The sequence below is a fragment of the Chiloscyllium punctatum genome, chromosome 1 (genome assembly GCF_047496795.1).
Source record: "Chiloscyllium punctatum isolate Juve2018m chromosome 1, sChiPun1.3, whole genome shotgun sequence".
Classification (NCBI taxonomy): domain Eukaryota; kingdom Metazoa; phylum Chordata; class Chondrichthyes; order Orectolobiformes; family Hemiscylliidae; genus Chiloscyllium; species Chiloscyllium punctatum.
In genome coordinates, this window is record NC_092739.1 from 144,905,419 (window position 1) to 145,193,776 (window position 288,358).

General features: G+C 42.5%; 2 protein-coding genes across 4 annotated transcripts; both read left to right on the top strand.

The window, feature by feature from the left end:
- Positions 1 to 5,332: 5,332 nt before the first annotated feature.
- Positions 5,333 to 125,996, top strand: LOC140480974 (DDRGK domain-containing protein 1-like). Of its 2 annotated transcripts, none has more exons than XM_072576591.1 (9): positions 5,333 to 5,470; positions 84,691 to 84,840; positions 100,943 to 101,055; positions 104,342 to 104,443; positions 113,301 to 113,423; positions 114,897 to 114,935; positions 123,562 to 123,618; positions 125,343 to 125,391; positions 125,785 to 125,996. In XM_072576591.1, the coding sequence occupies exons 1-9, from the start codon at positions 5,383 to 5,385 to the stop codon at positions 125,955 to 125,957; spliced, it is 894 nt and encodes a 297-aa protein (XP_072432692.1). In that variant the 5' UTR covers positions 5,333 to 5,382; the 3' UTR covers positions 125,958 to 125,996. The 2 variants fall into 2 exon arrangements, with proteins under 2 accessions (XP_072432692.1, XP_072432684.1); XM_072576583.1 differs by having other exon boundaries at positions 5,336 to 5,470; positions 84,688 to 84,840.
- A 1,048-nt stretch (positions 125,997 to 127,044) lies between these two features.
- LOC140480988 (uncharacterized) lies at positions 127,045 to 182,439 on the top strand. 2 transcript variants are annotated; one of them, XM_072576608.1, is made up of 4 exons: positions 132,684 to 132,785; positions 135,615 to 135,916; positions 170,097 to 170,261; positions 180,651 to 182,439. In XM_072576608.1, the coding sequence occupies exons 2-4, from the start codon at positions 135,814 to 135,816 to the stop codon at positions 180,917 to 180,919; spliced, it is 537 nt and encodes a 178-aa protein (XP_072432709.1). In that variant the 5' UTR covers positions 132,684 to 132,785; positions 135,615 to 135,813; the 3' UTR covers positions 180,920 to 182,439. The 2 variants fall into 2 exon arrangements, with proteins under 2 accessions (XP_072432703.1, XP_072432709.1); XM_072576602.1 differs by lacking the exon at positions 135,615 to 135,916 and having other exon boundaries at positions 127,045 to 132,785.
- Positions 182,440 to 288,358: the final 105,919 nt, after the last annotated feature.

A 288,358-nucleotide genomic window follows, 5' to 3' on the forward strand; every position in this document is an offset into this window, starting at 1 on the left:
TAACTAAATTAATTTAATTTGTTTCTTAGATTAAGATTTTGTGTTTGGAAACACTGGCCATTTGTCCAATAGTTATGTGCCAGCACTTATGTACTGTATGACCTTCCTCCCATCTCACTCATTACAGATCTTACCTTATCCATAGATCTTCCTGGACTCTTTCTCCCTCATCCACTTTTACAGTTTCACGTCAACTCAGCCAAGTTATTCACTTTGACTATCTTACTGAACCATATAATCCTGAGATTACTTCACAGGGTGGATGTTGAAATTATGTTTTCCCCTATGGGGTAGACCAGAGCCAGGGGACACAATTTAAAAATAATGGGTTTTCCACTGAAAAAAAAAGTATTTTCTCAAAACATTGAAATTCTCTTACTCAGAGAACATTGGAGGAAGGAAGGGTTATTGAATATTTTTATGGAAGAGGTAGATAGGTCTAATAGCTATATCTAAGAGGCTTTTAAAGACACACAAATAGGCAGGAAATAAAGGGATACAGACCATGTGCAGGCAGATGGGATTAGATCAGAATAGAGTCATGGTTGGTGCAATGGGGCAAAGGACCTGTTCCTGTGCTGTTCTCTTCTCTTCTCTGTTCTTGACTAACAAGGGAGCCAAAGTGTATGGTAGTGCACAGGAAAGTGGAATTGAGGCCATAATAGATCAGCCATGATCTTATCAATTGGTGGAGCAAACCTGACAAGCCAAAAAGTTGATTTTTACATTTTAATGTTTTTGACCACTTCATGTAGTAGTGAGGTCCTCATTCCAACCACTGAGTAAAATAATTTATTCTGAAATTCTGTCTTGTATTTCTTACATGGCAACAATGCCTATGCTTTTGCAAGTTCCCCACCAAGCCACTCAGCATCTTAACTTGGAAGTATATCGCCATTCCTTCAGAGCCACTGGGTTAAAATCCTGGAACCCCCTCCCTTGTATTACTGTGGGTGTACCTACACCACAGGGACCACTATGGTTCAAGAAGGCAGCACACTTTCTAAAGACAGCTTGCGATATACACCAAAGCACTGGCTCAGCCGGCGATACCTACATCCCATGGATGAATAAAACTACAGATTTCAAACCTCTTTTGAATGTCTCACTGTCATAAAGTCCCAAGTTTTGAACACTCTCACAAGTGCACATATCTTCTCCGTGTCTATCCAATTGAACCCCTTCACAATTTTAAAGATCACAGTCAGTCTTCTTGAAGGAAGAAGAGTCAGTCTGACAGTTGTACCCTGTCAGCACAGTGTTAGTAAAAGCACCAGGCTGGTTGGTCGGACAGCACAATGTCCAGTAATTAAGTGCCAAGAGAAATCAAAGGTAATGTTCCTCAGAAGGGTCACTGGACCCGAAACATTAACTTTGATTTCTCTTCACAGATGTTGCCAGACCTGCAGACTTTTTCAAGTAACTTCTAATTTTGTTTCTGATTTACAGCATCTGCAGTTCTTTAAGTTTTTAATTAAATGCCAAGGCTGAGAGCCATATGCTGCTCAGACTGTCCAATCTTCTCTTAGCACAGTTAATGTAGTAGCTACAACAAAGGCTCTCCGACAATGGTGTGTACAGGAGCCCCACTCTGCTCAGTCTGAGGCTCTCTGAGTACAGTGTGTACAGGAGCCCCACTCAGCCTAGATGAGACCCTCTGAGCACAGTGTGTACAGGACCCTCACTCAGCCCAGATGAGACCCTCTGAGCACAGTGTATACAGAAACCCCACTCAGCCCAGATGAGACTCTTTGAGCACAGTGTGTACAGGAGCCCCACTCAGCCCAGATGAGACTCTCTGAGCACAGTGTGTACAGGACCCTCACTCAGCCCAGATGAGACTCTCTGAGCACAATGTGTACAGGACCCTCACTCAGCCCAGATGAGACTCTCTGAGCACAGTGTGTACAGGACCCTCACTCAGCCCAGATGAGACTCTCTGAGCACAATGTGTACAGGACCCTCACTCAGCCCAGATGAGACTCTCTGAGCACAGTGTGTACAGGACCCTCACTCAGCCCAGATGAGACTCTCTGAGCACAGTGTGTTCAGGACCCTCACTCAGCCCAGATGAGACTCTCTGAGCACAGTGTGTACAGGACCCTCACTCAGTCCAGATGAGACTCTCTGAGCACAGTGTGTTCAGGACCCTCACTCAGTCCCAATGAGACTCTCTGAGCACAGTGTGTTCAGGACCCTCACTCAGCCCAGATGAGACTCTCTGAGCACAGTGTGTTCAGGACCCTCACTCAGCCCAGATGAGACTCTCTGAGCACAGTGTGTTCAGGACCCTCACTCAGCCCAGATGAGACTCTCTGAGCACAGTGTGTTCAGGACCCTCACTCAGTCCAGATGAGACTCTCTGAGCACAGTGTGTTCAGGACCCTCACTCAGCCCAGATGAGACTCTCCGAGCACAGTGTGTACAGGACCCTCACTCAGCCCAGATGAGACTCTCCGAGCACAGTGTGTACAGGACCCTCACTCAGCCCAGATGAGACTCTCCGACCACAGTGTGTACAGGACCCTCACTCAGCCCAGATGAGACTCTCCGACCACAGTGTGTACAGGACCCTCACTCAGTCCAAATGAGACTCTCCGAGCACAGTGTGTACAGGACCCTCACTCAGCCCAGATGAGACTCTCCGAGCACAGTGTGTACAGGACCCTCACTCAGCCCAGATGAGACTCTCCGAGCACAGTGTGTACAGGACCCTCACTCAGCCCAGATGAGACTCTCCGAGCACAGTGTGTACAGGACCCTCACTCAGCCCAGATGAGACTCTCCGAGCACAGTGTGTACAGGACCCTCACTCAGCCCAGATGAGACTCTCTGAGCACAGTGTGTACAGGACCCTCACTCAGCCCAGATGAGACTCTCTGACCACAGTGTGTACAGGACCCTCACTCAGCCCAGATGAGACTCTCTGACCACAGTGTGTACAGGACCCACACTCAGCCCAGATGAGACTCTCTGAGCACAGTGTGTACAGGACCCTCACTCAGCCCAGATGAGACTCTCTGACCACAGTGTGTACAGGACCCACACTCAGCCCAGATGAGACTCTCTGAGCACAGTGTGTACAGGACCCTCACTCAGCCCAGATGAGACTCTCTGAGCACAGTGTGTACAGGACCCTCACTCAGCCCAGATGAGACTCTCTGAGCACAGTGTGTACAGGACCCTCACTCAGCCCAGATGAGACTCTCTGAGCACAGTGTGTACAGGACCCTCACTCAGCCCAGATGAGACTCTCTGAGCACAGTGTGTACAGGACCCTCACTCAGCCCAGATGAGACTCTCTGAGCACAGTGTGTACAGGACCCTCACTCAGCCCAGATGAGACTCTCTGAGCACAGTGTGTACAGGACCCTCACTCAGCCCAGATGAGACTCTCTGAGCACAGTGTGTACAGGACCCTCACTCAGCCCAGATGAGACTCTCTGAGCACAGTGTGTACAGGACCCTCACTCAGCCCAGATGAGACTCTCTGAGCACAGTGTGTTCAGGACCCTCACTCAGCCCAGATGAGACTCTCTGAGCACAGTGTGTTCAGGACCCTCACTCAGCCCAGATGAGACTCTCTGACCACAGTGTGTACAGGACCCTCACTCAGCCCAGATGAGACTCTCTGACCACAGTGTGTACAGGACCCTCACTCAGCCCAGATGAGACTCTCTGACCACAGTGTGTACAGGACCCTCACTCAGCCCAGATGAGACTCTCTGAGCACAGTGTGTACAGGACCCTCACTCAGCCCAGATGAGACTCTCTGAGCACAGTGTGTACAGGACCCTCACTCAGCCCAGATGAGACTCTCTGAGCACAGTGTGTACAGGACCCTCACTCAGCCCAGATGAGACTCTCTGAGCACAGTGTGTACAGGACCCTCACTCAGCCCAGATGAGACTCTCTGAGCACAGTGTGTACAGGACCCTCACTCAGCCCAGATGAGACTCTCTGAGCACAGTGTGTACAGGACCCTCACTCAGCCCAGATGAGACTCTCTGAGCACAGTGTGTACAGGACCCTCACTCAGCCCAGATGAGACTCTCTGAGCACAGTGTGTACAGGACCCTCACTCAGCCCAGATGAGACTCTCTGACCACAGTGTGTACAGGACCCTCACTCAGCCCAGATGAGACTCTCTGAGCACAGTGTGTACAGGACCCTCACTCAGCCCAGATGAGACTCTCTGAGCACAGTGTGTACAGGACCCTCACTCAGCCCAGATGAGACTCTCTGACCACAGTGTGTACAGGACCCTCACTCAGCCCAGATGAGACTCTCTGACCACAGTGTGTACAGGACCCTCACTCAGCCCAGATGAGACTCTCTGACCACAGTGTGTACAGGACCCTCACTCAGCCCAGATGAGACTCTCTGAGCACAGTGTGTACAGGACCCTCACTCAGCCCAGATGAGACTCTCTGAGCACAGTGTGTACAGGACCCTCACTCAGCCCAGATGAGACTCTCTGAGCACAGTGTGTACAGGACCCTCACTCAGCCCAGATGAGACTCTCTGAGCACAGTGTGTACAGGACCCTCACTCAGCCCAGATGAGACTCTCTGAGCACAGTGTGTACAGGACCCTCACTCAGCCCAGATGAGACTCTCTGAGCACAGTGTGTACAGGACCCTCACTCAGCCCAGATGAGACTCTCTGAGCACAGTGTGTACAGGACCCTCACTCAGCCCAGATGAGACTCTCTGAGCACAGTGTGTACAGGACCCTCACTCAGCCCAGATGAGACTCTCTGAGCACAGTGTGTACAGGACCCTCACTCAGCCCAGATGAGACTCTCTGAGCACAGTGTGTACAGGACCCTCACTCAGCCCAGATGAGACTCTCCGAGCACAGTGTGTACAGGACCCTCACTCAGCCCAGATGAGACTCTCTGAGCACAGTGTGTACAGGACCCTCACTCAGCCCAGATGAGACTCTCTGAGCACAGTGTGTACAGGACCCTCACTCAGCCCAGATGAGACTCCCTGAGCACAGTGTGTACAGGACCCTCACTCAGCCCAGATGAGACTCTCTGAGCACAGTGTGTACAGGACCCTCACTCAGCCCAGATGAGACTCTCTAATTTTACTCCCAGCCACGTGATGGCGCTCTGAGCAATATTAGGACACGCCTTTCAAAACCCCGAAAAATCTGATTGGATGGGAGGGGGGGGGGTCTTCATTTCAAAACCAGAACATTTTGAGGGAGGAAAAGCAAAGGAGAACAGAGATGAATAAAGTAACTGAAATTTTTGGAAAGTAGGTTTGAGAATGAGGCCCGTGCAGTGAGATCCCCCCCTTTGCCTGTCGTGTCGTGGACTCGCCCACGTTGCGTCGTGACGTCACGGGGAGGCGTGGTCAGGCTCAGGTAAACATGGATCCTGTGCTGTATGTGTTGGCTGCTACCATTATACTGATTCTTATCGTCTTTGCATCTGGAATAAGACGACAGGTGCAGAAAGGTACGAGGCTCTACATTCTCTGAGGGGATTTGTGTCCGGTTGGGAGTGAGAGCGCAGGGGAAGGTGAGAACCAGCGGCTCCTTTCAGGCCGGTGAATGGTCAGCAACTGGGCCACTCGCCGGAAGTTCCACCTCCCCGCACCTGATTGGTCATTGAGGCTCCTGTCGGAGACGTGGCACCCACAGAGTGGTCAACCTCATTGTCAATCATCTATTTGCTCCATGGGCTTGAGTTCTGTTTGTTGTCTGTTTGAGGGGGAATTTTCTCTTGATGTTAGTTCTCGCACCTCCCCGAGGCCTCTTTCTGTAGTGTCGAGCTGTTTGACCAAAGTGGGTGCTTTAGGGAGGAGAAAAATGAAGAATTGAGACGGATTCTGTTCTCACCTAACGATTAAGGACTTTCTCATGACTTTCTCTACCATTTGCTGTTCTCTTTTAATACCAAAGCGATATGTGAATGGAAGACTCGTTCTTAACTGATGACATAAGAACGTAAAGGAACAGACTCGATGGACTGAGTGACCTAATTTTGCTCCTATAGCTTTCGGGTCTTATAAAAACATGGAGCAGAAATTGGTAGTTCAGCCCTGTGAGCTGGTGGGCCATTTAACACGATCGTGGCTGATCTCCGTTCCACTTTCCTGCCCACTTCCTAAAATCCTTTAACCCAATAGCAATTAATAATCTTTGTCTCCTCATTAAACTTATTCAGTGTCTGCCATTCTGAATTCCATAGGCCCTTTGAGAGAAGTAATTCCTTTTCATCATTGATCTCTCATTCTAAGTCCCACACGAGGAAAATCCTTTCTGTGTCCACTTTGTCAATCTTCTTTAACACCTTTTCTATCCCAATTAGATCTCTGCTCATCCTTCTAAACTCCAGTAAATGTAGGCCTAGTTTTGAGGAGTGCTCAATCACTCCTGATAAGACAAGTGATATCAATTAAATTATTTTCATAAAGAAACATGATTAACATGTTTCTTCTGAATTATAGCTTCAAGCAATTATATTTACAGTGGTCAGTTGGGAGGTAAGGAGAAAAGTAACGACTGTTATTTGAATCTTGGGTTCTTTGGTAACAATAGCTGGCTCACCATTTTGCCATGGAGTATTTATAAAAGAATGTATTATTTTAGTGGTGCTTGCATGATCCTGAAATTTCTCATCTCTGGTTGTGGTGAACCTGTCCACAGTAAGGTGACCCATTATTTGGGTTTATGCAGAAAGTACAGAAAAAAATCTCAAAAAGAATTTATCAAAAATGTTTTAACAGTTGGAGTATTGAAATACTGTTCAGTGCAGATATTTTTGATCTCCTTAAGGACATATGTACGATTAGAAGCATTTCACAGAAGTTTAATTATTTGATTCAAGGGACCAAGAAGCTGTTTATGTCGAAAGGTTGAGTGCGTTGGGCGCATTTGAATTTTAGAAAAATGAGAGGTGATCTAGTTGAAACACTTAAGATTCAGAAGGGCTTTAACATGTTTGGTAAGAGAATGTCTACCCGAGTGGTGATATCTAGAACTAGATGGCTGAATTTCGAAAATATTGGGTCTCCGAGTGAAGAAGAAGAGGAATTGTTTCCCTGTCTTCTGTTTGGAATTCTCTTCTCTAGTGATTTTGGAGGCTGGGTCATTGCTTATGTTCAAAGCGGAGTTGGACAGATTTTTGATTGCGGATGTTTAGAGGGGTAGATAGGGTGGTAGAGTTGAGACCACAATCAAATGATCTTATTTAATGGTGGAGCATGCTTGAGGCCTACTCATTGGCATACTCATGCTGCTCTTTTTTGTGTTCTTAGTTAATCAGAATCTGTGAATCTATCTGCCCCACTCCTCAACTTTTCATGGGAACATACTAAAGAGTAGCTAAACACAAAACATTATTTTACGCCTCGGTTATGATTTATAGAATGTACTATTACATTAGTTTTGTAGTGGACTGTGTGTATTTGTTTCTTGTGTTATTGTGTTCCCTAGTCATCAATAGGGCCTTTAACTTTACTTTGATTTGCTGCAAACCTTGGTGTTCCTACAAAGCTCTAAAGTCAAATTTTAAGTCATGCAGTTAGTTTAATTTGAAACACAAATTTCTTTGTTACTAGGTTTAGGGATAAGCAATATTATAATTGTGATGGGATCAGGGAAATAATTTGTTTGTTTCTAGTACATTTAATGAGATTCCAAAATACAACAAAATATCTTGACTTAGTTAATAAATAGTATGAAGTCCTAAAAAGATATTGTTCATGCATCAATGTTGTGTTGGTAAATCACTGAATTTTTTTTTTGTCACATGGAAATTGCTTAATAAATATATAATTGCAGTGTTGCATTCTGTTTGTGGTGAATGTGTCATTTGAGCATATTATACGAGTGCCCTTGAATTAAAGATAAGTTATGCTCAGTTATTCGTGCCTGAATACACCAATGGCTGACCACAAGCAGGACTGAAATAGTGGCAGCAGTTGAAATTTGGATTTTGAAATGATTATTAAGGAACATTATTTTTAAAAAAGGTTTTCATGCTAATTTTTGAGTTATTCCCCTATTCTTAATTTAACAACATGGTGTGTTTTGTTTTGTACTGTACACTTTTAAAAATGGAACAGAAATGTGCTCTTGGGAGAATATCTAATATTCTATCTTTGACGTTTTGACTAAGTTCACAACCTATTAGTACATCTCAGCCCCGCAATTCCTGACCCCCTCACTTTTTGTCTTGACTGAATTAACATTTTGGAAAGGCTTTACACTTTAATTCCACACAAAGGTTTTTTTTTTCTCTGTAACCCTCCAAATGTGTGCGCTATACATTTTAAGTTTATTATTTCATGGGGTGTGGGTATTGCTGGTAAGACCAGCATTTGTTTCTGTCTGTATTTGCTCTTGAAAAGGTGCTGGCACGTTGCTTTCTTGAGTGTGAATGTCAGATTGCGATTTGAAAGTTCCTGTAGAATCTGCATGCACCACCTTTTTCAGGTAGTCTGTTCCAGGTTAGGACAACCCTCTGTGAAAGAACTGTCTTCCCAGTTATGTTAACTATTGCAGATTCTCTGCATGTTTGGTACATGTGCAGTTTTGTTGGGGAGGTAATTCCAGGATTTTGACCCACCAACAGTAATCAAGTCCAGATGGTGTGTGGCTTGAAGGGGATTGCAGAGGTGATGGTGCTCCCATACATCTACTGGTCTGGTCCTTCTGAGTTTGTTGGTTTGGAAGTACTTTTGGAGACATCTTGGTGAATTACTGCAATGGACCTTGTAAATTCACCAAAAACCCTTAGAAAGCACATTCCAAACCCACATTACTGACATCTAGAAGGGTAAGGGCACCACCACCTGCTAGTTCCCTTCCAAGCCACTCACCTTCCTGATTTGGAAATATATCGCTGTTCCTTCACAATTGCTGGGTCAGAATCCTAGAATTCCCTGCCTGGCATTGTGGGTCAACCTGCAGCATGTAGACTTCAGTGGTTCAAGAGAACAGCTCACCATCTCCTTAAGGACAACTAGGGACAGGCAATAAATGCTGGCCAGTCAGCAGTGCCCATGTCTCGGGAGTAAGTTTTTTTTCCCAAAAAGAAACTGTACACACTGATGACATGTATGACATGGTGATAAAGGAAGTGGATGCAGAAAGTGGTGAATGTGACCCACTCCCATTTGATAGTGTGGTAGTGCCACACAACATGTTTGAGAATAGCCTCAATGTGAAAACAGGGCTTTGTTTTCCATAAGGACTTTGTTGTTCACGCTTACCAGTATTGTCATGGCCAGACAGTTTTGTGACAGGTAGGTTGGTGAGGACCAGGTTGAGTATATTTTTCTTTTTTGTTTGTTCCCTTATCACATGTAGACACAGTCCAGCAGCTTTGTTCTTTAGGACTCAGTGTGTCAGTAGTGGTGCTAGTGAGCTTTTCTGTGATGGCTATTGAAGTTGCACACCATGTGTCCATTCTAAATCCTTGCCATTATTAGTGCTTTGTCTGTTTTTTACTTTTGTTTAGGTTTTGTGGTGGGATGATATAAAATACTAGGCCATTTTCAGAGGGTGGTTAAGAATCAATCATGTTATTGTAGCTCTGGAGTCACGTGTAAACCAGAAAGGTTGAGGAAGGCAGATTTCCTTTATAGAATTATGTCCCTAAAAGGACATTAGTGAACAAGATGAAACAAAAACAGAAATTGTTGGCAAAACTCAGCAGGTATCAGCATCTTTTCGGAAGAAGAGTTACTAGACCCAAAACAGTAACCTTGCTTTCTCTGCACAGATGTTGCCAGACATGTACTGGACCAAAATTGTACACTTCAGCTCATGTCCAAGCTATTTATTTTGAATGAGAAAAGCAGTGGTCTGTGCATGTTGATAATGTGAATGGCAAGTGTTTTTTCCCTTGGGTGGGGCATTTCAAGACTAAGGGCATATTAAGGTGAGAGGGGAAAGATTTTAAAGACATGGCGTAACTTTGTTACAGGAGAAAGTGAGGACTGCAGTTGCTGGAGATCAGAGCTGAAAATGTGTTGCCTGAAAAGTGCAACAGGTCAGGCAGCATCCATGGAGCAGGAGAATCGACGTTTCGGGCATGAGCCCTTCTTCAGGAAGGGTGAATTTGTGTGTGGAATGAACTTCCAGCAGGAACAGTTACAATATTTAAAAGACATTTGGATAGATACATGAATGAGAAATGTTTGGAGGGATACGGGTCAAGTGTAGGCAAATGGGACTAGTTTAGCTTGGGATTATGATTGGCATAGATTGTTCTGCCCAAAGGATCTGTTTCTGTGCTGTATGACTAACTCCAGAAGGACAAAGTCAGCAGATAGAGTCATAGAGATGTACAGCATGGAAGCAGACCCTTTGGTTCAACTCGTCCATGCCAACCAGACATCCCAACCCAATCTAGTCCCACCTGCCAGCACCCGGTCTGTATTCTTCCAAACCCTTCCTATTCATATACCCATCCAAATGCCTCTTAAATGTTGCAATTGTACCAGCCTTAAATGTTGCAATTGTACCAGCCTCCACCACTTCCTCTTGTAGCTCATTCTATACACGTACCACCCTCTGTGTGAAAAAGTTACCCCTTATGTCCTTCTTATATCTTACCCCTCTCACCCTAAATATATGCCCTCTAGTTCTGGACTCCCCCACCCCAAAGAAAAGACCTTGTCTATTTATCCTAGTCATGCCTCTCATGATTTTATAAACCTCTATAAGATCATCCCTAGCCTCCGACGTTCCAGGGAAAACAGCCCTAGCCTATTCAGCTTCTTCCGGTAGCTCAAATCCTCCAACCTTGGTAACATCCTTGTAAATCGTTTCTGAATCCTTTCAAGTTTCACAACATCCTTCCGATAGGAAGGAGACCAGAATTGCACGCAATACTCCAACAATGGCCTAACCAATGTCCTGTACTGCCGCAACATGACCTCCCAACTCCTGTACTCAAAACTCTGACCAATAAAGGAAAGCATACCAAACGCCTTCTAGGACCTTAGCAGGACTTAGACACTTAATGGTAAGATTTGCTTTCCCAAAATGCAGCACCTCTAATTTCTCTGAATTAAACTCCATCTGCCACTTCTCAGCCCAACTGGTCAAGATCCTGTTGTAATCTGAGGTAATCATTTATGCTGTCCACTACACCTCCAATGTTGGTGTCATCTACAAACTTACTAACTGTACCTCTTATGCTCATATCCAAATCGTTTATGTAAATGACAAAAAGTAGAGGACCCAGCACTGATCCTTGTGGCACTCCAATGGTCTCAGGCCTCCAGTCTGAAAAACAACCCTGCATCTGAAGGGTTGAAAACAACCTCTGTCAACTTTTGAGCCAGTTCTATATCCAATGGCTAGTTCTGCCAGTATTCCGTGAGATCTAACCTTGCTAACCAGTCTCGCATGGGGAACCTTGTCGAACGCCTTACTGAAGACCATATAGATCACATCTACTGCTCTGCCCTCATCAATCTTCTTTGTTACTTCCTCAAAAAACTCAATCAAGCTTATGAGACATGATTTCCCACACACACAACTATGTTGACGATCCCTAATCAGTCCTTGCCTTTCCAAATACATGTACATCCTGTCCCTCAGGATTCCCTCCAACAACTTGCCCACCATCGAGGTCAGGCTCACCAGTCTATAGTTCCCTGGCTTGTCCTTGCCACCCTTCTTAAACAGTGGCACCACATTAGCCAACCTCCAGTCTTCCGGCACCTCACCTGTGACTATCGATGATACAAATATCTCAGCAAGAGGCCCAGAACTCAGTTCTGTCGCTTCCCACAAAGTTCTAGGGTACACCTGATCAGGTCCTGGGGATTTATCCACTTTTACGCGTTTCAAGACATCCAGCACGTCCTCCCCTGTAATATGGACATTTTGCAAGATGTCACCATCTATTTCCCTACAGTCTATATCTTCCATATCCTTTTCCACAGTAAATACTGATGCAAAATACTCATTTAGTATCTCCCATTTTCAGTAAGGATCGGTGCTGGGTCTTCTACTTTTTGTTATTTACATAAATGATTTGGATGCGAGCATAAGAGGTACAGTTAGTAATTTTGCAGATGACACCAAAATTGGAGGTGTAGTGGACAGCAAAGAGGGTTACCTCAGATTACAACAGGATCTGGACCAGATGGGCCAATGGTCCAAGAAATTGCAGATGGAGTTTAGTTCAGATAAATGCGAGGTGCTGCATTTTGGGAAAGCAAATCTAAGCTGGACTTATACAATTAATGGTAAGGTCCTAGGGAGTGTTGCTGAACAAAGAGACCTTGGAGTGCAGGTTCATAGCTCCTTGAAAGTGGAGTCGCAGGTAGAAAGGATAGTGAAGGAGGCATATGCTGTCTTTTATTGGCCAGAGTATTGAGTTCAGGAGTTGGGAGGTCATATTGTGGCTGTACAGGACATTGATTAGACCACTTTTGGAATATTGTGTGCAATTCTGGTCTCCTTCCTAGCAGAAAGATGTTGTGAAACTTGAAAGGGTTCAGAAAAGATTTACAAGGATGTTGCCAGGGTTGGAGGGTTTGAGCTACAGGGAGAAGCTGAACAGGCTGGGGCTTTTTTCCCTGGAGCGTCGGAGGCTGAGGGGTTTTAGAGGTTTGCAAAATTATGAGGGGCTTGGATAGGACAAATAGACCAAGTCTTTTCCCTGGGGTCAGGGAGTCCAGAACTAGAGGGCATAGGTTTAGGGTGAGAGGGGAAAGATATAAGAGAGACCTAAGGGGCAACCTTTTCACACAGAGGGTGATATGTGTATGGAATGAGCTGCCAGAGGATGTGGTGGAGGCTGGTACAATTGCAACATTTAAGAGGCATTTGGATGGGTATATGAATAGGAAGGGTTTGGAGGGATATGGGCCAGGTGCTGGCAGGTGGGAGTGGATTGCGTTGGGATATCTGGTCGGCATGGATGGGTTGGATCGAAGGGTTTGTTTCCATGTTGTACATTTCTGTGACTCTAATGACCTGGTGAGTAGTGAGTTGTTCCTCCAAAAATAGCGTGTAGTAATATGGGGCTCGAATAAAGTGAGGGGGTTGTCATCGGGACAGGTAGATAGTTAATGAGACGAGGTTGGTAGGATGTGGTGAAAGATTTTGCTAGGTTTTGCAGCAAACAACTCTACAAACCTTCCAAAAAAACTAATATGATGAAACTGACATTTGGTTTAAAAAAGTTTTTTTTTAATATTTTACAGTATCCAAAAGTTTTTTCAGCTAAGTGTAGAGATGCTCAGGTACTGAAAGCTCTGCGTATTAGTAAAGCAGTAACAGACCTGGGGGTTCTCTGTGGGTATTGGCTGACTGTACAATACTTAATTGATCTCTTTTTTTTATTAAATTGTTTTTACAGTTTCATTGTTATCAATCTTAACTGACTGTGGTGATGTTGCACCAGAGGATTGTCTGGTTTCAGAGCAAGTATTTGAATTCTTGGGCACATCATATTTCAGTATTTCACTGTCCTTTATTTAAAGGCAATTTGCCAGTCTGGTGCTTGGAGAAAGTAGAGTCAGAAGAAACTAAGTACAAAAATATTGTGTAAATCAGAAGCCTTCTGCTCCTTTGACACTGTGGCATAGGTGTTTTACATTCTTTTTTATGTAACCTGCCTGCCATATGCAGACAAAGTGAAAAGAACATGCTTCAAAAGCTGAGCTAGGAGATTGACCGACTATTAGTACAGTTAAAATCATTTTGAAACAATGAGGGGGATAGATGATGTAACTCGTTGGTTTGGGGGAGGGTGATTGTATTGTGCCATTTGAGAAAGTGACTCCAGTGCTCCACCATGGAAACTTGTTCTTTCTCCATCACTGTGCCATTATGTAGTGGTGGTAATTCGAGAAATAGGAACTAGTAATGATGCCATGATGTATTTCATTTTAGTGCAGACATTAACTTTGTCTGGCTTTCTTGGAAGTGCAGTTTTGAGTCAGCGTGTAATTTTGAGTAATTTGCGAACCTACCAGGATTCTTGTGCATTGTCAATAATGGCATTTTAATACAATGGATGGTAGAGATAGAAGTTTTATCTACTTCGTTATGTCAGTCAGGCTCATGGTTTGATACATTCTTGCTTCGTTAAAAGTTGAACCTGGGTGAGGTAAATTAGCATCCCTAACAATTGACCTTGATAAAAACCTTAGAGTTGTAGTATTAATACCCTTTGGTACAGTCAATAACACTTAAACTCAAACACTGTCAGTTCTCAAAATACTATTTAGTGAAATTGGGACATTGATCAAGATAGGCATTGAAAAGGCAGAAAATCTCCAATGTTGCTTTATGAATAACTGTTTTTCAATCTTAACACTTTACAACATTTAACTAAAAATTATAGAAAAGATGTAAACACGAGGAGGCAAAGTTATAAAAGCCAAGAATAGTAGAAACAATGGTTCCTGTGATAGATATACATCTATCTATATGAATAGATAGATGAACAAGGTATGTTAATTGCCCCAGTGTATTTGTGTTTTTGAATATTTCTTGCATGAAAACAAATGAATGAAATTTGTAAATAAAGTTCTGTACCATGCGTGAAATAATGTGATTACCGTAAAAGTTAAAATAAAAACTGAAAAGGAATAGAAAGCACAGATTGACTGTACCCTGAATGAAAATGAATTAGATTCTGAAGAGTTAAATATAATTTTATTTTAATGCTAATTAAGCTGGTATATTCTTTCAGATTTTTCTGACTTTATTTGGAATTATATTTGTAGACAATTCTAACATGACTGGTGTTCTCACACTACTCAGAAAAACAGCTCAAAAGCAAAACAAATTTAAACATTCTTGCCTTTTTGATTATCATTTCATCAATTTAAGTTTCTTGTTAAAATTCACCTAAAACTCCAAACCTTTATGTAAGATGAGGATCAAGATTACTAAGCGTTTCTTCATTTAAATGTTTGCAATCATTTTACTGATGTCCATAAACACATTTTCTTGCATGTTCTCATTTTTCATCTAGAACATTCCTGTTTAATTCTCACAGTAATGTGAAATTCAACTATCAACTCTCATTACTAACTTCAGGCCTGGTTATGGCTGCTGATTTAAAATAATCTTTCTTGTAGTTAATCCTTCTGAATTGACTTTGCTTTAAATCTATGGTGGCCTTGACTGAAATCAGTTGGAAGTTCTGATTTAAATATCAAAGCAAAACTGCGGATGCTGGCACCTGAAACAAAAGCATCTGTAGAGAGAAAGCTGAGTTACTGTTTTGAGTCCAATGACCCTTTTTCAGAACTCAAGAAGCCACTGGACTCAAAACATTAACTCTCCTTTCTCTCCATGGATGTTAGGAGAAAGTGAGGACTGCAGATGCTGGAGACCAGAGTTGAAAAATGTGGTGCTGGAAAAACACAGCAGGCCAGGCAGCATCCGAGGAGTTGGGGGTGGGGGGGGGGGGTGCAGTTTTACAGACCTTGTCCTTAATTACCTAATAACAGTTGACTGAAAATTATTTTGTGAATACTTATTTTCTTTGAATTCTCATTGGTATAGTTTGAAGAACAAAGAGGGTTGCAGACTAAAGACAGTTTCCAAAGTTAGACCATAGAAATATTATTTTGTGAAATTATAGCTTTTGTATTCAATGTGTTGTAGAACAGACCGGTGAAGATTGGTGGCATCATAGGAATAAAAGTCACTTCTTTCTTTGTATCGGTTCTGTCATCTTGAGATTATGGCTGGCTTGCAACCTCATCCTATATATGTGTCTTCGCCTTAATCTTTCGTGCAATGGCTGTTTAATGCTTTACAAGTGGAACAGAACAACTTCAAAAAAAAGCAATGTAGGACAGAAGATGAAATGTAAAGGTAAGCTAGCTAGTGTCATGCCTGACAAATCTGTTAGATTTCTTTGAGGAGGTGATGAGTAAGTTACACAAAGGAGAGCTAGTGAATTTCTAGAAAGATTTTAACAAAGTACTGCACAAGAGGCTGCTAAATAAGATAAGAGCCCATGGTGTTATTGCCATGGTACTGGCATATACAGAGGATTGACTGCCTGGCAGAAGGCAGAGAGCAGGGATAAAAGGTTCTAATTCAGGATGGCGGCAGGTGCCAATGTTGGGAGTACAACTATTCATGTAATACATTAACGATCTGGATGAAGGAACTGAGGGCATAAGTGGAGAGACAGGTAGCGTTAAGGCAGTGGGAGGCTGTGGAAGGACTTAGTCTCGGAGAGAGGGCATAAAAGTGGCAGATGGAATACAATGTGGGAAAGTGTGAATTTATACACTTTGGTAGGAAGAATAGAAGTGTAAAGTATCTTCTAAATGGGGAAAGGCTGCTGAAATCTGAAACACAAAGGGACTTAGGAGTCTGAGTTCAGATTCTCTAAGGTTAACATGTAAGTTCAGTTGGCAGTTAGGAAGGTAAATGCAATGTCAGCATTCATTTGAAGAGGACTGGAATGCAAAAGCACAGATTTACTGCAGAGGCTGTATAAGACTCTGGTCATACTGTATTTGGAATATTGTGAGCAATTTTGGATTCAGTGTTTGAGGATGGATATGCTCGTGCTGGATAGGGTTCAGAGGAGGTTTATAGGAATGATCCCAGGATGAAGGTCTTGTCATATGAGAAGTGGTTGTATTCTGAGTATCGAAAGATGAGGAGGTATCTAATTGAAACATAGAGAATATTAAGAGTCCAGGATAGATGGACATGGGGAAGATGTTTCCACTCATAGGAGGGCACAGCCTCAAAGTGAAGGGACAGCCCTTTAGCACTGAGATGAGGAGGAATTTATTCTGTCAGAGGGTGTTTAATCTGTGGAACTCATGGCCTCCACAGCCTTCTGCAGCAAAGTCATTGAATTTAAGACAGAGATAGGTTCTTGATTATAAGGGGATCAAGGGCTATGGGGTGAAAAGGGCTGAGAAGAATATCAGCCATGGTCGAATGGTGGAGAGACTCATGGGCCAAATGGCCTAAATTTTATGGTCTTTGTGTTAGATCACAATTCCTTCATTGTCGCAGGTTCAAAATTTTGAATCGCTCAAACTGTGCTGTACTTGTAACTTCCACACTGACAGCAATGGTTTATCATACCTTGAGGGCAATTAAGGATTGGTAATAAATGCTGGCTTAAACAGGAGCACACATGTACAGTGAAGGAATTTTTAAAAAAAGGTGACTTTGTTCTCCCTTTGTTAGGTCAAAAGTGAATCATTTAATGTGTCACCGTTTTGTCCATTCACTTAAGCTATCAACATAGGCCTTAGGCAACTGTATGGATTTGCACATTCTGCCTGTGTCTACGTTTCCTCCAGGTGCTCCAGTTTCATCCCACAATCCAAAGATATGCAGGTTAGGTGAATTGGCTATGCTAAATTGCCCATACTGTTCCGGGTTAGGTGCGTTAGTCAGGGGAAATGATGAGTAATAGGATAGGGGAATGGGTCTGGGTAGGTTACTGTTCGGAGGGTCGTTGTGGACTTGAGCTGAAGGGCCTGCTTCCACACTACAGGGATTCGATGATAATCTTTTTATAATGTTGTGCTTCCATATAAATGCTTTCACTGCTACCTGTCTTTGTGTCATTGGAAAATTTTGATATGTACCTTTTCTTTTCTATTCCATTCCAGTGAATAGTTGAGGGCTCAACACAGATATCTGTTAGATGCTACTAGTCACATTTTTCAAATTAGAATGCTTAACTATACTGTCTTTTGATTAACAAATTACCTAATTGGGTAACTTATTCATTGATCTTAAAGTTAGTTAACAGTCTGTTATGAGGGACATTATTAAATGTCCATCTTGATAAGCCTATATAAATTAACTTGGTGGACATTCCCTGTCCAGTACTTTAATCACCTGGTCAAAAAGTTCAATCAGGCTTCAGGTAAGGCCTGCCCTTTATGAATCCATGCCACCTCGTAAGTCAGCTGAAAAATTTCAAGGTGTTTGATCACTATATCTGCAATTGTACCAGTGCTACTTTGAGGGATAATTAAAGTATGGTAGGAAGGTGTAGAAAAGATACACAGAATGCAGCGATATTTAATAAAGCTGACAAGTCAAAAGTGAAGGGAATTTTGGAGGTTTTGATGAACTGGCATAAAAGCAGAGTTGTGGGCTGGGGCAAATCAACCATAATCTTATTAAATAATAGGGCAGGCATGAGAGCCCAAATGGCTTACTCCTTCTGTTTATGTTTTTATGTAGTTACTCCTGCCAGGAGATCTGCTGTCATAGTATGCTGCACTTGCATGTATGGCATTCTCACATCTACTGCAGCTTGTCTGCAACCAATCTGTGAGATCTGTCATTTAATAATGCCTTTTTTTCTGTCCTGGGTTCGTCAACCGTAATTATTAGAGTGTAGCAATTACCTAACAATAGATATAAGGCAAAGTGGTCTGTAGTCCCCTGGTTTTCTTCTCTCTTTTTCTTAAACTCTGGAGTGATATGCGCAGTTTTTTGATCGAAGAGAGCTGTTCCCAGATTGAAACACCTTTAGAAATTTTTTACCTGTATTTTTATTAATGAGATTATTTTATGAGATGCGATTCTTCTGGTTCGAAGGATTTGTTACTCGTCAATGTTGTTCTTTTTAGATTAGATTAGATTACTTACAGTGTGGTATTATATTGCTGATTTGAATATTAGTTTCTACTAACATAAAAAAACCAGAAGGAAAGCCTTAGACCACAGACTGAAAATGGCAGTCTGCTCAGATGGTCTGAACAGTGTGAAGTAGTGTGCTTTGGGAGGACCAACAATGCAAGGGAGTACACAGTGAATACTTGGACCCTAGAAAGTACGAAGGATCAGATGATGTCCATCGACCCTTGGAAGTAGATGGACAGCTAGATATGGTGGGCAAAAGTGAGGACTGCAGATGCTTGAAATCAGAGTCTAGATTAGAGTGGTGCTGGAAAAGCGCAGCAGGTCAGGCAGCATCAGAGGGCATTTATCTCTCCACCCTGGAGGCTCCCTGCTTTCAGTCCTGATGAAGGGCCCTTGCCTGAAACATCAATTTTCCTGCTCCTCGGATGCTGCCTGACCTGCTGTGCTTTTCCAGCACCACTCTGACCTAGCTAGATAAGAAGATTAAAATGGTGTATAGAGTACTTGTCGTATTCAATGCCTTGACTAATAAAGACAACAAGGAGATTATGATAAAACTATATATGATAGGTAGGCCTCAGCTGCAGTACTGTATGCAATTCTGATTGCCACATTAAAGGAAGGAAGGTGATTGTGATAGAGAGGGTGCAGAGTATAATTATGAGGATGTTGCTTGGGCTGGAGCTTTTCAGCAATGAAGAAAGGTTAAATATGCTGGTGTTGTTTTTTTTCATCTGATTGAGGTGGATAAAGTTCTGAAAGGTAGACAGGGAGAAACATATACCCTTGGTGGAGTGGTCAATAATCATGGGGCAGAATGTTAAGGTAAGGAGTGGGGATCTGAGGAAAACTTTTTTCACCGAGAGAATTATGGGTATCTGAGACTTGCTGCCTAAAAAGGTGGTAGTGGTGGGAGCCTCTCAAAACATTCAAACATTTAGACAAACACTTAATACAGTCTGTCAAAGCATTCAAGGCTACGGTCCAAATGCTGGAACATTAGAACAGAATAAGACCATAAGACCATAAGACATAGGAGTGGAAGTAAGGCCATTCGGCCCATCGAGTCCACTCCGCCATTCAATCATGGCTGATGCGCATTTCAGCTCCACTTGCCAGCGTTCTCCCCGTAGCCCTTAATTCCTCTAGACAACAAGAACCTATCAATCTCGGCCTTGAAGACATTTAGCGTCCCGGCTTCCACTGCACTCCGTGGCAATGAATTCCACAGGCCCACCACTCTCTGGCTGAAGAAATGTCTCCGCATTTCCGTTCTGAAATGACCCCCTCTAATTCTAAGGCTGTGTCCACGGGTCCTAGTCTCCTCGCCTAACAGAAACAATTTTCTAGCATCCACCTTTTCAAAGCCATGTATTATTTTGTACGTCTCTATTAGATCTCCCCTTAATCTTCTAAACTCCAACGAATACAACCCCAGTATCCTCAGCCGTTCCTCATATGCTAGACCTGTCATTCCAGGGATCATCCGTGTGAATCTCCGCTGGACACGTTCCAGTGCCAGTATGTCCTTCCTGAGGTGTGGGGACCAAAACTGGACACAGTACTCCAAATGGGGCCTAACCAGAGCTTTATAAAGTCTTAGTAGTACATCTCTGCTTTTATATTCCAACCCTCTTGAGATAAGAGACAACATTGCATTCGCTTTCTTAATCACAGTCTCAACCTGCATGTTTACCTTTAGAGAATCCTCGACTAGCACTCCCAGATCCCTTTGTGCTTTGGCTTTATTAAGTTTCTCACCATTTAGAAAGTAGTCCATTCCTATATTCTTTTTGCCAAAGTGCAAGACCTCGCACTTGCTCACGTTAAATTCCATCAGCCATTTCCTGGACCACTCTCCCAACCTGTCTAGATCCTTCTGTAGCCTCCCCACTTCCTCAGTATTACCTGCCTGTCCACCTAACTTCGTATCATCGGCAAACTTCGCTAGAATGCCCCTGGTTCCCTCATCCAAATCATTAATATATAATGTGAACAGCTGTGGCCCCAGCACCGAACCCTGAATAATTGAATATTTGACGACTGGCACAAATGTATTAGGCTGAAGCGTTTCTTCCCATGCTGTAAAAGATATGAACCTTTAAAATGGAGCGGAGCAGGCAAGGTGAGGACCCTGAGATATCGGCTCAGCAACACCGAGAGGAGTGGGTAGTGTGAAAACCCTGAGACAGGCAGTCTGTGTCACTGAGATGATTGGGCAGGGTGACGGCCAGTAGTCTAGATGTAAGACGAGCAATTTGACGTCATAAAATCAGAGGGAGTGCAAGTGAGAGGTTCAGTTTATCAGAGTGGCAACTAACAACAACCAGAACCCTGCCAATAGTTATAGAGGCTGATAAAAGTGAAGTTTGGGTAAAGCGGAGATCTGATTTGTAGATAGTCAGTCATAGAGTCATACAGATGTACAGCATAGAAGCTGATCCTTTGGACCAACTCGACCAGGTATCCTAACCTAATCTGGTCCTATTTGCCAGCACTTGGCCCTTACCCCTCAAAACCCTTCCTATTCATATACCCATCCAGATACCTTTTAAATGCTGTAATTGGACTAGCCTCCACCATTTCCTCTGGCAGCTCATTCCATACACCAACCACCCTCGCTGAGTGAAAAACTTGCCCCTTAGGTCTCTTTTATATCTTTCCCCTCTCACCCTAAACCTCTAGTTCTGGACTCCCCCACCCCAGGGAATAGACTTTGCCTATTTATCCTATCCATGCCCCTCATACTTTTATAAACCTCTTAAGGTCAGCCCTCAGCTTCCGATGCTCCAGAGAAAAGAGCCCAAACCTATTCAACCTCTCCCTATAGCTCAAATTCTCCAACTCTGGCAACATCCTTGTAAATCTTTTCTGAACCCTTTCAAGTTTCCAACGTTCTTCCGATAGGAAGGGGACCGGAATTGCACGCAATATTCCAAAAGTGGCCTAATCAATATCCTGCACAGCTGCAACATGACCTCCCAACTCAATACATTGACCAATAAAGGAAAGCATACCAAACACCTTCACTATTCTATCTACCTGTGACTCTTCTTTGAAGGAAATATGAACCTGCACTCCAAGGGCTCTTTGTTCAGCAACACTCCGTACGATCTTACCATTAAGTGTATAAGTCTTGCTATGATTTGCTTTTCCAAAATGCAGCACCTTGCATTTATCAAAATTAAACTCCATCTACCACTCCTCAGCCCATTGGCCCATCTGATCAAGGTACTCTGAGGTACCCTTCGCTGTCCACTCCACCTCCAATTTTGATGTCATCTGCAAGCTGACTAATTATACCTGCTATGTTCACATCCAAATCATTTACGTAAATGACGAAGAGCTGTGGACCCAGCACCGATCCTTGTGCACAACACTGGTCACAGGCTTCCTTCACCACCCTTTGTCTTCTACCTTTGAGCCAGTTCTGTATCCAAATGGCTAGTTCTTTCTATATTTCATGAGATCTAACCTTGCTAACCAGTCTCCCATGGGGAACCTTGTTGAACACCTTACTGAAGCCCAAATAGATCATGTCCAGTGCTCTGCACTCATCAATCCTCTTTGTTATTTCTTCAAAAAACTCAATCAAGTTTGTGAGACATGATTTCCCACACCCAAGGCCATGTTGACTATCCCGAATCAGGGATGTTGTCTTTCCAAATACATGTACATCCTGTCCCTCAGGATTCCCTCCAACAACTTGCCTACCACTGAAGTCAGGCTCACCGGTCTATAGTTTCCTGGTTTTTCCTTACCACCATTCTTAAATAGTGGTGCCATGTTAGCCAACCTCCAGTCCTCCGGCACCTCACCTGTGGTTATCAATGATACAAATATTTCAGCAAGGGGCTCAGCAATCACTTCCCTAGCTTCCCACAGAGTTCTAGGGTACATCTGATCAGGTCCTGGGGATTTATCCACTTCTGTGTGTTTCAAGAATCCAGCACTTCCTCCTCTGTAATGTGGACATTTTTCAAGATGTTACCGTCTATTTTCCCCACATTCTATATCTTCCATGTTCTTCTCCACAGTAAACACTGATGCAAAATACTTGTTTAGTATCTCCCCCATCTCTTCAGCTCCACGCATAGGCTGCCTTGCTTATCTTTGAGGCTCCCTAGTTACCCTTTCGTCCTTAATGTATTTATAAAATCCCTTTGGATTCTCCTTAATCCTGTTTATCAAAGCTATCTCATGTCCCCCTTTTGCCCTCTTGATTTCCCTACTGCCATTGTTCTCTTCTAAGGATTCATTTGAACTTTGCTATCCATACCTGATATATGCTTCCTTCTTTTTCTTAATTAAAACCTCAATTTCTCTAGTCATCCAGCATTCCCTATACCTATCAGCATTTCCTTTCACCCTAACAGGAATATACTGTCTCTGAACTCTAGTTATCTCATTTCTGAAAGCTTCCTATTTTCCAGCCGTCCCTTTATCTGTGAACATCTGTCCCCAGTCAGCTTTTGAAAGTCATAGAGTCATAGAGATGTACAGCACGGAAACAAACCCTTTGGTCCAACCCGTCCATGCCGACCAGATATTCCAACCCAATCTAGTCCCACCTGCCAGCACCCGGCCCATATCCCTCCAAACCCTTCCTATTCATATACCCATTCAGATGCCTCTTAAATGTTGCAATTGTACCAGCCTCCTCCACTTCCTCTGGCAGCTCGTTCCATACACGTACCACCCTCTATGTGAAAAAGTTTATTTTATATCTTTCCCCTCTCACCCTAAACTTATGCCCTCTAGTCTGGACTCCGCGACCCCCGGGAAAAGACTTTGCCTATTTACCCTATCCATGCCCCTCATATTTTCTTTTCTAATACCATAAAAATTAGCCTTCCTTCAATTTAGAACTTGACCTTTTAGATCTGGTCTATCCTTTTCCATCACTGTTTTAAAACTAAAAGAATTATGGTCACTGGCCCCAAAGTGCTCCTCCATTGACACCTCAGTCACCTGCCCAGCCTTATTTCCCAAGGGTAGGTCACCTTCTCTAGTAGGTACATCCACATACTGTACACACTTAACAAATTCCTCTCCGTCTAAACCCTTAACATTATGGCAGTTCCAGATTATGTTTGGAAAGTTAAAATCCCTTATCTTAACCACCCTATTATTCTTACATATAACTGTCATCTTCTTACAGGTTAGTTTCTCAACTTCGTGCTCACTATTGTAGGGGAGGGGGTCTTCACTCCTTTGTTATTTCCCAGTTCCACCCAAATAACCTCCCTGGATGTATTCCCAGGAATATCCTCCCTCAGTATAACTGTAATGCTATCCTTTTATCAAAAACACCACTCTTCTGTTGTTTTTCTCTACTTTAAAGCTTGATTAAAGAAAGGTAAAAGTTCTAACTTTCCTTTAAAATATTCTTAGTTCTAAATCGTCTTTATTTAAGTTTATGAAGGTTTGGCAGGGTAGCTCCATCATGTGTATTCCATGGTTTGCAGTACGTGGGAATTCTTGAACACTCCTCACAGTCTGGATAACCAAATTTGCAGGAAGTGCCATTGGTTTGATCGGCTTGAGTGCCATGTTTCACACCTAAAGACACTGTTGCATTTTGAAGCTGAGAGTTATGCTGTGTTGGAGAAGGATTTTAAAGAGGAGTCTGATTCCTGTATTTAGCAGCAAATTGATCTTTATTTGGAGCTCATTTCCCACAGGTGTGAGAGATGCCAGAGACCACTCCAAACCTGATTCTCTTGTGGGGCCATGTTGCCCTCTTAGTGGCAGCTCAGATTGGAGGAGAGGTCTTTAGGGACTCTAATTCTCCCAATAAAGTGCATAGTTGCATACAACATTGATGTCATTTTTCCATCCTCATAATCTATAGGTCCAATCCTGTAAACATCCAATCGATAATAGACACACTTGGCTCTCCTGTGATCTCAAGACATTTATGATCTATCTTTATCTCTCCTCATTGGGATCTTGCAATGCTTCTCATCGTCATATAGTTGTATAGCATTGAAACAGACCCTTCAGTCCAACTCATCTATGTCAACCAGATGGCCTAAATTAATCTTGTGCCATTTGCCAGCATTTGGCCCATATCCCTCTAAACCCTTGCTATTTGTATATCCATCTAGATGCCTTTTAAATGTTGTAATTGTACCAGCCTCCACTACTTCCTCAGGCAGCTCATTCCATGCATGTACCACACCCTCTGCATGAAAAAGTTACCCCTTCGGTCCCTTTTAAATCTTTCTCTTCTCACCTTTAAATGTGTGCCCTCTAGTTTTAGACTCACTCACCTTGACTATTTACCCTATCCATGCCCCTCATGATTTATTAACCTCTGTAAGGTCAGCCCCTCAGCCTCCACTTCAAAGAAATAGCCCCAGCCTAATCAGCTTCTGCCTGCAGCTCAAACACTCCAATCCTGGGAACATCCTTGTAATCTCTTCTGAACCATTTCAAGTTTAACAACATCTCAGAATTGCATGCAGTATTTCAAAAGTGGCCTAACCAATGCCTGTACAGCCATGACAAGACCTCCCAACTCCTGTACTCAGTGCACTGATTTATAAAGGCAAGCATACCAAACACCACCTTCACTATCTTTTTTACCTGGGACTGAGTTTTCATGATTTGGATGCGAGCATAAGAAGTACAGTTAATAAGTTTGCAGATGACACCAAAATTGGAGGTGTTACCTCAGATTACAACGGGATCTTGATCAGATGGGCCAATGGGCTGAAAAGTGGCAGATGGAGTTTAATTTAGAAAAATGTGAGGTGCTGCACTTTGGGAAAACAAATCTTAGCAGGACTTATACACTTAATGGTAAGTTCTGAGGGAGTGTTGTTGAACAAAGAGACCTTGGAGTGCATGTTCATATCTCCTTGAAAGTGGAGTCGCAGGTAGAAAGGATAGTGAAGGCAACGTTTGGTATGCTTTCCTTTATTGGTCAGAGTATTGAGTACAGGAGTTGGGAGGTCGTGTTGCGGCTGTACAGTTTATTGGTTAGACCACTGTTGGAATATTGTGTGCGATTCTGGTCTCCTTCATAGCGGAAAGATGTTGTGAAACTTGAAAGGGTTCAGAAAAGATTTACAAGGATGTTACCAATGTTGAAGGATTTGAGCCAAAGGGAGATGTTGAATATGCTGGGGCTGTTTTCCCTGGAGCGTCGGAGACTGAGGGGTGACCTTATAGAAGTTTATAAAATCATGAGGGGCATCAATAGGATAAACAGGCAAGGTCTTTTCCCTGGGGATGGGGAGTCCAGACCTAGAGGGTAAAGGTTCACGATGAGAGGGGAAAGGTATAAAAGGGACCTAAGGGGCAAGGGCTTTTGCCCGAAACCTCGATTTCGCTGCTCGTTGGATGCTGCCTGAACTGCTGTGCTCTTCCAGCACCACTAATCCAGTATATAACCTTTTCACTCAGACAATAGTACGTGTATGGAATGAACTGTCAGAGGAAGTGGTGGAGGCTGATACAATTGCAATATTTAAAAGACATCTGGATGAGAATATGAATAGGAAGGGTTTGGAGGGATATGGGCTGAGTGCTGGCAGGTGGGACTAGATTGGGTTGGGATATCTGGTCGGCATGGATGAGTTGGACCGAAGGGTCTGCTTCTTTGCTGTATATCTTAAATGATGCTATCGTGTCCTCCTTTACCATCTCTGGCAACGCATTCCAGATACCCATCAACTCTGCATAAAGAACTTTCCGAAAGAACTTCCCCTAACCATTTCCCCTCTCACTTTGAACTCATGACCCCTAGTAATTGAGTCCTCCACTCTGGGAAAACATTTCTTGCTGTCCACCCTGTCTACACCTCGCATGGTTTTGTAGGCCTCAATCATGTCCCCTCTCAACTGCCCTACTTTCTAATGAAAATAATCCTAATCTACTCAAACTCTCCTCATAGCTAGCACCCTCCATACCAGGCAACATCCTGATGAACATCCTCTGCGCCCTCTCCAAAGCATCCACACCCTTTTCGTAATGTGGTGACCAGAACTGTATGCAGTATTCCAAATGTTGCTGAACCAAAGTCCGATACAACAGTAACATGACCTGCCAACTCTTGTACTCAATACCCTATCCGATGAAGGAAAGCATGCCGTATGCCGCCTTGACCACTCTACTGATCTGAGTCGCTACCTTCAGGGAACACTGGACCTGAACACCCTTTGTACATCAATTTTCCCCAGGGCTTTTCCATTTACCATATAGTTCGCTCTTAAATTGCATCTTCCAAAATGCATCACTTTGCCTTTGCCCGGACTGAACTCCATCTGCCATTTCTCTGCCCAACTCTCCAATCTGTCTATATTCTGCTGTATTCTCTGACAGTCCACTTCACTATCTGCTACTCCACCAATCTTAGTGTCATCTGCAAACTTACTAATCAGACCAACTATACCTTCCTCTAAATCTTTTATGTATATCACAAGCAACAGTGATCCCAGGAAGGATCCCTGTGGAACATCACTGGTCACAGTTCTCCATTTTGAGAAACTCACTTCCAGTACAATGCTCTATCTCCTGTTGCCCAGCCAGTTCTCTATCCATCTAGCTAGTACCCCTGGACTGCATGTGACTTCACTTTCTCCATCAACCTACCATGGGGAATCTTATCAAACGTGTTACTGAAGTCCATGACATCTACAGCCATTCCCTCATCGATCAAATTTGTCACTTCTTCAAAGAATTCTATTAAGTTGGTAAGACATGACCTTCCCTGCACAAAATCATGTTGCCGATCACTAATATGTTCATTTTCTTCCAAATGTAAATACCAGACCAACCTCGATTATCTGGCATTTGATTATCTGAATTTCGGATTATCTGGCAAGATCGCAAGGTCCCAATGTTTGGTAAACTATGTTATCCGGCATTCAGTTAACTGAACGAAAGACTCCCTGCCTGTGTGCTTCGGATAATCGAGGTTCCTCTGTAGATCCTATCCCTCAATGGCTTCTCCAGCAGCTTCCATTGACGTCAGACTCACAAGTCTATAAGGTTATCCTTGCTACCCTCCTTAAACAAGGAGACAACATTAGTAATTCTCCAGTCCTCTGGCACCTCACCTGTGTTCAAGGATGCTGCAAAGGTATCTGTTAAGTCCCCAGCTATTTCCTCTCTCACTTGCCTTAGTGATTTGGGATAGATCCCATCTGGACCGAGGGACTTGTCCACCTTAATGCCTTTAAGAATAACCAACACTTCCTGTCTCCTTATGCCATCTATCCTAAACCTCAACATTTGTCATGTCCCTCTCAATGAATACCGCTGCAAAGTGCTCATTAAGAATTGCACCCATTTTCTCTGACTCCACGTATAACTTCCCTCCTTTGTGCTTGAGTCGGCCAACCCTTTCTCTAGTTACCTTCTTTCTCCTTATATATAAATAAAAAGGCTTTGGGATTTTCCTTAACCCTGTGTGCTAAAGATAGTTCGTAACCCTTTTTAGCCCTCTTAATTCCTCATTTCAGATTGGTCCTCCTTTCCCGTTATTCTTCCAAAGCTTCTACTGTTTTCAGTCACTTAGATGTTATGTATGCTTCATTTTTCTTCTTAGCTAGTCTCCCAATTTCACATGTCATCCATGGTTCCCAAATCTTGCCATTTCTATCCCTCATTTTCACAGGAACATATCTGTCCTGCACTCTAATCAACTTCTCTTTAAAAGCCTCCCATATATTGAATGTGGATTTACCCTCAAACAGCTGTTCACAATCCACATTTCCCAGCTCCTGTTGAATTTTGCTGTAGTTGGCCTTCTTCTAACTTAGCATTCTTCCTTTCAGACCACTCTCGTCGTTGTCCGTGAGTACTCTAAAACTTACGAAGTTGTGATCACTATACCCAAAGTAATCCCCTACTGAAGCTTCAACCACTTGGCCAGGTTCATTCCCCAACACCAAGTCCAGTTTGACCCCTTCCTGAGTTGGACTATTTACATACTGCTCTATAAAACGCTCCTGGATGCTCCTTACAAATTCTACTCCATCTAAACATTTAATACTACAGTGTCGGTGCTGGGTCCACTACTTTTTGCTATTTATACAGATAATTTGGATGTGAGCTTAAGAGGTATAGTTATCAAGTTTGCAGATGACACCAAAATTGGAGGTGTAGTGGACAGCGAATCTCTGATTACAATGGAATCTTGATCGGATGTGCCAATGGGCTGAGAAGTGGCAGATGGAGTTTAATTTAGATGAATGTGAGGTGTTGCCTTTTGGGAAAGCAAATCTTAGCAGGACTTATACACTTAATGGTAAGGTCCTAGGGAGTGTTGCTGAACAAAGAGATCTTGGAGCACAGGTTCATAGCTCCTTGAAAATGGAATTACAGGTAGATAGGATAGTGAAGAATGCGTTTGGTATGATAACTTTAATTGGTCAGAGTAATGAGTTGGGAGATTATGTTGGGAGGACATTGGCTGGGCCACTTTTGGAATATTGTGTGTAATTCTGGCCTCCTTCCTATCAGAAAGGATATCACGAAACTTGAAATGGTTCAGTAAAGATTTACAAAGAGTTGCCAGGGTTGAAGAATTTGAGCTATAGGGAGAGGGTAAATAAACTCGGGCTGTTTCCCCTGTAGCATCGGAGGCTGAGGGCTGACCTTATAGAGGTTTATAAAATCATGAGGGGCATGGAAAGGGTAAATAGACAAGGTCTTTTCTCTGGGGTGGGGGGGGGGGGGGTGGTGGGAGGAGGGGGAGTGCAGAGCTAGAGGACATAGGTTTCGGGTGAGAGGGGAAAGATACAAAAGAGACCTAAGAGGCAACTTTTTCCACGCAGAGGGTGGTGAGTGTGTGGAATGGGCTGTCAGAGGAAGTGGTGGAGGCTGGTACAATTGCAACATTTAAAAGGCATTTGAATGGGTATATGAATAGGAATGGTTTGGAGGGATATGGGCCGGGTGCTGGCAGTTGGGACTAGATTGGTTTGGGATGTCTGGTCAGCATGGACGAGTTGGACCGAAGGGTCTGTTTCCGTCTTGTACATCTTTGACTCTATGAATCCCAGTCATTGTTGGGAAAATTAAAATCTCCCATCACCACCACCTTGTTGCTCCTACATCTTTCCATAATCTGTCTACATATTTGCACCTCTATCTCACGGTCATTCTTGCTTGCCTGTAGTACAGCCCCAGCATTGTTAACGCACCCTTTCTATATCCGAGTTCTGTCCATATTGCAGCATTGCTCAAGTCTTCCATAGTGCTCTCCTTCAGCACAGCTGTGATAACCTGTCTGACAGTAATGCAACTGCTCCACCCCTTTTACTTCCCTCTCTATCCCACCTAAAATGGAAGATTGTTCACATAGATGTAGGAACCCAAGATTCTGTATCCATGGTGATCATCAGCAGCGGAATTGAACTTCACTACCGTCTGCAATCAACTTGTCTGGCATATTCTCCACTCAGCCATTACCATCTAACCAGGGCATTATCTTGATGAAGACTGCAGGAAGGTCTGCTTGGAATAGCTCAGTGTATGCAACCCCAAGCAAAACTAGACTACTAGGAAGGAACATGGTTGTGGTTGTTGGAGGGGATTCACCTTGATTTTGAACTCTGCAGGAGCTCTTCAGGGTAATGTTCTAGCTGTTTCATCAATGACATTTCCTCTATCATAAAACAGGAAATCTGATATTTGTTGACTATTCATAATGTTCAGTACCATTTGCAACTCCTCAGATACTGAAGTAATCAATATCCAACTGTAAACCTGTGCATTGTCAAGTTTTGGGCTGGCAAATGCCAAATAATCTTAGTACCACCACACAAGTGTTCTGATCACATCCAATAAGAGACAATCCAGTCATTGCCCCTTGACAATCAGTGGCGTATTAGGAGATTAAATGCAAGGGGAAAGTAATAAATGGCTGGATTCTTAATATACCAAGTATTGATTGTGCAGAGGGATCTTGTGGTGCAAGTCCATAGATCCCTGAAAGTGGCCACACAAGGGAGTAAAGTGCTAAAGAAGTCATATGGCTTGCTTACCTTTATTTTTTGGGACTCGTGAGTATAAAATTTCTCAAGTATTGTTGCAGTTGTATAAAGCTTTAGTGTGGCCACATTTGGAGTATTGTTTGCAATTTTGGTTGCCACACTATACTAAGGATGTGGAGCCTTTGGAGAGGGTGCAAAAGAAGTTTACCAGGATGTTTTCTGAATTGGAATGTATTAGCTATGGCGAGAGGATAGACAAACTTGGATTGTTCTTGCTAAAGCGCCAGAGATGAAGGGTGACCTGATAGAAGTATTTAAAATTCTGAGAGGCTTGGATGGAGTGGATAGTCAACAGTCTTTTTCCCACAATGGAAAATATTAAGTACTAGGGTTTGTAGGATTAAGGTGAGAGAGAAAAGTTTTTAAAGGAGGGTAGTAGGTACCTGGAACACTGCCGGGAGAGGTGGTGGAAGTTGATTCAATCGCAATATTTAAGAGGCATTGACGTAGACACATAAACAGCAGAGAACAGAGGGATATGTATAGGGAGATGGGATGAGTTTAAAATGGCATTGTGTTTGGCACAGACATGGAGTGCTGTGCTATTCTGTGATAAAGCAGCCAGTGAACACAGTGGAATTCAGATATTGTATGACTTTCTTTCTGATAGCTGAACAGTTTTATTAGAAAAGAAGTTATTAACAACAAATCAACTATGTATGGCTTAAAACTTTATCCCATTCAATTAGTTGATTAACCACAGGAATGACGATGATGATACTATTTTAGTCATGTACACTCTTTTGAGTGTTTCTCATACATCATAGATCAACACATTTCATACTTGGTTATCTACCAGTTTTCCCCCTAAAACTCTGTAGTCTTTTACTTTTGCCAACTTTTTTTGTGACTTTAATCCAACATTTTGGATAAATTCCTAGAATTATACCATCTGTGAGCTGGAATTTTGATTTTGTCGGTATGATTTAGGTGGCATTTTTCTCAGTGATGAGACTAGGCGATCCATGTCTGCTGTCCATCCAGAACATGGTTGGTGCTGCTTGCCTTGGCCATGTTCCATTGAAACTGCTTATTATCCATTTGTTTTCTTTCTTCTGTTAGCCTGGATCAGATATTCTAATTGGTCAATCTTATTTTTTCCCATATAATGTTGCAGGGTACTTCATGATGTTGAAATCTTGTGTTTTGAACAATGGCACCGAGTCATTTATCAGGAAACAGGATTAGCTAAAGAACTAAATCACATAACAACAGCCAAATAAAACACTCTGGTCAGTGACAAAAAATCTGAAATACTGTGTAAACAGAAAATGCTGAGAAATCTCAGGTCAGGAAGAGTTAATATATTTTAGCTAATGACCATTAAAAATTTGTTCGAATTCATTGACCTGAAACTCTCCACAGATGCTGCTTGAGCTGAATATTTCCAGCATTTTCTGTTTCACTTCTGCTTTTCATCTTGCCAGTTTACCACAAACACAAAGGTTAATAATGTAAGCTGCATGTGAATCAATGTTGAGTTCACATGGCAATGATGTGTATTATTCATTTTTACTTGTACACATTTAACAAATTCTTCTCTATCTAAACACTTAACACTATGGCAGTCCCAGTCTACGTTTGGAAAATTAAAATCCCCAACCATAACTACCCTATTATTCTTACAGATAGCTGAGCTCACCTTACAAGTTTTTCTCTCAATTTCCCCCTGACTATTAGGGGGCCTATAATACAGTTCCAATAAGGTGATCATCTGTTTCTTATTTCTCAGTTCCACCCAAATAACTTCCCTGGATGTATTTCCAGGAATATGCTGCCTTAGCACAGCTGTTATGCTATCCATTATCAAAAATGCCACTCCCACTCCTCTCTTGCCTCTCTTGATGTTGTGAAACTTGAAAGGGTTCAGAAAAGATTTACAAGGATGTTGCCAGGGTTGGAGGATTTGAGCTATGGGGAGAAACTGAACAGACTGGGGCTATTTTCCCTGGAACATCGGGGGTGAGGGGTGACCTTAGAGGTTTACAAAATTATGAGGGGGCATGGATAGGGTAAATAGGCAAAGTCTTTTCCTTGGGGTCGGGGAGTCCAGAACTAGAGGTTTAGGGTGAGCGGGGAAAGATATAAAAGAGATCTAAGGGGCAACCTTTTCACGCAGAGGGTGGTATATGTATGGAATGAGCTGAGGAGGATGTGGTGGAGGCTGGTACAATTGCAATATTTAAGAGGCATTTGGATGGATATATGTATAGGAAGGGTTTGGAGGGATATGGGCCAGGTGCTGGCAGGTGGGACTAGATTGGGTTGGGATTTCTGGTTGGCATGGATGGGTTGGACCGAAGGGTCTGTTTCCATGCTATACATCTCTATGACTCTATGACTTGCTAATCAACTATGTATTTAGCTATGTGTGGCTAGCAGCTGATGTGTTGGATGTCACTGGCTTAATACAATTTTCAAATGACTAAATTTTATTTTCCATTTCTTTGCTTTCTGATTTTGCAGATGCTTGTCGTGAGATTTCCAACCCCATGTGGCTAAGTAACACTGCCACGATCGGCATATGCAAATATCTATTCTCAAAGATGGTTTATACCAGTAATTATTGTGCTGTGCATCAAGTGCTAATGTAATAACATGATGAGGTTATGGCTTTCTTTCCAATGTGACATCATACCTGTTGAAGCAGCAGTAGATTCTGCTAGCCTGTTAATGTTCTATTGTTGCTAATTTCCACTCTGTTCCATTATGCTCTTTGAAAAGAGCTATTTTCCAATTATTTATGGTACTTCTCTGATAATGCACTTCAGTTCTTTGTTTTCTTTTTCTCCTTTACAGGAATGTCACATTAAATAAACCAGAATCAATTGAGGTGTTGTTTCAATGCGTGATGCTCTACATAGTACATTTTTAAATTTGGTTTGACAAAATACTTTAAAAGAGGAAGACCTCTGAACTTTGACGATCCTGGTGATGCTTCAGTTTGACATAGTCACGCAGCAAGGCTCCAATGTTGAATTTTCAATGGTGAAACAGCATGGAGAGGAATCTTATAGGGGTGTGAGCGATATGAGCTATGGTGAGATATGTGTCAGAATTGGACAAGAAATCCGCTGAAGCCCAGCTCGACATCAGGAGCACCTTGTTCCATTGTATGTTTTGACAAGCAGCATAGCACATTTCTTGCTATGCAGCTGCATGTTGCCAATTAAAGGGGATTATTGCTTGTTAAGCATCTTCTTAACAGCCTCACTTGCCTCATTAATATGCAGCTTCCCATGTTTCTAAGTGCACCAAAACCAGCTAAGAAAATTTTAGACATTGGAGTCACAGTGGGTACCTGCCTGTTTCAGCTTCATGCTTGCTCTGAAAGACCTCCATGTTGGACCCTGGGCACCAACATATCAGGGTACACTTATTATGGCATCAGCCATGGACATTGACATCCAATGTGTGCCAGCCATGGTGAACCCTGATGGCACTCCTCTGATTCACTTACAGAACCCTTCTGCACTACAATGTTGCATAGCAACTATCATTGTAATGCTTCAACAAAGACGTTGTTTGCTCAGAGACATACAAACAGCTTAGGGATTGGATCAGACTGTATCTGTTCATTTGCTTTCGTAATGCTTACTCGTCTGAGACTAACTGAATGCTTACAAACATCCTGCCTTGCCTTTTGCACTTCACCTTCTCTGCCAGAGATACCAGGCGCACAAAAATTCTGTCCTGCAATTTACCACAAACACTAAGAAAGGAAACTTGACATGGTTGTCAGCAGGCCTCAGTCAAGTCAACGGGATTAGTTTTCAGTCAGGGGTCTCAGCATAGTAAGTCAAAGACAAACTACAATACCAGTCCACGGCCTCTGAAACAGTCACTTGGGATAATCAGAGTTGGGATGCTCTCCATGTAAGGTGTGAGGAGCCAAATGTCAGGCAGCCCACCACCTACCATGATTTTCTTCTGCCCTATTGGAGGATGCTTGCCTTCTGAAATGAGAGAGAGGCAGATATTAAGAGAGATGAAAGTGAATGGCACAACTATTACTCCGTGTCCCCAGGCAGGGAGGTTGGAATGAATGGTGGGAAAATGTTGCAGGCATTAACTGAAAGTCACTTCAGACCAGATCCATGATCTTTTTGATTGGAAGTTTGAAGGGTCAAATGGCTGACTACTGCTCCCATGTTTCTAGCTGTTTCTGAGTCCTATGTTCCTCAATCTTAGTAGTTTGCTCTCTGGATGTAATTTTGCTCGCTGAGCTGGAAGATTAATTTTCAGACGTTTTGTTACCATACTATGTAATATCAGCAGTGAGTCTCCGGTGAAGCACTGGTGGTATGGCCCGCTTTTTATTTATGTGTTTAGGTTTCCTTGGATTGGTGATGTAATTTCCTGTTCTTTTTCTCAGGGGTGGTAAATGGGGTCCAAATCGATGTGTTTGTTGATAGAGTTCTGGTTGGAGTGCCATGCTTCGAGGAATTCTCGTGCGTGTCTCTGTTTGGCTTGTCCTCGGATGGATGTGTTGTTCCAGTCGAAGTGGTGTCTTTCCTCATCTGTATGTAAGGATACTAGTGAGAATGGGTCATGTCTTTTTGTGGCTAGTTGATGTTCATGTATCCTGGTGACTAATTTTCTGCCTGTTTGTCCAATGTAGTGTTACATTTCTTGCAAGGTATTTTGTAAATGACATTAGTTTTGCTTGTTGTCTCTATAGAGTCTTTCAAGTTCATTAGCTGGTGTTTTAGTGTTTTGGTGAGTTTGCTACCATGATGCCAAGAGGTCTGAGTAGTCTGGCAGTCACTTCCGAAATGTCTTTGATGTAGGGGAGAGTGGCTAGGTTTTCTGGACACATTTTTGTCTGTTTGTTTGGGTTTGTTGCTGAGAAATCTGCGGACTGTGTTCATTTTGCTACCCGTTCTTTTTGAATACACTGTTTAGGTGATTTTCCTCTGCTCTTTTGTAGTTCCTCGGTGTTGCAGTGTGTGATGGCTCATTGAAATAATTTCCAATTCAACTCCGTTTGTGGGTGTTGGGATGATTGCTTCTGTAGTTCAGTATTTGGTCCGTATATATTGTTTTCCTGTACATGCGGATTTGAAGTTCTCCATTGGCTATTTGTTCTACTGTGACATCTAGGAATGGCAGTTTGTTGTTTTTCTCCTCTTGAATGAATTTTATACCAGTAAGGGTATTATTGATGGTCTTGAAGGTTTCCTCTAATTTGTTTATATTTAGTCATTACTAAGGTGTCATCCTCATAGTGGATCCAAAGTTTGGGTTGGATGGTTGGCAGAGCTGTTTGTTCAAGTCTCTGCATTACTACCCCTGCGTTACTGCTTCTGCTAAGAACCCTGATATCTGAGATCCCATGGGTGTTCCGTTGATTTGTCTGTAGGTTTTGTTGTTGAAGGTGCAGTGGGTGGTAAGGCATATGTTCACTAGCTTGACTATGTTGTCCTTGCTGATGAAGTTGGTGGTGTTTTGGTGTATGTATGTTTGGTTCTTCTCATAGTATAGTGAGTGTTTCATTGGCCAGGTTGATGTTGATGGATGTCAATAGGGCTGTTATGTCAGAGGAGATCATTATTTCATCCTCTTCTATCTTGGTGTCTTTGGTCTTCAGGAATTCTTGGATGCAGTTGATGGAATGGCGTGAGCCTTCTCCTAAGTGTTTTAGTCTTTAGTGTAGCTCCTTGGCTAATCTGTAAATTGGTGTTCCGGTTAGCAAGAGTATGGGTCTAAAGGGGGGCTCCGAGTTTGCAAATTTTGGGTAATCTGAAGAATTGTGGTGTGTTGGATCCATCTGGTTTCATTGTTTGGAAGTCGGTCTTATTTATTTCTCCAGCTTTCTGATGTTTTTTGAGTAGGGCTCTGATTTGGTTCTCTAGTTATGGGGTCGGGAAGTGGCAGATGGAGTTTAATTCAGATAAATGCGAGGTGCTGCATTTTGGAAAAGCAAATCTTAGCAGGACTTAGACACTTAATGGTAAGGTCTTATAGGGAGTGTTGCTGAACAAAGAGACCTTGGAGTACAGGTTCATAGCTCCTTGAAAGTGGAGACGCAGGTAGATAGGATAATGAAGAAGGCGTTTGGTATGCTTTCTTTTATTGGTCAAAGTATTGAGTACAGGAGTTGGGAGGTCATGTTGCAGCTGTAAAGGACATTGGTTAAGTCACTGTTGGAATATTGTGTGCAGTTCTGGTCTCCTTCCTATCGGAAAGATGTTGTGAAACTTGAAAGGGTTCTGAAAAGATTTACAAGAATGTTGCCAGGGTTGGAAGATCTGAGTTACAGGGAGAGGCTAAACAGGCTGGGACTGTTTTACCTGGAGCATCAGAGGCCTGGGGTGACCTTTATAGAGGTTTACAAAATTATGGAGGGGCATGGATAGAGTAAATAGGCAAAGTCTTTTTCCTGGGGTTGGGGAGTCCAGACCTAGAGGGCATAGGTTTAGGGTGAGACGGGAAAGATATAAAAGAGACCTATGGAGCAATGTTTTCCACACAGAGGGTGGTATGTGTATGGAATGAGCTGAGGAGGAAGTGGTGGAGGCTGGTACAATTGCAACATTTAAGAGGCATTTGGATGGGTATATGAATAGGAAGGGTTTGGAGGGATATGAGCCAGATGCTGGCAGGTGGGACTAGATTGGGTTGGGGTATCTGGTCGGCATGGATGGATTGTACATCTCTATGACTCTATAATAGACAATAGATGCAGGAGTAGGCCATTCTGCCCTTCGAGCCTGCACCGCCATTCAATATGATCATGGCTGATCATTCCTAATCAGTATCCTGTTCCAGCCTTATCTCCATACCCCTTGACTCCACTATCTTTAAGAGCTCTATCCAATTCTTTCTGAAATGAATCCAGAGACTGGGCCTCCACTGCCCTCTGGGGCAGAGCATTCCACACAGCCACCACTCTCTGGGTGAAGTAGTTTCTCCTCATCTCTGTCCTAAATGGTCTACCCCGTATTTTTAAGTTGTGTCCTCTGGTTCGGCACTCCCCCATCAACGGAAATATGTTCCCTCCTGCCAGAGTGTCCAGTCCTTCCATAATCCTATACGTTTCAATCAGATCCCCTCTCAGTCTTCTAAACTCAAGGGTATACAAGCCCAGTCGCTTTAGTCTTTCCGTGTAAGGCAATCCTGCCATTCCAGGAATTGACCTCGTGAACCTACGCTGCACTCCCTCAATAGCCAGAATGTCTTTCCTCAAATTTGGAGACCAGAACTGTACACAGTACTCCAGGTGTGGTCTCACCAGGGCCCTGTACAGCTGCAGAAGCACCTCTTTGCTTCTATACTCAATTCCTCTTGTTATGAAGGCCAGCATGCTATTAGCCTTCTTCACGACTTGCTGTACCTGCATGCTTGCCTTCATTGACTGGTGGACAAGAACACCCAGATCTCTCTGAACAGCCCCTTTACCTAATTTGATACCATTGAGGTAGTAATCTGCCTTCCTGTTCTTGCCACCAAAGTGGATAACCAGACATTTATCCACATTAAACTGCATCTGTCATGCATCTGGACAGGTGGACTGGGTGGACTGGGTAAATAATGTTGCTAGTGGATCTAAAGAAAGGGAATTCATGGAATGCTTACAGGATGGCTTTTTGGAACAGCTAGTCATGGAGCCCACAAGAGAGCAGGCTATTCTGGACCTAGTGCTTTGCAATGAACCAGACTCTATAAAAGATCTTAAAGTAAGGGAACCCTTAGGAAGTAGCGACCATAATATGGTAGAGTTCAGTCTGGAGTTTGAAAGGGAGAAGGCGAAATCTGATGTAATGGTGTTACAGTTGAATAAAGGTAATTATGAGGGCATGAGAGAGGAACTGACTAAAATAGACTGGAAGCAGAGGCTAACCGGGAAGACACTAGAGCAAAAATGGCAGGAGTTTGTAGGTATAATTGAGGACACTGTACAGAGGTTCATTCCCAAGAAAAGAAAGATTAACCGGGGAGGGATTAGACAACCTTGGCTGACAAAGGAAGTCAGGAAATGTATTAAAGAAAAAGAGAGATCCTATAAAGTGGCTAAGAACAGTGGGAAATCAGAAGATTGGGAAGGATACAAAAGCAAACAGAGGATAACAAAGAGTGTAATAAGAAATGAGAGGATCAAATATGAAGGTAGGCTAGCCAGTAATATTAGAAATAATAGTAAAAGTTTCTTTCAGTACATAAGAAACAAACGACAGGCAAAAGTAGACATTGGGCCACTTCAAACTGATGCAGGGAGCCTAGTGATGGGAGATAAGGAAATAGCAGGAGAACTTAACAAGTACTTTGCGTCAGTTTTCACAGTGGAAGACAGGAGTAATATCCCAAAAATTAAAGGGTGTCACCGGGCTGAGTTGAGTATGGTTGCCATTACGAAAGAGATAGTGCTAGAAAAGTTAAAAAGTCTTAAAATTGATAAATCTCCTGGCCCCGATGGGATACACCCTAGAGTTCTGAGAGAGGTTGCTGAGGAAATAGCAGAGGCATTGGTTGAGATCTTTCAAGAGTCACTGGAGTCAGGAAAGGTCCCGGACGATTGGAAGATGGCTGTAGTAACCCCCTTGTTCAAGAAAGGATCAAGGCAAAAGATGGAAAATTATAGGCCAATCAGCTTAACCTCGGTTGTTGGTAAAATTCTAGAATCCATCATTAAGGATGAGGTTTCTAAATTCTTGGAAGAGCAGAGTCTGATTAGAACAAGTCAACATGGATTTAGTAAAGGGAGGTCATGCCTGACAAACCTGTTGGAATTTTTTGAAGAGGTAACAAGTAGGTTAGACCAGGGGAACCCAGTGGATGTGGTCTATCTGGACTTTCAAAAGGCCTTTGATAAGGTGCCACACGGGAGACTGCTGAGCAAGGTGAGGGCCCATGGTGTTCGAGGTGAGCTGCTGGGATGGATTGAGGATTGGCTATCTAACAGAAGGCAGAGAGTTGGGATAAAAGGTTCTTTTTCAGAATGGCAGCCGGTGACGAGCGGTGTCCCGCAGGGTTCGGTGCTGGGGCCACAGCTGTTCGCATTATATATTAATGATTTGGATGAGGGAACCGGGGGCATTCTAGCGAAGTTTGCCGATGATACAAAGTTAGGTAGACAGGCAGGTAGTACTGAGGAAGTGGGGAGACTACAGAAGGATCTAGACAGGTTGGGAGAGTGGTCCAGGAAATGGCTGATGGAATTTAACGTGAGCAAGTGCGAGGTCTTGCACTTTGGCAAAAAGAATATAGGAATGGACTACTTTCTAAATGGTGAGAAACTTAATAAAGCCAAAGCACAAAGGGATCTGGGAGTGCTAGTCGAGGATTCTCTAAAGGTAAACATGCAGGTTGAGTCTGTGATTAAGAAAGCGAATGCAATGTTGTCTCTTATCTCAAGAGGGTTGGAATATAAAAGCAGAGATGTACTACTAAGACTTTATAAAGCTCTGGTTAGGCCCCATTTGGAGTACTGTGTCCAGTTTTGGTCCCCACACCTCAGGAAGGACATACTGGCACTGGAACGTGTCCAGCGGAGATTCACACGGATGATCCCTGGAATGACAGGTCTAGCATATGAGGAACGGCTGAGGATACTGGGGTTGTATTCGTTGGAGTTTAGAAGATTAAGGGGAGATCTAATAGAGACGTACAAAATAATACATGGCTTTGAAAAGGTGGATGCTAGAAAATTGTTTCTGTTAGGCGAGGAGACTAGGACCCGTGGACACAGCCTTAGAATTAGAGGGGGTCATTTCAGAACGGAAATGCGGAGACATTTCTTCAGCCAGAGAGTGGTGGGCCTGTGGAATTCATTGCCACGGAGTGCAGTGGAAGCCGGGACGCTAAATGTCTTCAAGGCCGAGATTGATAGGTTCTTGTTGTCTAGAGGAATTAAGGGCTACGGGGAGAACGCTGGCAAGTGGAGCTGAAATGCGCATCAGCCATGATTGAATGGCGGAGTGGACTCGATGGGCCGAATGGCCTTACTTCCACTCCTATGTCTTATGGTCTTATGATCTGCCCACTCACCCAACTTGTCCAGGTCACCCTGTAATCTCCTAACATCCTCATCACATTTCACCCTACCACCTAGCTTTGTGTCATCAGCAAATGTGCTAATGTTATTGCTGATACCATCTTCTATATCATTTACATATATTGTAAAAAGCTGCGGTCCCAGCACGGATCCCTGTGGTACCCCACTGGTCACTGCCTGCCATTCCGAAATGGAGCCGTTAATCACTACCCTTTGTTTCCTATTAGCCAACCAATTCTCTATCCAATCTAGTACTTTGCCCCCAATCCCGTGCGCCCTAATTTTACTCACTAACCTCTTGTGTGGGACTTTATCAAAAGCTTTCTGAAAGTCCAGGTACACTACATCCACTGGATCTCCCTCGTCGATCTTCCGAGTTACATCCTCAAAAAATTCCAGAAGATTAGTCAAGCATGATTTCCCCTTCATAAATCCATGCTGACTCTGTCCTATCCTGTTACTACTATCCAGATGTGTCGTAATTTCATCCTCTATAATAGACTCCAGCATCTTTCCCACCACTGAGGTCAGACTAACTGGTCTATAATTTCCTGCTTTCTCCCGCCCACCCTTGTTAAAAAGTGGCACAACATTAGCCGCCCTCCAATCCTCAGGAACCGACCCCGATTCTATTGAACTCTGGAAAATAATCACCAGCGCATCCACGATTTCCCGAGCCACCTCCTTCAGTACCCTGGGATGCAGGCCATCAGGTCCCGGAGACTTATCAACCTTCAGACCTAACAGTCTCTCCAACACCAATTCCTGGCAAATATAAATTCCCTTCAGTTCAGGTCCTTCAGCCACTGTTACCTCAGGGAGATTGCTTGTGTCTTCCCCAGTGAACACAGATCTGAAGTACCCATTTAATTCCTCTGCCATTTCTTCGTTCCCAGTAATATATTCCCCTGCTTCTGTCTTCAAGGGCCCAATTTTTGTCCTAACCATTTTTTTGCCTTGGACATACCTAAAAAAGCTTTTACTATCCTCCTTTATATTCTTGGCCAGTTTACCTTCGTACCTCATTTTTTCTCTGCGTATTTCTTTCTTACTAATCCTCTGTTGTTCTTTAAAAGTGTAGGTGTAGGTATCCGCAAACAGTGCATTCACTTTCTCGATTATAGTCTCTTTGACATAAAATGGCTGTCAAGCATTCTTCGTCTGCAGGTAGGATAACAATTTTTTTTAGTCCTTCTCATGCTTTCCTTTCTTGTGTATTGAGTTTATGATTAAAGGTTGTTGTGGCCCAGGTAAAAACAGCAGCAGTGGAATTTGGTATAGGTGAGTATACTTTGGAATGAAAAGTGGGCAATACACCTATCCATGATAAATATTGATAAAATTGAAGGGTAATTTGGGAGTCCTTAGAAGACTTGGCACTCATTGTCTCTATGCAAAAGCTTGAAAAGCCGTCAACAAGGTCATAGAGTTATAGAGATGTACAGCATGGAAACAGACCCTTCGGTCCAACCCGTCCATGCCGACCAGATATCCCAACCCAATCTAGTCCTATCTGCCAGCATCTGGCCTATATCCCTCCAAACCCTTCCTATTCATATACCCATCCAAATGCCTCTTAAATGTTGCAATTGTACCAGCCTCCACCACTTCCTCTGGCAGCTCATTCCATACACGTACCACCCTCTGTGTGAAGAAGTTGCCCTATTAAGTCTCTTTTTTATATCTTTCCTCTCTCACCCTAAACCTATGTCATCTAGTTCTGGACTGTCCAACCCCAGGGAAAAGACTTTGTTGATTTATCCTATCCATGTCCCTCATAATTTTGTAAACCTCTATAAGGTCACCCCTCAGCCTTCGACGCTCCAGGGAAGACAGCCCCAGCCTGTTCAGCCTCTCTCTGTAGCTCAAATCCTCCAACCCTGGTAACATCCTTGTAAATCTTTTCTGAACCCTTTCAAGTTTCACAACATCTTTCCAATAGGAAGGAGACCAAACTTGCACGCAATATTCCAACAGTGGCGTGACTAATGTTCTGTATAGCTGCAACATGACCTTCTAACTCAATACTCTGACCAATAAAGGAAAGCATACCAAACGCTTTCTTCACTATCCTGTCTACCTGCAATTCCACTTTCAAGGAGCTATGAACCTGCACTCCAAGGTCTCTTTATTCAGCAATCCTCCCTAGGACCTTACCATTAAGGGTATAAGTCCTGCTAAGATTTGCTTTCCCAAAATGCGGTACCTCACATTTATCTGAATTAAACTCCATCTGCCACTTCTCGGCCCATTGGCCCATCTGATCAAGATGCTGTTGTAATCTGAGGTAACCTTTGCTGGGCACTATTATAGGAGAGTATACATGAAAATAAGCCATGAAAATGAGTTCAATGATCAGTTCTGGGTATCGAGAGGCGTGGGAGACATTCAAATAGCTAGGGTTTTGCTGATAAGATTGACACTTAACCTTAATGGTCTGAACTATGTGGGAAGATTTGGAAGACCTGACATGTGCAGCCTTGAAAGAAAGTGTCAGATAATTTGATAGCGGTATATACCATGGGTAAGAGAATGGAAAATATGATGTAATGCACTTATTAAATTGAAGCTATGGCATTTTCTTACTACTTTTGCAATCTCCTGTGAATTAAATTTAGGACCAATCGTAACTTCTTCACACAATGTGATGAACATTTGGAATAGACTGTCTGGTCTGGTTGTGGGGCCAAAGGCCCTTAGATAATTTAAGAACGAGTTAGGTGCTCGAGACTCTTGGATCATCCTGTTTGAGCTCAAATGGGATATAATACTAGTCCATGTTTATAATTATACGTTCATTCAAGCCCAGAAGTGCTCTAGCATGGATGAGGATAGTGTCCTCTGGTCTAAGGAGAAGAGTCCAATTGAGTAAACAATGCAAAATTGCCAGAGGGTTATTAAGAGTCAGCCACGTTGCTGAGAGTTTGGAGTCAGATGTTGACCAGACTAGGTAAGGATGGCAGTTTCCTTCCCTGAAGGATATTCGTGAACCAGATGGGTTTTTCATAACAATTGACAATGATCAATGTACAGCGATGTTGACTATCCCTAATCAGTCCTTGCCTTTCCAAATACATGTACGTCCTGTCCCTTGGGATTCCCCCCAACAACTTACCCACCACCGACGTCAGGCTCACTGGTCTATAGTTCTTTGGCTTGTTCTTACCACCATTCTTAAACAGTGGTACCATGTTTGCCAACTTCCAGTCTTCCGGCACCTCAGCTGTGACTATCAATCATACGAATATCTCAGCAAGAGACCCAGCAATCACTTCTCTAGCTTCTCACAGAGTTCGAGTCTTCAGTTTGTCAGTGGAATTTGGTTCTCATCTGTCTCTAGATCTATGTTGAAGTAAGTTGGAAATTCTTCTTTAAAGGGAGGGAATTTAGGCATTTTTTTAAATTTCGTTGTCTCCTAATTACCTACGCCACTCGTGGCAGATTTGAGTTTGGAGTAGATGTTTGTTCACTGTGCTTTGTTACAACCTGATGCAGTTCTGTTTTCATAGCAGTGAAAAACGTTTATACATTACTGTAGTCACAGCTTTCCATCTCTTTAACAGTATGAAACTGTTTTATATTAACTAGCCTCAGGCGAGCTTTGACAAAGGGTCAGTTAGACTCGAAACGTCAGCTCTTTTCTCTCCTTACAGATGCTGCCAGACTTGCTGAGATTTTCCAGCATTTTCTCTTTTTTGGTTTCAGATTCCAGCATCCGCAGTAATTTGCTTTTAGCCTTGGGCTATTTTGTTTTTGTTTGGCTTCTGACATAACTATATAGCGCCAGACAATTTTCTTTCTACTGTCTTTCCCTTGACACTTCGTTATTTAACCTTTTCTCTTTGAAAGAATTTGAGGGCCCTATGCTTGTCAGGAGAGAGAATTCTTGGTTGTGATATACATAATCCTGAAGGTTTTCTCGTATATGGTGTCCCCATGTTGAAAAGTTGATAGCAGCATATCTTTTAATAGTAAGGGCAATGTGCTTTGGCCCATATAGTTAAGTTTCTATCTGCAAGCAGCATTTTGTTAACTTTTAAGTCAATCATGGGCATGGCTGGCAGGGCAACATTTATTGAGCATCCCTTGTTATCCTTGAGAATGTGGTGGGAAGCTGCTGCCATAAACTGCTGCAGTCTATGCGCTTAGGTAGATCCATAAGGTCCTTAGGAAAGGATTTTGACCCAGTGATAGTGAAGGGGCAACAATATATTACCAAATTAGGATGCTGAGTAGCTTGGTGGGCGGTGATGTTCCTCTGTGTCTACTGTCCATGTTCTTCTCAATGGAACTAGTCGTGTTTTTGGAAGGTGCTGTCCGAGGATCTTTGAATTTTCTGCAGTGCATCTCTTGGATAGCACACACTGTTGCTACTGAATGTTGGTCTTGCAGGGAGTGGATGCTTGTGGATGTGGTACGAATTAAATAGGCTGCTTTGTCCTAGATGGTATCAAACCTTTTGCATGTTGTTGGAACTGTGTCCATCCAATCAAATGCAGAGTGTTCTATCACAGTCCTGATGGTGCTCAGGCTCTAGCAAGTCAGGAGGTGACTAACTCGCTGTAGTATTCCGAGCCTCTAACCTGCTCTTGTAGTCACTGTGTCTATGTCGTGAGTCCAGTTGGGTTTCTGGTCATTGGTAACTCAGGATATTGATAGTTTGGGATTAAGTGATTGTAGCACCATCATATGTCAAGAGTCATGGTCAGATTGTCCCTTATTGGAGATGGCCATTGCCTGACACTTGTTAGCCAAAGCCGAATATTGTCCAGGTTGTATTGCAGTTGAAAGTGGACTGCCTAAGTATCTGGGGAGTTGCGAATGGTGCTGAATATTATATAATCCTTTTGTGAACATCCCTCTTCTGATGTTATGATTGAGGGAATGTTATTAACTAAGCAGCTGATTGGGCCCAGGACACTACACAGAAGAATTCCTGCAGAGAATGTCCTGAAGCTGAGAGGTCAGACTTCCAACAACCACAACCATTTTCTTATGTACCAGGAATGAAGAATTTGTCCCCTGATTCCAAGCTTGCTAGGAACCTCTGATGCCATACGCAGTCAAATGCGGCCTTGATGTCAAGGGCCTCACCTCTGGAATTCAACACTTTATCCATGTTTGAGATCAGGGGCTGAGTGGCCCTTGCAAAACCCAAACTAGGGGCCAGTGAATAGCTTATTGCTGAGCAGACACTGATTGATAGCATGGTTGACGATACTGTCCATGACTTTATTGGTGAACAAGAATAGACTGAGACTATAATTGGTGGAGTTGGATTTGTCCTGCTTTTTATGTACAGGACATAACTGGGTTATTTTCCACATTGTTGGGTGGATGCCAGTTTTTAACTGTACTGGAACAGCTTGTCTAGTGGCAAGTTCTGGAGCATAAGTCTTCAGTTTAGTGTTGGAATGTTGTTGGACTGCACAGCCTTTACATTATCCAGAGCCTTCAGTCCTTTCTTGATATAACATAGTGAATCAAGTTGGCAGAAGACTGGTATCTGTAATGCTGGGGATAACTAGAAGCGGTTGTGATACATTGTTTACTCAGCACTCTGTTGAAGATTGTTGCGAATGTTTCAGTTTTATCTTTCATATTGATACGCAGGGTTCTTCGTTATTGAGGCTGGAGATATTTGTGGAGTCTCTTCCTCTTGCGAGTTATTTAATTGAGTATCAATGTTTATGACTGGATGTGGTAGGACTGCAGAGTTTGTAGTATTAAAAGATTAAATTGTGCTATTTCTCTGACATTAATGTAATGTTGAAGGGTTAAACTGTACTGTCTTTCTCCAGAAGCTGAACATTCTGGAAGTGGGTGGGGAATGTGGATGACTCACATTTCATTTGACCAGCCATTTACCACTATTCTTCTGCTATTATCAAATTTAAACTCTCATTCTGCCCCTTCCATTCAGAAATGCTTTCATAGCCATCCCCCAATACTGAAGCATATCACACCTACGTTGTCTGGGGAAGTAGCAGAGCCAGAACACATTTGCAGGGCTGCCCTAAAGCTAGGACATATCACACCTACAATGTCTTGGGGAATCACTGAGTCAGGATATCGTTTGCATAACAATTCCATGGGATTAGGGCATTTACATTTACATTATCTCTGAGGATGACCTTATTCTACCATTGCACCTGGGGTAACATGTGGTTATGGGAGGGTGGGGGAAAGTGGCCAGAGTACCTGTAGGCATTACCAACTGACCTGTATAAAGAGGATGTATTTTCTTTGTTCGGGGCCTCTTTTGACTCGACTTTGCACGCCTGCGTAGAGGGTCAAAGGGGGTTCGCCTAGCTTGTACAAACTTTAATAAACTTTAACTGTTTGCAGAAGTTGGTGTGTGTGAATTGCATTTCGCATGGGAAACCTCCGGTAAAGAACCTAGCAAGTTGAGACCTGAACTGTTGGTTATGGGATGGCTTAGTTCAGTCTTTCACTTGCTGCATGGTATGCAAGTAATCTGTTTGTTGTCTTTACCAGACTACACCTAATTTTAGACAAGATGTTGAGGTTGTACAGGATATTGGTGAGGTCTTTTTAGGAATACTGTGTGCTGTTTTGGCCCATAACCCTCTAAATCCTTCCTATTGATTTATACCCATCCAGATGCCTTTTCAATTGTACCAGCCTCCACTGTTTCATCTGACACCCACCTCCCCCCCACCCCCCCCTCCCTCCAAAACTTTAGGGAAAAGATCTTGTCTATTTACCCTATCCATGCCCCACATAATTTTCTAACCCTCTATAAGGTCACCCCTTAGCCTTTGACACTCCAGGGAAAATAGTCCCAGCCTATTCAACTTCTCCCTCTAGCTCAAACCCTCCAACCAGGGCAGCATCCTTGCAAATCTTGTCTGAACCCTTTCAAGTTTCACAACACCCTTCCTATAGCAGGGAGACTAGAATTGCACACAGTGCAGTAAGCTGACACTGTTTTTCACTGGAGCGTAAGAGGTTGTGAGGTGACCTTTAGAGAGATTTATAAAATCATGAAGGACATAGATAAGGTTATTATCAAGAGTCTTTTCCCATGGGTGGGGAAATTCAAAACTGGGGGCATATTTTTAAGGTCAGAGTAGAAAGATTTAAAAAGGACATGAAGGGCAACAATTTTTTTTGGTGTAGTTCATGAGTGGAATGAACTACCAGAGGAAGTGGATGCAGGTATGGTTGTAATATTTAAAAGGTGTTTGGAAAATTACAAAAATAGGAAAGGTTTGGAGGGATATGGGTCAAAAGCAGGCAAGTGGGACTAGTTTAGTTTGGGAACATGGTTAGCATGGACTATTTTGATTGAAGAGTCTGTTTCCATGCTGTACGACTCTTTGACTGTACTCCTGGCGTGCCCTCCCACAATCTCCATTGAATCAGGGTTGATTCCCCTGACTTAATTGCAACGATTGGGGATTATGCCAGACCATGAAGTTGCAGATTTTGTTGGAAATATGATTCAGCTGCTGTTGTTGGCCCACAGCGCCTCATGGATGCCCTGTTTAGATTTGCTCAATCTATTTGCAGCCTGTCCCACTTAGCATAATGGTAGTTCCACACAACACGAAGTGCATTCGCAATGTGAAGGCAAGACTTTATCTCTGCAGGGACTGTATGGTGGTCACTGTTATCAGTACTGTCATGGACGGATGCATCTGTCAGTTAGCAGATTGGTGAGAATGAGGTCATATATGCTTTTTTCCTTCTTGATAACGTCACCACCTGCTGCAGACCCAGTCTAGCAGCTAGTCTTTTGGTATGCATTGTTTACTTGTGCCTCAGTGCAACTTTGATGAAATTTAACTTCTCTGTAGGTGTGAAGAACGAACTTATTTTAAGATTATTGGACAAGAGTTCCTTTATAGAAGGCATCCTAACTTTACACGAACATATTTGTATTTGCACAGTAAATTTAATGGAGCATTCTGGTAATAGCCTGAAGTGTACTGCACAAAACCATTATAATGTATGAACACAATGAGAAATATACCATATGACATAATACCTTGTTATTTTCATCTGTGATTTCAAGATTTCTAAATATTCTAGCCCTGAGTGCAGCAGGATTATCATTATGACAATGAAACCGAACCACTGATATGTATCTGTATTACCATTTTAGTCTTGATGGCAGTGATACATTGGGGGTGTTTCTTTTTTTCCAAATCCCTATAAAAAGTAGAACCGTTATGACTCATTTTTATTTGGTAGACTCTGCTTTTCAATAATTTAACTCCTTAAACAAGCCACAGGATGCAGTAACTGCACTAGTAATTTCAAGCCATCAGCTTCTTTCCATGTTTGTTACCATCAATACATGCTTTATGATCCTGAACGAAGTCACTACATCTGTTTTGCAACTTGGCTAGGGGCCAGTAACATTTTTAAAAGAAACTGACAAAGTTTGGGACCACAGGTATAGTATTTAGAGAGTAAAACCACAAGATTCCGAAATTTGAATGGACTTGTATCTTGATTCACTTTTCTATGCTATAAAATATACAATATGTACACATTTATGGTAAATAATGGTGCTTCAGAGATTTGTTAGTGTCCTGGAATCTATTTTTAAGGGCTTATAGCTGAAGGAGAGAAACTTTTAGTTTAATTTCAAAGTTTGGGTAGTGTTAGTCCTGTGAACACTTTGGAACAGGATGGCTGTGTACACATGTGCTCCTGAGAAGGATATCCAGTGAGTTAAGTCCTTGGAGTGAAACATTGGTGTTAGTCTCAGACTAGATAAAACCTGAAAGTGATTACTTAAGATGAGTACATTGAAGCTCAAGTATATGACTGCTGCAGGAAAAAGCTGTCTGCAATTCTAGTTTAAAACAAAATTGAAGCCACAAGCGAATTAAATCTACCAAGGTCTTAGAGAGAGCGATTCTGGTATGAGTATTATGTGAGTGGAGCCCAAAGGACTGCATTTGCACCAGAAGAGGTGTTTGATACATAGAACATAGAACATAGAACATAGAACATAGAAGAATACAGCGCAGTACAGGCCCTTCAGCCCTCGATGTTGCGCCGATCAAAGCCCACCTAACCTACACTAACCCACTATCCTCCATATACCTATCCAATGCCCGCTTAAATACCCATAAAGAGGGAGAGTCCACTACTGCTACTGGCAGGGCATTCCATGAACTTACGACTCGCTGAGTGAAGAACCTACCCCTAACATCAGTCCTATATCTACCCCCCCTTAATTTAAAGCTATGCCCCCTTGTAATAGCTGACTCCATATGTGGAAAAAGGTTCTCACTGTCAACCCTATCTAACCCCCTAATCATCTTGTACACCTCTATCAAATCACCCCTAAACCTTCTTTTCTCCAATGAAAACAACCCCAAGTGCCTCAGCCTTTCCTCATAGGATTTTCCTACCATACCAGGCAACATCCTGGTAAACTTCCTCTGCACCCGTTCCAGTGCCTCCACATCCTTCCTATAGTATGGCGACCAAAACTGCACACAATATTCCAGATGCGGCCGCACCAGAGTCTTATACAACTGCAGCATGACCTCAGGACTCCGGAACTCAATTCCTCTACCAATAAAAGCCAGTACGCCATATGCCTTCTTCACTGCACTATTTACCTGGGTGGCAACTTTCAGAGATCTGTGTACATGGACACCAAGATCCCTCTGCTCGTCCACGCTACCAAGTAGTCTACCATTAGCCCAGTAATCCATCTTTTTATTACTCTTACCAAAGTGAATCACTTCACACTTAGCTACATTGAACTCCATTTGCCACCTTTCTGCCCAGCTCTGCAGCTTCTCTATATCCCGCTGTAACCTGCCACATCCTTCCTCACTGTCTACAACTCCTCCGACTTTCGTATCATCCGCAAACTTGCTCACCCAACCTTCTAACCCTTCCTCCAGGTCATTTATAAAAATGACAAACAGCAATGGTCCCAAAACAGATCCTTGCGGAACACCGCTAGTGACGGCACTCCAAGATGAACCTTTGCCATCAACTACTACCCTCAGTCTTCTTCCAGAGAGCCAATTCCTAATCCAAACCTCCAACTCACCCTCAATGCCATATCTCTGTATTTTCTGCAGTAGCCTACCATGGGGGACCTTATCAAACGCCTTACTAAAATCCATATATACCACATCTACCGCTTTCCCCTCATCTACCTCCTTAGTCACCTTCTCAAAGAATTCAATAAGGTTTGTGAGGCACGACCTGCCCTTCACAAAACCATGCTGACTATCCTTGATCACATCATTCTTATCCAGATGTGCATAAATCCTATCCCTTACAATTCTCTCAAAGACTTTGCCCACAACAGAAGTGAGACTCACTGGCCTATAGTTACCAGGATTATCCCTACTCCCCTTCTTGAACAAGGGAACCACGTTTGCTAGCCTCCAGTCCTCTGGCACTACTCCTGTCGACAAAGAGGACACAAAAATCAAGGCCAATGGCTCTGCAATCTCCTCCCTTGCTTCCCAGAGAATCCTAGGATAAATGCCATCAGGCCCAGGGGACTTATCTATTTTCATCCTTGCCAGAATTTCGAACACCTCTTCTCTACATATCTCAAAGCCATCCATTCTACTTATTCGTGCCTCAGTATTCATATCGACAACAATGTCCTGTTCCTGAGTGAATACTGACGAAAAGTATTCATTCAGCGCTTCCCCAATCTCTTCAGCCTCCACACGCAACTTCCCATTACTATCCTTGATTGGACCTATTCCTTCCCTAGTCATTCTTTTATTCCTAACATACCTATAGAAAGCCTTAGGGTTTTCCCTAATCCTACCAACTAAGGACCTTTCATGTCCCCTCCTTGCTGCTCTTAGCTCTCTCTTCAGGTCCTTCCGGGCTACCTTATAACTCTCAATTGCCCCTATTGAACCTTCACGCCTCATCTTTACAAAGGCCGCCCTCTTCCATTTAACAAGGGATTCCAACTCCTTATTAAACCACGGCTCCCTCACACGACTCTTTCCTCCCTGCCTGATAGGTACGTACTTATCAAGGACACTCAATAGTTGCTCCTTGAACAAGTTCCACATATCAATTACGCTCTTGCCTTGGAATCTACTTTTCCAATCCACACATCCTAAGTCATGCCTCAACGCATCATAATTTCCCTGCCCCCAGCTATAACTCTTGCCCTGTAGTACACACTTATCCCTCTCCATCACTAGAGTAAAAATCACCGAATTGTGGTCACTGTCCCCAAAGTGCTCACCTACCTCTAGTTCTAATACCTGGCCCGGTTCGTTACCCAGAACCAAATCCAGTATGGCCTCACCTCTTGTTGGCTTATCTACATATTGTGTCAGGAAACTCTCCTGCACACATTGCACAAACACTGACCCATCTAACGAACTTGAGCTATAGCTTTCCCAATCAATATCAGGAAAGTTAAAGTCTCCCATAACAATCACCCTATTACTGTCACTCTTCTCCGGAATCATCTTCGCAATCCTTTCTTCAACGATTCTAGGACTATTAGGAGGCCTGTAAAAGACTCCTAACAGGGTGACCTCACCTCTCCTATTCCTAACCTCAACCCAAACTACCTCAGATGGCAAATCTTCGTCCATCTTCCTTTCCACCGCTGTAATACTATCTTTGACAAGCAAAGCCACACCCCCCCCTTTTTTGCCCCCACCTCTGACCCTACTAAAACATTTAAACCCTGGAACCTGCAACAGCCAATCCTGTCCCTGATCTAGCCATGTCTCCGTAATAGCCACAACATCGAAGTCCCAGGTACCAACCCACGCTGCGAGTTCACCTACCTTATTTCGTATACTTCTGGCATTAAAGTATACACACTTCAAGCCACTCTTCTGTTTACAGGCACCCTCCTTTAAGATTGATGCCATATTCCTAACCTCCCTACACTCCAGGTCCTGCACCCTAAAGCTACAGTCTGGGTTCCCATGCCCCTGCAGAGTTAGTTTAAACTCTGCCTTTATTGCGTTTGCCTTTATTGGTTCGTGCATTGAGTATTGGAGTTAGGATGTCATGTTGCAGCTGTACAGGACATTGGTTAGGCCACTTTTGAAATACTGTGTTCAATTCTGGTCTTCCTGCGAAAAAGAAAGATGTTGTTAAACTTGAAAGGATTTACAAGGATGTTTTCAGGGTTGAAGGGTTTGAACTATAGGGAGGAGCTGAACAGACTGGGGCTATTTTCCCTGGAGCGCCAGAGGCTGACGGGTGACCTTTATAGAAGTTTAAAAAATCATACAGGGCATGGATAGGATGAATGGCCAAGGTCTTTTCTGCACTGTAGGGGAGTCCAAAACTAGAGGGCATAGGTTTAAGATGAGAGGGAAAAAATTTAAGAGACCTAAGAGGCAACTTTTGTCACGCAGAGTGTGGTGCTTGTATGGAATGAGCTGCCAGAGGATGTGGTGGAGGCTGGTACAATTGCAACATTTTAAGAGGCATTTGGATGAGTATATTAGATTCCCCATGGGAGACTGATTAGCAAGGTTGGATCTCATGGAATACAGGGAGAACTAGCCATTTGGATACAGAACTGGCTCAAAAGTAGAAGACAGAGGGTGGTGGTGGAGGGTTGTTTTTCAGACCGAAGGCCTGTGACCAGTGGAGTGCCACAAGGATCGGTGCTGGGTCCTCTACTTGTTGTCATTTACATAAATGATTTGGATGTGAGCAGAAGAGATACAGTTAGTAAGTATGCAGATGACACCAACATTGGAGGTGTAGTGGACAATGAAGAGGATTACCTCAGATTACAACAGGATCTGGACCAGATGGGCCAATAGGCTGAGAAGTGGCAGATGGAGTTTAATTCAGGTAAATGCAAGGTGCTGCATTTTGGGAAAGCAAATCTTAGCAGGACTTATACACTTAATGGTAAGGTCCTAGGGAGTGTTGCTGAACAAGGAGACCTTGGAGTGCAGGTTCATAGCTCCTTGAAAGTGGAGTCGCAGGTAGACAGGATAGTGAAGAAGGCATTTGGTATGCTTTCCTTTATTGGCCAGAGTGTTGAGTATAGGAGTTGGGAGGTCATGTTGCGGCTGTACAGGACATTGGTTAGACCACTGTTGGAACATTGCATACAATTCTGGTCTCCTTCCTATCAGAAAGATGTTGTGAAACTTGAAAGGGTTCAGAAAAGATTTACAAGAATGTTGCCAGGGTTGGAGGATCTGAGCTAAAGAAGAGGCTGAACAGGCTGCGGCTGTTTTCCCTGGAGCGTCAGAGGCTGAGGGGTGACCTTATAGATGTTTACAAAATTATGAGGGGCATGGATAGGATAAATAGACCAAGTCTTTTCCCTGCGGTCGGGGAGTCCAGAACTAGAGGGCATAGGTTTAGGGTGAGAAGGGAAGGATATAAAAGAGACCTAAGGGGCAACTTTTTCCACACAGAGGGTGGTACGTGTATGTATGGAATGAGCTGCCAGAGGAAGTGGTGGAGGCTGGTACAATTGCAATATTTAAGAGGCATTTGGATGGGTATATGAATAGGAAGGGTTTGGAGGTATATGGGCCGGGTGCTGGCAGGTGGGACTAGGTTGGGTTGGGATATCTGGTCGGCACGGATGGGTTGGACCGAAGGGTCTGTTTCCATGCTGCACATCTCTATGACTCTATAAAAAGGAAGGTCCTTGAAAACCGCGTTAAGGAACTGGAGCTGGAGCTGGATGAACTTCGGATCATTTGGGAGGCAGAGCGGGTTATTGAGAGGAGTTACAGGAAGGTAGTCACTCAGGTACAAGAAAAAGGCAGATGGGTTACAGTCAGGGGACAGAAAGGGAACCGGCAGGCAGTGCAGGGATCCCCTGTGGCCATTCCCCTCAACAATAAGTATACCGTTTTGGATATTGTTGGGGGGGAATGACTTAGCAGGGGAAAGCAATGGGGCACAGGGCTCTGGCACAGGAGGTAAGGGGAAGAGGAGCAGAGTAGTAGTCATTGGGGACTCCATAGTTAGGGGGACAGATAGGAGGTTCTGTGGCGACGAGAGAGACTCACGGTTGGTGTGTTGCCTCCCACGTGCCAGGGTTTGTGATGTCTCTGATCCTGTTTTTGGGATCCTTAAAGGGGAGGGGGAGCAGCCCAAGTAGTGGTCCAGCAGGGGGATGGGAACCAAAATTGTAGTTCAAGAATAGAAAAGGTTGAGAGTAGGGAGGTCCGAAATCAAGTTTCATGGACGCAAGATGGCACCGGCAAGCAAGAAATTGGTTTGAAGTATGTCTACTTCAATGCCAGGAGGATCCGGAATACGGTGGGTGAACTTGCAGCATGGGACTTCGATGTTGTGGCCATTTCTGAGACATGGATAGAGCAGGGACAGGAATGGTTGTTGCAAGTTACAGGATTTAAATATTTCAGTAAGAACAGAGAAGATAGTAAAAGAGGGAGAGGTGTGGCATTGTTGGTCAAGGACAGTATTACAGCTGCAGAAAGAATGTTTGGTGACTCGTCAACTGAGATAGTATGGGCTGAGGTTAGAAACAGGAAAGGAGAGGTCACCCTGTTGGGAGTTTTCTATAGGCCTCCAAATAGTTCCAGAGATGTAGAGGAAAGGATAGCAAAGATGATTCTCGATAGGAGTGAGAGAGACAGGGTAGTTGTCATGGGGGACTTCAACTTTCCAAATATTGACTGGGACACTATAGTACGAGTACTATAGATGGGTCAGTTTTTGTCCAGTGTGTGCAGGAGGGCTTCCTGACATAGAATGTAGAAAGGCCAACAAGGGGCGAAGCCACATTAGATTTGGTACTGGGTAATGAGCCTGGCCAGGTGTTAGACTTGGAAGTAGGTGAGCACTTTGGTGATAGCGATCACCATTCTGTTATGTTTAGTGATAGAAAGGGATAGGTGTATACCACTGGGCAAGAGTTACAGCTGGGGGAAAGGCGATTATGATGCGATTAGGCAAGATTTAGGAAGCACAGGATGGGGAAGGAAACTGCAGGGGACAGGCACGTTAGAAATGTGGAGCTTATTCAAGGAAAAGCTCCTGTGTGTCCTCGAAGTATGTACCTGTCAGGCAGGGAGGAAGCTGTAGACTGTGGGAGCCGTGGTTTACAAAGGAAGTGGAATCTCTGGTCAAGAGGAAGAAGAAGGCTTATGTTAGGATGAGATGTGAAGGCTCCATTAGGGCGCTTGAGGATTACAAGGTAGCCAGGAAAGACCTAGAGAGAGCTCAGAAGAGCCATGAGGAGACATGAGAAGTTGTTGGCGGATAGGATCAGGGTAAACCCTAAGGCTTTCTATAGGTATTTAAGGAATAAAAGAATGACGAGAGTAAGATTAGGGCCAATCAAGGATAGTAGTGGGAAGTTGTGTGGAGTCAGAGGAGATAGGGGAAGCACTAAATGAATATTTATCGACAGTATTCACTCTAGAAAACGACAATGTTGTCGATGAAAATACTGAGATACAGGCTACTGGACTAGGTGGGATTGAGATTCACAAGGAAGAGGTATTAGAAATACTGTAGAGTGTGAAAATAGATAGGTCCCCTGGGCCGGAGGGGATTTATCCTAGGAGCCTCTGGGAAGCCAGGGAAGAGATTGTCTAGCCTTTGGCATTGATCTTTAAATCGTCATTGTCTACAGGAATAGTGCCAGAGGACTGGAGGATAGCAAATGTGGTTCCCCTGTTCAAGAAGGGGAATAAAGACAACCCTGGTAATTATAGACCAGTGAGCCTTCCTTCAGTTGTTGGTAAAATGTTGGAAAAGGTTATACGAGATAGGATTTATAATCATCTAGAAAAGAATAATTTGATTAGGGATAGTCAGCAGAGTTTTGTAAAGCATAGGTCATGCCTCACAAACCTTATTGAGTTCTTTTGAGAAAGTGACCAAACAGGTAGATGAAAGTAAACAGGTTGATGTGTATATGGATTTCAGCAAAGCATTTGATAAGGTTCCCCACAGTAGGCTATTGTACAAAATGCGGAGGAATGGGATTGTGGGAGATATAGCAGTTTGGATCAGTAATTGGCTTGTTGAAAGAAGATGGAGAGTGGTGGTTGATGGGAAATGTTCATTCTGGAGTCCAGTTAATAGAGGTGTACTGCAAGGGTTGGTGTTGGGTCTACTGCTGTTCATCATTTTTATAAACGACCTGGATGAGAGCGTAGAAGGGTGGGTTAGTAAATTTGCAGACGACACGAAGTTCAGTGGAGTTGTGGGTAGTGACGAAGGATGTTGTAGGTTACAGAGAGACATAGATAAGCTGCAGAGCTGGGCTAAGAGGTGGCAAATGGAGTTTAATGCGGACAAGTATGAGGTGATTCACTTTGGTCGAAATAACCGGAATGCAAAGTACTGGGCTAATGAGAAGATTCTTGGTAGTATAGATGAGCAGAGAGATCTCTGTGTCCAGGTACACAGATCCAGGTTGACAGGGTTGTTAAGAAGGCATACAGTGTTTTAGCTTTTATTAATAGAGGGATTGAGTTCCGGAACCATGAGGTTATGCTAACAGCTGTACAAAACTCTGGTGCAGCCGCACTTGGAGTATTGTGTACAGTTCTGGTCACCGCATTATAAGAAGGCTGTGGAAACTTTGGAAAGGGTGCGGAGGAGATTTACTAGGATGTTGCCTGGTATGGAGGGAAGGTCTTATGAGGAAAGGCTGAGGGCTTTGAGGCTGTTCTCATTAGAGAGAAGACGGTTGAGAGATGACTTAATAGAGACATACAAGATAATCAGAGGGTTAGATAGGGTGGACAGGGAGAGCCTTTTTCCAAGCATGGTGACGCCAAGCACGAGGGGGCATAGATTAAATTGGGGGGTGATTGATATAGAACAGATATCAGAGATAGTTCCTTTACTCAGAGTAGTAAGGGTATGGAATGCTTTGCCCGCAACGGTAGTAGATTTGCCAACTTCAAGTACATTTAAGTCGTCATTGGATAAGCATGTGGACGTACATGGAATAGTGTAGGTGAGATGGGCTTCAGATTGGTATGACAGGTTGGCGCAACTTCGAGGGCTGAAGGGCCTGTACTGCGCTGTAATGTTCTTAGACCATAGAACAAAGGTTTAGAGGGATGTGGGCCAAATGCTGACAAATGGGACAAGATTAACTTTGGATATCTGGTCGACATGAACAAGTTGGTCTGAAGCGTGTGTTTGTGCTGTACGTCTCTATGACTCTAAGTTCATCAACCACCTCCTTGCAGGTATTTAGGGATAGACTTTTAAATTCTGGCCTCGCCAATGATGCCCAGATTGCAAGAATGAACAAAGAAATAGTACTGCATCATGGACTGCTTTAACATCTTGTCATAGTCTGCTATGTCAGCTTATTTTCCAGAGTATATACTTTCCTGGGTTCTGGAAAATACATTGCAGCACTTGCCCACAAGCACACAAAGCTCATCTTGCTGAGTTGGTACTGGCCCCTTTTTTAATGTTTTGAACACTAGCCCTTGTTCAGCAAGATCAAATTCTGCCTGAACCACGACTAAACAATGCAGATTAATTGCTTTCTCAGTAGTCCACCTGAACAGCAGCGCAGTTTAACATGGAGCTTGCTTGTGTGTCAGCATATGCCTGTGTGTATCATTGTCTCACTAGCAGCGTGAAGGTAGCAACGTCCTTCCTTGGCTACCTCAATGTCTACAATCGACTGTTAAGTAACCTTGAACTGTTCTCAGTGTCACCTTTTGAAAATCTCACAATAAACCTACTCCTTATCTAAAAAAATTGCCTCATTTTACATTGCCTCATATGAGAAAATATCCCTTCTACATCGACTTTGTCAACTGCCTTCGGCATTTTATAAACTTAACTTAGTCTCCTTTCTTTCTTCTAAACTCCAGAGAGTAAAAGGCCTAAATTGCTCAACCTCTCTTCATAAGGTGGAGTGGGGTGGACAAAGTTAAAAATCACACAACACCAGGTTATTGTCCGAAAGGTTTATTTGGAAGCACTAGCTTTCAGAGTGCTGCTCCTTCTTCAGGTGGGGCAGTGCTCCGAAAGCTAGTGCTTCCAAGTAAACCTGTTGGACTATAACCTGGTGTTGTGTGATTTTTAACTCTTCATGAGGTGAGCTCCTTATCTCTGGAATCAAACTTTTGAACCTCCTGTAAACTGCTTTCAATACAACTATATCTTCTTCAAGTAAGGGCACCATAATTGTGTGCTCTTACTAATGCCTTGTACTGTTGCAGCAACACTTCCCTAGTTTTATACTTTATTTCATTTATTGCTGAATGAGTAAACAATTGAAAGAATGTTATTTGCTTGTTAATGTAGCTCTTAGACATTTGATAAATGTCAGTTCAGCTCATAACATGGCTTCTTTTACATTTGCCAGAAGTGATAGATGTTAATGGGCTGGAATCTGTTTTCTCTCCTTAGAGAAATAGAAGGTATTTGAGCCTTGCTTCTTTCTTGAATTACAACAGGGCTTAATCAGCCTATAGTTGCTTTCCTGCGACGCCACCATGGTCCACCAGCATTGACTTGTGAACCCTTTTCTCCTGTGCTATAAATGCTGTGATCCTTTTCCATTTGGTATTCTTGCATTCAACTTGAGTGCATGACAGAAAACCTCAATAAATATCTTTTTAGTCATGTTTTCATAAAAGGTGGCTTTTTTCAAACAATGATTCACACAGGCTTTTCCTGCTAATAACTTTTTGTGTGGGAGGCAATTTAAGCATAATTGCAATCATTCCCAGTGGGAAATTGCAACTTGAATTAAGTAAAAGCTGGAGATATTTGAACAAAGCAATGGTTTAATTTCTAGAGCGACCGTGTCACCACCTTTTAAATTCTACGTTAAACTTATTTAGAACCTTGATTATAATAGCTGAAGCACTGAACCATTCTGATTTCTAATAAAAACAGATTTATGAAATAAAGGACTGAAGAAGGGGCAAAAGTATGTAATGGAATGAATTCAAAACTGAGAGAAGAAATTATACTTTTTTACAAAGACTGAATAGCCTTGAACTCTTTTTCTGAAAGAAGGCCAAAGATGTTCAGGTTAGATGTATTGATTAGATTAATCTAATCTAATCTAATGTTCAGGTTAGATGTATTGATTAGATTAATCTAATCTAATCTAATGTTCAGGTTAGATGTATTGATTAGATTAATCTAATCTAATGTTCAGGTTAGATGTATTGATTAGATTAATCTAATCTAATCTAATGTTCAGGTTAGATGTATTGATTAGATTAATCTAATCTAATGTTCAGGTTAGATGTATTGATTAGATTAATCTAATCTAATCTAATGTTCAGGTTAGATGTATTGATTAGATTAATCTAATCTAATCTAATGTTCAGGTTAGATGTATTGGTTATGGTAAATAAAGGATTATGGGGATAGGATAGGGGGCTTGGTTTGAGTGGGAGGCCTTTTAGAGGGGCACTGTGGACTCACTGGGCCGAATGGCCTCTTTCTGCCCTAGGGATTCCATGATTCTGTAAGAACAAGGGGTGAATTGACGGGGATTTGAGATTTTGGGGATTAATTGGATTGACATAAAAAGTTACTATCATTTAAGGAAGAGCAAGGGGGCAGTAAGTATATTAAAATGAAATGTTAACAGTTCACTCAAGAAGGAAGAGTTGCTGTGGCAAAAGGCACTTTGCATATTATAGTATGCAACCAGTGACGCTTCAGTGTTCTGTCCATTACACTATTGACCAGGAATCTTAGCCTGTCTTACCACCCGCCATCATCATGTCTTGATAGTTTTTAGAAGTTGACACTCCACCTACTTGGCTATATTATGAATTTTCTTTCCTTGGCTATCCAGTTCTGAGGTACAACCAAACCTGGATCTTTGAGTTCTGGGGCATCGACTGCTCCAAAATAACCCCTAAAAAACAACTAGATAGGGATTTCGGGAGGAAATGCTTTACCCAGAGAGACTGAAGACAGACCTGTGAGAGTCTCAGGAATGATGGTGGTGAGGTTTAAAGGAGCAGTGAGGTCCCAGGTGTAGACAGACCAGTGGCAGAGCTGAGTGCTGGCAGTCAGTTTAAAAGGAGCAGTGAGGTCCCAGGTGGAGACAGGCCGGCAGCAGAACGGGTTTATCAAATTTGAAGTCTGAGATAATTAACATTTTAGAACTCTTAAACTAAATATCTTTAACGTGATAGAGTTTGATGATTCTGGTTGTTTGACTGAGATAAACAAAATAATGAGGCCACATGGTAGAAATAAAATATATTTAAGGGACAACCGCTATTGTATTTGTATCATTGGCCCTCAAACAGTTGGGGAGAGATAGAGGATCACATATGTAATCAGTTTCAAAAGTTTAAGAATAACAAGGCAGTCATAGGGGACTTTAATTACTCAGATATTTTCTGCGAAAGAGCTAGTGTGCAAGGCATGGAGGGAGAAAAATTCTTAAGTTGCATCCAGGGCATGTTTAGGCAGTGTGTAGAAAGCTGAACAAGAAAGGGGCAGTTCTGGAGGTAATTTTCAGAAATGTACAGGCAGGTGGAAAGCATATGGTTTGGGGAGTGTTTTGGAAATAGTGACTATAACTTCATTAGATTTAGGATAGTCATGGAAAAGGGTGGTATTGGGCCATGAATAATAATTCTAAATTGGGGAGAAGCTCAGTTTGAGATGGCATTTGACCCAACTGGGAGCTGTCACTTGCAAATGAGACTGTATCAGAGCAGCAGAAGAGATTCAAAGAGGAAATACTGAGTGTACAGTGCAGATATGTTCCTGTAAAGTAAAAAGGTCACACCAAGACTGGAGAACCCTGAATGTCAAAAGACGAAAGGTTATGACAGGAAAACAGCTTGTGGTAGATACTGAGTTCATTTGTCAGTCCCTAAAGAAGTCTAAAAGTGCAGGGTGAACCTTGAAAAGCAAATTAAGAAACCCTAAGTGCATGAAAAAACATTGGCAGGTGGAATAAAGGAAAATGTTTTGCAATAACGAGAGAATAAGGAGAGAAAGAAGAGGGCCTATTAGAGATACAATGGACCAAAGTGATTCCCATGTGGATGAGTCTATGGAATTTGGAAGAGTAGCTCAAATGAATAAGTTAAATGCATTCAACAGAAGTTAAGTGAGCAACATGAATAAGAAATGAATAGAAAGGTAAACTGGCTAAAATGAAGAGTCTGTAAAGCACTGGCCTGGGTCTCAGTGGGCTGTTTCAGTTCTGTAAATACTTTATAAAGCAATTCCAAATAATTTGCTTTAAGTAGAGTCTGAGTTTTTAACCTCATGGAAAAAGGTCATTTTGCCCATCATGTCCATACCAGTCATCAAGCATCTATTTATTCTAATCCCATTATCCACTACCTGTCCGTTAGCCTTATAAACTGTGATTTAAAAAAAACTCATCTAAAAGCATGTTTTGAGGGCCTGCCTCTACCAGTGAGTTCCAGATTCCTGTTACCCTCTTGGTGAAAAACATTTTCTTCAAATCTCCTTACCTTAAAACTGAGCCCCTTGGTTATTGACCCCTGTACTAAAGGGAAAGATTTCTCCCTACCTACCTTGTCTATGCCCTCAGAATTTTGTGCATCTCATTCAACACCCAACCCGTCCCGCCAGCCTTCTCTGCTCCGAATAAAACAAAGTAGACAAGCAGGATGCTGGAAGAATCCAGCTAGCCAGGCTTGGAAAATAAAACAACCCCAGCCTATCTAGTCTCTCTTCTAGCTGAATTGTTTCAGCCCAAGCAACATCCTGATCGATCCTCTCACACCGTCTCCAGTGCAATCACATCCGCCTTATAGTGTGATGACCAGAACTGCACAATACTCCAACTTTGGTCTAACAGTTGAGCTACTCCATCCAAATTCCATATTCTAAAAACTTCCATAGACTCATCGACATGGAAATCACTTCAGTCCATTGTATCTCTAATGGGCCCTATTCTTTTCCTCCTCATTCTCTTGTTATTGCAAAACATTTCCTACATCTGCAACTTGCACTATAGAAAATCGCGCTTTGGAAAACTGCCATAGAAAATCGTACTATCGTAGATTGCTGCAGAAAATCGATATACCCATTCAGTAGAAAGTTTGCATTATCCAAACCATGTCCATAATTCATCTCTCGTGTTATGGGTAATTCATACGAATAAAACGTGCATTATACTAGAACGACCTGTACTGTTATATACAGCTTTATCATAAACTCCTTGCTCATCTATTCAGTGACCTAAAGAGAAAATGCTGGAAAATCTCAGCAGGTCAGTTAGACAAAGAGTCAGTTAGACTCAAACGTCAGCTCTTTTCTCTCCTCACAGATGCTGCCAGACTTGCTGAGATTTTCCAGCATTTTCTCTTTTTTGGTTTCAGATTCCAGCATCTGCAGTAACTTACTTTTATCATCAATTCAGTACCTTGATTGACAAAGGCAATTTGGATGGAGTTTGGATGGAGTAGCCATCTTCTATCTGCTATCCTGCTGCCTTTCAAGAATTTATGGACACAGAGACCAATGTCCCTCTTAATATTACAGCTGCAGGTCATTCATTCTAATATAATGTACATTCCGTCAACACGAATTGTCTATAACGTGCTTGATGAATTGTGGATGTTGTTTGGATAATGCAAACTTTCTACTGAATGGGTGTAACAATCTTCTATACAATGGATGTGATTGCACTGGAGATGGTGCGAGAGGATCCACCAGGCTGTTGCTTGGGCTGGAGCAATTCAGCCAGAGGAGAGACTAGATTGGCTGGGGTTGTTTTATTCTCCAAGCCTGGCTTGATGTGTTCTTCCAGCATCCTGCTTGTCTACTTTGTTTTATTCAATTTGTATGCTTGGTGGTCTTTCCTAAAATTGATCTTCTGCAAATTGTTTGAAATGGCAAGAGGAAACTAATTCTAGCTCCTTGTGCTATTCCTATCCAGTAAGTGTTATCAAGACCATAAGAAATAGGAGTGGAAGTAAGGCCATTCGGCCCATTGAGTCCACTCCACCATTCAATCATGGCTGATGGGCATTTCAACACCACTTACCCGCACTCTTCCTGTAGCCCTTAATTCCTTGCAAGATTAAGAATTTACCAATCTCTGCCTTGAAGGCATTTAACGTTCCGGCCTCCACTGCACTCCGAGGCAGTGAATTCCATGACCACCACTCTCTGGCTGAAGAACTGTCTCCTCATGTCTGTTCTAAATTGACTCCCTCTAATTCTAAGGCTGTGCCGATGGGTCCTGGTATCCCCGCCTGTTGGAAACAAATTCCCAGCATCCACCCTCTCTAAGCCATGCATTATCTTGTAAGTTTCTTTTAGATCTCCCCTCAACTTTCTAAATTCTGATGAATACAATGCCCGGATCCTCAGCCATTCATCGTATGTTAGGCCTAGACATCCAGGAAGCAGGCAGTTAGTGTTGTTATTAAAAAAAGCCACAAAATATGTATGCATAGCAAATAATGTTACAATGTGATGACTTTTAAGGCTGCCTTTAGATTTTTTCAGAATGTTGTCTTTTGAATGCATACATTTTAAACACTATTTAACGGTCCAAATATGAAATTGATGATCAGGAAAAGAGCAGTTGGTGCATTTTGTTGAGCTTTTGAGCTTGTCCTGTGTACCATAGCAGCCAGTGCATTGTAGCTAAACACTTCGTATGGCTCCTCCCCTCCCCAACTCGAGTGCAACAAAGCAACAACAGAACCAAGAAAAAGCTATAGAAAGTTCCCCTTAAACTCTGTCAAGTGATTCAAACAAGCCCAGCTGGAATATATCTATAGATCTACTGAATAGACCTATATCATGACCCCGGCTTGTTATGTAATAATATGAATTGTTCTTCAGTGTCTCTGCTGCAGAAACTAATAGTTTCTTGAAGTCAGAAGGTTAAGATGTTAACTGATCAAAATCTTCAGAATATTAATAGGAAAAGGGTAAAGATAAACTGTTGCCCTTGGCTGGGAATTCAAGATCTAGGGAGCATAGTCTGAGAATGAGACTCAGACCATTCAGGAAAAATGTTAGGAAGCACCTCTTTACATAAAGGACAGTAAATGTTTGCAACTCTCTTTCACAAACTGCATTACTGCATTAGTTAATTTTAAATCTTAATCTTTATTAAGCAAAGATATTTGGGCTGAAGGCTGGAATGAGGTCACAGATCAGCCCTGATCTCATTGAATGGTGGAACAGGTTTGAGGGGCTGAATGGCCTACTCTTGTGACCTTGTATTATCAGTAATTTGGCGGTTTGAAGAAGCTAAACATGTAGAAATTTGTGTAATATTTGAAGATTTTTGTCAATTTCTTTGCTTCCTTAGTGACCAATGTTTCTCAGGCAAATATTTTTGTATTTCATGTGACCATAAACCTCGTCAAGTTTATTGTGACATCCATTATGATGCTCTGTTGATTTTCGATCTTGCCACTCATCAGACTTTTCAGACTTTTAAAATGGTCGTTGAGGCCATGGTTCTGACAATACTGAAAACTTCAGTGTTACAAATTGAAGCTTCCACTCTCTATATGAAGTAAAAGAATAACACTTTCTGTAGTAATCTTCAAGTATTCAAAGAATTTCTTACTTGCAATGCTTTTTCTTGCACCCCTCCAAATCAGTTGACCACATCCCCCCCCCACCCACCTGGACAATTTTTCAAGAAGAAAAGATTTTTTTGGACACCGACAAAAATAATACCTTAAATATATTGTGGGTTTTTAAAAAAAATTACTGACATGAGAAATTTGAAAAGAAGTTGGACTGGAGTTTGAGGGGAGAAGACCAGAGAATACTACAATGTGTGATAGCCGTTTGGAAAGCAGGCACAGGTGTAATGACTGAACAGCCTCCTACACTGTAACAATTTTGTGATTCAGTAAATAAGAATAGTTTCATGTAATGTAAAATACAAACAAAATTATGAAAATGTATAGCAGGGAAGACAATATCTGTGGAGATAGGACATAAAATTAAAATTTCAGGCCAGTGATTAGTCACTAAGACAAGTCTAAACATCAAAATATTTTTGCCATCTGGCCTGCAGTTTTAACTCAGTGACTTGTGCTTATTGACAATTGTACATTTCTCCCCTGGTTTCGACAACAGTACTCGGTAGTGGGCTGTAAGACAGTGTCATCTCATTTTAAAATGCTTTTATGTTACCATCGAGGTCTGTGGAGGGATTGATAATGACCATACATTCCCATTCATCTTGTAGTGCACATCCTTGTCATTGTGAAAGAATATAATGGTAACATTTCTCTCTGCAGATAAATAGTTTGACTATACCAGATTGTGATCTGCAGTTTTAGTGCCTTTAGAATAGACCATAGAGAGGATTCAGAAGAATATATACAGCAGTGAATGACTTTCATTATGCAACTAAAGTAATAACATTTTACGTGGGGAAAAGAAACTTAAATGTGTTAAATAATTTTCTTTACATCAAATTGGGAAAAAAAACAATTTCCCTAGGTCAGTTAGGAGGTAACTATAGGGGGTGAGCATGCAATCATCTAAAGAATGACATGGGAGTTTAGGAGACCTTTTTGGATATAGCATGTTGCACATATGAGAATTTGCTGGGTGGAAGGGATTCTTTTAGAAGCAGAAATCGAAACCGTAGCTTGCACTGAATAAATATTAAGAATCATTTGGATTAATTCAGTTCCCGATGATTTCCTCTGCTGCTGCCTGTTGTTATTTAATTAGACTCATAGACTCAGATGTTTATAGCACAACCCAAAAGAATAAGCAGCAAATGAAAGAGCAAAGTGAACCCCAACTAATGTATCAGATCTAAACGCTGCAGTCCTTCCCCATCCAGTCAAAAATGGTGTTAGACAAATTTTCCCATCCTTGATAATGGGGAACCCCAGCACATCAGTGCAAAACATAAGGCTGAGTACAGCTAGTAATTCACCTCTTGACTCCCTAAAGCCTGTCCACCATCTACAAGGCACTAATCAGGTGTGTAATGGAATACTCCTCACTTGCCTGGATGGTGCACCTCCAACACTACTCAAGAAGCTAGACACCATCCAGGACACAGCAGCCCACTTAATTGGCACCACATCCAGAAGCATTCATTTTCTTCACCATTGACGCTCAGCAGCAGTGTGTACTATCTACAAGATGCATTGCATAGAAAGACCTAAAAAGAGAGCTCCGAAGAGTCAGGAGGAGATATGAGAAGTTGTTGGCGGATAGGATCAGGGTTAACCCTAAGGCTTTCCATAGGTATGTCAGGAATAAAAGAATGACAAGAGCTTAATTATGGCCAATCAAGGATAATAGTGGGAAGTTGTGTGTGGAGTCAGAGGAGATAGGGGAAGCACTAAATAAATATTTTTCAACACTGTTCACTATAGAAAATGAAAATGTTGGCGAGGAAGATACAGAGATACTTACATCTAGACTAGAAGAGATTGAGGTTCACAAGGAAGAGGTATTAGAAATACTGCAGAGTGTGAAAATAGACAAGTCCCCTGGGCCGATGGGATCTATCCTAGGATCCTCTGGGAAGCAAGGGAAGAGATTGCCGAGCCTTTGGCTTTGATCTTCAAATCATCATTGTCTACAGGAATAGTGCCTGAGGACTGGAAGATAGCAAATGTGATTCCCTTGTTCAAAAAGGGTAGTAGAGACAACCCTGGTAATTAAAGACCAGTGAGTCTCACTTCAGTTGTTGGTAAAGTATTGGAAAATGTTATAAAAGATAGGATTTATAACCATCTAGAAAAGAATAATCTGATCAGGGACAGTCAGCACGGTTTTGTGAAGGGTAGGTCGTGCCTAACGAATCTTATTGAGTTTTTTGACAAAGTGACCAAACAGGTAGATGAGAGTAAACTGGTTGATGTGGTGTATATGGATTTCTGCAAGGCATTCGATAAGGGTCCCCACAGTAGGCTATTATACAAAATGCGGAGGAATGGGATTGTGGGAGACATAGCAGTTTGGATCAGTAATTGGCTTGCTGAAAGAAAACAGAGGGTTGTAGTTGATGGAACATGTTCATCCTAGTGTCCAGTTACTAGCGGCATACCGCAAGGGTCGGTGTTGGGTCCACTGCTGTTCATCATTTTTATAATTGACCTGGATGAGGGCTTAGAAGGGTGGGTTAGTAAATTTGTGGACGACACTAAGGTCGGTGGAGTTGTGGAGGGTGACGAAGGATCTAATAGGTTACAGAGAGACATAGATAGGATGCAGAGCTGGGCTGAGAGGTGGCAAATGGAGTTTAATGTGGACAAATGTGAGGTGATGCACTTTGGACTGAGTAATCAGAATGCAAAGTACTGGGCTAATGGTAAGATTCTTGGGTGTGCAGATGAGCAGAGAGATCTGAGTCCGTGTACACAGATCCCTGAAAGTTACCACCCAGATTGGCAGGGTTGTTAAGAAGGCATACAGTGTTTTGGCCTTTATTAATAGAGGGATTGATTTCCGGAATCAGGCGGTTATGCTGCAGCTGTACATAGCTCTGGTACGGCCACACTTGGAGTATTGTGTACAGTTCTGGTCATACCGCATTTTAAGAAGGATGTGGAAGCTTTGGAAAGGGTGCAGAGGAGATTTACTAGGACGTTGCCTGATATGAAAGGAATGTCTTATGAGGAAAGGCTGAGGGCCTTGAGGCTGTTCTCGTTAGAAAGAAGAAGATTGAGAGGTGACTCAATAGAGACATACCAGATAATCAGAGGGTTAGATAGGGTGGAGAGGGAGAGCCTTTTTCCAAGTATGGGGATGGCAAACACGAGGGGACATAACTTTAATGTGAGGGGAGATAGGTATAAGACAGATGTCAGAGATAGTTTCTTTACTCAGAGTAGTAAGGGTATGGAATGCTTTGCCTGCAACGGTAGTAGATTCGAGGAGAAAGTGAGGACTGCAGATGCTGGAGATCAGAGCTGAAAATGTGTTGCTGGAAAAGCACAGCAGGTCAGGCAGCATCCAAGGAACAGGAGAATCGACGTTTTGGGCATGAGCCCTTCTTCAGCCCTGAAGAAGGACTTATGCCCGAACCGTCGATTCTCCTGCTCCTTGGATGCTGCCTGACCTGCTGCACTTTTCCAGCAACACATTTTCAGCACTGCAGTAGATTTGCCAAGTTTAAGTGCATGTAAGTCATCATTGGACAGGCCTATGGACGTACATGGAATAGTGCAGGTAGAATGGGCTTCAGAATAGTATGATAGGGCACCGCAACATCGAGGGCCGAAGGGCCTGTACTGCACTGTGACCAGAATTGTACACAATACTCCAAGTGTGGCCATACCAGAGCTTTGTACAGCTGCAGCATCACCTCCTGGTTCCGGAACTCAATCCCTCTATTAATAAAGGCCAAAACACTGTATGCCTTCTTAACAACCCTATCAATCTGGGTGGTAACTTTCAGGGATCTGTGTACACGGACTCTCATCTCTCTGCTCATCTGCACTCCCAAGAATCTTACCATTAGCCCAGTACTTTGCATTCTGATTACTCAGTCCAAAGTGCATCACCTCACATTTGTCCATGTTAAACTCCATTTGCTACCTCTCAGCCCAGCTCTGCATCCTATCTATGGCTCTCTGCAACCTACTACGTCCTTCGTCACCCTCCACAACTCCACCGACCTTAGTGTCGTCCACAAATTTACTAACCCACCCTTCTAAGCCCTCATCCAGGTCAATTATAAAAATGATGAACAGCAGTGGACCCAACACCGACCCTTGCGGTACACCACTAGTAACTGGACACTAGGATGAACATGTTCCATCAACTACAACCCTCTGTTTTCTTTCAGCAAGCCAATTACTGATCCAAACTGCTATGTCTCCCACAATCCCATTTGTCCGCATTTTGTATAATAGCCTACTGTGGGGAACCTTATTAAACGCCTTGCTGAAATCCATATACACCACATCAACTAGTTTACTCTCATCTACCTGTTTGAGTTTTTTGACAAAGTGACCAATAAGATTCGTTAGGCATGACCTATCCTACACAAAACCGTGCTGACTGTGCCTGATTAGATTATTCTTTTCTAGATGGTTATAAATCCTATCTCTTATAACTTTTTCCAACACTTTTTACCAACAACTGAAGTGAGACTCACTGGTCTGTAATTACCACGGTTGTCTCTACTACCCTTTTTGAACAAGGGAACCACATTTGCTATCCTCCAGTTCTCTGGCATTACTCCTGTAGACAATGATGATTTGAAGATCAAAGCCAAAGGTTTGGCAATCTCTTCCCTTGCTTCCCAGAGGATCCTAGGATAGATCTCATCGGCCCAGGGGACTTGTCTATTTTCACACTCTGCAGTATTTCTAATACCTCTTCCTTGTGAACCTCAATCTCTTCTAGTCTAGATGTAAGTATCTCTGTATCTTCCTCGCCAACATTTTCATTTTCTATAGTGAACAGTGTTGAAAAATATTTATTTAGTGCTTCCCCTATCTCCTCTGACTCCACACACAACTTCCCACTATTATCATTGATTGGTCCTAATTTAACTCTTGTCATTCTTTTATACCTGACATACCTATGGGAAGCCGTGGGTTAACCCTGATCCTATCCACCAATAACTTCCCATGTCTCCTCCTGAATCTTCTGAGCTCTCTTTTTAGGTCTTTCCTGACTTCCTTGTAACCCTCAAGTGCCCGAACTGAGTTTTCACATTTTGTCCTAACATAAGCCGCCGCCTTCTTGACCAGGGATTCCACTTCCTTAGTAAATCACAGCTCACGCGCTCTATATCTTCCTCCCTGCCTGACCGGTACATACTTATCTAGGACACACATGAGCTTTTCCTTGAATAAGCTCCACATTTTTAATGTGGTCATCCCCTGCAGTTTCCTTCCCCATTCTACGCTTCCTAAATTTTTCCGAATTGCATCGTAATTTCCCTTCCCCTAGCTGTAACTCTTGCTCAGTGGAGTACACTTATCCCTTTCCATCACTAAAGTAAACCTGACAGAATTGTGATCGCTATCTCCAAAGTGCTCACCTACTTCAAAATCTAACACCTGGCCAGGCTCGTTACACTGTACTAAATCAAAAGTGGCTTCGCCCCTTGTAGGCCTGTCTACAAACTGTGTCAGAAAGCCGTCCTGCACACACTGGACAAAAACTGACCCATCTATAGTACTCATTCTGAAGTGATCCCAGTCAATATTTGGATAGTTGAAGTCCCCCATGACAACTACCCTGCCTCTCTCACTCCTATCGAGAATCATCTTTGCTATCCTTTCCTCTACACCTCTGGGACTATTCGGAGCCCTATAGAAAACTCCCAGCATGGTGACTTCTCCTTTCCTGTTTCTAACCTCAGCCCATACTACCTCAGTTAACGAGTTCCCAAACATCCTTTCTACAACTGTAATATTGTCCCTGATCAACAATGCCACACCTCCCCCTCTTTGCTGAAACATCTGAATCCCGGAACCTGCAACAGCCATTCCTGTTCCTGCTCTATCCATGTCTCTGTAATGGCCACAATATCGAAGTCCCAGGTACCAACCCACGCTGCCAGTTCACCCACTTTATTTCGGATGCTCCTCGTGTTGAAGTACACACACTTCAAACCAGGTTCTCGCTTGCCAGTGACAGATACTTGATTTTGGAACTCCCTAATCTCATCCTCTTCTGTACCTGTCCTACAATTTTGGTTCCCATCCCCCTGCTGTATTAGTTTAATAGCTTTAGATTTAGATTTAGATTTAGATTACATTACAGTGTGGAAACAGGCCCTTTGGGCCAACAAGTCCACACCGACCTGCTGAAGCGCAACCCACCCATACCCCTACATTTACCCCTTACCTAACACTACGGGCAATTTAGCATGGCCAGTTCACCTGCACATCTTTGGACTGTGGGAGGAAACCGGAGCACCCGGAAGAAACCCACACAAAACACAGGGAGAACGTGCAAGCTCCACACAGTCAGTCGCCTGAGGCGGGAATTGAACCTGGGTCTCTGGCGCTGTGAGGCAGCAGTGCTAACCACTGTGCCTCCGTGCCGCCCAAGATTTCCCCCCCCAAGATATTGGTATCCCTCTGGTTTAGATGAAGACCATTCTGCTTGTAGAGGTCCCACCTATCCCAGAAAGAGCTCCAATTATCCAAAACCCCGAAACCCTCCCTCCTGCACCATCCCTGTAGCCATGTGTTCAACTCCTTGGCTCTCCTTTATAGGTCTGTTTCATCATTCCAGGAAACATCCTGGTGAATCTCGTCTGCGTTTCCTCTAGTGCAATCACATCCTTATGTAGTGAGGTGACCAGAACTGCACAAAGTACTCCAGCTGTGGACTGACCAACACACTGTACAACTCCAACATTACCTCCTTGTTTTTCTACTCTGTGCTACAACTGATGAAAGCAAATGTTCCACATGCCTTCTTACCTATCCTATTCACGTGCTCAGCTGATTTGAAGGATCTGTGTATATTTGATCCAATCCCGTGTCTTGCCATTCATTAAATACTCCCTCATCTTGTTTCTTCTTCAAAAGTGCATCATCTTACATTTATCAGGGTTAAATACCATCTGGCACTGGTCTGCCAGTCTGACTAACCCATCTATATCTTCCTTTAACCTACAGCCATCTTCTTAGCTATTAACCACTGACCAATCTTAGTGTTGTCTGCAAATTTAACATTTCCACATTTTCATCGATACCATTTATAACAAGTGACAAGGTCCAGTACTGATTCTTGTGGTACACTACTAGGCACTGGCCTCCAGTCACTCAAACAGCTGCCTACCATGTCCCTTTGTGTCCTGTTACTAAGCCAGTCTCCGAAACATCTCACCATGTTTCCCTGAATTCCATATCATAGAGTAATACAGCATGGAAATGGGCCCTTCAGCCCATGGTGCCCACTCAACTAGTTCCAAAATACCTGCATTAGGGCCATAACCCTCTCAACACTTCCCATCCATGTACCAATCCAACTGTTTTAAATGTTGTTATTGTACCTGCCTAACCACTTTCGCTGAGGTAAAAACAATGACTGCAGATGCTGGAAACCAGATTCTGGATTAGTGGTGCTGGAAGAGCACAGCAGTTCAGGCAGCATCCAAGGAGCAGCGAAATCGACGTTTCGGGCAAAGGTCCTTCATCAGGAATAAAGGCAGTGAGCCTGAAGCGTGGAGAGATAAGCTAGAGGAGGGTGGGGGTGGGGAGAAAGTAGCATAGAGTACAATGGGTGAGTGGGGGAGGGGATGAAGGTGATAGGTCAGGGAGGAGAGGGTTAAGTAGATAGGTGGAAAAGGAGATAGGCAGGTTGGACAAGTCTGGACAAGTCATGGGGACAGTGCTGAGCTGGATGTTTAGAACTAGAGTGAGGTGGGGTAAGGGGAAATGAGGAAACTGTTGAAGTCGTCATTGATGCCCTGGAGTTGAAGTGTTCCGAGGCGGAAGATGAGGCGTTCTTCCTCCAGGCATCTGGTGGTGAGGGAGCTGTGGTGAAGGAGGCCCAGGACCTCCATGTCCTCGGCAGAGTGGGAGGGGCAGTTGAAATGTTGGGCCACGGGGTGGTGTGGTTGATTGGTGCGGGTGTCCCAGAGATGTTCCCTAAAGCGCTCTGCTAGGAGGCACCCAGTCTCCCCAATGTAGAGGAGACCGCATCGGGAGCAACGGATACAATAAATGACAGTAAAACTTTTTGATGGATGTGGAAGGCTCCTTTAGGGCCTTGGATAGAGGTGAGGGAAGAGGTGTGGGCGCAGGTTTTACAGTTCCTGTGGTGGCAGGGGAAGGTGCCAGGATGGGAGGGTGGGTTGTAGGGGGGGCGTGGACCTGACCAGGTAGTCACAGAGGGAACGGTCTTTGTGGAAGGTGGAAAGGGGTGGGGAGCGAAATATATCCCTGGTGGTGGGGTCTGTTTGGAGGTGGCGGAAATGTCGGCGGATGATTTGGTTTATGCGAAGGTTGGTAGGGTGGAAGGTGAGCACCAGGGGCGTTCTGTCCTTGTTACGGTTGGAGGGGTGGGGTCTGAGGGCGGAGGTGCGGGATGTGGACGAGATGCTTTGGAGGGCACCTTTAACCACGTGGGAAGGGAAATTGCGGTCTCTGAAGAAGGAGGCGATCTGGTGTGTTCTGTGGTGGAACTGGTCCTCCTGGGAGCAGATACGGCGGAGGCGGAGGCGGAGAAATTGGGAATACGGGACGGCATTTTTGCAAGAGGTAGGGTGGGAAGAAGTGTAATCCAGGTAGCTGTGGGAGTTGGTGGGTTTGTAAAAAAAAAATGTCAGTGTCAAGTCGGTAGTCATTAATGGAGATGGAGAGGTCCAGGAAGAGGAGGGAGGTGTCAGAGATGGTCCAGGGTGGAATGTGTTGGTGAAGTTGATGAATTGCTCAACCTCGTCGCGGGAGCACGAGGTGGCGCCAATGCAGTCATCAGTGTAGCGGAGGAAGAGGTGGGGAGTGGTGCCGGCGTAATTAAGGAAGATCAACTGCTCTACGTAGCCAACAAAGAGACAGCCCATTCCATATACACACCACTCTCTGCATGAAGAAGTTGCTCCTCAAGTCCTTAAATCTTTTTCCTCTCCCCGTATTCTTATGCCCTCCAGTTTTCAATTTCCCATCCCTGGGAAAAAGATGATATGCATTCATCCTATCTATGCCCCTCATGATTTTATACATCTCCATTAAGGTCACCCTTATTCTCCTAAGTTCCTATCCTTTCTAAAACTTGGGCCTACTAGTCCTGGCAGCATCCTTGTAAATCATCTTTGCACTCTTTCCAGTTTAACTATGTTTTTCCAATAATAGGGTGACCAAAACTGTACACTATACTACTTGTGGCCTCATGAATGACTTATACAACTGTGACATAACACCCCAACTCCTATACTCAATATCTTGACTGATAAAGGCCAGTTTGCTAAATACCTTCTTCACCCTGTCTACCTGTGATGCCACTTCAACATGTACTTGTACTCCAAGGTCCCTCTGTTCCACAACCCTCCTCATCCTAATCTTACCTTGGTTTGACTTTCCAAAGTGCAACACCTCACACTTAGCTGTTTTGAATTGCATTTGCCAATCCTCAGCTCACTTCCCCATCTGATCAAGATCCCTGTGTAATTTTTGATAACTTTCCTTGTTATCGACGTGACCTCCTAATTTTGCATAATTTGCAAATTTACTAATCATGCCTTGTACATTCCTGAAGAAGGGCTTATGCCCGAAACGTCGATTCTCCTGCTCCTTGGATGCTGCCTGACCTGCTCCGCTTTTCCAGCAACACATTTTCAGCTCTGATCTCCAGCATCTGCAGACCTCACTTTCTCCTTGTACATTCACATCCAGATTGTTCATGTAAATAACAAGTAACCGAGATCCCAGCACTGACCCCTGTGGCACACCACTAGTCATAAGAAACTCCAGTTTGAGAAACAATCTTCAAGTATCACCCTCTGCTTCCTACCATTGAGCCAGTTTTGAATCCAATTAGCTCTGCCTGGATCCCATGCCTTCATGACTAGTCTGCCGTGCGGGACCTTGTCAAAAGCCTTACTGAAGTCCATGTAGATGACATCTACTGCCATTTAACCTTCTCACTCAGTTTTTCATGTGGAACTTTGTCAAAAGCTTTGCTAAAATCCATATATACTACATCAACTAAACTTCCCTCATTCATACAATTGATCACATTTTCAAAAAATTCTAACAAATTTGTTAGGCATGACCTCTCTCTGATAAAGCCATGCTTACAACCCTTAACTAACCCACATCTTTTCAAGTGACGATTAATTCACTTCTTCAGAATTTACTCCAATAATTTCCCTACCACTGACGTGAGACTAACTGCTCTGTAATTTCTGGGTTCGTTCTCACCACCTTTCTATAAAAAGTGGGGCCATGTTTGCAGTCCTCCAATCCTCTGGCACTTCCGCTGTGGCCAGAGAGAATTAAAAATTTCTGTCAAGGCCCCTGCAATTTCCTGCCTTGCCTCCCACAGCAGCCTGGGATGTAGTTCATCCGGGTTAGGGGGTTTGTCTTTTTTTAAGCCCGACATAATCTCCCAATACCTCTTCATTTCCTATGTCAAACTCTCCAAGTTCCTCACAGTATCTTTTGCTGAATTCCACACTTATATTCTTCTTTTCCAGAGTGTTGACTGGAGAGAAGTATTCATTCAACACCTTTCCAATATCCAGCAGCTTTGCACAAAGATTGCCCCCTTAGTCCTGAATGGGCCCTACTCTTACCCTGGTTAATCCCTTTTCCTTTAATGTATTCATAAAATACATTTAGGATTCTCCCTAACCTTGTTTGTAAGTCCTTTGTCATGCCTCCTTCTCGCTCTTCTCATTGCTTTAAGTTCCCTCCTGCACTTCCTGTATTCCTCTCGGGCTGCAGCTCAGTTTTCCCCTTTTGAACTTGCTAAAATCCCTACTCCTCTTCCTTATCCAGTCCTGAATTGTCCTAGACATTTAGAATTTTCTGAATTTATTGCTGCATTTCCCTCTAAAGGCCACATGTTGGATCTGTGTTCTTCCCAGCTCATTTTTGAATGCCCTCCATTGTTCTGCTGTAGACTTAACTGTAAGGAGCTGTTCCCAGTCTACTCCATCTTTTGCAGGCCATCTTTTTCCTTTTCTAGAACAAATTTGAACTTTATAGTGTTGTGGTCAGTATCACTAAAATGTTCTCCCACCACCCTATTGAACATGTCTGGCTACTTTCCCCAGAACTATATACAGCACTGCACAGTCCCTTGTTGGGCCTTCACGTATTGATTTTAAAAAAAACCTCCCCAGGATACATTTAAAGAAATCTGGATGAAAGTTGCTCGCTGAGCTGCAAAGTTCGTTTGTCACCATACTAGGTGACACCATCAGTGAGCCTCTGGTGAAGCACTGATGTTATGGCCCACTTTCTATTTATGTGTTTAGGTTTCCTTGGGTTGGTGATGTAATTTCCTGTGGTGATGCCATTCCCAGCTCCTTTTTTCTCAGAGGGTGATAGATGGGGTCCAAATAGATGTTTGTTTATAGAGTCCTGGTTGGAATACCATGCTTCTAGGAATTCTTGTGCCTGTCTCTGTTTGGCTTGTCAGAGGATGAATGTGTTATCCCAGTCAAAGGGTGTTCTTCCTTTATCTGTTTGTAAGGATACAAGTGATAGTGGGTCATGTCTGTTTGTGGATGGTTGATGTTCATGTATCCTGGTGGGTAGTTTTTTGCCTGTTTGTCCAATGTAGTGTTTATTATAGTTCTTGCACAGTATTTTGTAAATGACATTAGTTTTGCTTGTTGTCTGTATAGGGTCTTTCAAGTTCCATTAGCTGCTGTTTTAGTGTGTTGGTGGGTTTGTGGGATACCATGATGCCAAGAGGTCTGAGTAGTCTGGCAGTGATTTCTGGCATGTCTTTGATGTAAGGGAGAGTGGCTAGAGTTTCTGGACACATTTTGTCTGCTTGTTGCTGAGAAATTGAGTGTGCTCATTAGGTACCCGTTCCTTTTGAATATGCTGTATAGGTGATTTTCTTCTGCTCTGCGTAGTTCCTCGGTGCTGCAGTGTGTGGTGGCTCATTGAAATAATGCTCTAATGCAGCTTCGTTTGTGGGTGTTGGGATGTTTGCTTCTGTAGTTCAGTATTTGGTCTGTATGTGTTGTTTTCCTGTAGATGCGGGTTTGAAGTTCCCCATTGACTGTTCGCTCTACTGTGACATCTAGGAATGGCAGTTTGTAGTTGTTTTCCCCCTCTTTAGTGAATTTTATACCAGTAAGGATATTATTAATGGTGTTGAAGGTTTCCTCTAATTTGTTTTGTTTAGTGATGACAAACGTGTCATCCACGTTGCGGACCCAAAGTTTGAGTTGGATGATTGGCAGAGCTGTTTGTTTGAGTCTCTGCATTACTGCCTCTGCTAAGAATCCTGATATCGGTGATCCCATGGATGTTCCATTGGTTTGTCTATAGGTTTTGTTATTGAAAGTGGAGCGTGGTAAGGCATAGGTCCATTAGCTTAATGTTGTCTTTGCGAAGAAAGTTGGTGGGTGTCTGGTGTATGTATCTTTGGGTCTTCTAATAGTGTAATCAGTGTTTCTTTGGCCAGGTTGATGTTGATGGATGTTAACACGGCTGAAACGTCAAAGGAGATAATTATTTCATCCTCTTCTATCTTGGTGTCTTTGGTCTTCAGGAATTCTTGGGTGGAGTGAATGGAGTGGCGAGAATCTTCTACTAAGTGTTTTAGTCTTTGGTGTAGTTTCTTGGTTAACCTGTACATTGGTGTTCCAGGTAGCGAGACTATGGGTCTGAGGGGGGGGGCTCCTAGTTTGTGAATTTTGGGTAATCCGTAAAAGTGTGGTTTGTTGGATCCGTCTGGTTTCATTTTTTTGGAAGTCTGTCTTGTTTAATTCTCCAGATTTCTGATGTTTTTGAGTAAGACTGATTCAATTCTCTCGTCATGGGGTCGGGTCTATTGCCACTTGTTGGTAAGTGGTGGTATCTGCAAGCAGTACTATTGCTTTCTCAATGTAGGAGAAAGTGAGGACTGCAGATGCTGGAGATCAGAGCTTAAAAATGTGTTGCTGGAAAAGCGCAGCAGGTCAGGCAGCATCCAAGGAGCAGGAGAATCGACGTTTCGGGCATAAGCTTATACCCGAAACGTCGATTCTCCTGCTCCTTGGATGCTGCCTGACCTGCACTTTCTCAATGTAGTCTGTTTGGTTTAAAATGACTGTCAAGCATCCTTTGTCTGCCGGTAGGAATACCATGTTTTTATCTTTTTTGAGTCATTTTTGTGTTTTCCTTTCTTGTGTATTGAGTGTGTTTCCTTCCTTTTTCCTGCTTAATGTTGATGCAACTGTTTGTCTTATGATCAGCAAAACGAATGTTATTTACAAAATGCCTTGCAAGAACTGTAATAAACACTACATTGGACAAACAGGCAGGAAACTAGCCACCAGGATACATGAACATCACCTAGCCACAAAAAGACACGGCCCACTATCACTGATATCCTTCCACACAGATGAGGAAGGACAACACATCCATCTTAGAACAAGCCAAACAGAGAGAGACACACAAGAATTCCTAGAAGCATGGCATTCAAACCGGAACTCTATCAATAAACACATTGATTTAGATCCCTCTATCACCCTCTGAGAAAAAGAACAGAAAATGGCATCACCACCACAGGAAATTGCACAACCAACCCAAGGAAACCTAAACACAAATAGAAAGTGGGCCATAATACCTGTCCTTCAATGGAGGTTCACTGATGATACCGAAGTATGGTGACGAAACGTCTGAAAATGAATCTTCTAGCTCAGCGAGCAAACTTACATCCAGAACCTCAACCTGAGCTGCAAAACTTCTCGAAACTTAAAGAAATTTGCTCCCTCTAAACACCTAATGAGATGACGACCCCAATTTATCTTGGGAAAGTTGAAATCCCCCAGTATAATTACCTGATTGTTACTCTTGAACACTCCTGAGAACTGTTTATATATTTGCTCCTTTTTTTCCCTGCTGAATATTTGGGGGCCTATAATACACTCCCAGTAAAGTAGCTGCTCCCTTGGTATTTTACTCACAAAGCCTCATTGAAGGACCCTTCCAAGATGTCATCTCTCCTTATTGCATTAATTGACTCCTTAATTAATGGTGCTACACCACCACCCTTTTTACGTCCTCCTCTATCTCATCTGAAGATCCTATACCCCGGAATGTTGAGTTGCCAGTCCAGCCCTCCCCTCAACCATGTTTCTGTGATGGCAACAATATCATACTTCCATGTGTCAAACCACGCCATTAACTCATTAGTCTTGCATATTATACTCATAGCATTAAAGTAAAGACCATCCAGCCTTGCTATACTCTCTAGACACTGAACATAGTCTTGCTTCCTTTGCAATAGCGCGATGTGCCTCATCTAACTTGTGGCTATTCCCCCCGACTAATTTTCATGTCATGTGCAAACTTCTTGATGGTATCCCCTACATTTTAAGTCCAACTCTTTAATGTATACTATAGACAGCAAGGGCCCCAGCCCTGAGTCCTGTGGAACGCTTCTGAAAGCAGACTTCAAGTCACACAAAATATCCTTCTATCATCATTCTCTGTTTGCTGTCTCTCAGCCAGTCTTGGATCTGGTGGGCTTTTAATTTCTTGACCAATATGCTATGACTGCTTCATCAAAGCTTTAGACCATCAGACTTTAAGACATAGGAGTGGAAGTAAGGCCATTTGGCCCATTAAGTCCACTCTGCCAGTCAATCATGGCTGACTGGCATTTCAACTCTACTTACCTGAGCTCTCCCCGTAGCCCTTAATTCCTAGTGAGATCAAGAATTTATCAACCTCTGCCTTAAAGACATTTAATGTCCTGGCCTCCACTGCACTCTGGCACTGAATTCCCCAGGCTCATCACTCTCTGGCTGAAGAAGTGTCTCCTCATTTCCATTCTAAAATTGACCCCCTCTAATTCTAAGGCTATGCCCACGGGTCCTAGTATCCCCGGAAACAAATTCCCAGCATCCACCATTTCTCAACCATGCATTATCTTGTAAGTTTCTAATAGATCTCCCCATAACCTTGTAAATTCTAATGAATACAAACCCAGGATCCTCAGCCGTTCATCATATGTTAGGCCTACCATTCCAGGGATCATCTATGTGAATCTCAGCTGGACACACTCCAGTACCATTATGTCCTTCTTGAGGTGTGGGGCCCAAAATTGGACGCAGTATTCCAAATGGGGCCTAACTAGAGCTTTATAAAATCTCAGCACATTCCTGCTTTTACATTCCAACCCTCTTGAGATAAATGACAACATTACATTTGTTTTCTTAATCACGGACTCAACCTGCAAGTCAACCTTTAGAGAATCCTGGACTAGCACTCTCAGATCCCTTTGTACATTGGCTTGATGGATTTTCTCACTGTTTAGAAAATAGACCATGCCTGTATTCTTTTTTCCAAACCTTGCATTTGCTCGCATTGAATTTCATCAGCTATTTCTTGGACCACTCTCCCTAAACTGTCTAAATCTTTCTGCAGCCTCTCCACCCCCTCAGAACTACCTGCTTGTCCACCTAATTTTGTATAACCAGCGAACTTCGCCAGAATGTTCCCAGTCCCTTCATTCAGATCATTGATGTATTAAAGTGAACAGCTGCGGCTCTAGCACTGAACCCTGCGGGACATCACTTATCACTAGCTGCCATTCCAAAAAAATACCTTTTATCCCAACTCTCTGCTTTCTGTCAGACAGCCGATCCTCAATCCATGCCAGTAGCTCACCTTGAACACCATGGGCCCTCACCTTACTCAGCAGCCTCCCATGAGGCACTTTATCAAAGGCCTTTTGGAAGTCTAGGTAGATAAGATTCACTGGGTTTCCCTGTCTAACCTGCTTGTTACCTCTTCAAAGAATTCTAACAGATTTGTCAGGCACGACCTCTCCTTACCAAATCCATGCTGACTTGTTCTAATCCGACCCTGCACTTCCAAGAATTTAGAAATCTCAATCTTAACGATGGATTCTAGAATTTTACCTTCAACCGAGGTTAGGCTAATCAGCCTATAATTTTCCATCTTTTGTCTTGATCCTTTCTTGAACAAGGGGATTACAACAGTGATTTTCCAATTATCTGGGACTTTTCCTTACTCCAGAAAGTTTTGAAAGATTACAACCAACGACTTCGCTATTTCTTCAGCCACGTCTCTCAGAACTCTAGGATGTGTTTCATCCTTTTTTTAGACCTTTTAGCTTTTCAAGTACTTTCTCCTTTTTTATTGGTACCATATTCAACTCTGCTCCTTGACTTTCCTTAATTGTTGGGATATTGCTCATGTCTTCCACTGTGAAGACTGACACAGTATTTATTAAGTTTCTCAGCTATTTCCTTATCTCCCATCACCTGTCTTCCTCCATCAATTTGTAGTGGCCCAATTTTTACTTTTGCCTCTTGTTTGTTTCTTAGAAAATAAAAGAAACTTTTACTATCATTTCTGATACTACTGGGTAGCTTACCTTCATATTTGATCCTCTCCTTCCTTATTTTTTTCTTTGTTATCCTCTGTTTGTTTTTGTAGTCTTCCCAATTTTCTGATTTCCCAGTGCTCTTGGCTACTTTATAGGCGCTCTCTTTTTCTGTGATACATTTCCAGATTTCCTTTTGTCAGCCATGGTTGTCTAATTCCACCCCAGATAATCTTTCCTTTCTTTGGGATGAACCTCTGTGCTGTGTGCTCAATTATACCCAGAAACTCCTGCCATTGTTCTACTGTCTTTCCCACTCGGCTCTGCTTCCAGTCAATTTTCGTCTGTTCCTCACTCCTACCCCTGTAATTACCTTTATTTAACTGTAACACCCTTACATCTGATTTTGCCTTCTCTCTTTCAAACTGCAGTCTTGCTAAAGTCTTTGCAGACCACACCAAATGTATTATCCTCATCAGTATTCTAGATTACTTTCTCAAAACTGTCCTGTAAAAAATCCATGCTGATTATTCCTGATTAATCCATATCCGTCCAAGTGCAGATACTTCTGCCAGTCAGAATTATTTCCAATAACTTTCCCCACCACTTATGTTAGCTGACTGGCCTGTAATTTTCTAGTTTATCCTTGCCTCCCTCAGTGTTACAACCCCACAACCTCCTCTTATCACCCACTCTCTTTACTGTGTAACCATGGATGTTGACCTGCCAGTCCTATCCATCCCTCAGGCGAAAGTGAGTACTGCAGATGCGGGAGATCACAGGATCAAGAGTGTGGTGCTGGAAAAGCACAGCAGGTCAGGCAGCATCAGAGAAGCAGGAAGATCAGTTTTTTGGGCAAAAGCCCTTCATCAGGAATGAGGCTGGGAGCCTCAGGGGTGGACAGATAAATTTGTGGGGGGCGGTGGGGGGCGGGGAAGGTAGTTGAGAGTGCATTGTAGATGGAGGTGGGGGTAAGGTGATAGGTCAGAGGGGAGGGTGGAGCGGATGGGTGGGAAGGAAGATGGACAGATCGGACAGGTCATGAGGATGGTGATGAGCTAGAAGGTTGGAACTGGGGTAAGTTTGGGGGAGGGGAAAAGAGGAAACTGGTGAAATTCACATTGATGTCCTGGGGTTGGAGGGTCCCGAGGCAGAAGATGAGGTGTTCTTCCTCTAGGCGTCAGATGGTAAGGGAGTGGTAATGGAGGCCCAGGACCTGCATGTCCTTAGCAGAGTGGGATAGAGTTGAAGTGTTCGGCCATGGGGCGGTAGGGTTGGTTGGTACAGGTGTCCCGGAGATGTTCTCTGAAGCGCTATGCGAGTTGGTGTCCTGTCTCCCCAATGTAGAGGAGACTGCTTCAGGAGCAGCGGGTGCAGTAAATGACGTTTGGAAGTGCAGGTGAAACTTTGATGGATATGGAAGGCTCCTTTAGGGCTTTGGATGGAGGTGAGGGGGGAGGTGTGGGTGCAGGTTTTGCAATTCTGGCGGTGGCAGGGGAAGGTGCCAGGAGGGGAGGGTGGGTTGTTGGGGGGTGGGGTGTGGGCCTGACCAGGTAGTCACGGCAGGAACCGTCTTTACAGAAAGCGGATAAGGGTGGGGAGGGGAATATATCTCTGGTGATGGGGTCCGTTTATAGGTGGCGGAAATAGCGGAGGATGATGCGATTTATGTGTTGGTGAAGTTGATGAACTATCCATCTCTCAGCCAAGTCTCAGTCATAGCCACAAAGGTGTGCAGTACTGTAGCTTTGTGTTGTCAGCTTAACTATCTTATTTCTCATGTATTGAATGGGAATATGCATTGATATCTTGTGCTATCATTAAATAAAAAATGCCTTTGTATCAAACATTTTCAATTGCATTGTGAAGCACAAAGTTAAAAATCACACAGCACCAGGTTATAGTCCAACAGATTTAATTGGAAGCACCAGCTCTCGGAGCGACGCTCCTTCATCAGGCACTACCACCTGATGAAGGAGTGTCGCTCCGAAAGCTAGTGTGCTTCCAATTAAACCTGTTGGACTATAACCTGGTGTTGTGTGACTTTTAACTTTGTACACCCCAGTCCAACACCGGCATCTCCAAATTGTGAAGCACAGTTCATTTTATATACAAAAGTTTGTACTTTGAGTGAATATTTATATGTTGTCATTACCAAACACTTAGATAGAAAGCTATCCCAAGGCATTGCACAGTGATGTTAGAATTTGATACAAAGCCAAGTGGTTGGGTTTTGGAGGGGGCGTGGGAACATGCAAAGCTTGGTCAAAGGGTTGGTTTTTGGGAGAACATGGGGTCAAAGTCCCAAAGCATAATTCTCTGACACTGAAAACTCACATTTACAAAATCCCTTTAAAGGAAAAGCAGAACTATCGTTTCACCGGCCACTGGATTTTACTTTGGATTTCCATTGTTCATGGCCATTTTGTCAGAAAAATAGCCCCTGTTTCAGGCATCTTTTCAGTATTTTCATAACTGTACACAGATCCAAGCATTGTCTCTTTATTTCGCCCTTTCATTTTGAATAAAGCATGTTTTTCTATCAACACTTTTTATCGTATACCCCAGAGAGTAGTATTTGTTGGACACTTTCCTGTTCGCGATGTAAATTGAAAAGCCTTCATGAATTAGTGTCATTTGAGTGATTTTTAGAATAATTGTGAAATGTTCAGTTATGAGAAATGTGAGAACAGTTGACACTTGTGACTTAGACAAAAATACTAGGATGGTTTCCGATTAGTGCAACATGCTAGTTATTTGAAAGAAAAGTTGGAAAAACTCAGCTGACTGCTGCATCTGTAGATAGAGGAGCAGAGTTAACACGTCAAGCCTTTGACTTTTCTTCAGAATTCAATATGTTTCTTTTGGGTTATCCATCAGTCTTGATCATAAGAATAACTTTGGAAAATGCTCATCACAAAATATAGTATTTTAATTATCTATCATGTTAACTTTTTGCTGTTTCAAGATAATCCAAATTACTGGTGTGTTAGTGGCCCCTGTAGTGTCAAACACCAGTCTTTTTGTGTCTCCTGTAACTATACTTCAACAAAAATCAGTTTTCAATGTCTAGAATTGTTTGACTCATGAACTATTGATTTTGTTTTGAATTTTGATCTCTTGGCAAAATAGATTCTGATGATTCATCACTCTTATTTTGCCGGTACAGTTTGAAAATGTGTGATGCAAATGGTAAACAAATTTTAAAGATTTCTGTTTGTTTCTTTGTTACCTCAGCAGATCAGAACCAACAGCGAAATGTAGTGGCTGCTGTTGGAAGACCTCGACCCGTTAATGAAGATCGTCCAGCAGGTGCACCAAGGGTACGACGTAATCTCAGGAATAGACTTTTGGCTCGAAGGCTTCTGGAAGCTGAACAGGATGCTCAAGGTAATTATCAACATTATGAATACAGTGGCATTTTCTCGCAGTTTGCTGTTTTTTTTTAAATAGAGCCTGCTTTGAGTTCTGCAAGTTGACGGATGTCAGCAAGAAATTTCAGCATATTTGCATTGGGCCTTAGATGTTTTCATAGATTAACCATTGTGTACAATGGTATGATGTACATAAAGACATGTAAGATTGCGATTTGAGATTTAAAACTGTAAATTGTAGGAAGAAGGCAAGGCTTTGGGGAATGCTTTTCGGTTCAAAATTTTCAATGACATTCACGCATATTGCAACTTGAGTTGTGGAAGGTTCAGTGGGCTTCATGGTGTTTTCACCCTGAGGGGAGCCACCACATTGAATAACTCCGAAGTACTGTCTATTACAGTGCTGTTTGTTTTGCATGCTTTAGTGAAACCAAGTGATTGTTACGTGAAGCAGAGATGACATTCTGTGCAATTTACAGAGAAGATAGAATAATATGTTGGAATCTAGGAACAGGATTAGACCATTCAGTGGCTCAGTGGTTAGCACTGCAGCCTCACAGCGCCAGGGGCCCAGGTTCAATTCCAGCCTTGGGCGACTGTCTGTGTGGAGCTTGCACATTTTCCCTGTGTCTGTGGGGGTTTCCTCAGGGTGCTCCAGTTTCCTCCCATAATCCAAAGATATGCACGTTAGGTGAATTGGCCATGCTAAATTGCCCATAGTATTTATGATGTGTAGGTTGGGGGTAAATGTAGAGTAATGGGGAATGGGTTTGGGTGGGATACTCTTTTTGGAGAGTCAATGAGGACTTGTCAGGCCGAAGGGCCTGTTTCCATGCTGTAGGGATTCTATAATTCTATGAATCCATCAAGCTCACCATACATTCTGTATCGTGGCTGATTATCTTGTTAATGCCACTTTCTCATCCTATCTCAGTGCCTCTTAATCAGTGAGATTGCCTCATGTGCCTAATCTCTAGGGAATACATGTGCAGTTTCCACAAATGTCCTCCTATAATAATACTGACCTGGTTTGTTGCTCTAATGGTTGTGATAATGGATGAATAATCCAAAAATCCCAAATCCTATTGGGGCAATAAATTTGATAATTTTGGGCTAGCACCAATAAATAAAAGTTTCTGGATTGTTTTTAACAGTTCAGCTGGTTCACTAAATTTCTACAGGGAAGAGATTTTGCTGCCTCTACCTAGTCTAGATTACAATGACCAGGGATCAAGATAAGGAGAAACCTCTTTAATCAGAGTAAAGAGTTAGGATTTAGGAGAATGGTGGAGCCAGATACCATAGGAGGATTGAAAATACAGCTTTATATATATTTGAAAGTGATGGATGTAGAGGGCTGGAGAATGAGGAGATAGAGCTGGAGAATGCGACTAGGTAGGTAGCTCTTTCAGGAGCTGATGCAGACACAATGGATCAAATGGCCTTCTGTCCTGTAAAATCCTGTGATTCTATACACGTGATTTCAGTCCTGCACCTTGTGGATAATTCTTCACACTCTCAGGATAGTAAAAGATGTGACTGTTGATATCAACAATTTGGAGCAATGTTTTTTTTCAGTGCTAAAATAAAAATAAAATATAGGGTGGATCAATGGGTAGGACTGCTGCCTCACAACGCCAGGGCCCAGGTTTGATTCCAACTGGTGACTGTCTCTACGGAGTTTGCACATTCTCCCCATGTCTGCGTGGGCTTCTTCCCACAGTCCAAAGATGTGCAGGTTAGTTGGATTAGCTGTGCTAAAATTTCCCATTGTGTCCAGAGATATGCAGGCTCTGTGGATTTTCCGTGGGAAATGCAGGGTTATAGGGATAGGGTAGACAAGCAGGAGGCTGGAAGAACACAGCGAGCCAGGCAGCATCAGGAGATGGAGAAGTCAGGTGGGTCTGAGTGGCATGCTTTTTGGAGGATCAGTGTGGACTCGATGAATTGAATGGCTTGCTTCCATAAGGGATTCTACGATCTCTGACTTTGCCCAAGTGGTTTAAAAGAACCTTGTCTCCAGATATTTTCTAGTCAACCTGTCAGAGATTTCATTACACATCACTGCAACAAGTAGGACCTAAATTTAGGCTTCCTGGCCCAGAGCTAGGGACACTACCACTGCACCACAAAAGTGCAGACATTACCTGTTACACATGTTTAATCTTATACAGAGACAGACAATGTGGTGAAACTTGGTATTCTTTTGAGCAAAGTTGAGGGTGTAAGAGATATTGTCCAAAGCTATTGTGCAGTTACTGAGCTGATGAAGATGGGGAACATCATAGATGAGCCCAAACTGAGCTGAGTTTCTATATATCCTGATTGTCATAATTAGATACATGGAAGGAGTTGATTTTTCTGTCTTTCTGTGATTTACTTTGTTCTATAAAACATGATGTCTGCACTGATATTTTAATCCATGAAAGGTAAACTCGCACATCTGACAATGCTATATGCCTTTTAAAGGTAGGTACAGAATGCAAATTTTGAGAATATACTTCTGGTTGATATGTGGGAATTTCAGTTACTGGAACAGAATAAGAGAGAGATTCTGGAGTTGCTATTTGGTTTGATAATAGCTTAATTCTGAGCATTCTCAAGGGTCTCCTGTGCTAGCTAATAGCAATTTCAACACACATTTTCTAGGTGATGAGTATTGTTAATAGTTGAGACTGTAGGCTGGCTGAGCAGGTGGAATTGCTGAGTAAAGAATCTCTGCTGATACATTTTCGTTGTATGAATATAATCTTGTTTATAGGCAGTACTTCTGAGTAATTGATGACAGTTGTTCGCAAACAAGGTCATGGAGATTGACTGACTGAATCAACTCCCTCACTACCTTTTCATTTCACCAACTGGAAACAACAGTGGGCAGCTGTTAACTGGGAAAATGTTTATTGAAAAATGATTATTCGCAAAAATGAATTTGCATAAACTTTTTGCCCGTATTTTATTTTTGGATGTGTTGCTAGTAAGGCAGCTTCCATCCTTTAGTCATACCGTATAAGGATTTTTCATTTACTTATTTTAGTCAGTACTGCAACAGTTGCTTGCATTTCACAACCCACCCATTCTCACACTTGCAGCTGTGGATTTATACTGTACTGTACTGGGTAATGAGACCATTATTAAAGATGGCACTTATAATGTCAGCTTGTTCAACTTCTGTATTTCATTTGCTGATTCCAGTTATTGCTTTGTTGATTCTATGACTGACCTCTTTGCTTGAATTAATTACTTGGGCTTTTAATTTGCTGGGACGGAGGGGGAATGTGTTGAGCAAGGCTATTACTTGAGATAATGAGATTTTCTCTGCCAAACAAACCTTCAACCAGAGAAATTGTTTACACTTAGCTCTTCAATTTTGTAGATAAGTAATGAGTTAAGACTTGGTCTACTTCTATAATGAGTTACCTTTGGTTTAAGATGGTGGTGGGTAGTTAGTTATACAATGATCTGTAACATCAAGATGGACAGAGAATTGGCTGAGGTAGAAAGCACTAGAAAGGAAATAGCAATGTATTAGGTGAAGTCGCAGGAAGAGGGAAAGTAATAAAGAGTTGCTGTGCTACGTGTGGAAATGTGGAAAGATTAGGAAGAAAGGAAAGGAGGGATGGCAAAGGGATATGGGCTGGGCGCTGGCAGGTGGATTAGATTGGGTTGGGACTGTTTTGGTTCTGTTCGCCGAACTGGGAATTTGTGTTGCAGACGTTTCTTCCCCTGTCTAGATGACATCCTCAGTGCTTGGGAGCCTCCTGTGAAGCGCCTCTGTGATGTTTCCTCCGGCATTTATAGTGGTTTGTATCTGCCGCTTCTGGTTGTCAGTTCCAGCTGTCCGCTGCAGTGGCTGGTATATTGGGTCCATGTCGATGTGCTTATTGATTGAACCTGTGGATGAGTGCCATGCCTCTAGGAATTTCCTAGGAGGAAACATCACAGAAGCGCTTCACAGGAGGCTCCCAAGCACTGAGGATGTCACCTAGACAGGGGACGAAACATCTGCAACACAAATTCCCAGCTCGGCGAACAGAACCAGAACAACAACGAGCACCCGAGCTACAAATCTTCTCCCAAACTCTGGGTTGGGATATCTAGTCGGCATGTACGAGTTGGACCGAAGGGTCTGTTTCCATGCTGTACAGCTCTATGACTCTAATAAGGAGATCACTTCAGTGCTGGAGAGAGGATATAGAATCCCTACAGTGTGGAGCCAGACCCTTCGGCCCAACAAGTCTACACTGATCCAGCCAGACCCATTCCCCTACTGCTTTACATTTACCCCAGACTAACGCACCTAACCTACGCATCCTGGAACACAATGGACAGTTTTAACATGGCCAATTCACCTAACCCGCACATCTTTGGATTGTGGGAGGAAACCGGAAGGAAACCCATGCAAACATGGGGAGCATGTGCAAACTCCATACAAACAGCCCGAGACAGGAATCGAACTCTGGTTCGTTGTGCTGTGAAGTAATAGTGCTAACCACTGAGCCACCGTACCGCCCCAATGACTCCAACCCAGGCAACATTCTTGTAAAGGATGACTCCAAGAACAGGAGACTGGTTAGCAAGGTTAGATCTTATGGAATACTAGCTATTTGGATATAGAGCTGGCTCGAAGGTAGAAGGTGGTGGTGAACGGTTGCTTTTCAGATTGAAGGCCTGTGACCAGCGATGTGCCACAAGGATCGGTGCTGGGTCCACTGTTTTTCGTCATTTATATAAATGTTTTGGATGTGAACATAGGAGGTATAGTTAGTAAGTTTGCAGATGACGCCAAAATTGGAGGTGCAGTGGACAGCAAAGAAGGTTACCTCAGTACAATGGGATCTTGATCAGATGGGCCAACGGGCTGAGGAGTGGCAAATGGAGTTTAATTTAGATAAATGCGAGATGCTGCATTTTGGAAGAGCAAATCTTAGCAGGACTTATCCACTTAATGGTAAGGTCTGAGGGAGTGTTGCTGAACAAAGAGACCTTGGAGTGCAAGTTCATAGCTCCTTGAAAGTAGAGTTAGAGGTAGATAGGATAGTGAAGAAGGCGTTTGGTATGGTTTCCTTTATTGGTCAGAGCATTGAGTATAAGAGTTGGGAGGACATATTGCATCTGTACAGGACATCGGTTAGGCCACTTTTGGAATATTGCGTGCAGTTCTGGTCTCCTTCCTATTGGAAGAGTGTTGTGTAACTTGAAAGGGTTCAGAAAAGATTTACAAGGATGTTGTCAGGATTGGAGGATTTGAGCTATAGGAAGAGGTTGAATAGGCTGGGGTTGTTTTCTCTGAAACATTGAAAGCTGAGGGGTGACCTTATAGAAGTTTATAAAATCATAAAGGGCATGGATAGGATAAATAGACAAGGTCTTTTCCCTGGGGTGGGGTGTCCAGAACTAAAGGGCATAGGTTTAGGCTAAGAGGGGAAAGATATAAAAGGGACCTAAAGGGCAACTTTTTCACGCAGAGGGTGGTGTGTGTCTGGAATGAGCTACCAGAGGATGTGGTGGAGGCTGGTACAATTACAGCATTTAAAAGGCATCAGGATGGGTATATTAATAGGAAGAGTTTAGAGGGATATGGGCCAAGTGCTGGCAAATGGGACTAGATTAGGTTAGGATATCTGGTCGGCATGGATGGGTTGGATCAAAGGGTCTGTTTCCATGCTGTACATCTGTACGACTCTATAAAAGAATCTTTTTTGTGTTTTGGACCCAAAATCAATAGTGCTCTGTGCAATCCATAAATCACTGACTAGGGGGGGATAAATGTGGATGAAGAGATCTTGAAAGGAAATTACACAGAGCTGCAAAAAATGCCAGATGGATTATAATGTATTAGTACAGTATAAAAGCATAAAGGAGGACAACAATTATTAATGAGAGAAGAGAAATTTGTTCATTCTGGTCTTCCCTGTACACCAGGAAGACAATGCTGAACCTAGTTCTTGGAAATGAGTTGGGAAAAGTAAACCAACTGTCAGTAGTGAATCATGTAGGGGCAATGATCATTGTAACAATAGGTTTGGGCTGGCTGTGAAAAGGGGTATGGTCAATCTAGGATAAGAATATTTAATTGCCAGGAAGTATCTAAAGAAGAAAGTGTTCAGGAGCAGTCAACAAGTATTCTGAAGGTGGCAGTGGTGCAAAATGTACTTGGGGAATTTCAAAGACTGTCACTCAAGTGGCCCAGCAGCAGCATTACTGATTGAGCTGGTGAGGTCCTAAAGGGCATAGCTAGGTTGGGTCTACAGCAGGTGGCGAAGAAAAACATTCTTGATCTCATCCTGACCAATCTGCCGGCTGCAGATGCATCTGTTTGTGACCATATTGGTAAGAGTGACCACCTTATAGTCCTTGGAGACAGAGTTCTGTCTTCACCTTGAGCATACCTTCTATCATGCTGTGTGGCACAATCATCATGCTAAATGGAACTGACTTTAGCAGAACTAACAACTCAAGACTGGGCATCCATGAGGCCCTGTGGGCTGTCAACAGCAGCTGAATTTTCACATTTCAGTCCATAATCAAAAACACAGAAAAAGAAAAGCAAATGGTCTTTAGAAAGAAGGGGAAGATGCGGTTATGAGTCATTGGTCATATTCTTTGAATCCTCCTTCGAAGCAGTGAGGTGGGAGGGCAAATTCGGAGGACTGGAGAATTGCAAATGTTATACATTTGTTCAAAAATGTCATGAAGGTAAGTGCAGAAACTACAGGTCAATCATTTGAACCTTTGAGGTGGGCAAGCTTTTGGGAATGATTGGGACCAAATTAAAAATAACTTAGACAAATGTGAGTTAATTAAGGATTGTTTTATGGCAAATCTCACTCAACTAATCTGTTTGAGTTTTTGATAAGGTATAGGGAGGATAGATGAGGGTAATGCTGTTGCTGTTTCAGCTGGCAGATTGGTAAGGATGAGGTCAAGAATGTTTTCTTCATCACCTGCTGTAGACCCAGTCTAGCAGCTATGTCCTTTAGGACCTGACTAGCTCAATCAGGAGTGCTGCTGCTCAGCCACTCTTGGTGACAGCCATTGAAATTCCCCACTGAGAGTACATTTTGCACCCTTGCCACCTTCAGAGTAATCTTGACTGCCAAAAGAAATTGGAAAAGGTAACGTGCCAAACTTGTGAGCAAAGTTAGACCTCATCGGGTAAAAGTGACAGTATCGATATAGATACAAAATTAGCTGAGTAGCTGAAGATAGTAGTGGTACATGATTATTTCTCAAACTGAATGTTTGTAGTGGAGTTTTCAGGTGTTAGTATTAGGCGACTTTCTGATAATACAGCAATTACCTAAACTTTAGTGTACCAAGGACAATTTCAAAAATTGTAGATGATTTACACTCGTAAAAATTGTGAACTGTGAGGAGGATTGTGCCAAAATTCTAACGGACATAGGTTGATGGAATAATCAGTCAAGTGGCAGTTGAAATTTAATGCTGAGGAATGAGAAAAGATTCAATTTGGTAGGAAGAATGTGAAAGCATGTCATATAAAATGAAGTGTTCAATCTTAAAAGTGCAGGAGAAGAAGGACTTAGTGATTTGTAAAAATATGAACCCAAATGTTCCAATGCAGGTGGGAGTGATAAAATATATGGGGTCCTAGGCTTAATAAGTAGAAGCATGAAATATAAGAGCACGGGAGTTAAACCTGTACACATTTTGGTTCCGCCTTAATAGGATATTTCATCCAGTCCTCACTTAAGGAAGAATGCAAATGCATTAGAGAAGGGTCACAAGAATGGTTGCAATGGATAGATTAGAGAAGCTAGAATTGCTTTCCCTGCAGAAGAGAAGCTTGAGTGGAGATTTTACAGAGGTATTCAAAATCTTCAAATGATGGAGAGAAAAACAGATTCTAAAGCCTCCACTAATGGGAACTGAGAGCATAGATTTTATTCACTTTGACAGGAAGAATAGAAGAACTGAATATTATTTAAATGGAGAAAGATTGCAGAAAGCTACAGCACACAAGGATTTGGAAGTCTTCATGCATAAATCACAAAAAGCTAGCATTCAATTTCAGGTAATAATGAAAGTCATAAATGGAATGTTTATTTCAAAAGAAATTTAGTATAAAAATGTGGAGGTTGCATTAAAAATATATAAGTCACTAGTCAGACAACAGCTGGAATATTGTGAAGAGTTTTGGTCTATCTTATCCAAGGGAAAGAGACACTGGCATTGGAGCCAGTCTAGGGGAGAGTCACTAAATTGATCCGGATAATGGAGAGATGGTGTCTTATGAGGAGACGTTGAGACAGTTGGGCTTATTCTCATAGAAGAACGAGAGGCACCCTTTATTGAACCCTACGAGATGCATAGAAGCCTTGACAAGATAGATACAGAGTGAGTGTTTTTCCTTCTGATACTGTCTGGAAGCAGAGGGCATAATCTCATAAAAGGGAGTTGCACATTTACAGCAGATGAGCAATTTGTTCTTTCAGAGGGCAGTGAATCTGTGAATTTCTATATTGCAGATGGTTGTCAAGGCAGGCCATTACATTTATTCATGGCTGAGATAGATTTTTAATCAAGGGAATGAAGGGTTTTTGAGGTAAGGCATGAAAGAGGATTTGGACATTATTTGATCAGCCATGATCTCATTGAATGGTAGAGATGACTCACTGGGTTAAATGGCCAACTTCTGCTCCTGTACCTTATGCTGTGGTCTTGAGGTCTTTGTTTTTTTCCTTTAACTTTATTATGTAGATTCTTGTATTCCTATTTTATGTCCTCATGTACTGTTTTGCTATCACTGTGAATACTGAGACTGTCCTAAGAGAGTAGGTTTAGAGACTTAAATAAGCATTATTGGTCCGAATGTTTTCACCTTGCTATGAAAGCTGTGAATCTTAGAGCATTGACTTTGGAGTCAAGTTAAAGTCAGGAAGTTCCTGGTCAGTGGTTTTCCATCTCTAACAAATTACTTTAAAGGTATTTTAAAAATTTAATTGCTTAACATGAAATCAAGAATCAAGCAAAGCATAAGGCTCAAAAATGTTATTTTAGCAAGTTATGTGTGGAGTTCAATCCTTGCTGTAAAATGGTAGAGATGCTAGCATTTGAAATAAATGGGATAATCCACCCTTAAGATCAGAATTGCAAAGAATATATTGGTATCATAGTTTCAGTGCCTCTGCAATTGTGTCCAACCCAAAAATGTTGTCTTGTGGATGAAATTAAAATAAAACTATCCTCTTTAGTAATCAACCAAAATAAGCCACTGTGGCAATTTATAAAGTAGCAGCCATGCTATCAGGAAGCTCACTGCTGTGGTTTTGTGTGAAGATAATGTAGTTGGTTTACATTATCCACAGAAGGAAAAACACTCTGCATCTATCTTGTCAAGGCTTCCACAAATCTTATAGGGTTCAATAAAGGGTGACTCTCCATCTTCTAAACTCCAGTGAGAACAATTTGAAAGGTTAATCATAGAATCCCTATAGTGCAGAAACAGACCCTTCGGCCCAACAAGTCCACACCGACCCTCCGAAGAGTAACTCACCCAGACCCATTCCCCTACCCTATTACTCTACATTTACCCCTAACTAATGCACCTAACCTACACATCCCTGAACATTATGGGCAATTTAACTTGGCCAATTCACCAAACCTGCACATCTTTGGATTCTGGGACGAAGCTGAAACATCCAGAGGAAACCCGTGCAGACATGGGGAGAATGTGCAAACTCCACACAGTCACCTGAGGCTGGAATTGAACCCAGGTCCCTGGCACTGTGAAGCAGCAGTGCTAACCACTGAGCCACCATGCTGCCCTTTTAAAACATACAGAAGTACAGAATCCCTACCATGTGGAAACAGGCCCTTCAAGTCCATAGCGACCCTCCGAAGAGTAATCCACCCAGACCCATTCCCTCCACCTCCTATATTTACCCTCCCTGACTAATGCACCTAACCTATACATCCCTGAACACTGGGCAATTTAGCACAGCCAATTCACCTGACCTGCACATCCTAGGACTTTGGGAGGAAACTATAGCACCTGGATGAAACCCACGTAGACACAGGGAAAATTTACAAACTTCTCACAGGGAGTCGGCCGAGGTTGGAATCAAGCCCGGGTCCATGCTGCTGTGAGGCAACAGTGCTAACCACTGAGCTGCTGTGCCAACCCTATGTTGGACTTGTTGTGGATCAAGCTTTTGCCTCTGCCTTTTTCTTGAAGGAGTCATTACCCAATGAGATCATTTTTTGGACACCACTCGCGTTTTTACACATCAGCAAATGGCTATTCCTAATGTTAATAGCCTCCACATTAAGTGCCAGTAAGTGTTCCAAGCGTGGTCATTTCTTGTCAATGATCCACATAGGTGAGCTTTTAGCAGATATGCTGGACAGTATGTTGAAGGAGGAACTAAGATCATTTTCCTCCCCTTAATCCATGCCTCCTGAACAAATTGTATACTTGTTTCTTTTCCAAATATGATAACCTAATTTTGCAGAGGCACAAACCCTGATGTTTCTGGTCTGAGGCTCAACTCCTCACTGCTCTAACTAATTAGAGTCATAGAGATGTACAGCATGGAAATAGACTCTTCGGTTCAACCCGTCCATGCCGACCAGATATCCCAACCCAATCTAGTCCCACCTGCCAGCGTCCGGCCCATATCCCTCCAAACCCTTCCTATACATATACCCATCCAAATGCCTCTTAAATGTTGCAATTGTACCAGCCTCCACCACTTCCTCCTCAGCTCATTCCATACACATACCACCCTCTGCGTGAAAAGGTTGCCCCTTAGATCTCTTTTATATCTTTCCCCGCTCACCCTAAACCTCTAGTTCTGGACTCCCCGACCTCAGGGAAAAGACTTTTTCTATTTATCCTATCCATGCCCCCTCATAATTTTGTAAACCTCTATAAGGTCACCCCTCAGCCTCCGCCGCTCCAGGGAAAACAGCCCCAGCCTGTTCAGCCTCTTCTTTAGCTCAGATCCTCCAACCCTGGCAACATCCTTGTAAATCTTTTTTTAACCCTTTCAAGTTTCACAACATCTTTCTGATAGGAAGGAGACCAGAATTGCACACAATATTCCAACAGTGGCCTAATCAACGTCCTGTACAGCCGCAACATGACCTCCCAACTCCTGTACTCAACACTCCGACCAATAAAGGAAAGCATACCAAATGCCGCCTTCACTATCCTATCTACCTGCGACTCCACTTTCAAGGAGCTATGAACCTGCACTCCAAGGTCTCTTTGTTCAGCAACACTCCCAAGGACCTTACCATTAAGTGTATAAGTCCTGCTAAGATTTGCTTTCCCAAAATGCAGCACCTCGCATTTATCTGAATTAAACTCCATCTGCCACTTCTCAGCCCATTGGCCCATCTGGTCCAGATCCTGTTGTAATCTGAGGTAACCCTCTTCGCTGTCCACTACACCGCCAATTTTGGTGTCGTCTGCAAACTAACTAACTGTACCTCTTATACTCACATCCAAATCGTTTATGTAAATGACAAAAAGTAGAGGGCCCAGCACCGATCCTTGTAGCACTCCCCTGGTCACAGGCCTCCAGTCTGAAAAAGAATCCTCCATCACCACCCTCTGTCTTCTACCTTTGAGCCAGTTCTGTATCCAAATGGCTAGTTCTCTCTGTATTCCATGAGATCTAACCTTGCTAATCAGTCTCCCATGGGGAACCTTGTCGAACGCCTTACTGAACTCCATATAGATCACATCTACTGCTCTGCCCTCATCAATCCTCTTTGTTACTTCAAAAAACTCAATCAAGTTTGTGAGACATGATTTCCCACGCACAAAGCCATGTTGACTATCCTTAATCAGTCCTTGCCTTTCCCAGTACATGTACATCCTGTCCCTCGGGATTCCCTCCAACAACTTGCCCACCACTGAGGTCAGGCTCACCGGTCTGTAGTTCCCTGGCTTGTCTCTACCACCCTTCTTAAACAGTGGCACTACGTTTGCCAACCTCCAGTTTTTCGGCACCTCACCTGTGTCTATCGATGATACAAATATCTCAGCAAGAGGCCCAGCAATCATTTCTCTAGCTTCCCACAGAGCTTTTGGGTACGCCTGATCAGGTCCTGGGGATTTATCCACTTTTAAGTTTCAAGACATCCAGCACTTCCCCCTCTGTAATCTGGACATTTTGCAAGATGTCACCATTTATTTCCCTACAGTCTATATCTTCCATATCCTTTTCCACAGTAAATACTGATGCAAAATATTCATTTAGTATCCCCCCCCCCCCCCCCATTTTCTGTGGCTCCACACAAAGGCTGCCTTGCTGATCTTTGAGGGGCCTTATTCTCTCCCTAGTTACCCTTTTGTCCTTAATACATTTGTAAAAACCCTTTGGATTCTCCTTAATTCTATTTGCCAAAGCTATCTCATGTCCCCGTTTTGCCCTCTTGAGTATACTCCTACTTTCTTTATATTCTTCTAAGGATTCACTCGATCTATCCTGTCTGTACCTGACATATGCTTCCTTCTTTTTCTTAACCAAACTCTTAATTTCTTTAGTCATCATACATTCCCTATACCTACCAGCCTTCCCTTTCACCCTTATGGATTGAGCTGTAAAATACACTCTCTTCAGCCCACAGGATAAAGAATACTATTAAAATGGATTAACCAGTGGTTTCTTGGTATACAGCAGCGGATAATTGTACTTGGTCATGTATCCCATTATCACGTATTAGTGGAGTACTAGAAGTTGAGATTTGCTTTTCAATATCCATGCATCCACTTGCCATTGCAGCCTTTTACGAATGTGCCACTCGGGGAAAGCCATAGAGACATCTGGCCTGTACCACTATATATTAGCAGTCTCAATCATCAACATTGCATGAATCAGTACTTGTTGAACTTAGAAAGCAATCTGCATTTTTGAGTTCAGAATTAACATCAGGTATGCTCACAATTGGACTCCCCACAAAACCCAGCTCTCTCAAACATTTGTTGAATGCCATGAGAAACATGTTTGGTAGAACAAGTATTCCTCTTACACAGTTCTGGTGTGCAGGTAACTTGAATTCAGCCACATGTAAAAAATTCCTTGAGTGTCTTTAATAGGCTCTACCCTGCACTCAAACTCAGATTTGAAATGGAACACTCATTTGTTTTTATACTTATTCACGCACTGACCAGGCAGTGTTTATTACCCGTCCCTGATTGCATTAAGTGTTAACAACCACATTGCTGAGGGTCTGGAGTTACATGCAGGCCAGACAAGGTAAAGATGGCAGTTTCCGTCCCTAAAGGACATTAGTGTACCAGATAGTTTTTTTTTGACAATTGACAATGGATCCATGGTCATCATTAGACTTCTAATTCCAAATATTTATTAAATTTGAATTCCACCATCTGCCATAGCAAGATTCAAACCAAGGTCCCCAGAAAATTACCAGCGTCTCTGGCTTAATAGTCTGGTGATAATTACTATGAGCCCACCTCCCCATGATTTCCCTTTCCTTAAATTCCTAGTTGAGAAATATGCCAGAGAGATGCTACTACTGTTTACTGCAAACTTATTTTCGCTGGTCAGACTATATGCTTGGCTTCCAATAGTTCCATGCGTTCATGGATTGATCATAGAATCCCTGTAGTGTGGAAACAGGTCATTTGGCCCAACAAGTCCACACCAACCCTCCAAAGAGTAACCCACTCAGACCCATTCCCTACATTTACCCTGACTAGTGCACCTAACCTACACATCCCTGAACACTATGGGCAATTTGGCATGACCAAGTCACCTTACCCGAACATCTTTGGATTGTGGGAGGAAACCAGAGCACCAGGGGAAACCCATGCGAACACTGGGAGAATGTGCAAGCTCCACACAGTCACCCAAGGCTGGAATTGAACCAGGGTTCCTGGCACTGTGAGGTAGCAGTGCTAACTACTGAGCCACCGTACCGCCCTTTTCGTTTTGCTTTTCTCATAGGAAACCTCATATATAGGCATTTTTTTCATGATGCAAGCTTGATGCTAAATAGGGCACATCAAAGCCATCCTTCGAGATAATGGCTATCCCAATCAGATAACTTCTTGCTAAAACTCATGAAAATCTGTAAGACCTCTGGGTCCTGAGAAGTGTCGAATCTACCTAGGATTACCTGGAAGGGTAAGGTATCTGAATAGTTTTAGTACCAGATGAAGATAGACATTTCATGTTGCTACTATGCAGTTGCAAACAGGAATGGTGTTTGCACTGACAGGATGTTACCATCAAGCGAAATATTTATTAAATTCCAAATAGAGTCAAGCAAAAAATGACTATCTGCCTTTCACAAAAGTGAGCACAATCGTAAATGAATTTTAATACCAATGTGATGTCAGGAATGTCAGCTGTATGCTCTAAAGAGTTGTGGATTATATCAAACAGCAGATTCCTTCGGCCTTTCACACAAAGTACTGACTGTATCCAACCAACCTGCACTTGCAATGCTTGCATCACAGTATCCAACGTTGGATATCATTCAGCAATTGGACAATGATCCTGTTAACTGAATGATCCTGTGTGAAGAATTACACTGACAACCAGTTTAGGATTGTCATTCGGTCTTGCAGTCTGGCGTACTTGCATATACTGGAAGCTACACACATTAATGCACAGAGCCTTATTTCTTGCAGTGCATTTGCATGCGTTGTGCCTGTTTCAACTTATCAAAATAGGTGACAGCCAGTTACTAATTTATTTCTCAGTGAAGTGCCTTGATCAGAATCAGCCTGTTTTGGTTTGAATTTTAAACAAAACCCAGCGGTTAATTGTCAGTCAATATTAACTGCTGCATTCTCTATGATAATACCTCTACCAGTCAGTTTTTACTTGCCAACAGTTTTGCACTGTCACCTTTTTTAAAATTAATGTTGTTTTTCTTCTTTATCGGTATTATTGCGAATTTTCCTGATAAGTGCATTATGAAAAGGTTCAACAAGATATAGCATTGCTGTAGTACGGAAGTGACCGATCCAATTTAATATGGTGATCGAAGTATACTTGTTCAGAGAAGCGTAATGAGGTTATGCGTTAAATGGAAACCTCCTTGCATTATCAGCACATGAGATCTTGGGACTATAAGCACAATGTTCATTTGCTGCTTTTGTTTAAAAATTAAGCAGAGACTGTATTCAAGGAGTACAATATCAGACCAGACAGGAAACTTTAAAGCTGCATTTGGCCCTAGTGAGCCCATGTCTGCAGTACGCATGCAGCTTTGTTATACCTTTTAAAATAAGATGCATAATTGTTGGAGAGAATACAGGGAAGCACTACAGGCCTAATTTCAGAAGTTATGGAAATTACATGTATCAGGAAATATTGGTTACCAGACATTGAAAAGGGCTTAGTTTAAAGCCAAGCTAAGTTAGAAGTGATGTTCTAATTTCTTTTGGCTGAATGATCCCATTTCTTCATTATTACCGTTTTGTAGCACATAGTCTTGAACTTGTTTGCCGGGGATATTTGCCTGTGAATTTTATTAGGGTTATTTAGGCCATGGAAATTAGAAAGTCCCTTTTTAAGTTATTGTTTGAGCAAACACTGCTTTAAATTAATCCCTTTTCAGATTTTCTGATGCACTACTACAACAAAACTACAGGAATGACTTTGCAGTCTTTTCTACTGAGACCCATATGTCAATTACTGATTGTATCTTAGAAATGTTGTGCACTTCACTCTTTGCTGCAAGGCACATGGGGTGGAGAAGATCAATTTCTGCAGTTAGAGTATCCTCCTTTATGTACTATTTTGCAGCATATTCTAAAACCATTCCCACAATACATTTTTGTAACAGTTTAATAAATTGTGAAATTATTATTCTTCTGAGACTACTTTTTAATTGAAAAAGTACACATACATGGATTAATTGTAAGGATACAAATACGTAGCTGAGCATGCAAAATGTCATAACATTCAAGACTATGGGCCAAGTACTGCAAAGTGGAATTGGATAGGTTGACACAGACCTGATGGGCTGAGGGGCCCCTTCTGTGCTGTATGACTCTATGACTCTATTTGCCCTGAAGTGTGGCAAGATATATTTGGATATTTGAAAGTGCTTTCCCTTTACAATTCAAAGTATTGATTATGTTTGCCTCCATTTTGCTTGCTGGACAGTTGAAGAAGTTGGAGCAGAACAAGATGGCACAGAATTTCAAACACATGGCAAAATTGGAGCCAAGAAGCAGCGGAAATTGGAAGAGAAAGAACAAAGGAAGGCACAAAGAGAGGTTAGAAACAACTTCATTTTAAAAAAAGACAGGGCAAAAAATGTAACTGCTTTTGTCTTTAATTTCTGTAATGTGCATGCTATTGGTTAATTAATATTGACTGTGGCACAGAGGAGGCTATTCAGCTAATCATGTGTATACTGGATCTGTGTAGGAACAACTTGTATACTTTAACTTCCTCATCTTAGTCCTGCAGTTTTTTTTCTCTCCAGATATTTCTTCAATTCTCAATTGATGGCCTTCATTTGAACCCACCTCCTTCACACTGTTAGGCAGTGATTTCCAGCTTCCTGCCACTGCCAAGTTTAAAAAAAATTCTTGTCACTGTTTCTCCAATTACTAACCACTCTGAGTTTGTGTCCTTGGATTAGGATCGTACCACTAAAGGGAGCATTTCTTCCTATCCTATTAGCAGCAGTATACTTACTTTTGTGAGTCTATATTTCTGACTTGAGATAGCTAAGTAATGGTATAAATGTGGTTCAAAAAGCAGCTCTGCAGTGGTCCAAATTACAAACTACTTGTCTTATCTTCCATGGTGTCTCAAAATTTTTGTAGATGTGCTAATTCACAGTTTAGCATTCTCTTCTGTCTCTTATTGGGTTTCAATGGAAAGAAGTAGGATTGGTAACCCTTTTGTCACTGATTTGATTTAAGCAAGTATATCAGGTCTTTTTAAACAAAAACGTTAATCAAAAGATGGGATATTGGACAATGGTTAACAGCCCTTTAGAAGAATAAGTGTAATGTTGCATTGGTTCTGATTGGGTAGGAGGAAGGATATTGCAAAATTATTTGACAATGATGACATGTCAGTATGATAAAGAAGTTTAAATATTATGCAAAAATGAACTTTTGCAATATAACTGCCTTTGTGTCACAAAAAAGGAAATGAGACTGCAGATAATAGGATGACTGATCTGTTAACTCTTAATTATTTGCCCATAAACTAAAACTCTGAGTTGGAAATTTGTGTTTTCATGTCTTAGAAGTCACTTTTGCCTAAATTATATGAAAATAAAAGAATAAAAATGCATGACTGGTTCATCAACATCAGTAAAAAAGGACAAATTTATGTCCTAATTGAGATTTTTTTATTAGAATACTTTTGTCTGCCAGCATGCTAAAATGTTTTAAATTTCCCATTTGCCTGCAAAAACCTTAAGACATAGGAGCAAGAGTAAACCATTTGGCCCATCAAGTCTGTTCCAGCATTCAATATGGCTGTTCCGATAATACTTAAATCCCGTTTCGTGCCAACACCTCAAACTCATTAAAATTTGTCCATTTCAGCCTTGAATATACTCTGTGAGAATAGATGGATTGGCCATATTAACTTGCCCTGTAGTGTCTAGGGATGTGCAGGTTAGGTGGATTGGCCATAGTGAAAATAGGATTATGGGGGTTAGGCCTGGGTGGGGTGTGCTTCAGAGGGTCAGTGTAGACTTGATGGCCTGCTTACATACTCTCGGGATTCTATGGTATCCCCTAGTTCTAAGAAACAGCCTTTTCTAAGAAACAGCTGTGGTAAAGAATTCCATCAATTCACTCCCTCAGAGAAGGGTTTCCTCTTCATCTCTGCCTTAAATCAGTGATCCCTTACTCTGGGAATATGCCCTGTTTTCCATGACTATCCCACAAGGAGAAACAGCATCTACTGTGTCAACCCCCTAAGAATCTTGTATTTTTAATAAGCTCACCTCTCATTCATCTAAATGAACATAACTCACCAAAGCTCCTTAGACACCACCTTCCAAACATACGACCATTTCCATCTAGATGGGCATGGGTAGCAGATACTTGGGAACATCACTGCCTCCAAGCCATTCACCATCCTGACTTGGAAATATTTTGCTGTTCCTTCTCTGTCACTGGGTCAAAAACCTGGAATTCCCTCCATATGGCATTGTGGATCTTCCTGCAACACACGGACTGCATCAGTTTAATAAGTTAGCTCACCACCACCTTGTCAAGGGCAATTAGAGACTGGCAATAAATGCTGCCAATCCAGCAATGCGCATGTCCCACAGGTGAAGAAAAAATTCATCCAGCCTGTTCAATCTCACCTCTTGCAAACATCTCTCCACGCCCAGATCAACTTAGTGAAATTTGTCTGACTGTACTCAGTCTCAATGCTAGTGTACCTTTCTTTAGATAAGGGGACCAAAACTGTTCACAGTATTTCAACTATGGTCTGATTAGTGCTATTAAGGAGCTTGTCACTGACTTCAGGAAGCAGAGTGGAGGGCATGCCCCTGTCTACATCAATGGTGCTGAGATTGAGATGTTTGAGAGTGTCAAGCTCCTGGAAGTGATGATCGCCAACAGTCTGTCCTGGTTCATCCACGTCAACACGACGGTCAAGAGAGCACAACCATGCCTCTACTTCCTCAGGAGGCTAAGGAAATTCGGCATGTCTACAAAGACTCTTGTCACTTTCTATAGCTACACGCCATAGAAAGCATCCTATCTGGATGCATCACAGTGTGGTATGGCAATTGCTGTTCTCAAGGCCACTAGAAACTAGAGTGTCATGAACAAGCCCAATCCATCATGCAAAGCAGCCTTCCATCCATTGACTTTGTCTATACACCGTCCCCCCCATCTTCCTCCATGCTGTTATTAGACTTTTGAATGGACCTCTCAAATGTTAGTGTTGATCCCTCTGCACCTTCTCTGTGGCTGTAACAATGTCTTCTGCACTGTGTTCTGCTACCTGATACATGTTGTACGGTATGATCTGCCTATAGAAAACACAAAACTACGCTTTTAGTACTCTTGGTACATGTGACAACAATAAATTAAATCAAATCAAACTCCCTGTTTTTATATTCCAATCCCTTTGAAATCAAAATCATTTGGTTTCCTATCACCCATTGAAGTTGGATGTTACCTTTTAAAGATTCATGCACAAGGGCCCACAAAATCCCCGAATTGCAGGTTTCTGCCTTGTCTCTCCATTTAAATAATAATCAGCTGTTCTATTATTCCTAACAAAATGCATTACCTCACATTTTCCCACATTGTATTTTGAAATCTGCTAAATTTTTGCCCACTCGCTTAACCTGTGAACCTGGAATTTCAGCAGACTCTTCAAAGACTCTTGCAAATTAATAAAGCAGATTTTACGATGTCATAATATCTATAAATATGAGAGACTGCGTTTTCGAATTCTTTTATTGGGAATGTTGTGTTAGATTAATCAGTAAGAATTTCCAGTGCATAGCTCAGTGAGGATGAACTCTGAAGCTGTTTCTGATGTGATCTTATTTTATTTAACATAAAGGCTGAAGAAGCAGAACGAGAAGAAAGACGAAAATTGCAAATGAAGAGAGATGAAGACCGGAAGAAAGATGAGGAACGATTACGACTTGAAGAGCAGCAAAAAGTACGACCACTTCTGCCTGTTAATTTTTTCCATGAAGTTCGGCTGATAGTGGCCATTTATTGATTGATCACAACTCTCAATATAAATAGTGAATAATAAATGTTTTTACAATGGACAAAAAAAATCTGGTGGTTGAAACCTGCCTTCTATAGTGCCGAGAGGCAAAAGCACCAGCTGCACAACCACATCTATGTTAAAGGTGACTCATTTGGATCATCAGCATGGTGAAACAAAAATTTGTAGTGCTCAATTTAACTGCCTCCTTTTGGGAAGGAACTCTTATCAGTGTGCTGTCAAACTACTTTAGTTGGAGAGCTGAAAAGCAGGATTGCCAGGTCACATTTGTTTCTACAACAACTGAAAACTTTGTTTTATATAGCACCTTTTTAATTTAATGAAATTTCCCAAGGCACTTCAGGAGTGTTACAACACAAATTATGATGCTGATCCGCATGAGTTATTGTCACGTCTTATGACAAAGATTTGATCAAAGAGGTCAGTTTAGTAAAAGGCATCTGGCTAGGTATATAAATAGAAAGGGTTTGGAGGAATATGGACCTAGATTAGTTTAGAGTAACTGGAACAAGCTGAGAATAGTATTAACCAGGTAGACAAATGTAGAGAGCCACTAGAGAAGGATGATGTGGTCACTAATGTCAAAGGCTATCAGCATGTTAAAAAGGACAAGACTGGAAAGTTGAATTTTTCTTCCTTTACACGCGGCCATTTGTTTCCCCCGTGTAGCTGCAGAGGTAAATAATCTAGCGATTTAAAGAAGACAAAGGAATTTAAAACCTGAGGGCAAAAATCCCAGTATTGTAGGAAAGTGAGGTCTTACAAGGCAGTGTGTTTGTCTAGACACTATCTGTAACCCGACAATGAAACGAAACCAGATAAACTTGTAATTAAAAGTTCAATCATGGGTTATCATCAACATTGTAGGGGGTTTCAGGTTAATTGCATCAAATGCAAGTAACTGTGTCACAGAAATCCCAGGCAATGACTGTTTTCAACAAGAGAGAATCTAACCATTGCCCCTCGATAATAACAATGGCAAACACAGCTCTGTCGATCCTGCAAAATCCTCTTTACTAACATCTAAGGGATATACCTAGCAACTCCAGAATCCATGGAGTTCTGTGGGGCATCAGCAACTGGTCCAGTTTAGTTTCTGGTAAGTGGCAAACCCAGGATATTGATGGTGGAGTAATCAGCAACGTTGATGCCATGGAGTATCAACGAACAATGGTTAGATACTCTCTCTTGTTAAAAATGGTCATTGTCTGTGACTTCTGTAGCACAAATGTTACTTGCTTTTGATGGAATTAACCTGCAGCTCCCGACCTTGTTAATGATACTTTATTGAACTTTTTATTACCAAGTTTTGATGAACATTCATTGACCTAAAATGTATCTCCACAAGTTCTGCCAGACCTGTTGAGCATTCTCTCTTTTCATATTTGTAGCATGCACAATACTTTCCTTCTGCAAGCCCCCACCCCAGCATTGGACTGGTTATTAAAAAGGGTGGAATTCTGTTCAAATGGACTTGAAATGCTGCCCTGTAAGAGAGGGAATTAATTATCTCAGGTTCAAGCTTGCAATGCTGTCATATGTAGTATTAGCTTAACATAAGCCAACTCACATTTTGGGAAATGGCATAGGTATAAGGGAAACTTTAAATAGAGAAAGTTAGGAAGAAATGAAATGAATGGTAGCAGTAGTGAAACTATCTTCGATGATGCATATTTTTGGCATGGGGGTGAGCCTTTGACATGATTCTCAATTGATCCAGTTTTCAAATGTGTATTAATGTGGATGCAAATAACACAAATGGTCAGATGAAGAAAGTACAAAATGGTACACTAGGATTTTGATTTAGAAGAGCCAAAAGCCATTAGTCTCAAATTGCCATTTTTGATTGTGTGATATTTTTTTGGGATATTCTGGAATCAGTACGCACACGTATGCTAATGCATGCACACATGCTCACACTTTCATGCTGACTTGCTGTTTGGAACTAATTTAATTTATTTGTCGTGTGTCATACAAAAGGGATTTGATTATTCTTTTGATTTGGCACATGTTTATATCAGACACGCTTAAAATGTAAATGAAACTCATATTGTTGAAGAAATTGTTGTGTTGCACATTTCCCACATATCCTTTAAATGCATTGGAGTACACAAGTATTTGCTGGACAGAAGTCAGTGCTTTCATATATACAATAAGTATTCAAACATTAATTTTGAAAATAATGTTAATATTGTAGTTGTAATGTTTTCATGTTTGTTTAAAGAAATGAGTCTAATGTTTTGGAGGACATTATAAAACAGATTTTTAACTGCTCAATTTGTTTTATTAAAACTGCAGTGAAGTATAAAGAAGATTTTTTTGCACTGCTGTTGCAAACAAATTTGTTCTTGTGTGTCTGTTAGTGGAGGCGGACAATACCCACAGTTTTGCAACTGTCATTAGTGGTATGATTCTGAGTAGGTGGTATGATTCTAAGCACCTAGGTTCTAATACAAAGCTCAGCATAATGTTTCCAAGTACTCTAATGACCTAATATCAAGCCACTCACTGTGGAAGATATGTTATAATAGTGGTATATTGAATGAAGCTCGTTCATTCATTTTATATAACCTTTTGTAAGACAATATTTTAAATACTTAGAAAGGTATTTTCATTAGAATTATTAAAGCACTAGTTTACATAAATATGCTCTAGGTTAAACATCTAACCTAGACTGACATTACATTACCACACTGAGGGAGGGCTGAAGAAGGGCTTATGCCCGAAACGTCGATTCTCCTGTTCCTTGGATGCTGCCTGACATGCTGCGCTTTTCCAGCAGCACATTTTCAGCTCTGATCTCCAGCATCTGCAGTCCTCACTTTCTCCACACTGAGGGAGCCATCTGAACAAGACGAACAGAGCTCGTTTGCGCTCTCAAATGAAATTAGTCACATGGTGCTCAAAGAAGATATATTCTCTGTTGGCCTTCATTACTATCCCAGTGATCATATTAATTTCCATGCTCTATGTGGCACTTGTTATAGCAAACTAGATGCTATGTTTCCTGCGTAACAATGTTGGAATTTTAAGTACACTTAATTGGTCATAAAGTGTTTTAGAATGCGATTTAGGATGTGAAAGATTTCATTTAACTAAATGCTGTTGAAATTAATAGTATAAAATGTTATTATTATTGACATATATGTAGATTTGAAAATTTCTTTAGATTTTTAATTAAACTTTTCACACAAATTTAGAGTCTAACACTGTTATTTCTGGCATCTTGCTGAAATTGATTTTATTGTTGCAATCTAAGCAATAGCTAGAGGGAAAATCACTCCACTGGAGAATCAGAGTTAACGTTTTGAATCCGATATGACTCTTCCTTAGAACTAATATTACTTGTATTTAAAAAGAGTTTTGTTATTCCTGTTAACCATAGGGTAATTTGATACAGGAGTAATTTTAAGTAAGACACTCATTTCCTGTGTAGGCGGTCATAACATTATGTCTGTAATCATAATTTTTTTTAAAAAGTAGCACATGGTTTCGTCTTCCTTGTAACATAAGAGCATCATTTGCCAGTTACAGAGACAGTTGCCTATGGTAATGATTGGTAGCAATTCCAATGATGTTCAGCCTTAGTTATGTAGCATAGAAAGCTGCCAATATGATCCCTCTTGTTAGAAGCTGTTTCATTTTCTCTACCCAAAGATAGTCCAGTTTCATACTTTTCATTTATTTCCTGATGTTTTCCTTCTTACAATAGCAATTCAGATTTTGTAAAATAAAATCTATAATTTAGTGCTTGAATACAGCTTCACTTGAGAATGTTGTACTCTACAACAACGGGAAGTGTGAAACTACAAAAGTGCTGTCTGACAAAGTTACCTATACACAGGGCTGTTCTACAAAGTGGGAAGAATTTCTGCATTGGTCACAATTGGGAAATTGCACCCAAACTGGATTTGAGATTGTACTGGCTAGGTTGGAGTTTCGCATGTTTTCTTTAAAGATTTTTAAATGTGTCAGCACAACCTGGCAGTATAATGTTTTGAATTTGCAAAACACATCTGCTCTTCTTTTAAGAACAATCCTGACCTTTCAGTTGCTTGCTGTTTCATTTCACCTTTTCCACTGTTGTTCTGATATATCCATCCCGGTTTTGCAGTGGTCCAAGTTGGAAGAACCTCGTCTCATTTTGCACTTGGGCATTTTATAGGCTTCAATGTTGGAACTCATCAATTTCAGAGGACAAACATTGTCCTCCATTTTGATTACACTCTACCCTGTTGTCTTGATAGCATGGGCTTACTCTCATCAGACCTGATCTATTTTTGATTATTCATGACTATCATTTACACCCATTTGCCTACTCCTTATGTTCTTAACGAGAATATTCAGCCTGAGTAACCAGATTTTGAAAATCTATATTTGTACACCAATAAAATCAGTTGAATATAACTTTCTGAATCATTTACAAATTTTTAAAAAAAGAGATGTTTAAAAAAACGTTTGCTAGTGCCTCTGCCTAAGACAATGAGTGTAATTTGAAGAGCCATCCCAAACCATAGGCATTGGCAAAATCTCTCAATTTTAAATTGGGGCTTGTTACCATTTTTCTAGGCACACTTGATTTGGGAAACTTTTTTCTTTAGCAAGAGCAAAACAGGAATACAAGGGATTTGAGTTTAATTAATTTGTATTCCGTAATCTTTTTGTGCTGATTTGGCTGATTTCTGACCAGATTGCATTGATATTGCTAATTTCACCTGAACCTATTGAATGAGGAAAATTGCTATTCCACGTTATAAGCCATTAATACGTTGGCTAATTGAACTGCTCACAAGCCTACATAGAATTCTAGCTTTTTTGATCTGTTACAGCAAAAATAAAAGTCTGGTGCTTTGACAAACTTGGTGACCTTTGAAAGCTCCTGCTCCTGCTTTGTGCCCTCAAGAAATTGCATGGCCAGTTAAATAGCATGATGATCTTGTGATATCTGGTGCTGCGCTGAGAATAAAGATAGTGTGGTTAAGCCCGACCTTTCACATTCGGGATCAGTCATGTGACCCTGCATGTTTTGGATGTTCCTGTTGTCTTTTAGTTATCAGGATTAAATGCAACACCCAGTAAACTGCCTATCAGAGTACTACACATAGATGAAGCAGGTTTGTCTGCTGTTTTAGATTGCCTTCAGTGTTCCCTCAGTTTTGTCTTTAGTAATATTGTTCTAAATTGTGCTATATTAAAACAACACAGGCCTTCATTTATATAGCATCTTTCAAAGTTACTATACACATCTGGATAAGAATAATGTGATCAAGGATAGTCAGCATGGTTTTGTGAAGGGCAGGTCCTGCCTCACAAACCTTATTGAATTCTTTGAGAAGGTGACTAAGGAGGTAGATGAGGGGAAAGCGGTAGATGTGGTATATATGGATTTTAGTAAGGCGTTTGATAAGGTCCCCCATGGTAGGCTACTGCAGAAAATACAGAGATATGGCATTGAGGGTGAGTTGGAGGTTTGGATTAGGAATTGGCTGGCTGGAAGAAGACAGAGGGTAGTAGTTGATGGCAAAGGTTCATCTTGGAGTGCCGTCACTAGCGGTGTTCCGCAAGGATCTGTTTTGGGACCATTGCTGTTTGTCATTTTTATAAATGATCTGGAGGAAGGGTTAGAAGGTTGGGTGAGCAAGTTTGCGGATGATACGAAAGTCGGAGGAGTTGTAGACAGTGAGGAAGGATGTGGCAGGTTACAGCGGGATATAGAGAAGCTGCAGAGCTGGGCAGAAAGGTGGCAAATGGAGTTCAATGTAGCTAAGTGTGAGGTGATTCACTTTGGTAAGAGTAACAAAAAGATGGGGTACTGGGCTAATGGTCGGATACTTGGTAGTGTGGAAGAGCAGAGGGATCTTGGTGTCCATGTACACAGATCTCTGAAAGTTGCCACCCAGGTAAATAGTGCAGTGAAGAAGGCATATGGCGTACTGGCTTTTATTGGTAGAGGAATTGAGTTCCGGAGTCCTGAGGTCATGCTGCAGTTGTATAAGACTCTGGTGCGGCCGCATCTGGAATATTGTGTGCAGTTTTGGTCGCCATACTATAGGAAGGATGTGGAGGCACTGGAACGGGTGCAGAGGAAGTTTACCAGGATGTTGCCTGGTATGGTAGGAAGATCCTATGAGGAAAGGCTGAGGCACTTGGGGTTGTTTTCATTGGAGAAAAGAAGGTTTAGGGGTGACTTGATAGAGGTGTACAAGATGATTAGGGGGTTAGATAGGGTTGACAGTGAGAACCTTTTTCCACTGGAGTCAGCCAGTACAAGGGGGCATAGATTTAAATTAAAGGGGGGTAGATATAGGACTGATGTTAGGGGTAGGTTCTTCACTCAGCGAGTCGTAAGTTCATGGAATGCCCTGCCAGTAGCAGTGGTGGACTCTCCCTCTTTATGGGTAATTAAGCGGGCATTGGATAGGTATATGGAGGATAGTGGGTTAGTGTAGGTTAGGTGGGCTTTGATCGGCGCAACATCGAGGGCCGAAGGGCCTGTACTGCGCTGTATTCTTCTATGTTCTATGTTCTATGTTACAAAACATATTTAAGCACTTAAGAGCCAATGAAGTACTCTTGAAAGGTAGGCACTGTTAATATGTGAGAAATGCTTCAGTCAGTTTGTGAGCTGCTAAAGGTCATGATTAGATTATCAGTTGTTGAAATATTTATTAAGAGATAACATTGACCAGGAACCAGGGAGAAATCCCCTGTTCTTCGGGGTTTGTTTGTGTATAGGAGTTGGCTATGGCTATTGTGTATAGGAGTAGTCATGTTGAGATTGTACAGGATGTCGTTGAGGCCTTTTCTGCAATACTCTGTCCAGTTCTGGTTGCCTAGTTCTTGGAATGATAATATTAAGCTGGAGAGGGTTCAGAAGAGATTTACCAGGATGTTGCTGTTTGAGTTATAAATAAGGCTTATTAGGCTGGGACCTTTTTTCACTGGAGGGTAAGAGATTGAGAGGTGACCTTTTTAGAGGTTTATAAAATCATGAGAGGTATAGGTAGGGTTAATAATAGTTTTTTTTTGTACCTAGGATGTGGGAATTTCAAGATTGAGGCATATTTTTGAGGTGAGAGGGGAGAGATTTTTAAAAAGATGTCTTTTAAAGACTGGCACCATTACAACATTTGAAATGCATCTGGATGGACATATGTGTAGGTAGGATTTAGAGGGAGATGGGCCAAATTCTGGCAAATGGAACTAGATTAATTTAGGATATCCTGTTGGCCTGGAGGAGTTGGACCAGAGGGTCTGTTTCCATGCTGTACATGCTCTTTTCTTGTTAAATCCAGCTATGCTGCATTTTTATTTTGCTTGATACTTTTAAAATATTTGGTGATCTTGCATTTACACTTTTAATATTTGCCTTCTGCAATGAATTTTAAGTAAGATATTTCTATATTATTCCATTGGACAAGTGAATATAATTGCTTTTTAGGGTTCCTTTCTTCTTGTGTCCAAATTTTAAATATACCAGATTAATTGAAATGCAGCCTTTCTGATCTCTTGCCTGAATATTGTGGGTTCAAGTACCACGTGAAAGCGTGAGCACAAGACCAAGGCTGACACAATAACTGTACTTAGGAGATTGTGAGGACTTCAGATGCTGGAGAAGTCAAAGTCGATAAAGTGTCGTGTTGTAAAAAGCTCAGCAAGTCAGGCAGCATCTGAGGAGCAAGAGAGTAGACATTTCGGGCTTAATTCTTCAGGACTGATGAAGCCTGAGACATTGACTCTCGTGCTCCTCAGACTGCCTGACCTACTGTATTTTTTCCAGTGCCACACTTTATCAACTCCCAAAACAGTAACAATACATTATTGGAGATGTTTGCTTTACGATGAAACCGTTAATGAAGGTGCTGTTAATGTCCTCAGGCGAACAATTTAAAGAAGAGCAAGGGAAATTATTCTTGTCCTGGTCAATATTAATTCCTCAATTCGCATCTCAAAAACAGATTATCTGCTTGTTTTTGTTCTTGTCTAGTTCGGTTTTCATATTTAACATTACAAAATTAACTATAGTTCAAGGATTCTTCATTGGCTACAAAATATTTTGAAATATCTGGTACTCACAAAGGTGTTATAGAATGCAAGTCTTTTTTTCTACTCCCATCATCCTTAGCCTTTTTAAAAAATCCACTGTTTAATTCAACACAGGAAGGCTTACTATTGTGCTGAAGACTTATAAACACCTAGAATTTAAACAGGTAATTGAATAGAAGTTGCAATATCAACAGTAGACCTTCATATTCTTCCAGAGATACTTTATTCAGAAAGCACATGAATTTTTCACTTGTTTTCTACCTGCTATTCAAAATGCAAATTTTAGTTTTTTTTAGTGCAAGGTACATATTCTAGAGATGCAACGTCAGCAACTGAGGTATGCAACTTGAAGCATTCAACTGTAAATTTTCTGCCTTCAAAAAAATGTTTTCAAAAAGTGACTGGCATCTTGACGTGTAAGTTTGGGGGTTGGTGGGGGGTGGTGTTGGGGGAGGGGGTTAGAAGGGACTTCCCAATACTAATTAGGAAATACTGTTATGCAAATTGTAGAGGTTGCTTCCTATATAAGAGAGGCATGACTTCATAAACACATAACTGAATACTATGCACCTGCACAGAGCAGTGGTTATGTTTTTGTCAGGTGCACAATTCTATGCCATGTGCAAGTAATGGATGACAATTTTAAAAAAATTCATTTTAGAAATGGAGTTTATTGAAAAATATGCACTGTCTGTTTTGAAACCATTTTCTCTTTCCCTTTCTCTCAAAAACAAAGGAAGAAGAATTGAAGAAAGCATGGGAAGAGAAACAGCGACGAGAGCATGATGAGTACCTCAAGTTGAAAGAAGCATTTACCGTTGAAGAGGAAGGAATTGAGGTACAACCAGATGAAGAGGAGGTAAATATTTACTTAAAAGCATTAAGAAGTTTATTTAACACTATCCACCAATCAACAGCCTCTGACAGCAATTCAAGCCTACTGTCTGTGTTTTCAGAAATAAATTTCAGTAGAATTTTCAGAAAGGCTTTTTAAAAATTTTCTCTTTGTCCTAAGGTGAATGTTTATTTTTATTTGCCGGAAAAATAGCGCAGGCTCGTTAAAATTTTGGCAATTCCAAATCAAACAGAAGTTCAAACATGAAGCAGACATGTATTTATGTTATAGGAAATATGAAAATGTCTTCTAAAGTTAGTATAAAATTTGGAGCAGCTGCAAAACAAGCATGTCGATCATTTAAATTTAAGTAGTGATTCTGACAAATTTGAATAGGTTTGTGAAATTTATTCATACTCTCTGCATTTGTAGTGGGATATCTCTGATTGATTATTTTTTTTCTATACCTTTCTCTCCATGTGTTATAGGTATGGAATTTTCAGTTTAGTTATTTTAGCAACAAGTGTATTACTTGACCTAGCATTTGGTGATACTAAATGTTATTTTAAATGCATCAGTTGCACAGGTTTTTCTAGTTACGTTGTTTATTATTATATTAGTTTATGATAACAATATTTATTGTCTTGTCCTGATCGTCAAAGGGGCTTCAAATGAGGTACACAATATAATTGAGTTGCTCTCTCTTCCAAGAAAAAGAAAATTAAGTAATAATCTTAGACAAAAGTATGGCTGTACAAGTTTTTCTTGGTTTGCCGTGAATTAATAGCACTGACTTGTTTTAATTATTTGTACTTGTTCTCAACTTATTTTTAATATAATAAACATTATCAGATCTAATTTAAGAGGAAAGTTTAAGCAATTATTCATGCACTTTATTCACATTTTACTAATCACTTGATTAGTGAAATGTAATTTTATATGAGGTGGTATGATGTAGGTGGTGTGAATTAAGATTGTACTCTACATCTATTGTTCAAGCACAGTAACTTTAGAAATAATTTTACCAAATTTCATTTTTAAAACTGAGTTTGCCAAATCTAAAGTATCTTTACTTTAATTCTGAACTTTTTCACTTTTCATATGCTACCTTCAATTTTGATCTAGTAAACATGTGGCTGATGTGTTCTCCACTGGAAATGCCTGCTTCTTATAGATTTTCACTTCAGAATAATAGACTTGTGTAATAAGGGGCCATTTTGTATTTGCACGGGGTTTAATGTTTTCCTTTCATTTCCTGCTAAAATTTTCCTTGGCTTAAAAGATATTGCTTCCATATCCCAGTGAAAGAATGTTCAATGAAATGAAAGTGAAACTTCTGCTATTGTTTAAAACAGGACTTCCAGTTTCCAGAATTGGTACAATATAATGCAGAGCTCAAGAAATTGTGACTAGCTTTGTTACACAAGATTGTAATCTATACTGAAACTTTTCAAACATTCTTCATTCTATGTCTATTTCATTTGTTTTTGTTTTCAGTCGCAGAATCTTCTGCAGGAGTTCATCGGCTACATCAAGGTAATGGTAATAATCTATTTTCCATTGATTTGCCTATTTAATCTTTTGGCAAATTGCACCAAGAACTTTGAGAAGCCAGTATAGCAGACAAATGTTCAACTTGTGTAAAATTCTTACTTGCAATTCACGTGTTTTGGCTGTTTGATTTTTGGAACATTTCTCCATTGGTTATGAGGGAAATTATTGCTTCTAAATGTTTTAAAGTGTAGTGTATTCATCTAATTTTGCAACAATAGGCATTTTTAATATCACGCTTAATCACCTTTCTTGTTTTTCCATGGTCTGTAAATACACTACTTGTTATCCTTTTTTCCTTGTTCAATAACGTTGTACTCATTGTACTGTAAAGCCTTTTTTGTAATTATAAACGAGAGAGAGAGAGAGACTGGAACAGAGACAGGCAGTTAAGTTTTTGAAACCAAAGATAGTGAGGCTCAAAAAAAGGATTGAGGGAAGCACACACTGTATGAAGGTAGAGATTGTTATATTTTTATATTTTTATATTTTTAAATTTTTAAAATATTTTTATATTATTGCAGAATAGCATTTTTTTCAAGTTTCCTCATTTTAAATTTGTTATAAGATATAGCGCTTAACGATATATATTAAGTTTCATTGCATTTTGTTTTGTTACTTCAGAACAACATGATGTGAAAAAGAGACAAAACGTGCAAGCCTCATCTCATAAGGATGCTGTTATTGCATGCCATGACTATGCTCTTGCATGACTAGGTATAGGACCATACAAATAAGTCCAATTTAAAGCTGCTTAAATTACAATCGTTGTGAGTGGTGTTATGAGTTAGAAGAATGAGATTGAGCAATGCAATCAGTCCCAAGCAGTATGGAGCTGGCATAGTCGTTGTGGGTCAAATGGGCTTTCATCAGATGGTAGCGTGTGACAAGGGCCTCTGCTAAGTCCATAATGCTTTACATCTTTAGCAATGACTTCGATGAGAGGACTGAAAGTGGGCAAATTTACAGATGATATGAAGACAGGTGGGAAAGTTTGTTGTGAAAATGACATAACAAAGATGCAGATTTTTAAAAAAATCAACGTATAGCTTAAATGACTAAGCGAAAATCTGGAGGTGGAGTATGATGTGGCAAAATGTGAAGTTGTTCACTTTTTAGCAGTAGAATTTTTAAAAAAGCAGCATATTATCTAAATGGAGAATAACTGCAAAATTGGGATTTAGAAGGATCTAAATGTTCATAAGTTCCAAAATGCTGATATGCATATACAGCACATAATTAGGAAATGGGTTGATACCCTTTATTACAAGAGGACTTGATATGCTTCATTACATAGGGCATTTGAGACCACATTTCAAATGCTGTATGCAGTTTTGGTCTGCTCATTTAAAGAAAGATGTAAATACATTGGAAGCAGTTCAGAAGTGGTTTACTAGACTGGGTGCCTTGGCCTTTAGGGAACAACTGGACATGCTGGGCTTATTTTCAGTAGAATTCAGAAGAGTAACAGTTGATTTGATTGAAGTGTTGTAAAATTCTGAATGGTCTTGTCAAGGTGGATGTGCAAAGGATGTTTTCTCTGTGGTGGAGTCCAGATCTGGGGAACTCTGTTTTAAAATCGTGGTTTGTCCTTTAAGACAGAGATGAAGAGAATTCCCTTTTCTCTCAAAGGATTGTGCGAGTTTGCATCAAAAAGTGGGGTCACTGAATACTTTTATGATGGTGGTAGGTAGTATCTTGTTGAGCAAGGGATTCAAAGGTTATTGGAGATAAACAGGAATGTGGAATTTGGAGCGCAAAGAGATCCACATGGATTTTCTTGAATGGCAGATTGAGTCTGCAGACTCAAATATACTAATGCTCCTAATTCCTATGATTGTTTATTAACTCTGGGTATTCTTTCTCACTGTCTTCAGCAGACTACAACTAATCTTAACTCCTGACACTGTAACATTCATAGAACATAGAACGTTACAACACAGTACGTGCCCTTTGGCCCTCGATGTTGCGCTGACCTGTGAAACCAATCTGAAACCCATCTAACCTACACTATTCCAGTATCATCCATATGTTTATCCAATGTCCATTTAAATACCCTTAAATTTGGCGAGTCTACTACTGTTGCAGACAGGGCGTTCCACGCCTTACTACTCTGAGTAAAGAACCTACTCTGACATCTGCCCTGTGTTTGGGATGGCACGGTGGCTCAGTGGTTAGCACTGCTGCCTCACAACGCCAGGGACCCAAGTTCGATTCCAGGTGACTGTCTGTTTGGACTTTGAGCATTCTCCCTGTGTCTGCGTGGGTTTCCTCTGGGTGCTCCACTTTCCTCCCATGGTCTAAAAATGTGCAAGTGAATTGGCCATGGTGTTAGGTGCATTAGTCAAGGAGAAATGGGTCTGGGTGGGTTACTCTGCGGAGGGTCGCTGTGGACTTGTTGGGCTGAAGGGCCTGTTTCCACACTGTACGGACTCTAATATCTAATACCCCTCAATTTAAAGTTAAATGTTCATTGTGCTAGTCATCACCATCCGTGGAAAAAGCTCTCGCTTTCCACCCTATCTAATCCTCTGATTATCTTGTATGTCTCTATAAGTCACCTCTCAATCATCTTCTCTTTCACGAAAACAGCCTCCGGTCCCTCAGCCTTTCTTCATAAGACCTTCCCTCCATACCAGGATATTGCCTGGTAAATCTCCTCTGCACCCTTTCCAATGCTTCCACATCTTTCCTATAATGCGGTGACCAGAATTCTACGCAATATTCCAAGTACAGCCGCACCAGAGTTTTGTACAGCTGAAACATGACCTCATGGCTCCAAAACTCGATCCCTCGACCACTAAAAGCTAACACTGTATGCCTTCTTAACAACCCTATCAACCTGAGTGGCAACTTTCAGGGAACTATGCACGTGGACACCGAGACATCTCTGCTCATCCACACTGTCAAGAATCTTACCATTAGCCCAATACTCTCTATTCCTGTTACTTCTTTCAAAGTGAATCACCTCACACTTTTCCACATTAAGCTCCATTTATGACCCCTCAAGCTTTGTATTCATGCAAATATTTAACAATTTAATACCATTGAATTAATCGTCAAATCCATTTGAAATGCACCCTAATTGAAAGAAATTTAGACAGCTTAATTTTTTTAGAATAGATTAGATTACTTAGTGTGGAAACTGGTCCTTCAGCCCAACAAGTCCACACCGACCCTCCGAAGAGCAAACCACCCAGACCCATTCCCCTACACCTAACACTACGGACAATTTAGCATGGCCAGTTCACCTAACCTGCACATTTTTGGACTGTGGGAGGAAACCGGAGCACCCGGAGGAAACCCACGCAGACACAGGGAGAACATGCAAACTCCACACAGACAGTTGCCTGAGGCGGGAATTGAAACTGGGTCTCTAGCGCTGTGAGGCAGCAGTGCTAACCACTGAGTTTAAGATGCATCATGCAAAAGGAATACATGCAAGCTAATATTTGAAAGGGAAAGATCAGTTAATATTACAAATGTTGCATGCACAATATTCGCTTTTCTCTTTTCAGATATTTGTTGAAATGAGATTATTAATGATTTGTAATTTGCAGACCTCAATTAACATCACCCACTCAGATGCAAATTGATGGAATGGGATTGAGATTTACTCCCTACAATTTTACTTCCCACTGATTTCACTAGAATATGGAAGCCATTATGATTAGATTAATTTTTCAAGTGGGTTAGGTTAGATTAAAGCGATTGCACTTTTATCGCCCCCCTTTTTCTTCGTAACTAATTTAAAAGCTTTCAGTTTGTTTCACACCAAAAGCGATTCTTATTTTACCTTCAGTAAAGGTTACAACAGCAATAATTGCTTGAAAGACTAGGATTTAAACTTTGGGGTAAAAGTAAGATTTCAAGAAGATTTTTTTTCCCAGCAAGTGGTAATACTTTGGAATCTGCTACCCATGAGGTTAATGAAAGCAGAAACTTCCCTGTGTTCAAAAGCAAATCAAATAAGTTGTTGATGGAAATAACATTATAGTTATTGCATTACTGAATTGTTCTGCAGGGAGCTAGCATAGACTCAGAAGGCTGCCAATCATAATGCCTTTGACTATGATGTTTGTGGAGCTACTTTTTTGATGCTTTAGAAATAGAAGGAGATTGGAAAAGAGCAGGAGTTGTGCAGAAGACTGGTCAAAGAAATGGGTCTTGAGAGTTTTGAAGTGGGAAGAGATTAATGTATCTTGCAGGTTGTACTGGATAGGCTGTACTTATTCCTGATAGGAAAACTTTTGCTTGTTATGTGGCCGGTTTGCGATGCAGAGTGATGCCAACAGTGTAAGGTTTAATTCCCCCACTGATTTGAGGTTACCTTGAAGGACTTTGCTTCTCAAACTCTCCCCTTGCCTGAGGTATGGTGACCTTCAGGTTAAACCACTACTAGTCATCTTGATACATTTCCACATGGTAGACTGATTTGTAAAGTTAGAGTACACACTGTGCAAGAAGAGGTAGCCAGTTGGATACAGAACTTGCTTTATGCTAGGAGATAGAGGGTGATGATAAATGGTTGCTGTTCAGACTGGAGGCCTGTGACCAGCAGTGTACCACCGGTTTTGGTGCAGGGTCCACTGTCGTTTGTCATTTAAATGAATGATTTTGGTGAGTATATAGGAAACATGGTTAGTAATGACACCAACATTGGTGGTGTAATGGACAGTGAAGAAAGTTATCTAAGAGTACAATGGGATCTTGATTAGATGGGCCAGTGGGCTGAGGAGTGGCAGGTGGATTTCAATTTGGATAAATGTGAGGTGCTGCACTTTGGTAAGATGAGCCAGCGCAAGATTTATCCCTGGGATGGGGGCCTTCAAAACTAAGGGGCATATTTTTAAGGTGAGAGGAGAAAGATTTAAAAGGGACCTGAGGGGTAACTTTTTCACGCACCGGGTGGTTCGTGTGTCGATGAACTACCAGGGGAAGTGGTAGATGCAGGCACAGTTCCAATATTTAAGAGACATTTGGATGGGTACATGAATAGGAAAGGTTAAGAGGGATATGGGCCAAAAGCAGGCACACAACACTAGGTCAGTTTAGAAAACTTGGTCAGCATGGATGAGTTGGGTTGAAGGATCTGTTCCGTGCTATAGAGCAGCCCTTTAATCTGATAGGACTATGGTGAATTTGCTTTTGGATACAAAGTGAACTAGGTAGTGACCAAGAAAGTACTTAAGCGACATGCTGATAGGTTTTGAGCAATTGAGATCGCAGGACTTTGTGTAGCTTAATTGTTTCATCTTCTCCCCAAAGCTAACTTTCTCGTCTTTTTTGATAAATTGGCATTCCTGCCCAGTGACGGTATTAGGAACATTTTTTGCAAGTTCACTTTTGAAAAAAGCACACTCCTTTTTGAAGTTGCAAGGTAACTGGCACTCTCCCCTTGCTATACCTCCACTCTCCCCTCAGCTCTTCAGTATTACAATAAAAATTAAATGTTCTGACTAGTCAAACATGCCTTATCTGTAAGGAAAGTAGATGAACACCTCCTCTTCCTTCGTGATTTATGCAGCTAGTGAGTAGGCAAGAAAGAAACCGCAAGATGAGTAAAAGGTGACGTGACTAATTGGGCACAAATATTATTTGAGCTATCCTACTTGGATGAATGGAAGTGGTTTATAAATCAATATGCAGGCTTTATTGGTACTATAGCAGTTTTATTTGAGAACCTATATCTTCAGCAAAGACTTTAAAGCCTATCAGCAATGACTAGTGAGCTTCATGAATGGATAGTTCTAGGATTTGAACATCTGGTCAAGAAGCATGAAATTTAGCATGCAACAAGTACCTATGTAATTTTTGAATAAGACTTTCTGATTGTAGTGGTGATTGTAGTAGTAATTTTGGTTAAATTTCAATTAATTGTTGAAAATTGGATAGTAATGGTTGCATCAAAATAAAATGTGCTATTTTAGATTCCCTGATATGCAAATGTAACAGCTTTATTCAGTCGTGGGAATGTGGGTATCACTGGCTGGCTGACCCTAGTCACCCTTGAGAAGGTGGTGGTGAGCTGCTTCCTTGAAAGGCTGTAATCCATGTGCTGTAGGCTTACTCACCGTGCCTTTAGAAAGGGAATTCCAGCTTTTTGATCTAGCGACACCGAACGAATAGCGATATATTTTCAAGTCAGAAGGGTGAACGGCTGGGAGGGGAACTTAGTGTTCTCATGTATCTGCTGCCCTTTTCCTTCTAGCTGGAAGTGGTGGTGGGTTTGGAAAGTGCTATCTAAAGGATCTTTGGGGAGTTTTTGCAGGGCATGTTTGCAGACAATACACACTGTTGCTTCTGAGCATTGGAGGTGAAGGAAGTAGATGCTTGTAGCTGCTTTGTCCTGAATGGTGTTAAGCTTCTTAAGTGTTGTTGGAGCTGCACCCATTCAGGCAAGTAGATAATTTGTGCTTTGGAGATGATGGATAGGTTTTGGAGAGTCAGGAGGTGAGTTACTCACCACAGTATTCCTAGTGTTTTGACTTGCTCTTGTAGCCAATGTTTATGTGATGAGTCTAGTTGAGTTTCAGGTCAGTGGTTAACCCTAAGAATGTTAATAGTGTGTAACTCCGTGATGATAACACCATTATATGTCATGGGGCAGTGGTTAGATTGTCTCTTAGCTCCAAGTGGTTTTTGGCATGTTTATTCCCCCATTTGATTTGGTCTTGGTTTATGGTTTTCATCCTCTACCTAGTCAAACTTAACATTCTTTAATAAAAGCAGAAAAAACAGGAAATGCTCAGCAATTCAGTCAGAGAGAAATTTCAGAAATGTAATTTTTAGGTTTTAACAGGTGAAAGGGGGAAGAACAGGAGCATTGGAGGTGATAAGTTTGAGGATGGGAGGTGTTAAATGAACAGTTATTTACTTTGATGTTTTTATGATCATCAACAAAATTAATTACTATTGTAAAAATGGGTAGTAAGACAAATTTGTGTACCTGAAATAGTCAAAAAGTGATAGACATATGAATAATGTCAGTATGTAGATCACTATGAAGAAGGTAGGCGTATATCTTCAAAGAGAAAATTGCAAGTAAGTAGGAGGCATTCGATATTGACAGTACAGTACTTGGTAAGAAATGATGGAATTGTAATTTCTTGTGAAACTGAGGAAAGACCATTGTGGTCTATGACTTAATGCTGGAATCATTAGTCATTTTGTCCAGAGCCTTTACAGTATAATCTACTTGTGAAAATCTCATGACCTGTCGCTGTATGATGTTCTTGTCTACTTGGTAAAATAGTATTTAAAATCACTTTGGATGTCAACTTTGCTGAAGCTGTACTAGAGAAAGTGGCAAAAATAGTTTGTCAAATTCATTCAGAAAGCCAAGACTGTTGCAGAAAAGTGATTTGCTGTACCTTGTTCTGTGAAAGAATATATGGTGGACATTTCTTACGGACACTAAATTATGAAAAGAAATGTTAACATTGACCAAATTTCTGGACTGATGTATATTAATTATAATCCTTGACCTCAAACAGTTTCATAGTAAATTGGGCACTAAACCTTCCCTCTTGGACTTCTGTTCAAATCCAATGCAAATTGCTGCAGTTGAATTATCCTGTCATTTTTCAGTTTGTATACTTTCCAAGCGGTGGTCTTGTGGAAACAAAACCAGCTTGATAATGGCTTTTACTACTTGACTATGGTTGAAGTTGTTGTCATAAAATTAAGTTTGCATCCAAAGTAATTTTTACTTTGCTAATCGGTAAGTGTTAGTAAGGTCTCTTAAACTTTCTTAGACATACAATTCATTGAGAAATTTGACAATTTCTATGCAGGCTAATCTTTTAACAACATTTAAAAAAACAAGCTGCTCATGCATGTTCTCTTCCTCTACCACTGATATTATTGCACATTGGTCTATCTGTACCGTTTCCTCACATCACCAGGGAAGAACAGAAGATGGATTTTAGCAGCTCCCAGCTATGAGAACTGAATTCCATGGGCTGGTTGCAACTTGATTTTTTCAGTCCATAGTAGTCAGTTCTCCAGCTTGGCTGCTCCACCCTTCAGTATTTCTTCAACCTAGTCACCTCATCTGAGCAATTGTTTCAATAAAATGTTTTCAATTTCTCAGTTATCTTGCCTGTTACAGATAACTTGTTTTTATTTGGATGTGGCCAGTATTGTAGATCTGTCTTTCAAATCTGACAGCTGAATAAAATAAAACAGAAATAACGGGTACTACTTGATCAAACAGTTGGATAATATTTTTAACACAACTTCTATAAGATTTTTTTCCTCCACAAATTAATTTATGAGCAAGTCAGGGTAGGATGGAAGTTAACATTTTCCAGCTAGAACATTATCAGTAATTTAACTTGTGTATTCCAACTTTAATCTTGACAGCCAGTGGTTATTCAATTATACCCAGCATGAGACTTTCTTGCTAAGTATTTGTTGATAAATTGCTAGCAGCTGAGGGCTTTGTTCGTTTTTGGCAAGTCGGGACTGGCATTTAAATTCTCATTTTGTGTAAATGCAGTAGGATTTTCAGTGATTTTTCTGTTTTTAATCTTTGGAAATCCGTTACTATACTGCTATCAAGAGCTCTGGATGACCACTAGAATAAATGTTTTTTTTTCCCCTGTAGAGTATAAAGGTTGTTCTTCTAGAAGATCTTGCTTCTCATTTTGGCTTGAGGACACAGGTAAGTGATCTTGTTTTTCAAAGAAAAGCGGCCTCCTTCCAGTTAGAAGGAGAAGGAAAAACACATTCAGTAAAGCACCAACAACACTTGTTTTTATTTCCAGCTCTCAGAATATCCTAAACTTTGATACAACCATTGAAATTTGAACTGCAAGTACTATTGTTAATGAAGGCAAACAACTTTGCCCAAAGAAAACTCTTATTAAATGGAAATGGATATATAATGATTTAAAGTAGCTCCTGTGTGTAATCTAATCCTTTTGTTTATTCGTTGCACAAAGCAGACTTTCAGTTTGAAGGTTTATTACAATGATTGGTCATGTTGTTCTTAAATTTGCACATAAACAAAATGTAATTCTATTCTATCATCCCTAGGATATTGTTATAAGGGATAGAGTGTTGTTCAGCATTTCAGTTCTAAATATTCATTGTTAAAAATCATACAACACCAGGTTATAGTCCCAACAGGTTTATTTGGAAGCACTAGCTAGTAAGCACTAGCTAGTGGTTCCAAATAAACTTGTTGGGCTATATCCTGGTGTTGCATGATTTTTAACTTTGTCCACCCCAGTCCAGCACTGCTAAATATTCACAATTATCTAGTAAACTTGCCATTTTGACTTCAGTATTACAAAATATATTTAATTTTTCTAAAGCATTAAACACTGCTTGGTGAGGTTTTTAATAATACCAAGTAGGAACATTTCATATCAATTCCTGACTAAATTGTCTCCAATCATCTCCGCTCCCAGAGCATTATTGAAAATATTCCTTGTGGCAGTCTCCTGGTTCAAATCATCATCATTCACATTGTCAGCATAAAACAGCAAGATCTGGACAATATCTAGGCTTGGGCTGACAAATGGCCACACAAGTAACAGGCAAGGCCATCTCCCACAAGACAGAATCTAGCCATCTCCACTTGACAGCCAATGGATTAGTATTACTGAATCCCCCCATTAGCAACATCCTGGGGGGTTACCATTGAACAGAACGTGAACTGGACTTGCCATATAAATACAGTGACTATAAGACAGATCAGAGACTAGGAGTCCTACAGTGAGTAACTCATTACCTGACTCCATAATGCCTATGCATCAACTGGGTACAAGTCAGTAATAAAATGGATTACTCTTCATTTGCTTGCATGGGAACACCATCACTTGCAAGTTCCCTTCCAAGCTTTTCACAACCCTGAATTGGAAATATATTACTTTTTCCTCACTCTTACTAGGTCAAAATGCCAGAACACCCTCCCCAACAGCATTCTGGATGTGCCTACATAAAATGGACTGCAGTGGTTCAAGAAGGCATCTCACTTTATAAGAAAGTGAGTTCACATTCGCTGAAAGAAATTTAAAAAGGGTGAAGTAGGGACAGGAGTAACTATTTTGATCTCTCATTTAGGGTTATTCTTGAACCCAGTCTCCTAGCTCAGAGATAAGGACACTACTATTGTACTACAGGAGCTGTCCTGACTGAAATTTTGATACTTTATAATCAAAGTATTCATAGATGTTTTCATACACTTCTGTACAGGTGGAATTTGAACCCAGGATATTGGTATAGAAATGGGGACACTACCACTGCACTGCAAGAGCTTATCCTCTGCAGATGATTAGGCTGTTAAAATAGTCTTAATGCTCGCATGTGCTTAATGGGTTATTTTAGAATGTTGTTCAGTATTTTTGTTTGTCTTTAATTTTTGTTAAATTTTATTTGAAGGAGGCTATTAACAGAGTCCAAGATCTGATTGCTGAAGGAACTCTGACAGGTAAGCCACTAGTGCATTTCATAGTAAAACATTACTTATAACTTATTTAAAGTTAATTCTGAATTGTGCATTTTTGTGAATAATTATGCAGGGGCAGTTGAATGAATTGGTGGAATTATGCAGAAGGAAATGGTTTTCAGAAAGACATTGCTCTCTGGTTTTGTTTTGTCTGATCAACCTTTTCAGAGATGTTATTACACACCTCTGGTGAAGGTGAGATGTGAACCTCAACCTTCTGGCTCAGACGTAGGGACATTATCACTGAACAACCAGAACCTTTTGTGTTTTTTTTATTCTCTGATTAGATAGCTGACAATGTAGAGCATAAAGAAACCTATTTAATGTGTTATGAAGTATAAAGTTCACAATTTACAAAAGTTAATTTTCTTCTAGGTGTCCTGGATGATCGTGGAAAATTCATCTATATCACTGAACAAGAACTTGCAGCAGTGGCTCAATTTATCAGACAGCAAGGGCGCATTTCGATAGTTGAACTGGCACAAGCCAGCAACACTCTAATCAATCTTAATCCAGAATCGAGGTCTATTCCTGAAACTGTGGCCTAATATTTACTCAGTTAAATAAATATAAACCTACAAAGTTCATCTTAATGGTGTCTGTTGCACATGAATTAAACTTTTGTTCTCAGTCTATCTAAATGTATTGACTTTTTTTTGCTTAATTTCTTTTATTCCATTTCCTGCTTGTGAAAGATTCTCCATATCTTCAGTTGCTTTTGCTGACCCATCGCCCACTTTATTGTCTGTCTGTCTGATTAAGTTACTTTAAGCAAAATATTGTGCCAAATAACCCTATTGACAATTGATAATTCATTACTTGTGTTTGTAAATCACCTTGAGTAACAACTTGTATTCATAGTTGAAATTAGATATATCCTTTAATAGTACATCTTCTCTGCACAGTAGATTGCTAACAAGCCAGGATGGCCTGGCAGGATTGTTAGAATATAACTCGGAAATTATAATTTTGGGAAGAAAACATTGTGAAGGTGTCTGGGGTTCTATATTAGCTTCACTGAGAGACATCTAGGAATAGTAGACTACTTGCAAAGTTCCTCTTTACAGCGTTGCTATGTTTCTATCAATTTGTGCCTAAAAGTTAGTGTCTTGTGTTATACATAACAGAGGACTTCTGCTGGAACTGTAACACGTAGGTTAAATGTCTGAAATTGCCATTTACCAATTATAATTTGGTGTAGATATGGTAAAACAAGTTTTATATGAAAAGTAACATTAGTAAATTGTAATCTGCATTCTCTACAACATTGCCACATTACTGTAATGAGTAATGTGTATTTTGTAACGAGTATTTTGTCGTGCACCAAATATCAGCTAATCAGCTAATTTTACATGGAGCTGTAAGATAAATCACTCCTTTATTTGATTCCTGATTTGGAACAGTTTTCAAAACAGATTTTGAAAAATTTTATTGCAGGTATTTTGATAAATAAAATTCATTATTTGATTCATTTTCACATGTTTTAAACTTAATATTTTGTATTGCTTGAATCTTTAGATTATTTATTTGAAATTAGGAAATCTTAAACTGGTATTTGTACTTTTCCCCAGAAATGACTAAAACTTATTAGTTTTAAACTTCTATAGAAGAAGCAGTACAGTACTGTTTTTAATTAATATTAATATATTTCAGAATATTTAAGAGCATATACATTTGTTTACTATTGGAAAAAGTTCCCATCCAGTGTTAAAAAAACACAAAAAATGCAAATCCACAAAGTCCATCAACACCTGAAAGAGAACATTTGTAAATCATTTGGAGCAGCCTCCACTTTCATCAAAAGTGTAACCTATTGTAGTGAATAGATGTCCAATTCATTAAAATTGAGAAAGACTTTCAGAGTAAGACTGAAACAGAATGAGTAACTGAGAATTTGGGTCAAAGTGGGAATTCAGTTGATAAATCTTTGTAATTTTATAGAATAAAATTCAGCATCAGCCCTAGAACCAGTAACCTTTAAAGAAGTTAGATATGCCTAGTCAAATAACTAGGCAGAAGTGGGTACTGCGTGCTAGAGATCAGAGTCCAGATTAGAGTGGTGCTTGAAAAGCACAGCAGGTCAGGCAGCATCTGAGGAGCAGAAAAAATCGATGTTTTGGGCAAAAGCCCTTCATCAGGAATGAGATGAAGAGCTGATCCTGATGAAGGGCTTCTGACCGAAATGTCAATTTTTCCTGCTCCTCAGATAATGGAGAAAAGGCAGATAAGGAGAACTGGCATTATTTGATCAGCCATGATCTCATTGAATGTCAGAGCAAACTTAATGGGCTCAATGAACTGCTTCTGTTCCTATGTTTTATGGTCGAAACGTGACTTAAAGATGGTGTTGCTAGGTCAAGAATGTTACAAAGCAGCCACAGGGCATCCCATTTTGTGGAAACTGGATCAGCCAGAAGTCATGATTTGCATTGGTACCAATGACACAGATCGGAAGAAGGATGAAGTGCTGACAACAGATTTGAGGGAGTTAGGAAAGAAATTAAAAAGCAGGGCCTCAAATTCTGTAATCTCAGGATTATTCCCAATGTTCTGTGCTAGTGAGCGTAAGAATAGGAGGATTAATCAACTAAACTCAGTGCTGAAGAGCTGGTATAGGAGGGAAGGCATTCGATAATCTGAGGAATTGGTACTGATTCTGGGGCATGTGGGGACCTGGATAGTCTGGGACTGATATCATTGCAAGAGCTTTTACTGGTATTTTTGGGATGGGTTTAAATTAACTTGTCAGGGGAATGGCAACATGAGACAGTGAAAAATGGAAGAAAGAAATGTTGGCAGCAAGAACTGAAACAGATGTTAGGGAGACTAGAAGGCAGGAGAAACAAGGCCAATCATTGAGTATGCTTAAAAAGTGGAATGATGTCAGAAAGACAAGGTGGCACCACCTGAGTGCATGCAACCAGGTAGATGATCTAAAGACATGAATAGAGACACATGGTGTGATCTAATTATCATTACAGATCATGGCTACACGATGACCAGTACTGGGAACTGAGCATTCAAAGATGGTCAATGTTTAGGAAGGCAAAAAAGAAGTTGCACTGATAATAAAGGCTAGGATCAGTTCATTAGTAAGGGAGAATCTTTAATTAGAAGAACAATGTATGAAATCAGTTTGGCTGAAACTATGAAACAACATGGTATTAATTAGGATTGAGGGAGTATGGGTGAGTTCAATCTGCCCATAGACTGGTTAAACCAACTGAACATTAAAATAATGGAGGAGTGTGTGAGGGATAGTTTTTGAGAGCAATATGTTGAGGCAACTAGAGGACGTACTATTTTAGATTTAGTATTAGGCAATGAAAGGGAATAATTAATTTGTTGCAAAAGAATCTTTAGTAAAGAGTGACCAGAGTATGATAGAACTAGGTGGAATGGTGGCACAGTCATTAGCACTGCTGCCTCACAGCGCCAGAGACCTTGGTTTGATTCTAGCCTTGGGTGACTGTGCTCGTTTCCTCCAAAAGTCCAAAGATATGTAGGTTAAGCAGATTTGCCACATTAAATTGGCGTGTAGTGTCAGGAGATGTGCAGCTTAGGAGGATTATCCATTGTAAATGCAGGGTTAGGGGATTGGGTGAGTGTGGATGGTATGTCCTTTGGACAGTTGATGCAGACTTGATGAGCCTCTTTCTGTACTGTCGGGATACCACCTTATGTTTGAAATGAAGGTAGTTCAATCTGATGCAAGGGTGTTAAATGTGAATTAGGGAAATTATGAAGACATGAGGCTAAGATGTATGGCTGTACATAGGTAAAAGTATTTAAAGAACTCATGCGTGACTTCCAATGACTACACATTCCTTAAGGTGCAAAAGTTTAAGAAAGGTCAGTTTGGGAGAGAGAGTTAGGAGTTGTGATCTCCTCTGAGACATGGGAGGATATTAGTGAAAATATGAGGAAGATTTTTGTCTGTAATAGGACCCATGCCATGCAGTTGAAGATTCTCCATATGGTCCATCTGGCCCCAGACTGTCCCTCTAAATTTAAGGTGGGAGTATTCTCAGTGTGCCCCAAGTATAAAACAAGTATACTGGTACTCTCACTCACTCACTGTGGTCCTGCCACAGGCTTCGTATGTACTGGAGTAATTGAGAGGGTCTTGAGGACCAAAGTTAAGATGGACTCGATCTCTCTTCTCCTGGGACTGCCCAGTTTGTCCTCTTCAGATATTCATGGGAGAAAACTTGTTAATATCCTTACTTTCTGCGTGATGAAAAACATTTTGATGTGTTGGGTGTCTGAAACCCCCACCCCAGGCCAGCTTGTTGGCGTAAGCTATTCATGGAACATATCCCCGTGGACTTTCTCGTAAATATGGTGCACCAAAAAGCTGAACATTTTTATAAACATGGCAGCCCTTTTTGGATGGCCTTGATGCAGATTTGTCTGCCATTTTAATTAGGGCTTTTCTGTAGCCATGACAATCTGATTTAGAGAAGTTGGTACCCAGAGAGGAAGATTTTTGAATAAACTTGGGTGTAATATTTATTGCTGTCAAAGGTCGGGAGCTATTGTTTTGTTGTGCTGAGCAGTGTTATTTACTTATTTATCTATTACTTCTACTGCCCTGTTTATCTTGGACATGAGTATAATTTGGTTTATGTTGTTTCATTAATTCTTTTTAAAAAATTTTTATATAGAGTAATGTTGTTGGTTTATTGTTGTAATTTTATTTTTAAAAAGTCATTTTTTCTCAATAAAAATATTTTAAAAAGTCAGTCAACCATACCCAACAAAGGAAGATCAGGATTGCATAAGATTACAGGGAAATACCTGTAAGGTTGCCAGAAGTAGCAGTAATTTTGAAGGTTGAAAGGTTAATGTAATATGACAAAGGATAACCAAGAAACTGATCAGGAAATGCAGAATGGAACATTAATACAATCTAACAACAAACACAAGGATTGACTGGAAAAGTTTCTATAGGTACAGTAAACAAGGTTTGGCTAACATGATTATATTTCCATTAAAGGCAGAGTCAGGAGAATTTAAAACGGGGAATAGAGAAACAGCAGAGAAGCTAAATATTGTTTCACAAGGAACTTGCCAGAAATCTTTCAGAAATAGAGATCCAACTGGCTAGGTAGAATGAGGAATTGAAGGAAATTAGTATTAGTAAGAAGATTGTAATTAACAGGGCTGAAAGTTGATAAATCTCAAGGATCTGATATTCTACATTCCAGAGTGGTTAAGAGTTGACTATAGGGAAAGCCTGTTGAAGAGAGAGAGAGAGAAAAAATAAGAAGCTACAGACCTGCTAGCCTCACATTAGTAGTAGGAAAAAAATGCTTAAATGCATTGTAAAGAATGGGACAAATTGGTTGATCTGATTGAGCATATTCAGCATGGATTTGCAAAAGGCAAATCATGTTTGACAAAATTGTTAGGAGTTTGTTGAAGATGTTACCAACAGAATTGATGGGGGACAATTGATGGACATAGTTGATATTTTCTGATCACTCAGAGGGAGGGACACTACTAGGAAGGACCCTTGATGGACTTTGATTTTCAGAAGGCTTTTGATAAAGGCCTCACAGGAGGCTGGTTAGAAAGATCGAATCACATGACGTAGGAGGTGAGGAGCTGGCATGAGTTAATGATTGCTGAACAGATGGAAAACAAATAGGAATAAATAGGTCATTCTTATATATAAATAATATTACTGTATTTCTTCAAATCATTGATAGTATATTTCCAAATTTGTGGAAAATACAAAATAAGCAGGAATGTGTTATGAGGAAGATGTAAAACCACTTTAGGAAGATTTGGACTGGCTCAGTGAATAGGCAAGGACATTTCAGTACACCATCCTGCTTACACACACCTGTTCTAGGCCATGAGCAGTGTTCTAGTGAAATGCATTACAAGCTTATTGAGTTGAAGAATATGAGAAAATGAATGTTGTCCTCAATTTTGTTTCCCTGCCTCTACCCACCACCCCTAAAGAATCTTGGCTCTGATTTTGCTTAGATCTGACCTATGCTCTGCCATTAACACCTACTCTGGCCCTCTATTCTCTACCATCATTACCACACATTTTGCCTTTTGCTCTGTGAAACCTATGATCTCTAATTCCACCCTTCCTCTGACATTCCTTTCTGTTCCACTTGCTCCTTCCTAGGTTGCATACAGCAGAAAAACCATCAGCTTTGCATTTCTCTTCAGTTTCTCCCCCACATTTGTGGCCAAATTCGCTGAATTTCTCCAGGACTTTAGACGCTGGAAATCTGAAACTCAAGCCCTCTGCAAATATGGGGGATAGGGTGTATCCCATTCCGAAATCTGGCATTTCATGAACAAGAGGCAGTGTTACGATAATACCCTTAAACCTACTCTGAAGGTCACATAACTAATACTTACACAGAATTTCGATTTTAGGGCATATGTGATATGGAAAGATAGATTGCACTTGCAGCATCAGTGCAATTGTGTTTTTTTTTAAGTTAACGGTTCAAACACTCGTACAGAAGCCACCTCGTAGCTTCTCATCGTTAATTCTAGGTTTCACTCGGCAGAATTTCACGCTGACACCCAAAGTCAAACTGCGAAGCGCTGACACGTTCTGTGTAAAAAGGAAGAAAACCCCACACTAATACCTGAAAGCACTAGGCTGGCTGGCTGACTGTCTTTCAAGGTGAAGACGAGTTCGTGGGTGGAAAAGAATTAAAAATAATGCAGCGGGGGTTGGTAATAGCCGTGAAGAGGACAAGGAAGTGACAGTCGAACTGTCTCCCCCCCAGTCAAGTTTGCAGCCTCATCCTGTCATTGTTTCCTCGGGTCTAAATGACCCAGGACCTAACTCAGAGAACCTCAAGCGCAAAAATGTACAATCAGTTCTGCCTCCCGAACCAAATCCTTGAAAAGAGGATCCCTAATGGATGTGAAGACAGCAAAGCCAATGGATAAAATGAGCCTCGCGAAATTATTAAGCATTAATTAAATGTCACACTGAGGGACGTCTCTCAGTTTGGTGAAGATAGTTTCTCAAGCTCAGTTTCTCAAAGAGTTAATCATCCTTTGTGTGTCATCACGGCGACGCAGTGAGCACGTCAGGGTAGGGAGCTGGAGAAGCCAGCCCTGTGTAATGTGAATTTTCTTTCTCTCTCTCTCTCTCTCCCCCTCTTTCCCCTTGCTCCGAGCTGCCACCGTCGGGAGGGCGGGCATGGAAAGTAGATTCCGGGCCCCACAGAACCGCAACCTACCGGCCGCTGTCACTCAGTGCTTCTCGGTGGTGGCACTGTGTACGGCTGTGGCCGACCCCAACTGGTTCCAGGTCGCCCTGAACGGCACCTCTCCGCAAATCTACGGAGTGGCTTATGTGGTCCACCTCCAGGGAAACCTCACAGCAGGTAATTCACTGAGCACGAATCAAAGTGGCAGGAGGGGGAAGAGAATGCAAGGTGAGGAGAGGTGATGGTATCTGGGGAGTTGGTCTCAGTTTCAAAAATATACTTTATCCGTAACGTTTTCTATAAGTACACAGCAAAAAGGTTCTAAAACAGCCCTTTGCAAAGAAAACAAACAACACATGGGAGTTTGATATTCTTCAGAGGTTCGCTATATTTGCAAAACGAAGGCAGTTTCTACTCAGACAGGAAGCTATTTACTTTCAGTTTGAAGCAGTAAGGGTTTCTGACAACTGAATGGACCCTAGTTATACTCTGCAAAGGACATGTATTTCCGGAGAACTTGCAATGCTCCCATGGGCTTTGTAAACATGACCACTAGTTGTTCCACCCCCTTCCTCGTTAACGTTAGGAAGCGAAAGTAACTTGTACCAGTAAAATAGGACACCGAAAATAGGGCATCAATGATGCAAAGTTCAATTATTGAAATCAAAAATTAAGAAGTTGAATAAATTGAGAGGTTACATTTTTGGTAACACTTCAGGTTACCCAGAAGTTCAAAGTTCATGAAGTAGGTTTGACCAGAAAGACAACCAGCAAGTTTTCACATAGCACAATCCAACCAACAGCAGTATAAATACCAGACAATATACAGTTTTAATGACGTTGCTGAGAGATCCATAAAGACCAGGACTCTGAAAGAATTAGGTTGCTCTTTTTCAAGTTAACACTATGGAACCCGAAAGGTTAGATTTCGGTTAATGTTTCATCCAAAAGGTAGCACCCAATTCAAAATAACCACCAAAGCTCAACACCTGGAGTAAGGCCTGAATTGTGGCTTTGAGTTAATAACAAAATTTCAGTGTTCTCATCCCACTTTTTATTTAATTCATTATTTTTACCCTGAAGTGATCTTGCTACACAGAAACATATAGAAGATTGGAGCTGGAGCAGGAGCAGGTCACGTGACCCCTCAGGCCTGCTCTGCCATTCAATTTGATAATGACTGATCATCCAGCTCAATACCCTTAATCCCCTCCTCCCCCATATTGTTGATCCGTTCACCACGAGAGCTATATCTACCTCATTGAAAACACAATATTTTGGCCTTGACCACTTTCTGTGACAGTGAATTCCATAAATTCACCAACCTCTGTGTGAAAAAAATTCTCCTCATTTCAGTCTTAAAAGCATTACCCCTTATCCTTAAGCTAGGACCCCTGATTCTGGACTCCACCATTATTGGGAACATCCATCCTGCATCTAACCTGGCAAGTACTGTTAGAATTTTACAACTGTCTATGAGATTACTCCCTCATTCTTCTAAACTCCAGTGACTCTAATCCTACCTGATTCAATCTCCTCATAAGTCAGTCCTGTTATCTCAGGAATCAATTTAGTAAAGCATCACTGTATTCCCTCTATAGTAAGAACATCTTTGGATAAGGAGGCCAAACTGCATGCAATATTCCAGGTGTGGCCTCACCGATGCCCTGTATAATTGCAGCAAGACATCCTTGGGGATGAACTTAAATCCTCATGAAGGCCAACATGCAGTTTACCTTCTTTAGTCCCTGCTACATCTGTGTGCTAACTTTCAAAGTCTGGTGGAAGAAAACACCCAGGTCTTTTTGAACAATCTCTTCACTCAAATTACAGTCATTCAGGCATCTGCCTTCCAACTTTTACTATCAAACTGAATAGCCCCACACCTATTCATATTCTACTGACATGTAATTGCACACATACTCGGCCTGTTCCTGATGAAGGGTTTTTGCCTGAAATGTCAATTTCGAAGCTCCTTGGATGCTGCCTGAACTGCTGTGCTCTTCCAGCACCACTAATCCAGAATCTGTTCAAATCGCGCTGCAACATCTGTGCATCCTCTTTACAGTTCATCCTTACAATCAGCTTTGTGTCATCTGGAAATTTTGAGATATTGTACTTAGTTCCTTCATCTAAATCTGACCCTAACCTTATTCACAGATGTTGTGAATGTCTGGGGGGGTCCTATTACCAATACTGATCCCTGCTGTACCCTACTGGTCATTGCCTGCTGTTTAGAAAATGACTTCATATCTCCATTGCATTGATTGCTGAAACTGAAATATTTTTCACTTCCAGAGTCTTTCTGCTTTTGGTTCTACTTGATAGACCTTTAAATTTGGAAAGGTTTAGAGTGAGACTATTTCCTCTGAGAAGATGATAGCGAGAGGTCATCAGTCTAACATTGTACCACAAAAAGTGCAATCGGCAATCCGAAAGAAACTATTTCACCCAAAGATTGGAGAGAATGTGGAACTGGTATCACGTTGAGTGATTGAAACCAATAGAAATGTATTGATATGATGAAGGAGAAGCTAGACCAGCATGTGATGGAGAATGGAATAAATGGATAATGTGGTAGATTCAGATGAGAAAAGATCAGAGAATATTGCTACACCTGTGAAAAGATGAGAAAAGATCATTGTCGCATATACAGCAGAAGAGACTAGTTGGGCTCAAAGTTTCCGTGCTGTATATTTATGTATATGTAAGTTCTCCCCTTCTGCTTCCTTGACCCTAATCTGTGCTTGCAACTTCTTGATTACCTTTAATATCTTCTGTTAAATCAAAACTCGACAACCTTCATTCTTCCTAGTGCAAAAATCCTGCTTGTTAGCGTTCCTGTGATTTCAGAAACCTTCCTCATTTTTTTATAAATTACTCCATGATTCCACAAGAGTTTATTTTAGTGCATTTTCTCCCCCAGACTACTGCTGTCACTCCTCTGAGTTTCATTCACTATCATGTTCCTGCTGGGTTTGTAATGTTTTTGAAATGTCTTCACAGGAAATGGGTGTCACTGGCTGGGCCAGCATTTATTGTCCATCCCTAACTGTCCTCAAGATAATGCTGGTGAGCTGCGTCCCTGATCTGGAGCAGTCCTTGGGATCTAGGAACACCTACAGTCATGTTAGAAAAGGAATTCCAGGATTTTGACTCAGTGTTACTGAAGGAATGGTGATATATTTCTAAGTTAGGATGAGGGATGATTTGGAGGAATCGGCAGGTGTTGGTGTTCCCAGGATCTCCTACCCTTCTTCTACGTGGTAAAGATTGCAGAGATGGAACATGCTGTAAAGAGAGCATTGGTGAGTTTACATGAGTCACGGAATTATTACGATGCAGAAGGAGTCTTTCAATTCGCCATGCATGCACCAGCTTCTGTTATCTAGTCTGGCTCTTACTTAGTGTCAATCTCCAGTCTTTTCCCCAGATCCCTATACAGCATTTCTACGAACACGTTTGTTGTGTTGGTGGTGGGATGCCAATTAAACAGGCTCCTTCTTTGACCATAAGATGTCGGAGCAGAAATAGGCCATTCGTTTAGTCCATGGATCTGCTCCACTATTCACGGAGGTCATGGCTGACCTGATAATCCTCAACTCCATTTTCCTGTCTTATTCCTATAATCCTTGATTCCCTTCTTAATTAGAAACCTGCCTCTCTCAACCTTATAGTTAATGACCCATCCTTGAGATAGGAGGAGAAGAGGGGACCTAACTGAGGTATACAAGATAATGTGAGGTGATGCATTTTGGAAGGTCGGATTTGAAAGCTGAATACAGGATTAAGGATAGGATTCTTGGCAGTGTGGAGGAACAGAGGGATCTTGGGGTGCAGGTACATAGATCCCTTAAAATGGCCACCCAAGTGGACAGGGTTGTTAAGAAAGCATATGGTGTTTTGGCTTTCATTAACAGGGGTATTGAGTTTAAGAGTCGTGAGATCGTGTTGCAGCTCTATAAAACTTTGGTTAGACCGCACTTGGAATACTGCGTCCAGTTCTGGTCGCCCTATTATAGGAAAGATGTGGATGCTTTGGAGCGGGTTCAGAGGAGGTCTACCAGGATGCTGCCTGGACTGGAGGGCTTATCTTATGAAGAGAGGTTGACTGAGCTCGGACTTTTTTCATTGGAGAAAAGGAGGAGAAGAGGGGACCTAATTGAGGTATACAAGATAATGAGAGGCATAGATAGAGTCGATAACCAGAGACTATTTCCCAGGGCAGAAGTGACTAACATGAGGGGTCATAGTTTTAAGCTGGTTGGAAGAAAGTATAGTGGGCATGTCAGAGGCGGGTTCTTTACACAGAGAGTTGTGAGAGCATGGAATGCGTTGCCAGCAGCAGTTGTGGAGGCAGGGTCATTGGGGACATTTAAGAGACTCCTGGACATGCATATGGTCACAGAAATTTGTGGGTGCATACATGAGGATCAGTGGTCGGCACAACATCGTGGGCTGAAGGGCCTGTTCTGTGCTCTATGTTCTATGTTCTCAATGGTCAAGAATTCCACAGATTGACACCTCTTTGAGAGAAAGATATCCTCCTTATTTCTGTTTTAAATGGTTGACCAATTACTCTGAGATTATGTCCTCTGATCCACTCCTCTCCCACAACGGGAAGGAAACAAGTTCTTGACAGGAACCCTTTCAGACCTCCAAAGAATCTTATGTTTTGATAAGGTCTCCTCTCATTCTTCTGTCATGAGTAACATCAGTAGAACAGCTGAATATGTAATTTCTTCAGGCTGGGAAAGGATCCTCCCTTTCTCACATTGAAAACAATTAGATTGTGCACTATGCTGCATGCAGCATTTGCACATTTAGCTCTTTGCAATTTCAGATCATTCTCAACAGCCCTAGGGGCACATTTGGGAGATATTGATCCTCAATGGTATCCATAAGGTATTTTGTTGTGGCACCTAATGTGGAGAAGCAATTTGGAATTTCCTCCTGAAACCTGTCCCAAGTCCCTGTACAGCTCTTCCAGTTGTGTAATAATATCAGCAGCTTGCAGTACATGGTGGCATACAGAGTGCTACTCTTTTTTTTACTTCTGGCCTGAATTCAATTCAAGCCAGAAACTACGATAGGTTTGGCAAAAACTTAAAGCTGCCCTAAGCAAAAGAGAAAATGCTGGAAAATCTCAGCAGGTCTGGCAGCACCTGTAAGGAGAGAAAAGAATCTAACTGACCCTTTGTCAAAACTGCCCTAAATTGGGTAATTTAATTGGGATTATCGCAAAGCTGGTGCAGAGAAAGTAAATGTTTGCACCATTTGAAATATAGTTTGCTGCTTGGTGGTTGGTAGCTGGGTTAGAGAGAACTTTACTTTGCCTTGGCTGTATTATGCCTGGTATCGAGTTACCCGATTACGTGAAATGGAATATGTTTTGATGGATAGAGAATGTTAGAGAGAAAGATCAAAGGTCACTGATGTCACACTTTCTTTTAAAGGAAGGGCACAAGGAACTAGACAAGCTGAAAGTTTGAGAATGGTATGATGGACTCTTAACTCCATCAGTAACTGTAGTCTAAATAATTCTCCCATGTAGAATAAAATTAGAAGTGCTAAATAATCTACAAGCCTTTTATGAAATTTGAAAAGGAACATATTAATTCTGCAGCCAACATGATTTCTTAATCCTGTTGAAATTATTCATTCTGAGATGATGAACTATCAAGTGTTAGTTATGGTAGAAAATACTGAAATATTGTACGTTGTAGGCTCTAGATCATTGCCTTAGTAAGTATGGGTTATGGCCTTGCTTTAATAACTTGTTCCTGCTGGAATGTGTAGAGAAATGGTGCATTGATCTTTGGAAACTATAACTTATATTTTTAGAATTTATATGAAAAAAATAGACTGGCTTTGGATCAGAGTGGTGCAGGAAAAGCACAGCAGATCAGGCAGCATCCGAGGAGTAGGAAAATTGATGTTTCAGACAAAAGCCCTTCATCAGGAATAGAGGCAGGAAGCCTGGGTGGAGAGATAAATGGGAGCGGGGTGGGGCTGGGGAGAAGGTAGCAAAGAGTACAGTGGGTGAATGGGGGTGGGGATGGAGGTGATAGGTCAGAGGGGAGGGTGGAGTGGATAGGTGGGAAGGGAGATTGGTAGATAGGACAAGTCATGGGGACCGTTACTGAGCTGGAAGGTTGGAACTGGGGTAAGGTGGGGGGAGGGGAAATGAGGAAACTGCTGAAGTCCACATTGATGCCCTGGGGTTGAAGTGTTCCAAAGCGGAAGATGAGGTTTTCTTCCTTTAGGCGTCGGGTGGTGAGGGAATGGCGGTGGAGGAGGCCCAGGACCTGCATGTCCTCGGCAGAGTGGGAGGGGGAGTTGAAATGTTGGATCACAGGGTGGTGGGATTGATTGGTACGAGTGTCCCGGAGATGTTCCCTGAAACGCTCTGCTAGGAGGCATTCAGTCTCCCCAATGTAAAGGAGACCGCATCGGGAGCAACGGATATAATAAATGACATTGGTGGATGTGCAGTGAAACTTTGATGAATGTGGAAGGCTCTCTTAGGGCCTTGGATGGAGGTGAGGGAGGAGGTGTGGGCGCAGGGTTTGCAATTCCTGTGGTGGCAGGGGAAGGTGCCAGGATGGGAGGGTGGGTTGTAGGGGGGCGTGGACCTGACCAGGTAGTCACGGAGGGAACGGTCTTTGCGGAAGGCGGAAAGGGGTGGGGAGGGAAATTTATCTCAGCTTTCCGCAAAGACTGTTCCTTCTGTGACTCCCTGGTCAGGTCCACGCCTCCCCCAACAACCCACCTTCCCTTCCTGGCAGCCTCTGACACTCCAGTGAAAACAGTCCTAGCTTATTCAACCTCTCCCTATAACTCAAGTCCTCCATTTCAAAATAATCCAAGTTTGTCCAACCTCATCTTACAATACACGCCAATCCAGGAAATATCCTGATAACCTATTTTGGAACCTCTCCAAAGTCTCCACATCCTTTCTGTAGTGTGGCAACCAGAACTTTACACAGAACTCAAATGTGGCCTAAAGTTTGACACAGCTGCAATATGACTTCTCAACTTTTATACTCCATGTAAAGAAAAGGACCTGGTAGTGAATGAAACCATTGAGGAGCAGGTAAACATGCTGGAACGGATAGAGATTGAGAAAGCTGATGTGAAAATCTTGACAAACATTAAGATTGACAAGTCACCAGGCCTGGACCAGATTTGTCCTCTGCTGCTTTGGGAAGCAAGAAATGTGATTGCTTCGCAGCTTGTGAAGATCTTTGCATCCTCGCTCTCCACTGGAGTTGTACCTAAGGACTGGAGGGAGGCAAATGTAATTCCTCTCTTCAAGAAAGGAGATAGGGAAATCCCCGGCAATTACAGACCAGTCAGTCTCACGTCTGTCGTCTGCAAGGTGTTAGAAAGGATTCTGAGGGATAGGATTTATGACCATCTGGAAGAGCATGGCTTGATTAAATGCAGTCAGCACGGCTTTGTGAGGGGCAGGTCATGCCTCACAAATCTTATTGAGTTCTTTGAGGATGTTACTAGACAAGTTGATGAGGGTCGAGCGGTGGATGTGGTGTATGTGGACTTTAGCAAGGCATTTGATAAGGTTCTCCATGGTAGGCTCGTTCAGAAGGTCAGGAGGAATGGGATGCAGGAAAATGTAGCTGTCTGGATAAAGATTTGGCTGGTTGACAGAAGACAGCGAGTGGTAGTGGAAGGAAAGTATTCTACCTGGAAGTCTGTGGTGAGTGGTGTTCCACAGGGCTCTGTTCTTGGGCCTCTACTCTTTGTAATTTTTATTAATGACTTGGTTGAGGGGATTGAAGGATGGGTTAGCAAGTTTGCAGATGACACAAGAATTGGAGGTGTCGTTGACAGTATAGAGGACTGTTGTAGGCTGCAGCATGACATTGATAGAGTGCAGAGATGGGCTGAGAGGTGGCAGATGGAATTCAACCTGGATAAATGCGAGGTGATGCATTTTGGAAGGTCGAACTTGAAAGTTGAGCACAGGATTAAAGATAGGATTCTTGGCAGTGTGGAGGAACAGCGGGATCTTGGTGTGCAGGTACAAAGATCCCTTAAAATGGCCACCCAAGTGGACAGGGTTGTTAAGAAAGCATATGGTGTTTTGGCTTTCATTAACAGGGGGATTGAGTTTAAGAGCCATGACATCTTGTTGCAGCTCTATAAAACTTTGGTTAGACTGCACTTGGAATACTGTGTCTAGTTCTGGTTGCCTTATTATAGGAAAGATGTGGATGCTTTGGAGAGGGTTCAGAGGAGGTTTACCAGGATGCTGCCTGGACTGGAGGGCTTATCTTATGAAGAGAGGTTGACTGAGCTCGGACTTTTTTCATTGGATAAAAGAAGGAAGAGAGGGGACCTAATTGAGGTGTACAAGATAATGAGAGGCATAGATAGAGTTGATAGCCAGAGACTTTTTCCCAGAGCAGAAACGGCTAACACGAGGGGTCATAGTTTTAAGCTGGTTGGCGGAAAGTATAGAGGGGATGTCAGAGGCAGGTTCTTTATGCAGAGAGTTGTGAGAGCATGGAATGCGTTGCCAGCAGCAGTTGTGGAAGCGAGGTCATTGGGGATATTTAAGAGACTGCTGGACATGCATATGGTCACAGAAATTTGAGGGTTCATACATAAGGTTTACCTTACAGGAGGATCAATGGTCGGCACAACATCGTGGGCTGAAGGGCCTGTTCTGTGCTGTACTGTTCTATGTTCGATGTACTGACCAAAAAAGACAAGCATGCCTCCAACTTCTTTACCACCTTATTCCCTTGTGTTGCCGCTCTCAGGGAGCTGGACTTGCGCTCCAAGATCCCTCTGCATATCAATGGACATAAGGGTCCGGACGTTTACTATATACTTTCCTCTTGCATTTGACTTCCCATAATGCACCATCTCACACTTGGCTGGTTTAAACTCCATCTGCCATTTATCTGCCTAACTTATCAACTGAATCTATATCTGTATTCTTTGACAATCTTCCTCACTATCCACAACTTCACCAATTTTTGTGTCATCTACAAACCTACTCATCAGATCAATTACACTTTCATTCAAATCATTTATATGTTCGAGGTCCCAGCACTGATCTTTGCAGAACATCACTGGTCATAGACCTCCAGCCAGAATCATGCCTTCTACAACAATCCTCTGCCTTCTCAAACTGAAACAATTTTGTATCCAACTTACAAATTCTGTATGGATCCTACTTTACTGAATCTTCTAAAACTAGAGGGAATACTTTTAAGGTGAGAGGAGAAAGATTTAAAAGGGATCTGAGGGGCAACTTTTTCACACAGAGGGTGGTACGTGTATGGAATGAGCTGCCAGAGGATGTGATGGAGGCTGGTACGATTGTAACTTTTAAGAGGCATTTGGATGGGTATATGAATAGGAAGAGTTTGGAGGGATATGGACCGGGTGCTGGCAGGTGGGACTAGATTAGGTTGGGATACCTGGTTGGCATTGATGAGTTGGACAAAGGGTCTGTTTCTGTGCTGTACATCTCTATGACTCTATGCCTTATGGTCTGCTATCAGAATATCCAAATGGTCCGGCTTATAGATATATCAAGAGACAAAGTAGAAACACAAATGCAAAGTATAAAACTTGCTTCAAACCATGTTATTTGCCCTATATTATCCAATAACACTAATTGTAGTATTAATTCTAATGTAATGTGCTGGTTTGGGGTCAGCCCGTTCTTATCCTGGAAACAGAAGGTTGTGGGATATCAGCATGGACGGGTTGGACCGAAGAGTCTGTTTCCATGCTGTACATCTCTATGACTCTAAGAAGTGATAGATGTAGGTACAGTTACAACATTTAAAAGACATTTGGATAATGAGATGAATAGGAAAGGTTTATGGGCCAAACCCAGGCAAATGAGACTAGTTTAGGAAACTTGGTCACCATGGAAGAGTTGGACTGAAAGATCTGTGTCCATGCTGTATGACTCTCTAAAGGAGCATGTTCTACATCACTTGCATTTAGGTAGAAATGTTCCATTGGAAAGGGAGAGGGGAGGGCAGGGAAAGTTGTTTGTTGTTGGTGGCATCACCTTGGAGCTGGTGGAAATTTGAGGGGAGGGCGGATATTTTGTTGATTACAAAGATTGATGGAGTGGAAGCTAAAGACAACAGGAACCACATCATCGTTCAAGGAGGTAGGGAAAGGATGGATCAGGGAGGATGGGATTGAATTTGACCAAGGGTGACATCAGGAACTCTAGTAAAACTGGAATCAATAGGTCAAGAGTGTTGTGCTGGAAAAGCACAGCAAGTCAGGCAGCATCTGAGGAGCAGGAAAATCGACGTTTCGGGCAAAAGCCATTCATCGTGAATGAGGTGTCATTTTGGAAAAGGTGCAGAAGCTACAGGGTAGTAGTCATGGGCGATTGCAACTTCCCAAATATTGGTTGGAAGCTCTTTAGATCAAGTAGATTGGACGTGGCGGTGTTTGTGCAATGTGTACAGGAAGCTTTTCTAACTCAGTATGTCGATTGTCTGACCGGAGGGGAGGCCATATTGGATTTGGTACTTGGTAACGAACCGGGACAAGTGATGGCTTGTTAGTGGGTGAGCATTTTGGTGATGGTGACCACAAGTCTGTGACTTTCACCTTGGTTATGGAGAGAGATAGGTGCGTGCAACAGGGTAGGTTTTACAATTGAGGGAAGGGTAAATATGATGCTGCAAGACAGGATCTGAGGAGCATAAGTTGGGAGCATAAGCTGTCAGGGAAGGATGTCGTTGAAATGTGGAACTTTTTCAAGGAACAGATACGATGTGTCCTTGATATGTATGTACCTGTCAGGCAGGAAAGAGATGGTCGTGTGAGGGAACGTTGGTTGATGAGGGAGGTTGAATATCTAGTAAAGAGGAAGAAGGAGGCTTACATAAGGTTGAGGAAACAGGGTTCAGCGTGTTGGAGGGATACAGGATAGCCAGGAGGGAGCTGAAGAAAGTGATTAGGAGAGCTAAGAGAGGGCATGAAAAATCTTTGGCGGGTAGGATCAAGGATAACCCCAAGGCCTTTTATGCGTATGTGAGAAACATGAGAATGACGAGAACGAGGGTAGGTCCGATCAAGGATAGTAGTGGGAGACTGTGCATTGAGTCGGAAGAGATAGGAGAGGTCTTGAATGAGTACTTTTCTTCGGTATTTACAAATGAGAGGGACCGTATTGTTGAAGGGGTGAGTATGAAACAGACTGGTAAGCTAGAGGAGATACTTGTTAGGAAGGAAGATGTGTTGGGCATTTTGAAAAACTTGAGGATAGACAAGTCCACCGGGCCTGACGGGATATAGCCTAGGATTATAGGATATAGTCCTAGGGAAGCAAGAGAGGAAATTGCAGAGCCATTGGCAATGATCTTTTTGTCTTCACTGTCAACGTGGGTGGTACCAGGGGACTGGAGAGTGGCGAATGTTGTGCCCCTGTACAAAAAAGGGAATAGGGATAACCCCAGGAATTACAGGCCAGTTAGTCTTACTTCGGTAATAGGCAAAGTAATGGAAAGGGTACTGAGGGATAGGATTTATGAGTGTCTGGAAAGACAATGCTTGATTAGGGACAGCCAGCACGGATTTGAGAGGGGTAGGTCTTGCCTTACAAGTCTTATTGAATTCTTTGAGGAGGTGACCAAGCATGTGGATGAGGGTAGAGCAGTGGATGTGGTGTACAGGGATTTTAGTAAGGCATTTGATAAGGTTACCCATGGTAGGCTTATGCAGAAAGTCAGGAGGCATGGGATAGTGGGAAATTTGGCCAGTTGGATAGAGAACTGGCTAACCGGTCGAAGTCAGAGAGTGGTGGTAAATGGTAAATATTCAGCCTGGAGCCCAGTTACAAGTGGAGTTCCGCAGGGATCAGTTCTGGGTCCTCTGCTGTTTGTAATGTTTATTAATGACTTGGAAGAGGGAGTCGAAGGGTGGGTCAGTAAATTTGCAGACAATACGAAGATTGGAGTTGTGGATAGTGAGGAGGGCTGTTGTCGGCTGCAAAGGGACTTAGATATGATGCAGAGCTGGGCTGAGGAGTGGCAGATGGAGTTCAACCCTGTCAGGGGTGAGGTTGTTCATTTTGGAAGGACAAATAAGAATGCGGAATACAGGGTTAACGGTAGGGTTCTTAGTAAGGTGGAGGAGCAGAGGGATCTTGGGGTCTATGTTCATAGCTCTTTGAAAGTTTCCACTCAGGTGGATAGAGCTTGTAAGAAGGCCTATGGTGTATTAGCGTTCATTAGCAGAGGGATTGAATTCAAGAGTCGTGAGGTGATATTGCAGCTCTACAGGACCTTGGTAAGGCCACATTTGGAGTACTGTGTGCAGTTCTGGTCGCCTCACTTTAGGAAAGATGTGGAAGCTTTGGAAAGGGTAGAGAGGAGATTTACCAGGATGTTGCCTGGAATGGAGAATAGGTCGTACGAGGATAGGTTGAGAGTGCTAGGCCTTTTCTCATTGGAATGGCGAAGGATGCGGGTTGACTTGATAGAGGTTTATAAGATGATCAGGGGAATAGATAGAGTAGACAGTCAGAGACTTTTTCCCCAGGTACAACAGAGTGTTACAAGGGGACATAAATTCAAGGTGAAGGGTGGAAGGTATAGGGGGGATGTCAGGGGTAGGTTCTTTACCCAGAGAGTGGTGGGGGCATGGAATGCGCTGCCTGTGGGAGTGGCAGAGTCACAATCATTGGTGACCTTTAAGCGGCAATTGGATAGGTACATGGATAGGTGCTTAAGCTGGGACAAATGTTCGGCACAACATTGTGGGCCGAAGGGCCTGTTCTGTGCTGTATTGTTCTATGTTCTATCTCCAGCACCTGCAGTACTCACATTCTCCTGGAATCAATAGGTATCAGGGGGCAAACTCTCTGCTGGTTGGAGTCATACCTGACACATAGAAAAATGGTGTGGTTGTCGGAGGTCAGTCATCTCAGCTTCAGGAGGTCTCTGCAGGAGGTCCTCAGGGTGGTGTGCTAGGCCCCAACCATCCTTACCTGCTTCATCATTGATCTTCCCTCCACCATAAGGTCATAAGTGGGATGTTAGTGAAGGTCATTGCATTTGATCAGAGAGGTTTTCAGGATGCCTGTGTAGTATTTCCTGTGCTACCCAAGTGATCACTACTCTGAGCATCAGCAACGGTGAGAGGCAGTTGTTTAAAGAGTCTTGTGTTGGGCATATAGACAATGTGGCCCACCCATCACAACTGGTCCTGTGTGACCAGTGCCTCAGTACTGAGCGTATTGGCCTGCAACAGAACACTCACATTGGCATGTCGATCCTGCCAGTGTATTTTCAGGATTTTGCAAAGGCAGCACTGGTGATAACTCTCCAGGGATTTGAGTTAGCTTCTGTATATGATCCTTGTTTCTGATGCAAATGGGAGGGTGGGGAACGGCTGCTCTGGGCATTATGAGTTTGGTGCTGGATTTCCATCTGGAAGGACAAGGGCAGCAGATTTACAGGAATGCCGCCAACTGAAATTCCCCTCTAAGCCACTCGCTATTCTGACTTTGAAATAGATCAACGTTCATTCTCTGTGACTGGGTCAAAATCCTGAACTCCCTCCCTAACGGCATTGTGCGTCTACAATAACATTCCTCACCCTACAAGCTCCCAATCTTGCTGAGTTCCTCCAGCACTATCTGTTTAAATTTCAAATCTCCAGCAACTGCAGTATTTTGCATTTATTACAGCTAAGATCTTATTGAATAGCAGAGCAGACCTGTAACGCCGAATAGTTTAGTCTTGCTCCTCAGTCACAGCGCTTTTACAGCACAGAAAAAGGCCCTTCAGCCCATTCTGTGCTGGTCATTAAGCAGCTAGTCCTATTACCAAGCACTTGACTGTAGTCTTATATGCTTTAGCGTTCCTATATTCCTAACCAGTAAAAGCGCTAAAGGAGAGTTCTTTGTCACAAAGAGATTTTGTTAAGATGTGATGAGTCGTGTAGTCAGATTCCATAGGAATTTCTTAAAATTGCATATGTACTGACAGAGGACTATTTTGCAAGGTTATAAGATCTTTTTTTAAAAACTCAGTTGTTGATAGGATGTGAATTTCTCTGGCTAGACCAAAATTTCGTACTCAGCTCTCATTACCCAGAGCACAGTTAGTCAGACACATTGCTGTGGTTCTGAAGTCATATGTCAGCCAGACCAGGTAAGGATGGCAGGAAGGATAGTCCTGTCTCATGGGCATCTTAACATGGCGAATGTTTTTAAAAGAGGTTTCTTTTAGGTTTGAAGTTTTTTTTTTCACTGAATTAAGATTTCACAGTCTGGCATGCTGGGATTCAAACCCATGACCCCCAAAAATACTAAATCAGGGTTCTGGATTACTAAGCTGGAAGTGAGGAGGCTAAACACCATCGACCTGAGTGGCCTTAAATAATCATGAGGTGAATGATGGTTGTGAGGGAGGGATATTGAGCAGAACGTAAGGGAAACAAACCACTCTGTGATTCAACGAGTACCTTGTGATCTATAAAATTTCCTACCATGCCCCAGGGTTAACATCAGTCACTGGGTGACTGCAATCAGCCCAGTCTGCAGAGCTGGTGTGCGAAACTCTAGTAGTAAGGTTTGAGCCCACAACTTCCTGAAGAATTAATTGGTAGGGCTATCAGTCTGAATGTACATTGTAAAGCTGCGTGATTTCTTGAAGTAAAATCTTTACTTTTCAAAACACTCTTACAACCTTTATCTTTTATCTCTGGCATCTGGAAATTTCTTGAACACCTTGGTCATGGTACAGTAACTCTTGCACGTTAGCACAGATGACAAAGTGGGAAGATCCCCATACGATTTGACGTGTGGGTTTTAGTTAATACATTTTATTTCATTCGTTTTTTTCACTTCATTGTTGCATTCTTAAATACCCACTGGATTGTTTTACACCTTGGTATGTCTGGCACCACTTACTGAATTATTTTTAGAAAAAAATAGTTGTTTCAGTCTATTCTTGAGTTAAAAAGTAACTGTTAACAAAATAGAGCTGGCCACAGATGGTTATTTCCAGTAATTGGAGTTGAAACTGCACTCCCCTATAGGTGTGGGTAAGATTTGGCTGGGTTTCTCATTCATTCCCCTGAATCGAGTAAATGGGCAGCTAGCAGATTGGTTTCAGGCTAAGGGTGAGGAATGACTACGTGCTGGTGCCTTACTGATCTTGCCAGTTGGGTGGATGGGGGTCGGGTAAGATTGAATAAAACTGAAAATAAGCAGTTATCTTCTAATACCATGTAGTTTTTAAGACATTAATTCAGCACTGGTTCCACAATTGGTTGCTTTGAGGCACTAGACCACATGATACTCCTTCATAACTTCCCATGAGCACATGGCAATACGGGGCACAACATCTCACTTTGTTGTGGCAAACAAGGAGCTCACAGACTTCGGATGCTTGGATTGGAACCTCATTTGTAGGCTCAAGACATGTGCAATTAGGCAATCCACTTAGATTGTGGACAAAATCTAATATAATAAATACCAAATTATATTGCTGAGAAAATGCCAGACACTGTAGAATGTAGAAGCAGTCACAGTCTGCAACACGATTTATTCTTTCATGGGGTTTGTGGGTGTTACTGGAAAGTCACCATTTGTGGTCCATCCCTAATTATCCTTGAGCAGGTGGTTGTGAGCTGCCTCATCCACAATGTGTTAGGGAAGGAATTCCAGAATTTTGACCCAGCGACAGTGAAGGAACGGCAATTTATTTCCAAGTCAGGATGGTGAGTATCCTTGAAGAGAACTTGCAGGCGTTGGTGTTCTCATGTATCTGCTGCCCTTGTCGCGGGCTTGGAAGGAGTTAGTGAGTCCCCTCCTAAAGGTAGAGTGAGTGTGCTTGCATTATATTTGTACCACAGAGGCTTGACAAGTTGCTGCAATGCATCTTGAATGTGGTACATACTCCAACCACTGTACACTGCTGGTGGAGGGAGTGAAGGTTCAGGGTGACGGATAGGCGAGACATTAAATGGGCTGCTTTACACTTCCAACTTGGTTTCAGCCTCAACTTAGACAGTCTGAATATTTTATTTAGAATCTCTGCTAGTGATTAATTTGTTGGATACGCCAGTGGTAGACAGCATTTATTTCGGTTCAAGTTAAATGGCTTACAATGGAAAATGTCAGTTTACCATAAGAGCAGCTCATGTGAGTGCTTATTCACAGGCTGTTAGAGAATAAAATGACAGTGTTTTCTTCTCCAGACCAGCAAAGCAGGCCACACAACCAGGCTGTACCACCTTGTACAGAGACAGTGACCCGGGTCACTGTAGTCTCTATGGGCAAAAGCAGTGCCCAGTAGCATTGATACTAGGTTGAGGAGCTTCTGGGCTCCACAAGGGTAAGTACCCATTATCTATCCCTGTAACCTCCCTGCTCACAGGGCTACCACTCACTCGAACTCCGCCCCTGTACACCCCTCACCAAGGCTCACAGGCAATATTTCCCTCTGTGTCATATTCATTCAACAGCTCTCACCCACCCCACGCTCCATAGTGTCGTAACCCTCCCTGCCCTCCACACTTCCTGCTTACTCACTGGGGTTACTTCACTACGTCTGTTACGCCTGCAGTACTGTTAACACCTTTCCCATCCACTACAGTCACACTGACTCCCTCCCTTAGATATTTGGTAAGCAGGCAAAGTTAAAATCACACAGCATCAGGTTATAGTCCAACGGGTTTATTTGGAAGCACGAGCTTTCAAGGCGCTGTCTCTTCATCAGGTGGTTGTGGAATATTTAGAATGAGATATGGTGGGTTAGGTTCTTTAATATGTAAATCCCAGAATTACATTCTCAAGGTGGTGTCAGCTTATCTAATAATAGATGTCATCTCAGCTCAGACAATGCATTAAATGTGTGAAGGTAAAGTCTGCACCAATGTTGAGTCAATTCTGTTTCTAAAGTGAGGCTTACAAAATTTTACATGGATTTATGCATTTTTTGATCAAAATAAAACTTAATTCTGCAAATACACATTCACCCCATAAACATATATGTGTGTGTGTGTACAGGAGAGACCGAGTGAGTGTGTGTGTGGATGTGAGTGCATGTGAAAGAGTGTGTAAACTTGGTCAAGTATGTGTATGATGGTGAAGGAGTGCATTGTGTGTGTGAGAGAGAGGGCTTGTGTATGAGAGAGGATCTGCATGAGTGTGTGTGCGTGTGCGTGTGTGTGTGTGTAAGAGAGTATATAGTGCAATGGGGTCACCTGTAGTGTGACATGAACCCAAGGTCCCGGTTGAGGCCTTCCCCGTGGGTATCCAACTTGGCTATTAACCTTTGCTCAACGAATTTGCGTTGTTGCTTGCCCTGAAATCTGTCTTGGAGGATGGTCACCCGGAGGTCCAAGGCTTAATGTCCCGGACCACTGAAGTGCTCCCTGACTGGGAGGGAACAGACAGGGCTGTTTCTGTGTCGTATGGTCATGTTCCACAACCACCTGATGAAGAGACAGCACCTTGAAAACTAGAGCTTCCAAATAAACCTGTTGGACTACAACGTGGTGTTGTGTAATTTTTAACTTTGCCCACCCCAGTACAACACCGGCACCACCAAATCATGGCAGGCAGGTAGGCAGACAGGTAGGCAGGGTGAATGCTGGCATGGGCTGTGGCTGGCATTAGGCCGAACACCTCCATGTGAGGAGTTGGCTGGAGAAGGTGGGTACTGTTCAGGTGGAGAACTCCCTGGGTGACCAACCCAGTGAGGTTTATTGTGTTCTTGTGTACACTGTCCTATTAAGGGCTGTGCTGACCTGTCCGTCCTTTAGCCATTTGACAGAACTAATTCCCTGTCTTATGCAGGCACTGTTAGCACTGAGTCTAAGCAAGGCAGAGGTCAGTGCCGTCAATGCTCAGCTCCGCCATCAGTTCCGAGGAGAGCCCCCTGAGAGTGCACCGGGGAGACTTTCACTTGCACACTCCTCCAGCTCTGAGACTTTCACCTCAGAAGCACAATCTGGTGACTCCTCAGTGACCCATCCCTGCTGCTGGGTCAGGAGGAAATGCTCAGAGGACTGCCAGAGGCCAGGCGATGGGTCAACTCCAGGTAGAGGACCGTCCTATTGTTCTGGGATATTAATAATGTTATCAAACTGCACAGACGGGTTCGGGAACCAACCAGATTGATGGTTGGAGGATCGCACCGATGTTATGAATCCTGTTCTGGCTATCTCCACGGAGAGGTTGGAGACCTGTCGGACATCTGCCACAGTCTGCTGGGTGTGTGCACGGACTGGCAAGCCGTCACACAAACTGTATATTTTCTACTTCAGTGGCACGACAGGAGAGTGATGAGAGTTTCTTAATCTCCCTGAAGGTGCCTTTTCTTCTCAAAGATAGAGAGAGAGAGACTGGGTGCTTCCAGCAGACACTGGAAGGTGGTCCACAGAATCTTCCTGTCCAGTCATTGCAGGAGTGACCCACCCCTCTGCCTCCCCAATCGTCTATGGTGCTGAAGCCAGGAGTCTTTGCTGCAGGCACCACCACCAGGAGACCCGGTCCACGCCACCAACACCACAGCCACCCACCCCACTGACATCACTCTGCCTGCAGATGAAGAAGACATAAACATGAACAGTACATAGAAAAAACAGCGCTGCTGGTCTGGAGTGGGCGGGTTCCAATGAGCTTGAACGCTACCTATCGTGCCAGCGCCATCTTGGTTCCAGTTAGAGCGTGGTGGAATACTCCCCACTTGCCTGGATGAGTGCAGCTCGAATTATCGTTCAGGACAAAGCAGCCACTTGATTGGCAACACGTTCATAAGCATCCAGTCTCTCCACCACCGACGCTCAGTAGCAGCAGTGTGTACTATCTACAAGATACACTACAGAAATTCAAAGATCCTCAAACAGCACCTCCCAAACCCATGGCCATTTCCATCTTCTATCTTGTAGGACAAACGCAGAGGAAACATAGGAACACCGTCTCTGCATGTTCCCCTCCAAGCCACTCACCATTCTTCACTGTTGATGAGTTTAATTCCTGGAATTCCTGATATAAGGGAATTGTGGGTATACCTACAACACACTGCAGCAGTTCAAGATGGCAGCTCAACGCCACCTTCTCGAGGTCAACTAGGGATGGGCATTAAATGCTGGCTCAGCCAACGATGCTCATGTTCTGTGAGTGAATGTAAAAAAAACAGTCAAGTCCCCTCTTACCCTTCTAAACCCCAGCAGATGGTTACAAACCTGGCCTGCCCATCGTTACCTCATCACAAAATCTACTCATTTTATCAGTTTCTCTGCAATGCCTTTGACGTGTTTATATTCTTCCTTATGTTCCTGCACCCGCTAGAGTTTCCATAAAGATCCTGCCTTCTCAACCCTGTCCCTGAGACATGGTCACCCTCAGGTTAAACCACTCGCCTTTCTGTAAAGAGAGAGCACCCTGTGGTCCTCTGGAGCTATGGCAACTGTAATTCTTCCTAAAAAAAGGTGAATGATAGTGTGCACAGCACTACAGATGTGGGCTTATGAGTGTCCTGTATAAATGAAGCATAACCTCCCTACTTCAGCATTTAATCCACCTCATGGTCAATGATTACCTCCCATTAGTTGGTTACTTGCTGTACCTGCATGCTAACGTTTTGAAACTTTGTTAACAAGAGATGTTTGCTATTAGGATTCTTAATGTTTTCAATGAATTTTCATTAGCAGCTAAAACCTCAAAGCACAGTGTTTATTTATTCAACTTTGCAAAAGTAGCAACTCTTTGCTCACTCTGCAGTTGTTTACTGACATCACATGGAGGGTCCACTGAGTAGCTAACGTCTCTCAGATTTGGAAAGCATTGTATTGGCAAGTAGTATAATCTGTGCCAACATCTTTATCAGTGTTTAATGCTGATGTGACAATGTCATTGACTCTGTCAGGTCTGTCTGAATAGGGCTGGGCAATAAATGTGGTCGCACCAGTGCTGCCCACTTCCTGAGATCAAACAAGTTGAACTACCTTTATTGCAACACTTAATCTAGAGTGAAATGCCACCAAAAACAGATGGCATGTGGAGTGTGTTTTATTGAAAAATCAGAAGCTGCAGTTCTTAAACAAGCTAAGAGCTATTTTTGAAATGGTTCATTAGCCAGAAAAGTTAAAATTGCGGATTTGATTGTGAATAGGATTGCTTTAAATTGCATGATGGAAACGCATGTTGATTGGTCTGATCACTGTTATCAATTGAGTGAACACGTGGAATATGTTACTTGGTTGATTTACCAGAGGGGATTTAAACTCGCTGGGATTCAGGAGCCTCAGGAAAGAAGGGGAAAATTTGGTTACTCCCCCCAAGGGATTGTGAACCTGTGGAATTCACCACCTTACTGTGTGGTAGATGCTGGGACATTGAGTATATTTAAGGAGGAGAGAGACAGATTTTTAATTAGCAGTGGGTTAAAGGGTTATGGAGAGCAGGAAGGAAAGTTGATCTGAGGTATATGAGATTACCCATGTTCATATCAAGTAGCAGAACAGGCTTGAGGGACTGAATTGCCTACTCCTGCTCCTATGTTTCCATATTATGGCACTTTGTCAAAATATCTCTGCTATGACTTTCAGAATTCACTGATTGTTAAACTGGGTGAATGCGACCTTCATTCTGTATCAATTACGTTGAGTAGACTAACAAGCTGCTACTTCAGAGTTTTTTTCATAGCCGGTGATAGTTCAGGAGGTATATTTGACAGAACCTGGAAGAACTCTCAACTCTTACTTAAATACTGAGATTCTTGGAGTCCAACTGAACAGCTAGACAGGAATTTTCATGTTGCTAATTTGAGCCTTGCTGATAAAGCCAGTTGCTGGGAGCCGCAGTGGCATCTACAGCACAGAAAGATGCCATTTGGCTGATCAGGTTGATTCCCCTCATGAAGCAAAATCAAATCCCACCCCCTGCTTGCTCCCTGAGGCCTTCTGTTACAGTATAGAACAGTACAGCACGGGAACAGGCCTTTCAGCCCATCATGTCTATGCTGACCATGATGCAATTCTAAACTAATCCTATCTCCATGAATATGCTCCATATCCCTCTGTTCTGTGCCTGATCATGTGCCTGTGTAAATGCCTCTTAAACTTTGGTTTTTACAACCACCAGTAATAGTTGCCGTGGTTGCCATGACTGAAGCTAGCTTTATTTAAATTTAAATTCCACCAGCCACCATAATGAGACTTGAACCTGTGTCCCCATAGTGTTAGTGTGGGTCCCTGAATTGCTCATCCAGCAACATTACCACTACATCATTGGCCCTCCTCTGGCCTAATAACTACCTGATAAACACACTATCATAAAACTGCTTTCTCTTGGAAACGCTGCAACATACAATCTGGGTTTCCTAAATAATCAAACACACCTACAAAGCACAAGCCAGGAGTGTCATGGAGTGCTCTCTGCTTGCCTGGATGAGTGCAGCTCCTGATTGGAACCCCATTCACCATCTTAAACATTCTCTCCGTCCACAACCAATGCACAGTGGCAGCAGTGCACCAGCTTCAAGCTACACGCCATCTTGACTTGAAAATACATCAGTGCTCTTTCACTGTCACTGGGCCAAATTTGTGGAGCTCCCTTTTTAATGGCATTGTGGATGTACCTACCTTGTGACCATTTTAAAGAAGCCCATATAGCTTGGGAGGGATGTTGCAAAGTATAAGCTCAAACGGCTCTGTAAGGTCTTTGTGTTTCAGACAATCTGACCAAGAACCACATGTTCCTCTCCGGTAATCTAGAAAGCTGTTTGGCAGAACTGATATAACTTGTTATTGTTCCTCTTGCTGTTGTTATTCCATTAACAGGAAATTAGATCAAATGATAAGCCTATCTGTCACTGAAAAAGTACACTCTAATTTCCTGAAGTGTTCTCCTATCATGTAACATCTGTGCCAAAATATAGCTCCTGAACAGCAATTGAGTAGTTATTATTGTGAGCAAGTAGCAGTTTCTAGAAAGGTAAATAGTACAATGTTGCAATCTAGATTCTGTCTTCAGTGCCCAGAATCATCCACACTTTGTGATAATTCAGATTGTATCTTCTGGAATTGCCGTGCAATGAAGCACAATCTCCTTCAACAAATGATTAATTCTCTGTCATGGATGCACATCTCTTTATTTATTAATTAACAGGATGTGGCGGGCAGCAGTTACTGCCTGTGCCTAGTTGCCCTGAAGAAGGCCATAGAGTCATAGAGATGTAGAGCATGGAAACAGACCCTTCGGTCCAACCCGTCCATGCCGACCAGATATCCCAACCCAATCTAGTTCCCACCTGCCAGCACCTGGCCCATATCCCTCCAAACCCTTTCTATTCATATACCCATCCAAATGCCTCTTAAATGTTGCAATTGTACCAGCCTCCACCACCTCCTCTGGCAGCTCATTCCATACACGTACCACCCTTAGGTCTCTTTTATATCTTTCCCTCTCACCCTAAACCTATGCCCTCTAGTTCTGGATTCCCCAACCCGAGGGAAAAGACTTTGTCTATATATCCTATCCATGCCCCTCATAATTTTGTAAACCTCTATAAGGTCACCCCTCAGCCTCCGACGCTCCAGGGAAAACAGCTCCAGCCTGTTCAGCCTCCCCCTATAGCTCAAATCCTCCAACCCTGGCAACATCCTTGTAAATCTTTTCTGAGCCTTTTCAAGTTTCACAACATCTTTCTGATAGGAAGGAGACCAGAATTGCAAACAATGTTCCAACAGTGGCCCAACCAATGTCCTGTACAGCCGCAACATGACCTCCCAACTCCTGTACTCAATACTCTGAACAATAAAGGAAAGCATACCAAACACCTTCTTCACTATCCTAACCACCTGTGACTCCACTTTCAAGGAGCTATGAACCTGCACTCCAAGGTCTCTTTGTTCAGCAACACTTTCTAGGACTTTACCATTAAGTGTATAAGTCCTGCTAAGATTTGCTTTCCCAAAATGCAGCACCTTGCATTTATCTGAATTAAACTCCATCTGCCACTTCTCAGCCCATTGGCCCATCTGGTCCAGATCCTGTTGTAATCTGAGGTAACCCTCTTCGTTGTCCACTACACCTCCAATTTTGGTGTCATCTGCAAACTTACTAACTGTACCTCTTATGCTCGCATCCAAATCATTGAGTAAATGACAAAAAGTAGTGGACCCAGCACCGATCCTTGTGGCACTCCACTGGTCACAGGCCTTCAGTATGAAAAACAACCCTCCACCACTACCCTCTGTCTTCTACCTTTGAGCCAGTTCTCTATCCAAATGGCTAGTTCTCCCTGTATTCCGTGAGATCTAACCTTGCTAATCAGTCTGTTAAGCTGCCTTTTTGAACCTCAGCAGTCCTTCTGCTGTGGATTAACCCACAAAGCTGTTAAAGAGTGTCAAGACTTTGACCCAGCAACTCTGAAGGAACAGTGATATATTTCCAAGTCAGGATGGTGAGTGACATGGAAGGGGAACTTGTAGATGATGGTGTTCCTATGTATCTGCTGCCCCTGTCCTTGTAGTGGTCGTGGGTTCGGAAGGTGGTTTTGTGAATTTCTGCAGTGCACCTTGATGATGGTACACACTGCTGCTACCGACTATGAGTAATAGATGAGTGAATGCTTATGGATTTTGTTCTCATCAAGTGTGTAGGCGATTGAGAGTAGTGAGGTCAGAAATGAGGTTTCAAGGTTGCAAGAGTAGACCGGCAAGCAGGAAGGTGCTTTGAAGTGTGTCCACTTCAATGCCAGGAGCATTCTGCATAAGGTGGGTGAATTTGCAGCATGGGTTTGTACCTGGGACTTCGATGTTGTGGCCATTTTGTAGACATGGATAGACCGGGACAAGAATGGTTGTTGCAGGTTCTGGGGTTTAGATGTTTCAGTAAGAACAGAGAAGATGGTAAAAGAGGGGGAGGTGTGGCATTGTTAGTCAAGGCCAGTATTACGGTGGCAGAAAGAATGTTTGGGGACTCATCTACTGAGGTAGAATGGGCTGAGGTTAGAAACAGGAAAGGAGAGGTCACCCTGTTGGGAGTTTTCTATAGGCCTCCGAATAGTTCCAGAGATGTAGAGGAAAGGATAGCAAAGATGATTCTCGATAGGAGTGAGAGAGACAGGGTAGTTGTTATGGGGGTCTTTAACTTTCCAAATATTGACTGGAAATACTATAGTTTGAATATTTTAGATGGGTTCATTTTTGTCCAGTGTATGCAGAATGGTTTCCTGACACAGTATGTAGACAAGCCAACAAGGGGCAAGGCCACATTGAATTTGGTACTGGATAATTAATCTAGCCAGGTGTTAGATTTTGGAGGTAGGTCAGCACTTTGGTGATAATGACCACAATTCAGTTATGTTTGCTTTAGCGATGGAAAGGGATAGCTATATAATGCAGGGCAAGAGTTATTGCTGGGGGAAAGGCAATTATGCGATTAGGCAAGATTTATGATGCATTGGATGGGAAGAAAACTACAGGGAATGGGCACAATTGAAATGTGGAGTTTATTCAAGGGACAGACACTGCGTGTCCTTGATAAGTATTTACCTGTCAGACAGGGAGGAAGTGGTCGAGTGAGGGAGCCTTGGTTTACTAAAGAAGTTGAAGCTCTTGTCAAGGGAAAGAAGAACGCTTATGTCAGGATGAGATATAAAGGCTCAGGGCGCTTGAGAGTTACAAGTTAGCTAGGAAAGACCTAAAGAGAGAGCTAAGAAGAGCCAGGAAGTGACATGAGAAGTCTTTGGCAGATAGGATCAAGAAAACCCTAAAGCTTTCTCTAGGTATGTCAGGAATAAAAGAGTGTCTGGAGAAAGATTAGGGCCAATCAAGGACAGTAGTGGGAAGTTGTGTGTGGGGTCCGTGGAGATGGGGGAAGCACTAAATGAATATTTTTCGTCAGAATTCACACTGGAAAAAGACAATGTTGTCAAGGAGAATATTGAGGCACAGGCTGCTAGACTAGACAGGATTGAGGTTCGCAAGGAGGAGGTGTTAGCAATTCTGGAAAGTGTGAAAATAGATAAATCCCTTGGGCTGGATGGGGGGGAATTATCTCAGGATCCTCTGGGAAGCCAGGAAGGGATTGCAGAGCCTTTGGCTTTGATCTTTACGTCATCATTTTCAACAGGAATAGTATTAGAAGACTTGGAGGATAGCAAATGTTGTCCCCTTGTTCAAAAAGGGGAGTGGAGACAGCCCTGATAAATTTTCACCAGTGACCCTTACTTCGTTTGTGTGTAAAGTATTGGAAAAGGTTATAAGAGATAGGATTTATAATCATCTAGAGAGGAATAAGTTGACTACGGATAGTCAACACAGTTTTGTGAAGGATAAGTTGTGCCTCACAAACCTTATTGAATTCTTTGAGAAGGTGACCAAACAGGTGGATGAGGGTAAAGCAGTTGATGTGGTATATATGGATTTCAGTAAATTGTTTGATGAGATTCCCCACAGTAGGCTATTGCACAAATTACAGAGGCATGGGTTTAATGGTGATTTAGTGGTTTGGGTCAGATATTGATTCGCTAAAAGAGGACAGAGGGTGGTAGTTGATGGGAAATGTTAATCCTGGAGTTCAGTTACGAGTGGGGTACTGCAAGGATCTGTTTTGGGACCACTGCTGTTTGTCATTTTCATAAAACCTGGATGAGGGCTTAGAAGGATGGGTTAGTAAATTTGCAGATGACAGTAAGGCTGGTGGAGTTGTGGATAGTGCTGAAGGATGTTGCAGGTTACAGAGAGACAGAGATAAGCTGCAGAGCTGAGATGAGAGATGACAAATAGAGTTTAATGTGGAAAAGTGTGAGGTGATTCACTTTGGAAGGAGCAACAGGAATAAAGAGCACTGGGCTAATGATAAGATTCTTGGTAGTGTAGATGAACAGAGAGATCTTTGTGTCCAGGTACACAGATCCCTGAAAGTTGCCACTCAGGTTGATAGGGTTGTTAAGAAGGCATACAGTTGTTAGCTTTTATTGATAGAGGGATTAAGTTTTAGAGTCATGAGGTTATGCTGCAGCTGTACAAAACTCCAACTCTACACTTGGAGTATTGTGTACAGTTCTGGTCACTGCGTTATAGGAAGGATGTGAAGCTTTGGAGAGGTGCAGAGGAGATTTACCAGGGTGTTGCCTGATATGAAAGGAAGGTTTTACAAAGAAAGGCTGAGGGACTAGAGGCTGTTTTCGTTAGTGAGAAGAAAGTTGAGAGGTGACTTAATTGAGACATATAAGATATAAAAGGTGGACAGTGAGAGCCTTTTTCCTCAGATGGTGATGGCTAGCACGATGGGACATAGCTTTAAATTGAGGGGTGAGTGATGGAGGTAGTTTCTTTACTCAGCATAGTAGGAGCATGGAGTGCCCTGCCTGCAACAGTAGTAGACTCATCAACGTTAAGGGCATTTAAATGGTTATTGGATAAACATATGGCTGAAAATGGAATAGTGGAGGATAGATGGGCTTAAGTTTGGTTCCACAGGTCGGCACAGCATCGAGGGCTGAAGGGCCTGGACTGCACAGTAATGTTCTGTGTTCTATGTTCAAAGGGGCTACTTTGTTTTGGATGGTATCGAGCTTCGAGTGTTGTTGGAGCTTTAGTCACCCAGGCAAGTGCTAAGTGTTTCATTTCACTCCGACTGTGCCTTGTAGACAATGGACAGGTTAACTTTAGCCCTCCTAGTTCTAGAAACTCCCACATGAAGAAACATCCATTACACGTGCTCTCTGTCAAGACCCTTTAGTATATTGTATATGTTTCAACCAAGTCACCTCTTACTCTCCTAAGCTTCATAGTATACAGGCACAATCTGTCCAATTTCTTCATAAGGTGTTAGCCTAGTAACTGCTTCAAGTGGATTCACGGCCTTTCTTAAATAAGAAGACCTGTACTACATACACACTTGGTCTCACCAATGCTGGTCAAATTGAATCTCAGCATCCTTTTGCATTTCAATTCTCTCACAGTAAACGATCAGATTGTATTAGCTTTGCTAACTTCTGCTTGCTAACCTTCTGAGGTTCATTACCTGCCTACTAAACTGTGATTCATAATCTCTACACAGCGTGCAGTTTTTAAATACTTTCTTTCAAATGTTTTTCCATACTCATTTACACATTCTGATAACTTTTTATGAATCATTTTTGCCTTTTAGGCCTGATTTAATTCCACCCTTCTTTATCCCTCCCCCACCTCCCATGACTTCAACATCCTTGAAAATGTGTGCCACTGAGTAATAGGAAACCAATTTTACTTCAGTGAGCAGAGAACTCTATAAACCACACTTAGAACAGACAATTGACAGCTACATGGGCTACTTATAGGTTGATATTTATAGGAGCCATAAACGAAAGAAGGTCTGTGCCAAATCTGATTACTTTTGGGTCAATGAAGCTTATTTCCAAAACTCATAATGATTTCCTCAGAAAAGAATAAGATTTATTTTATCAGTTTTGACCATATGGTAGCCACAGTGACAATGTCTACATTCTGAGCAATTAGTAATTCCTAAATATATGTAGTGCTAACGTGTGTTCCTTATTCTATATCTATTGCTCTAAGGCATTGTTACAGTTATTGAGCAGAGGCCTGCAATGAAATATCACAAAGTGTTCAGTGTTCTGCCCAGCTAGGGCAGAAAAATTAGTTCAAGTCTGATCTGAGGCAGTTAGGGAACTGTACCAAACAATGTTGCTGTAGTGCATCCTTTAAGGTGACAGAGCAGCAATGTTACCGACTTGTAATTCCGAAACAAATGGACTAATTCATGAGCTCAAATCCCACCATAGCAAAGGAGGGAATTTAAATCACTTCTGGAACGAAATGTTAATTTCAGTAATAATTGCAACAACCCATCTGGTTCATTTGTGTCCTTCCTGGGAGGAAATCTACCATGCTGGTCTGGCCTTACATGTGTTTCCTGATCACAGCAATGTGGGTGACTCGTAACTGCTGTCTGAAGCAGCTTAGAGAGCCATTCAGTTGTATTCAAGAGCAACTGGAAATGAGCAATCAGTGTTGGCTTTGTCCTTGATGCAGAATGGCTGTACCTGAATCACGTGGACTGCAGCAGTTCAAGAAAGTAGGTCACCTCCATCACCTTCACAAGGGCAATTGAGGATGGGCAACCATCCTGTGAATGAATAAACCAAATCTGAAGCAAATAAAATTCTATAGCTCAAGCAAACTTTAAAAAAAAAAGGTTTTTGGTGGTGGAGGCAGCAACCCTCAACCCATTTTAAAAAACGTACCTGGATTCCCACCTGAGGTGCTGTAACTTGGGATCAGTTACAGGAAGTTGGGATTAGAATTGGCAGCTGGCGTTCTTTTGTCCAGTACAGATGCAATGGGCTGAATGGCCCCTTTCTGTGCTCTAATGTTTTGATGATTCTAACACTATACAGTGTTGAGGATGGAGTGACTGAATATTTAGGTTAGTTCCTGCTGTGTCAGCTGAGTGCGCTGTTACGTCCTGGATGGGGTGTCAAGCATCACGAGTGTTTTTGCAGCTGTGAGGTGATAGCCAAATTAAGATTTTTAAAAGAATTATTGTTCATGGGTGTCGCTGGTTGAGCCAACATTTAATGCTGTGTTTGGCCTTGCATACAACTCAGTGGGTTGGTGGGCCAGTTGAGGAGACAGCCATATTGCTGTCTGTCTGGAGTCTTATGTTGGCTAGACTGGGCAAGGATTTTTTTTTCCCTAGAGGACAACAGTGAATCAGACAGGTTAAGGAATATTCCATCATATTCCTGATGTGGATTGTAGTTGGTGAAAAGTCTTTGGAGAATCTGAAGTTGAGTTGCTTCATGGAGAAGACCCAACAGTGGCCACCTCCACCAAATGCAGTGGTATTGTGGCTGACGTACTGCAGGTTAACAATAATTGACATGACCTTGATGTTTAGGCAGAGTGAGGGTGATTAGGTCCACTGCTGTTGGGGTTGGTCAATGCCGCCATTTGAAAATGACTTTCCATTATTGGTACCCAGGTCCAGTTACATGTGGGTATGGTACCCTTCACCACGTCAGTATTGGCAATTGGACTTGAACGCTTTGTAAGCATTAAAATGTTCACTTCTAGCCATGTGATGTGGGTTAGCTCATCGATGTACTGGCTGGATTTTAGACACAGCCCCCAGGAGCTCTCTCTTTCCAGGGGCTGTTTCCGATGTACTACCTTTGCTTACCAGAATCTACTCGAATGATGAGAGTCGAATCTATTGTGAGCGTAGAGTCCAGAACTTGACCTATTGGAAGTAGAGCATTATGAGCAGAACAGTATTGTACATACCATGACTTGCAAACATTTCCTATGAGTTATTTGGGGAGGATGTGGAGAGGGACTTTCCAAAGATGCCATGATACCTGGGTTCACATCTAAAAGTGGAAGATGTCAATATGATCAATACATCATCATAGATTAGTTCCGTGAAAGGTAGAATGAAATAAAATGCCTGCTGGGGTGGATGTGACATGATATCGTTTAATGATTGTAGTCACCCCCCACCTTCAGCGTATCGAGTTTCTTCCTGTGCCAAAATAGCTGTGTGTAAAATTGATTCTATATTTGTCTCTGCCATTGCATATGGTCTTTATGGGGGTGATACAGTGCAGCTTATCTTAGAGTCATACTTTCCGATCCGTATTGTACACTAGAATGCATGGGTTCAGAACTGTGTAATTTCTAACCTGATGAGTGGGCTAACCTGCCACTCAGTGAGTCACTATCAAGTCACGGTCAGCGAATCACTCATTTTGTAATGTATCTTAGAAATACAATGAAGATTAATTAACTCAGACCTTTGCTCTTTCAATTTTCTTCCCTGCAGTCTTGAAGAGAGCAATTTCCATTGATCTATAAACAGAAAATACTGGAAAAAATTGGCCGGTTTGGCAGCATCAGTGGAGAGAGAACCAGAGTTAATGTTTCATGTTGGGTATGACGCTTCTTCAGAACTGAGGAGTCAATCTCCCTGTGTGTTTAAAAGCATTCAAATCCTGTGCCTTTTGAAGAAGAATTCCAAAGACTCATGACACTCTGGGTGAAGAAAAATTCTCCTCATCTCTGTCTGCAATGGGTGACAACTGGACTCAAAATGTTAGCTCTCTTTTTCCCTTCAGAGATGCTGCCAGACCTGTTGAGTTCCTCCAGTATTCATTCTCCCACATCCAGCCTGTCAAGACCCTCAGCACCTAACATGTTCAAAACTCCAGTGGATACAACCCTAGCTTCTCCAGTCTTTTCCAATTATTTGTTGTCCTTGCATACTAAACTTTACCATTCACATATTAGTTTACCTAGATCCCTCTGCATATCTACATTCTGCAATCTCTCACCACTTATTCTTTCTGCCGAAATGGACAATTTCGTATTTTCCCACATTTGCCAGATCTTTGCCCACTCAATTAATCTATATCCCTCTAAAGTTTCTTAAAGTTCTCTTCACAATTTACTTTTTTAATCTGGAAAATCTCAGCAGGTCTGGCAGTATCTGTAAGGAGAGAAAAGAGCTGACGTTTCGAGTCTAACCGACCCTTTGTCAAAGCAGTAGTTTGCTTTTATTTTTTACTTTTTTATATGTCTGAACATCATCTTTGATCCGTTTATCCAAGTCATTTATATCAATGATAAAAACTTGAGGTCACACACCACTTGTCATGTCTTGCCAAGTGACCTGTTTATGACTATTCTGTTTCCTGGTAGCCAACCAATCTTCTGTCCATTAATTAATATCACACCTCTCTCTTACCAATCTTATAAATTAGTGGACACTTAACAATGATTAACAATACTCAGCTCAAAAAGTACATTTATATTATTTGAAAACTGCTATTTCCTAAGTGCCAAAAATCCCATTTCATTTGTTTTTACTTGACCACAGACCACAATTAGCATTATATGAATAAATCAGATTGCTATGTTGCTTAGCTTCTCATCCTGCACATTGTAGTGGTGTTTACCATGTTGGTGAACAAAGATAGAAAGTAATACTGGGAGGGAGGGCCTTGTGCCAGGAAAGATGTAGCATGTGCCAACTGTAGGAATTGGTATCTTTCATTAGGAAGAGAACTGTGTGCCCAGAAATTACTCGCTCATTATCTGCGGACTTTCTTATTCACTCACAGAATGTGCGAGCGTTTATTGTCTGTCCTTAGTTGTCCTTGGGAAGATGGTGATGAGCTGCCTTCTTGAATCGCTGCAGTCTATGTGCTGTGGGTTGACCCACAATGCCATAAGAGAAGGAATTCCAGGATTTTCATCTAGTGACATTGAGGAATGGTGATATTTTTCCAAGGAGAAAGTGAGGGCTGCAGATACTGGTGCTCAGAGTTGAAGAGTGTGATGCTGGAAAAGCACAGTCGGTTAAGCAGTATCTGAGGAACAGGAGAATCGACGTGTCAAATATAAGCATTTCATCAGGAATGAGGCTTGTGGCCCAAGGGGGCCAAGAGATAAATGGGGGGAGGTGGGGCTGGGGGGAGGGAATTCGATAGGTAGATGAAGGTGGGGGTGAAGGTGGTAGGTGAGAGAGGAGAGTTGAGTAAATAGGTGGGAAGGAAGATGGACAGGTTGGATAGTTCAAGAGGGCGGTGTCAAGTTGGAAGGTTAGATCCCCACAAGGTGGGGAGGGGGGGAGGTAGATCAGGAAACTGATGAAATCGACATTGATCCCAAGGTGGAAGATGAGGCGCTGTTCCTCCAGGTGTCGGGTGGTTAGGGTTTGCTGGTGGAGGAGGCCCAGGACTTGCATGTCCTTGGCAGAGTGGGAGGGGGAGTTAAAGTGTTCGGCCATAGGGCAGTGGGATTGGTCAGTGCGGGTGTCCCAGATTCTCTGAAATGTTCCACAAGTTGGCATCCTGTCTCCCCAGTGTAAAGGAGACCACATTGAGAGCAACAGACATAGTAGATGACATGTGTAGATGTACTCTATCGGATGTGGAAGGATCCTTTGGGGCCTTGGACAGAGTTAAGGTGGGAGGTGTGGGGGGCATGGATCTAACAAGGGAGTCGTGGAGGGAATGGTGACTCCGGAACGCAGATAGGGATGGGGAGGGAAATATATCTCTTGTGGTGGGGTCTGTGAGTAAGTGGCAGAAATGATGAAGGATGATGTGATGTACCTGGTGATTGATGGAGTGGAAGTTGAGGGCCGGGATTGGGGGAGGGGATGGATTCTGTCCTTGTTGTGATTGGAGGGGTGGGGTCCAAGGGTAGAGGTGTGGGAAGTGCAGGAGATGTGCTGGAGGGTATTGTCAACCACGTGGGAGGGGAAATTGCAGTCTTTGTAGAAGGAGGCCATCTGGGTTGGTCTATGGTGGAATTGGTCCTCTTGGGAGCATATACGGTGGAAGAATTGGGAATAATATAAAATATAAATCCAAAAAAAATTAAAAATGGGGCGGCATGGTGGCTCAGTGGTTGGCTTTGCTGCCTCTCAGCATCAGGGACCCAGGTTCGATTCCAGCCTCATACGACTGTTTGTGTGGAGTTTGCACATTCTCCCTGTGTCTGCGTGGGTTTCCTCCTGGTGCTCCAGTTTCCTCCCACAATCCAAAGATGTACAGGTTAGCTGAATTGGCCATGCTCAACCGCCCATAGTGTTCAGGGATGGGTGGGTTAGGTGTATGAGTCAGGGGTAAACATCGAGGAATGGGTCTGGATGGGATATTCTTCGGAGGGTCGGTGTGGACTTGGTGGGCTGAAGGGCCTGATTCCATACTGTAGGGATTCTAATACTAATTCTATTTTGAGTTTTGAACGCCCCCAGCCTAGGGAAAAGACCTTTGTTATTCACCTTATCATGCCCCTCATGATTTTATAAACTCCGATAAGGTCTCCCCCAACCTCCTGTTCTCTGATGAAAGAAGTCCCAGCCTATCCAGCCCCTCCTTATAACTCAAGCCCTCCATTTCTGGCAACATCCTGTGAAATATTTTCTGAACCTCTCCAATTTAACAATATCCTTCCCATCTATAGCAGGGTCACCAACATCCTATACAACCTCAACATGTCGTCCTAATTCCTGTACACAAAAATCTGAGCAATGAAGGCAAGCATGCTAAGTGCCTTCTTAACCACCCTGTCTACCTCTGATGCAACTTTCAAGGAACTATATACCTGAATATCCCAAAAATTAAAGGGTGTCACGGGGCTGAGTTGAGTATGGTTGCCATTACGAAAGAGATAGTGCTAGAAAAGTTAAAAAGTCTTAAAATTGATAAATCTCCTGGCCCCGATGGGATACACCCTAGAGTTCTGAGAGAGGTTGCTGAGGAAATAGCAGAGGCATTGGTTGAGATCTTTCAAGAGTCACTGGAGTCAGGAAAGGTCCCGGATGATTGGAAGATGGCTGTTGTAACCCCCTTGTTCAAGAAAGGATCAAGGCAAAAGATGGAAAATTATAGGCCAATCAGCTTAACCTCGGTTGTTGGTAAAATTCTAGAATCCATCATTAAGGATGAGGTTTCTAAATTCTTGGAAGAGCAGAGTCTGATTAGAACAAGTCAACATGGATTTAGTAAAGGGAGGTCATGCCTGACAAACCTGTTGGAATTTTTTGAAGAGGTAACAAGTAGGTTAGACCAGGGAAACCCAGTGGATGTGGTCTATCTAGACTTTCAAAAGGCCTTTGATAAGGTGCCACACGGGAGGCTGCTGAGCAAGGTGAGGGCCCATGGTGTTCGAGGTGAGCTGCTGGGATGGATTGAGGATTGGCTGTCTAACAGAAGGCAGAGAGTTGGGATAAAAGGTTCTTTTTCAGAATGGCAGCCGGTGACGAGCGGTGTCCCGCAGGGTTCGGTGCTGGGGCCACAGCTGTTCGCATTATATATTAATGATTTGGATGAGGGAACCGGGGGCATTCTAGCGAAGTTTGCCGATGATACGAAGATAGGTGGACAGGCAGGTAGTACTGAGGAAGTGGGGAGGCTACAGAAGGATCTAGACAGGTTGGGAGAGTGGTCCAGGAAATGGCTGATGGAATTTAACGTGAGCAAGTGCGAGGTCTTGCACTTTGGCAAAAAGAATAAAAGCATGGACTACTTTCTAAATGGTGAGAAAATTAATAAAGCCAAAGCACAAAGGGATCTGGGAGTGCTAGTCGAGGATTCTCTAAAGGTAAACATGCAGGTTGAGTCTGTGATTAAGAAAACGAATGCAAAGTTGTCTCTTATCTCAAGAGGGTTGGAATATAAAAGCAGAGATGTACTACTAAGACTTTATAAAGCTCTGGTTAGGCCCCATTTGGAGTACTGTGTCCAGTTTTGGTCCCCACACCTCAGGAAGGACATACTGGCACTGGAACGTGTCCAGCGGAGATTCACACGGATGATCCCTGGAATGACAGGTCTAGCATATGAGGAATGGCTGAGGATACTGAGATTGTATTCGTTGGAGTTTAGAAGATTAAGGGGAGACTTAATAGAGACGTACAAAATAATACATGGCTTGGAAAAGGTGGATGCTAGGAAATTGTTTCCGTTAGACGAGGAGACTAGGACCCGTGGACACAGCCTTAGAATTCGAGGGGGTCATTTCAGAACAGAAATGCGGAGACATTTCTTCAGCCAGAGAGTGGTGGGCCTGTGGAATTCATTGCTACGGAGTGCAGTGGAAGCCGGGACGCTAAATGTCTTCAAGGCCGAGATTGATAGATTCTTGTTGTCTAGAGGAATTAAGGGCTACGGGGAGAACACTGGTAAGTGGAGCTGAAATGCGCATCAGCCATGATTGAATGGCGGAGTGGACTCGATGGGCCGAATGGCCTTACTTCCACTCCTATGTCTTATGATCTTATGGAATCCCTAAATCTCTCTGTTCGACAACACTGCCCAGGGCTCTACCATTAACTGTATAAGTCCTTGTTTATTTTACCAAACTGCAATACCTTGCACTTATCTGAATTAAACTCCATCTGCCCCTCCTCAGCCCATTGGACCAGTTGATCAAGATCCCTTTTAAATCTTAGACAATCTTTCTTCACTGTTGACTATGTAATGATTGTAATGTAGCCAGCCAGGTGAACTAGCTAAACATCATAGAATATGGGTCCCCTGATTGGGCCTGTTAATATGGTCCAATCATGGAGCCCTGGCTGCAAGATAAAAAGATATGTCAGATATTCTGACACTCTTGAGAGCTGGCTCTGAGGGAGCCGGGCCAGTGTCAAAGACTCTCCACGTGTGAGTAAAGGGTGATTAGGTGACGGGATGCTGGCCTCTGTGGAGTTATTTCAGGCGATATCACTGATTTGTGTGTCATCAGCAAACCTACTAACCATGCCTCCTAAAATGTCATGCACATTATTTATTTAAATGAGAAGCAGCAGTGGACCTCACAGCGATCCCTGCGGAACACCATTGGTCACAAGGTTCCAATCCAAAAATCAACCTTCTACCACTGTCAAGCCAAATCTGTACTTAATTGGCAAGCTCTCCCAGAATCCCATATAATCTAATTTTACCAAGGCAGGAAAGTGGAGTTAAGGGCGTGATGAGATCTGCCATGATCCTATTGACTAGTAGCAAGCATGAGGCGCTAAATGACCTATTTTTCTCCTAGTTCTTACATAAAGACGGGAAGGAAAGAGCATCTGATTGGAGTTGCAGTCTCTTCCAGGTATTCTTCCCTGATTTGGAACATGGTGTGGGCTGGATAGGAATCCTTGGCAGCCACATTCTGACTGGTGGGCAGCGTGTTGGATCCAGGTGGTCAGTAGTACAGAATCGTTATGGTGCAGCCACATTCTGACTGGTGGGCGGCGTGTTGGATCCAGGTGGTCAGTTGTACAGAATCGTTATGGTGCAGCCACATTCTGACTGGTGGGCGGCGTGTTGGATCCAGGTGGTCAGTTGTACAGAATCGTTATGGTGCAGCCACATTCTGACTGGTGGGCGGCGTGTTGGATCCAGGTGGTCAGTTGTACAGAATCGTTATGGTGCAGCCACATTCTGACTGGTGGGCGGCGTGTTGGATCCAGGTGGTCAGTTGTACAGAATCGTTATGGTGCAGCCACATTCTGACTGGTGGGCGGCGTGTTGGATCCAGGTGGTCAGTTGTACAGAATCGTTATGGTGCGGCCACATTCTGACTGGTGGGCGGCGTGTTGGATCCAGGTGGTCAGTTGTACAGAATCGTTATGGTGCGGCCACATTCTGACTGGTGGGCGGCGTGTTGGATCCAGGTGGTCAGTTGTACAGAATCGTTATGGTGCAGCCACATTCTGACTGGTGGGCGGCGTGTTGGATCCAGGTGGTCAGTTGTACAGAATCGTTATGGTGCGGCCACATTCTGACTGGTGGGCGGCGTGTTGGATCCAGGTGGTCAGTTGTACAGAATCGTTATGGTGCAGAAAGTGGTCATTCAGACCTTCATTCCTGCACCAGCTTCTTCAAACATCTATCAATCTCCTGCTTTGTCCCCGTGCACCTTATGTTTATCCAAATAATGACCCAAAGCTCTCTTAAGTGCCTCAGTTGTACCTGCCACCTTCACATTCTCAGGCAGTGCACTTCATGACCGTGACTAGTCACTAAGTGTGAAAGGGTTTCCTCACTTCACCCCTGCTTCTTTTCTGGAGCATTTTAGATCTATGCCATCTCGTTCTTGTTCCTTTTACGGGTGGAACAGTTTCTCCTTATCTGCTCTATCCAGCTCAGTCTTGATTTTCAGGACTTCTATCAGATCTCCTCCTAGTCTTCTTTTCACAGCTTCTTCTATCCTCGGAGCTGAAGGTTCTCATTCTGGAACCATTCTCGCAAACTACCTCTGCACCCTCTCCACACCCTTCCTCTCACTTGGCTCACACAGTCATCTACAATACTCCAGTTGAGCTCTAACAAGTGTCTTATACAAGTTCAACATCACTTCCTTACCTTTGTACTTTGGGTCACAGGGATTGGAACATCCATCAAAGAAGGGACTGGTGATGCTGAACCCAAGAGCATTTCAAGGGTAGAATACCGACATTGTTACAGACACCTTTTTGAACCTGGCTTGACCTTGCTTGCTTCAAACATGTTAACGGTCTTGCAAATAGCAGTTGATCGCCATAGCTTCTTGTGTACAGATTTTTCTTTTGATTAATGCATTATGTTAACCTGGGGTTGGTTAGCTCAGTTGGCTGGATGGCTGGTTTATTATGCGGTGTGATGCTAACAGCATGTGTCCAATTCCTGCAGCAGCTAAGGTTACCATGAAGGACTTTCCTTCTCACCTTCTCCCCTTGCCTCAGGCGCAGTGACCGTCAGGTTAACCCACCACCAGTTGTCTCTGGTTAATGAGAGTGCAGCCCTATGGTCCAGTAGGACTATGCAAAGGTGAGTCCTGCAGATGCTGGAGATTACAGTCAAGAGTGTGGTGCTGGAAAAGCACAGCAGGTCAGGCAGCATTTGAGGAGCAGGAAAATCGAATTGCTGTGCTTTTCCAACACTCTCGACTCCAGTAGGACTATGGCAACTTTACCTTTATGTTAACCAGCCTTTCTTCAATTGTATTCTGCAGATCCCAATACCGTCCTGAACTATGAAGGGATTTCTCTACTTATTGTAATGGCCACGTGCAGTTACTTTGGAATATTAACAGGCTTTGGAGCTTTCATTCTCAGCTTCCTGGGATCAAGACATCCACTTTTGTTTAACTTGCCGATTACGCTGCATTTTATAACAGGTAAACATTTTCTTTGTTTTATGTTTTCAGCTTTTTACGTGTCTCCCTATTTTACAGGTTCACTGCAGATGGTCAGAGATTGATGAGGATCATGTCCAGACTAGAGAATTTTCCCTCTGGGAATAACAGGATAGGATGGGGTTGTTTTCGTTTGAAGGGAAGGTTTAATTGAGGCAAATAAAATAATGAGAGACCAGAGTGGACAGGCTCCCTCCATGATCAGAGAAGTCAAGAAGTGAAGATTTAAAGTAATCTGCAGACTAGTTAGAGGAAATGTTTGAGGAGAAATGTTTTCAATTAGAAACCAGCAGCATACTGAACTTACTGCTAGAAAAAGTGGGTTAAGCTGAAATCCTCATTGCATGTAAAAGACACTTGAATATGTACTTGTGTAACCTACACAGTGGGTAAATGGCATTAGGGTGGATTGCTATCTTTCTTTTGGCATAGACATAATGGCCTCACATGTTGTAAATTTTCTCTGTTTCTGATTCTAATCTTACCACTCCTCTGGTGATTTCAGTTGAGGCAGCCTGTCCTCTAAGTCAGACAGAATTGTGTTCAATTCTCTCTCCAGGGACTGGAGCAGTTCTGAGGGAGTGCTGCACTGACAGCAGGGCTGTCTATCAGATGAGAAGTGAACATTGAACCCCATCTGGCCCCCTCATCAGTCAGATTTATAAGATTCCATGGCATTATTTAGACAAAGAAAATTCTCTTGGAGCCCTGTCCATAATTTGTCTGACAAACAATTAAAAACATTATTAAATTGTTGTGTGTGAAAGTATGAAATGTGCAAATTGGCCACTGAATTTTCTACATGGCAACAATGACTAAACTTTAAAGTATACAGATTGGACCTCCCTAATCTGACACTCTCTGGTTCACAAACCTCTGAAATCCAGTACGTTAGGTCTTGCCTGTCATGGCTGTACATTGATCTTCTTTCAGGTTTTGTTGCACTGTCTCCAGATTGAATGTGCTAAAAACAAGGTTTCCCTGTTCAATTGGAACATCATTCATCCATTGATACAAGGCAAGATGAGGTCTTTGTGGAATAAAGTGTTTATGCATATTCAGTTTGTTGGCTGAAACAATTTCATCAGGTCATCAGTCACTGACCATGTTATTGAATTGCGTAACCTAATCCCAAACTAATGTTCTGAGGGACATGGATTTGAATCCCAAAGTGCTTGTGCTCAGATAATAGTCTGAAGATTATTTCCTTTGGGGTTCTGCTTAAGGTAGTACCAAACTGCACGCAGTCCCTCAGCATCTTTCAGAACGTCTTTCCTCTTTGTACCTATTTTGTTGGTACCTAAATATACCACAACAATTGAACCTTTCCCTCTCACTCCAAGTTCCTCTGCAGCCCACATGTGGTATCCTTAACCATAGCACTAGGCAGGCAGCACAATCTTCAGGACTCTTAATCCTGATTTCGACCCACTAGAGGCATCAGAACCATGTGTTTCTGTTGTGGTAATAAAACTCAACTTTCTAAGCATTCAGTAATGAACTGTCAGGTTAGCTGATAGTTATGTAACTTAAGGTTCATGCTTTCTTGGTAAAGCTGTCTTTAAATCACTACTAAAAATAATTTTCTAACCTTTGTGTAAAAAATCTTGAGTTGCAGAAATGAAACTACAAATCATTTTTTCCTCCACTTTTGAATCCAAGTTCCCAAATAATAATATGCTGCAAATCTACATCACAAATAGCAGGAATGTTGTCTTACTGGAATTTGACTGCAGTTACAACATTTGGAATTTTGTATGTCAGTCATGGCGATGGTATATTTTCAAGTCAAGATCCCTGGAATGGTTGGTCTAACATATGAGGAACGGCTGAGGATCCTGGGATTGTATTCATTGGAGTTTAGAAGGTTAAGGGGAGACTTAATAGAGATGTACAAGATAATACATGGCTTGGAAAGGGTGGACGCTAGGAAATTGTTTCCGTTAGGTGAGGAGACTAGGACCCGTGGACACAACCTTAGAATTAGAGGGGGTAAATTCAGAACAGAAATGCGGAGACATTTCTTCAGCCAGAGAGTGGTGGGCCCGTGGAATTCATTGCCGCAGAGTGCAGTGGAAGCCGGGACGCTAAATGTCTTCAAGGCAGAGATTGATAGATTCTTGTTGTCTCGAGGAATTAAGGGCTACGGGGAGAATGCGGGTAAGTGGAGTTGAAATGCCACAAAGTAGAATCCGTACAAAATAAAGCAGGATCCTTTCCACCTCGTTAAACATTAACTTCCTCTGTATATGCCATAAAGAAAACCCCCTACATCAATTGAATGGCGGAGTGGACTCGATGGGCCGAATGGCCTTACTTCCACTCCTATGTCTTATGGTCTTAAGTAGGTGTGTGATTTGGAAGGGAACTTGCAAGTGGTGGTGTTCCCATGTGTTTGGTGTCTTTGTTCCTTTAAGTAACATGGGTTGTATGTTTTGAAAGTGCTGTTGATGAAGCTTTGGCTAATTGATGTAGGGGGTTTTCTTTATGGCATATACAGAGGGAGTTAATGTTTAACGAGGTGGAAAGGATCCTGCTTTATTTTGTACGGATTCTACTTTGTTGATTGTCATTGGACCTGTACTTACCCAGGCAAGTGGAGATTCGGTTGCAATCGTTATAGGTGGTCGATAGGTTTTGGGACGTTGGGGTTGAGTTACTTGCTTCGAATATGCAACATGTTCTTGGAGCCACAGTGTTTATGTGGCTGATCCACTTATGTTTCTGGTCAATAATAAGCAGCTAGGATGTTAATGCGGTAGTAATCAGTGATGGTAATGCCATTGAGTGTCAAGGGGAGAGTGTTAAATTGGAGGTGTACATTTCTTGCCATATATGTGGCTTGAATGTTACTTGCAACAAATTGGCCCAAGCTTTTCCAGATCTTGTTACATGCAAGCATGGACTGCTTCCTTGTCTGAAGAGTTATGAATGGTGCTGAACACTGTGCAATCATCAGTGAACATCCACACTTCTGACCTTATGATGGAACAAAAGTCATTGATGAAGCAGCTGAAGATGGTTGGGCTGAGGACACTATCCTGAGGAACTCCTGCAGAGATGTCCCAGAGCTGAGGTGATTGACCTCCAACAACCACACCATCTTCCTTTTCTCCAGCTATGATTCCAACCATAGAGATGGAAACCATAGAGATTCTCTATGGAATCCTGAGGTCCAAATCATCCATGCCAACTAGATATCCTTACCCAATCAGTCTCATTTGCCAACACTTGGCCCCAAGCACTCTTAAACCCTTCCTATTCATATACCCATCCAGATGCCTTTTAAATGTTGTAATTGTACCAGCCTCCACCACTTCCTCTGGCAGTTCATTCCATACACACACCACCCTCTGCATGAAAAAGTTGCCTCTTCGGTCCCTTTTAAGTTCTTCCCCTCTCGCCCTAAACCTGCACCTTCTAGTTCTAGAGAAAAGACATTGTCTATTTACCCAACCATGCTCCTCATGATTTTATAAACCTCTATAAGGTCACCCCTCAGCCTCTTACACTCCAGGACAAAGAGGAAGCTTTCCTCTCATTCCCATTGAATTTCCCATGCCCATTTTGCTAGGGCTCCTTGATGCCACACTAGGTTAATGGTACCAATGCTGCCTTGATGTCAAGGGCAGACATTCAAACCTCACCTCTCAAATTCAGCCTTTTCTTCAGCAGGCTTCCCTGAACTGGTAACCAAGCCAACCTTAACTGCCTGCAAAATACTGTTCAAACAGCCACAGAGAGTGACAAAGGGGAGTGAACAAGTCTGACAATTAACTGAAACCACATAATTTACAAGGAATGCCTTGTTGAAAATACTTTCAATATATCTGTTCATTGATCATTTAAAAACAAAAGATACCTCTGCTGAACTTGAATTCCGAAGGATTGCAAAAACATTATTGTTGAGGATTTGAAATAAATTAATAAAAATATGAAACCTTCATAACATGCAGCTTATCTATGTCTCTCTGTAACCTACAACATCCTTCATCACTATCCATAACTCCACCAACCTTAGTGTCATCTGCAAATTTACTAACCCACCCTTCTACGCTGTCATCCAGGTCGTTTATAAAAATGACAAACAGCAGTGGACCCAACACTGACCTTGCGGTACACCACTAGTAACTGGACTCCAGGATGAACATTTCCCATCAACCACCACCCTCTGTCTTCTTTCAGCAAGCCAATTACTAATCCAAACTGCTAGATCTCCCACAATCCCATTCCTCCGCATTTTGTGCAATAGCCTACTGTGGGGAAACTTATCAAACATCTTGCTGAAATCCATATACACCACATCAATCGGTTTACTCTCATCTACCTGTTTGGTCACTTTCTCAAAGAACTCAATAAGGTTTGTGAGGCACGACCTGCCCTTCACAAAACTGTGCTGACTATCCCTAATCAAATTATTCTTTTCTAGATGATTATAAATCCTATCTCTTATAACCTTTTCCAACACTTTACCAACTACTGAAGAAGGGCTCACAGGTCTATAATGCCAGGGTTGTCGCTACTCCCCTTCTTGAACAGGGGAACCACATTTGCTATCCTCCAGTCTTCTGGCACTGTACTGAAAGAACTTGGCAAAAGACAAGACTAGTTGTAGAGCATTGGTGTTCAGTACTTAATACTAGGTTTAGAGCCCACGGAGTTGTATTCCGTACACTCTGCTGTTACTTTGATATCGCGGGAAAGAGAGGACTGCAGACGCTGGAGATCAGAGTCAAACAGTCTGGTGCTAGGAAAACACAGCCGATCATGCAGCATTCAAGGAACAGGAGAGTCAACCTTTTGAGCATAAGCTCACCAAGAAGGTGGCAGTCCCGATGAAGAGCTTCTGCTTGAAATGTCGACTCTTTGGCTCCTCGGATGCTGCCTGACTGGTTGTGCTTTTCCAGCACAACACTTTTTGACTCTGTTACTTTGATATCGTACGGAGTGAAACAGATTAGCTGAAGACCAGCATTGTTAGTGGCTCAGGTGGGGGCTGAGATGGATTATCTACTTGGTGCAAGTGATTAAAGTTGAATGGTTGGAACGCTCATTCCATTTTGCTTCTTTATTCCTCTTGTGGGCTACAATCCAAAAATTTAGTGTCTTGTTTTGCACTGTTGTCTTATTAAATTTATTTTATAAATGAAAACTTTTTATAAATTTTATAAATTATAAAACAGGGAGGGAATTTATTTTCTTGGAATTTAAAAATGGGTCCTTTGGAAAGAGCAGCCATAATTAGCCTGGTGAAATGGAGGTTGGTGGTCATTGCAATTATGCACTTTAACAAAACAGTTGTCAGAACCACGCTATCGTCCAGCTGATGGTGAACTGATGGACTGTGTTAATGAGATTGGAAAAGCAGCAGAAAGGGCAAACCAAGGAGTGGTGAGAGAAGACACAAGAAGACTTGGAGCTAGAGGCTGAAAATAAAGGAAAACAACAAATTCTTGAGAAATAGAAAGTCAAAAAGTAAGGAAGAAAGAAAGAAAAATAGATCTGTTCCCAGTGAAGATGCACTGTGGAAATGTGAAAGCATTAGAGCTACACTGATATTATTTTATTTGCCACTCATTATGATTTCATTGTGCCATGCAGGTTAAAAATAGCTAAGCTTTCTAAAAATCTGGACATCAGTTCCTCTGCCATTTTTTAAAACATATATATTGCTTCAAATAGAGGCCTGTGGTAAACTTGACAAGTTGTGTCCCATCACTGGGTTCCAATTATTTTCAGTCCTAACTCTGAAATTTCTATAGCGCTCAGCCAGGCTGGCAGACCTCAATGGTGGGAGAAAGTGAGGACTGCAGACGCTGGAGACCAGAGTTGAAAACTGTGGTGCTAGAAAAACACAGCAGGACAGGCAGCATCCGAGGAGCAGGAGAATAGATGTTTCGGGCATAAGCCCTTCTTCCTTATGCCCGAAACGTCAACTCTCCTGCTCCTCAGATGCTGCCTGTCCTACTGTGTTAGACCTCAATGGTGGAAAGTTACTCAGAATAAAAAGTTGGTAAAATTTGGATTCATGCTTCAGATATCTGAAGGTACCTGTAAAGTATAATGAGAGGTAATGGGTATCAAACAGTAAAGCGTGGAATGCAGAAGAAAGCACTATAAGGGGGCCTTAATAAATGCCAAACCTCTGGGAGGTGTTTATAGGTGTTAATGACCAAATAGATTCTGTAGGTATTATGACACGGGGTAAAACCCTCTGCTAATTTAAACCAGACACACACAAACGTTCATCTCGCCTCAGAATCTGTAAAAGAATGAGTGACAAAGAACTACCAAATCCCACTATTTAAAGAAAAGTTATTAATTTATTCTTTATGTCCAAGAAAAAAAGAGAACATTAAACAATAGCTATCAATGCTGTAATCCTCCTTTGTCTTAACGATTTATTGACCTCCCACTCTACCACAATATACTGATCCGATAAAACTCCTCAATTAAGATTTACAAAACAATTCAAATTTCAAAACCAGTCAGCGGTGTCGATTCTCCTCTGAATCTTCCTCTGTAGATGAAAAATCTTCGTCTGACTCAAGGTTTTTTCTTCCGTCTTCTGCTGCACAGATTTCATATGAACAGGTACCTTTCAGAGACTGATTCTGTGGGCCTTTTTGCTTGTTAGTGCGCTTTGCCATTCTGGCTAACTGTTCAAAATGCCTGATTTTTATACACCAAAAAATCAGATCGTCTCATTGGTTTGATATTATCAAAACAATAAAATTCGAATTTGATTGGATTTTGGTATCTTGGGGCATAATTTAAACTGATAAGCCAAATTTGAATTTGACTGGATTTTGGTATCTGGGGTATAAATTAAACTGATTGGCCAAATTCAAGTATGTTATGTAACATAGCAACTCAACTCCAGCTATTTGTTTCACAGGGAAATGTTACCGTTTTAAATTTTTCAGCACACTCTGTGCTTGTTAAGTCCTTGCCAGCTTTCATTCTCTCTTAAAGGTACAGTACGTGCCTATAACTTCATAACACAGACAAGACGAAAGTGAGAGATTTGGAGAACCAAGAGATCACAGACATGCTATTCTGATATTCAGGCTAGACCCAGTCATTTTCTTTCATTAAGAACCCATAAGAGAATGTGCTATCAGTAAAGTGCGTGCTATGCAGAAACTCGGTGAATTAAAGAGCTAAATTTCCTTTGGTACCCTACAAGTTAATGGGTTCATGTAAAGTTCTGTTGCAATTTTGAAGCAGTTACTTATTCTGTGTGGATGAATGACCTAATTAAAATGACATGTTATGAATTTTATGCAAATGAATTTGACAGTGCACTAACAGACAAAATGAAATCCTGCAGGAAACCTAAACCAGATGGGACATGACTCTTAACGTTCTGAAGGAAATATGAGAGGAAGGAGCTGATGCTCAGATCAATGTTTAGCAGTTCTGTAGTCACAGGAATTGTGCTGAAGAACTCGACATCAGTCAGCAAGCAGAGGGAGACACGAGCACAGAAAATGGAGGGTTTAATTTCAGTAGTGAGGGATATGTTTGAATATGTGGGTTTGAGGATAGGAGGAAAACTGGCAAATCATTATTAATCACGGATTAGTAAGGCAGCACAGTAGCTCAGGGACCCAGGTTCGATTCCAGCCTTGGGTGACAGTCTGTGTGGAGTTTGCATGTTCTCCCTGTGTCTGTGTGGGTTTCCTCTGGGCGCTCTGGTTTCCTCCTTCAGTCCAAAGATATGCAGGTATGGTGAATTGGCCATACTAAATAGCCCTGTAGTGTCCAGGCTAGGTGGGTTAGCCATTATAAATGCAATGTTGGAGGGATAAGGGGGGGCTGGGTGTGGGTGGGATGCTCTTTGGAGGGTTGGTGCAGACTTGATGGACCGAATGGCTTATTTCTGCAGCATAGAGATCCAATGATTCTATGATTATTTCCTCACATTTCTTGGAATGAATAGCATCCACTATTTTTATTGCTGTACTTGTCTTATAAGTAGCACTTTGCTATTTGTCTAATTTTAGCATTGTCTCCAAATCTTTAATCATTCCCAATGGCATCTATGTAAATATATACACATTGTGCAAGTTTTTAAAATCCTCCATATCTGCCAACTCCTGTGAGAGTTGATTACAGGTTTTGAAAAAGTACAGTATGATACCAAAATTGGTCATACAGTAGGCAGTGAAGAAGGTTATCTAAGAGTACAATGAGATATTGATTAACTGGCCCACTGGGCTGAGGAGTATCAGATAGAGTTTAATGTGATGTGTTGCATTTTGATAAGACAAACCAATATGGGACTTCCACAGTTAATGGGAGGGCCCTGGGACTGTTGTTGAACAGAGAGACCTAGGGGCGCAGGTACACAGTTTATTGAAAGTTGTGTCACAGGTAGACTAGGTAGTGAAGAAGGTGTTTAGTATGCTTGCTTTACTTGGTCAGAGCATTGAGTAGAAGAGAAAACATTAGTGAGGCTACTTTTAGAATACTGTGTACAATTCTGGTCGCCCTGCTCTAGGAAGTATATTATTAAACTGAAAAGGGTGCCGAAAAGATTTACAAGGATATTAATGAGACTGGAGAGTTTGAGTTATAAAGAGAGGCTGGGACATTTTTCTTTGGAGCATAGAAGGCTGACAAGTGACCTTATAGAATTTATAAGCTCATGAGAGGCATAGATAAGGTTAATAGCCAAGGTCTTTAACCCAGCATAAGGGAGTCAAAACTAGAGGGTGTAGGTTTAAGGTGAGAGGGGCAATATTTAAAAGAGACCTAAGGGGCAACTTTTTCACACAGACAATGGTGTATATATGGAATGAACTGCCAGAGGGTCCCTTCCACTGCTACCTGCCACCAAGCAGATTCATCCCTCCCATTGACCAATAAGCTCATACCTTCTGCATGTCTTCACCTATCCCCACTTCACCACTCTGCCCCCACTTCTCCTTATATCTGCAACTCCCCCCCCCCCCCCCGCCCCCCACATCCACCCCCAGTCCTGAAGAAGGGTTACACCTGAAACATCAACTTCTCCACCTCCTGAAGCTGCCTGGTTTGCTGTCTTCTTCCAGCCTCCTGCTTGTCTGCTTTGGATTCCAACATCTGCAGATTTTTTTTGTCTCAGAGGAAGTGGTAGACGCAGGTACAATTACAGTGTTTAAAAGACACTTGCACAGGTACATGAATAGGGAAGGTTTAGAGAGATATGGGCCAAATGTAGGCAAATGGGACTCGTTCAGTTTATGAAACCTGATCAGCATGGGCAAGTTGACTGAAGGGTCATTTTCCATGCTGTATGACTCTATGTCTCTGGAGCCCATAAGGAGCAGTTGTTAGGAGTTAGTAGCAATGGATCTTGATGTTCTTTACAGTATTGAAATTAATAACCTCAAGCAAGGAAAAGATGCATTCCAAATTCCAGTTGAAAAATGTGAAAGGTTAAATAGTGAAATTTTGACAAGACAGCAACAAAGGCCAAAATATATTTATTGTGATTGTTGAGTTTGACATATTTTGATTTCCTGTGGGCATGTTGGGGGTTCTGAAGCAATGCAACATTCAGAATTTCTCCTTTGTATTCTATACAGAATCAACACCTGAGTTGAATATCTGATTATTGCTTGCTGTCAATACTATTCTGAATGTGCATTAATCAGCCTTTAATTTGCCACATTTTGGATAGTTCCTTAAATGCACTTTCATTTGGCAATGCATTTGGCTCTTGATAAATTCATTCGATGAGGGCATAGCTGGCTAGACCAGCATTTATTGCCCATCCCTAATTGCACATTGCTGTAGGTCTGGAGTCACGTGTCGGCCAGGCCAGGTAAAGATGGCAGTTTCTTTCCCTAAAGGACATGGTTCCATGATCATCTTTAGACTCTTAATTCTAGATTTTTATTGGATTTAAATTTCATCATCTGCTGTGGCAGGATTTGAACCCAGCTTCCCAGAACATTACCTAGGTCTCAGGATTAATAGTCCAGCAATAATACCATTAGAGTGTCACGTCTTCAATTACTGGACTTGCTTCCCTTACCACCTGCCTCATTTATCCTATCTCTAATCTGTGGGTAGGTGAAATTCTGTGCATATACAGTTATATAGAAATGGAAGTTGCTAGTGCAACCATTCACATATTGTTAAGGTGACCCTCAGCCAGTGTGTTACAAGACTTTCTCTGATTAAGTCTTTTGAAGAGTCTAGGGACTTGTGTAGATATGAGGTTATCTCAACTTAGGGTTAACTCAACAGAGACTTGCACAGACTTGGGGAATCTAGGAGATAACATCAGCAATATGAGAGATACCATTACCCCATCAAATATATTGAAAAGTCTTGTTAGAATGAATGATGAGACTGCTTTGATTTTCTGTTTTGCAGCCACTTTGGACATGGTGTCATTGGCACTATGCTCATACCTGTTCTTTCAGGTGAAGACAAAACTGAGGAGAAAGGAATTTCAGAAGATAGCGATGCAGGCAACCCTGGGTGAAAGTTTTGTGATTGCTGTCTTTGGTGTGATGTTCTCAGTAACTGCCTCAGCCTTAAGTCTACACAAGTCCCTGTTGAAGGACCCAAGATTGCTGGGGAGCAGAACAGAAGAAGAGGCCACTCTGGTAACACATGAACAATGCCAAGACAATGACTAGATTTGGCTAAACATCTTGCACTGCATCACCATGTACTTGTTTGGAGCTGTCCGGTTGACCTAGGGTTCTGATCGCATTTTAACTGTGAAGAAATGCAGCACCCAGGGACGTTGGGCAGCCAACACTGCAGAGGGGACTGGTCAGTTTAAAATGAAAAGGGCCAATGGTTTTTACCACTGGTTATTGAAAGCTGAGAAAGAGAAAAGATGCTTTAATGTTTCGCTGATCAGTTTTGTTTTTGTTTTTTATTATTCTTTGACACTAATTGAAGTAGCTTTTCTGCAGGGATTGCTCGATCACTGATCAAAATCAGTAAAAGATACTGAGCTGTACAGTGCAACCTTGACCCCCTGTGTTGTGCTGACTTTATCAGCCTGAGTTATGGCAGCTGATGGAGCATTACGATTAACCTTCATGTCCTGGCTAAAGGTCAAATGGTCAATTCAGATGCTCCTTTGATTCCTGATTGCTATCCAGTGACTTTCATTGTCAATGTTCCCTTTCCTTTTCTGAAGAGTTTCTAATGATCTTTTTCTGTCCCAATGCTCTGACTTCTGGTAAATCAGTATTGGATGACTGATGGACATCAAGTCTGCCCGAATGAATATGGTTGACCAGGGAGCAGAGCTCTCCTCCATTTCAAAGCCACATCTGTCGTTAAAGGAGCATGTTTCCCCTCATGACGGAGTCTAGAGACGTGCAAAGAATTTAAATAAATGACTGCATGTTTCAGAAGGCCTTAAACCTTTGAAATTATTATCTAATCCCGACAGTTGGAGCCGGTGCCTTTGAATATACTGAGTTAGACAGGTTTTTGATTGACAAAGGTTCTGGAGAGGCAGACAGGAAAGTCAAATTGAGATGACAATCAATTCAGCTGTGATTTTATGGAATGGAGGGCAGGCTAAAGGAGCCAAATGGCCTATTCCAGCTCCTATTTTATTGCCTTTTCTTCCCTTACCTTTTATTAATTCAGCTTATTGAGGCCACTTAGGGTCAGATATGTCAGCAGAACAAATGAGGCACAGACGGAGGAGAAAGGGTTAAGAAAAATGGTCATGTCCCAGAGTTCCAAAAGGAGACAGAGGGACAATAGCACTTTCATGTGAACAGTGTTAGTCTAGGAGCAAATAGCTCCTTTCTCATGAGAAGAGTAGACATGCCACCCTAAGATGTTACTGGAGCATTGAACAGATAGGATGTTACAGTAAGTAAAGGTTAGATGTCCCATCAAAACAAGATTAAAGACAGCAGTTGGCCGTCTGTTTGTTTCCCCGTTACCTGTGTGTGTGCCCTGGTGTTAACTTTCCATTTAAACATCATAGTTAAAATTTGACCATGATTGAATGAATGTAATCATATGTATTATAGGTTGCTGGTACATTCAAATCATGTAACGTTCATGTAAAAAGTAATATAAAAATCAGTGTTTTGTAACAGCTCAGGGAGATCCAGTTTCCTCATGGGAAGCATGTTTCTCACTTACAAATGCATGAATAAACACCAGTGAAGCTTCCAAATGTCTCCGCCTGGTTTTTCTGGGTCAAGGTAAGATAAGGAACCCTCCTTTTTCAGGACCAAACTGGAAAATTAGGGTTACTACCAAGATGATGCTGACCAATATTTATATATTGCCTCAAATGCACAGATGGTTGAAAATCCAGTTGACCATCACTGGCATGCTGATGTGGAACTTGGTTACAGTGCTGGAATTGACCAAATGTCTTTGGCCTCACCTCTAAATTTGTTGTCAGTAACTATAAGAGCAGCAATCCTTGATCATTGTCTTACAATTTCCTATTGAGTATAATTACCTCAAAAATGTGAGAGCCCCCATCTAGGGAAGGGTAATACACACACACACACAGACACACATCTGGTCAGTATTGGCCACATCTGAGAATCTTTCAACAAAGACATGTTGAGGGGTCTGCTGGAAAAATGATAGCAAGGAGCAGAAAAGTATAAAAGATTTTTTATTTTATCGTAATTTATTGTCACTTGTATTTATTAAGATACAGTTAAAAAGTGTATAAGTCACCTGTATGGAAGAACTAAAGATACATAGCTTAGGAAGAGAAGATGTTGGCACAACATCGAGGGTTGAAAGACCTGTGCTGTGCCGTTATGTTCTATGTTCTAAGTTGACAAGTGACATTGAGGATCTAATTAAAGAACTAAGGATAGTACTAACTTAAAAGAATTGGCTTATAATATTGTGCCAAACACAAGCAAGCCTGATGAGTGGCAAAGTTGTAGAAATTGGCAAACGTTGACCTAAAAGCAATGAAAAAGGGAGGAATTATGAGCTATTACATGAAAGTAGCTGAAGAAAATGTTTCATTGGAGACAGAAACAGGAATAAATATAGGAATGAGAAATTGCAGATATATTGACCAACTATTTTGGTGGATTTCCATCAAGTCAGGTAACGTCCTGACCTGGCAGGTCCATCTCCTTCAAAGCAATCCCTGTTTGCTGTATTTTCACTCTGGGGAACCGATTAGAAGATGGCCATATGGAGTGGGTCGATCAACCCCAGAGGCAGACCTGTGGTGGGAATAAAAGAAGGCCCATAGCTAAGCCAGCAGGTTCGAACACTCCTGTTTATTGTGATATTGACCCAGTTTTAATGATGAGTATCAGGCCTCAAATACACACCCCTCACATATCCTTCTATTCTTTCTTGTGCTCGACATTCCCCATCCATACTCTCTGTTACTCCCATTCCCTCCATTGCTACTCAGTATATGGGAAGATATCAGGAATCATGCAGAGAGGAAAAATACTTCTCACAATTTAACATACCCTGTCATGCAAACACAATTCATACTGAAAGGAGAAAATATCTCATTTATAAAACTGAGTTAAGAAGATTGAATCCCCCAAAGTAATAAATCTGTTGCCAAAACAAATTAACATCCATTTCACTAAACATTTCAGGGGCAGATAAATTATTATTAATAACAACTTGTTAAACAACAAGCAAAATGTGAATATATCCAGCCCCCTGTAAAGATAAATGATTTACACCGTTGAAACTCAGCCAAGGATTCATAATGTGTTCAGCCGAATTAAAATATAAGCAACGGTCTCCATCAAAACTAAAAAGAAAACGGTATAAGTTATTCCAGATTTCTGGTCAATTAAAGCCATCCTGGGGCCTGTTTCACTGATACATATTGAAAGTTGTTACTTTTCAAGGGCTCTGGATATTCAGATCACTTCAGATAATTACTCCAGAGTTTCCAAGCAGTGGTTTGTTCTGTCTTGAATTCCCCCAAATGGGAAAAGGACCATAATCCATGGTAGCACATACATAATGTTGACCAATGTTATGGCCAACATACCCTAATGAAGCAGAGTCCTGTAGTCATTCATTGCAGTGAAAACATATATCTCTGATGTCTAACACTTGAAATTTGATGAACACTTCTTTCTTTGATATTTCAAAGCTTGTTAATAAAGGTATTCCAGGAACAGGTGATTGTTTTACAAGAGTGATGAACTTGAGTTATTATCAGCAGAAAAACCTAAGGGACTAGACAAAAGACTGACATCTTCAGAACTGAATGATTGCATCCTAGCATTGTGATCAGAGACGGTGAGAGGTAGGTGGGGCATGAAGGTGGTAACATGGCCTTTCCTCACTTCTTTTTAAAATGATATGTTTGCTACTGAAGTGTTTTTGAACTGTGACTGTAAATAGCTTTGGTTTATTTTGAAAAAGAAAAGGAATAATACTTATTGCAATTGCAAATATGCAGATTAAGTGTAGAATTTGGCCCCTCCACCTGCTCTGCCAATCAATAAGATCACGGCTCACCCGTATTTCAATTTCCACATTTCCATCGACCCTGATGTCCTTTTCTGGCAAATATCTATCAACCTCTGCCTTAAAAATATTCAATGTTCAGGCGGCCACCACTTTCGGAGACAGAGAGTTCCAAAGTTGCACAATCCTCTGAGGGATGTCATTTCACTTCATCCCTTTCATAAAAGGGCACGTCTCAACCATTAAGCAGTGTCTCCGAGATCTGGATTCACCCATAAGAGGAAACATTTCCACATTCACCTTGTCATCATTGTTCAGGTTTTATGGTCACCCTTCACTTTTCTAGACTCCAATGCAAACAAGCCCATCTGTCTAACCCATCCTCATAACATATCCCCCTCTAATATGTCAATTTAGCAAACCTGCTCTGAACTGTTTCCAATGCATTAACACCTTTTGTTAAATAAGGAGACCAAAGCTACGCATGGGATTCAATACCCTGCAAAATGGAAACATTCCAATAGGCTGAATGGTCTACTCCTGCTCCTGATACTTAGCTTCTTGTGTAAGATGATGCTGCAGGAGGCTAGAAGGAAATGTGCTGTCCATATTGAGGCAGGGATCTAGGACAAAGGGCTGTTCCATGGTGCTGGACAAGGCAAGAATAAGAACACAAAATGTAGGAGCAGAAGCAAGCATTTCAATAAGATTGTGAATGGTTTTATAACCCCCAACTCCACTTTGCTGTGTTTCCCCCTCATTCCCTTACTAATTAAAAATCTCTTAGTCTTGAATATACCTAATGACCCAGACTTGACAGCCTTCTGTTGTTGAGAATTTCACAGGATCACTACCCACTGAGAACAAAATTCCTCCTCATCCCTGTCTTAAATGTGCGACCCTTTATTCTTTATTCTGAGGGTATTATGAAAAAGGGATGGAAACCCTACGATCATTCATAAGAAGGATACCATTTGTAACTTTGACCAACATTCATTTTTGAAGATGCACCAACAGAAAAAGATGATATTAGTCTCTTGACGCATTACTGTTTGTTTAATGTAAGTTGCCCGCCAAGGTGACTGACAGTAGTAGTCAGTGCAAATCAACTTCTTACTCCTGGTGTGGATGAGAGCACAAACTGCGGGGAGGATGAGTGAACTGGTGAAAAACATTGGTAGAGAGTGCCATTTAAATGGCAGGTGTGTGTGGGGGGGATGGAATGTAGTAGTAATTGGGGATAGCATAGTTGGGGAATAGATGCTATTCTCTGCAGCAATGACAGTGGATGTTCTTATTCATGAAACACAAAGTTAGCTTGCAGGTGTAGCAAGTAATTAAGAAGGCAAATAAAATTTTAGTTTTTATTGCTAGGGTGTTGGAGTTTAAAACTAGGGAATTCTTGTTACAACTGTACAGGCCATTTGGTGAGGTTACACCTGGAGTACAAATACAGTTTTAGTCCCTGTATTTATTAAAGGATATACTGTCATTGGAGGCAGCTCAAAAGAGATTCACTAGGCTGGAGGGGTTGACTTATCAAAAATAGCTAAACAGGTTAAGCCCTTATCCATTAGAGTTTAGTAGGAGAAATCTTATTGAAACATATGGGATGAGGCTGGGAAATAATAGTGGGAAAACTGGAAATGGCAGAGGATTTGAACAAATACTTTGCATCATCTTTCACAGTGGAAGACACTGGCATTCCAAATTACTAAATAACTTGACAAGTAGGGAAGGGAATACAATACAATATTGATTACTAGAGAAAAGTTGCGATTGAAACTAATAGGACTAAAGACTAACAAATGCCCCCAGATCTGATAAGTTGCATCATAGGATATTGAAGGAAGTAGCTACAGAGATAATGGATGCACTGGTAGTCATCTTCCAAGAATTATTAGGTTCTGGATAAGGTCCAAAGGATTGGAAAACTGCCAGTGTAACATCCTTATTCAAAAAGCCAAGGAGACTAAAAATAAGTTCACTATAGGCAGGGTAGTTTAACATTTGTCTTTGGGAAAATGCTAGAGTCTATAAAAATACATATAATAGCAGTGCATTTAGAAATACATAATCAAACAGAGTCAGCTTGGCTTCAGGAAAGGGATTCACACCAGACAAATGTTTTAGAATTCTCTGAGGAAATAACAAACAGGATAAATAAAGGGGAACTAGTGAATATATTGTATTTGGATTTTCTAAAGGTGTTTGAAAAGGTACTGCATGTTAGACTACTTGATAAGATAAGTGCTAATGGTATTAAGAGTATTATATTAAAGTGAAGAGAGGGTTAGTTAACCGGTAGAAGATAGAGAGTAAAAATAGAATTTCATAATGGTAACTTATAAGCAGTGGAGTGCCATGGGGAACAGTGCCGGGGGCCACCATTACAATATTACATACAACATACATACAAGTAATGATGGATTAGGGAAGTGACTGTATTATTGCCAAGCTTGTGGATGACACAAAAATTGGTGGGAAGGCAAGTTCTGAGAATAACACAAAAAGTCTGCAGAAGGAGATAGAAATATTAAGTGAGTGGGCAAAAATTTGGCAGATAGAACGTAATGTGGAAAACTGTGAGATTATACACTTTAGCAGGAAGAATAAAGAGGGCTGCAGGGGCTGGTTGTTAAATATATTCGAGAAAAACCTTTAATCAGTAATGTAAGAAGGGTTATGGAGAAAAGCAGGTACGTGGAGTTGGTGTTTATCAGATCAGCCAGGAACTCACTGAATAGTGGAGCAGGTGGATGGACCAATTCGCCACCCATGCCTTATGGTCTTATATGAAAAGCTGAAAGTGGGCTGAGAAAGGCTTGGGAAAGGGAGGATAGAGGCAGATAGATCTCTTGGGAGCTGGGCAAAAGTGAGGACTGCAGATGCTGGAAACCAGAGTTTAGATCAGAATGATGCTGGAAAAGCACAGCAGGTCAGGCAGCATCCGAGAGTAGGAAAATCGTCGATCGTTGTGAGTGAATCAGTTTTGCAGAGGCAGAGTTCTAGCAAGGAGTATGTTGTTACAATCTGAAGAGACATGGTATAATACTGTTGCACTGAGCTAATGAAAGTGGCTCCATCACAAGGTAAACTAGAAGTTATCACACTGTGTTGGAAGCTAGATATGCAAATTGTTTTGGCACTTAATTGTAATTTCTGCAGATAAGAATATGATGTGAATTAGCAGCCACCTGTTTTCCTGTTTTATCTCAACTGACCTTTTCTCTATATGTTTTATTCATTTTGCATTTAATTGTAAGTGTGCATTTTCTTTTATAAAATTAAAGCTGAGGATAAGAATTTATTTCTACTTTGAGTTTTAGGGGAGCAAGCAATGAACTCTGCAGAATAAAGTATGTGCAAAGATTAAGGCCAAATGTATCACGTTATAAGGAAATGTGCTGCATAACCTGCTCTGTGAAATAATATAAATTAATTTTCTGTTACTCTTCAGTGTTTTCTCCTTCTAAAGAACTCACCAAGACTGCTCTGTACTAAAGAACTCACTTCTGTACTAACTGTACTATCTTCCAAAACTTCTACAACCTTGAAGGACACTAGCAGCAGCTACATGGGACCACCACCACCTACAAGTTCCCTTCCAAGTTGCTCACCATCCCGACTTGGAAATATATCGCCATTCCTTCCCTGTCACTGGGTCAAAATCCTGGAACTCGCTTGCTATCAGCCCAATGACTACAGCAGTTCAAGGAAGTGTTGTTGAAAGGGCAATTAGGGACCAACAATAAATGTTGGCCTTGCCAGCGCTGCCTGTTAACGGTAAGATTATTGTATTAAGGTACGTACACAGGTGAAAGGCATCGTTTAATAAAGAGAGTCACACTTGGTACGGAAGGACAGGCAGATCAAATGAATCTTCTCTCCAGCTGGATCCTGTGTCTAAAGGCCGTTTAAAGGAGACAGTGAGGTCTGCAGATGCTGGAGATCAGAGTTGAGAGAGTGTTGCTGGAAAAGCACAGCAGGTCAGGCAGCATCCGAGGAGCAGGAAAATCGACGTTTCAGGTCAGAGCCCTTCATCAGAGATGAGGCTTGGAGCCTTGGGTGTGGAGAGATAAGTGGGAAGGGGGTGGGGCTGGGAAGATGATAACAGTGCAATAAGTGGTTGGAGGTGGGGGTAAAAGTGTTAGGTCAGAGAGGAGGGTGGAGCGGATACATGGGAAGGAAGATTGACAGGTGGACAGGTCATGAGAGTGGTGCTGAGCTGGAAGGTTGGAACCGGTGTAAGGTGGAGGACCAGTTCCACCATAGTGCACACCAGATGGCCTCCTTCTTTAAAGACTATAATTTCCCCTCCCATGTGGTTGAAGATGCCCTTCAATGTATCTCATCTACATCCCGCTTCTCCGCCCTTGAACCCCACCCCTCCAACTGCAACAAGGACAGAAACCCCCCGGCCCTCACCTTCCACCCCACCAACCTCCACATACATCGCATCATCCACCGACATTTCCGCCACCTACAAATGGAACCCACCACCAGGGATATATTTCCCCCCTCACCCCCTATCTGCCTTCCGCAAAGACCGTTCCCTCCGTGACTACCTGGTCAGGTCCACGCCCCCCTACAACCCACCCTCCCATCCTGGCACTTTCCCCTGCCATCGCAGGAATTGTAAAACCTGCGCCCATACCTCCCCCCTCACCTCCGTCCAAGGCCCTAAAGGACCCTTCCACATCCATCAAAGTTTCACCTGCACATCCACCAATATCATTTATTGTATCCGTTGCTCCCGATGCGGTCTCCTCTACATTGGGGAGACTGGACGCCTTCTCTCCGAGCGCTTTAGGGAACATCTCCGGGACACCTGCACCAATCAGCCCCACCGCCCTGTGGCTGAAAATTTCAGCTCCGCCTCCCACTCTGCCGAGAACATACAGGTCCTGGGCCTCCTCCATCGCCACTCCCTCACCACCCGACACCTGGAGGAAGAGTGCCTCATCTTCCGCCTTTGAACCCTTCAACCCCAGGGCATCAATGTGGACTTCACCAGTTTCCTTTTTTCCCCTCCTGCCACCTTATCCTAGTTCCAACCTTTGAGCTCAGCACCATCCTCATGACCTGTCCCACCTGTTGATCTTCCTTCCCATGTATCCGCTCCACCCTCCTCTCCGACCTATCACCTTTACCCCCACCTCCATCCACCTATTTCACTCTCAGCTACCTTCTCCCCAGCCCCCCCACTGCCATTTATCTCTCCACCTCTGAGGGTCCCAGCCTCATTCCTGATGAAGGGCTCTGGCCCAAAACCTCAATTTTGCTGGCTGTTTAAAGGTCTAGGCAATGGATGGATAAGGGAGTTGTTCAGCCCTATTGCTTGCCTTTCTCTTTTGTGGCTATGTCCAGTCCTGGATGACCTTGGAAAGAGAAGCACATGATGTCTAAGGTGTACTTTAGGGTTCTGTAATGGGTAGGTGCTACAGGCAACCATCCAGGAATGATATTTTAATTTAATTTGATAAGTTGTATTTGAAGTTTTTGATTTAGGTGCCCCTTTAAGGGGCAGTTCATAGTTAATTTGCTTTATTTGATTTTTAGTTTCTCAAAAAACTGTAAAATGAGGCAGCTGGGAAATTGTGTAGGCAAGCAGCAGTTACATGTAATTTTGTAACCAATTATTTAGGGAAGAATTATTGTTTCCTTTTATACTTTATTAATTGGATTGGGATTGAATAACACTGCTGGTCCTATTACTGATTTTTATCCCCTTCTAGCTCTGTGAAACCACAGTTCAGGGACTCAGAAATCAGGCAATGACATGCTCAACAAAGAGGAATATCAACATTTCCCACTATATTCAACGGCATTATCATTGCTGAATCCCATACCACCAATATCCTATGGGTCACCATTGATCACAAACTGAACTGGACCAGCTATCTAAGCACAAACGCAAATCAAACTTCTATGGAATTCTATGGAAAGTAACTTTCTTCCTACCTCCCGAAAGCCTAACTACCATCTTCAAGATACAGTCTGGAGAGTGATGGAATATTTTTCACTTGCCTGGATGGGTGCAGCTCCAACAACACTCAGGAAGATTGTCACCATCCACAACAAAGCAGCCTGTTTGGCATCTCATCCATCACTTTAAATAGCTCCATCACTGATGCAGAGTGGCAGCCATGTATTACACCTTTTATAGGAGCGAATTACTGCAGATGCTGGCATCTGTACTGAAAACAACAAATGCTGGAGATCACAGCGGGTCAGACAGCATCCATAGAGAGAGAGCAAGTTAATGTTTTGAGTCTAAGTGACTTCTTCAGAGCTTTTATATGCTGTAGCAACTCGCCAAGCACTTTCTAATCCCACCACTTCCATCATTTAGAAAGGAAAGGGCACTACTTCTCCTTGTCCAACAGCATCCTGACTTGGAACTGTACTGCTGTTATTCCTGGGTCAGAATCCTGCAATTCTCTTCCTAACAGCCCTGTGGGTGCATCCATATCACAAGGAGTGCAACTGTTCAAGAATGGAGCTCACTACCACTTACTACAGGGAAATGACAGGTGAACATTTAATGCTGATCTAGCCAAGGGTGTGCACAACACATGGGTTGAGAAGAAAATGGTTTTGACACAGACTCATAGAGTCAGAGAGATGTACAATTGCGATTGTACCAGCCTCCACCACTTCTTCTGGCAGCTCATTCCATACACGTACCATCCTCTGCGTCTTCAAATGTTCTTGTAAAAAATTAATTAGATTAGATTACTTACAGTGTGGAAACAGGCCCTTCGGCCCAACAAGTCCACACCGCCCCGCCGAAGCGCAACCCACCCATACCCCTACATCTACATCTAGCCCTTACCTAACACTACGGGCAATTTAGCATGGCCAATTCACCTGACCTGCACATCTTTGGATTGTGGGAGGAAACCGGAGGACCCGGAGGAAACCCACGCAGACACGGGGAGAATGTGCAAACTCCACACAGACAGTCGCCTGAGGTTGGAATTGAACCCAGGTCCCTGGCGCTGTGAGGCAGCAGTGCTAACCACTGTGCCACCGTGCCGCCCAAACTTTGCGGTTCTTGCTTTGATGGAAATGATGGTCGGACAGGACTTGGATTGTGGTGGAGATAGGGAGTACAGTTCTGGATGAGTTCAAAAGAATGGACCGTGGAAGCTATAACAAGAGCTTTGGAACAGTCAATCCCCTTGACTGTCCTTACTTAGGCATGTATCATTGTTCCTTCATCGCTCTTGTGAAGCGTCTTCCAAGGATGCCCATCTTGAAGAAATTTTCCTCCTCCCTTTGCAAAGATCTCAGTGAGTCTCTCTTTCTCACTGCAACCCCCTGGTCATCTCCTCCGCCCTGAAGCTCTTCAGCCACGTTCTGAAACAATCAAGTTATTCTGCAGCCCTCGCTCGCTGCAACTTCAGGAAGCAGCTCTGGAACAGCCCAAACAATGACTCACATTGTCAAATAGTATCCGCTGACTAAAATTGAAGATGGTCTTGAAGAATTCCATCTGGCCGTTGACTGGGCTGTTGCTTATGTCTGCAACTACGACTGTGCACAGCAAATAAATAAAGTTTCTGGCCTTTTAGGGGGAAACATTTCTGTGTGAATGTGTGTGTATGTGTGTGTGTGAGAGAGAACACCTGTACAATGACTCCCCAGATACAGTCTGCATGGCATTCTTCAATGATATTTATTTATCAGGATGGGAACAAATTTCCATTTTCCTTACACTTCCTTGCATAAGTTTTTCAGCCCAAGGAGTCCCGTTATACCTGGACATCCCAGAAGGTGGCAGCAGAATACAAACTGATATGGTTTCTATGGTGACTGAGGCTGAGGTAATGCCCAGGTTTAAAGGACATTTTCAAGGTGAGAGAGATTGACAGAAGCTGCAGGCACCACAGGGCCCTCCCTCTGAGCCCCACACCTGAAGGTGTATTCCACAAACAGGTTGACAGATTCCCTCCCTCTAACAATTAATTTATTCACCTGGGATGTCCCTTACTGCAAACCATCTTCACCCTGTGAAGCAGATGGAATGACTGATGATGCTATTTGAGGGAGAGATTTCTTCAGTGTAAAATTCTAAACCTGTTTACAAAGAACACACATTAAAATGCACTGGATGTAGCAGGAACAAACTGCCCAGACATTAAAGCACACCCTACAGGTGGTGAAGATGTTAACCCCAATAATTTTTGTTGAAGATTAATGGTCTCTCCTTTCAGAGAGAATTCCCAAAGCAAATGGTCAGAGGTGAGTGAATATGCGGCACTGATCTGTACAATCGAAGATCAGTGGCACCGAACTAGAGGGAGTTGGACAGACTGAATTCCTTGAACAGCCTGTTGTAAAACTGCACTACAGCATAATTGCAGTAAAGATGTGCAGTTGTAGGTTTCTCTGCAGGTGTTTCTGCTGTGTGACTTTGCTCATTTTAACCTAGAAGTTTTAATGCCTGCTGAGATAAAGACAGAATTTTTGCAATCAGATTGTTACAAATGTCACAATGACTCTTGGCTAAAAGCAATAAAAATTAACCCAGTGTCCTCACCCTTGCTCCTGTCGAGTCCTGCAGCAAGTATGTTTATGATCTTTGATGTCCAGGAGACATGAAAAGTGCTGTATAAGACCAAAAGATATAGGAACAAAGTTAGGCCATTTGGCCCATCAAGTCTGGGACATAGATTAGATTGCTTACAGTGTGGAAACAGGCCCTTCGGCCCAACAAGTCCACACCGCCCCGCCGAAGCGCAACCCACCCATACCCTACATTTACCCCTTACCTAACACTACAGGCAATTTAACATGGCCAATTCACCTAACCTGCACATCTTTGGACTGTGGGAGGAAACTGGAGCACCCGGAGGAAACCCACGCAGACACGGGGAGAACGCGCAAACTCCACGCAGTCAGTCACCTGAGGCAGGAATTGAACCCAGGTCTCTGGCGCTGTGAGGCAGCAGTGCTAACCACTGTGCCACCGTGCCGCCCAAGTCTGCCCTCTCATTCGATATGTTTCTCCTGTCTTCTCCCTGTAACCCTTGATCCCCTTACCAATCAAGAACCTATCTATCTCAGTCTTAAATACATTCAGTGACATATAATTGTAAATTATTTCCTTCAGCTCAATCAGCTTTTATTTGTCTTGAAGGCAAGACTTTTTAAAATCAACTTCAAAGTTGATTTCTGTGTCACTATTGTCAAACCAATCTTGATTTTCCATCCTGTTGCCGAGAAGCATGAAGGAAAAGGTGGCTAGGGGAGATGGTTGAGGCAATCATTTGGGATCAATATATAGCTACTTTGACAGAGATGTCTAAATCTGTCACTTCAAGTCAACATATTGCAAAAGCAACAGCTGTTGTGTCCAAGCTGAGTAAGAGATTGTGAAATGACAGCAATCTGACTGAAAACAACAAATATGACTTTACCAAACCTGTGATTTCAGTGTACTCCCCCACAGCAGTGAAACCTGGACAAAATATTCCTGGCAAGAAAAAAGGCTCGATGGTTTCTGCCTTCGCTGTCTCCAATCTCTCTTCTCAGTATCTCTTCGCAAAACCAGGTCACTAACTCAGAGGTCTTAGAGTCATGGAGTCATAGAGTTGTAGAGCATGGAAACAGACCCTTCGGTCCAACCTGTTCATGCCGACCAGATATCCCAACCCAATCTAGTCCCACCTGCCAGCACCCGGCCCATATCCCTCCAAACCCTTCCTATTCATATACCCATCCAAATGCCTTTCAAATGTTGCAATTGTACTAGCCTCCACCATATCCTCTGGCAGCTCATTCCTTTCACGTACTACCCTCTGTGTGGAAAAAGTTTCCCCTTAGGTATCTGATCCTATCCCATGCCCCTCATAATTTTGTAAACCTCCACAAGGTCACTCAGCCATATTCATCAGATGGATGACAGATGCATACTCAGAGACCTAGTGTACAAAGAACTGCTCACTGGTTCATAATTTGCTGGACACTTATAATCAAGATATGCAATAGTGGACATCTGAGAGAGAGCCATGACCTCTGGGTGCTGAATGTATGGAGACACACTGAAAAAGGTGAGAAGAAATTTAACACTCAACTGCCCAGAGAAAATGGAGGCTGGAAAATCCTGCCTGCACAGCCCACATTCTCCACCTCCAGTAATTGTGACAAAGCATGGCATAACTGCACTCCAAGGTCTCTTTGTTCAGCAACACTGCCCAGGACCTTACCAACAAGTGTACAAGTCCTGCCTTGATTTGCCTTACCAAAATGCAGCACCTTACATTTATCTAAATTAAACTCCACTGACACACCTTGGCCAATTGGCCCATCTGATCAGGATCCCATTGTTATTTGAGGTAACCTTCTTCGCTGTCCACTACATCTTCAATTATGGTGAATTTTGCAAACTTACTAACTTACCTCCAATGTTCACATTTAAGTCATTTATATAAATGACAAAAAGCAGCACCGATCCTTATGGCACACCACTGGTCACAGGCCTCCACTCTGAAAGGCAACCCTCCATAACCTTCTGTATCCAAATAACTAAATTGAAACAATGCACTTCAACTGGGTAGGGCCCATTTATCCTTCCTTCATAAGACAACTACTGCAACCTGGGAATAAATTAGGTGAACCTTTCTTGAACTACTTCCAAAAGCAATTCTATGTTTCTTTATAATCAGGAGACAAAAGTGTGCACAGTACATCAGATGTGGTTTCACCCCAACATCTGTACATCAGCAAAAGATCTTCTCCATTCTATTCCTGCATGTCTTCATTTTGCACAGACCATAATTTGCACTATGTTTGTGTGTCAGGAACCAAGACTCCAGTAAAATATATTATAAATGAAAGCAATTAACCATGACTAAGATTTAACTTGGATTTGAGAGTCCATGCTTTTCCACCGAAGTTACATCTACCAAGTTAAAGGGATTAATAAGTATATCAAGAAAATCCCTTGCAAAATAAAAATATCTCACTTCCTCAATCAATGGAGGGTGGCACTGCGACTCAATGTTAGCACTGGACCCGGGTTCGATTCCAGCCTCAGGTAGGTATCTGTGTGGAGTTTGCACATTTTCACCATGTCTGCATGGGTTTCCTCCGGGTGCTCCGTTTTCCTCCCACAATCCAAAGATGTACAGGTCAGGTGAATTGGCCATGTTAAGTTGCCCCTAGTGTTCAGGGGTGTGTAGGTTAGGTGCATTATTTAGGGATAACTGTATAGTAATAGGGGAATGGATCTGGTGTGGGATACTCTTTGGAGGGTTGGTGTGGACTTGCTGTGCTAAATGGCCTGTAGGGATTCTGATTCAATATGGGGAGATTATAAAGATGACCATGTATCACAAACAACCTGACAACTTATTGGCTAAGATTTGTGCATATTCTAAGTGCCTTCTGGTGAAAGTAATAGTTTTGATTTACAATGCCTACTCCTATTCTCTCTTATTTCCTCTCTTATTTCCAGAATTTATAATTTTTCACTTAATAATTTATAACATCCACAGTTTCAGCACCTGAGGAACCCATTGTATTCCTCGGAGGCGCACCAACATTTGTTGACATTTTGATTGTGACTTGTATTGATGTAAAAAACTTTTGCCAATTTTCACCAGAAATTTCCTGTTGAGCTGCTCTGACAACTAATACGATTACAGCTGATCTTGGGCTTGAACTGTATATTCCTGCCCCTTCCTCAGATCCTTCGAGATTAAAACTTGGTCTTTCTTGGGCTTAAATCTATTTTTTGATGGAGCACCCACATGCCTTTGAGTGAAGAAATTTCCCTCCCTCTCAGTCCTAAATGATCAGTCCCTTTTTCAGAGTCTTGTGTTCTACAGTCCTGAGCTCGGTAAAACAAACTCTGCGTCTGCCCTGTCAATCCCCGTTGAATCTTGTGTGATTCAATGGTATTCACATTGTTCTAAACTCTTGATAGTATAGTCTCGATTTACTTAGCCCCTCATCATTCCCTCATTGCAGGGACCAATCTAGTGAACGTTTGCTGTAATGTCTCCTTCTGATGAAGGGCTTTTGCCCAAAATGTCAATTTTCCTGCTCCTCAGATGCCGCCTGACCTGCTGTGCTTTTCCAGCACCACTCTAATCTGGAGTCTGATTTCCAGCATCTGCAGTCCTCACTTTTGCCAATGCAAATATACCCTGCCTTAAATGTAGGGAACCAAACTGCACAACTTAATCAAGGTGTAATCTCACAAAAGCCCTGTATAATTGCAGCAAGACTTCTTTATTCTTGTATTCTTATCCCTTGCAATAAAAATCCATGTATCATTTACTTTTCAAATTGCTTGCTGTACCTACATGCTGACTGTGTTTCTTCTATGATTATATTTTAAGTATCAAAACTTTGTGCTTTTATGCCTTTTCATAACCATTATTATCATAAAACATTAAAGAAGTCATAAAATAATAAAATCGCCATTAATAACATGACCAACTTCTGCATCATTTATAGATCTCTTAATCAGGCCTTTCAGTCTAAACCGTTGATATATATCATGAATTGAATTGAATTGAATTTATTGTCATGTGTACCGAGGCACAGTGAAAAGCTCTGTTTTGCAAGCAATACAGGCAGATTACAGAGTGAAGTAGCACAGATAAGTAAATAATAGGTAAATAGCGACAAAGGTTCAGGCGAATGTTGAGTTTTTGTGTCCATTCAGTATTCTAATGACAGTTTCAAAACTGTTCAAAAATGTGTTCAGGCTTCTGTATCTTCTCCCTGGTGATAGAGGTTGTAGAAAAGCATTGCCAAGGTGAGATGGATCTTTGAAAATGCTGGTGGCCTTTCCTTGACAGCGGACCTGGTAGATGGATTCTATAGATGGGAAGTTGACCTTTGTGATTGTTCAGGCCAAGTTCACCACTCTCTGTAACCATCTCCAATCTTGAATGGTCCAGTTGCCATACCTGGTAGTGATACATCCAAACAGAATACACTCAATGGCGCTCCTAGAAAAGAGTATTGGCAAGAGTATTCACCATCATGCCAAATTTTCTCAGCTGCCTGAGGAAGAAGAGACTTTGTTGGGCCTTTATAACTCAGTGCTTCCACATGAAGAGTCCAAGAAAGCTTGTTGTGGATGACCACTCTCAGGAGCTTGACATTCTCCACTCACTCCATCTCTGTGCTATTAATGTGTAGGGGGACATAAGTAACATCCTGCCAAAAGTCAGTAATGAGTTCCTTGGTTTTGTCAGCATTGAGAGCTAGGTTATTCTCAGTGCACCATTTTCCCAGGTCTTCCATCTCCCATCTGTAGTCTGTTTCATCACCATCCGAGATTCAACCGACTATGGTGGTGTCATCAGCGAACTTGTAAATGGCATGTGTCTGGTATTTGGCGACGCAGTCATGGGTATACAGGGAGTACAGTAGGGGGCTGAGTACGCACCCCTGGGGGGGCTCCAGTGTTGAATGTTAGTGAGGATGAAATATTGTCCCTAATCTTCACTGATTGTGGACTCCTGCAGGGAGAGGTTGAAAATGTCTGAGAAGACCTCTGCCAGTTGATCTGCGCATGCTCTGGGTGCATGGCCTGGTACTCCATCTGGTCCCATCACTTTCCTTGGATTCACACAAAGGAAAACTGACCTGACCTCTGATGCAGTGACTGTTAGGATAGGTTCATCAGGACTTGTTGGAATAGGTGTTACCTCTCTGCCAAAATTCTGCTCAAAGTGAGCATATAGGGTGTTGAGATGATCTGGGAGGGATGTGTCATTGCCTGCAATCTTGCACTGTCTCATTTTAGAACCTGTGATGTCATTCAGTCCTTGCGATAACTGGCCGGATGTCCGCCTGGGTCTCTAGATCGGTATTGGTCCTTGGCTGTCTTAATTGCTGAGTGAAAGTCACACTTGGATTCCTTATATTTGAGTGGGTCTCCTAATCTGAAGGCCTCACGCCTGGTTTTTTAGCAGGTTCTAGGCAAAAGAGAGGACTGCAGATGCTGGAGATCAGAGTCTAGATTAGAGTGGTGCTGGAAAAGCACTGCAGGTCAGACAGCATCTGAGGAGCAGGAAAATCGATGTTTCGGGCAAAAGCCCTTCATCAGGATGTCCTGATTCATCCAGGGTTTCCCGTTGGGTAACACCTGGATTGACTTCCTCGGTATACAGTCCTCCACACACTTGCTGATAAAGTCTGTGATGGTGGTGGCGTACCTGTCCAAGATTCCTGCGGGCTGTTTGAATATAGACTGATAGCCGAATCCAGACAGCACCGGAGTTGATCCTCTGCCTCCTCCGACCAGCACTGGACCTGTATCCGCGAGGGGGTCTCCTGCTTGAGCTTTTGCCTGTAAGCCAGGAGAGAAAACACGGCATTGTGGTTAGAGTTCCCGAAATGAGGTTGGGGGATGGAGCGGTAGGCAACTGTCACAGTAGTGTAGCAGAGGTCTAAAATGTTAATTGTTAAAGGGCACTTGAGAATGTAACTTTTAAAAGAGGTTTTACGATTTACATATGAAAGAAACAATCTGGGTCTTTTCCAATATATAATTTCTGTTACATCACACTGTAAACTTTTGCCTCAATTCTGTGTCTTACAATCTTATTCTCCACAATCACCTGCTGAAGGAGCAGTGCTCCGAAAGCTAGTGCTTCCAAATAAACCTGTTGGATAATAACCTGGTGTTGTTGATTTTTAACTTTTAATGTGCAAGAATATTGACATTAATAAACACTTCAAGACCCAAAGCAGAATAATCCTAGACTGAGTCTGGCTGGTTAAGACAAATTCAGAAACTAAACTGGTCATGTGAGAGTAGTCCTCAATGCTTTGATGTTCACACACAGCAAGGTAATGCTGGTGTTTGAGAATTTATATCTGTTATGTTCATGAATGCTCATGTCTAGTGTTTGTCAGAGACAGGGTCTGACCTTTACTTCATTGATCAGCTTTCAGAATTATACAACATTGTACAAATTGGGACTATTGTCATCAACTCATATCCATTATCAACTAACTTTTGAAGTTAGTTAGAAAATGTCAATTAATTTCTTTATCAGACTGATTGCTCATAAATAAATTGTACTTCACACTTATAGAATTAATCATTAAAATTAGTTACTCCACACAAACAATTCTGGTTAAAGACTCCCATCTCATTGCAGCCCTCCTCGTAGTACCATGGGATCAGGAGTGGGCCATTCAGTTCATTGAGTCTGCCTCACAGTTCAATTTAACATTACTGAGACCACTTTTGGAATACTGCGTTCAGTTCTGGTCTCTCTCCTTTAGGAAAACTGTTATTAAACTAGAAAGGGTCCAGAAAAGATTTACAAGGATGTGGCTGGGGTTGGAGAATTTGAGCTACAGGGAGAGGATGAATAGGCTGGGGCTATTTTCTCTGGAGTGTCAGTGGCTAAGGAATGACATTTTAGGTGTTTATAAAACCATGAGGGGCATGGATAGAATGAATAGCCAAGATCTTTTCTCCAGGATAGAGGAGGCCAAAACATTGAAAAGGCACCTGGATGGGAACATGAAAAGAAAGGGTTTTGAGGGATATGGGCCAAATGCTGTCAAATGGGATCATGTTCAATTGGAATGTCTGGTCAGCATGGATGAGTTGGACTGAAGGGTCTGCTTGCATGCTATACAACTCTACAATTCTATGACCGTGGCTGATTGAACACTTCAATGTCTTTTACTCACTTCAATCCCATAACTCTGTACTTTACTGGTAATCAGAAATCTCTCAATCTGTACCTTAACTGGATTCAAAGACTGAGCCTCCAAAGCAGTGTGGTAGAAAATTCCAAAGGTTCATAATCTCTGAATGAAAATAATGTTGTTGTCTTGGACATAGGTGGCAGCCCTCTTGTTTTTAATTGTGGCCCCTGTTTTTATACTCCCCAGTCAGAGGAAACATCTTACCTACACCTACCCTGTCTATCCCTTTAAGTATTCTGTAAGTTTCGATGAGATCACCTCTCATTCCTCAAAACTTAAAAGAATACAAGACCAGCTTGCTCAGTCTACTTTCACAAGAATGTCCTGAATCCTGGGAACATTCATCCATTCTCTTCCTACCCACTTCTCTCTCCCATGTGGCATAAAGGGTTAAAGTGTGATTGAGCTCCAAAAACAAACTAGTATTATTGACTCAAGATCAAATATAGTGGATCGTAATATATTCCCAGCATCATTAAAGATCACTCTCACCTCCCCTGCTTTTACATGTATATCATTTTCTCTCTTCAATAACTCTCTTCAAACCCCTTCTATTCATGTGTAACCTTGGGAAGAAATCCCACACCTATAATTTGTGCGGCTGAAATACTGAACCTTTGTTGCATACTTCAGAAAGCAGACTTTAGTGGAGCTGCTTATTCAGGTTGCTGAGGGTAGGATTTGTTTCACTAATTTTCAACAGCTATTAAATAATTTGTCATTCATCTGTTTAAAGGAAGTCAACATCTGAGAAGATAATTTTCCACTTACAGACTAACATATACATGTTGGAATATTTGACCTATCCCTGTGGATTCAGTGATTCCCATATTCCTCCTATAAGTGTCTATGAAGTTGTTGCTGCCTTATTCTTTACAATGTGTGGGGAAGAACAGCAAGAAGCTGCATGCACTGTATATTTTGCCTCTATTAGCATTTTCATTACTTACATAGAGTATCCTAAGGCATTTCACAAAAGCAAGGGTGAGATTGGATCCCAAAGAGAGGTAGGGGAGCAATTAGAACCAGGGTAATCAAACATGCCATTGACTGGGAGGGGAGACAGTGGTGCAGTGGTAATGAGATACACGTTCTAAACCCACCATGGCAGCTGCTGGAATGTAAGTGCAATTACTGTACTACTTCCTTGCTCTTAAGTTCTATTCCTCTATTTTCCAAACCAAACCGTCTGCATACGCTTTCAGATAGTGTTTTCAATTTGGTCGACTGTCTTCAAAAGGTTGTGTACATGCACCCCAGGTAGCTACTCCCTTTACAAGTAAAACAGTCAATCTATATTTCTGAACATACAATATATCAGATGCTGTGTACTCTCACAGAATAGAAAGTAGAAAAACGTTAAAATAAAGCAAAAAACTGGATCATGGAAATCTGAAACAAAAACAGAAATTGCTAGTGACACTCAATCCCATTTAGACTTAAGTAAGATTCAATACCTTTGGCAGTGACTGATAGCCAAAAATGTTTTCCTATTTGAAGCAAAAATGGAAATTACTGGAGAAATTCAACAGGTCTAACAGCATCTGTGGAGAGGAAGTGATTTAAGTCCAGTAACCATCCTTCAGAACTCACTGGATTCAAAATGTTAACTCTGCTATCGCTCCACAGATGTTGCCAAACCTGTTGAATTTCTCCAGCAATTTCTGTTTTCACTTCAAATAGGAAAACATTTTTGGCTATCCGGCTACTACCAAAGATACTGAATCCTACTTAAGCCCAAATGGTATGATTACTTCAGGTAAGGGCAAGTATATGGTCTAACTGGAGAGATGTGAGGTTTGCTGTCTTAGTTACACATTCAGCAATAAATTTGCACATGAAGGCGTTTTGCTGGTTGAGTTCCCATTGGAATACATTGAGTGGCGTGAAGTTGCTAGTTTTCACATTAGATCTTATCTAAACTCCCTATAGCAAGTTGGCTTGTCCAGTCCATTCTAAGTAGCCATTTAAGAACATAATAAGTGTTCGCTTGCTAGTTAGCTTCATTGGCAATGAAAATTAACTATTAGAATCATGGAATCTCATTCCTTCCGCTTTTGATTGTGGTTTTACATTTTTAAATTTTAAAAAATATTTTGCTTTCCATTATTTTTATTCCCCGATGAATCTTTCTTTCCGTATTTCATTACCCTTACTGTATCTGATTTCACATTGAATTCACCCACACTAACTCTTGCTCTGTAGTTTTAAAGCAGCTGAGAGAATGCTTGAGGACTGACCCACTGAGGCTGAAGTTAAAAACAGGAAAGGACAGGTCACCCTGCTGGGAGTTTTCTATAGGCCTCTGAATTGTTCCAGGGATGTAAAGGAAAGAATAGCAAAGATGATTCTCGATAGGAGTGAGAGTAACACAGTTGTTGTTATAGGGGACTTTAATTTTCCAGCATTGACTGGGAATGCTATAGTTCAAGTAGTTTAGATGGGTCAGTTTTTGTACAATGTGTGCAGGAGGGTTTTCTGACACAGTATGTAGACAGGCCAACAAGGAGCGAAGCCACATTAGATTTGATACTGGGTAATGAGCCTGACCAGGTGCCAGATTTGGAGGTAGGTGAGCACTTTGGCGATAGTGACCATAATTTGGTTACATTTACAATACCGCAGGGAAAGAGGTATAACTGGGAGAAAGGCAATTATGATGTGGCTAGGCAAGATTTAGGATGCATAGAAACTGCAGGGGATGGACACAGTTGAAATGTGGAGCTCATTCAAGGAACAGATAATGCAGGTCCTTGATGAGTGTATACCTATCAGGCAGAGAGGTAGTTGTCAAGAGAAGGAGGCATGGTTTACTAAAGACATTGAAGCTCTTGTCAAAAGGAAGAAGAAGGCTTATGTGAGGATGAGGCATGAAGCCTCAGTTAGGGGGCTTGAGAGTTATAAGTTAGCCAGATAAGATTGAAAGAGAGAGGTAAGAAGAGCCAGGAGGGGACATGAGAAGTTGTTGGTGGATAGGATCAAGGAAAACCCTAAGGCCTTCTTTCTATAGGTATATCAGGAACAAAAGAATGACTAGAGTAAGGTTAGGGCCAATCAAAGATAATAGTGGAAAGTTGTGTGGAATCTGAGGACACAGGGGAAGCGCTTAATGAATACTTTTCATCAGTATTCATATTGGAAAAGGGCAATGCTAGTGAGAATATAGAATCCAGGCTATAAGATTATATGGGATTGAGGTTGACAAAGAGGAGGTCTTAGCAATTTTGGAAGATCTGAAAATAGATAAGACCCCTGGGCTGGAAGGGATTTATCCTCGGATTCTCTGGGAAGCCAAGGAGGAAATGGTAGAGACTTTGGCTAAGATCTTTATGACATCATTGTTGACAGGAGCAGTGCCAGAAGACTGGAGGATAGCTAATTTTCCCTTGTTTAAGAAGGGGAGTCAGGACAATCCTGGTAATTATAGGCCAGTGAGCCTTACTTCAGTTGTGGGTAAGGTGTTGGAAAATGTTATCAGAGATAGGATTTATAATCATCTGGAAAGGAATAATTTGATTAGGGATAGTCAACACTGTTTTGTGAAGGGTAGGTCATGCCTCACTAACCTTATTGAGTTCTTTGAGAAGGTGACAAAATAGGTGGATGAAGGTAAAGTGTTGATGTGGTCTATGTGGACTACAGTAAGGCATTTGATAAGGTTCCACATGGTAGACTATTGCACAAAATACAGAGTTTCGAGATTGAAGGTGATTTAGCAGTTTGGATCATAAATTGGCCAGCTGAATGAAGACAGAGGGTGGTGGTTGATGGGAAATGTTCATCCTGGAGCTCAGTTGCCATTGGTGTTCCACAGGGATCTGTTTTGGGGCCACTGCTGTTTGTCATTTTTATCAATGATCTGGATGTGGGCATAGAACGATGGATTAGTAAATTTGCGGATGTCACTATGTAGACTTGTGGATAGTGCCGAAGGCTGTTGTGGTTACAGAGGGACATAGATAAGATGCAGAGCTGGGCTGAGAAGTGGCAAATGGAGTTTAATGTGGAAAAATGTGAGGTAATTCACTTTGGAAGAAATAACAGGAATGCAGATTATGAGGTTAATGGTAACATTCTTGGCAGTGCAGATGAACAGAGAGGTCTCAGTGTCCAGGTGCATAAATCCCTGAAAGTTGACACCCAGGTTGATAGGGTTGTTGAGAAGGCATATAGCATGTTGGCATTTATTGGTAGAGGGATTGAGTTTCGGAGCCATGAGGTCATGTTTCAGCTGTACAAGACACTGGTAAGGCCACACCTGGAGTATTGCGTGCACTGCATTATAGGAAGGATGTGGAAGCTTTGGAAAGGTTCAGAGGAGATTTACTAGGATGTTGCCTGGTATGGAAGGGAGGTCTTGTGAGGAAAGGCTGAGGGAACTGAGGCTGTTTTCATTGGAGAGAAGAAGGTTGAGAGGTGACTTAATTGAGTTGTACAAGATAATGAGAGGGTTAGATAGGGTGGACAGTGAGAGCCCTTTTCCTTGGATGGTGAAGGTTAACACAAGGGGACATAGCTGTAAATTGAGGGGTGACAGATTTAGGACAGATATCTGGGTAGTTTCTTTACTCAGAGAGTAGCCTGCCTGCAATAGTAGTAGACTCATCGACGTTAAGGGCATTAAAATGGGTATTGGACATACATATGGATAATAAAGGACCGGTGTTGGTTAGATGGGCATCAGATCAATTTCACAGGTCAGCACAACATTGAGGGCTGAAGGGCCTGTACTGCGCTGTAACGTTCTATGTTCTATGTGCTGACCTTGGTTTGGTTCTTCACAGCTCTACAATCTGATTGCTTAAGGAGATACATCCACGTTGCTATCAGCACATCAGACTTTCAAAGACTTACCAAGTAACAAAATTAAAAAGGCTAAGCATTCAAAAGTCAAGTCTAAATAATGGCCAACATGATTGGATAGCTTGTCCTAAAAAAAAACCACGATTATCTGTGTTGTTAATTATGTAATAGTTCATTTAACATGCCCATATAACTTTACGACCTCTTAAAACATGATTTCCTTTCCTCATCCATGCCATTAAAAAGCCTCATTTTACTAAGTAATAATTGATTGGCCTTCCACTGTTCCTATGAAAACCTTTACCAGAGTTTCCCCCACCCATGTGTCTGGAACCAATTGCTGAATGGAATGGAATTGGTTAGGAGCTGCAGGATAATGAAAACAGCATCTGGGAGAAAATTGAATAGATTAAAGAAGGCTTTAGAGATTTAGTCTATGTGTTTGTTGTCGCTGCAAGCATTTTCAAAGACAATTTCTTTACAGTTTGCTGAGTACTCTATTTTTATCCAATCTTCACTTTACCTCAATGGACTTCTCCCATTGGGATGAGCCGGTGTAATTGTATTAGAGAAGAGAACAGCATGGCTAGCTGCTGAACTGCAGAGAAAACATTTTTTTGTGCATTAACATTTGAAATGGCTCTCACCTTTGTTTGACATTCAGCCATTATAGAGCCTTGATGGTGTTGCTGTTATTTTATTGTTTTGCCCGTCAGACACACATTAACCAGCCGACAGATTCTTCAGAGACAGTGTTCTGTCATCGGGAATGTCTCTGAACAATATTGTGATAACAACCTTGCAGAGCAAATAGATTCATTTTAACATTATTTTTAATGTTAATATTTGAGAACTACATGGAACGTGTGAAGAGTACATAAAACACAATGAAAGCATGAAGATAAAGGAAACTTTTGTGAACTAAGAAGCTGAGGATATGTCAAGTGCTTGTTCAAGAGTAATAAACAGAGTTCCTATTGTGGCCTATTGGATTAACAGCTGGTAAATACTTGAGGGGGAAATATTTATAGGGCAGTGGGAAAATACACGATAATGGGACTAATGGAATCAATCTTTGAAAGAGCTGACTTGGAGTCAATAGGCTTTGTGCCTTCCTTCTCTGCTGCAATATATAAAGAACCTCTGAAAGATTTATTAAATATACCGTCTTCCAGCAAAAAAATAGGAAGCTTCTGGTTTATATTGTAAAAAAGTCAAGATGTCAATATTATTCAATGTATGTCATTGGATGTGACTCATGTTAAATGTCAAGTACTGGAATCATATCTTAGAGTGTTCAAAACTAATGCCATTCCTCCTATTTTACCTCCAAAAATGGGATAAAATGGAAATTCAACTTAGAATCTGGTTGTTCAAAGAGTATCAACTTTTTTTTCAAATTGACAAGCAAACTCCAGACCTTGGGAATTATTTGATAAAATATTCTCCGATCCATTTTCTTTCAGTACTAAAAATAACTTGCTCAACGCTATAATCTTGGATCATGTTCAGTTGAGGTCAGCGTGTTGCCTGAGGCACTGCAGCAGAGAAAACTGGGACAGTTGTTTTATGGGACCTTTTACAAAGCATGCACCTTGTATTCCACATGGTGTGTTCTCTCAGCTAGCTGTGTCTCCACTTGGAAACACAGGGGAAAAGGCTTGAGTGAGGGACTGAGGACAGAAGTTGTGTTGCCAATCTACCACTCATACATTGCATAAAGCTCAATTATAAGCTCACCTTCAAACCTTCCCACTAACCCTACAGAATTCACATATGATGTTAGGGTTGAATTATCACAGGAGATGAGTTTCAACCGATAAGATGCTAAGTTTTATAAATATGGGCGTTGAGTTCAAGAGCAAGATCATTACAAATTTTCATAAACCAAGGTTAGACTGCAAGCAGTTTTCTGGGGGTCTACTATGAAATTAAACTGAGCGTTCACTGAGTACAGTCATCAGAGTGAAGAAAATATATAATTATGGGGAATTCAACCAGAACGAGGACCATATCCCCATGACCTACAAGGATTCAAGGGGGAAATTCACAAAGGAGATTCAGGGGAACAGAGGGGACTCAGGAAGCTGTGTTCCCTTTCTGGTGCCAAGGTGAAGGATTGTGTCCACAGTTGTTATAAAAGGGGACTTTTTATGATCTGAACATAGACTAGGCAGGTAGCAGATTAAGGGCAAGCAGGGACAAGAGTTAGATTGTATTTAGAAGAACTGTCTAGACAGGTACATTTCAAGTCCATCAAGAAAGGATTTTCTCGACCTGGATCCTCAGAATAAGACTGTAACACCATAACAAACAGGAGGAGGCCATTTGGCCCTTCGAGCCTGCTCTGCCATCCAATATGATCTTGGCTGATCCGACATTCCTCGCATCCATTTTCCTGTCCTTTTTCCTGTAACCCTCAAATCTCTGACTGATCAAGAATCTATTTATGATTAGATGATTAGATTCCCTACAGTGTGGAAACAGGCCCTTCAGCCCAACCAGTTGACATTGACCCTCTGAAGAGTAACCCACCCAGACCCATTTCCCTCTGACTAATGCACCTAACACTATGTTAGAATTTAGCATAGCCAATTCACCTGACCTGCACATCTTTGGACTGTGGGAGGAAACCGGAGCACCCGGAGGAAACCCACACAGTCACGGGGATAATGTGCAAACTCCACACAGCCTCCTATCTCAGCCTGAAATGTACAAAAGGACTCTGCCCCACAGCTCTGAATGGCAAGGAGTTCCAAAGACTCATAACCCACTGAGAGAAGAAATTTCACCTCATCTCATGCCGCTGGTTGAAACTTCCTCAAAAAAGCTGTAATATATTAGATGGACATGATTCCTTTTCATGAAACTAAGAAGTGCCAAGATCAAGATTTCATGTGAGAAGGGGAACATGTAGGGAATAGTGATCATAGTTAGTCTTAGTTTGGCTATAGAAAAGGACAAGGGACAATCCAGAGTGGAAACAATTAACTCTGAGGAAACCAACTTCAATGAGCTAATAATGGACCTGACACAGATTAATTATTATTTGAATAGCTGTAAAATAGAGAGGAGTTCAATGAGATCTGGTTGTGCTCATGCACCAATCACTGAATATAAGTTGTGTGTTAGGCTTCATAATGAGAGGACTTGAGTACAGGAGCAAGGATGTCATGCTGCAATTGTACAGGCCATTGGTGAGGCCACACTTGCAGTTTTGGTCACCTTACCTGAGGGAGGATGTTCTGGCTATAGCAGGAGCACAGCAAAGGTTTACCAGATTGAGTCCTGGGATAACAGGATTGATGAATGAGAAAAAATTGAATTGGTTATGATGTGTTCACTGGAGGTTTATAAGAATGGTGGGAAATCTCATAGAAGTCTACGAAATTCTAACAGGACTAGACAGGTTAAACGCAGAAAGGATGTGAAGGAGTCTAGAACAGGGGACATAGTTTTCCTTCATTGGACAGGGTATTGAGTACAAGAGCTGGCAAGTCATGTTAAAATTGTACAAGACATTGGTTCGGCCGCATTTAGAAAAGTGTGTACAGTTCTGGGCGCCACGTTACCAAAAGGATGTGAACTCTTTGGAGAGGGTGCAGAGAAGGTTTACAAGGATGTTGCCTGGTATGGAAGGTGCTAGCTACGAAGAGAGGTTGAGTAGGTTAGGTTTGTTTTCATTAGCAAGAAGGAGATTGAGGGTGGACCTGATTGGGGTTTACAAACTCCTGAAGGGTATAGACAGGGTGGATAGAGATAAGCTTTTTCCCAGGGTGAAGAATTCAGTAACAAGAGGTTGCGCTTTCAAGGTGAGAGGTGAAAAGTTTGAGGGGGATATACGCAATAAGTACTTCACACAGAGGATGGTGGGTGTCTGCAACACATTGCCAGCAGAGGTGGTAGAGGCAGGCACGGTACATTCATGTCTGGACAGATACATGAGTAAGTGGGGAGCAGAGGGATACAAATGCTTAGGAATTGGCTGACAGGTTTAGACAGGTTTAGATTTGGATTGGCTCAGGCTTGAAGGGCCGAAGGGCCTGTTCTTGGGCTGTACATTTTCTTTGTTCTTTGTTCTTCTTTAAAAATAAGGTGTAAATCATTTTGGACTGGGATGAGGAGAAATTTCTTCACCCAAAGAGTGGTAAGCCTATGGAATATACTATGACAAAAAGCACTTGAAGCCAAAACATTGTATTTTCAAGAAGGTAGATATAGTTCTTATGGCTCCAGGGAACAAGAGCTATGGCGGAGGGGGGAGTTAGGGCATTGAGTTTGATGATCAGCCATGATCATTTTGAATGGCGGAGGGGGGAGTTAGGGCATTGAGTTTGATGATCAGCCATGATCATTTTGAATGGCGGAGCAGGCTCCAGGAGTTGAACTGCCTACTCCTCCTATCTTCTATGTTTCCATGATAATTGGAATAAAAGTTTGGCAGACAGGGCCTTGAATGGGCAGCACGGTGGCTCAGTGGTTAGCACTGCAGCCTTACAGCACCAGGGACCTGGGTTCGATTGCAGCCTCGGGTGACTGTCTGTGTGGAGTTTGCATGTTCTCTCCGTGTCTGTGTGGGTTTACTCCCACAGTCCAAAAAGATGTGCAGGTTGGGTGAATTGGCCATTCTATTATTGATTCCTGATGAAGGGCTTTTGCCCGAAACGTCGATTTCACTGCTCGTTGGATGCTGCCTGAACTGCTGTGCTCTTCCAGCACCACTAATCCAGTATTTGCTTTCCAGCATCTGCAGTCATTGTTTTTACCTCATGCTATTATTGCCCATAGTGTTAGGTGCATTAATCAGACGGAAGTGGGTCTGGGTGGGTTACTCTTCGGAGGGTCAGTGTGGGCGAGTTGGGCCAAAGGGCCTGTTTCCACCACTGTCGGGAATCTAGTGAATTACAGAAGAAATTTAAAGAAGAAATAGTTTGAATGCTATCCCTGGAATTAAAAAAAGTAATACAAACAAATCTAGGGCTTCTGGGATAACAAAGGAATCACAAAACTATTATGGTGCAGAAGGGGACCATTTGGTCCATTGTGTCTGCACTGGTGCCATTACCTAGGGCCAATCTCCTGAACACCATTTCTATCCAAATAACCATCCAACACCCTCTTGAATGTCTCAACTGAACCTGCCTCACTCATTTCCAGGCAGTGGAAATGCCAACCCAAACTACTGAATTTTAGAATAGAATCTCTCCAGTGTGGAAACAGGCCTTTTGGTCCACACTGACGAGTAACCCACCCAGACCCATTTCTCTCTGACTGATGCACCTAACACTATGGACAATTTAGCATGGCCAATTCACCTGGCCTGCACATCTTTGGAATGTGGGAGGAAACCCGCACAGACACAGGGAGAATGTGAAAATTCCACACAGACAGTTGCCCAAGGCTGGAATCGAACCTGGAATACTGGCGGTGCGAGACAGCAGTGCTCGCCACCGTGTCGCCCCACAGATGCGAAGCGTTTTTATTTGCAGCACCCTTGCTTTGTTTGATCATCACTTTAAATCTATACCCGTTCGGAATGCAAACAGCTCCTCCCTATCTACTCTATCCAGCCCACTCATACCAAATTGAATATCAAAAGAAATTTAATAAACTAGCATGTAACAGACTTGTGGGAAAAATCAGAATTCTTGGAATAAAAAGGACACTAGTAACATGAATATAAAAAAGCAGCTAAGTGAGTGGAAATTAGGGATTAGAAATTATCTTTTTTTTAGACTGAAGAAAGTTTGTAACAAAGTTCCCCAGGATTCAATGTTAGGACCTTTGCTGTTCTTGACACATATTATTGCTCTAGACCTTGATGTACAGGATACAAATTCAAAATCTGAGGAAAAGTAAAACTTGGAAGCATTGTAACCTATGGAGGATATTGAAGATCCTCAAAGGGACAAAGCAAAATGAGCAGACAAGTGACAGACAAATTTAGCACATAGAAATGTGAAGTGATTAATCTTCATATGAAGAGTTCAGAAAGATAAAATTGTAAAGGTGTGCAGCAGAAGAGGGAACAGAACAAACATGCATAAATCATCGAAGGTGGCAAGACAAGTTAAGAGGATGGATAATAAATCAGAGAGCATCCTGGGCTTTAACCACAAGGATATAGAGTAGAAAGCAAAAGAATTATAAAATACTGTATAAAACACTGGTTCAGCCTTCCCTGAAATATTGAAGCCAGTTCTGGGCAATACATTTTCAGTATGATGTGAAGGTATTAGAGAAGGTGCCGGAGAGATTCATGGCGATAGTTTCAGAGCTGACAAACTTCAGTATCTTGATAGATTGGATAATTTAGGAATGTTTTCATTGGAAAGTAGGAAGTTGGCAGGAGATGTGACCAAGATATTGAAAATTATGCGGTGTCTTGCCAGAGTGGATTGGGAAAAACTGCTCCCAGCAATGGGACGTGAGGGAAAACATTTTTACGCAGCTGTTAGAATGTGGAATGTGTTAAGTAATAGGAAATAGGGGTGTGATGGTGATGTAATGGTACTGGTAATTCTGCACCTCAGGTTAATAACTTGGAGACATGGGTTTATTTCCCACCATGGCAGATGGTGGAATTTGAATTCAATAAAATTTAAAACAAAATTGGGGTGGGGTGGGGGATGGGGTGTGGGTAAGGGGGGCAAGCTAGCCTAATAATACCATTCCAAGCTACTGTTTTTAAAAAATGATCTGGCTCACTGATGCCCGTTACAGAAGGCTTTCTGCCATCTTTGCCTGGTCTGGCCTACATGTGACTTCAGACCCAAAGCAATGTGGTTGACTCCCAACTGCCCTGTGAAATGGCCCAGAGAGGCAAGCAGTTCAAGGGCAATTACGGATGAACAACAAACACTGGCCTTGCTGGTGATGCCCACATTCCCTAAAACAAATTTGAAACCAGTTTAAGACTAGAGGAATGTGAAATGATTATTCTTGAGTCACATGTTTAATTACAGTGTGCTGGCAGGGGAAGAAACTTGAATCTATTGTGAAGACAATGTGTGTATGTGGTCAAGCCATGTATAAAGATTTCTTGCAGGCAGTTCCACGTACACTAGCAGCATTACTTTGTGAGATTAAACAGTTATTCCCTGAACACATAACTAAACAGAATGAACTGCTTAAGAGTGTGTTGGAGGCAGGCTCAATAAAGGCATTCAAAAGGCTTCTTATCTGAAAAGGAAGAACATACAGAGCTATGGAGAATGGTCTTGAGTGGATTGCTTTTTTTCCAGAGGGCTAGCACCGATACAACAGGCCAAATGGCCTCCTTCTATTCTATATTCTTTCTATCATCCTATGACTTGAGCTGATGAGAATAATTCCACTGCAAGAGAAGGCTAAAGAACATAGAACATAGAACATAGAACAATACAGCACAGAACAGGCCCTTCGGCCCACGATGTTGTGCCGAACTTCTATCCTAGATTAAGCACCCATCCATGTACCTATCCAAATGCCGCTTAAAGGTTGCCAATGAATCTGACTCTACCACTCCCTCGGGCAGCGCATTCCATGCCCCCACCACTCTCTGGGTAAAGAACCCACCCCTGACATCTCCCCTATACCTTCCACCCTTCACCTTAAATTTATGTCCCCTTGTAACACTCTGTTGTACCCGGGGAAAAAGTTTCTGACTGTCTACTCTATCTATTCCTCTGATCATCTTATAAACCTCGATCAAGTCACCCCTCATCCTTCGCCGTTCCAACGAGAAAAGGCTGAGAACTCTCAACCTATCCTCGTACGACCTACTCTCCATTCCAGGCAACATCCTGGTAAATCTTCTCTGCACCCTCTCCAAAGCTTCCACATCTTTCCTAAAGTGAGGCGACCAGAACTGCACACAGTACTCCAAATGTGGCCTAACCAAAGTCCTGTACAGCTGCAACATCACCTCACGACTCTTGAATTCAATCCCTCTGCTAATGAACGATAATACTCCATAGGCCTTCTTACAAACTCTATCCACCTGAGTGGCAACCTTCAAAGATCTATGTACATAGACCCCAAGATCCCTCTGTTCCTCCACCTGACCAAGAACCCTACCATTAACCCTGTATTCCGCATTCTTATTTGTTCTTCCAAAATGGACAACCTCACACTTGGCAGGGTTGAACTCCATCTGCCACTCCTCAGCCCAGCTCTGCATCCTATCTAAGTCCCTCTGCAGCCGACAACAGCCCTCCTCACTGTCCACAACTCCACCTATCTTTGTATCATCTGCAAATTTACTGACCCACCCTTCGACTCCCTCCTCTAAGTCATTAATAAAAATTACAAACAGCAGAGGACCCAGAACTGATCCCTGCGGAACTCCACTTGTAACTGGACTCCATGCTGAATATTTACCATCTACCACCACTCTCTGACTTCTACCGGTTAGCCAGTTTTCTATCCAATTGGCCAAATTTCCCTCTATCCCATGCCTCCTGACTTTCCGCATAACCCTACCATGGGGAACCTTATCAAATGCTTTACTAAAATCCATGTACACTACATCCACTGCTCTACCCTCATCCACATGCTTGGTCACCTCCTCGAAGAATTCAATAAGACTTGTAAGGCAAGACCTACCCTTCACAAATCCGTGCTGGCTGTCCCTAATCAAGCAGTGTCTTTCCAGATACTCGTAAATCCTATCCCTCAGTACCCTTTCCATTACTTTGCCTGCCACAGAAGTAAGACTAACTGGCCTGTAATTCCCGGGGTAATCCCTATTCCCTTTTTTGAACAGGGGCACAACATTCGCTACTCTCCAGTCCCCTGGTACCACCCCAGTTGCCAGTGAAGACGAGAAGATCATTGCCAACGGTACTGCAATTTCCTCTCTTGCTTCCCACATAATCCTAGGATATATCCCGTCAGGCCCGGGGGACTTGTCTATCCTCAAGTTGTTCAAAATGTCCAACACATCTTCCTTCCTAACAGGTATCTCTTCTAGCTTATCAGTCCGTTTCACACTCTCCTCTTCAACAATACGGTCCCTCTCGTTCATAAATACTGAAGAGAAGTACTTGTTCAAGACCTCTCCTATCTCTTCCGACTCAATACACAGTCTCCCACCACTGTCCTTGATCGGACCTACCCTCGTTCTCGTCATTCTCAGGTTTCTCACATATGCATAGAATGCCTTGGGGTTATCCTTGATCCTATCCGCCAGGGATTTTTCATGCCCTCTCTTAGCTCTCCTAATCCCTTTCTTCAGGTCCCTTCTGGCTATCCTGTATCCCTCCACTGCTCTGTCTGAACCTTGTTTCCTCAACCTTATGTAAGCCTCCTTCTTCCTCTTTACTAGACATTCAACCTCCCTCGTCAACCAAGGCTCCCTCACACGACCATTTCTTCCCTTTCATTAGAGTTTCATTAGAATATTTTTTATTTCAAAATATACTTTATTCATAGAAATAGATCTTTGGTATTTGTACAATTTGTCATGTCGTTCATAAATATATACATTGCATGTCTTAACATTACAAAGAACAGATTGAATTAATCGAATTTACAGTTATCCTATTAACAGTTACCTTTATTAACTATCCAGTCTCTTGGTATTTGGCCGTGGCTTCAGTGGAACCCACCAACTGAGTGAGTGCCCTGTTATATGATAGAAAATGAACCTTCTTTAACCCCCAGTTTATGGGGTTACCATTGTCCATTTGACTGTCCTGTCTCTGGGGTAGCTGTCTGCACCCCCATGGTGAGCACGAACTGCTGGACCTTCGCCGGGCTGAGGTAGCTATCCAGCTCCTCACTGGGGTCATTTACCCGCTCTGGTGTCATTGAGCCAAGGCAAGGGTCCTCACTGTCCAGTTCTGTGTCTGACAATGGGGCTGTCAGAGGATCACAGATCTCAGTTGCCTGTAGTTGTGGGGCAGTGGTTACCTCCTGGTTCTCACTGGATGGAGGGTGGACTTCGGGGGGTCCGTTGTTTCCTGGTTGGGAGGAAATGCCCTCCTCTTTACCGACGGCGCTCTGTCTCTTCTTCTGGTGGCGATGACCTTCTTTGCATCCATCTTCCCCCTCCGAAGAGCTGGCCGTCCCTCCCTCGTGCAGCTGTCTTTTCCCCCTTTGCTGGGAGGCTTTGGGAGCCTGGCAGGATTTTCTCTTCCTGTTTTTAACAGGTATCCACTCCTCTGCCTGCTTGATTACCTCCTCCTCCTCCATTGCTTCCATCTGCCCACCTAGAGCTAGGATCAGCTGCTGTGTCTCTCCGCTGGCTGCCGCCTCCTCCACTCCAGCCTGTTCTTCTTTCTGGGTGCCACCAGACTCCGTTTCCCTGCTGTCCGGGTGGACCTTACTAGTCTTTGGGGGTCCACGGGTCACATTGCCATCTCCAGTCATCTGTGCGTAAGTGGGCCCCCCCCCCCGTCTTGGGCAGGTCTTATACATATGGCCCGCCTCTCCACACAGGTTGCAGCTCTTTTCTTCCTGACAGTCCTTAGTCAAGTGACCCTCCTGTTTGCAGTTCCTGCAGATGGTCACCTTACAATCCGCCGCCACGTGTCCCGACTTCCCGCAGGTTCGGCACACCTTCGGCTGCCCTGCATATGTCAGGTAGCCTCTGCTCCCTCCAATTGCGAAGCTCGAGGGTGGGTGGAGGATGTTCCCACTATCATCGGCCCTCAGAGTTACCCTGACCTGCCGCTTACTGGTCCAGATCCCAAAGGGGTCGATCACATCGGTAGCTTCTCCCTCAACTTGGACGTACCTTCCCAGGAAGGTCAGAACATCAGCCGCTGGAACATAGGGGTTGTACATATGGATTGTAACAACCCAATTCCTCTGTGCAGGAAGCACACACAATGGGATCGCCAACAAGATGGAGAACAGCGGCTCCCCTTCCTTCTCCTTGAAGACTTTCAGGAGCTGTTCACACTGCTTCACACTTCTGAAGGTCACATCGAAGTAGCCTGCCCCAGGGAAATCCTGCAGGCAGTACACGTCCGCTGCAGTAAACCCACAGCATCCCAACAGTACTTTCTTAATAAACAGGATGCGATCCACCGGTGTACGATCCTCTACCTTCTTCACAGTCACCCTGACTGTTTCGAACCCCCTGTCCAGGGCTGCGGACAGCTGCTGAGGTCATAGCTCTGAAATTGGCTGGTCCCCCTTAGATATCATGGTATCTCCCCTGCCAGGTAAGTACAGATTTTAAAATTATGAAGTGTTGTTAGAATGCACAGCTAAGGACATTTTCCTCTGTTGGTGGTGACAGGGACAAGGAGCTTGTAGTGTAATGGCAATATCACTGTACTGGAGGCCTGTGCTAATGGCCCCTGGGTCCAGGGTTCAAGTATATAGTAGCAGTTAAATCAATAATAAGCAAGCTTGAGTTAAGGTCTAATGTTTTTAACTATATTCAATTATGGTTATCATTTAAAGCTGAGGAAGGCACAGACCACTGGGAAGGAGTGGATTAAATTTGGAATTTAATCATTGGTGTTCTGACCCATTGTCTGTCTTTCCCTGTGACTCCTGCAGCAGTTTGTCAGTGCATTTTCATTCACACAAAATTTAAATGTAGGGCTAAAAATTCTGCACATGCAGGAGTACACATCAAGAAAATGTGCCACTTCAGCTAATGATTTCATGATTCTAACAGACGGAAAATCATTGGCAAATCTCCAAGATGCACTCATCCTCAAAAAATACTTACTTTTACATAATGCTTTTCATGACTTCAGTGCGTTTCAAATCACTTGGCAGCCGACAAAGGACTTTTTGAAGGTAGGCTTTTGCAATATAAGAAACACAGCAGCCACTTCGGGCACAGCATGCTCCCACAAAAAAACAGCACAAGACCATGAGACATAGGAGGAGAAATTAGCCCATTCAGCCCATCACAGCTGCTCTGCCATTCAATCATGGATGATAAGTTTCTCAATCCCATTCTCCCACTTTCTCCCCATTACCCTTGATCCCTTTGACAGTCAAGAAGCTATCTATCTTCATATTAAATATACTCAATGACCTGGCCTCCACAGCCTACTGTGACAGTGAATTCCATAGATTCACCACTCTCTGGCTGAAGATGATTCTCCTTATCTCTATTCTCTTCCCTTTACTTTAAGGCTGTGATCTCAGGTCCTAGTCTCATGGAAGTGGAAGTGGAAACATCTTTCCAAAATCTACTCTGTCCAGGCCATTTAGTATTCTGTAAGTTTCAATTCAATTCCCTCTCAATCTTCTAAACTCCATGAATATAGAACAAGAGTCCTCAAACATTCCTCATATATCGACCTGTTGATTCTTCGGACCATTCTCGTGAATGTCCTCTGAACACACTTCAGTACATCCTTCCTGAGATATGGGGCCCAAAACTGCACACAATACTCCAAATGTGGTCTCACCAGAGCCTTTTAGAGCCTCAGAAGTACGTCCCTGCTTTTATATTCAATTTCTCTCAAAATAAATGCCAACATTGCATTTGCATTCCTAACTATTGACTCAACTTGCAAATTTAACTTGATAGAACCGTGTCCTAGAATTCCCAAGGCCCCTTACATTTCAGACATCTGAATTTTCTCCCCATTTAGAAAATAGTCCGTGCCTCTATCCTTCCTACCAAAGTGCATGACCTCACACTTTTCTACATTGTACTCCATCTGCCACTTCTTTGCCCACTCTCCTAACCTGTCCAAATGCATCTGCAGTCTCCCTGCCTCCTCAATGCTACCTGTCCCTCTATCTATCTTTGCATCATCTGAAAACTTTGTCAGAAAGTCCTCAGTTATTTAACCTAGATCATTAATGTATAAAGTGAAAAGTTGTGGTCGCAATACCGAGCCTTGAGGAACTGTCAGTCTGAGAAGAACCCTTTAAACCCCACTCTGCTTTCTGCTAGACAGCCAAGCTTCTATTCATGCCAGCACCTTGCCTCCAAAACCATGGGCCCTAATCTTACTCAGTAGCCTCCTGTGTGGCACCTTGTCAAAGGTATTCTTGAAGTCCAGGTAAGTAACATCGATTGGTTCTCCTTGAGCAATGTGATAATGCATCAATAATCTGCTTCTCAGTCACATTGATAGAGGGTAAGCATTAACCAGGGCCCTGGGAAGAGCACCCTGGCTCTTCTTTCAAAGAATGCAACTAGGTTTTCCTTCCAAATATTAATTAACTGTTTTTAGGGAGTGGCTGACTAGCTGCAATTAAAACAACAGAATATTGTCGATGTTGGAAATGTGAAATAAAACCAGAAGATGGTGGAAACGTAATGTAGCCGAAATCAAAATAGTTGCGACCAACGGGAGAGGACTGGTTGATTGGTGAAGAGTGACATATTCACAGAGTGTGCTGTGGGAGAGTAGTGTAGCAATGGACAGTGTATCTTACTTGGTGTCTGGGGCATGAATGTTTTGACATCTCCACATGAACAGTTGTGGTCCTCACAAGTGAATGAGGAGCCAAATGTCAGGTGCCCCAGTACCCATCACACTGAGAGCTGTTTTCCCATTTCCCAACATGGCTCTTTCCACTTTGTTGAGGGCTGTTTTCTCCTGGAATGAGACAAAGGGAGGAATTGAGTGAGATGAGAGTGTCAGTGCAGCTGGGGGCAAAGTGGTGAGGTCTCCTGAATGTGTGAGGAGGCAGTAATAGGTCAGGCAGAGTTAGTGGTGTGGGGGGAGGGTTAAGGTGGGTGAAAGTGACTGAAGGAAGATGTTGGGTTCAGTACAGAAATGGAGTGAGTGTGACGCAGCAGAGAGAAGATGGCGGCACTTACCCTCATGGCACAGGGAAAGTCATTGACCTTCTCACAATTCTTCCAGACTGGATGGTACCCCAGGTGTGGATAGTCTCTGCTGTGGTATCCCCTGGTCCTGGGGAAAGGACAGCCATCCTTTGCACTACCCAGGGACCTCTAGACGTTTTTTGGTAAAGTGGGACATCAACTTTCCTCTGTCTGTCACCTCTGGGACAAATGACACGAACTGTGCAGGGCAGTCTGCTCACACTTGACCGGGTGCATGTTGGGCTTTAAATATGGATGCCAGGAGGGTCCCGGCGGTGGCACATATATCTACCCTCGGCAAGAGGGAGAGTACAGGGGTCTGAGACATGGGTAGAGTTTGCAAAGAGAGAATGTGAAAATCTGCCAGGCCTTCCAGAGAGAGGCCTCTCTGAAACTCATCAACACTGACACTTCGTCAATTTCTGGTAAAGCTTGGCCCAAAGAAATGAAAGATATGCCAGTCATGAGTGTGCTGTTGACTGTAGCAAGTAAAGAAACCTGATGCCTGGGTTTGCTTGTGGAAGAGATGGCCTTGTGTATATTACAGCCCAATATCTTCCACAGCTCATTCTAATAATCTCACATGAACATTGACTGTTTAATCTGTTTTAAAGTCGAAAAAGCCTTTGTTCCTTTAGGCCGTGATTTGTAGTCTCTTACTTGAAGTTCGAGTTCATTGCTGCTGACAGGCTTTTGCAGGTTCAATGAGTTTGAATTTGAGAAGAGAATCTCGGTTTAGAAATATATTTTTCCTCTACGCTGAGCGATGTCTGTGAACTGTATCTACTTACTGAACACAGCCTGATTCCACAACTAGCGCAGCAGGGTAGGAGGGATGAGGAGGGTAATTTCAACTGCTTCCCCTTCCCTCTCTGTTCTTCCCCCATCCCCCCAAATAATCCAGAGGTGCTGCTTATGAGTGGGATACTCGTTCCCTTCTCCGATGAAAGTAAGAATTGTTGGGATGGGAGTGGGAATCGCAGATTTGAGCCCTTCCTGCTCACATTGCCATAATTTGAAAACTCGGGCTGAATAACACAGATAATGTGAATTGAACTCTTGGGACAAAAATAGCAATTGCCGGAAAAGCTCAGCTCAGGAATCCTACTGGCAGACAAAGGGCGCATGACTGTCATCCTGAACAGAACACAATACGTTGAAATAGCAAACACACTACTCACAGATACCGATACCTACCAACAGGTGGCGATGGATTCAACTCCACAGGCAGAAAACCACATAACAGCAGACGTGAGGAAACCACACAAGACAGGTGAAATTAACAAGACAGACTGCCAAAGAATGAAACCTAAATGATCCAACATACCCTGTTTTTATGGATTACCAAAGGTACATGTACAAGGGCCGCTCCCCCCACCCCCCCACCCCTCCACCGACCCATAGTCTCACTTCCTGGTACACCGACATACAGACTAGCAAAGGAACTGCGACACAAACTGAAACACCTAGAAGACTCAACCCACTCCATCCATTCCACCCAGGAATTCCTCTTGCTTGGCATTTTTTGATGATGTTAAGAATGATGAGGTCATGGTTTCCTTCAATGTGATGGCCCTATTCACATCAATGAGTATCACTCTAGCCAAAGAAACACTGGCCACATTGCTCGATGAATCAGCACCAACCCCATCAGCGAGGACAGCGTCCTCAAATTAGTAGACCTGTGCCTCACAACCCACCTGACCTTCAATGACAAAATCTACAAACAAATCAATGGGACACCCATGGGATCATCAATATCAGGATTCTTGGTAGAGGCAGTTATATGGGGGTTGGAACGAACAGCCCTCCCCATGATCCAGCCCCAGCTTTGGGACTGCTATGTGGATGACACCTTTGTTCTCATGAAACACAATGAAATAGAAGAAACCCACAAACACAAACAACATCCTTACTGGTATCAAAGAAGAAGAGAACAATAACCGACTCCCCTTCCTCGATGTCAGAGTAGAATGAAAAGTCAATGGAGAGCTACAGACCAGCATTTACAGGAAAGACACACACACACACACACACACACTGACCAGATACTCAATTACAGGTGCAACCATCCCAACACCCACAAACAGAGCTGCATCAGGACATTATTTAAACAAGCCACAACACATTGCAGCATCCAAGAACTACGAGAAGCCAAGGAAAAAACACCGATACAACATATACAAGAACAATGGGTACCCGCCCACCTTCCGAGGACCCGTTCGCCCACCTCCAACACACTGACCTCTTGCAAAAATGCCATCCCGTATTCCCAATTCCTCCGCCTCTGCCGTATCTGCTCCCAGGAGGACCAGTTCCACCACAGAACACACCAGATAGCCTCCTTCTTTAGAGACCGCAATTTCCCTTCCCACGTGGTTAAAGATGCCCTCCAACACATCTCATCCACATCCCACACCTCCGCCCTCAGACCCCACCCTCCAACCATAACAAGGACAGAACGTCCCTGGTACTCACCTTCCACCCTACCAACCTTCGCATAAACCAAATCATCCGCCGACATTTCCGCCACCTCCAAACAGACCCCACCACCAGGAATATATTTCCCTCCCTACCCCTTTCCGCCTTCCGCAAAGACCGTTCCCTCCATGACTACCTGGTATGGTCCACACCCCCCTACAACCCACCCTCCCATGTTGTCACTTTCCCCTACCACCGCAGGAACTGTAAAACCTGTGCCCACACCTCCTCCCTCACCTCTCTCCAAGGCCTTAAAGGAGCCTTCCACATCCATCAAAGTTTTACTTGCACATCCACTAATATCATTTATTGTATCCGTTGCTCCCGATGCGGTCTCCTCTACATTGGGGAGACTGGGCGCCTCCTAGCAGAGCGCTTTAGGGAACATCTCTGGGATACCCACACCAATCAACCACACCACCCCGTGGCCCAACATTTCAACTCCCACTCCCACTCTGCCGAGGACATGGAGGTCCTGGGCCTCCTTCACTGCCGCTCCCTCACCACTAGACGCCTGGAGGAAGAACACCTCATCTTCCACCTTGGAATACTTCAACCCCAGGGCATCAATGTGTTCTTCAACAGCTTCCTCATTTCCCCTTCCCCCACCTCACCCTAGTTCCAAACTTCCAGCTCAGCAGTGTCCCCATGATTTGTCCGGACTTGTCCTACCTGCCTATCTCCTTTTCCACCTATCCACTCCACCCTCTCCTCCCTGACCTATCACCTTCATTCCCTCCCCCACTCACCCATTGTACTCTATGCTACTTTCTCCCCACCCCACCCTCCTCTAGCTTATCTCCCACGCTTCAGGCTCACTGCCTTTATTCCTGATGAAGGGCTTTTGCCCGAAACGTCGTTTTCGCTGCTCCTTGCATGCTGCCTGAACTGCTGTGCTCTTCCAGCACCACTAATCCGGAATCTGGTTTCCAGCATCTTCAGTCATTGTTTTTACCTGATAAGTGCAGTCTACCGATTCCCGCACAACAGATATAAACAAGAATACACAACACACCCAGAGACTCTAGCCAACCTACCACACACCAAAGATGTTTCTGTGATAACGACAGACTACTCTGGCCCTTAGGAATCATGGTAACCCACAAACCTACCACCACACTGAAACAGCTCCTGATGAATTTAAACGACCCTGACCAACAACCAGCAGAATGAACATGTTGTATAAAGTATCCTGCAAGGACTGCAACAAACATTACATTACATGACCAACAGGCAGGAGACTAGCCAGTAGGATACACGAGCACCAACTAGCCACCAAAGGATATGACCAATGGGGCAGCATGGTGGTTAGCACTGCTGCCTTACAACACCAGGGACCTGGGTTTGATTCCAGCCTCAGGCAACTGTGTGGAGTTAGCACATTCTTTCTGTGTCTGCGTAGGTTTCCTCCGGGTGCTCCAGTTTCCTCCCACAATCCAAGGATGTGCAGGTTTAGTGAATTGGCCATGCTCAATTGCCTAGTGTTAGGTACATTAGTCAGGGGTGAATGTAGGGTGGGGGTTGCTGTTCAGACAGTTGCTGTGGACTTGTTGGGCCAAAGGGAATCTAATTCCTGATGAAGGGCGTATGCCCGAAATGTCATTTCTTCTTCTCCTTGGATCCTGCCTGACCTGCTGTTCTTTTCCAGCATTATGCTCTCAACAACTATCTCTGGTATTCATACATAGAACATAGAACAGAGAACAATACAGTGCAGAACAGGCCCTTCGGCCCTCGATGTTGCGCCGACCTGTGAACTATTCTCAGCTCATCCCCCTACACTATCCCAAAATCATCCACGTGCTTATCTAGGGATTGTTTAAATCTCCCTAATGTGGCTGAGTTGACTACATTAACAGGTAGGGCATTCCACGCCCTTACCACTCTCTGCGAAAAGAACCTGCCTCTGACATCTGTCTTAAATCTAACACACTTCAATGCTGTCTCATACAAGCTGACATCATCATCCTAGGAAAAAGTCTTTGTCTACGCTATGTAATCCTCTGACCATCTTTATGTCTCTATCAAATCCCCCCCTTAGCCGCCTTCTTTCCAATGAGAACAGACCCAAGTCTCTCAGCCTTTCCTCATAAGACCTTCCCTCCAGACCAGGCAACATCCTGGTAAATCTCCTCTGCACCTTTTCTAATGCTTCCACATCCTTCCTGAAATATGGCAACCAGAACTGTACACAATATTCCAAGTGTGGCCGCAGCAATGTTTTGTATAGTTGCAGCATGATATTTGGTTCCAGAACTCAATCCCTCTACCAATGAAACCTAACACACTGTATGCCTTCTGAACAGCACTATCCACCTGGATGGTAACTTTCAGGGATCTATGTACATGGACTCCAAGATCCCTCTGAACATCCACACTACCAAGAATCTTTCCATTGACCCAGTACTCTGCCTTCCTGTTATTCTTCCCAAAGTGCATCACCTCACATTTAGCTGCATTGAACTCCATTTGCCATCTCTCAGCCCAATTCTGCAGTTTATCCAAGTCCCCCTGCAACCTGTTACATTCTTCCAAACTGTCCACTACTCCACCGACTTTAGTGTCGTCTGCAAATTAACAAATCCATCCACCTATGCCTGCATCTAAGTCATTTATAAAAATAACAAACAGCAGTGGTCCCAAAACAGATCCTTGTGGCACACCACTAGTAACAGGACTGCAGGCTGAATATTTTCCATCAACCACCACTCGCTGCCTTCTTTCAGAAAGCCAGTTTCTAATCCAAACTGCTAACTCGCCCTCAATCCCATGCCTCTGCATTTTCTCCATCAGCCTACCATGTGGAACCTTATCAAAGGCTTTACTGAAGTCCATGTATACCACATCAACTACCCCACCTTCATCTACATGCTTGGTCACCTTCTCAAAAAACTCAATGAGGTTTGTGAGACACAACCTGCCCTTGACAAAACCATGTTGACTATCTGAAATCAAATTGTTGCTTGCTAGATAATTATAAATCTTATCTCTTATAATCCTTTCCAAAACCTTCCCTACAACAGAAGTAAGGCTCACTGGTCTATAATTATCTGGGTCATCTCTCTAGCCCTCTTGAACAAGGACACAACATTTGCAATCCTCCAGTCCTCTGGTACTAAACCTGTAGACAATGATGACTCAAATATCAAAGCCAAAGGCTCTGCTATCTCCTCCCTAGCTTCCCAGAGAATCCTCGGATAAATCCCATCCGGTCCAGGGGACTTGTCTACTTTCACTCCTTGGAGAATTGATAACACCTCTGCGTAACTAACCTCGATCCTTTCTAGTCTAATATCTCGTACCTCATTCTTCCCCTCTACAATATTCTCCTTTTCCTGAGTGAAAACTGATGAGAAATCTTCGTTTAGCACCTCTCCGATCTCCACAGGATCCACACGCAACTTCCAACTTCTGTCTTTGACTGGGCCTATTCCTACCCTAATCATCCTTTTATTCCTCACATACCTATAGAAAGCTTTAGGGTTCGCCTTTATTCTATTTGCTAAAGACTGTTCGTGTCCTCTCTTTGCTCTTCTTAACTTTCTCTTTAAATCCTTCCATCGCCTCATCTGAACCATCTTGCCTCATCAATACATAAGCCTCCTTCTTCCGCTTAACAAGAGATGCAATTTCTGTAGTAAACCACGGGTCTGTTACCTTATCAGTTCATCCCTGCCTGACAGGGACATACCTATCAAGGGCATGCAATATCTGTTCCTTAAACCAGCTCCACATTTCCATTGTCCCCATCCCCTGCATTTTGCTACCCCATTCTATGCAACCTAATTCTTGCCAATCACATTATAATTGCCTTTGCCCCATTGATAACTCTTGACCTGTGGCATGTACCTATCCCTATCCATCGCTAAACTAAATGTAACTGAATTATGGTCACTCTCTCCAAAGTGCTCACCTACAACTAAATCAAACACCTGGCCTGGTTCATTACCATGTACCAGATCCAATGTGGCCTCCCCTCTTGTCAGCCCTTCAACTTACTGTGTCAGGAAACCCTCCTGCACACATTGGACAAAAACTGATCCATCCGACGTACTGGAGTTATAGCATTTCTAGTCAATGTTGGGGAAGTTAAAGTCCCCCATAATGATCACCTTGTTCCTTTCACTCTTACCCAGAATAATTTTGCCAATCCTCTCTTCCACATCCCTGGAACTCCGCAGAAGCCTATAAAAAACACCAAGAAGTGTGACCTCTCCTCTCCTGTTTTTAACCTCAACCCACACTACCTCAGTAGATGAGTTCTCATCAAAAGTTCTCTCAGCCACCGTTATACTATCTTTGACTAACATGGCCACATCTCCCCCTCTTTTACCGCCTTGCCTGTTTTTAATGAAAGATCTAAACCCTGGAACCTGCAACATCCATTCTTCACCCTGCTTTATCGATGTCTCCGAAATGGCCACAACATCGAAGTACCGGGTACCTATCCATGCTGCAAGCTCACCTACCTTATTTTGGATACTTCTGCCAGCACATTCCTGTGACCCTGAAATCCTGCCCCTGTCCTCCCTACTCTCATCCTCCTGTGCACTGCAACTACACCTCAGGTTCCCATCCCCCTGCTGAGCTAGTTTAAACCCATCCGAATAGCACCAGCAAATTTCCCACCCAGGATATTAGTACCCCTCTGGTTCAAGTGAAGACCGTTCTGTTTGTACAAGTCCCACCTTCCCCAGAATGAGCCCCAATTATCCAAATACCTGAAACCCTCCCTCCTGCCCATCCTTGCAGCCACGTGTTCAGCTGATATCTCTCCCTATTCCTTGCCTCGCTATCACGTGGCACGGGTAACAATCCAGAGATAACCACTCTGTTTGTTCTAGCTCTCAGCTTCCACCCTAGCTCCCTGAAATCTTCCCTTACATCCCTATCCTTCTTTCTACCTATGTCGTTGGTACCTACGTAGACAATGACTTGAGGCTGGTCACCCTCTCCTTTCAGGACCCCAAAAACACAATCTGAGACATCACGGACCCTGGTACGTGGGAGGCAACACACCAACCGCGAGTCTCATCCGTTCCCTACAAACCTTCTATCTGACCCTCTAACTACTGAGTCCCCAATGACTAAGATTGTCCTCCTTTCCCTCCTTCCCTTCTGTGCAACAGGGACAGGCTCTGTGCCAGAGACCTGGGCCCCACTGCATACCCCTGGTAAATCATGCCCCTCAACACTATCCAAAACTGTATACATGTTTTTCAGGGGAAGAACCACAGGGGATCCCTCCACTGACTGTTTTGTCCCCCTTCGAACAGTCACCCAGCTTTCTTCCTGCCTAGGAGTAATTACTTCCTTATAAGTCTTATCGATCACAGCCTCTGCCTCCCGAATGATCCGAAGTTCATCCAGCTCCCGCTCCAGTTCCCTAACACAGGCTTGGAGGAGCAAGAGTTGAGTGCACTTCCTGCAGATGTACTTGGATGGGACACTATTGGCGTCCCTGACCTCAAACATCATGCAGGAGGAACATTGCTCTCCCTGCACTGCTATCCCTGCTAGTCCCCTAGTCACAAAGTGAAAAAGAGACTCTTACCTGATATGTCCCTTATATATATACACAAATGAAGAGGGACATTAGTTTGTCTGGGACAATGCATCCATCCTAAGACAGGCTAAACAAAGACACGCACAGGAATTCCTAAAGGCCGTAACTCCATCAACAAACATATAGATGTGGACTCCACTTACCAACCTCTCAGAATCAGAACCGGAAATGATTTCACCTACCACAACAAACCGAGACAGATAAATAGCAAACAGGGCAGAACACCAACACTTCACCAGAGGCTTACTGATGATGTTACCGAGCATGATGACGAAATGTCTGCGAACAAATCTACCAGCTCAGCGAGCAAATTTACAACTTGAAGCTCAGCAGGTCTGGCAGCATCTGTGGAGAGATATCAGGATTGAAACGTTAACTCTGATTTATCTCCACAGATGCTGCCAGACCTGCTGAGCTTTGAGCAATTTCTAATTTTGTCACTGATTTACATGATTCTTTCAGTTTGAATTAAACTCCTAGCACGGCATTTTTGTCCTAACTAATCAGGAATTCAAGGGCTGATATAAATGAATGTTACCGAAACATGCAAATTCACAGAAAATGGTTAACGAATGCCGCACAAAGTAAAAATCTCCTGTCTTTGGATCTGATCTATATGTGACTCTTGTCCTGCATTAAATTCTACAAAGTCCTCTGAACTAACCAAGCAAGCCATTCAACTGTGCAAGAGTAAACAAGCTTGGATAGCAAAGGCCGACCTTGCAGTGACTCCCACATCTTGAGAATTGCTATTAAAAAATCCGGATGCAGAATGTCACGACTGTGTAATTATGCTATTGTATATTTTATGAAGAAGGCTAATTTGAGCTTAAATAAGTAACACAGCATATGAAAAAAATAGCTGCCAAAAGTCACACAGCTCACTCCTGTTGATGCATTGCATTCAGTCAAAAACAAATCGACTGGTCTATATCTCCTTAGCAATCGCAAAGGGAACCAGTTAGAGTTTTGTCTTTTTGAACAATGCACTGGGTTTAGAAGGTGTGAAAATCCCACACATCTGAGACAAGCAAGGCTCTGAAAGAAACTCCTCACAGAATTCCAACATAATTGGCTTACTTTGTGGGACAAAAGTTCATCAACCGCCTTCGAAGAGAATTGACAGTGAAAGGAAAGGATTGCTTCAGAAAGAAAATTAATTAATTAATAAAAAAATTTTAAAATAGAATTAATTCTTCTGGAATAGTCCAGGCAATCTACAAGTGCTATAACCACAGAGCTGGCGAGGATCAAAAAACCTTTTCCTTCCCTCCATTCCTTCCCTCAAAGTCTGCTCCATTACTTGGCTCTACTGCTGGAAGCAACCTCCAACTATTAAAATACAGAATCCATCACAACTGCTCAATCTGACTTCAAAGGCTAATCTTTTCAATTCATCTCAATTAACTCAAGCAACACACTCAAAGTATACCACAGAGACCTATCGAGGCTCTCTCTTTATAGATAATCTTGTGCCTTATCTGTATATATTTTAATCATGGTATTTATAAAAATTCCTAATGTTGTCTTTTTATTTGTTAGAAATATTTAACAATAACCTGTAATAAATTAAATTTGAACTGTTTCTACAAAAGCTTGAGTCCTGGTCCACTTTCACTTGACCATGTAAATTACAAAGGGGGTTAACTACAATTTCCAAGTTAAAAATCACACAACACCAGGTTATAGTCCAACAGGTTTATTTGGAAGTACTGGCTCTCAGAGCACCGCTCCTTCATCAGGTAACTAGTTATCTGATGAAGGAGCAGTCCTCTGAAAGCTAGTGCTTCCAAGTAAACTTGTTGGACTATAATCCGGTAATGTCTGATTTTTAACTTTGTCCACCACAGTCCATCACCAGCACCTCCACCTCATGGCTACAATTTCAATGACCACACTGTGAACATGCCTGATGGTCACGACAAGAAGTTATTTATAAGGCCAAGCTTTGTGACTATAAGGAACATAATCTATTGAATTGAGTAGGAAGCAGCTTCTCTTAATATTCTTTCACATATGTGGGAGATCCCTGGCTTGGCTTGCATTTGTTGCCTGTTCCTAACTGAGATTGACAAGGTGATGATTGAGGAAGAGCTGCTTTTTTGAGCTACTGCAGATGCACCCATAGAATTGTTGGGAAGGGTATTCTTGGATTTTGACCTAGCATCAATGAAGGATGTAGTGAAGAAAATAGGACATTGAAGTGATATAGCTCCAAGTTGGCATGGTATGTGGTTTGGAGTGAAATTTGCAGGTGATAGCATTCCCATGCGTCTGCTATCCATCTCATTCTAGTTGGTAGAGGTTACAGGTTTAGAAGGAGGTTTGACATGTTGTCGTAGTGGATCTGATATTTAGTACACATTCTAGTATTTTGTGTCAGTGGTGGAGGAATTAGGTTAGTGTTGGGGGCTTGTCCAAATGGGTTCTTGGACATGGACAATGGGTGAGTGGAAGAATAATTAGTTGCGAAAGGTTGGAAGGACAGGCACCCATTGCGGATATTAAAAAATTAAAATGCTATTGGAAGTAGTGAATACTTTTCTGTAGGGGGAGGAAGTAGCCCTGACCGCTTTACAAAGGTTAACTAAGGCACGATTAGTAGATTTATCAAAGAGGTTGAAGGTGAAATTTCCTGCAAAAACTAAGAAGGCGAGATGATTGAAGTCCTATTTCAGCATTTGGGATTGATGGAAAAACAGAAGTGGTGAGTCAATTGAGTTCGCAAAAACCCATTTGCAGTTAAGGCGGTTTGAGCATGAAAAGGGCAATTGAAAAGACAACAGGAATGTTTTAAAAACCTGATCTTGAGCTCCCCCTAAAGGAGAAGGAAATAGGAACAGCAACAGTTAGGAAGTGGAAAATCTGCAGCTCTCTCTGTGTCTCCCCCCTCCCCCCTCTCTCTCTTTCTCTTTCTCTCTCAGTCTCTCTCTCTCTCTCTCTGTATGTGTCTCTCTGTCTCTCTGTCTCTGTCTCTCGCTCTCTCTCTCTCTCTGTTTTCATCTCTTGGTTGAATTTGGAAACCTGTTTGTTCAAATTTCTATGCCATAATATTTTGGACTACCTTTGCTGACCGTAAAAGGCTAAGTTGTGATACCTACTCAAAGATCTAGCAAGATTTCTATCTGAACTAAATCTTAGTATAAAGATTTTCTATCATTTCAGGGCTGTCAGAGATTTGGCTGAGTCCACCATTTCTGAGAGTGTTCATCGAACTTTATCCTTTATTTCACAGACCAGTTGGACTCTCCCACAAGGGAAAATAAGAATTCCACATTGACTCTGTTAAATCCCCTGAGCATCTTGCATGTTTCAATAGATCTCGTTTGTCCACAGTGCAATGAGTACAGGCCCAATCTATTCAATTCACCTCACAAGACAGTCCCTCTATACCTGATCTCAGCCCAGTGAACCTTTTTTGGGCTGCCTCCAATGTCAGTATATTTTTAATTAGATAAGGGGCCCAAAACTGTCCACAGTATCCCAGTCTGTCTAGTGCCTTGTATAACATTAGCAAAACATCCCTACTTTTTTATAAACCAAAGAAAAACTGCAGATGCTGCAAATCAGAAACAAAAACGCAGATTGCTGGAAAAGTTCAGCAGGCCTGGCAGCATCTGTGAAGAGAAACCAGAGTTAATATTTCACGTCAAGTGACTCTTCCTCAGAACTTTTTCAGCAATTTCTGTTTTGTCTCCGTACTTTTATACTCCATTTCCTTTCAAATAAAGGCCAACATTCTATTTATTCTCTCTATTACCCGCTGAACTTTCATGCTAACGTTTTGTGATCCATGGGTGAAGACTCCCAAATCCCTATATAAATCTCTGTGGCTTTCTGCAGTCTTTTTCCATTTAAATAATATTCACCTTCTCCATTCTGCTTGCCAAAGTGCATAAACTGAAATTTCCCAGCATGATATTCAATTTGCCAGGTTTTTGGCCACTCACTTAACCTGTTGAGATCGCTCATCCCTGTGTCATCCTTACCACTTCCAAAGTGTTCTGAGTTCTGATGAAGAGTCATAGCAGACTCAAAACATCAATTCTACTTCTCTCTCCACAAATACTGCCAGATCTGCTGCGTTTCTCCAGCATTTTCTGTGCTTAGTTCTGAATTCCAGCATCCACACTATTTTGCTTCTGTACGATTGAATTAAGTCTTCACTATTCACTACACAATCCCTGTTGAGGTAAAGGTTAATGAATCTTCCTAATGAGTCTTCCTAACTGTCTACTGCACTTGCATGTTTGCCTTCAGTGACTCATCAACAAGAACACCTAGGTCCCTTTGTACATCTAACTCTATAAACTCTCATATAAAAATATTCCACACATCTATTCTTTCTTCCAAAGTAAACAATCTCATATTTTTCCACAGTTGGTCCATCCATCTTCCTCAGAACATGCATTCCTACTAGCTTTCTGTCATGCACGAGCTTGGGAATATTACATTTGGTCCCCTAAATCCAAATCACTGATTTGGATTTTGAACAGCAGTGTCCAATAAGTACAGCATATCAACTTGAGAATGACCTAGTTATTCCTAGTTTCTGTTAACCAATCATGTCAGTGCATAATCCCATGTTACTAACCCAATTAAGCAAACCCATCCCAATTTTTCTACCTACCAACTTTATCGGAAGCATTCCATTCACAGAAAGCAGAGAGTAGCATCATGGAGAATATTAGGTTACACCCTGACAAATGCTAAGTGTTGTCAATTCTAGTAAGACAAGCAGAAACATAAATGTTCTGCAGGCTAAGGTGCATCTGTGGACAGAGAAACTGAATTGATGCTTCAGTTGGTAATCTTTCAACAGAAGGTTATCAGCTTGAAACTAACCCTGTTCCTCCCTGCCATCAGAAACCCAATTGTAAAATTGGAAAGACAAGTATGATATGGTGATGTAACAAGAAGAATTTTATATTCACAGTGTTGTTAAACCTGGTTGCCAGGTAATCTAACCTGTAAAGTCACTTCCTAATATTAGGCCAAAATAATCAGGCCAAAAATGGAGCACAAACCTCCCTGTGAGAGAAAACAATCAACAAATGCATCTTTTCTTAGATCTATTGAGGAATCAATGTAATTAGCTCATTTTAAGGTTAATTTTTTTTGCACAAAAGATGAGTGAAGCTTGATGTTTGAAGCAAGAAAGTTTTGAGTCATTTCAGCAATTGGGTTCTTATACTTATAAAATAATAAATATGTTGCAATATATCAAGCATAACAAAATGGGAATGTTTTAAATTCTGAAAAAGGGTTATAAATACCTGCCAATAAAAAACAAAAATATAATGGTAATTCATATTCTCTTGGTTAATATAGTCATTATTCAGTATGTTGCACAATAATTTAAGTGTTAACATGGCTGACTTATTTTCTTGACATTACGAACAGAACCATCTTTATTGGTGAATGATGGGTATGAAATACGAACATCTCATCACCCCCTCCCCATTCTATGATGTTGTGCAGTGTACTTTCAGTCTAAGTAAAGTGTCACTAGCTGGAATCTGCCAGCTCTCTGTATGCAAACAATGGGAAGGCACTTTTCTAGCCCTAAAAGTCACGTGAATTGTCATGTCAGATCTAGACCACAAATGTATCTAATTACTATTGTCAGAGTATCCAAATTCTGGTAGAAAAATCTCACGATACAGTTTGTTCTCCGGTTCATCTTTTGCCACACATGATGCACTGGAGGTATTGATCAGATTTCTTGTCAGGCCCAAAGGTTAAAGCCTAGACATTCCTGTTGTGGTTCTGTTCGCCGAGCTGGGAATTTGTGTTGCAAACGTTTCGTCCCCTGTCTAGGTGACATCCTCAGTGCTTGGGAGCCTCCTGTGAAGCGCTTCTGTGATGTTTCCTCCGGCATTTATAGTGGCTTTGCAGTGCACCCGAGCTACAAATCTTCTCCCAAACTTTGAACCTAAACACTCCTGTCTGTGTCATACAGCCTAACTCGTCCAAGCTGATCAAGTTTCCTGAACTGAATTAGTCTTATTTGCCTGTATTTGGCCAATATAAACCTTTCCTATCCACATACCTGCCCAAATGTCTTTTAAATGTTGTAGTTGTACTCACTTCTACCACTTCCTCTGGCAGCTCATTCCATGCACCACCCTCTGTCTGCAAAAGTTGTCCCATAGGATCCTTTTGAATCTTTCTCCTCTCATCTTAAACCTATGCCCTCTAGTTTTGGACTGGGGAAAGGGCCTTAGCTGTTCACCTTATCTAGGCCCCTCATGATTTTATAAACTTTTATAAGGTCACACCTCTGCCTCATATGTTGCAAGGAAAAATGTCCCGGCCTATCCAGCCTTTATTGTCACTCAAACCTTTCAGTCTCGGTAACATCCTGGCAAATCTTTTTTGCACCCTTTCCAGTTTAATATCATCCTTCCGATAGCAGGTGACAGAATTGGATGCAGTACTCTAAATGTGGCCTTACTTGTATAGCTGTTACATGACGTCCTGTACCTAATGCTCTGACTAATGAAGGCAAGCATGTTAAACATCATCTTCACCACCCTGTGTACCCGTGATGCCACTTTCAAGGAACGATATACCTGCATCCCTGGATCTCTTTATTTAATAGCACTTCCCAAGGCCCTACCATTAACTGTGTAAGTCCTGCCAAGTTTGTCTTATTAAAATGCAATGCCTCACATTTCTATGAATTAAGCTCTATTTGCCATTCCTCAGCCCATTGGCTCATCTGATTAAGATCCCTTTGTATTCTTCACTGTTCACAATTTTGTTGTGATCTGCAAACTTATTAACCATGCCACCTATATTCTCATCCAACTCGTTAACATAAATAGGAATATTCACATCTGTTTCAAGGACAGCTTAAGGGTGATTATGATAAAATTTTTACAGATCGCTATATATACATAACACACACACATGCATACATATATATATACATATATATATATATACAGCCTTTTATTTCTTTTCTTTTGTTTGTTAAAGGTACACTGGCAACTCCATGTAAATATGTTCAGTGGCTGGCCCCCATGGTAATCAAATTATAAAAATAAATTTATTGCATCACCTTTCACTCTGCAGCCCATGATACTTTGCACAAGGTTTTAAGTTAGGATCTTTGCATAAATGAGTGTGATGACTAATAGTGCAAAGTATCATGGGCTGCAGATGTCTGAGTTACGTTATGATTCCTGCTGATGGTAATACTGAACAAGTCAGATCCCAGAGTGAAAGGTGATGCAATAAATTTATTTTTATAATTTGATTACCATGGGGGCCAGCCACTGAATATATTTACATGGAGTTGTCAATGTACCTTGAACAAACAAAAGAAAAGAAATAAAAGGTTGTGTATATATATATATGTATGCGTGTGTGTGTGTGTTATGTATATATAGCGATCTGTAAAAGTTTTATCATAATCACCAAAAAGAAAAATTCGATGTTCTCTCCAACAACTCTTATCACAGACACTCCACCCCAGCAAATTATCATTCCTCCCATCACTGAACTGATGAGATCGCATGTGATTCTTTTCAGTGACTTTCTGTCATTTGGCAAATACAATTCTTTCCATCTCACTCCGAATCACACAGATAGGCTAATTCATTGGCTTGTATTATTTTCAGGCCACAAAAACAGCTTAAGACTTCTCTCCAGTTCTGTTGACCTGGAGACTGCCAAAAATTAAAAAAAAACCTTTCTCCTGGAGTGGACCTTTGCTTCTGCAGTTAACCTACTTGTGATTCTTATCCACTTCCTCCACCACTGACACTCAATAGCAGCAGTGCCATCTACAAGGTGCACTGCAGAAATTCAGCAAAGATCTTTCAACATCACCTTCCAAACCCACAACCACTTCTATCTAGAAGAACAAAGGCAGCAGATACATGGGAACACCACACCTGCAAGTTCCCCTCCAAGCCACTCACCATCTTAACTTGAAGTATATTGCCGTCCCTTCCATGTTACTATGTCAAAGTCCTGGAATTTCCACCCTAAGGCCATTGGTTTGATTTGATTTATTGTCACATGTATTTATTACAAACAGAGTGAAAAGTGTTGTTTAGCCTCCTCACTCTTCAGCTTATAACACAGAAAATAAACTAAAACACAAAATATAAAGCCAGAAAGCTAAAACAGTAAAGTTCATAGATAGTTTATCTCAATAAAGTTCAGTGGTCTTTTGGAACAGCTCTCGTTTCTAGCTCAGCCATGGACCTGGAACTGGGCTCCTTCACCCTGAAGCCTCGAGTCCCTGCCGCTAAACCGGCCACATTGCTGCAATGGCGCTTCACCACACCACTACCACTGGAACAAAGAATCACAACTCTCCACTACTTGCCTTCACCAATGCCAATGCCATGAGTTTATGTTGGACTGACCTCACCAATACAGCCACCGGTAGTGACACACTGGGACCAAACTCACTGCTGTCACTGCCCCCACCATCAGGCCCCTGGGCCTAGCCACAGCCATGGAGCCTCAGCTCAGCCATTACATCTGCACCAGGAGGGGAGTTTCTCTGGAACCCGCTACTCGCTGGCCAGGAGACCTCAGGCTGGGCTGGAGCCCTGTCCGCTTCACCCTGGTGTTTCTGCCACCACCACCAAACACCTTCTCCTTTGTTGTTTTCATGGCCTTCCTGCTCTCCCTGAGTGCAGGCCACCATCTTTGTCCAACAATCCGTGCAGGGCCTGCTCTCACCTCTGCCACCACCAACCTATGGCACATGGACTGCAGCGGGTCAAGAAGGTAGCTCACTACCACCTTCTCAACGGACAGGCAATAAATGTTAGAGAGCCAGCGATGCCACAAGTGAATAAAAACAAATCTCAGCCCAGCCCTGTATAGCTGGAGGAAAGCAGCCTTCCTTCTGAACTCAAATCCTCTCGCATCATTTAAATGATATTCCTTCTTTCTATTTTTGACACCGAAGTGTATAACTTCACGTTTATTCACACTATACTGCAGCTGCCATGTGTTTGCCCACATAACCAAGAACAGCGAGTGCAAGAATACAAGAGCCACAGGCTAATGTCCTGGGGGCATGGATTTAAACTCCATCATGGCAGATGGTGAAGTTTGAATTCAATACAAATCTCACAGCAATGTGGTGGCCATTTAACTGTCCCTGGGCAATAGATTCTGGCCTAACTAGTGATACCACCATCCCATGAGCAAACAAAAAATAAATCTGTACACAAGCAGCTATTGTAGCTTTAACTATTCAAGATTAAAGGTGTTGGCTCTGGCGATTAGCAGCTTTGTAAAAACTGCCACATTTGTCTCATCAGTCTGTCCTTCAGTGAAGATCCTCTCTTGAACAAATGTTTTATAGTCATTAACAGTATCAGAGGAGAGACACGAGGACAGCAACGCTACAAAATAATTTTCCAAAAGGATGCTTTTCCACAGTTCAATGAACTATGCAAGACTAGGCTTTCATTATGAATTAGGTAGTAATATAATGCTTGCACAATTTAAAAAAAATATAGCCAGGGGCATCCTCATAAATCAGAAGATTACGGGCGGAGTCTGCTGCCTGCTGGCTTCAGCACGTATTAGTTGGCATAATCAGTGCAGTCCCAAAGTTTGCACTGGCTCCTGGCTCAGATCAGCAGAAAATGAAAAAGCTTCAAATCATTATGTGTTGTCATCTCCAGCCTCATGGCTTACGGCCATAGCTTTCGCAAAACACCAACGTTCGCCTCTTAACACGGTGCAAATGCGGTTTAAGGGGGATGGCTTTGTAAAAATGGAAGCCGGCAGAAATGGAGTGGATCTGATTAAATGACAGCCCAAGGCAGCAGCTATTAAGATGATAGCAAGGGCTGTCTACGCCTCAGTTGATGTCCCTAAGCACTTTGCTTGGAGCTTTGTGGGTTTTATGCATCGTCAGCTGTGAGCTGTAAAGTGCGCTTCTCAGTTGCAGCACTGTGTAACCTTAATAACCTCATTAAACGTCTTACAGCATAAAGCTAGTCGTTTTGAAGATGATAGCTCTGATTTCCCTTTAACTCTTCACCAGCTCTCCATTCGGCAAATGTACCCTTTGACACTAATATGGTATAAAAGTCCATAGTTCTCTGTTGGTATTAGCATTAAAGGTAGATTTAACCGAAGTTAATTGTTTTTTTTTGACAGTAATTACTACAGTCCTGGAATCTTTGCTCAGCATTAATGGCCCACAGTAATAGATGGCACTGTAAATCATTAGGAAACAATTAAGTTAATAATTAAGGGGAGGAATGGTGGGAAAATTATCCATTTGCAATTTTCTATCAGGAATTCTTGCGTTCAACATTTAATTGAAAGTGGCCTTGACAAAGGACACAAAAAATGCACATCCCAGTAGGATCTTTCATTCTGCAATGAAGGAGGAGGTCATTATCTTTCCAGGAATCAATGGCTCTTACTGACAAGCAATATTTGAAGTTTCTTTTCAGTATTTTTTTTAAATGCATGTCATACCTACAAGGAACCAATTGCATTTCTGATATCAGTTAAATCCATGTCCTGTATGCCATTACCTGCCTGTCCTCTTCATCTAGGAAAAGGTCAGTGTTACAGCTCTCCCTCACTGCTAGTGTGAGGGACTTTGATCGTCCTGTAGGAGTCAATTTGTTCCTTCTTTCTTGAAGCCTGTTCTTTGAAATTAGGAAATAGTGACATCTTGTAGTTTGATCCCAGCAAACTTCACATCAAGATCCAGCCAAAGACACTTGTTGGTGGCAGAATCCCCAATATGTCAGGAAGGAAGCAACCACCCTTTCGAAGTTGGCTGAGAAAGCAAATCTTCAACATGGACAGCTTCGTGCGGTAAGATGTTTACCGAGATTATTGATGTTACACAACGTCATAACTGAGGAGCTGACTTTCCAGGCCATAGCTGACAGTGCATCAACCCACAAAGCACCAAGTGAAATGGTGAGGAATGTTAACTCGGGTGTGGACAGCTCTCACTGTCTCCTTCCTACATTAGTTAAAGTGATGTAGATTTGCCTGCAGCGGTGACTGGAGCAGAGCAGGAGAACCCTTGCATCAATCTTGATCATTTTACTTCTTTTTAGGTCGAAGAAATTCGAACTGATCCAAAATGCAAAAGTGATTGATGGAAGGAAATTGTTGAATCTCCATTGAGCAAATGTCATTTTCTTTCTGATACACAGGCCAAGATCACATCCTAACCACTTCTGGAGGACCTAATGCAGGTACAGCAGGTAGTGAAGAAGGCAAATAGCATGCTGGCCTTCATAACAAGAGGGATTGAGTATAGAAGCAAAGAGGTTCTTCTGCAGCTGTACAGGGCCCTGGTGAGACCACACCTGGAGTACTGTGTGCAGTTCTGGTCTCTCTCCCACCTTTCTTAAAAAGTGGTACATCATTAGCCACGCTCCAATCCGCAGGAACAAGTTGGCAAAATTTTCAAGATGGTGGATTGGAAGCACTTTGAAGAAGGACAAGGAAGCTCTCAGATTCACTTGTATGTTGAGTTACCCTGGGGTTGAAGTGCCAAAGGTTGCAGCTGGAGTTTCCAGTCTGCCTTCCATCACCAGCTCATCACTAACCTGAGATCTTAAGCAATATGAAGGGATTCCATTTCCTCAACATGCAACTGGTTTGTGACTGCTGTCAGAACACCATGTAGGCCCAGTATCCTCACTAATGTAAGAACATAGGAAATAGGCACAGGGGTAGGCCATCTGGCCCATCGAGCCTTCTCTGCCATTCAATAGGATCATGGCTAATCATATCGTGGACTCAGCTCCACTTACCCGCCTGGTCACCATAACCCTTGATTCCTTTTCTGTTCAAAAATATATCTTTGTTTGTCTTAAACAGGGCAGGAAATTCCACAGATTCACAACCCTCTTCAACTCAGTCCCAAATCTGCTCCCATGCATTTTGAGGTTATTCCCCCTTGTTATATTTTCACCCGCCAGTGGAAACAACTTCCCTCCTTCTGTCTAACTTGTTCCCTTCATAATTTGATATAGAACATAGAACATAGAACATAGAACAATACAGCACAGAACAGGCCCTTCAGCCCACGATGTTCTGCCGAACTTCTATCCTAGATTAAGCACCCATCCATGTACCTATCCAAATGCCGCTTAAAGGTCGCCAATGAATCTGACTCTACCACTCCCACGGGCAGCGCATTCCATGCCCCCACCACTCTCTGGGTGAAGAACCCACCCCTGACATCTCCCCTATACCTTCCACCGTTCACCTTAAATTTATGTCCCCTTGTAACACTCTGTTGTACCCGGGGAAAAAGTTTCTGACTGTCTACTCTATCTATTCCTCTGATCATCTTATAAACCTCTATCAAGTCACCCCTCATCCTTCGCCGTTCCAACGAGAAAAGGCCGAGAACTCTCAACCTATCCTCGTACGACCTACTCTCCATTCCAGGCAACATCCTGGTAAATCTTCTCTGCACCCTCTCCAAAGCTTCCACATCTTTCCTAAAGTGAGGCGACCAGAACTGCACACAGTACTCCAAATGTGGCCTAACCAAAGTCCTGTACAGCTGCAACATCACCTCACGACTCTTGAATTCAATCCCTCTGCTAATGAACGATAATACTCCATAGGCCTTCTTACAAACTCTATCCACCTGAGTGGCAACCTTCAAAGATATGTTTCTATAAGATCTCCAGAACTTGCACCCATTCAAGTGCAAGTTCTCACTAGTTTATCTCAAGCAGGGCTTCAAGTTGCAGACTGATGTTTGGACAACAGGACATGTGTAGGCGCATCTTTTAACTGGGTCAAAATCCTGGAACTCCCTCCCTAATTACATTGTGGGTCTACTAAACTACACGGACTGCAGCAGGTCAAGAAGGCAGCTTTCTACCACCTTCTCAAGAGGGGCCTATGTTTAGAAGAGAAAAAGATAGGAAAAGCATAAAATTCTGATGGGGCTGGATAGACTGGATGCAGGGATGGTGTTTCCCCTCAACATGGGTCCAGAACAAGTTGCTGTGGTCCCAGGTTATGATGTGGGACATTTTGGACAGTAATGTGTTGGACGTTCCTTCACTCAGACGGTGGTTACTCCACCACAGGAGACTGAAAAGGAAAAGTTCATGAGAAATATAGATAGACCTCTAGAAGCTAAATAGGAGTAGGCCATTCAGCCTGATGAATTGTTCCGACATTCAATATGATCATTGCTGATTGAACACTTCAATGCCGTGTACGCTATTGGTAATCAGAAATCTATCAACTGCCACTTCAAATATTCTCAAAGTCTGAGATTTCAGAGTCCTCTGAGTGGAGAACTCCAAAGATAACCTTCTGATGAAAAAGCTCTTCTTCTCTTCAATGGCAAAGCTGTTTTCTTTTTATTTTTAAAGGTGCCAAGGTTAAAGGGAGAGAGCAGGACTATGGCGTTGAGGTAGAGGATCAGCCCCCTCATTGGGCCAAATGGCTTACCTCTATTTCCTATGTGTCTATGTGGCCATGTTCCTACAGCACGACAAGAAATGACAAAGCAATTAGCTTTCCCAAGTAGTGCTTCCACATCCTAAATGGCTCAGCAGGAGTGGACATGCTGTTTTTATGTGCTTATCTGAGGTATGTTCTAGAACTTTACCAGCATGAGGGATCAGCTATTTGAAGAGAATGGAAAGGAAGATGTGGTAGTGCCAGCAACTTCCTACCTGCTGGAATTGCAGGTTCAGTGAGGAGTGAGGTACCTAAATCATCCTTTTCATATTCTATTTTCCACCATTCTGATGACCATGCTACTCTCACCATTCAACTGTCTTCCTTTCACATCTCTCCCTCAATTCATTCCAACAAATCTGAAACAAAAACACATTGACCAAAATTCAATTCAACTCCTTTTTATTAGTGGACAAAAATTAATTTGATCAGAAATCGGCTAGCTGAAAGAAGACAGAGGCTGGTGGTTGATGTGAAATGTTCATCCTGGAGTTCAGGTACTAGTGGTGTAATGCAAGGATCTGTTTTGGGTCCACTGTTGTTTGTCATTTTTATAAATGACCTGGATGAGGGTGTAGAAGGATGGGGGGAGCGGATGACATAGAGGGATGTAGATTCCCCCACCATGGGCGGCACGGTGGCACAGTGGTTAGCACTGCTGCCTCACAGCGCCAGAGACCCGGGTTCAATTCCCACCTCAGGCGACTTTCTGTGTAGAGTTTGCACATTCTCCCCATGTCTGCGTGGGTTTCCTCCAGGTGCTCTGGTTTCCTCCCACAATCCAAAAATGTGCAGGTTAGGTGAATTGACCATGCTAAATTGTCCGTAGTGTTAGGTGAAGGGGTAGGAGTATGGGTCTGGGTGGTAAACGCTTCGGCGGGTCGGTGTGGACTTGTTGGGCCGAAGGGCCTGTTTCCATACTGTAAGTAATCTAATAAGCTGCAGAGCTGGGCTGAGAGGTGGCAAATGGAGCTTAATATGGAAAAGTGTGAGGTGATTGACTTTGGAAGGAGTAACAGGAATGTAGACTACTGGGCTAATGGTAAGATTCTTGGTAGTGTAGATGAGCAGAGAGATCTCAGTGTCCATGTACATAGATCCTTGAAAGTGGCCATCCAGGTTGATAGGGTTATTAAGAAGGCATACAGTCTGTTAGCTTTTATGGGAAGAGGGATTGAGTTTCGGAACCATGAGGTCATGCTGCAGCTGTACAAAATTCTGGTGTGGCCGCACTTGGAGCATTGTGTACAGTTCTGGTCACTGCATTATGGGAAGGATGTGGAAGCTTTGGAAAGGGTTCCAAGGAGATTTACTAGGATGTTGCCTGGTATGGGGAAAGCTTTACAAGGAAAGGCTAAGGGACTTGAGACAGTTATCATTAGAAAGAAGAAGGTTGAGAGGTGACTTAATTGAGTCATATAAGGTAATCAGAGGGTTAGATAGGTTGGACAGTGAGAGCCTTTTTCCTCAGGTGGTGATGGCTAGCATGAGGGAACATAGCTTTAAATTGAGGGGTGATAGATATAGGACAGAGGTCAGAGGTAGTTTCTTTACTCAGAGAGTAGTAAGGGTATGTAATGTCCTGCCTGCAACAATAGTAGATTCACCAATGTTCAGGGCATTTAAATGGTCATTGGATAGGCATATGGACAAGAATGGAGTAGTGTAGGTTAGATGGGCTTCATATTGATTTCACAGGTCAGCGCAACATCAAGGGCCGAAGGGCCTGTACTGCACTGTAAACAAAAAGCATTGACTTATATGTATTGCTGTCCTTATGACTGTCTTGTCTTTATCACTGAATAGACATATTGAATCATAGAAAGTAGGAGCAGGGGTGGGCCATTTAACTCCTTGAGCCTGCTTCTCCATTCCATATGATCATGGTTAATCAGTACCCGGTTCCTGCCTTCTCCCCATTCACTGTAGCCCTAAAAGCTATCTCCAACTTCTTGAAAATATTCAATGTATTGGTCTCAACCAGTGGCAGAGAATTCCCTAAGGTCAGCACTCTCAGGGTGAAGAGCTTCCTCCTCATCTCAGACACTACAAGAATTTCAACACAACAAAATAGATAACAGCCATTCTCTGGTTCATTCTCCAAACCACTGAAAGTCAACCTCCCTGATTTTCATTTTATATATAACTTAGCAGTTAACTGTCAGTCATCTTTTATTATTTGTTCAGCAGATACATTTATTGTTCAGAGGGCAGTTAAGATTCAACAATGTGGCTGTGGGTCTGGAGTCACATGTAGGCCAGACCAAGTAAGGGTGGCAGTTTCCTTCCCTGAAGGATATTAATGAACCAGATGGGTTTTCCAACAGTTGGTCACCATTAGACCAGCTTTTTTATTCCATTTTTTCCATTGAATTCAAATTTTGCCTTCTGTTATGATGTGGTTCAAAGTACATCCTCAGAATATTAGCCTGTGTTTCTGGTTGGTTGTGTCGCCATTGTCTTACCGGACCATAGGGGCTGCTCTCGCATTAGAGAGAAGTGACTGGTGGTGATTTAACCTGAGGGCCACCAGACCTCAGGCGAGGGAAGAGGTTGAGAAGGAGAGTCCTTCATGATAACCTCAATCTGGTAATGGGAATTGAACCCACGCTGTTGGCATCACACTACTCTGCAAACCAACAACCCAGCCAACTGAGCTAAACCGATTCCCTCTGGATTACTAGCCATTACAACAACACCACAACCTCCTTGATTAATTGATGCATTCTCTATGGCAGCACCTCAGTCTATCAAAGTCCACTTACCAACCAATATTCTCTTCTCATACGGTATAAATACTGTTTTCTGTTTACATTGGCATTTCTTGCAAACTGTCCTGATGAGTGTAAGACAATAAACAGATGGCGAAATAGGTGTTTTTCAAAATTATTGAAAGACTCAATCAATGGCACACAGACTATGGGCCAAGTGCTAGAAAATGGGATTAGAATAGCGAGGAGATTGTTTTTCACTGGCTTTTTCTGCTCTTCATTCTCAATGACTCTAAACTCAGCCCTCACCTTCAATTGCCTTGCATTCATCTATTTTCTTTACATCTCATCCTAAGACATGGAGGAAGGAAAACATGGATCTGTGGATATTATTGAGACATGACCTAGAGGTTGTTGAAGGAAGCGAGAGAATAAGCAAGATGATGTCCATGGCCCTATTAAAGCTATAAACAAATGAATAAAGGTACAGTTCACATAGAAAGAGGAATCACATGTAATCATACGTTCACCTGATCTGCACATATATGCAATTGCCAATAAGTTTATGATAAGCAACAGAAGGTTTGGCTGCTGCTTCCCTCTCTGACTCATGAACAATGAAGCTGTGCTCTCAGTTTTAAGATCCAAGGACTCAGCACTGGGAATGAAGTTGTCAAGATTCAACCTAACATTTTCTTGCACTTTGCCTGATGCTCTATTAAGTAACTTGAGTAAAGATGTAATAATAGGGCATAAGTGTATTACTGCATACAATTTCAGGCATGCAGTTATTGAATGGTTTTGGGGAGAAAGCAGGAGAATGGGATTGAGAAACCTATCAGCCATGATCGAATAGTAGAGATGACTCAATGGGATGAATGGCCTAATACTTATCTTATATCTTATAGTCTAATGGTCTTAATAGCAGGACAGAACATAGAACCTAAGTTCACTGGGGTGATGTCAAATATAGGGAGCTCACAAATCAATTAGTTAAGACAGTCTTTAGATATTGATATTATTTCCAGTAGAGAAGATAGAGGGAATATTATAGATATGTTTTAAATGTTCAAATTGTTAAAAATGTGAGCAAATTAGACCTGAAAGGAGGATCTCTCAACTTTGAGGAACTGTTTGAATAGGCAAAACTGATTTGTGGAGAGGTAATATACCTTTTCAGATATGGTCCTGGGATATCTGTAAGGGCAATCTGGTGATCTTTGGCAGAGTTAAATTGCCCTGTGGGGAAATAAGATGCCCTTTGTGATTCTTCAATTGACATGTGTGTGCATAAGTGCATAAATTCATTGGAATTGTCAAGATCATTGGAATGTTGAAAGGAACCATCAAATGAACTGCTAAAGGGAATTAAAAAAGGCAACTGTCAAGCTATCAAAGTAATTAAAATCCCCACTCATTAAATATTTGCAAAATATACTTATGTATGTGTTAAAAGCAACATTGCATGCTATTTCAATCTGTCTGTTAACATAAGCCTGATAACTATCAATACTGGATTGGAGTTACATGACTCATTTTATAACCTTCCAGTGACACAGTGGATTGACTCACCCTTCAATTTGATTGATGATTATAAGAGGTTATGGATTCTTTGAAGTGGGACTATGGAGTTCAGTCCTTTTCCAAAATAAAGTTTAAATGAAATTAAATGTGGTAAACAAATATTTTATTTTGAAACAGAAAATTCTTCATTCGACACTTAAGAACTTTATTTAATTTCATTTTGCGTCCTGAGATTGTTTATACTGTTTACCAGATGACTTGCCATGAAATGTTTAATTCCAAAGGTAATAGATAGGGGGCATGCATTAGCATGCTTCAGCTCTTGGTTTGCATTGAAGGTATAAAGGGTTCTGAGGGTGGGTAGAAGGGAATGTTACCATAAAGTGTATACAGGGCCATAGGGAGTGGATGAGCTGTGGTATTTGGCAGGAAGGTATGAGAGATCATGAGGGCGGCAGTCTGATCAAGGTTTAGACTTAAAAGTAACACAGCTTATTATTCATTAATACTAAATATTGCTATACATTGTAATCACTAATATACACCAGGTTCAGTTACATTGATTAAAGACTAGCTTATCTTCTTTATGTGTTTATGTCCATGTACTGTCTCATTTCTTCTTGAGAAGCTCACTCTGGTGTGTTTTTCTGAGTGTTCCTTCCAGTATGTTCTAACTCCGTCCACATCCTGGTACTTATACTCATGAAATGCAGCTCCATTGCAAATGAAATAACCCCGCAGAGGCTGGTATCCCATCACTAAGTCACTGTATATTTACACATGGAGAGTCCTTGACACTGATCTAGCTCTCTCAGAGTGAACAGGACGTCTGACGCTTCTTTTTTATAATCTATCAGACAGGGCTCCCTGATTGGCCCAGATTAAAAGCCCCAATCAGGGAACTCAAATTCTATGAGGTCCACCTGGCTGGCTTGTTATGATCCCTACTGCCAAACTGCTGCAAGATCAGGAAGCCCTGTGCATATAAGGGGTTCAGGGCTGATGGAGGTGTTTGTGGAGGGCATGAGCTGGTAGGAATGATATGGGGATGGGGCATGGGGAAATCTGTTGCAGCTTGTAAGGGAATGTTTCCTGTTTTATCGTTTACAAACATCCATAACAAAGTGCCTGTGCACTGTGGGCCACTTAACTCAGTGCACAGCAGCCTCTGGACTTGTACCAGAGTCACCCACCATGACCCGTCAACCATCCTCCCTTCTCTCACCACCCTCTCAGAATGAAAATCCAAAGTTTCATGGCACTTACTTTCCCAGATGGGGTTTACGGAGCCTGGAAAAGTAACTCCTCTTTGCCCCCAACACAGAAGGGAACGTTCAGGTTGAAATTTCTCCCTTCTTCAGCCAACTGCGTGAGACACAGAGCACACCAAGGCCAAGTATGTGTCCACATCTATTGGTCATCCACAGGTATACCAGCAACTGGAGGCACACATCATGATTAGATGTCAAGAATCTTTCCTCACAATCCTCCATTGCGACCCACTCAAAATCTGTTGATCCAAGCTTTGGATCTCTATTGGAAAGGGATAGCTCATTTATTCACTACCCTAATCAGCTGAACCATTGACATGAAAGGTTGTGGCTCCTAATATATTTGACCTGCGCATAGTTTTTTATTCATAGTTTTCTTTCAACCAGCAAGATAATTGAGATACATTTAGCAATAATAGGAAGTGTGCCAATCAGTATACCATCTGTTAAATCTGGTCCTTATGGAGGAACCACTGCACTGCATTGGTTTGTTCAGCTTGTTCCCAATTCTTTTGGATAGCAACATCCTTATAACTTGAAAATAAAGAATGTGGACCTGTTGGTTTGCAGTAAAAGGAAAAGTGATTTCAGCTGCCAAGTTAAAGACTCCTTAATAAGTCAGTCCCCTTGGTATCAATGAGGTAGAAAATAGATGAGTTTCAAAACTTGCTGTTAAGTTTTCTCTGAGCTGAATTGGGTAATTTCAATTACTTGTCAGCCCAACTGCTGGCCAATCAATACGTTTGCCTGCATAACCTGGATACCTTGCATTGTTTGAGTTGCAATGGACAAAGGAAATGAAAGATAGATTTTTTTTCGAGTCTTAGAAATTTCCAAATGTGTTTCACAAATGATGGATTGCCACGAAGTACAGAAACAGTCCTTATCTGGAATCATGTCAATACCAATAAACAGGAAACAGCCTGAATAGAGATAGCACATTTCACGATCTCAGGATGTTCCAAAACATTTGATAGCCAAATGATGTACTTTTGAATTCAGACAGTCAATGTTGTAATGCAGGAATTAGGTCGGACAACTTAACAGAATAGTAGCTCAAATATTAACTTTCAGTTATGGGAGATCAACATTACTGAATGGAAAGGTCTACTGCCCTTTTCAATAGAGCTCTCTGCTCCCTCAGAATGATAAAACCTGCCACATCTGGAAATGTGGTTGCCTGTTGCCTCCCATGTTAATGGGTAATGATGGCTTTGAGAGTCTCTGTCAACACATGTGCCAGTAGATGGCAGATTCTGTTGTAAAGGAGCTGCACACATTGCATGTAACCTGGTGAAACACAGCCAACTGGCACATTGCTCTCTAGGCCCCAGAGCATCTCCCCAACACAGGCACACATGTTCTGCTACTCACTTATTGCCTTACCAGCTGTACCTGTTCTTCCAGTCAATGCAATGAACCAAAATGGGCAGCAATGATAAACTGTGAGTTGACCATGAGCAGCAAACCTAACTACAAGAAAACAGTTTCAGTATCACAACAGCACACATATGAGTTCCTGTAGCTGGGTGTTCCTTTAAATTATCTTGTCAATTTTCCTGAAACCAATCCCACGACATTTTCTTGGATTTTCCACATGTTTGAGACTTTCAGTCCACTCAATGAAATTACACCAGGGATTTAATTCCACCATAAGACCCTGATTTGTATGCATTCATGAGGCACTTTCTTGATTTGGTGAGTATTTCAGCCAATAGATGGAATCAGGTATTACAATGGGGGCTGAAATAACTCCTCAAAGGCTGGTATCTGTCACCAAGTCACCCTTTATTCACACAGGGGTAGTCTTTGACACTGATCCAGCTCCCTCAGAGCCCGCTGTCAGAGTGAACAGGATGTCTGACACTTCTATTCTTATCTGTCAGCCAGGGCTCCCTGGTTGGACCAAATTAACAGCCTCAAATGGGGAACTCATAATCTATGAGGGTCACCAGGCTGATCTTGTTACAATCACTACAGTGATGAACAAGATTCTAGTATCTAAATGAAATCAAGAGTTTCAGTGGTGACCAGTAGGATTCTAGTTGTAAAGGAACACTAAGTAAAACCAATTGCTTTTAACTGGCCGTTCCCATTCCCTGCTGGGTTAAGATCGACCTCATTATTTTAGATGAAGAATGACTTTAAATATTTGTTCCTGTTCCCTTTGAGTATTTCACAGCAATGTAGTAATAGCTATTCATTGACCTGTTTTAGAATCTGAAAGTAAATCCACATGCAGAGTTTATAATGAAGCAATTTAAATGCATTTGCTGTGAGATATTACATTCTATGAATGCAAATAACATTTCTTTAAGCTGATTACATTTTCTGTAGAATTTGCCCGATGATCTATGGAGAGTAATGAAATGATTCCTGAAGTAATAATCTGTCCTGCTGACATGCTTTGTCACAAATCCTGCCTCCAACATTGTTGGTTAGGTTCAATGTACGTGTAAATTAAGGACCTCATGGAAATTCTTTCTTTAACCTTAATCCAAAGTTATTTATTTTCTTTCTCTGTTTAAGATCTGCTGCATATTATTCACCTTTTGCATAACATCTTATTATTGTCTTTCATTTGAGCTATTTATTGGCAGGTATGGAGCTTTCTCTTATAACATAAAGCTCTCCAAACAGGGCAATAGATAACTTGAATTGGGTTAGGATGTAATAACACAGTCAGTGGTTCAGATGTTATCAATAGTTACACGAGCAACGTCTGAGGCATTTATCATTGCTATCAATGTCTATCCTGCAATAACAGGTCACTTTATTGCATTTCACATTTAATTATTTCTTGCTGTCTTAATCCCGCTTCCAAACAAGTTAAGAAACCATGCTCCAACAGGATTTGATATGATTTGATTTGAACCACTGTTCTCCCAGCATATTTGTGCTGGAATATACCAGGATTTATTTCATTGCATATTATAATAGACATTTTTTAGTGTAGTACCGTGCACGTCATGCTGCTGTTTTATATCCTTGCATGCTTTGACTCTTTCTGTGATTTTTTGACCTGCTACCAAGTGCTCCTTTCATTGACAGTTTGGTGAGAACATAGAACATAGAACATAGAAGAATACAGCGCAGTACAGGCCCTTCGGCCCTCGATGTTGCGCCGATCAAAGCCCACCTAACCTACACTAACCCACTATCCTCCATATACCTATCCAATGCCCGCTTAAATACCCATAAAGAGGGAGAGTCCACCACTGCTACTGGCAGGGCATTCCATGAACTTACGACTCACTGAGTGAAGAACCTACCCCTAACATCAGTCCTATATCTACCCCCCCTTAATTTAAAGCTATGCCCCCTTGTAATAGCTGACTCCATACGTGGAAAAAGGTTCTCACTGTCAACCCTATCAAACCCCCTAATCATCTTGTACACCTCTATCAAGTCACCCCTAAACCTTCTTTTCTCTAATGAAAACAACCCCAAGTGCCTCAGCCTTTCCTCATAGGATCTTCCTACCATACCAGGCAACATCCTGGTAAACTTCCTCTGCACCCGTTCCAGTGCCTCCACATCCTTCCTATAGTATGGCGACCAAAACTGCACACAATATTCCAGATGCGGCCAGAGTCTTATACAACTGCAGCATGACCTCAGGACTCCGGAACTCAATTCCTCTACCAATAAAAGCCAGTACGCCATATGCCTTCTTCACTGCACTATTTACCTGGGTGGCAATTTTCAGAGATCTGTGTACATAGACACCAAGATCCCTCTGCTCTTCCACACTACCAAGTATCCGACCATTAGCCCAGTACCCCATCTTTTTGTTACTCTGAGGTGACTGCAAAGCCAACAGAATGGCTGCTTCTTAAACATAGAGTCATAGAATCATAGCGATGTGCAGCACAGAAACAGACCCTTCGGTCCAACTCATCCATGCCGACCAGATATCCCAACCTAATCCAGTCCCATTTGCCAATACTTGGCCCATGTGCCTCTAAACACTTCCTATTCATATACCCATCCAGAAGCCTTTTAAATGTTACAATTGTACCAGTCTCCACCACTTCCTCTGGCAGCTCATTCCATACATGCACTATCCTTTATGTGAAAAAGTTGCCCCTTAAGTCCCTTTTAAATCTTTCTTCTCTCACCCTAAACCTATGCCCTTTAGTTCTGGACTCCCCCACCCCAGGGAAATGACTTTGTCTGTTTATCTTATCCATGCCACTCATGATTTTATAACCTCTATACACTTCAACCTCCAATGCTCCAGGGAAAACAGCCCCAGCCTGTTCAGCCTCTCCCTTTAGCCCAAATCTTCCAAACCTGGCAACGTCTTTGTAAATCTTTTCTGAACCCTTTCAGGTTTCACAACAGCCTTCCAAAAGGAGAGAGAACAGAATTGCACACAATATTGTTATGAAGTTGTAGGCGTGTACTGTACCTTTAAGAGACAGTGAAGGCTGTTTTAGCAGTAGAGTTGCAGGCAACTGTCATGTGACTGACTAACAGTCTCAGAGTGTACTGGAAAATTGATTATATAACATTTGGCTATAAACGAGATACTTCAGTTGTTTTGACCACCATTTGAATTTAACCAAACAGTTTAAACTATGCCCTCAGGACACTAAAACAATCAAATTTGAATTTTATTGTTTTGACAATGTTGAACCAATGTGACAATCTGGTGTTTCTGGTATAAAAAAAGTAGACATTTTGAAAGTTAGCCAGAGAAAGAGTGATGACCTGCCACTCGGAGAGAGAGAGAGAGAGAGAAAGAGAAAGAGAAAGAGAAAGAGAAAGAGAAAGAGAAAGAGAAAGAGAGAAAGAGAGAGAGAGAGAGAGGGAGAGGGAGAGGGACTGCCATCCAAAACACTATCTGTCAAAGGTATATTTTCATAAGAAACACTTTGCAACAAAAGACCAGAGATGACCCAGGGAGATCTACACCTGAAAGAAGACAGACTCGATGACGACAGCTGCTGTCTGGTTTTGAAAATTGAATTGGTCTAATTTTAATAGGGGCTTTTATTGGATGAGTATATTGTTACAGAGTTGGAGGTACATAAACTTTTATGAGAAAGGAGGCTTAGAGTTGTAAATAGTTGTTTAATGTTCATTTTTAATGCTAAAGAATAAAATTGATATTTTTCTTTAAATATTGGAATATGGGGAGTTCTCTGTCAATCATACTTTAACAGATTACGAGGCAAGGTGACCTTTTCTGTGTGTTTGGTTTAATTAGCAGAGGGTCCACCACTGCATTGTAACAGTTTAGGGACTTGGGTCCATGATTTGGACAAGTTTAGACAGATCCAGTCTGAGATTTGAACAGATTTGGGGTATGAACGATCCCAGCAGGTTTAAACACTTACCGATTAGTGTCCTAGATCTTTAAATAAATCATTGGTGACAGTTTGTTTAATTTTGGTTACTGTGGTTGGTTAACTTATAATTGAGAGAAATGGCTCTTAAAATTGCTGAAGAGGTTCTGGGGTTTGAAGATGATTCCCAAATTTGCCAACAATGTTTAGAAGGGGAGAAAAAGACCATACTTTTAGAATTAGCAAAGACATTAGATTTGGTTTAACCAAGGACAAAAATAAAGCTGAAATTGTAAGGGAGTTACACTTAGGTGTGTCAGAGAAACAGACAAGTGCAGTAAAGTTAGCGAAACCTAAATTACAATTGAGGAAAATTGAGTTAGAAGATAAACAAAGAGTGAGAGAAAGAGAAAGAGAGAGTGGAGAAAGAGAGAGAAGAAAGAAGAGAGAGGAAAATGAAAGAGATAGAAGGTTCTCAGCTGAGCAAAGCTAAAGAGAAGAAAAAGAAAGAGAAAGAGAGAGAGATGAAAGGGAGAGAGAAAAGGAGAGAAAAGAAGCGAGAATTTGAATTTCAGAAGTTGTGACGAAGTCAGGAAAGTCAAGTTAACAGGATTCAGGTGAAAAGAGAAGGTAGTGATGTATACAAATATGTTAAAACACTGCCACGTTTTGATGAGAAAAATGTCGAAGCCTTCTTTATTTCATTTGAAAAATTGGCTAGGCAGATGGAGTGGTCAGAGAACTTGTGGGTAACGCTAGTTCAGGCTAAGCTGTTGGGCAGAGCTAAAGAGGTATTTGTTGTGCTGTCAGATGTGGAGTCAAGAGATTATGAAGAGGTTAAACAGGCTATTTTAAGTGCTTATAAATTGGTACCAGAAGTATATAGACAGTGGTTCAGAAACACAAAGAAGGAACCAGGTCAGACTTATGTTGAGTTCGAAAGAATTAAACATAGTAATTTTGATAGACGAGCTTTAAAAATAGAGAAGACCTATGAGGCTCTAAGAGAGATTATTCTGCTGGAAGAGTTTAAATATTCACTTCTAGAGATGATAAAAGTTAATGTGGATGAACAGAAAGTTCAAGAAGTGAGAAGAGCAGCAGCGATGGCAGATGAATATACATTGGTGCAGGCGGCAAAGTTTAGCTTCTGGCAAGAATTTTATCCTGTGAGGGATAGAAATTAGGAGAAGGGGTGATCCTACATACAAAGCAAAGAGTAGAGAGCATTGGTAATTGTTTACTACAGGTTAAAAAATAAGTCCAAGAGAGTGGATAGGAGGTGAAAGGCCTCAGGTGTTTCCACTGTGGTAAAGTAGGACATGTAAAATCACAGTGCTGGTCATTAAAGAAAGGCACTGTGGGAAAAGATGTGGTAAAAGAAAATAAGCCAGTGTCATTAGTGAAAGTAGTAAAGGAAATCCCAAGAAAAGTTGAAGCAGAGTGCACAGCCTAGAAGGGGCTGGATATGGAGTTCGTGTCTGATCTCTATAAAGAATTCGCCTCTGTAGGTAAAGTTTATTCAGAAAGAACTGGGGGAGAAGGGAAAGAAGTTATAATTTTGAGAGATACAGGATCTTACCAGTCTCTAATAATAAGAGATGAACACATTTGCACTCTTTCTGACCTGTTACCCGAGTCAGTGGTAATTTGTGGGATAGCTGGACAGAAATTTAGCACTGGCAAACGTGAGGACTGCAGATGCTAGAGATCAGAGTCAAGATTAGAGTGGTGCAGGAAAAGCACAGCAGGTCAGGCAGCATCCAAGGGGCAGGAAAAACCCTTCATCAGGATCAGGATTCTCCATCCTCCACTCCCTGAGGGGCAGGCCTTGGGGAGGGCAAGGGACAGAATGTAAAACACTCTGGTAGAGACAGACACTCCCCATCCTGCACTCCCTGAGGGAGAAGCCATGGAAAGGTGTAAGAGAGTTGATTAGATTAGATTACTTACAGGTGGAAACTGGATCTCCGGCCCAACAAGTCCACACCGACCCGCCGAAGCACACCCACCCATACCCATTCCCCTACATCTAACACTACAGGCAATTTAGCGTGGCCGATTCACCTAACCTGCACATTTTTTTTTTGGACTGTGGGAGGAAACTGGAGCACCCGGAGGAAACCCACACAGACATGGGGAGAATGTGCAAACTCCACACAGTCAGTCGCCTGAGGCAGGAATTGAACCCGGGTCTCTGGCGCTGTGAGGCAGAAGTGCTAACCACTGTGCCACCATGCCGCCCACGAATGGGGAGGCAAGAGAGGGAGAGAATGTATCACACTCTGATCAAGACAAACACAGCCCATCCTTTAGTGTTCCCTTACGTAAGATCAGGTTTGAGTGCTAACTCAAGACTGGGGAAGTAACAGTGGGAGTGATTGACAGTATCAGTTCCAGGAATGCAGTTCGTAGTTGGGAATGATTTAGCAGGATCCATGGTGGGAGTGACACCCCTTATTGTGGAGAAACCAAAGGAAGACCAGTGAACTGAGGAATTAAAAGAAAAATACTCTGGAATTTTCCCAGCCTGTGTAGTAGCAAAATACCACTATTATAAGTCACAGCACAAAGCAAAAACTAAAGAGAAAGATGAAGGAGCTGAGGTTCAGTTAGTGGATACCCTGTTTGGTGTAATGGTGCAGGAAAAACCTGAACAGGCAGAGGATCAGACAGAAGTGGTTAGTCCTGAAAGGCTAAGGGACTTGCAACAGAAAGACAAGATAATGAAAGACATATATGTTGCTGCATACTCAGAAAAGGAGGCAGAGGATATTCCTGAGGGTTATAGAATCCTAAGGTGAAAATGGAAACCATGGCAGGTTAGTGCAGAGAAGAAACAGGCAGAAATGCACCAGATTGTGTTGCTGGTAGCATATAGACAGGAGGTGTTATGAGGAGCACATGAACTACCTGTAGGAGGTCACATAGGGGCATGGCAGACTCAGGCTAAGGTACAAAAACATTTCTATTGGCCTGGAATGGGGTTTACTTTTGTTGTACGTGTCATACATGCCAAATGGTAGGTAAGCCACAGGTAGTAATAAAACCAACACCGTTGTTGCCAATTCCCACTTTAAATCCAGTCCATATCATCCTGAAACCCAGGGAGCTTTGGAAAGGTGGCATCAGACCCTGAAGGCTATGTTAGAAGCGTACTGTCAGAATTACTCAAATGATTGGGATAAAGGTATCCCATTTGTATTGTTTGCTATTAGAGATGTACCAAATGAATCTACTCATTTTGAAACTCCCTTTGAGTTAATATTTGGACATGAAGTGAGAGGCCCTTTGAAATTAATTGAAGAGAAATTGACAGGACCAAAGTCGGAGGTCTCACACTTGGATTATGTATCGGAGGTGAGGGAGAGATTAAATTGAGTAGGTGAGTTAGCTAAACAGAACCTGAAGAGGGCACAGCACAGAATGAAGTAGGTGGCAGATAAAACTCTAAACTTCGGACATTTTCCATGTGGATGACATATTAGTACTGTTACCAGGTTTAGTGGTCCCTATCAAACTGAGAAAAAGTTGAGTCAGTAAAGATGTCGATAGAAAAAAACTGTATCAGGTATGTCACGTGAGTATGTTGAAACCTCATTATAATCGAGAGAGGGAACTGGAGAAACAGGTGTTAGTTACTGCCCCGTGGAGCGAGGAATGAAACCCAAATGACATGGAGTTTGATATGCCTCAAAGTACGTTAAACAATGAGGAATTCCTTGAGAAGTGGGATAGATTAGTAAACTATCTGTCTCAGGAGCAAAGAACACAGTTGAAAGGTTTGTTGCAGCAATATGAGGACATACACAGGAATAAGTTGGGGAAGACTAATGCTATTGTGCATGAGGTAGAACTAGGGAATGCGGTTCTGATAAAACAATGCCCCTACAGGCTTAATCCTTTCAAAGTTGCATGGGTCCAGAAGCGGATGCGATGCGCAACGAAGATATCATCAAACTGAGTCAGAGTGAGTGGAGTTCGCTGATTGTGTTAGTTCCCAAACCAGACAGGACTCAACGATTTTGTGTGGATTATCAGAAGGTCAACACTGTAGCAACATCAGATTCCTACCCAATACCAAGATTGGAGGACTGTATAGAGAAAGTTGGATAAACCAATTACATCACAAAGTTGCACTTATTGCGTAGTTATTGGCAGGTATCATTATCAGAGCAACAAAAAAGATTTCTGTATTCATAATCCCAAAAGGGCTATATCAATTCAAAGTAATGCCCTTTGGAATGAAGAATACACCAGTTACATTCCAAAGACTCAAGAACAGAGTTGTGACTGGGTTAACAAACTGTGCAGTCTATCTGGATGATGTAATGGTCTTCAGTGAGTCATGGAAAGATCACATAGTACAGTTGGCAGAGTTCTTTGAATGATTGTGAAAAGCAAAACTGATAATAAATTTAAAGAAAACAGAATTAGCGAAGGCAGAGGTGGCATTCTTGGGACATAACATTAGTCATAGAAGGTTGACACCCAAGGAATGCAAAGACGATTTTTGGGACGAAGCAGATTTTACAGAAATTTTGTTCCAAACTTCAGCAGCGTGGTGGCACTGCTAGCAGATTTACTCAAGATGAACACAAAATTATGATGAACAAAACAATGCCAGGAGGCATTTGACAATTTAAAAGGAGTATTGACCACCGCACCAGGTTTAGCTACACCGAGCATTTTGAAACCCTCCAAAATTGCAATCGATGCCAGCAACATAGGAGTTGGAGCTGTACAACTACAGGAAGGTGATGATGGAATTGAACGGCCAGTTGGTTACTTTTCAAAGAAACTCAACACCCACCAGAGAAAATACTCTACCATCAAAAAGGAATTATTGAGTTTGGTACTGGCCTTATAATATTTTAATGTTTATGTGACGAAAATGTGTTGGAGACAGTTATGTGCACAGATCACTATCCTCTTACATTCTTGGAATGATTTAAAAGCAAGAATATGAGACTATATTGTTGGAGTCTTATGTTACAGACTTTTAATTTACAAATCATACATGTTGCAGGTCACAAGAATGTGACAGCAGATGCGTTATCGCATATTTAATGGATAAAGTATGGATATGTTTTATATATGTTTCATTGTAAAGAGGTTATGAATTAGGAAAAAAAATGAAGCCATCTTTTCATTATGATGGTTCATTTTTTTCTTAAGGTGAGAGGTGTTATGAAGTTGAAGGCATATATTGTACCTTTATGAGAGAGTGAAGGCTGTTTCAGCAGTGAGAGTGTGCAGGCAACTGTCATGTGACTGACTACTCTCAGAGTGTACTGGAAAATTAAAAATATGTAATGTTTCGCTACAAACTAGATATTTCAGTTGTTTTGACCACCATTTGAATTTAACCAATCAGTTTAAATTATGCCCCAGGAAATTAAAACACAATCGAATTTGAATTTTACTGTTTTGATAATATCCAACCAAAGAGATAATCTGATGTTTTGACATTTTGAGAGTTAGCCAGAGAAAGAGCGGCAACCTGCCATCCAGAGAGAGAGAGATAGACAGAGAGATAGAGAGAGAAAGACTGCCATCCAAAACATTCTCTATCAAAGGTACCTTTTTCATAAGAAACATGTTTGCAGCAAAAGATGGAAGACTACTCAGGGAGATCTATAGCTGAAAGAAGACAGACATCGATGATGACAGCCACTGTCTGGTTTTGAAAATTAAGTTCATGTAATTTTAATAGAGGCTTTTATTGGATCAGTATATTATCATAGAGTTGGAGGTAGATAACAGACCGTTAAGAGAAAGGAGGCTTAGAGTTGTAAATAGTTGTTGTTTAATGTTCACTTTTAAAATTAAAGAATAAAATTGATATTTTTCTTTAAATAGTGGAATATGTCACTCATACTTTAACGGATTACGAGGTGAGGTGAGCTTTTCTGTGTTTGGTTTAGTTAGCGGAAGAGTCCACCGCCATGTCGTAACAATATTCCAATAGTGGAAAAATCAATGTTCTGTACAGCTGCAAAATGACTTCCCAACTCCTATACTCAATGCTCTGAATGATACATTAAGCAACCCCGAAGGATTGTTTTTTGCCTTTGTTGATTTATTCATAGGATTAGGGCTAGCATTTATTGTCAATTCTTATTGCCCAGAGGACAGTTAAGAGTCAACCACCTTACTGTGGATCTGGAGTCACATGTAGGCCAGACCAGTTAAGGATGACAGATTGCCTTCCCTAAAGGACATTAGTGAACCAGTTGGGTTTTTCCAACAATCGATAATGAATTCATGCTCATCATTAGACTCTTAATTTTAGATATTTATTGAATTCAAATTCCACCATCCGCTGTGGCAGGAATTGAACATGGGTCCCCAGAACATTACCTGGGTCTCTGCACTAGCAAATACTGGATTAGTGGTGCTGGAAGAGCACAGCAGTTCAGGCAGCATCCAACGAGCAGCGAAATCGACGTTTCGGGCAAAAGCCCTTCATCAGGAATAAAGGCAGTGAGCCTGAAGCATGGAGAGATAAGCTAGAGGAGGGTGGGGGTGGGGAGAGAGTAGCATAGAGTACAATGGGTGAGTGGGGGAGGAGATGAAGGTGATAGGTCAAGGAGGAGAGGGTGGAGTGGATAGGTGAAAAAGGAGATAGGCAGGTCGGATCAGTCCGGACAAGTCAAGGAGAGTGTGCTGAGCTGGAAGTTTGAAACTAGGATGAGGTGGGGGAAGGGGAAATGGGGAAGCTGTTGAAGTCCACATTGATGCCCTGGGGTTGAAGTGTTCCAAGGCGGAAGATGAGGCGTTCTTCCTCCAGGCGTCTGGTGGTGAGGGAGCAGCGGTGAAGGAGGTCCAGGACCTCCATGTCCTCGGCAGAGTGGGAGGGGAGTTGAAATGTTGGGCCACGGGGCGGTGTGGTTGATTGGTGCGGGTGTCTCAGAGATGTTCCCTAAAGCGCTCTGCTAGGAGGCGCCCAGTCTCCCCAATGTAGAGGAGACCACATCGGGAGCAACGGATACAATAAATGATATTGGTGGATGTGCAGGTGAAACTTTGATGGATGTGGAAGGCTCCTTTAGGGCCTTGGATAGAGGTGAGGGAGGAGGTGTGGGCACAGGTTTTACAGTTCCTGCGGTGGCAGGGGAAAGTGCCTGAATGGGAGGGTGGGTTGTAGGGGGGTGTGGACCTGACCAGGTAGTCGCAGAGGGAACGGTCTTTGCGGAAGGCGGAAAGGGGTGTGGAGGGAAATATATCCCTGGTGGTGGGGTCTTTTTGGAGGTGGCGGAAATGTCGGCGGATGATTTGGTTTATGTGAAGGTTTGTAGGGTGGAAGGTGAGCACCAGGGGCGTTCTGTCCTTGTTACAGTTGGAGGGGTGGGGTTTGAGGGCGGAGGTGCGGGATGTGGACGAGATGTGTTGGAGGGCATCTTTAACCACGTGGGAAGGGAAATTGCAGTCTCTAAAGAAGGAGGCCATCTGGTGTGTTCTATGGTGGAACTGGTTCTCCTGGGAGCAGATACGGCGGAGGCGGAGAAATTGGGAATATGGGATGGCATTTTTGCAAGAGATACCTCTCTGCACTAGCAGTCTAGCAATAATACCACTAGGTCATTCCATCCCACTGATTTGCTACATGATAAGCACATAACATATAATGGAGGTACAAACCCCCAATCCCTTTCTGCCTTTCTGTTAGATCATGGCTGCTCTGTATCTCAACTCCATTTAGCTATATTTGTTCTGAATCCTTTAATGCCCCTCAAAGCAAACCCCAACTTATTTAATTAAAATCAACCAATATCAGAATGAACTAGATCCATTCTACACATCACTGATGCAGTGACCATCTCTGGGTCATATGAGTAGAAGCTGGTTATAACTGCTTCTTAACCGTTTATGATTGTAATATGAAGCTTGTCATCCAACAACCAAAGAATATGAATCCTGAATTGGGAAATTGTGAGATTGACTTCTGCTTATTTGTCAGCTGGAACTAAAGTTTAACTATAACAATGACCACATTTGTGTTTAGTATTCAAACTGGTGCCTTTATTTCCTGCAGTGAAAGAGGAACTTGCCAACTCTGCCTGATGTTTTTAGATTAGATTAGATTCCCTACAGTGTGGAAACAGGCCCTTCGGACCAACAAGTCCGCACTGACCCTCCAAAGAGTAATCCACCCAGACCCATTTCCCTTTGACTAACGCACCTAACACTATGGGTAATTTAGCATGGCCAATTCACCTGGCCTGCACATCTTTGGACTGTGGGAAGAAACCGAGCAACTGAGGAAACCCACGCAGACACGGGGTGAAAATGCTAACTCCACACAGACAGTCACCCGAGGAGGGAATCGAGGCAGCAGTGCTAATGACTGAGACACTCTGCCGCCCACTTTATTTTACAAAAGGTTGGCTCGAGGGATGACTTTCAATAGATCGCAGCGAGGTAGCTGCTCTGTTACTTATGAAACCCTGAGCCAGAATCAGGTCGCCTATGAACAATTTAGCACCAGGTTCCCCATGAACCTGATGTGTGATTAAAGGAGAGAGGGGGCGTCCATACGGCTGTGCTCCAGACCAGAATCAAATGGGACTACGCACCCTGATTTCAGTCCGTGTGATTTCAGTCCCAATTGTGCATTTGATGCATCATGGCCTCAACTTGGCTGGCAAGGGCTTGCCATTGAACAGCACCCAGATCCCAAAAATACACAAGAGAAAAAGTTCTTCTCATACCTGTTGTTTTCTCATCAAAGGTCTTCATCACGGATCATGTTGAGATGCTTATTGTTAGACTGGAGTGCAGATAATCACCATGAGAGCAAGTAGCTGGGTGTTCCAGATTACCCTCATCAGCTTCCATTGTTAGAGCTACGGAAGTGACAACTTACTGCTGTTATCGTGGTTTCTATTGTGAATCAGTCTGACTAAGGATTTGCAAGTCAGCAAGATCTCCTCTTTACACCAGCTTGCCTTACAGTTATCTCCAATGACACTTTCTAACCTGTGGCCAAAGCCTTGCCTTTTTCTTCCTACAGTGTCAATAACCTTGGATTGTGAACTTTCTTGCTCGTGATAACTTCGAATAAGTGTGGGCACAGCTGTTTCTTTATTTAGACTTTGTCACTGGATTGATCAGGGAGGTGATGGCCTGATCATTATCAGTGGCAGGGTTTGAATCCTGCCATGGCAGATGGTGGAATTTGAATTCAATAAAAATCTGGAATTTGTGGTTTACTCTCAGTTGGCCTCTGGGCAAATAAGTGTGTGCAATTAATGCTGGCCTAACCAGGCCAATGATCAGGTGATGAAGCGTCGCTCCGAAAGCTAGTGTGCTTCCAATTAAACCTGTTGGACTATAACCTGGTGTTGTGTGATTTTTAACTTTGTACACCCCAGTCCAACACCGGTATCTCCAAATCATGAATCCATTGTAGATTATCAGGAAAAATCTATCTTGTTCACGAATGAGGAACCTGCCATCTTTACCTGGTCTGGCCTCCATGTGACTCCAGACCTACAGCAAGGTAGTTGACTCTTAACTGCCCTCTGCGATGGGCAATAAGTGTTGGTCTAGCCAGCAATGCCTTCAGCCTGTGAATGAATTAATAATAATGATTTGGGCAAATAAACAAATGTTTTGAGGCAAATACAAAATGATAGAAAAATCCCATTACTGTGGGAATTAATTTGTTATATTGTTGTAATTTCGAAAGAGTAATGTCAATAGTCACAGGTGTGTCTGCACTAGATGATCAATGTTAATTTCCCAGCTTTATTCCTTGCAATGTTACCTCTCTGGTGCAAGGGTCAAGGACATCTCTGAGCGGTTGCAACAAATTTTTAAGGTGGAGGGTGTGCAGCCAGAGGTCGTTGCGCACATTGATACCAACGGCATAGATAGAAAGGGGGATGATGTCCTGCAAAGTGAGTATAGGGAGTTAGGAAAGAGGCAGTAAAGCAGGGCCTCGAGGGCAATAATCTCTGGGTTACTACTAATGTCACATGCTAGTGAGGCAAGGAATCAATAGATAAGGCAGATGAGTGCCTAGTTAAGGATCTGGTGCAGGGGGTAGAGTTTCAGGTTCTTTGATCATTGGGACCTCTTCTGGGGCAGGGGTGACCTGTACAAGATGGACAGGTTGTACCTAAGCTGGAGGGGAACCAATATCCTCACAGGGAGGTTTGCTAGTGCTACTTGTGAGGGTTTAAAGTAGAGTGGCAGGAGGCTGGGATCCAGAGCAGCAGGTCTGCAAGTGGAGGGATTGAGGTGAAGGCATATGTTTGGACCAGTAAATCAGAAAGGAGGGACAGGCAGAGACAGGCAGGTAAATGAACACCATGGTATTAATGGGCTGAAGCATGTTTCTTTCAATGCAGTTGAAGTATTATGGGTAAGGCAGATGTGCTTAGAGCCTGGATCAGTACATGGGACTATGATGTTGCAGCCATCACAGAGACTTGCTTGAGAGAGGAATAGGACTGGCTGTTGAATATTCGAGAGTTTCATTGTTTTAGACAAAATACAGAAGAAGATAGAAGAGGTGGGGGAATTGCAAAACTAATCAGGGAGAATGTTACATCTGCACTCAGGAGGGCTCATCCACTGACACAATATGGGTAGAGCTCAAAAATAAGAAGAGTACAATTACTCTGCTAAGAATATACCACAGGCCCCTCAACCGCCTCCAAGACATTGAGGAACAAATATGTAGGCAGATTATGGAATGATGCAATAACAACATGGTTATCATAATGGGTGACTTTAATTTCCCCAGTATCGACTTGGAACTCCCTTAGGGCAAGGGGCTTAGACAGGGCAGAATTTGTTAAGTGCATCCAAGAGGGTTTCTTGAAACAGAATGTGGATGGCCCAACTATAGGAGGGGCCATACTGAACCTTGTGTTGCCTAATGAGCCTGGCCAGGTGACTGACCTTTCAGTGGGAGAGCATTTTGGAAACATTGATCACAACTCCTTAAGTTGTAAGATAGCTATGAATACGGATAAGTCAGGACCTTGTGGGAAGCTATTAAATTGGGCAAATACGTCAGTATTAGGCAGGAGCTAGGGAGCATTAATTGGAAGGAGCTGTTAAGTGGAGGTCCACATTTAACATGTGGGACATGTTTAAAGACCCTGGTCCAGAGTTCAGGACTGGCATGTTCCAGTCAGGATGGCAAGGTGAAGGATCCTTGGATAACAAGAGAGGATGTGATAACAAGAGAGGTTGCAAAAAGAAGCATATCTAAGGTTTAGGAAGCTAAAATTGGACAATGCCCATGAAGAATATAAAGTAAGCAGGAAAGAACTCATGCAGGGAATTAGGAGTGGGGCCATGAAAAATAATGTTGGCAAGTAGGGTTAAAGAGAATCTCAAGGAATTCTATAGATAAATTAAAAACATGAGGATAACTAGGGAGAATGTAGGACCACTCAAGGATAAAGGAGGGAACTTGTGCTTGGAGGCAGAGGATGTGGGTGAGATCCTAAATGAATTATTTGTGTTCCCTGAGGGGAAGGATGTGGAGGATAGTGAGACTTGTGTGGAGCATGCTAATAGCAAGAGCATTATGAGATTAAGAAAGAATGATGTTTGGTCTCTTGAAGAGCATCAAGGTAACTAAATCCCCAGGGCCCAATGGTATCTACCCAGGATATTGAGAGAAGCAAGAGAGGAGATTGCTGGGGCCTGAACAAAGATTATTGTATCCTCGCTAGCCACTGGAGAGGTGTCAGAGCACTGGTTGGTATCCAATGCTGTTCTTCTTTTCAAGAATGGAAATAGGGATAATCCAGTAAACTATAGAAAAAGAAAAGTACAGCACAGAACAGGCCTTTTGGCCCATGATGTTGTGCTGAGGATTAATCCTAATGTAAAATAAAATAATTTAACCTACACACCCCTCAATTCACTGCTGTCCAAGTGCATGTCCAGCAGTTGCTTAAATGTCCCTAATGCTTCCACCACCACCGCTGGCAACACATTCCATGCATTCACCACTCTTTGCGTAAAGAACCTACTTCTGACGTCTCCTCTATACCTTTCTCCTAATATCTTAAAACTATGACCCCTTGTACCAGTCAATCCTGCCCTGGGGAAAAGTCTCTAGCTATTGACTCTACCCATGCCTCTCATTACCTTGTATACCTCGATCAGGTCACCTCTCTTCCTCCTTCTCTGCAGAGAGAAAGTCCGAGCTTATTCAACCTTTCTTCATAAGGCAAGCCCTCCAGTCTAAGGCATCATCTTAGTAAACCTTCTTTGCACCCTTTCCAAAGCCTCTGTATCTTTCATATAGTAGGGCGACCTGAACTGGACACAATATTCCAAGTGTGGTCTCACCAGGGACTTGTAGAGCTGTAGCAAAACCTTTCGGCTCTTAAGCTCAATCCCCCTGTTAATGAAAGCCAAAATACCATATGCTTTCTTAACAACCCTATCCACTTGGGTGGCAACTTTGAGGGATCTATGTACTTGAACACCAAGATCCCTCTGTTCCTCCACAGTGTCAAGAATCCTGTCTTTAATCTTATACTCAGTATTCAGGTTCGACCTTCCAAAATGCACCACTTCATATTTTTCCAGGTTGAACTCCATCTGCCATTTCTCAGCCCAGTTCTGCATCCTGTCTCTGTCACGCTGCAGCCTGCAGTAGCCCTCGATACTATCGACGACACCTCCAACCTTTGTGTCATCTGCAAAGTTACTAACCCACCCCTCAACCTCCTCATCCAAGTCATTTATAAAAACTACAAAGAGCAGAGGCCCAAGAACAGAGCCCTACAGGTCACCACTCAACACTGACCTCCAGGCAGGATACTTTTCATCTACAACTACTCTCTGCCTTCTGTCAGCCAACCAATTCTGAATCCAGATAGCCAAATCTCACTGTATCCCACACCTCCTGACTTTATGAATGAGCCTACCATGGGGAACCCTATCAAATGCCTTGCTGAAGTCCATATACTCCACATCCATTGCCCAAACAGCATCAACCTGTCTTGTCACCTCTTCAAAGCACTCAATACGATTTGTGAGGCATGACCCGCCTCTCACAAAGCCATGCTGACTGCGTTTAATCACACTATGCTTTTCCAAATAGTCATAAATCCTATTGCTCAGAATTCATTCCAAAACCTTGCTGACCTCAGATGTAAGACTGTAATTGCCAGGGATTTTCCTATTACAGTTCTTGAAAAGAGGAACAATATTCACCTTCTTTCAATCCTCCGCTATGAATCCCATGGAGAGTGAGGAAGCAAAGATCTTCACCAGCAGCTTAGCAACCTCCTTTCTTGCTTCCCTGAGCAGCATCGGAAAAATCTAATCATTCTCTTATTCCTCACGTATGAGTAAAATGTCTTTGGGTTCTCCCCAATTCTTCCTGCCAAGCCTTTCGTGTGGCACTCCTAGCTCTCCTCAGTCCATTCTGAGCTCCTTTCTAGCAAGTCTGTAATCCTCTAAAGCTGTGCTAGATCCTTGCTTCCTCCACCTTACATAAGCTGCCTTCTTTTTTTTGATGAGAAGTTCCTCTGTTCTCATCATCCAAGGTTCCTTAATCTTACCCCTTCTTATTTGTCTCAGAGGAACAAATTCATGCATCACTTGCAACAACTGCTCCTTAAGTAGTCTCCACATGTCTGTTGTGCCCTTTCTGTGGAACAATTGCTCCCAATCTGTACTTCCCAACTCCTGTCTGATAGCATCATAGTTTCCTTTTCCCCAATTAAATATCTTCCCTCGGTAACTGCTCCTTTCCCTCTCCAAGGCTATGGTAAGTGTGAGGCAGTTGTGGTCACTGTCACCAAAGTGTTCTCCCATCGTGAGATCTGACACCTCATTGCCGAGCACCAAATCAAAAATGGCCTCTCCCCTCTACATACTGAGTAAGGAAACCCACTGAGTAAGAAACTGCTCCATCCAAACCATCTGCACTAAGGAGGTTCCAGTCGTTGTTGGGAAAGTTGAAATCACCCATAACAACAACCCTGCTACATTTGCAGTTTTCCAAAATCTGCCGGCCTATGAGTTCTTCAATCTCTCATAGGGGATCTGCTATTAGGGGGTCTGTGAAAATTCCCAATGAGGTGGCTGCTCCCTTGCTGTTCCTAACTTCCACCTTCATTTCTGTAGCTGTGATACCCTCTCTGATTAGCAATGCTACATGCCCTTCTCTTTTTCCACCCTCCCTGATCTTTTTAAACGTTCGAAACCCTGGAACATCTAGCAATCATTCCTGCCCCTGTGAAACTCACATCTCCATTATGGCCACAACATCATAGCCCCAAGTACTGATCCATGTTCTAAGTTCATCACTCTTATTTCTGATACTTCTGTGTTAAAGCAAACACACTTTAACCGATCCCTTTGATTCATCATGTAAGAAACCTTCCTGATAGATTCACTACATCCTGTCACTGCCCTATCTGCAATTACCCCCCACCTCTCAGATATGTAGCTCTGATTCCCATCCCCCTGCCAAACTATTTTAAACCCTCCTGAACCATACAAGCAAATCCAGGATGTTTGTGTCCCTCCAGTTCAGGTGCAACCCATCCTTCATGTACAGGTCCCACCTTCTCCAGAAGGTATCCCAATGGTCTAGGTATCTGAAGCCCTCCCTCCTGCACCAGCCTCGCAGCCACGTTAAGCTGCATTCGCTGACTCTTCCTCATCTCACTATCTCATGGCACCCATAGCAAACCTGAGATCACTAGTCTACTCATCCTGCTCTTTATCTTCCAACCTAGCTCCCTGTAGTCACTTTTCAGATCCTCAAACCCTTTCCTGGCTATACCATTGATGCCAATATGTACCACAATTTCTGGCTGCTCATCCTCCCCCTTCAGAATCCTGTAAACGTGATTGGCGACATCCCGGACCCTGGCACTAGGGAGGCAACGTACCTTCCGGGAGTCCCGTTCGTGACCACAAAATCTCCTGTCAATCCGTCTAACTATTGAGTCCCCTACCACTAGCGCTTTTCTATTCTCCCCCCTTCCCTTCTGAGCCACAGTGCCAGATTCAGTGCCAGAGACCTGACAACAATGGCTTTCCCCGGTAGGCCATCCCCACCAGCAGTATCCAAAACGGTATACTTATTGCTGAGGGGAATGGCCACAGAGGAATACTGCTTTGACCATCGTTTCCCTTTCCTCCTCCTGCCTGTAACCCAGCTGTCCTTATCTTGTGTCTGAGGAGTGACCACCTCCCTGTACATCCTCTCAATTTCTCCCTCAGCCTCCTGGATGACCCGTAGTTCATCCAGCTCCAGCTCCAGTTCCCTAACGCAGCTTTTGAGGAGCTGGAATTGGGTGCACTTCCTGCAGATGTGGTTGGCAGAGACATGTGTAGTGTCTTCTCACCTGCCACATTCTGCAGGAGGAACATATAACTGCCCTATCAGCAATACCCCGCTAATCTGAAGGCCCGCATAGGACTAAACAAAGGAAGAGAAGATTTTAGATTTAGATTACTTACAGTATGGAAACAAGTCCATACCGACCCTCTAAAGAGCAACCCACCCAGAAAAGAAAAACAATGACAAAATCTAAAAACATACCGAGTTTACAGACTCTTAGCGAGGTTAGAGGATGTAGGTGGGAGGGAGGCCCTACGGTGTAGGGTCTCGGGTTTAGATTTCACCCACTTAAAAACTCCCCGGCAGCCTTCATTTCTCTCCACCCTCTCTCCTCGCTGCTCTGTTCAAAAACATTTTGTTTCTCATTCTCCTTCCGACCAGTCCTCTGCTCCTCCCTCACACCTCTCAGCAAAAAAAAACTATAGACCAATGAGTCTCACCTTGGTGATTGGGAAGCTGATGGGGAGAATTCTTAAGGATAGGATTTATGAGCATTTGGAAAAGCATAGCCTAATTAGGACCAGTTGGCATGGCTTTGTGCAGGGCAAGTCATTGTCTTACTAACTTGATTGAATCTTTCGAGGAGGTGACAAAAATGATTGATGAGGATAGAGCAGTAGATGTTGTCTACATAGGTTTTAGTCAGGCTTTCAATAAGGTCCCTCATCTTAGACTCATCCAGAAGATTAAGATGCATGGAATCCCTGGTGACTTGGCTGTGTGGATTCAGAATTGGCTTGCCAATACAAGGCAGAGGGTAGTGGTGGAAGGATGTTTTTCAGGCTGGAAGTCCGTGACTAGTGGTGTTCTGCAGGGATCTGTACTGGGACCTCTGCTGTTTGTGATATATATATATAAATGACTTAGGTGAAAATGTAGATGGGTGGGTTAGTAAGTGGGCGGCACGGTGGCACAGTGGTTAGCACTGCTGCCTCATAGCGCCTGAGACCCGGGTTCAATTCCCGCCTCAGGCGACTGACTGTGTGGAGTTTGCACGTTCTCCCCGTGTCTGCGTGGGTTTCCTCCGGGTGCTCCGGTTTCCTCCCACAGTCCAAAGATGTGCAGGCCAGGTGAATTGGCCATGCTAAATTGCCCATAGTGTTAGGTAAGGGGTAAATGTAAATGTAGATGTAGGGGTATGGGTGGGTTACGCTTCGGCGGGGCGGTGTGGACTTGTTGGGCCGAAGGGCCTGTTTCCACACTGTAAGTAATCTAATCTAATCTAATCTAAGTTTGCAGACGATACAAAAATCGCTGGTGTTGTGGATAGTGTCGAAGGTTGTCAAAGGATACAGTGGGATTCAGATCAGTTGTAGATATGGGAAGAGAAATGGCAGATAGGGTTTAATCCATGTAAGTGTGAGGTTCTGCAGTTTGAGATATCAAATGTTAAGGAAAAGTGTGCAGTTAGTGGCAGGACTCTGAGCAGCATTAATGTACAGAGGTTCAAGTCCATAGCTCTCTGGAAGTGGCCACACAAGTAGATAAGGTAGTAAAGAAGGCATATGGCGTGCTTGCCTTTATTGGTCAGGGAATTGAGTACAAGAGTCAGGATGTCATGTTGCAGCTTTACAAGACTTTCATTAGGCCACACTTAGAATACTGCATTTAGTTCTGGTCGCCACATTACAGGAAGGATGTGGAGGCTTCGGAGAGGGGGCTGAAGAGGTTTACCAGGATGCTGCCTGGATTAGAGGGTATGAGCTATAAAGAGAGGCTAGAAAAACCCGTATTCTCTGGCGTGATGGAGGCTGAGAGGAGACTTGACAGAAGTCTATAAAATTATGAGATGCGTAGATAAGGTTGATGGTCAGAATCTTTTTCCAGAGTTGAGATGTCTAACACTAGGGCATGCATCTAAGGTGAGAGGGGGAAAATTCAAAGGTGACGCGAGGGGCAGGTTTTTTAGACAGAGAGTGATAGGCGTGTGGAATGTGCTGCCAGGGATGGTGGTGGAAGCAGATATGATAGGGGCAATAAAGAGACGTTTAGATGAGCACATGAATATGCCAGGATGAAGGGATATGAACTAATGGCAGGCAGAAGGGATTAATTTGATGTGACATAATTTTTGGCACAACATCATGGGCCAAAGGGCCTGGTCTTGTTCTGTACTGCTCTATGTTCTAAGTTCTGTGTTCTAATGCTCGGTAATATATGAATTAAAAGCATCAGTCGTCCATTAAGCATCTTCAGTCCTCATTACTTCCATTAAGCTCTTTATGTCTGCTTAACTATTCAATAAGATTGCGGCTAACCTGTTTGTGTTCAAATTCCACATTTCCATCCATTTTCTGATAGCTTGGAGATTCCTTTGCTTAAAAATAATTTATTTATTTGTACCTTAAAAATATTCAGTGGCCCCATTTCCACCACCTTTGAGGCATTGGGATCCAAAGGCGTATAACCCATTGAGAGAAATAAATATCCCTCATGTCTGTTCTAGAAGAACAATCCTTAATTTTATAAGTGTTCCTTGGTCTGGACATGTGCTCGAGAGTAAATATCATTACCAGGTCCATCTTGTCAAGACATTTCAGGATTTCACACCCTTGCTCTTCAAAGTCCCAGTGGAAACAAGCCCAATCTTTTCCAATAAGACAACCCCCTCAATTGAGATATCAATCTAGTAAGCCTTCTCTGTACCACCTCCAATGCATTTACATTCTTTCTTAAATATGGAGACCAAAACTACACACACTGTTTCAACTGTGGTCTTACCAATGCCCTGTACTATTGAAGCACAATATCCTCACTTCAATTTTGTTTCAGACTTCCAGAGTCTGCAGTTCATTGCCTTATCTTTAATTCAATGTCCAACTTCTCTTGTAATAATAGCTAACTTCCATTAGCTTTCTTGATTATGTGCTGTATCTGCATAAGAACATTTTTGTGACTCACACACTCAAACTTCTCTATCTCTCTGCACTTCAGAATCCTGCAGTCATTCTCAATTTCAATGACACCTTGCTTTTTTACTCTTCCTGCCAAAATGAACAACTTCACATTTTCCCACATTATATGCCATCTGCCAGATTTTTAGTCATGTACTCAACCTATCTCTATTAGTCTCATTCTTGTTATGTCTTCTTCACAATATATTTTTCTCCCTACTTTTGTGTCATCTGCAAATTTAGCCATTGTGCATGCAATCCCCTCATCTAAGCCATTGATACGAATTGTAAAAGTTTGAGGACCCAACATAAACTCTTGCATGATCCTGCTTGTCACATGTTGCCAATCTGAAACCAACCTCTTTATGGATAATCTGTTCTCTGCCAGCCAGCCAATCTTCCACCCATGCCAATATATCTACATCATGATCATGTATTTTCCACAATGATGTGACACCTTTTCAAAATCATTATGAAAATCCAAGTGCAGTGAATCTGCAAACACGACATGTATTACTGCTTTAAGAAACTATAATAAATAGGTTAGCAAAATTTCCCTTTCTCAAAACCATGGTGATACTTCCTGATTATACCGAGTTCTTCCAAGTGCCCAATTTTAACCACTTTAATGATTCTAACACTTTCTCCATAACAGACAATCTAACAGGCCTCTAGTTTCCTGATTCCACGGATCAAACAAACAAATTCACATTTTAAGCCTTTAACTGTGACAAACACACAAAAAATAATATACACTAAACATGATCTAGAAAGTAATTAATACAACCAATTGTAGGTAAAGTATTCCTGAGTAACCTCTTAATACAATGCAAAACTCAATGTCATATTTATACATTTCACTGCATTCTCCTGAGAATTTTAGTCTAGTGATTAAAAGTAATCTTGACTCTAATATCTACTCCTTTCTGCTTCACCAAGGTGAAATTTCTAATGTCTTTTTAAAAGTAATCCCCTTCACTCAATAACTTGGGCTTTGTATTGCAGGATTTCCACGGTTCTTAAATCTTCACAATCCTCAAACAGTAAATCAGTCTTCACCAGCCCTCCCCACTTGGTAGTTAACCTAAAACAATCATTCATTTTTGCCTGGCACTTTAATGGGTAAGGGTTAGGGACCTGGGAGGGGGCTGGCGTTTCAGGTTCCATTGATAGGCGAAATATCAGATCAGAAACTGGGGATCTTGGGAAGGTGTAATTGAGGATGTGTGAGATAAGCTCAGGGTCATTTGAATAGTTGCTCAGGAATTAGGCTATGTATTTAATAGTCTAATTCTTCCTGAAGAATATGGCAACTGACTGCTGTTGGAAAAGCATATGTGTTTTGCCTTCCTGCACAGTTGTGCACTGTCAGAAGTGAAGTATGGCTCCACATTTCTGAAGGAGCTTTATCGGAATCTGGAGCAGGGTAGCAATCTGCATGTGGTCACCGATGTGATCAAATCCAGTCCATTCCTTTTAAAATTCTTTTCCTTGTTCTTAAATCCCTTCATACCTCACAGTTCCCTGTTCCTTTAACCTTGTCCAGTTCTGCAACCCTCCCAGGATTCACTGTTCCTTTAATTCTGGCTTCTTGCGCACTTACTCCATTTAATCAGGTCCTGATTAACTAATTAGGTTGAGGACTTCCCTTTCTAAAACTTTTGACCTGGGTATTTCTCTTTCTTTCTTTCAGATGTTGCTTAATACATTGTTCAAGCTTTATATCACCTTCCCTCATACCTCCTTCTGTGCCATAGCTCTTCTGTGAAGTGCTTTAGGACATTTTACTACATTAGAGTTGCGATATCAAAATAAGTTTTTATTATTGTCATTTCTGCTGCTTTCCTTGAATATCTTTCCACAGGTAATCTGCAGAGTTTTAGGTTTTGACAGTGTCTCATTAGAAATGTGGAAAGATTGTAGTTACATATGTCAAACTCTCACCTCTTAGTCAACACTTGCTAATGTGGTAATATTTTTAGCAGTTCTGTTGATGGTGCATAATTATGTTTTATGTGTGTTTCTTCATTGACTGAGAAACCTCAACTGATTTCTCTTCCATTTATTCTCCGTGTAGGATTCATCACAGAGATTTACTTTTCCTGCTTTGGCTACTGCAAGTTATAACATTCTGATTCAGAAATCGCAGCAGAAAAGCCTTGGTAAGACACTCCGATCCACGCACACTCCAACAGACACTTGATAAATAACTTGACAATAATTAACTAGAATTGTGAACCGAAATAACTATATTTTTAGAGGTTGGTCAAGTGGGGCTGAATTGTGTAAAGCCTCTGACCTCCCATCATAAGAATATAAGAACCAACAAGTAGGCCCAACAAGCCTGCTTTGTCATTCAATAAGGTCATTGCTAATCTGTTTGTGGCCTTAACTCCATTGGCCTGCCTGGCACACCCAGAATCCTTGATCCCTTTATGGATCAAAAATCATAGAATCCCTACAGTGTGGAAGCAAGCCATTTGGCCCATCAAGTCCACACTGACCCTCTGAAGAGCATCACAACCCCACCCTATACATCCCTTGGAGTCAACCTTCTAAAGATCGTCCCACCCAGACCCGCGCCATCCCCTAACCCTGCATTTCCCATGGCCAATCCACTTAGCCTGCACTTCTTTGGACTTTGGGACGAAACCAGAGCACCCGAAGGAAACCTGTGAACACACGAGGAAAACATGCAAACTCCAGACAGTCACCCGAGGGTGGAATCGAATCTGAGTCCCTGGTACCCTAAGGCAGTAGTGCTAACCACTAAGTCATTGTACGACTCTTGTTCAAGCTCAGTTTGTACAACTCAGTTTTGAATATTTTTTATCATCCTCCAGTGCCCTCGAAGCAAGTTTCAAAGATTAATAGAAAGAATTCCTATTTATCTATGTCTTTATCGGGAGACATCACCTTAGTTTGAAACTGTGCTCCTTAGTTTTAGATTCACCCATGGGAGTAAGCTTCCTCCCAGCATCTACCCTGCCAGGCCTTCTCAGAAACGGATATGATTTGGAGAAGCCGGTGTTGGACTGGGGTGTGCAAAGTTAAAAATCACACAACACCAGGTTATAGTCCAACAGGTTTATTTGGAAGCACTAGTTTTCACAACGACCTGATGAAGGAGCAGTGCACTGAAAGCTAGTGCTTCCAATTAAACCAGAAACTGATATGTTTCACTGAGATAATCTCTCAGCCTTCCAAACTCCAAAGCACATTAGCCCTTCCTTGTGGTATAATCTGTTCATCCCAGGAAACAACCTCATCTTGTGTACTCACCTTTATGTGGCCACTTCTTGGATGCTATTTGGAAATTTGAATACACTGCATTCCCTAGTTCCCCATTATATGTTCTATTTGTTCCATCCTTAATGAAACTTGTCAAGCACAATTTCCTCTTTGTAAACCCCTGTTCACTCTGTATGATTCTATTGTAATTATTTAAATGTCCTGCTGCTACTTCCTTAATAAATGATTCCAACCTTTTTCCACTGTCAGATGTTAAACCCACATCCCGATGACTCCTTGCTTTCTGGCTCGCTCCTTCCTTGAATCAACAGACACATATGTGGGAAAATGTGAAGCTGTTCATTTTGGAGCAAAAGCACAGAGTATTATTTCAATAGAGAAAAACTGCAGAAAGCTGCAACACAAGGAGACTTGGGGTATGAATACATGAAACACAGAAAATTAGCACACAATGCAGCAGGTAATCAGGAAGGCCAATGGAATGTCGCCCTTAATTTAAGATGGTTGGGGTATAAGAGTAAGGAAGTCTTACTGCAACTGTAAAAAAGTGCTGGTGAGACCACATCTGGAGTACTCTGAGCATTTGTGTTCCCCTTCTTTAAGGAAAGAAATAAATCCATTGGAGGTAGTTTAGAGAATGTTCACTAGGATGGGGGGAAAGGCTAAACACGTTGGGACCCTACTCACTGGAGTTTACAAGAATGCGAGGTGATCTCTTTGAAACATGTAGGATTCTTAAGGGTTTTGACAGAGTAAATGCTGAAGTGATGTTTCCCCTCATGGGAGGGTCTCGGACCAGAGGACACAATCTCAGAAATAAGGAGAACCAATTTAAAATGAGAAGGATTAGATTAGATTACTTACAGTGTGGAAACAGGCCCTTCGGCCCAACAAGTCCACACCAACCCACCGAAGTGCAACCCACCTAAACCCATTCCCCTACACCTAACACTACAGGTAATTTAGAATGGCCAATTCACCTGACCTGCACATTTTTGGACCGTGGGAGGAAACCGGAGCACCCGGAGGAAACCCACGCAGACAGTTACCTGAGGCTGGAATTGAACCTGAGTCTCTGGCGCTGTGAGGCAGCAGTGCTAACCATTGTGCCACCGTGCCGCCCATGCCACCGTGCCGCCCGGAATTTCTTCTCTCAGAAGATTGTGAGTTCTTGCCATGGAGAGCTGTTGGGGGTAGGGTCCTTATGTACATTTCAGGCTGAGGCGAATAGATTCTTGATCAGTTCGAGGTGTCGGGGCTTTGGGGAAAAGGGATCACTCTGCATTGCAGATTAGCTCTTCAGCAATTGAGTGAACCAACTTTCTGGCCTATAGACTGAACTTTGCCAGTAGGGTTTACTGTAGTTTGGGAAGCCTAATGCATCAGGGGAGGTGAGAGTAATTTAGGTCACCTTATCTCAAAGCATATTATTTCCTCCTACAAAATGGGGGTGCAACAAAGCTTCTCCAGACTTGCACCCATGATGGTAAAAACAATGACTGCAGATGCTGGAAACCAGATTCTGGATTAGTAGTGCTGGAAGAGCACAGCAGTTCAGGCAGCATCCAAGTAGCTTCGAAATCGACATTTCAGGCAAAAGCCCTTCATTCCTGATGAAGGGCTTTTGCCCGAAACGTCGATTTCAAAGCTATTTGGATGCTGCCTGAACTGCTGTGCTCTTCCAGCACTACTAATCCAGAATCTTGCTCCCATGATGGCAGGATTGTCCTCTGAAGAGAGATTGGACAAACTGGGTATGTACTCCCTGGAGTATTGAAGGATGAGAGGTGATCTCATTGAAAATTGGCCACCCACTGAGGACCTCTTCTCTCCTGAAGCACTTCAAGGATGATGCCTCTAAGAAGTTTCCTTTGGTTGAGGAGCCTAGAACCAGAGGCATAATTTAGTGTTTTTTAGGGGGATTTTATTTAAGACTGGGATGAGTAGAAATATATTTACTCAGAGATTGTGAACATTTAGAATGATCCATCTCAGAGGCTGTAGGTATGTTTATAGTAGATGGAGTCGAGTTATGGAGATAGTGAGGATAAAAGGCGTTGAGAGTTTGATTTGAATTGAATTAAACAGCAGAGCAGAACTGATAAGATCAATGGCCTACTCCTGGTCATCCGTTCCTGTGAGGAAATAATGTGTCCGTAAAGCACTGTTTGGGGAAAAGGAGAAGCGTGAGTGCTTTGTCCCAATCCAGAAGAATCTGGGATTGACAACAGGATCCAGGATCGTACACTCTGCACTCCTTCTCCCAACAGGATTGCTTGGTGCCTCAGTAGCTGGCGCTGCTGCATTCACAGTGCCAGGGTCCATGCGTCAAGTCCATCTTTGGCCAACACGTCCATGTTGAGTTTGCACTTCTTCCTGTGCCTGTAGAAGTTTCCTCCCACAGTCCAAAAATGAATGGATTAGCCATGTGAAATGCAGGGTTGAGTCTGGGTGGGATGCTCTTCAGTGGGTTGGTGTGGATTCGATGGGCTGAATGGCCTGCTTTCACATTGTGGGAATTCTATGAACACTCCAGGAGACAATGTCTTGCAAAGATGCATGCAGATTTTCTGTTGCTGTTCCCGTGTTTAATAAATGAACTCTATGCATGTCCAACTACTATAATTCCACGATTCCAACAATCTGTATTCCTGCTAACTCCAACTCTTCCACAGGTTCCTCATCTGCTGTTGCGACTTTCTTCACATTACTTTAAGAGATGGAGAGCTCTTTCAGAAAACAAGATGGGGACAGTTTCTCTCTCCACAATTGCTGAGTGTTTCCAATATTTCCTGTACTTCCTTCAGATTTCCAGCATTTTGCTTTCATACTAATTTTAGTCTGACGAATGATGCCTTATGAATGTGTGAAATGTTTCTAAGCCAACACCAGCAGTTGTTATCTCCAGGCAATAATATTCCCCTATGGTTCCAAAATCTAGCCCTGTACTGTCCTTGTAGCTTTTACTCTCACTGTTTCAACACATTATGCTAAATTAGAATTAGTTGCTTCAATCAATGCTCAACTTTCATGATTATTCTAATTAGATCTTTAATATTACAGATGACTTGCTTAAAATGGATGAAAACATTTACAGCAAAATCATTCAGCAAACAATACAGAATTATTAAGTGCGGAATGCAGACAACACACAATTAGTTAATGAGGTGCCCAAGAAGTTTACTATGATGCTGCCTGGATTAGAGAGTATGAGCTACAAAAGAGAAGCTAGAAAAACCCAGGTTGTTTTCTCTGGAGCGACGGAGGCTGTGGGAGGACTTAATAGAAGTCTATAAAATTAGGAGATGCATAACTGACAATCAGAATTTTTTTCCCAGAGTTGAAATGTTTAATACTAAGGGAGATGCATTTAAAGTGAGAGGGGGGAAGTTCAAAGGAGGTGTGAGGAACAAATCTTTTACACAGAGAGGGGTAGGTGTCTGGAACGTGCTGCCAGAGGTGATGGTGGAGGCAGAAATGATAGGGGCTTTTAAGGGGCTTTTAAGAGGCTGTTAGATAAGCACTTGAATATGCAGGGTATGGAAGGATATGGACCAAGAGCAGGCAGAAGGGGTTAATTTAACTTTGTCATATTTGGCACAACATGGTGGGCCGATGGACCCGTTCCTGTGATATACTGTTCTGTGTTCTGTGAGGAACTCAATAGTGTAGTGAATAGGATCATATCCCTGATAATGTGATGAGCAACTTCAATTAGTAGCCACTCTTCTCTAAAGGTGTCATATCACTTGTCAAAGTATGGACCGAGGATGAGCTTACACGTATTGTTTCTTGGTCCAAGGATTTTCAAAGGAAGAGAGGAAAGGCTTTTGGATAGGGTCCACTGGCTATCTTGCAAGGTAGTTGGATTCCACAACATAGGCCCTAGCTCCTGTCCAATCCTTAGACATTTTATTAGCTCTATTCTGCATTTTGAACCAGAGACTGGATCTTCCCTTGCAAAGTTGGAGGGAAGTTACTCAGTTAACCAAAGTGCAGCATCAATAATAGTTATTCAGTTTGCCAGAACTATCCCCTATAAGGGAACAAGCGGCATCAGCATTTGAAGAAGGGCTTATGCCCGAAACGTCGATTCTACTGTTTCTGGGATGCTGCCTGACCTGCTGTAGTTTTCCAGCAACACATTTTTCAGCTCTGATCTCCAGCATCTGCAGTCGTCACTTTCTCCTCCGGATTTGAACCCAACAAAGTCAAGAAGGTGAAAGTTATATAGTTGAAGAGTCACCGGCTTACCAGATTCCTAGCAAGTCAGAGGGCCCACCTGTACTCGGGTTAGGAAAATATCTAGAATTGTTACAGTATGATGTGCCTAAAGAAGTATGTTCAGAGCCATGCAAGATAGCTAATATTGTAGGTTGGTTTTCCAGAACAGATTACTGCAGAAGGACTGGGTGAAAAACAAATGAAATAGGAAGCTACTTAACATTTAGATTTGTGTAACATTAGCCAATCACTAAAGGCAGAATTTTCCCAGCTCCTGAATGACATAGCATTGGTAAGAAAGTGGGAAGAATGGTGTGAGATCAACAGTGAGAATCTTCCCAATGGTGAGAGTGGAAAGTCCTGTCTTACAACCAAACATTGAGCAGGGGGACAAGATTGTCACTGGTGAGTGATGAGAAGCCCATTGGCACACATTAACATCCTCATCATTCATTTGTCATTTTGTCTCATTGCTACGCAATTTCCCATTATCCCACAGGTTCAATACAGTGACAACTCCCGACATGGAAGTCAAGGAAATTGGGAGGTGGCAGAATCCTGAATGGTCTTTCCAATGTATGCTGGACAGGAACCTCACCAACTCTTGTGGGCATGCGTTAGAAGGATTTGGAGGTGATCCTGACTATTTCGCCATGCTGTGAATTCAACTTTCTTCACCAGCAGGTTCCTGGATTGTATCTGAATTCAGAAGTTCTGGCTCAGGGGAAGGTACACTGTGTCACGAGGAGATGTTTACTTCCTTTTGATGATAGATTTCCTTCTTGTGCCTATAACATTCCCCTTAATCTTCAGCTGGCAGTGGGCATTTTGGCAATTCACTTCAATTTTCCCATAATCCTTTGCCTGCTGGGCACGATGGAAAAAATGTTGAGGCACTTTCTCTATCACTTTCTAGAAGACTATAAGAAATGGGGTGGCACAGTGGCTCAGTTGTTAGCACTGCTGCCTCACAGCACCAGGGACCTAGGTTCGATTCCTGCCTCAGGCTACTGTCTGTGTGGAGTTTGCACATTCTCCCTGTGTCTGTGTGGGTTTCCTCCAGGTGCTCCGGTTTCCTCCCACAATCCAAAGATGTGCTGATCAAGTGAATTGGCCATGCTAAATTGCCCATAGTGTTAGGTGCATTAGTCACGGGTAAATGTAGGGAAATGGGTCTGGGTGGGTTACTCTTCAGAGGGTCTGTCTGGACTTGATGGGCTGAGGGGACTGTTTCCATACTGTAGGGAATATAATCAAATAGGAACTGGAGTAGGCCACTTGGCCCCTCAAGGCTGCTCTCCCATTCAATAGGATTATGGCTGATCCAACATTCCTCACTTTTACTTTTCCCATTACTGATTCCCATTCTGATCAAGAATCTATCTCAGCTTTAAATAAACACAAGGACTCTGCCCTCACACACTGCTCTGTGATAAGAAGTTCCAAAGACTCTCAACCCTTTGAAAGAAGAAATTCCTCCTCTTCTCAGTTGTAAATTTGTATTCCTTTATTCTGGCACTGTGCCCTCTGATCCTGTCCTACGAGGCAAAACAACTTCTCAGCATTTACCCTGTCAAGCCCCTTATATGTTTCAATGAGATCAGCTTTCACTCTTCTAAATACCAAAGAGTCCCATCCTGTTAAAACTTTACTTATAAGACAGTCTGTCCATATCACAGATCATCCCTGTGAAACTTTTCTGAACTGTCCAATGAATTGATATCTTTCCTTAAATAAGGGGACCAAAACAGCTCACAGGCTTGAGATCTGGTCTCCCCATCACCTTCTGTAGTTGCAGTAAGACTTCCTATAGTCTATTCTCATTCAACTTGGCAGTTTGGATGATCTTCCAAGAAAAATCAGGAGGCTCTTCAGATCATAGAAATCATAGAGATGTACAGCACAGAAACAGACCCTTTGATCCAACTTGTCCAAGCTGACCAGATATCCTAAATTAATGTCATCTCATTGCCAGCATGTGGCCCATATCCCTCTAAGCCCTTCCTATTCATACACCCATCCAGATGCTTTTTAAATTTGTATTTGTACCAGCCTCCACCATTTCCTTTGGCATCTCATTCCATACATGCACCACCCTCTGTGTGAAAAGGCTGTCCCTTAGGTCCCTTTTATTTCTTTCCCCTCTCACCCTAAACTTATGCCCTCTAGTTTTGTGACCCTCCTACCCAGGGGAAAAGACTTTGCCTATTTAACATATCCATGCCCCCTCACGATTTTATAAACTTCCACAAGGTCACCCCTCAGCTTCTGACTCTGCTGGGAAAATAGCCCCAGTCTACTCAGCCTCTCTCTATGGCTCAAACCCTTCAACTCTGGCAACATCCTTGTAAATGTTTTCTGAACCCTTTCACGGTTCACAACATCTTTCCTGTAGCAGGTGCACTGGCTAAGATTTGTCTTTTACCCAATGCAACCAGGAAACAGATGAACCGATCATTAGCTGCATGGTTGATCCTGCTCTGTTCGAAATAGCTGTGGTGTTTGCTTCCATTCCAGCAGGCAGTGTACTTCAAAGAAATGAAACCCTTTGAACCATTCTGAGAGATGGAATAAATTAACTAATAAATCAAGTCTTTCTTTATCCAACTGAAACTCATTCAGCCTAAAGTTCTCACTTCAGCAGTTTATGACATTACCAATGCTGATTATAATTAAGAAGTAACACATAGGGGAAAATTATAGACTCTGCTAATTAATGTTGGCTACTTGGAATAAAGAAGCAAGTCATTGGAGAGAAGTTTCTCTTCCCACATGCTGTTTATAAGTAGCAAGCCAGAGATGTTTTAGCAAAACCCACAGTTACATGCTGTACAGCAGATTTCATCCTGATTTAGTTCACCTCTCTTAAGTCCATTTAAGTCCACGTTTATGGCAATATCATCATTAGCTTTGATTGCATGAACCATGAGCATAAAAAAGCTGAAGTTGTTCGAAATTAGTAGCAAGGCTATTGACAGGATCAAAATACTGTAAAACTGTGTACCTTACAGCAAATTGTTGCGTAATTATTTAAATGAAATAACAAGTGAATAAATTGCTTGGCAATTTATTCTAATGAATGTTAAAACACTCCATCAAGTTTACATCAGCTGCTCCCAAATCTCACGAAAACATCCTTTTCTTATTTTGCAATACATGTGGCCTCCTGTGAAATCATCCCAAAGAAATGGAGAAAGTAAGGGATATCCATGGAACATCATTAAACATCCTTCACCATGGTTACAAAGAATAGGTTTTGCAGCTTTAGGATAGGTTAATCTTGAAGGTATAGTTACAACCTCACAAGGAAACTCCCGAATGAAGCACTGTCTATTTTCTAAATAAATCATTCCTAATGTCTTCTTTTCAGTATTATTACCCCTCTGTACCAAGCTGTGAGTATTTTACTGCTGTCAGACCATTGGTATCTGAATGACTTGGCTGTTAGTAGAAGGGAGAGAACATAGAGGATGAAAGGAAGGGAATGCGGATAAGGTGGTTTGGCTCATTCTACCCACTCCTCCCGTTATTAGTTGGTGAAAGTTTTTTTGTTTTTAGTTTCCCCTTGGCTGTGGGCTATTTTCCTGAACTACACACTTTGATACAAATTGTAATATAATCACAAATGGTTTACTTGCCACTTTCGTTAAGAAGTAATTGGCTGGAGTCAAGACTAGACCGAAAAGAGACAGAATTTATTAATCACTAATATGCCTTGGCTAATCAGTTGTATTTTAGCAACAATTCAATAGTTTCTTGGTTATTTGTGTTGATACCGATATCAATTTTTTTATTTCTGGACTTTTAAATTGAGGAACTTAAATTCTCAAACTGCTATGGTGGGAACTAATGCATCCCCAGCAGGAGGCGATAGCCTAGTGGCATTTTTGCTGGACTATTAATCCAGAAGCCAGGGTAATGTTCTTGGTATCTGGGTTGGAGTCCCACCACAGCAGATGGCGAATTGTGAATTCAATTTTTCAGAAAAAAGACTAGAATTAAGTCTGTTAATGACCATGATCCATTGCCAAGCATCACACGTGACATCATTTCCGCCCCACACATCATCGCTGATGCTACATGCTCAGTGACTTCCGCCACCCCTACTGCCGTGGTCACCACCACTTCCGGCCCCACCAGCGCCACTCACCTGCTTTCTGCTGACATGCCCCCCACAGACCCCACTGTCACTATCCCCACCCCCCAGAACCCCGAGGGGAACACTACCCCTGCTCATGACTCCACCCCCGTTCCCCCCACCATCACACCCACTCCAGTTACAGGTTCTGCCCCCACTCCCAGCTCTACACCCACACCAGATCCCAGCTCACAGCCCTGCCGAGTTTTCACCATCGCCCCCAGGCCTCCCCCTCACTGAGGAAGAACGATCAGTCCTCAGCAAAGGACTCATCTTCATCCCCCTCCATCCACGCATCAATGAATTTAATACACACTGTGATGTCGAACAATTCTTCTGTCGCCTCCGCCTCCGAGCTTACTTTCACAATCAGGACTCCCACCCACCTTCCGAGGACCCCTTCGCCCACCTCCAACACACTGCATCCACCTGGACACCCTGCGCTGGCCCATTACCTGCCCTCGACCTCTTCATTTCCAACTGCCGCCGGGACATTAACCGCCTCAACCTGTCGACCCCCCTCCCCCACTCCAACCTCTCACCCTCACAACGCGCAGCCCTCCAATCCCTCTGCTCCAATCCCAACCTCACCATCAAGTCAGTGGATAAAGGGGGCGCAGTGGTAGTCTGGCGCACTGACCTCTACACCGCTGAAGCCAAACGTCAACTCGAGGACACCTCTTCCTACTGCCCCTTCGACTATGACCTCACCCCCCATCACCAAACCATCATCTCCCAGACCATACAGAACCTCATCACCTCAGGGGATCTCCCATCCACAGCTTCCAACCTCATAGTCCGGGAACCCCGCACTGCCCGGTTCTACCTCCTTCCCAAGATCCACAAGCCTGACTACCCTGGCCGACCCATTGTCTCAACCTGCTCCTGCCCCACTGAACTCATCTCTACCTACCTCGACACTGTCCTATCCCCCCTAGTCCAGGAACTCCCCACATACGTTCGAGACACCACCCACACCCTCCACCTCCTCCAAGACTTCCGTTTCCCCGGCCCCCAACGCCTCATCTTCACCATGGATATCCAATCCCTCTACACCTCGGTCCGCCATGACCAGGGCCTCCAAGCCCTCCATTTTTCCTCTCCAGACGTCCCCAACAGTACCCTTCCACCGACACTCTCATTCGTTTGGCCGAACTGGTCCTCACCCTTAACAATTTCTCCTTTGAATCCTCCCACTTCCTCCAGACCAAAGCGGTAGCCATGGGCACATGTATGGGCCCCAGCTATGCCTGTCTCTTTGCTGGCTACGTAGAGCAGTTGATCTTCCGTAATTACACCGGTACCACTCCCCACTTCTTCCTCCGCTACATTGATGACTACATTGGCGCCACCTTGTGCTCCCGCGAGGAGGTTGAGCAATTCATCAACTTCACCAACACATTCCACCCTAACCTTAAATTTACCTGGACCATCTCTGACACCTCCCTCCCCTTCCTGGACCTCTCCATCTCCATTAATGACGACCGACTTGACACGACATTTTTTACAAACCCACCGACTCCTACAGCTACCTGGATTACACGTCTTCCCACCCTACCTCTTGCAAAAATGCCATCCCGTATTCCCAATTCCTCCGCCTCCGCCGGACCTGTTCCCAGGAGGACCAGTTCTACCACAGAACACACCAGATAGCCTCCTTCTTTAGAGACCACAATTTCCCTTCCCACGTGGTTAAAGATGCCCTCCAATGCATCTCATCCACATCCCGCACCTCCGCACTCAGACCCCACCCCTCCAACCGTAACAAGGACAGAACGCCCCTGGTGCTCACCTTCCACCCTACCAACCTTCGCATAAACCAAATCATCCGCCGACATTTCCGCCACCTCCAAACAGACCCCACCACCAGGGATATATTTCCCTCCCCACCCCTTTCCGCCTTCCGCAAAGACCGTTCCCTCCGTGACTACCTGGTCAGGTCCACGCCCCCCCCTACAACCCACCGTCCCATCCTGGCACTTTCCCCTACCACCGCAGGAACTGTAAAACCTGCGCCCACACCTCCTCCCTCACCTCTATCCAAGGCCCTAAAGGAGCCTTCCACATCCATCAAAGTTTTACTTGCACATCCACTAATATCATTTATTGTACCCGTTGCTCCCGATGCGGTCTCCTCTACATTGGGGAGACTGGGTGCCTCCTAGCAGAGCGCTTTAGGGAACATCTCCAGAACACCTGCACCAATCAACCAAACCGCCCCGTGGCCCAACATTTCAACTCCCCCTCCCACTCTGCCGAGGACATGGAGGTCCTGGGCCTCCTTCACCGCCGCTCCCTCACCACCAGATACCTGGAAGAAGAACGCCTCATCTTCGGCCTCGGAACACTTCAACCCCAGGGCATCAATGTGGACTTCAACAGTTTCCTCATTTCCCCTTCCCCCACCTCACCCTAGTTCTAAACTTCTGGCTCAGCACTGTCCCCATGACTTGTCCGGACTTGTCCTACCTGCCTATCTCCTTTTCCACCTATCCACTCCACCCTCTCCTCCCTGACCTATCACCTTCATCCCCTCCCCCACTCACCCATTGTACTCTATGCTACTTTCTCCCCACCCCACCCTCCTCTAGCTTATCTCTCCACGCTTCAGGCTCACTGCCTTTATTCCTGATGAAGGGCTTTTGCCCAAAATGTTGATTTCGAAGCTCCTTGGATGTTGCCTGAACTACTGTGCTCTTCCAACACCACTAATCCAGAATCTGGTTTCCAGCATCTGCAGTCATTGTTTTTACCTAGTTCATTAATATCCTTGAGGGAAGGAAAATGCCATGCTTACCCAGTTTGGCCTACATGTGACTCCAGACCCACAATAATATGGTTGTCTCCTCACTGCCCTCTGGGTAATTAGAGATGCTGGCCTAGATGCTGGCCTAGTCAGAGATGGGTACTGCAGATGCTGCAGGCTAGAGTCAAGATTAGAGTGGTGCTGGAAAAGCACAGCAGGTCAGGCAGCATCTGAGGAGCAGGAAAATCGACGTTTTGGGCAAAAGCCCTGGCCAGTGATACCCATTAATGATTTACAAAAAAAAAGCTCATCTAGATCGTTAATCCAGCAAATAGTGTGTGTGTGTCTGTGCATGTGTGTGTATACAGCATTGAGTATTCAAGCTTTACTACCATTTGAGAAGAAATTCCTCGTCACTCTTATTTAAATGTGCAGCCCCTTTATTCTGAGAGTATGCCCTCTGTTTTATCTTGTGGGAGAATCTAGCACAAGTTTTTCCTGTCAAGTCCTGTGAGAATCTGTTGTGTTTCAATAAATTTTTCTTGATATAGCATTCAAGACTATGAAAGTGGGATTCGTGTCGATTGGTCACCATAGACTCGATGGGCTGAAAGGTCTTTTCTATGTTGTGCAGCTGTTCTCCAGGACTGTTGGAATTCATGATTCATGCAACTAAAGCTTTGTTCCTAATCTGCTAGTTACAATTCATTGAAACAATTTGATTTGTACGTAAGGATTACCTCGTAACAGTAAATTTCATGTTTAACAGTATGTTCAGTATTTCTCTATAGAAAACAGACACTAAATGTTTGCCAAAATCGCCCTGAACCAAATGATTAAAATTGAAGTGAGTAGAGACTTGAATATTGATGGCGATGGTTGTGTTGAGTCAATTGAACACCTCAAAGTGAATAAATGAATAGTCACTCTTTACAATCTGGAAAGCTACCACTTCTGAAAATGCACACTTGAGTAAGTTAAGTGAAAGCTGAAAATTGCATTTTCTTTGTTACACTGAACTGTATTGTGCAAAATAACTAGGACCTGCTCTAAAAACCAACAACACCAATGCATTTAAATTCTCTTCTTGCACCCCACATGCTTTATGTTATCAATGACTTCAAGTGCCTTCACCTAACACAGAATTTAATCATTTGATTTACGTGATTTGATTTGATTTGTTTATTGTCACACGTATTTTGTTACAAAATACAGTGGAAAGTGTTGTATTGTGTCGCCACTCTCCTCGCCATCTTAATACACAAAAATAAACCAAAACATAAAATGTAAAGACAGAAAAATTAAGAAATAAAGAAAGTGTCCAACTTTACAGTCCTTCTTTGTTATGTGCGCCATCTTGGGCCAAGAGGCCTAAGACCCCTTCGCTGTACCACCACTGGAACAAAAGTTGCCACTCTTTGGAACCATCTCACCTTCACTGACTCTGTCTCCACTATGACACCTCATTGGGCCTCGCAAACGCTGATGTCATCAATGCCATCAGATACCATACCAGCCCAAGCTGCATTCCGCTGTCTCTATGAGTTCACTTCAGGCCCACCTCACCAATGTAGTTTCTGCCAATGCCGCCAGGTCCCATACTGGGTCCAAACTCACCTCTGCCACTGTCTCCATGAATCTACACTGGACACAGACACGGCCAGCAACTCAGACCAGCCTCCCACTGCTGCAGCCATGAGTCAGTGCGAGGACCACCTTGATAATGCAGAAGTTGCTGGGAACACAAACACACCTCTGACACCATTGCCATGAGGCTGTGCTGCCTGGCCTACTCAGGTTGTGCTGCTGGGCCTACTCAAGTCCATGCTGGTGGGCCTATTTGGGTCCATGATGCTGGGCCTACTGAGTCCATACTGCTGGGCGTACTCAGGTCCATGTTATTGAGCCTACTGAGTCCATACTGCTGGGCCTGCTTGGGTCCATACTGCCGGGCCTATTTGTATCCATGTTGCTGAGTCTACTGCGTCCATGCTGCTGAACCTACTCAGGTTCATGCTGTTGGGCCTACTGAGTCCAGGCTATTGAGCCTACTGGGTCCATGCTGCTGGGCCTATTTGTGTCCGTGTTGCTGAGTCTACTCAAATCCACACTGTTGAGCCTACTCAAGTCCATATTGCTAGGCCTTCTCTCCACTGCTGATGGTGCTGCTCTGACCAACCTCTTCACCGAGTGGTGAGTAAAATAATACAGAGGAAAAAAAAATCAAGAGAAGAGAGAGAAAAAGAGAAAAGAAACAAAAAAGAAAAGCATATGAATCCTTGGCTCAGAAGCCCCTACTCCACTGCTATCTTTGGAGAGTAAAGGTATAGACAACCAGTTCAGGGGTGAAACCTGTATCTGTACGTATGGGTTCCCACTCTATTCATTTATCATCTCTGGTGAGTTGTTTTTCCCATATTTATTCGGGAGTGTGTGGATAAGCTGGCTAGTGACCCTCATTTCTTCTCTACAGAAAAGAGACTGCCAGTTTCAGCTTATCAGAATCTGTACCTGAGACCTTGACTCTATTTCTTTCCCTGCGGTGTGCTGCCAGATTTGTAGAAAATTTTTGGCATGGACTTATTTATTTAACTGAGAAATTTCTGTGAATGGTCAAGATCAATCCGTAAATTCGAACAAAACAAAGGAAGGCTGGGTGAAGCAAATTGAGACGTCATTATCATTATCATTATCATTATCATTATCATTATCATTATCATCATCATCATCACCATCACCAACATCACCATCACCAACATCACCAACATCACCATCATCACCATCATCACCATCATCATCATCACCATCATCACCATCACCAACATCACCAACATCACCATCATCACCATCATCACCATCATCACCATCACCAACATCACCATCATCACCATCATCACCATCACCATCATCACCATCATCACCATCACCAACATCACCATCATCACCATCATCATCATCATCACCATCATCACCATCACCAACATCACCAACATCACCATCATCACCATCATCACCATCATCATCATCACCATCATCACCATCACCAACATCACCATCACCAACATTACCATCATCACCATCATCACCATCATCATCATCACCAACATCACCATCACCAACATCACCATCATCACCATCATCATCATCATCACCATCATCACCATCATCACCATCACCAACATCACCATCATCACCATCATCACCATCATCACCATCATCATCATCACCATCATCACCATCACCATCATCACCATCACCAACATCACCAACATCACCATCATCACCATCATCATCATCACCACCATCACCAACATCACCATCATCACCATCATCACCATCACCAACATCACCAACACCAACATCACCATCATCACCATCATCACCATCATCACCATCACCAACATCACCAACATCACCATCATCACCATCATCATCATCACCATCATCACCATCACCAACATCACCATCACCAACATCACCATCATCACCATCACCATCATCACCATCATCACCATCATCATCATCACCATCATCACCATCACCAACATCACCATCATCACCATCATCATCATCACCATCATCACCATCACCAACATCACCATCCCCATCATCACCATCATCACCATCACCATCATCACCATCATCACCATCATCATCATCACCATCATCACCATCACCAACATCACCAACATCACCACCATCATCACCATCATCACCATCATCATCATCACCATCATCACCATCATCATCATCACCATCATCACCATCACCAACATCACCATCCCCATCATCACCATCATCACCATCACCAACATCACCATCATCACCATCATCACCATCATCATCATCACCATCATCACCATCACCAACATCACCATCACCAACATCACCAACATCACCATCATCACCATCATCATCATCATCATCACCACCATCATCACCATCACCAACATCACCATCACCAACATCACCATCATCACCATCATCATCATCATCACCATCATCACCATCATCACCATCACCAACATCACCATCACCATCATCACCATCACCAACATCACCATCACCAACATCACCATCACCAACATCACCATCATCATCATCATCATCACCACCATCATCACCATCACCAACATCACCATCACCAACATCACCATCATCACCATCACCATCATCATCATCACCATCATCACCATCACCAACATCACCAACATCACCATCATCACCATCATCATCATCATCATCACCACCATCATCACCATCACCAACATCACCATCACCAACATCACCATCATCACCATCATCATCATCATCACCATCATCACCATCACCATCATCACCATCACCAACATCACCATCACCATCATCACCATCACCAACATCACCATCACCAACATCACCATCACCAACATCACCATCATCATCATCATCATCACCACCATCATCACCATCACCAACATCACCATCACCAACATCACCATCATCACCATCATCATCATCATCACCATCATCA

Bases quoted from the DNA above. Each gene is read 5' to 3' on its own strand.
- LOC140480974 (XM_072576583.1), top strand. From the start codon at position 5,383: ATGGATCCTGTGCTGTATGTGTTGGCTGCTACCATTATACTGATTCTT. The intron at 101,056-104,341 runs GTTAGAAACAAC...TTTAACATAAAG, and splicing joins AAAGGAAGGCACAAAGAGAG to GCTGAAGAAGCAGAACGAGA. The intron at 123,619-125,342 runs GTAAGTGATCTT...TTTTATTTGAAG, and splicing joins ATTTTGGCTTGAGGACACAG to GAGGCTATTAACAGAGTCCA.
- LOC140480988 (XM_072576602.1), top strand. From the start codon at position 132,599: ATGGAAAGTAGATTCCGGGCCCCACAGAACCGCAACCTACCGGCCGCT. The intron at 132,786-170,096 runs GTAATTCACTGA...TGTATTCTGCAG, and splicing joins CCAGGGAAACCTCACAGCAG to ATCCCAATACCGTCCTGAAC. The intron at 170,262-180,650 runs GTAAACATTTTC...TCTGTTTTGCAG, and splicing joins TACGCTGCATTTTATAACAG to CCACTTTGGACATGGTGTCA.